General features: G+C 39.3%; 6 protein-coding genes and 1 pseudogene across 8 annotated transcripts; 3 read left to right on the forward strand and 4 right to left on the reverse strand.

Moving 5' to 3' along the window:
• The first annotated feature begins 16,545 nt into the window (after positions 1-16,545).
• On the forward strand, positions 16,546-37,207 carry RHAG (Rh associated glycoprotein). Its single transcript, XM_005905110.3, has 10 exons — positions 16,546-16,708; positions 27,842-28,025; positions 28,637-28,787; positions 30,410-30,557; positions 30,753-30,919; positions 32,765-32,902; positions 33,449-33,570; positions 36,064-36,137; positions 36,347-36,420; positions 37,148-37,207. The coding sequence occupies exons 1-10, from the start codon at positions 16,546-16,548 to the stop codon at positions 37,205-37,207; spliced, it is 1,281 nt and encodes a 426-aa protein (XP_005905172.1).
• A 3,892-nt stretch (positions 37,208-41,099) lies between these two features.
• Positions 41,100-41,196, forward strand: LOC138985152 (U6 spliceosomal RNA; annotated as a pseudogene).
• A 40,108-nt stretch (positions 41,197-81,304) lies between these two features.
• C23H6orf141 (chromosome 23 C6orf141 homolog) lies at positions 81,305-85,716 on the reverse strand. The gene is made up of 2 exons (XM_005905109.3): positions 84,774-85,716; positions 81,305-81,746 (listed from the first exon to the last, which is right to left on the reverse strand). The coding sequence occupies exon 1, from the start codon at positions 85,619-85,621 to the stop codon at positions 85,055-85,057; it is 567 nt and encodes a 188-aa protein (XP_005905171.1). The 5' UTR covers positions 85,622-85,716; the 3' UTR covers positions 81,305-81,746; positions 84,774-85,054.
• A 16,218-nt stretch (positions 85,717-101,934) lies between these two features.
• GLYATL3 (glycine-N-acyltransferase like 3) lies at positions 101,935-122,029 on the reverse strand. The gene is made up of 6 exons (XM_005905108.3): positions 121,917-122,029; positions 115,484-115,596; positions 111,902-112,009; positions 111,375-111,501; positions 107,591-107,714; positions 101,935-103,450 (listed from the first exon to the last, which is right to left on the reverse strand). The coding sequence occupies exons 2-6, from the start codon at positions 115,559-115,561 to the stop codon at positions 103,024-103,026; spliced, it is 864 nt and encodes a 287-aa protein (XP_005905170.2). The 5' UTR covers positions 115,562-115,596; positions 121,917-122,029; the 3' UTR covers positions 101,935-103,023.
• A 2,890-nt stretch (positions 122,030-124,919) lies between these two features.
• CENPQ (centromere protein Q) lies at positions 124,920-147,109 on the reverse strand. The gene is made up of 9 exons (XM_005905106.3): positions 146,987-147,109; positions 142,241-142,380; positions 141,401-141,455; positions 139,941-140,067; positions 136,547-136,615; positions 134,675-134,804; positions 131,682-131,801; positions 131,445-131,519; positions 124,920-130,391 (listed from the first exon to the last, which is right to left on the reverse strand). Exons 2-9 carry the CDS (start codon positions 142,340-142,342, stop codon positions 130,260-130,262), a joined length of 810 nt encoding a protein of 269 aa, XP_005905168.2. The 5' UTR covers positions 142,343-142,380; positions 146,987-147,109; the 3' UTR covers positions 124,920-130,259.
• A 74-nt stretch (positions 147,110-147,183) lies between these two features.
• On the forward strand, positions 147,184-184,915 carry MMUT (methylmalonyl-CoA mutase). 3 transcript variants are annotated; one of them, XM_014481257.2, is made up of 13 exons: positions 147,184-147,339; positions 154,359-154,783; positions 155,619-155,986; positions 159,051-159,208; positions 159,951-160,122; positions 162,137-162,385; positions 169,385-169,496; positions 170,168-170,283; positions 172,956-173,071; positions 174,791-174,922; positions 176,303-176,450; positions 178,693-178,860; positions 184,448-184,915. In XM_014481257.2, exons 2-13 carry the CDS (start codon positions 154,399-154,401, stop codon positions 184,574-184,576), a joined length of 2,253 nt encoding a protein of 750 aa, XP_014336743.1. In that variant the 5' UTR covers positions 147,184-147,339; positions 154,359-154,398; the 3' UTR covers positions 184,577-184,915. The 3 variants fall into 3 exon arrangements, with proteins under 3 accessions (XP_014336743.1, XP_005905167.1, XP_070216826.1); XM_005905105.3 differs by having other exon boundaries at positions 147,192-147,363; XM_070360725.1 differs by having other exon boundaries at positions 147,197-147,343.
• Positions 184,916-283,836: 98,921 nt separating this feature from the next.
• On the reverse strand, positions 283,837-284,773 carry LOC102266114 (PRELI domain containing protein 3B). The gene is given in 3 exon segments (XM_005905103.3): positions 283,837-284,181; positions 284,184-284,569; positions 284,571-284,773. Coding segments are annotated over 3 exon segments (579 nt in total). The 5' UTR covers positions 284,723-284,773; the 3' UTR covers positions 283,837-284,140.
• Positions 284,774-288,358: the final 3,585 nt, after the last annotated feature.

A 288,358-nucleotide genomic window follows, 5' to 3' on the forward strand; every position in this document is an offset into this window, starting at 1 on the left:
TAATAATGAGTCTACATTCCAGGGGATATGCTGATTGGCTTATAGTCGTTTTTGCACTTTATCCTCCTAATAGGCCTTTGTCTCCATTCTGCAAGTAAGTGAACAGGGATAGGAGGATTTTTTGGTCCGCATATAGACAACCATGCAACCTCAGAGCACAGACTCAACCCTCGGGCTTTTATGCAATATGCAATGCTGTTTCCTGATCTAGACTAACACTAATTGACAGTTTAGATTAAAAAATGCACTCAGACTGAGGATTTAATATGACATAAAACAAATGTTTATACAACGTTCCTAAATTTCTTTGTCCTATATTCTTAGAGATTTGTTTACCTTTGACAATCAGACATTTAAGACTTGTAGTTTAATTGTAGTCAGACATAGAATACCTTCATAGAACTGTATAAAATTACATCATGACTCAGTCCTATTGACTTCCATTTTATTATTTTAAAAACCGGTTCTATAAACCGTAAAATTACTACAGAAATATTCTTTGTGAGACTGACATAGATTTGTTCAGACATCAAAGGTTTCTTTACCAAGAAGAGTGTATTGCCAAAGAAATCATTAACATACTTCCTGCTGAAACTGTAGTGAAAGAACACTGTCTGTTCTCTAATTTAACAAAAAGAAAGAAAAAAATAATTGTCATCTCCACCTCTTCGGTAAATATGGCCCGCCACTACTGTTTCTGGGGGGAGGAAGAAATAGGAGCTTGGCCTCAGCAGATGCGGCACGAAGGCTGAGGAGCGCCTCTGCACCCGGGAACTCAGCGGATGGGGAATCCAGCATCGTCCTTGGCATTGCATGTTCCTGTTCGTGTAGAGCGGGCTTCTCATGGGACTGGCATTTCGTGGCGGAGCGCACGGACTCTGGGATTCGAGGGCTTCCCTAGTTTCAGCTCTCTGCCTCAGTAGTTGTGGCAGCCTGGCTGTAGAGCGTTGGCTTAGTATCTCCTCCCCACGAGAGATCTTCCCCGACCAGGAGTCGAACACTTGTCCTCTGCTTGCAAGTCAGGTTCTCAAGCCCTGCTGCTGCTGCTTCTAAGTCGCTTCAGTCGTGTCCGACTCTGTGCGACCCCATAGACGGCAGGCCGCCAGGCTCCGCTGTGCTTAGGATTCTCCAGGCAAGAACACTGGAGTGGGTTGCCATTTCCTTCTCCAATGCGTGAAAGTGAAAAGTGAAAGGGAAGTCGCTCAGTTGTGTCCGACTCTTAGCGACCCCATGGACTGCAGCCTACCAGGCTCCTCCGTCCATGGGATTTTCCAGGCAAGAGTACTGGAGTGGGGTGCCATTGCCTTCTCCGCTCAAGCCCTGAGTCACCAGAAAGACCCACATCACCTTTTTTGAGGGCCAATGTTCCCTCAAGTTCTGCAGGGCTTGGGAATGAAGATGAAGTGGTTCACCCCACCAGCTTTAAAGCTGCAGCTGCAGGAAATGTCCACGAGATGGCAACACTTTCATTTACTACTGGAATTCCTAGAGGCAGCCGAATCCTGGACAAAGTCGTGTTCCTCAGTTTCAGATTAGAGGCGGGTGTGCCAGGTAAGGGGTCTCATTCCTTCTTCCCCCTTAACCTTCCGCCAACCCGCAGCAAATGCCAAGCTATGCCCATAGTGCGATGCAAAAGGTGCTGTTTCTTCCTTCTTAGGAAGGGAACCGCCAAAGAAGAAGGCTGACACTGGCAACCCCACCATGAGAGGCTGGGTGACCAGCTGACATTTCAGCTCTCTCTCTGCCCATGGGGACCACTGTGTTCTGGGTCCACACTACTTGGTTGAGCTGTCGGAGGACCTGCCTAGATCTGGAGGTTGCAGTCCCATGCACACAAGACCAAGTGCTCCAGCTCAAAAAGGGGCTCCTCCCCTGGACCCCCTCCCTGGGCCCCTCAGCTCCACCTCACTCCAACCCTGGGCTCCAAGGAGCTAACACCAGCCTGGGTTATGGAGGCCTGCGGGGAATACCCTTGGTGTTTCTCCTCTGTTCTTTTTTAATTTCGTTTCTATTTTTTATTAAAGTGGTGTGGATTTACAATGATGTGCGTGTATCCAGCCAGGGCAGTCTGATCCGGTTGCCCAATACATCAGTCTCTCCCAGCCAGACTTTTCCCACGTCGGTGTTACAGAGTGCTGAGTAGAAATCCCTGTGCTGGACCGAAGGGCCTTGCTGATTCACTTTTCGGATCTACTACTGGGCGAACCTGAGGCCCAGCCTCCTTGTTTCTTCTTCCCCTGCCCCATTTTTTCTTTTCAGAAACCAGAAGCTTTTTGTCTGTGCCCTGGAGTCTGTTTTTCATTTTCAAAATGAGTTCATTGGAATCAATTTTTACATTCTATCTGTAAGCCATACCCTAGGATCCTTCTCATTCTCGCTCTGTCTGCCCTCACTCAACATGACCATCTCCAGGGTCATCCATGTCGCTGGAAAAGGCATTATATTATTCATTTGGATGCCTGAGTAATACTGCCTTATGTAGATAAATATATAAAACATCTTCTTTTATCATGCCTCTGATGGTGCCCATTTTGGTTGCTTCCATGTCTTGGTTTTTGTAAAGCATCCTGCATGAAGGCTAGGATGCAAGTGTCTCTTGGAATGAGGATTTTTCTATGTGTATAGGCCAAGACACGGCATTGCCGAATCCTGAAGCAAGCCTGTTTGGGGGGTTAAGACACTTCCCTACTGTTCTCCATCCTGGCTATTACCAGTTTAAATTCCCTCATATCCCTAAGGAGAATTCTATTCCCTCTATGCTCTCACGCTGGGTATAATTGCTAGACTTTTGTGTGATGGCAATTGTGACCTTTCAGGAATGATACCTCATTATAGTTTCGATATGCAGTTCCATACTAAAGAGCTACATGGAGCATCTTTTCCATTGCTTTGAGACACCAGAACAAAAGCCCTGTGCCTTAACTTGACCTGTGGAAACCAGATTATGGAAGGACAGCGCTTTGAAAATATTGTTGCATTCCCTAGGGCAGCACATTTCTTTCTTTATGTCTCACTTTATAGATTTGTTTTTGCCTGGGCTGCATCTTTCTTACTGTCCCAGGGTTGTCTCTGTTTGTGCACAGCGGGCTTCTCATGTACTGGCATGTCTCAGAGGGGTGCATGGGCTTTAGGGTTCATGGGCTTCACTAGCTTCAGCACTCTGGCTCAGAGCTGCAGCTGCCTGGCCGTAGAGCGTGGGCTCAGCAGATGTGGCTCAAGGGCTTAGGAGCTCCCCACACCTGGGATCTTCCTGGACCAGCAGTGGAACACTTCGTCCTCTGCATCGTGAGTTAGGCTCTTAAGTCCTGGGCTACCAGAAAGACCCACAGGACCTTTCTAGAAAGCCGGTGTTCCTTAAAGCTCTGCAGGCCTTGGGAATGAAGGTGAAGTGTTCCCTGGCACGAGCTTTAAAGCTGCAGTTGCAAGAAATGTCCACGAGGCAGCAGCATTTTTCCATTTACCACTAGGATTCCTAGGGCCAGTAGAACTCTCGAGAAGTCCTGTTCCTCAGTAGTAGATTAGAGTCGAATGTGCCAGGCCAGGGGTCTCATTGCTTCTTTCTCCTTTGCCTTCTGCCAGTCCGGGACAAATGGCAAGCTGTGCCCCAACTGTGATGCTGAGGGTGCTATTCTTCCTCCTCAGCTGGGAAAACACCAAGGAAGAAGGCTGCTGGTGGCAACCCCACCACCGAGAGATTTGGTGGCCAGCTGCCTTTTCAACGCTGTCTCCGCCCACAGGGACCACCTCAGAACCGCGTTTTCTGGGCACACGATGTGTGGTTGAGCTGTCAGAGCACCCGTCTAGATCTAGAATCCCAGTCCCGTGAACACGAGACCACGTGCTCCAGCTTCCACAGGGGCTCCTTTGCTGATGCCCCCTCCCCAGTTCCCTCAGCCCCACCACTCTCCAGCCTTAGGCTCCAAGGCTCCTCAGGCTCCAGGGATGTGACACCAGGCAGGGTTATCAAGGCCTGAAGGGAATTCCCTTGGTGTTTCATCTGTGTTCTTTTTAAATTTAATTTTTGCTCGATTAAAATACAGAAGGTTTATGATATTGTGTATGCTTCAAGCTACAGCAACTGGATCCCGTTACACAGGTCCATAAATCTACTCTTGAGTGTGTTCTTTTCCCACATAAGTATTACAGAGGGCTGAGGAGACACTCACGTGCAAGAGTAGGTCCTTGCTGATTCACTTTTCATGTCTGTAACTAGGCATTTGTGAAGTCCCGCCTCCTCTTTCTCGCATCTAAGGCCCCATCTTTTCTTTTTGGAACCCAGAAGATGGTCATCTGTGTCCTGAGGTCTCTTTTTGTTTTCTTTTTCAAAATGAGTTCAGAGGAATCGATTTTTATATTCTACCCATAAGTCATCTCCTAGGATCCTCCTCCTTCTCTGACTGCCCTCACACAGTATGACCATCCCCAGGTCCATCCTGGACAAGGCATTATGTCATTCATCTGGATGCCTGAGTAACACTGCCCTGTGTCAAGAGATATAGTAAACATTTTCTTTTATCCATGGCTCTGACAGTGCCCATTTTGATTGCTTCCACATCTTGATTATTGCAAACGCCCTGCATGAAGGATGGGATGCAAGTGTCTCTTCTAAGGAGGATTTATGTCTGCATATAAGGCCCAGGAGTGGCATTTCCAGATCAGGAATCAACTCTGTTTGGGGGATTTAAGGCACTTCCCGACTGTTCTCCATCCTGGCTGTTACCATTTTGCATTCCCTCAAATCGGGTAGGAGAGTTCTCTTTTGTCCAAGCCCTCACGCCACGTGTAGTTCCTAGACTTAGACGATGGTAATTATGATCTGTGAGGAGCGACACCTCCTCCTAGTTTGAATATGCAGTTCTATAATAATGACTCATCTGGAGCATCTTTTCTCGTTCTTCTAAATACAAACAGCAAAGCAAAAGCCCTGTGTGTTAACTTGACCTCCAGAGACCAAGTTTTGGAAGGATGGCCAATTTGAAAACTTTTCCCACTATCTATCCCAAGAATATCTTACTCTCTGTCATTTTCATTTATAGGTTTGTGTTTGCCTGGGCTGTGTCTTTCTTACTTTATTAGGGTTGTTTCTGTTTGTGTACAGCAGGCTTCTCACGGCACTGGTATTTCTTGGGGCGCTCGGACTCATCTAGGATTCGAGGGCTTTGCTAGTTTCCGCTCTCTAGCTCAGGAGTTGCGGCTGCTTGGCTGTAGAGCGTTGGCTTAGTACCTGTGGCACAAGGGCTTAGGAGCTCCTCCCCACGAGAGATCTTCCCCCACCAGGAGTCGAACACCTGTCCTCTGCATAGCAAGTTGGGTTCTTAAGCACTAGGTTACCAGAAAGACCCACAAGATATTTATTGAGGACCAGTGATCTAACCCTAACCCTTACCCTAACCCTAACCCATTCTTAAAGGTCTGCAGGCCTTGTGAAAGAAGGGGAAATGGACCCAAGCAGCAGCGTTAAAGCGGCAGTTTCAGGAAGTGTCCACAAGGCGGCAGCACTTTTCCATTTCCCTCGGCAATTCCTAGGCTCCGCAGAGTCCTGGAGAAAGTCGAGCTGCTCAGTTGGAGATTAGATTCGACTGTGCTAGGTCTCGGTTCTCATTACTTCTTCCCTTTAGCCTTCTGCCACCCCGAGACAAATGCCAAGCCCTGGGACTTGGACCTCCAGATCTAGACAGGTTCTCCAACAGTCTCCAGAGGAGACTGCCTTTCGGAAGGATGGCGGCATTGAAAAACTTTCCCCACTGCGTATCGCAGGACATGTGTTTCTTTCTCACTTTGATTTACCGATTTATTTTTGACCCGGCTGCGTCTTCCTTGGTGCCTCCGGGCTTTGTCTGTTTGTGCGGAGCAGGCTTCATACTGCAGAGGCTCCTCTTGCCGGGGAGCACAGGCTCCGGGATTCACTGGCTTCACTCGTTTCAGCTTTCTGGCTTAGGAGTTGCAGCTTGCTGGCTGTAGAGCGTGGGCTCAAAAAATGCAGCACAAGGGCTTAGGGGCTCGGGTTGGGCGAATCTTCCCCGAACCAGAATCAAATCCTTGTCCCCTGCATGGCAAGTCGGATTCTCAACCACTGGACCACCACGGAAGCCCCACCGGACATTTTTTGAAGGCAGGCATGCTTTAGAGCCAGGCTGGCCTTGGGCGAGTGGCCGCGAGCATCAGCTTTAAAGTCGCAGTTGCGAGAAATGTCCACAAGGCGGCAGCACTTCTCCATTTCACCCTTGGCATTCCTCTGGCCAGTTGAGCCCTTGAGAAAGCCCTGTTCCTGGGCTGTTGATTAGAGTGGGCTGTGCCAGGCCACGGGTTTCATTACTTCTTCCCACTTAGCCTTCAGCCCCACCAACCAAAAATGCCAGGCTCTGCCCAAACTGCAACGCTGAGGGTGCTGTCCTTCGTCGTCTAGGTGGGGGCCTCCAGGAAGGAGGCTGCTGGTGGCAAGACTACCGTGGGGGAAGGGGTGATCCGTTGACTATTCAGTGCTCTCTCAGCCCTTAGGGCCCACAGTTTTGGGGGTGCCCTAGGGGTGGCTGCAGTCCATGGGGTCGCTAGGAGTCGGACACGACTGAGCAACTTCACTTTCACTTTTCACTTTCATGCATTGGAGAAGGAAATGGCAACCCTCTCCAGTGTTCTTGCCTGGAGAATCCCAGGGATGGGGGAGCCTGGTGGGCTGCCGTCTATGGGGTCGCACAGAGTCGGACACAACTCAAGTGACTTAGCAGCAGCAGCAGCAGCAGGGGTGACTGAGCTATCAGAGGGCCCACCTGGATCTGGAGGTATTGGTCCCATTCACGGGACCAGGTGCTCCAGGTCCCAAAGGGACTCCTTTGCTGGCACCTCCTCCCCAGGTCCCTCAGCTCCACCACAGTCCAGCCTGAGGTTCCAAGGCTGTTCAGACTCCAGGCATGTGACACGAGCCCTGGTCACCGAGGCCTGAGGGGAACACCGTTTGTCCTTTCTCTCTGTTCTTTATAAATTTTTTATTTCAGTTCCGTTCAGTCACTCAGCTGTGTCCAACTCCTTACAACCCCATGGACTGCAACACGCCAGGCCTCCTTGTCCATCACCAACTCCCGGAGTTTACCCATACTCGTGTCCATTGAGTTGGTGATGCCATCCAGCCATCTCATCCTCTGTCGTCCCCTTCTCCTCCTGTTTTCAATCTTGCCCAGCATCAGGGTCTTTTCAAATGAGTCAGTCCTTTGCATGAGGTGGCCAAAGTATTGGAGTTTCAGCTTTGACATCAGTCCTTCCAATGAACACCCAGGACTGATCTCCTTTAGGATGGACTGGTTGGATCTCCTTGCAGTCCAAGGGACTCTCAAGAGTCTTCTCCAACACCACAGTTCAAAAGCATCAATTCTTCGGTGCTCAGCCTTCTTCACAGTCCAACTCTCACATCCATACATGACCACTGGAAAAACCATAGCTTTGACTAGGTAGACTTTTGTTGGCAAAGTAATGTCTCTACTTTTGAATATGCTATCTAGGTTGGTCATAACTTTTCTTCCAAGGAGTAAGCGTCTTTTAATTTCATGGCTGCAGTCACCATCTGCAGTGAGTTTGGAGCCCAAAAAATAAAGTCTGCCTCTGTTTCCATTGCTTCCCCAACTATTTGCCATAAAGTGATGGGACCAGATGCCATGATCTTAGTTTTCTGAATAGTGAGTTTTAAGCCAACTTTTTCACTCTCTTAAATAAAATTTAAGTTTTATTTGATATTAAAATAGAGTGGATTTACCATGTTTGTTTTGGTGTACAGCAACCTGATTCAGTTACACATGAACATCTACTCTTGTGTGATTCTTTTCCCATGTAGGTATTACAGAGTGCCTAGCAGACTTCCATGTGCTAGGCAGTAGGTGTGTGCTGATTCACATTTTGTATGTATTACTGGGCATATGTTAATGTCAGTTTCCTCATTTCTCCCTACTCCATCACTTCTTTTTGGCAACCATAATTTTTTGAGTCCTTGAGTGTCTTTCTGTTTTCAAAATGAGTTCATTTGCATCGATTTTTAGATTCTACTTAAAAACTGTATTCAAATCTCTTTCTCTTTCTCTGACTTCATTCACCCATTATGACCATCTCCAGGTCCATTCATATTGCTGAGAGTGGCATTATTCATTTTTTTAAATGGCTGACTTTATTGTATTATATATGTATACATGTGTATAACTTCTTTTTAATCTGTTCATCTGAAGATGGAGATTATGATTGCTCCCACATCTAGGCTATTGTAAAACGTGCTTCAGTGAAGGTTGTGGTGCAAGTCTCTTTTCTAATTATGGTTTTTCTCCACATACAGGCCCAGGAGTGGTATCTCAGCTCCTACAGTAGGTCTCTTTTTAGTTGATTAAAGAACCTCCATACTGTTTTATGGGGCTTCCCTAGTGGCTCAGAGGGTAAAAAAATATGTCTGCAATGCAAGAGACCTGGATTCAATCCCTGGATTGGGAAAATCCCCTGGAGAAGAGAATGGCAACCCACTCCAGTATTCTTGCCTGGAGAACTCCATGGACAGGGGAGCCTGGGGGCTACAGCCCATGGGGTCCCAAAGAGTTGGACATGACTGAGTGACTAACACATACTGTTCTCCATCCTGCCTGTTGTCAATTTACATTCCCCAAAACACTGTAAGATGGTTCCCTCTCTCCACACCCTCTCTGGCATTTATTTTTTCTAGGCTTTTGGATGGTGGGCATTCTTATTGGTGGGAGGTGCTACCCTACTGCAGTTTGATTTGCTTTTGTTTAATCATGGGTCAATCCTAAAGGAAACCAGTCCTGAATATTCATTGGAAGGACTGATGCTGAAGCTGAAGCTCCAATACTTTGGCCACCTGATGCGATGAACTGACTCATTTGAAAAGACCCTGATGCTGAGAAAGATTGAAGGCAGGAGAAGAAGGGGACGATATAGGATGAGATGCTTGGATGGCATCACCAACTCAATGGACATGAGTTTGAGCAAGCTCCGGGAGTTGGTGATGGACAGGGAAGCCTGGTGTGCTGCAGTCTATATGTGGTCGCAAAGAACAGGACACGACTGAGCGACTGAACTGAATCATGAGCCATATTGAGCATCTTTTCACATGCTTTAAAAAACAAACACAGAAAGAAAAACCTTGTGAGTTAAAATGACCTTCTGACCCTGGCTGTTTTAAGAACAGCCTCTTTGAATTCTTTTCCGATTACCTACCACAGGACATTCTTCAGGGCGGGTGGTCTTTACAGGCCGGCAGGTGCCTTCTTGAATGTGACGTGTCCCTAGGCCCCATCTTTATAGTTGTAGTTACAGAAAATGTCCACAAGGCGGCAGCACATTTTCATTTCCCCCTGAGATTCCCAGGTCAACAAGAGCCCTTGACACAGTCGTGTTCCAGGGTTGTAGATTTTTTTGGAATGTGCCACATCTAGGAGCTCATTGCTTTTTCCCCCTTAGATTTCACTCCCTGCCCAGACAAATCCAAAGCCCTGCCAAAACCTCGAGGCATGGGGTGCTGTCCTACTTAGGTGGGGGAACCCTGAGGAAGACGGTTGCCAGTGGGAACTGCAGTACTGGGAGTCAGGGAGGCCAGGCGACTTTCCAAGGTCCATCATCCTCTCAGGGCACTAGGCGTGGCTGAGCTGCAGGGGGCCCACCTGGAGGGCCCACCTGGAGGTTGGGGTGCCATGCACAGGAGACCAGGCACCCCAGGTCCAAGTGGGGCTCGTTTGCTGACGCCTCCCCCAGTCCCCTCCTCTCCACCACACTCCAGCCTTAGGCTCCAAAGCTCTTCAGGCTCCAGGGATGTGACACCGGCCCAAGTCACGAGGCTGAGGGCAATTCCCTTGGCATTTCTTTTCTGTTTTTTTTACATTTAATTTTTATTTTATATTAAAACAGAATGGGTTTTCAATGTTAGAGTTTGTTTTCAGTGTACAACAACCTGATTCAGTTACACATGTACATAATTCTATTCTTCAGATTCTTTTCTCATTTTTGTTGTTACAGAGTGTTGAGCAGAGTCTGGCTTGTTATTTAGGAAGACCTTGCTTTTTGTCCATCGCATGTACACTGGTTTGCATTTGCTAACCCCAAGCTGCCGATCCTTCCCTCTCCCACGCCCCTTCCCCCTTAGCAACCAGAAGGCTGTTCTCTATTTGAGGAACTTTTGGAACTGTGGAGGTCATAAAATATTTAGGGTTAGTGGGCTACATAGCACCTCTGTCTCATATTCTTCATTTTTAAAAAATACACTGTGGGCATAGACCTCTTATCATCAAACGGGATGCTGTAGCCAATAAAAATCATTCATTTGCAAAGATCGAAAGTCATGTGAAATGTGGTTTGGTGAAACCAAAGAGAACATCTTTTCTCTATCTAAAGACCTTGTTCCTTTTTACAGTGGAAAAAGATGTTATCCATCAGCCATATAGACATATATATATTCATTTCTTCCCTCTTGTTCAATTGGGGAAACTGTCTTACTCCATCCAAGGCCAACCACGGCATCTGTTCTCTGGTTCCGGATTCATTTTGGTCACTTGATAAACTTTTTCTTTTTCATTTTTTCCCTTTGCAAGGAAATTTCAAATTGTTTTGTTTTGCTTCATTGCCACACCGCAGAGGATAGGGGATCTTAAATACTCAACCAGGCATCAAACCCGTGCCCCCTGCATTGGAAGCATGAGGTCTCACCTCTAGACCACCCTCCAATTGTTGTATTTATTAATTCCTTCACTTCTGCTTTCCCATTTTCTCCTTAACCCACTCCATTCTTTCTTTTACTGCCGCTACGTCTCTGAAATCCTTGTCATTAAGGTCAGTAATACCTGAAAGACTTAGTAAGAGAGCATCAGCATCCATTAGCCGAAGAAAAAGAGCAACAGTCAGATAGACTGTATTCTAATCTGAGCCCTGGGATTTTTCTAAATGCTATTAGACTTTGGGAGTCATTTATTAATAGTTTCTCCATTTTCCCATTTTACGATAGCAGTAATAAACAAACCTACCTTATTGGACAGTTTGAAGGATTCTAAGTAGCCTGTGTAAAGAGCCTGGCAGCTCTCAGGTACCAGTGGTCGTTCAAAAGGCCACTAAATGCTTACTGAAAAGATACTTTAGGGCCTGAAGCCCAGTGAGCTGAGACACCTTGATAAACACAGTCTGGAAAGGACCAAGTTCTGGAAGGAAAAAAAAAAAAGGTAGTCATGCTTTCGGGGAGGCGCTTCAGTTCTCACCTTATCTTTGGAAAGCAGCTTGCTCAGCATCAGGCCTTGTTACTTGACCTGCCTTTCATTTTGGCTGTCCCCTCCCTTGTGCCAACAGCCAAGGCCCTGATCAGGCGGGATATCCCTGGAACGCAGATGCAAATTTCTCTCCCACCCACCTCCATCTCTTTTATTCTTTTTGTTTTTTAATTTTGTACAGTGGAATAGCAGCTGCTGCATTTTATTAAGAGTGAATTTAAGGAAACATATTTGGGATCGAATCTTTTCTTGGCAAGACTATGGCGAGGGTGAAAATTTCTCAACATCCAACTTCTTCTCCACGTTAACCATGTAGCCAAGACTAATATCCCCAGTGATAAAACATATCCATATCATTCACTCTGTGATACAACGTAAGAAGAAGAGCATTTCACCTCTGGAGTAGTTAGCCCTAAAATCCATAACCCCATCTAATCACGAGAAAACATCTGGCAAACCCCATTCTGCAAAACACCTGACCAGTATTCTTCGAAAACATCAGGATCATCAGAAACAAGGAGAAACTAAGAAACTCTTGTAGATGAAAAGAGTTTAAAAAGACACGATGACGACATGCAACATGGGACCATGGACTGAGCTTTGGAACAGAAAAGACACTAGCAAAAAAAAGTCTGGGGCTAATAGTGTTGTAATGTTAGTATTGTGGGCTTCCCTGGCAGCTCAGCTGGTAAAGAATCTACTTGCAGTGCAGGAGACCCCAGTTTGATTCCTGAGTTGGGAAGACCCCTGGGAGAAGGGATAGGCTACCCACTCCAGTATTCTTGGGCTTCCTTGGTGGCTCAGATGGTAAAGAATCCACCTGCAATGCAGGAGACCTGGGTTTGACCCCTGGGTTGGGAAGATCCCCTGGAGGAGGGCATGGCAACCCAGTCCAGTATTCTTGCCTGGAGAATCCCATGGACAGGGGAGCATCAGTATTGCTCCAGTGTTAACTTCCTGATTTTGACCACTATGTTATGATTATGTTAGATGTCAACTTTAGAAGAAACTGCGTGAAGGATAATAAGGAACTCTTTTGCCTTGCAATAGAGATAAACCTAAAATTTTTATTCTAAACCTAAAATTATTCAAAATAGAAACTTTTAAAATCTCTTCTGATCCCTAATGTTGATAAGATATAAACACTTGAGTAGTTTTATCATTTAAATAGTATGTTTTTATTTTTCCAGATTATCCTTGGTGTGCATGTACTTATACCAAGGTTTCAAAATTTCCCCTAAACTGCCCTATATATTTTCCACTTTGTTAGTTTTTTAATAACCTAGATTTCTCATCTCTTTTTGATTTATAAAATACCTGCATATATTCTCTCTTACCTAGTCTTTACAACTTCTTGAGATGGAAGAGAGTCCTCAGCCACATTAAAGATGAGAAAAATTATGACAAAGGCAGTTTGAGACTCACTTTATATGGTATCTGAGTTAGTGACAGAGTTCTGTCAAGAACCTGAATTGGTGCAACACTTTAAAAAAATCATGAGCAAAGGATCTGAGCAGACATTTAAGATATGCAAATGGTCAAAGCACATGAACAGACGCTCAACATCATTAGTTATCAGGGAAATGCAAATCAGAACCACAAGGACATGGCACCTCATACCCACTGGAATGAACAGCTGGGTCAAAAATCCAGACAACAGCAAGTGTTGATGAGGGCATGGAGAAACAGAATCCTCTACGCTTCTGGTGGGAACATAACACGGTGCAGCCCCTTGGTCGTGCTCAGGCACATCCAACTCTTTGTGACTCTGTGGACTGTAGCCCTCCAGGCTCCTCTGTCAGTGGAATTTTCTAGGCGAGAATACTGGAGTGGGTTCCCATGGTGCAGCCACTTTAGAATACAGCCTAGCAGATCCTCAAATGATTAGTCATAGTTATCATGTGACATAGAAACTCCAGCCCTCTATATATACCCCAGAGAAATAAAAACATATTAATATGTCTACAACAAAAACTTGTACATGAATGTCCACAGCAGCATTTCTGATATTAGTCAAACATTGGTCTGAAAATTCTGAAAGTAGCAAGAAGTGACCTCCTTAAAAAGGGGATGTCAACTATGTCTCAACTCTTGAAGGGTGAGCACACCCATTGCGTGCCATGCACCTTTTATGCCATCTTTGATCCTTCTAAGCTTCATACACTGGGCTTGACTTCAGTTTTGTTCGAGCCACAGAGGTCCTGATAAGAAGCCCTCGCTGACCAGAATAATGAGAGAGCAAACAGCAATATTAAGGTCACAGCTGCGGTTCTACACACCATAATTTAAAAGCAGTTTGTGAAATGAGGTTGTCTCTATTGCCCTTCTGCATAGCATTTGGACTGCCTTCTGAGCTTTTTTGCCCCCTTCAAGTCTGTCTTGAACTTAATTCATCTAAATGGTATTTATCAATAGTCCACTGTGGGCTGGCATGGCATTGACTCTAGATAACAAATGGTGTGCAGCAAAGATGCAGCCCTGGTGCTCAAGATGCAACAAGCCAGCCAAGGAGACAGCTGCTTTTTAAAATGCCATCTAAGTAACACACACCACATAAACACAGCACACACAACCAACTAATGGTGAGAAGTGCTGTGGAAGAAGAGATCGTGATTCAATGAGAGATGACCGTGAGAAGTTGGGTAAAAATGGGAGTGAAGGAAGAAACATTTTAAGAACTAAGAATGATGTGCATGAGGTATGGGGAAAGAGTGTGTGGAGAGAATGTTCCAGATGCCTAGAGAGGACAGCTTGAGTGAAAAGCCCAAGTACTTTCCCCAGATCACAGATAGTTGAGCTTATTTCAGTGCAAAGGGCATTGAAATAACCAGAAGGGCAACAAATCTGAACTTCTCAATGTTTAATAAATACTCCAATATTTCTCATTTTTTGGAATAGTTTAAAACCACACAGCTTTCTGATATTGTTTAGATCTCCATGCAATGTATAATTTGTTACTTGATGGATTATTTTTTTTTATGAGGGATGATCATTTTCTTTTAATTTTTGTATTTTTTTGGCCACCCTGTGTGGTTTTTGGGGTCCTAGTTCCCCAACCAGGGATTGAACCTGGAGAAACCCAACCAGGGATTCCCCCTGCAGTAGAAGCATGGAGTCCTCACCACTGAACTATCAGGGAATTCTCTGTTACTCGGTATTTTACAACCTCATGTAGAGCTTATCAACATGAGTACTTTGCATGTATTGTCTGTTGGAATTATCTTGAGCACCCTTTGGGCCAATGCAAAACCAGAAATCAAAGTGGGGAATATACCTATGTGTTCCCAAAGTTAAACCTCTGAACCTACTCCTATAGAGCCTCCTGGGAAGGAACAGTGGAAATAGCCATTTTCAAAAGTCTAGAAAATAAACTTCTGATTGCTAAGGGAGAAAGTATGGGAGAGGAATAAATTGGAGATTGAGGTTGACATGTACACACTGCTATTATAAAATAGATGAATAATAAGAACCTACTGTATAGCAAGGGAACTCAAATTAATACTCTGTAACACTCTATGTGGGAAATGAATCTAAAAAAGAATGTATGTGTGTGTGTGTGTGTGTATAAAACAATCATTTTGCTTCTGTTGTTTAGTTGCTCAGTCATGTCCAACTCCTTGTGAACCCATGGACTGTAGCACATCAGGCTTCCCTGCCCTTTACTATCTCCTGGAATCTGCTCAAACTCGTGTACATTGAGTCAGTGATGCCATCCAACCACCTCATCCCCTGTCACCCACTTCTCCTGCCCTCAATCTTTCCCAGCATCAGGGTCTTTTCCAATGAGTCAGTTCTTCACATGAGGTGGCCAAAGTATTGAAGCTTCAGCTTTAGCATCAGTCCTTCCAATGAATCCAGAATACCTGACCTGCCTCTTGAGAAACCTGTATGCAGGTCACGAAGCAACAGTTAGAACTGGACACGGAACAACAGACTGGCTCCAAATAGGAAAAGGAGTATGTCAAGGCTGTATATTGTCACCCTGCTTATTTAACTTATATGCAGAGTACATCATGAGAAACGCTGGGCTGGAGGAAGCACAAGCTGGAATAGAGATTGCCAGAGTGTCAACAACCTCAGATATGCAGATGACACCACCCTTATGGCAGAAAGTGAAGAAGAACTAAAGAGCCTCTTGATGAAGGTCAAAGAGGAGAGTGAAAAAGTTGGCGTAAAGCTCAACATTCAGAAAACGAATATCATGGCATCTGGTCCCATCACTTCATGGGAAATAGATGGGGAAACAGTGGCAGACTTTATTTTGGGGGGCTCCAAAATCACTGTCAATGGTGACTGCAGCCATGAACTTAAAAGACACTTACTCCTTGGAGGGAAAGTTATGACCAACCTAGATAGCATATTAAAAAGCAGAGACATTACTTTGCCAACAAAGGTCCATCTAGTCAAGGCTATGGTTTTTCCAGTAGTCATGTATGGATGTGAGAGTTGGACTATAAAAAAAGCTGAGTGCCAAAGAATTGATGCTTTTGAACTGTGGTGTTGGAGAAGACTCTTGAGAGTCCCTTGGACTGCAAGGAGATCCAACCAGTCTATCCTAAAGGAAATCAGTCCTGAATATACATTGGAAGGACTGATGCTGAAGCTGAAACTCCAATACTTTGGCCACCTGATGCAAAGAACTGACTCATTTGAAAAGACCTTGATGCTGGGAAAGATTGAGGGCAGGAGGAGAAGTGGGTGACAGGGGATGAGATGGTTAGATGGCATCACTGACTCAATGTACATGAGTTTGAGTAAACTCCGGGAGGTGGTGATGGACAGGGAGGCCTGGAGTGCTACAGTCCACGGGTCGCAAAGAGTTGGACACAACTGAGTGACTGAACTGAACTTAACTGATCTTCCAATGAATATTCAGGGTTGATTTCCTTTAAGATTGACTGGTTTGATATCCTTGTTCTCCAAGGGACTTATATATACTTTGATGTATGTAAATATATATATATATATATAACACTTAATCATTTTGGTATACAGCATTTTTAATTTTAAAATGTAATAGAAAGAAAAAAGAGTTTAGACACTGTGTGCAAAGGATCATTTCTGTCAGTGGGCTGCTGTCAATCTACACCATATTTTCTTCAAACCAGCATTTACAGCAATCTGATTACAGAGCACAGTTTTCTCCAGTGGATGGGCGTTTTCACCAGTCTTGCCCCTTTTTTTTCTTGCAGCGTCACTGGAGTGCCTTGAGCTTATAGCCTAATTCCACACGCAGCGCAGCCCCTCTGCCTTATCAGCCTCCCACAGCCCGGGAAGCCTCAGTGTGCCTCTGTCCTTTGCCACAAACATGAGGTTCAAGTTCCCTCTCATGGCCATTGGCCTGGAAGTTGTCATGATTGTTTTATTTGCATTATTTGTTCAGTATGAAACGAGTGTGAACACTTCCAGGAATCCCAACGAGACTGAGTCAGCTGCCATGGACGTGGAGAAAACCATGGAATCGTATCCCCGTGAGTGAGCCGTGCTTCTTATCGTACATTTTTGGGTTCTCAGAATGGGAGGTCTGTGGATATTGTAACCTGTAGCGCTCTACATTGGAGCCCCTTGTAGAATTATGTGACAGTTCTGAGTGCTAAGGGTATATAAGTTTATGCTGGGACATTTGGTCTCTGCAGTTCATGTGTTTGGACAGAATCCGTATGTGTGAAACTATCAGAACAAGAAGCTGAGAATTGAATTAATTGATCGATTTTTGACCTTCTTTTTCTGTTTTTAATTTAAAAAATGTTTTACTGGAGTATAGTTGCTTTGGAGAAGGAAATGGCAACCCACTCCAGTGTTCTTGCCTGGAGAATCCCAGGGACAGGGGAGCCTGGTGGGCTGCCGTCTATGGGGTCGCACAGAGTCAGACACGACTGAAGAGTCAGACACGACTGAAGCGACTTAGCAGCAGCAGCAGCAGCATAGTTGCTCTACAATATTGTGTTAGTTTCTGTCGTGAGGCAAAGTGAATCAGTTATATGTATACATATATCCCCTCTTTTCTAGATTTCCTTCCCATTTAGGTAAATGACTTGCCTTTTCTTTGATTACTAGTTCTGCAAGGTATAAAAATATCCCTCCCCCACTGAAAAAAAAGACTTAAGAGTTAACTTTGGAGGAGAAACTAGAAACAAAATGTAATGGGGAAAGGGAACCTGGATTTCATGTGAGAGCCCTAAGGTATAAGAAGGGATATTAAGGATGATACAGGATATAAATGATACTGTTGTTTAGGCACTAAGTCATGACCGACTCTTTTGTGACCCCATGGACCACAACTCGCCAGGCTCCTCTGTCCATGGGGTTTCCTAGGCAAGAATACTGGACTGGGTTGCCATTTCCTTCTCCAGGGTATTTTCCTACCGGAGGGATGGAACCCACGTCTCCTGCATTGGCAGGCAGATTCTTTACCACTGAGCCACTAGGGAAGCCCTGGAAATGCTGTACTGAGGGTTTTATAATATTCTGAAAGGAAGGCTGTTCCTCTGAGATGAGAATAGAATTGTGAGCACCCAACATAGTTTAAAAGCAGAACCCTTCCCTGGGAATGGCGACTGAAAGAAAGAAAGGATTTAGTTTCAAGTTTGGAAGAACAGGTTACGAAATATTTAGTATAACAATAATAATTACCATTTACTGACTGCCTATGATGAGCCAGGCATACTCCTCACCTTGTTAACTGGTGGGGGGGAGGAAGTAACATAATCCTATTATATAGACTGGTTTTTTAGTGAGGTATAAATAATTTATTATTTATTAAATGTTAAATTGTATTAAATTATTCTAATAGCAATATTTATTATAGTTCTACAGCCTATCTCTAAGCTTTTCAAAAACAATGTGACATTTGTTCTTTTATTTCTACATTTTTTGAGGGAACATATATAATGGGGGGCATTCTCGAGTAGAAATTATGACCTAGAGTTGCTGAGTCAAAATGCACCATCTCAAGTAAAGGATACAGTTAGGGCTGTAAGTCAGAGGCTCTGAGTCCACATCTAGTTCTCTTTACAGAGATATCCGAAAGGATTTGGGATGCAAGAATTTTACAATTTGCAAGTTCAAGAACACCAAAACAGAAAAGAATTCTGTTCATCTCTGTGCGCTTCTGTACATTTCATTTCATCATCTATTCTTCTGGCTCCAACTTGAAAGTATTGCTCACAGGATTTTCTATTATATCAGCTATATCATACATGAAAACAAGAGAGGAATCAAAAAAGAATGATGTCAAGAGCAGGGTGCTTTTTCATTTTACAGAGGAAACATCAAGTCACAGTTGTCAATAATAATAATAATTAACAATCAATGTACTTTGAAACAACACACACACACACACACACCACAACCTCTTCCTCACCGTAAGGGTAGGAGGGCTGGGACACAGGCAGGGGCCAGGATAAAGGAGGGAGGATTCAAGCAATAGAGGCCCCTGGGAGCCCAGAAGAAAGGCAGTAACCAGAAGACAAGGTGACATTTTACATGGAAAACAGTCTTCTTGCATTCAAAGTGCTCTCCACAGCCCAGTCTATATACAATTCAAAGTTCTCCTTTCTAACAGGTCCACAGATACAGAGAACAGGCTTGTGGTTGCCGAGCAGGAAGAGAGGTCAGGGAGGGATAGCCTGGGAGTTTGGGATTAGCAGGTGCAAACTATTATATATAGAATGGGCAAAGTCCTAGTCGTCTAGCACAGGGAAGTATATTCACTACCCTGTAATAAATTATAAAGCAAAAGGGAAAAGAGTTCTCTCTTCAGTGAGGTGGCTCTCAAGATGTAAAATTCCACCTAGTGCTAATCTTCCAGTTCAGCTACCTTCTCACTGGTTAAAATACTTTGTAGAACAGCCCTAGAAATGACATGATTTTACTGATTATATGTATATATTTTTCCCCACATTTCAAAACAACCTATGTACACCAAACTTATGTAACAGCATAAGTCACTGGAGGGAAGTTTATGAAACATTCACTAATTAAGAAGCAAAGTTCAAGTCAACAAATATTTGAGAGTGCCTGCCCAGCACCATTGGAGAAGGCAAGCACCCCACTCCAGTACTCTTGCCTGGAAAATCCCATGAACGGGGGAGCCTGGTGGGCTGCAGTCCATGGGGTCGCTAAGAGTTGGACACAACTGAGCAACTTCACTTTCACTTTTCACTTTCATGCTCCAGAGAAGGAAATGGCAACCCACTCCAGTGTTCTTGCCTGGAGAATCCCAGGGACGGGGGAGCCTGGTGGGCTGCCGTCTATGGGGTCGCTGAGAGTCGGACATGACTGAAGCGACTTAGCAGCAGCAGCAGCAGCCTAGCACCATGCACTGTGCCAAGCGCAGGGATTCAAGACAGAAAAGGCTCAGTTCCCATCTAAGAAGCTTACAGTGCATTACGAGAGTTCTCAATTGCAGTATGCTGAAAGTCATGAATTTTTCACACTAACAGTGTGTTAGTCACTGTGTTGTGTCTGACTCTTTTGTGACTGTCGCCCAGCAGGCTCCTCTGTCCATGGGATTCTCCAGGCAAGAATGCTAGACAGGGTTGCCGTGCCTTTCTCCAAAGGATCTTCCTAACCCAGGGCTCGAACCCAGGTCTCCAGCATTGCAGGCAGATTCTTTGCCATCTGAGGCACCAGGGAAGCTCTAAAAATAAATCAAGTGGGATATTAATTTACATTTGAAACAAATTCAATTGAATATAAGTTTATTCATCCCTCTCACTTACTGCATTCAGCTGTGCAATGCCGAGAAAGGGGAGAGGTCACAGAGACCTGGCCTCTGAACCCATCCCAGGGCACAACCACAGAAGTGGGTGGCACACCCGACGTCACATGGCACGTAATGACGGGCCCCAGAGAAACTAGCTCGACTCCATGGTTTTGGCTTTCATGGCACCCAGCAAAGAGTTGACCACTTTGTTGAGGCCAATAATTTGACAAGAAATGAGGCCCGACTGTGGCTGAGGCTCAGTGGTAAAGAATCCACCTGCCAAAGCAGGAGACGCAGGAGATACAGGTTCAACCCCCGGAGTGGGAAGTCCCCTGGAGGAGGGAATGACAACCCACTCAGTGCTCTTGCCTGGAAAAACCCATGGACAGAGGAGTCTGGTGGGCTAGAGTCCATGGAATCGCAAAGAGTTGGACCTGATTGAGCTCGCAGGCACACGACTATGAACTAATCCTTGCTAACACGCAGAAAGACTAGAGAAAAGTAGAGTTTAAGAAGAAGGCTCTTTAAAGACTATTAGAAATTCTACAAACACAAGGTGTTTAATGCTTATGGGACATTAAAACCACATCAATGAATTCTTCATCCTCTGTTAAACATTAGAATCCATTAGCCTGTCTTGTCACTCTGAGTGGATCGTTTGTCCATGTGTGACCTTGTTACATTGTACATTGATCACACTTGAAGAAGTACGGAAGATACAGCAACAGATTAGTACAAGGATTTATTTTTAAAATCTCCATTTAAGAAGGTCCCTATATTTATTCAGATTTTATTTATTTATTTACTCATGTTTGGCCACGACAAGGCTTGAAGGACCTTAGTTCCCAGCCAGGGACTGAATCCAGGTCACAGCAGTGAGAGTGTCGAGTTCTAACCACTGGACTGCCAGAGAATTCCTCCTTCAGTTCATTTATTACAAGAGATTCAGCAATCTAGATATATGTTACAGGCAAAGGGTTACTAAAAGTGCCAGAAGACAATTCCTAGGAAATTATTTGCTTCTATTCTAAATGATACCTGAAATTGTTACAATAACTGAGTTAACATGCTGTGTTTTATAATCTAACAAAAAGATGCTGGACTCTGGTATGCTGCCTTTGAGTTGAACAGTTTTGTTTATGTGAAAGAACTGGAAGCAGTGAGTAGAAATAGAACTGAAATCTTGGCTTCTAACTACCTTCTCCACTGAGGGGCTCATTCCAGGTCATGGCAAAGAAAGCACAAGGTAAACCAAGCAGGTATACACTAACGGGGATGTGTCAGGAGAACACAGGATCCTACGTGAAAGAACACCAATTAGCTCAATTGGGGGGCAATAGCAACCCACTCCAGTTCTCGTGCCTGGAAAATCCCATGGACGGAGGAGCCTGGTAGGCTGCAGTCCATGGGGTCGCTGAGTCGGACACGGCAGAGCGACTTCACTTTCACTTTTCACTTTCCTGCATTGGAAAAGGAAATGGCAACCCACTCCAGTGTTCTTGCCTGGAGAATCCCAAGGACAGCAGAGCCTGGTGGGCTGCCATCTATGGGGTCACACAGAGTCGGACACGACTGAAGCGACTTAGCAGCAGCAGAGGTTTAAGAATAAGAATAGTGTGATGATGATAGATTATAACACACTGAAACAAAGGAAAAAGGCTTCATTGAGTCCATAGAAATATACCCTAAAGCAGGGTAAGGGGATCAGATTGGAGTTCTTTATATACAAATGCCAACTAATTAATTACAAAAGAAGTAATAGATACAAAAATTATAATTTTGAAATTAAAAAATGTAACAATTGACTCTAGCAAGGTTCACCAATGACTGCTAAAATTAGGTAAAAAGTGATTGGGCAACTCAGGATGAAAGGTATATCCACAGGAAGCGATCTGGCAGAACAGTCTTAAGCAAGTGGTCTGATGTATCATCACCAGTAGTACGACAAACAAATTATGTGCTACCTGGTATGATGAAATGGCAATTGCACAACACCATCTGTATTCATAGTCTTGCCAAAAATATATAGTCTGATTCTAATTTTGGTGAAATAAACAAATGCAAACTGTGGTACATTCCATATTAAAGGCAAATCAATACCACCAGTAAAAAGCATGGTGTGAAGTGAAGTGAAAGTCGCTCAGTCATGTCTGACTGCAACCCCATGGACTATACAGTCCATGGAATTCTCCAGGCCAGAATACTGGATTGGGTAGCCTTTTGCTTCTCCAGGGGATCTTCCCAACCCAGGGATTGAAACCAGGTCTCCCTCATTGCAGGCGGATTCTTTACCAGCTGAGCCACAGGGAAACCCAAAAAAGCCTGGTGAGAGACTCTAAATTAAAAGAGTCTAAAGACATGTAATAAGGGCTTCTCAGGTGACTCAGTGGTGAAGAATCCACCTGCCAGTGTAGGAGATGCAGGAGACACAGGTTCGATCCCTAGATTGGGAAGATCCCCTGGAAGACGAAACGGCAACCCACTCCAGTATTGCTGGGATAATCCCATGGACAGAGGAGCCTGAAAGGCTACAGTCCATGGGGTCACAAGAGTTGAGCGACTGAGCATGCATACAAAGACACATAACAAACAAAATATATGAAACTTGAGTAGATAAAGGGGGTCAAAAAATCCTATAAAAGTACAATTGGGAAACAGTCAAATAAATTCAAATATAGATTCCAAATCGGATGTTACTGTATCCATGTTATATTTTTAGATGTGAGGATAATACTGTGGTTATTTAAAACAATGCTCTTTTGCTTTGGAGATTCACGCTGAAGTGGTTTAGGGCAAAATCTCATACTTTTCAATGGTTTGAGAGATATATCTGGAAAGAGAGAACAAATACAGAAAATATTATCAACTGATAAATCTAGGGAAACAGTACATAGCTCTTCATTGTACTATTTTTTCCAAATATTTGAAATATATAAAAACAGAATATGTGAAAGTAGGGGAGGAAAGATACCACTACTGGGATACTACTTTCAGAAAAGATAAGTTCAGGACGAACCCCAGATGGTTCAAAAGATTGGAACTCACGAAGAACCAATCGCTATCTGCATGCAAACAGCTTGCCAGCCCTCAGTCATTAAAAAACAAACAAACCAAACCAAACCAGCCAACCAGCTTCTAATTCGAGAGTGAGTTGAACAGTTTTAACTATCTGATCCAGAAGAATCCTTTCTCTGAATAAGAGCCCTAGAATCCCAAAGAGGCAAATTCTCAGCGGCCCTCACCTGTGAGTCATTTATTCCTGCATAAACTAGGCATCTCCGGAAAAGCTGGAGTTGCCAAACCTTCTGCTGGGTCTCCAAGGAACGAGCCATTTAGAGATTCCTACCTTAACGCTTGCACTCACTTTCCCCTGGAAGCATGCCTTACCGGCAGTACTCGTTCAACAGTCTATCTGAATAAATGGTAAATGGGCACAGACAAGCACATAAACACATGAACTAAAACCAGAGGGGCACCCACAGTGTTGCAGCCGTGCCCAGCGGCACTGTGCAGAGCGCCTGGTCCTTGAAAGTCATCTGGAAGTAGGCCAGGTAAAGAAGCATTGGAGGTGGAGGAATTCCCTAGAGGTCCAGTGGTTAGAACTCAGTGCTCTCACTGCTCGGGCCCCAGGTTCAATCCCTGGTCAGGGAACTAAGATCCTACAAGCCACACAGAGTGCCCCCCCCCCAAAAAAAAAGTCGGGTGTGGGGAGGAGCGGACATTCTAGGCAGCAGGCATGTACAGGAGGTAGAGGGGAAAGAAGGCTCTGTTTCATTTTGTTTGTGGTTGGTGGTGGAAGAGGAGAGTTGAAATCATCAATTACATTTTAAAGTTATCAGGGCTTTCAAAGATATCCTGGTCCAAGCTACATGTGATAGTAAAATACAGAATAAAATTACCAGACATTGCCAAATTTACTTTAGAGGCTAAAATTGCCTGCTATTGACAGAAACAGACAAATACTATATGACATCACGTATGCATGGAATCTAAAAAATAATACAAATGAATCTGTATACAAAACAGATACAGACTCACAGACACAGAAAACAAACTTATGGCTACCGAAGAGGAGAGGAATGGACAAATTAAGAGTATGGAATTAACAGATAAAAACTGCTTTACCTAAAATAAATAAGCAACAAGGATTTACTATATAGCACAGGGAATCTGACTCAATATCTTGTAAAAACCTATAATGGAATGTAATCTGAAAAAAAAAAAAGTGAATCACAGTACCTTAAACCAACACAATTTTTTAAATCAATTATAATTCAATTTTTAAAAATTGCCAGCTATTGAGAATATCTGATTTAGATGAGACTTGGCAGTCCTTGAAACCTGTCAGAGTACTTCACAGAAATTCCAACCAGTAAAGAAATACCTTTTTCCTTCCATAAAGAATTCCTTTAATGCAGCATAATTGAACTGCGCCATAAAACTGACTTGATGACCCTCTCCCTAGTGCTTACCCACAAATAAATTTCTAGAGCAGGATGAAAGATAATGCATCATCCTAACTGTTTATAAACCTTTTTATCCATACCTTTTATACAGAATCATTATCTGTTGAGTCAACTTTGTAAGCTCTCTTTAGCAATTTAAATAATAGATGAGGTTCTAGGGGTCTGCCCTGGTGGCTCAGAGGTTAAAGCCTCTACCTGCAATGCGGGAGACCTGGGTTCCATCCCTGGGTCAGGAAGATCCCCTGGAGAAGAAAATGACAACCCACTCCAGTACTCTTGCCTGGAGAATCCCATGGACGGAGGAGCCTAGTGGGCTACAGTCCACCGGGTCGCAGAGTCGGACCCGACTGAGCGACTTCACTTTCTTGAGGTTCTTAGGCCCCCTTGTGGCGAAAAGCAGTAACAAGCATGAGATTACAGGAGAAAAAAAAATCGGACCACCGTCAACGCAGGACATCCCTCCCTCCTACAGCATATCTGGTTTCCCATCAGCTGTAAGAGCTACTCTGGGGACAACTAGGGAAATCTGAACATGACGTGCTAGATTATAATTATAAATTGTGATTATTCTGCCAGGAATGATGATGGTGTTATGATTGTGTAGAAAAATGTCCTTAAATTTTTAGGGATACATAAGTGTTTAGAAGTGAAATGTCATGTCTGTTATTTACTTCAAAATATTTCAAGAAAAAATAGGGGATGAAGCATGTACATAGCAAAATGTTAACAACTGTTAAATCTAGGTGATAGATATATTTGTGTCCATTATACTAGTCTTCTACTTTTCTGTAGGTATGAAAAATTTGTATAAGAAAAATTAAAAATAAAGGGGGGAAATGTCTGATTTACCACCAAAGGGGGAGAAGGATGGAATCTGAAGAATTATTCCTCCTAGTGTGAGTCATTAAAAATTGGCTAAGCCAATTTTTAAATTAGTTGGCTACTCCATATTTTTAAATCAGCAGACTGTAGGAGGAACAAGAGCACTCTAGGGGGAAAAAAAGAAAAAATTTTAGAAAAGTAGCTTGAAGTAATGAAAAAACCCAGTGAAGTCAGTAGACTGGGTTCTTACTCTAATTTTAGCTTTGTGAGTATAAGTAAATTATCTAATTTCCCTGGATCTTAGAGTCTGATCTAAAAACAAAGTAAAATGAACAACAAAGACCTATTGTTCAGCACAAGGAACCCTTATAATAACCTATGATGGGAGCACATCTGAAAAAGAATATAGACAGACAGGTATGAATTATTATGTTATATGTACATTTGAAATTAACACAATATTGTAAATCAACTATGCATCAATAAAATAAACATCAGCAAAGGAAGTTGTAGAGCTAGGAGAGACGTTAGACTTCATCAAATTCAAACTGTTCTTTAAAAGAGGAGGAAAACTGAGTTTCAGAAAGGTCTAATAAAATCATAGCAAGTCAGTAAGTCAGGCATATTCTCTGAGCTCCACTCCAACTATGACCTAAATCAAACGTTTACATTAAAAAGTGGTAAAAACAATTTGTAAAGAAAAAATATATATATATATAGTCACCTATATTTCCAAAGCCAAACAATTTGACAGTTGCCTGTTGATAAGTCAGGTAAAATCCCAATTCATTAGTTTTCTGGATGGATAGGCAATGAGATGAAGGTGGGCATTCAGAATGTGGGTATAAGTCAAATTGTTGCCAGTATGCATTATCTCACTAGGAAAAAAAGACTGCAGCATTCTCCTCTCTGAGACCTCCTTCAAAGCTGCTAAGGAAAGAGAATCTTCAGAAATTTATTTTTTCCCTTTTCACCCTCCTCATACCGACTCTCTTGGGAGGTGGAGCCAATGAACAATAAAATGATCAAAAGACTCACTGCCTGGATGGGGTCGAAAAAAGGCTGATGCTGTGTGTGCCTGAATTAGAAGTTTGGGTCTGGTTTTCTCATTGTCTTTATTCTTAACATTTGCTGAACTCATGCACAAATGAGACTAGCTTCTAGACCACCAAAAGACCCTTGTGATTCAATACATGATGCCAACCTCTGCCTGTCCTGGGATCTGTCATGGAATAAGGCTGTAGGGTGAGTTCCCATACTTCCAACCAGCCCTTTTCAAATACTGGGAATCCTTGGAAACACAGCATTTTTATCCACTTCCAGGTGTATGATCACTGCTACAGATTAGTGCATCGGATTTAACTTGCAAAGTTTGAAAAAAATGTGATATACAAGTTATGTCGGAAGGAAAGTCAGGAAAGCTCTACAGAGACAAGGGGAGCCCCCAGGAAGGTGCTATAGACTCTACGAGCAACATTAGCCTGAAGGAAGTTTACTGGGGCATGTCTTATGATCAATACCTGCAGCAGAAGGGTTCAGGCAGAGAGAGAAAGCCTCAGGTGACCTTAGGAAACTCTGAGACTGGGATTGTCTAGCTTCAAGTGGCTCTTTTCCCAAGGCGAGGGGATGCTGTTGTGAACCAGTCATTGGGTTCAGGTGACCCAAGGGAAGGGCTGTGACTGGACAAGAGCGTTTTTCAGAGAGAAGTGAGAGCTGTCACTCGACAGAAACCCTACAGCCCCAGAAAATGTGGAATAGAGCCTTTTCAGTAGGCTTGCAAATGAGAACGCCAAAATGCCCTGAGGAGAGGTGACTTGCCCAAGGTGATTTGCCCAAGGTCACATGATCACGTGACACTGTTGGGGGAACCTCAGCCTCCATCTGCAGAACTAAGTCAAGAATTTGTTCCTCGAGAGGATACAGCCTTCCTTCCATTGGTTTAGAAAGTGTAAACAAAGACATCAATCTATATGACTTAAATAATGATCTGTTAAGATTTCCATTTGAGACGTAAAGATACCTTCTCAATCATTTAGTCAATAGTGCCTCATTCTTTATATGCAGGCTTTTGTGACAGATTCGGGGGTCAAAAGATAAGAAAGCCCTAAACCCTTCAACCGGGAAACTCACAATCTAGTGCAGGTAATGGACCCCTCATCAGATAACTATTACAGTATGATACGTGGTAAATAAATGGTAATCCAATGTAACAACTGCTAAAGCTGAGGTTTGGGGAAAACTGGAAGAAATATTAATTTTCCCTGGGAGTACTTGGAAAGTCTGCAAGAACAGGTGATTCTGGTACTGTATTTAGCAAAGGTATCCTCAGCGTGAAAAGTAACAGAAAACTCTTCAGGGAGAGGATGAAAGACATATTGGTATGATAGTGCATAGTTTTCCAAGAAAAGGCTCAATCACTTGCCCAAGGTCTCCTCGCGGGTAAGTAGCCACACTGGCACTGCAACCCAGCCTTTGGCTGTGCAGTTAACTTTCCTTTTGTGGTGTTTTCTGAAAAAGATGCAGCACTTAGTAAATGGAATATACTATGATGTCACACTTTCTCAGTGCTCCCCTTATGCAGATTTCTTTTTCTTTCTCCTCTTTTGCAGTCTTCCAAGATGTGCACATTATGGTATTCGCTGGGTTCGGCTTCCTCATGACCTTCTTGTGGAAATATGGCTTCAGTGGTGTGGGCATCAACCTACTTATAGCTGCTCTGGGACTCCAATGGGGCACTATTATACAGGGGATCTTTCGTAGCCACGGACAGAAATTCCTAATAGAAATGAAAAAGTGAGCACCCATTACTTTCCAATCATTGTGTTTTCAGAGCAGTTGTTTCTCTTCTTAGTCTCCTAAAAGTCAGCCTCTGAACTAGCTTGCAGATTGTCTCCCTTCCATGAAACAAAGATCATTGGGATCCAAGGATCTAAATCAATGCCTTGCTCAACTGAACTGGGCCATATATTCATGTGTATATGCTCTCTGATTTGCCCTTAAGGGTATAAGAAATCCCCTTCCATAAAATTATTATTCCTTTCATTTTAGCTAGAGAGGGCAAAAATCCTTCTTTAGTAATTTTTCTGAGGCTGTTTTTGACATGTAAAGGCTCTAGAAGGTAATTCATTTATCAGATCAACAGAAATAAGGTAAAACCCTAAAAGAAGTAAAGAACAGGTAGGCTAAAGGAAATGCGAGAGTAACTAAAGATTGCATGGTGAATGGAGGTGGAGGTGGGCAAGGAAGTGGGAGAGGACAAAAGTAGGTCTGGAAGAAGCACCTGATGGGAGGGAACAGATGGGGAGAGGGGGTTTGAACTCTGGACAAGGGGATGCTATATTCATTACAACTCACATATTTAAGTTGCGCATTGGTTTTCAACGTCTTCTTTCTTCTTCCCTCAGCATGATACACGCAGACTTCAGTACAGTCACAGTTCTGATTTCTTTTGGAGCTGTCCTGGGTAAAACAAGTCCAGTCCAGATGCTGATCATGACAATTTTAGAAATTACTGTCTATGCTGCCAATGAATATCTGGTTTTTAAGATATTATGGGTAAGGGTTCAATTGATACTTACCTAGCTTTGAACAGCACAACACACGTTAGATGCCCACCATAAATAAGCAGGGACAAACCTTGGTGGCCGTGACACCATAGCAAGTAATAATCATAGTCATCCTTCGAGTAACTATCATAAACTAGAAATTCTATAAACATTATCTAATTGCATTGACACCACAACAGTGTTAGACAGGTATTATGATGCATTATTATGATTCATTTATAGACAATGAAACTGATTATCACAGATACTAAATGACCAACTTGCCTGAATCTGAATTCAAATCCAGAATTTCCTAGCTCTACAATTCTTTTTATGTAAATACACTTTCTATCAATGACCAATTCCTATTTATATTTCAACTACTAAATGAATTGCCCTTTCAAAGTCTTTTATTAAAACTTTGATCAAATGTCTTCCCCTCCATGAAAATCTGATTGATTCCCCCAAGGGAAATTGAATATGTCGGGCACTCTCCAGTATTCTATTTATTCTTGTTGTTGTTCAGTTGCTAAATTGTATCCATCATTTGGGGGCTTCATGGACTACAGCACAGCAGGCTCCTCCATCCTCTACTGCCTTCCAGAGTTTGCTCAAATTTGTGTCCATTTATGCTTCTATTGAACATATGACTTGATAACAAATACTTTGGCAAATTTCTAGGTATCATGTGTTGGTGATTCAGTTGCAAACGTCTCTTCATAGAGTTTACAGTCTAGTGGGAGAGACAGAAATCCAACAAATATTCATACATTCAACCACCTACCCATAGAATCACAAACACACACACAATTATTACTATAAATTGCAACACATACAATGAAAAATAAATAGAAGGGCTCTGAGGAAATATACCTAGAAGACCTAATTTAGATTGTGGAATCAAGGAAGGTTTCTTTGAGGAAAGTGACAGCTAAACTGAACCTGAAAGGTATGTAAGAGTTTATCAAGCATGAAAATGTAAGTAAATTAACAAATTTGTATCATTTTTCTACTTTCATAAGTACACAGCAATGCCTTGGGTTTGGCACTCTGAACTTTCCCTCTAGAGACAAGAACTGTAGGAAACTGCATCATATCCACTCAGTGTTCTAAAGAGGGACATAAAATACATTTCTTCAAATGAATCTTGGACCTCAATTGGTTTTCATGTCATCATAGCAGAGTCAATGAATGCAAAAGTCATGCTTATTTTGTATCAGGTGCAGTGCCTAATATCGCACTAAGAATCTGTGTAACCTGAAAAAGTAACCTGAACTGTATTGAGTGCCCACTAAGGACCTAGCCCTTGAAAAACACGGTCCCATCTAAATCCCACCACAACTGTACTGGCTGGGTAACGTTTCTCCATTTCACACAACTGGAGATTCAAAGAAGTAGAAATAATTTGTCTAAAGTCACATCAGAGAAGTACCTGACCTAGGACTGAAAGTCAGTTCTGTGTTGCTCCAATGCCCGTGCCTTTTCTTTTACATGATCCTGTTTTATTCCCCTTTCTCTGACACATTCATTCTCGCTCTTGATCTTTTTTGTTTAACGCATGAAGCAGTCCTTAATGACCTCCCTCCTGTGTTGAGTGTCACCTCTATTTACATGAATGCTTTCCCCCCTCAGGCCTCTGATACTGGAGAATCGATGACCATCCATGCCTTTGGGGCTTACTTTGGTTTGGCTGTAGCAGGCATCTTGTATCGATCAGGATTGAAAGAAAAACATCCCAATGAAGAGTCTGTATACCACTCGGACTTGTTTGCGATGATTGGTGAGTTGGGATGAAGTTGCCTGATTCTTGTCTATTTGCTCAGACACAAGGGAATGCCTCTCTTTCCCCCTAACTCTTAGACAACAAAGCCTAAAAGTAAAGACAGCATGTCTGTGCCCATGGTAAACGACTTCCTCTGGACTGTCTTTCATATTCAGAACGATTAATAATATCCGTTTCTGTGATTTACTGCAGGGTCTCTTTTCTTATGGATATTTTGGCCTAGCTTTAATTCTGCCACTGCTGATGAAGCAAAGAAACAGTACAGGGCCATCGTGAACACGTACTTCTCTCTCGCTGCCTCCGTGGTCACAGCCTACGCATGTTCCAGCCTTCTCGAGAGCCGAGGCAAGCTCAATATGGTGAGTGTCATGTTAACCCCCATGGAAGTTTGCTAAGTGACCCTGATGGCTGCTCTGATGAGTAACTCATTTCTGCATCACTGCTGAGCTGCCCGAACAAATCACAACACTGCAGACCTTGGAGAATAATCTGAAAATAACATTCCCTTATTTTTCAGATCTGTACTGTGACAAATTAAAAAAATATTATCAAGGAATTTACAGTTTTACAGGGAATATAGTCAGGTTTCCCAGGTGGCTTAGTGGGTAAAGAATCTGCCTGCAATGCAGGAGATGCAGGGGACAAAGTTTCAATCCCCCAGTTGGGAAGATCCCCTGGAGGAGGGCATGGCAACCCACTCCAGTATTCTTGCCTCGAAGATTCCATGGACAGAGGAGCCTGGCAGGCCACAGTCCATGGGGTTGCAAGAGGAGCCTGGCAGGCCACAGTCCATGGGGTTGCAAAGAGTCGGACATGACTGAAGCGACTGAGCATGCACACAGGAATATAATCATGCAAAAAATCAAAGATCTGAAACATGTTTCTTTACCGATAGAGCCAACTGTCCCCAAGTTTTCAGAAAATCTTTCTTAGAAACAGCACTTTCTATAAGGGTAGAAAAAGAGTGGGAGAATGCAAGTTGGTTCTATTTTTCTAACAGCAAATATTTCAAAGAAATAACAACTAAATGTACTGAGGGATCCTGAATGGTGGTTTAATTGCTAAGCCGTGTCAGAGGAGCCTGGCAGGCTACAGTCCATGGGATTCTCCAGGCAAGAATACTGGAGTGGGTTGCCGTTTCCTTCTCCAGGGATCCTGAATAGGATTCTGGAAAAGAAAAGGGATATTAGTGGGAATATTGGTAAAATTCAAATAAGGTCTTCAATAGTAGTACACCAATGCTAATTTCTTAGTTCTGTGATGATGTAAGATGTTAACATTGGGGGGAACTGGATGTGGTATATATGGAAATGCTCTGCAATATTTCTGCAACTTTTACATGTCTATAATTATTTCGAAATAAAACATTTTTAAAAATCCCCCATAATGGTCTTTTTAGTTTCTTGCCTATGAGCTAAAGAAATGTCAGTGAAGGAATAATCCTCAAATCGGCCACTCTTTCTAAGCTGAGAGAGAAAAAAGATATTGTATCAAAATATTTCTAAACATAGCTAAGAACATGTCTTTCAGTTCTCTACAAATTGTTTCATGAGAAAAATAAATGAAAACAATTAAAAGAAGCAATCATGCATGGCTCAGTGGATCTCTTTCAAAAGTACTGACAACCTTTTTTCCTTTGGCAGAACAGCCAGAATATAATTTTTCTGAGGAATTCTGGTAAATGGAAACTGGTTCCTCTTTTCTCCATTCTCAGATGTTCTCAGAACAGTGACACTTGGCAAAAGCTGTTGTCTTTGATGTGTAATACGTACATTTCAATGCCTTTAAATCCTGTCCTTGATTAGTGGAACATCAAGGACTCAGCAAAGCACACAGCAGCCATAAGCCTGTTTCAGTTCACAGTAACTATAAACGCATTCCAAAGCTGCGTAAAGAGGCAGAACACTGCCAGAATAACTGCTGCATATTCCCACTCTCCCACAACTTCTCTTGATTCTGCCACATCCCTCCCCACCCTAGTCTTACTAACTCGATCTCTCGTGAACAACCAAGGAACCCTATAAGAAAGATACCACAGGTCAACTGCTGGGAAGAAAGGCCTTCTGGAACTACAAAGAGCCTTCTTAAATAAGAATCCATAACCCTCCCAACTAAAGAATGTATGTGGAATCCATCGACCCTGAGATTGCTACAGTCCTTCTAAACTCCAGCTCCTCTCGCTCACATTTCTGTGCTCCACGCAGGTTCACATTCAGAATGCAACTCTGGCTGGAGGAGTGGCTGTGGGCACTTGTGCGGACATGGAGATTCCCCCTTATTGTGCTATGATCATTGGGAGCATTGCAGGAGCGGTCTCCGTGTTTGGGTTCAAGTTCCTGACTGTAAGTATTAACAGACACTCTCAGTCAAACTTTGGACCTGCCCCATCACCGTCTCATATCCCACCAGCAGAGAAACCTATGAAAAGTCCTTTCCTAAGCACCTCTCCTTGGAGCACTCATTGTGTCAGTGTTCCAGTGCTTTCTACTCTTTCTTGCCTTCTTTTGTGAATATTCGTTACTTGTAACAATATGAACTGAATGTTAATTACTTGTATTACTTTTCTCAGTTTTTGTTGTGGTTGACATTTGTTGATGATGTTTGCTTTGTGTAATTAAAGACTCTGAGCTCTTTTCAGAGGATTTAAGATCCCACCAGTAGGTAAGAATGAGCAGGACTTAAAATCACTTACTGTCACATCCACCTACTTAAGACTGAAATGAAAAGTTTTGCCACCAGTGTATTCAGATTCTTTGATGTAAGTGGGTTTCAGATGTGGATGGGAAACTGGCCTGGAGATAAACATTTTCCTGCATGTTCATTTACTTTAGTCACAGGGCTCTCTATAGCTAACAAAATAATAAGGCTTCCTCTTTTTACAATTTCAGCCACTTTTCACTACTAAACTGAGGATCCATGACACCTGTGGAGTCCATAACCTACATGGCTTACCTGGTGTGATAGGAGGCCTTGCTGGCATCATCACTGTAGCCTTGGAGGAATCTGACTCGTGAGTGAAAGAATGTTTTCCTATTCCCCAAGGTCAAGTGCTGTTTCCTCTCACTCTTGGAGAAACCCAGTGATAAGAGTTTTTTCTTTAGCAATCCAGACCACAGTTTGTAAGTACTGTTCTTACTGAAGCCAAAGAGACATAACCGAGGGCCAAAGAAACATTTCCCAATTTGCATTTTAATAATCTGAATAGACACACGAGAGAAAGTAGGCTTGATTCTTGCTCAGTGGCCAGATTTGGGGTAGATTTCATGGTTAAGAGTCTAGTCCTTGGGTATACAGATTTAGCAACAATTTAATTTACTCAAGAGGAGTTGAGGGGGCAAACCTTGGAAAGTCCATTCACATGTGTGGGCAAAATTCACACATATCTCACAGAGTAGATACAATACTTTGTCCTAGAGTCAAGCCTACTTACTCACATGTGTCTATTCAGATTATGAAAATGTAAATTGGGTTTATTGGCAAACATAGAACAAGGAGAAGTTAATATACTTAGGGGACATTTTTTCCAAATCATGGCAGCCTAACTTTAATAATGCTGTTAATTTTGTCTAATCCAGCATTTTGCAAGCCTATTTTATCATGGAATATTTTTCATCAGAACATTTTTTAATACCTTGTAAAAGATCTTGGTAAATTCTGGTAAAATTAACAGACAGCTTACAAAAGAAGAAAATCAAATGAGTATCATGATGGTGTGATAACTCACCTAGAGCCAGACATCCTGGAACGTGAAGTCAAGTGGGTCTTAGAAAGCATCACTATGAACAAAGCTACTGGAGGTGATGGAATTCCAGTTGAGCTATTTCAAATCCTGAAAGATGATGCTGTGAAAGTGCTGCACTCAATATGCCAGCAAATTTGGAAAACTCAGCAGCGGCCACAGGACTGGAAAATGCCAGTTTTCATTCCAATCCAGAACAAAGGCAATGCCAAAGAATGCTCAAACTACTGCACACTTGCACTCATCTCACACGCTAGTAAAGTAATGCTCAAAATTCTCCAAGCCAGGCTTCAGCAATACGTGAACCATGAAATTCCAGATGTTCAAGCTGGTTTTAGAAAAGGCAGAGGAGCCAGAGCTTAAATTGCCAACATCCTCTGGATCATCGAAATAGCAAAAGAGTTCCAGAAAAGCATCTATTTCTGCTTTATTGACTAGGCCAAAGCCTTTGACTGTGTGGATCACAATAAACTGTGGAAAATTCTGAAAGAGATGGGAATATCAGACCACCTGACCTGCCTCTTGAGAAACCTACATGCAGGTCAGGAAGCAACAATTAGAACTGGACATGGAACAACAGACTGGTTCCAAATAGGAAAAGGAGTACGTCAAGGCTGTATACTGTCATCCTGCTTATTTAACTTTTATGCAGAGTACATCATGAGAAATGCTGGACTGGAAGAAGCACAAGCTGGAATCAAGATTGCCGGGAGAAATATCAATAACCTTAGATATGCAGATGACACCACCCTTATGGCAGAAAGTAAAGAGGAGCTAAAGAGCCTCTTGATGAAAGTGAAAGAGGAGAATGAAAAGGTTGGCTTAAAGCTCAACATTCAGAAAACTAAGATCATGGCATCTGGTCCCATCACTTCATGGGAAGTAGATGGGGAAACAGTGGAAACAGTGTCAGACTTTATTTGGGGGGGCTCCAAAATCACTGTAGATGGTGACTGCAGCCATGAAATTAAAAGACGCTTACTCCTTGGAAGAAAAGTTATGACCAACCTAGATAACATATTAAAAAGCAGAGACGTTACTTTGCCAACAAAAGTCCGTCTAGTCAAGGTTATGGTTTTTCCAGTGGTCATGTGTGGATGTGAGAGTTGGGCTGTGAAGAAAGCTGAGCGCCGAAGAATTAATGCTTTTGCACTGTGGTGTTGGAGAAGACTCTTGAGAGTCCCTTGGACTGCAAGGAGATCCAACCAGTCCATTCTAAAGGAGATCAGCCCTGGGTGTTCTTTGGAAGGAATGATGCTAAAACTGAAACTCCAGTACTTTGGCCACCTCATGCGAAGAGTTGACTCATTGGAAAAGACTCTGATGCTGGGAGGGATTGGGGCAGGAGGAAAAGGGGACTACAGAGGATAAGATGGCTGGATGGCATCACCGACTCGATGGACGTGAGTTTGGGTGAACTCCGGGAGTTGGTGATGGACAGGGAGGCCTGGTGTGCTGCAATTCATAGAGTCGCAAAGAGTCAGACACGACTGAGCGACAGAACTGAACTGAAACCCTTTCTGAGGAAGATATTTTCATCATTTCTGAAGAAAAAGGTGGTTCTTGTATATGTGCTTATAAGAATTTGTGAACATTAAGAGTTTCAAAGAAAATATATGAGATTAAAGAAAAATTGTAGTAACTGTTTGCTGGTATGTCATGCTGCACTCTGGCCTGAAGGTGGCAGGCATGCACACCCTCAGGAGATGCGGTTTTTATTGCCAGGCATCTTGGACAAACAATTCTGCATTTTTTGCCTCCTAGGACTAAGACGGTCAGTCAGGCAGCCGCGCTAGGTTCATCCATTGCAACAGCACTTGTTGGAGGGCTAATCACAGGTGAGCATAAAAAATAAACATTTCCCTCTATCTCATGCTCTCAACATAATAGATATTATTAAACATTGGTAAACAAAATTTTTCTACACTTCTGACAGTAATCAGGTAAGCTCCAGGGGATGACTTTATAACAGTATTTTAATTACTAAGCAGGTTGATTTTCCTTTTCAGCCTCATAACCATGACTTATTTTCTCCCTGCTTTCACAGGTGCGATTTTAAAGATTCCTTTCTGGGCACAACCACCTGATGAGGACTGCTATGATGATTCTGTTTATTGGGAGGTACTGTGTAGTGTTCTAAGGATGCATATGATGACTATACTAGGCAACGTTCTGCCCACCACATGTCTAGATGTCTGTGTGGCATCCTTATGACAAAATTGGTTGAACTCCCTACTTATAGAGAGAAATTGAAACAATGTGCCCAGAAAGATAAAATCAGAAGCTATGATATCTTGCAAAGCAGAAACTAGATGAAGGAAAAACAGACTTTAGTTGACAAGTACCCTTTCACTCCTCCGAGAGCAATTAAAAAAAAAAAAAAAGCTCCTCATAAAAATATAGGAATCCTGGGCAGCTGTGTGAGATTTTACATCACATATAAGTAGACCGAGCAGGTGGGACATGCAGGGTTGAAGAATCTTGGTGAGGATACAAGAAGTTCTGTGACTCACGAAACATTAGCTTCTTTCCATCCTCCAGTTTCTACCTCTTTATTTCGTTGACATTTTCTTCCAAATTATTTCCTGCAAAACCTAAGAGTGATAGATACTTGGATGCGTTCAAATGGGATTTTCAAAGAGAACAGGTTTGCAAAAGAGAATGTAGTCAGGATGGGCGGGATAAATATTTTTGTTCATTTCTTCCCAACTCAAACAATTTTTATTCCCAGTTCTTTCTATACTTGAATAATAACTACAGAAAACATCTTTGTTTCAATACTAACCTGTGATAAGCCCAGTGAAAGAAAGTATAAAAAGTGCCTTAATCTTTTTTTTTTTTTCTTAAGGTTCCTGAGAGGAAAGAATATGACAACCATTTCCATGAACTTCTCTCTACCCTCCATTAGAACGTGAAGCCTAATCCTGTGCTTCAGCTTCTTTTCCCATTATCTAGACTTGAAACAAAATGGCAGCTTCCATGAGTATATGGAATGGAATGGATAGATCCTGAGCCCTACATATCCAGTGAGAAAACATTTTAACAAAATCTGGAGCTGTCTCTTCACATCAGTGATTGTTTAATTGAAGAAATGTGACTCATACAACAGATGGTCAAATGGATTCTTGCCAGTGGGTAGTTACAGGGTGAATATTCCATGTATTTTCTTGTATTTTTTTCCACATGGAGGAGGATTTACAATGAAACCAGCACTTTCTAATCATGTCAGTTCCTTACTGTACATACTATGTCTTCAATCCCAAAGATTATAACTGAAGCTAATGAAACAATAATTTATGTAAGAAATAAGAAGGAAATGTATGTATGTAAACAGTAATATGATTTTTCTTTGACAGTGCTTTCTGGATTTTAAAAATGGTCTATTTTAGAAGAATTGTGTTTTATTTGGCAGACTTGCTGAGGATTTAAATTCAGGAGGCAGTCTCTGAAATAGCTTTGAGGACTGTTCCAAAGAGCAGGAGCAGGGGGTGGGGTGGGGTGGGGTGGGGGACAGGGTACATAGGAGTTTTGCAACAAAGACCAGGTGATCAGAACATCAAAAAATTACTGATTAAAGAAAACCAGGTATTTCAAGTTAATGAATTTAACTCTTTTCTAAGTATGGAACGATGCAAGAGTCTGAGCTCACTGCAATCATTCATTTGATTTGCACCTTAGCTCTCTAGGGTCAAGTCTCGTTCTTTTCCTTCCGAGTCCCCTCAAGGTGCACTGCTGAAGGTGCCTGCAGTGACTGAGGGCTTGATAGTGGGCATTCTGTGTTTTCATCCTGAGTTCCTTCAAGGCTCACCCTTGGGAACAGAGTTAGTGGCTGGTGGCTGCAACATCTTTCATATTCTGATATGGCAGGCAATATTTTTCATTCACAGTTTGAATATTCTTATACTTCACTTCTTTTGCATGTTTACTATTTGAAACAAGAGCTCAAATGCTATCTGACCAAAGTCTATTTTGTATAAAATGCCAGTGGATTAAATGTCATTATAAAATAAAATGTTTGTCTTTGGCTCTTTTTTCTTCTGTGGTTAGAATTCACTTTAGTAACAAGCACCTGCCCACACACACACACATACACCAAACATTGTTCATGTTTAGTCCATACTCAATTCAAAGAAATTGTTACTGGACTGTGAAGAAGGCTGAGCACCGAAGAATTGATGCTTTTGAACTGTGGTGTTGGAGAAGACTCTTGAGAGTCCCTTGGACTGCAATGAGATCCAACCAGTCCATTCTGAAGGAGATCAGCCCTGGGATTTCTTTGGAAGGAATGATGCTAAAGCTGAAACTCCAGTACTTTGGCCACCTCATGTGAAGAGTTGACTCATTGGAAAAGACTGTGATGCTGGGAGGGATTGGGGGCAGGAGGAGAAGGGGACGACAGAGGATGAGATGGCTGGATGGCATCACTGACTCAATGGACGTGAGTCTCAGTGAACTCCAGGAGTTGGTGATGGACAGGGAGGCCTGGCGTGCTGCGATTCATGGGGTCACAAAGAGTCGGACACGACTGAGCGACTGATCTGATCTGATCTGATCTGAACAACTTAATTAAATTTGCCCGTTCCAGTCCATTTTAGTTCACTGATTCCTAAAATGTTGATGTTCACTCTTGCCATCTCCTGTTTGACCACTTCCAATTTATCTTGATTCATGGACCTAACATTCCAGGTTCCTAAGCAGTGTTGTTCTTTACAACATCGGACTTTATTATCACCACCAGACACATCCACATCTGGGCGTTTCCAGTTTGGCCCAGCTTCTTCATTCCTTCTGAAGCTATTTCTCCACTCTTCTCCAGTAGCATATTGGGCACCTACTAACCTGGGAAGTTCATCTTTTGGTGTCATATCTTTTTATCTTTTCATACTGTTCATGGGGTTCTCAAGGCAAGAATGCTGAAGTGGTTTGGCATTCCCTTCTCCAGTGGACCACATTTTGTCAGAATGTCTTGGGTGGCCCTACATGGCATGGCTCATAGTTTCTTTGAATTAGACAAGGCTGTGAGCCATGTGATCAGTTTGATTAGTTTTCTGTGATTGTGGTTTTCATTCTGTCTTCCCTCTGATGGATGAGGATTAAAGGCTTGTGGAAGCTTCCGGACAGAAGGGACTGGCTGTGGGGAAACTGGGTCTTGCTCTGGTTCTGCTAATGAGTGGGGCTGTGTTCCCTGCCTGTAATTTGGCCTGAGGCCAAACTATGGTAGGGGTAATGGCATTAATAGCAACCTCCTTCAAAAGGACTTTCACCAGCATGCTGCAGGTCCCAGGATTGTAGTATTCAGTGCCCCTGTCATCCCGTGCCTCAAAAGAGACTCCTGGACATTCATAGGCAAGTCTGGATCAGTCTTTTGTGGGGTCACTGCTCCTTTCTCCTGGGTCCTGGTGTGCAAAATTTTGGTTTGTGCCGTCCAAGAGTCTGCTTCCCCAGTCCTGTGGAAGTTCTGTAATCAAATCCCACTGGCCTCCAAAGTCAAAAGTTCTCAGTCCAGCTCCTGGGAGTTCTCAGTCCCTTTGCTGGATCCGTAGGCTGGGAAACCTGCTGTGGGCCCTAGAACTTTTGCAACAGTGCAAGAACTTCTTTGGTATAATTGTTCTGCAGTTTGTGTGTCGTCTGCTCGGTGGCTCTGTGGTGGTATTAATGGTGACCTCCTCCTAGAGGACTTATGCTGCACGCCACACCTCCCAGGTCTGCTGCAGCCAGAGCCCCTGTCCCTGCGGCAGGCCACTGCTGACCCCCGCCTCCACAGGAGACCCTCAAACACTCCAAGGCAGGTCTGGCTCAGTCTCCTGTGGAGGTCACTGTTCCTTTCCGTGGATCCTGATGCACACAAGGGCTTTGTCTGCACCCTCCCAGCATCTCTGGCAGGTATGAGGTTTAATTCTAAATGCAGTTTCTCCCATCCTACCGTCTTGTTCGGGCTTCTCCTTTGTCCTTGGATGTGGGGTATCTTTTCTTGGTGGGATCCAACGTTCTCCTATTGATGGCTGTTCAGCAGCTAGTTGTGATTTTGGTGTTCTTGCGGAAGATGAGCTCACGTCCTTCTACTCCACCATCTTGACAACTGTGGTTTACTTATTTATATAAGTATTTTTTTAAAAAAATCAAGTTAATGTCTCATAGCATAAGTTTTTAAAAACTGAGTTTGGTAAAGGTAACCAACATAATCATATAAAATCATTTCTAGAGAAATAAAGTGAAATTTTTTTCTCTCTGTTAACTGTGAAGATTTTTCTTCTGTTTCAGGAGTCCCGAACTCTTGCCAGGATGTGCTTAAGCATCAAGGAGGCCTTTTCATAATTAATAGGACTTCAGAACTGAAAATCTACAATAACAGTGAATTAATATATTATTCCTCTGGAAAAGCTGTATTTAAAATATTTTACAGACAAATAGGTGACTTTTTTCAAAGCTACTTCAATTTCTCTTTCAAATGGGCTTTCTGAAGTGTGCTTACTTATAAAAGCCCACTGTCCCCTCTCCTGCTGATCATCACAAAGAATCATCTTCATCACCAGGATGTCCCAAGACCTCCTTGTTCCTGCTGATCATAAGGCAACATTCAGAGGGTTTCCAGAGAGTTCATTTGGATATGCAAGTCAATAGGTTTCAAAAAAAAAAAAAAAAAAAAACCACAAACATTTATTCTAAAATGGCTATTTGAGGGACTTCCCTGGAAGTTCAGTGGTTAAGACTCTGTACTTCCAATGCAGGGGAAAGGGTTCACGCCCTGATTGGGGAACTAAGATCTCACATGCCCTATGGTGTGGCCATAAATAAATAAAGTGTCAGCACATATAGTAAAATTGAAATGATACAGTGAAGATTAGCACAGCCCCTGCACAAGAATGAAATGTACTTCATGAAGTATTCAATATTTTTTTAAAAGATACAAATGATTAGGTATAAAATAAACTAAAAGGATATATTGTACAACACAAAGAATGTGGCCAATATTTTATAATAACTATAAGTGGAGTATAAACTTTAACAATTATGAATCACTATATTGTGATTATATAATATTCTACCTCAACTTATAGACTTATGTAATACTCTACATCAGCTATACTTCAGTAAAGTTGTTCCTTGATATTTTTGTAGGTATTTTTTAATCAACATAAATCCAATGTCACTTTTCCGTATATTTTATTGTTATCCTCCTGAGATTAAATCTATTAAAGAATGGCCAAATATCTTCAGAAAATAACTTGGATATTTTGCTCAATCAGTTCAGTTCAGTTCAGTTGCTCAGTCATGTCCAACTCTTTGCGACCCCATGAGCCGCAGCATGCCAGGCCTAACTATCCATCACCAGCTCCCAGAATTCACCCAAACCCATGTCCACTGAGGTGATGGTGCATCCAACCATCTCATCTTCTGTCGTCCCCTTCTCCTCCTGCCCTCAATCTTTCCCAGCATCAGGGTCCTTTCAAATAAGTCAGCTCTTCGCATCAGGTGGCCAAAGTATTGGGAGTTTCAGCTTCAACATCACTCCTTCCAATGAATACCCAGGACTGATCTCCTTTAGGATGGACTGGTTGGATCTCCTTGCAGTCCAAGGGACTCTCAAGAGTCTTCTCCAATAGCACAGTGCAAAAACATCAATTCTTTGGTGCTCAGCTTTCTTTATAGTCCAACTCTCACATCCATACATGACTACTGGAAAAACCATAGCCTTGACCAGACAGACCTTTGTTGACAAAGTAATGTCTCTGCTTTTGAATATGCTGTCTAGGTTGGTCATAACTTTCCTTCCAAGGAGTAAGCGTCTTTTAATTTCATGGCTGCAGTCACCATCTACAGTGATTTTGGAGCCCAATAAATAAAATCAGCCACTGTTTCCACTGTTTCTCCATCTATTTCCCATGAAGTGATGGGACCAGATGCCATGATCTTCGTTTTCTGAATGTTGAGCTTTAACTCAACTTTTTCACTCTCCTCTTTCACTTTCATCAAGAGGCTCTTTAGTTCTTCTTCACTTTCTGCCATAAGGGTGGTGTCATCTGCATATCTGAGGTTATTGATATTTCTCCCGGCAATCTTGATTCCAGTCTGTGCTTCCTCCAGCCCAGCGTTTCTCATGGTGTGCTCTGCATATAAGTTAAATAAGCAGAATGACAATATACAGCCTTGATGTACTCCTTTTCCTATTTGGAACCAGTCTGTTGTTCCATGTTCAGTTCTAACTGTTGCTTCCTGATCTACATACAAATTTCTCAAAAGGCAGGTCAAGTGGTCTGGTATCCCCATCTCCTTCAGAATTTTTGGCAATTTTGCTCAATACCTTTTTGAAATAACTAGTTTTATTTTAAAAATAACCTTAAGCTTTCAGAAAAAGTTATAAGTAGAGTACAAAGAGCTGTTTTTTTTTTCTTGAAGCTTTTATGTTTCTAGGTCGCATAAACAGTGAATACTTTAGAATGTATTTCTTATTAACAAATAATCTCTCAACCAGAATAAAACCATCAAAACCTAGAAATTAAAATAGTTGAATTATGACCTTTGTTAGTCCAGGCTGCCATGACAAAATACCATAGATTGGGAGGTTTAAACAACAGAAAGTTATTTTCTCACTGCTTTGGAAGCTGGAAGTCCAAGATCAAGGTGTGGTCAATTTGGTCTCCGTTGAGAACCTTCTTCCTGGCTTGTAGACATCTGCCTTCATGTGCTCACATGGCTTTTTTAAAGTGTATGAACACACAGCAAGAAACAGAAAACTTTTTCTTCTTATAAAACAACCAACTTGTCAGATAAAGACCCCACCCTTATGATCCACTTTAACCTTATCTCCTAAAAATTCTATCTCCAAATACACTCATATTGGGAAGAGGGTGGGGGAGTGGAGTGGCTAGGGATTCATGAATTTGAGAAACACAATTCAGTCCATAGAAACTGTCAAGTCCTGAAACACCATTCAAGTTTCACCAAATGTCCCAGGGATGCCCTATACCGCAGAAGGATCCAGTTCCGAATCACGTTTTTGCCTTTAGTTGTCATTTCTCTCTAACCTCTGTCTAACAGTTCCTCATTCTGCCTTTGATTTTTATGACCTTGATACTTTGGAAAATTATAGGCTAGTTATTTTGTAGAACAAAATAAAAAGGTCAGAGTTCTTCCCATCATTGTCTTAACTAACACACAGTAGAAGTTCTATTTACTGACATCCATTTTACTCAACTGATGGAATTAAGCAAACTCTCTGTTCTATTACTGTTATCATATTATTCCAACAAATAAGTGTTACCAGTTTACTTAACAATTGAACAATGCAATTTTAGCAACTTGTCAATAAGGAGTCTTTCTAAAACACCCAATTCAAAACTTATTCATGTTTTATAAATACATTTAATGTGGCCAGTAATTTCTATGGTAAATTTCTATTTTGAATTTATTAGAAACTGAAAAGTTTGGGAGTCCCCAAGACCATACTCAGTTTCAATAATTTGTTAGAAAGAGTTACACAATTCAGAAAAACCATTATTCCTGTGGCTCCCATTTATTACAGCAAAAGGATACAGATTAAAATCAGGTGAAAGAAGCAGCACATAAGACAATGTCTAGGAAATTTCCAGACAGTCTTCCGGTTGTCTGTTCCCAGTGGAGTCAAGTGAACTGGACTTACTAGTAGCAATGACTTGTGGCAACATGCATGAAGTACTGGCAACAAGATCACCCAGCCTTGACTTCCAGAGTTTTTATTCAGGCTTGGTCATATACACATGACTGACCACCCACGTGGTCTTCACCCTCCAGAGACTGAGCTGTTACCACACAGCCCAAGACCACATCATAAACTACATTATTACCAGAGACTGTCCAGGTGGCCCAAGGTTTCCAGGTAAACAAATACACTTTTATCAAGCAGGACATTTCAAGCTGTAGGGGTTACCTCCCAGAAGCTCAGAGCAAATACCAGACCTCAAATAATTATATGTTATCAGTTTACTTACGTTTGCTTGAACGATGTGTTTTTAATAAGTTGCTTATATCAGTTCAGTTCAGTCACTCAGTTGTGTCCGACTCTTTGCGACCCTATGAATCACAGCACACCAGGCCTCCCTGTCCATCACCAGCTCCCGGAGTTCACTCAAACTCACGTCCATCAAGTCAGTGATGCCATCCAGCCATCTCATCCTCTGTAGTCCCCTTTTCCTCCTGCCCCAATCCCTCCCAGCATCAGAGTCTTTTCCAATGAGTCAACTCTTCGCATGAGGTGGCCAAAGTACTGGAGTTTCAGCTTTAGCATCGTTCCTTCCAAAAAACACCCAGGACTGATCTTTAGAATGGACTGGTTGGATCTCCTTGCAGTCCAAGGGATCCTCAAGGGTCTTCTCCAACACCACAGTGCAAAAGCATCAATTCTTTGGTGCTCAGCTTTCTTCACAGTCCAACTCTCACATCCATACATGACCACAGGAAAAACCATAGCCTTGACTAGGTGGACCTTTGTTGGCAAAGTAATGTCTCTGCTTTTGAATATACTATCTAGGTTGGTCATAACTTTCCTTCCAAGGAGTAAGCGTCTATTAATTTCATGGCTGCAATCACCATCTGCAGTGATTTTGGAGCCCCCCAAAAATAAAGTCTGACACTGTTTCCACTGTTTTCCCATCTATTTCCCATGAAGTGATGGGACCAGATGCCATGATCTTTGTTTTCTGAATGTTGAGCTGTAAGCCAACTTTTTCACTCTCCTCTTTCACTTTCATCAAGAAGCTTTTTAGTTCCTCTTCACTTTCTGCCTTAAGGGTGATGTTATCTGCATATTTGAGGTTATTGATATTTCTCCCTAGCACCTTTCAAAAACATGTGATTCAATGTTCATTTATTTTAGAAATGCAGTAAATGAAAGTGGTAATTTCTAGGTTGGATATATTAGAAAGACTGTAAAGACAAGTTACTAAAACAACAACAACAACAAAAAGAAACAAACTGTACTTGTATCAGACAAGAGCAACACATAAAATAAAGACAGTGATAAAGACTGGAAAGTAAACAGCACAAAAATCTAGAAAGATTCTTCATTCAGAGCTCTGGTCTAGCTACTTTAAGTTACTTAAAGAATGTGAAGTTGAACATCTTAGACAATGTACTTTTTGTGTAATTTATGCCAGGAAGAAGATAGGAAATTTCAATCAGCAGACAAAGGCAAGCCCCTGACCTTACAACAAAAGGTTGGTGAATAAATGCATGTGCGTGGGTCTTTATTCTCTAATTCTTTTTTTTAGTTTTAAGCAAGTTTTTCAATAATATGCCAGACATTAGATAACAGAGATTTGACCACGTTGAATTTTACCTAAACCCTGTGATTCTGGAAATAGGGAATTTTAAAGGAATCTTATCATTTTGTGCTCCAGAAAACAACACAGTTTACAGGGGAAAAAAAAAAAAAAAGCCTTTCACATATATTTGGATAAGGCTCACAAAGTCCCTTGTTTACCTATAACAAGGCCAGGCACAAATTTCTATGCTCTGCCTAAATTATTTCCTGAACAACTGGTTTCACTGATCGATCAGGACAAAATACTTGTTAGAAAGACTGGTTAAGTTTCTCTCCTTCCAGAGCCCTGAACTTTAGCCCACCCCCATCCCCAGCATGAGCCTTTATCAGTCTATATTGTCTAGTGACATTACACCACTCTTTATAGTATAAAAACTATAACTTACAACAGTGTATGCCCATTTCTTCCTTCCCGGTATTTATGCTACTGCTCTTATACATTTGACTTTACACATTAGAAACCTCAGAGTACATGATCATTATTTTTGTTTAAAAATTTAATTATCTTTTAAAGTACTTAAATAGAAAAATTTTATATATTAACCTGAATAGTCACCATTTCCAGTGCTCTTCATCCCTCTATGGATTTTATTTCCATCTGGTATAACTTTTGCTTGCAAGATTTCCTTTAACATTTCTTGTAGTGCAGTACTTCTGGTGATGAACTCTTGTATCTTTTTTTCTTTTCAGTTTATCTAAACCAAAAAGACTAACAACAAAAAATACCCCCAAAATAGTTCATTTATTTCTCCTACTCCCTACTCCCTGCTTCTGGCAACCATCAGTCTGTTCTCTGTATCTATAAGCATAGTTTTAAAATATATATATACATTAGATTCCACACAAGGAGAGATTATGTGTTATCTTTCTCTGTTATCACTTAGCATAATACCCTTGAGTTCTGCCTATATTGTCGCAAATTATAAGATGTCTTTCTTTTTTATGGCTCAACAATATTCCACTGCAATACATATGCCATAATTTTTTTATCAACAGGCATAAGATTATAGTTAATAACATAGGAGATAAATCAATTTATATTTTTAAAAGAGATAATCCAAAAGAATGGAGAAAAACAGGAAAAAAAGAGCAACATGTAAGATAAAAAATAGTTCACATCAAATATAAATGGTCTAAGGACTCAAAAGACTGAGATTGTCAGATTAAATAAACAATACAAAACCCAAATATATGCTGTCTTTAAGAAATACACTTTAAATATAAGGACAAGAATGGGCTTAAAAGTAAAAGGATGAGAAAAAGATGTTCCATACTAACACTTGTAATAAGAAAGCTGGGAGAGTTGTATTAATATTGGACAAAGTAGATTCAAGAAAAAAAAATACAGCTAGGTATTTAAAAAGGTGATTTCATAATAATAAAACAATCAAGAGGACATAACCATTCTAAATATGCTTGCCCCTCATAACAAAACTTTGAAATAAAAAAAAAAAAACTTTAAAATACATGAAGCAAAAATGGATACAACTGCAAAGAAATACAGGTAAATTCACAATTATAATTTTTTTAAAAATTACCCCTCTCTGAATAGTTAATAGACACAGACAGAAAATCCCTAGTTTTCTCATTCAAATCTCAGGACATAAGGTTGAATATTTCCAGCAATTTTCTTTACACATTCAGAAGTAGAGCCTATAAAGAAACGTTTGATTGCTGGTCAACTTATCATCAGGGCTTCCTTGGTGGCTCAGTGGTAAACAATCTGCCCACAATGCAGGAGATGCAGGAGACATGAGTTTGATCCCTGGGTCAGGAAGATCCCTGGAGGAGGGCATGGCAACTCACTCCAGTATTCTTGCCTGGAGAATTCCGTGGACAGAGGAGCCTGGCGGGCTACAGTCCATAGGGTTGCAAAGAGTCAGACAAAACTGAAGCGACCTAGCACACACTCACACAGCTTATCATCATTTCCAGGTGCTATGTTAATCAGAACCAGACATGTAAATCAGCATTGTGAAGCAGCAATATTCTGGAGAGATTAATAGTTCTGGAGTCAGAGAAACCTGAATTCTCTCACATACCAACTATGCAACCTGGGGCAAACGGGGTAACTTCTTAGAGTCTCAGTTTTCTCATTTGTAATCATGGGCTAAAAATAGCATCATTAGGAGCTGTTACATAGTACATTACCTATTATTATACAACAATTTGAAAGAATCAACTCCCATTTGGTCTGATCAGAACTCTTTTTTTGTCTGTCCTTCTATCCTGTTTTAGAGAAACAGCTTAGTAGATGGGAACACTATTGAGTGTGGAGATCATGGAAAAGATGTCTCTGAAACCACTGTCACTTTTGATGCAAAGAAATATTGCCCTTTGTTCTGTGCCTGCAGCTGTCTCTTTTAGACTGTTCACATGTTTAAGACTTGGCTCAAGAAGGTTTTTGTAATGCCCACTAGACAGAATTATCTAGGATTGTGTTCTAGCAAGCCAAAGTCATGTTAAGCAAAGGAGTCAAGCAGTTGTGTATAAAACATTTTAGTATCATCACATGAAGTTGCATGGTGTAAATTACTGAAACAGGAGTAGACCTAAATCCTAATTGTAACTCTATTAGGAAGAAGTGCATGATCCTTACCAAACTGACTTTCTGGGTCTTCATTGCATTACCTATACAATGACAGAATTTGATACACATAGTCACTCAGTTTCCCCAAATTCTATGTTACTAGAAATGACTCTAGAAACAAAATGTTCAGAAGACTTCAATCATTCATTTACTCCTACATTTACTGACCGATTTTTAAATTCAGTAAGTTACTAGAAACTGTTCTAGACATAGTAGGGGTTAGAGGATGGAGGAAATGGTATGTCGAAGAGTCCTTACTTTCAAGAATTTTTAATTCCTTGGAGAAAAAGAATAATAAAAGTAAATATATAATATAAAGGCAACTAGTAAAAATTTAAGGAAATACTAATATCAAGAAGGAAATATTTAGAGGGAGGCAACATGGGTGTACCTATGACTGATTCTTGTTGATGTGTGACAGAAAACCACCAACAAAACAAGTGGAGGTGATGGAATTCCAGTTGTACTATTTCAAATCCTAAAAGATGATGCTGTGAAAGTGTTGCACTCAATATGCCAGCAAATTTGGAAAACTCAGCAGTGGCCACAGGACTGGAAAAGGTCAGTTTGCATTCCAATCCCAAAGAAAGGCAATGCCAAAGAATGCTCAAACTACCTCACACTTGCACTCATCTCACATGCTAGCAAAGAAATGCTTAAAATTCTCCAAGCCAGGCTTCAACATTACATGAACCGTGAACTTCCAGATGTTCAAGCTGGATTTAGAAAAGGCAGAGGAACCAGAGCTCAAATTGCCAACATCCATTGGATCATCAAAAAAGCAACAGAATACCAGAAAAACATCTACTTCAGCTTTGTTGACTATGCCAAACCCTTTGACTGTGTGGATCACAACAAACTGTGGAAAATTCTTGAAGTGATGGGAATACCAGACCTCCTGACCTCCTCCAGAGAAATCTGTATGCAGGTCAAGAAGCAACAGTTAGAACCAGACATGGAACAACAGACTGGTTCCAAATTGGGAAAAGAGTACGTCAAAGCTGTATATTGTCACTCTGCTTATTTAACTTATATGCAGAGTACATCATGCGAAATGCCAGGCTGGGTGAAGCACAAGCTGGAATCAAGATGGCCGGGAGAAATATCAATAACCTCAGCTATGCAGATAACACCACCATTATGACAGAAAGCAAAGAAGAACTAAAGAGTCTCTTGATGAAAGTGAAAGAGGAGAGTAAAAAAGCTGGCTTAAAACCCAACATTCAAAAAAGAAAGATCATGGCATCCAGTCCCATGATTTCATGGCAAATAGATGGGCAAACAATGGAAATTGTGAGATACTTTATTTTCTCTCGCTCCAAAATCACCGCAAATGGTGACTGCAGCCATGAAATTAAAAGATGCTTGCTCCTTGGAAGAAAAACTATGACCAACCTACACAACATATTAAAAAACAGAGACATTATTTTGCCAACAAAGTTCTGTCTAGTCAAAGCTATTTTTCCAGTAGTCATGTATGGATGTGAGAGTTGGACTATAAAGAAAGCTGAGCCTGAAGAATTGATCCTTTTGCACTGTGGTGTTGGAGAAAACTCTTGAGAGTCCCTTGGACTGCAAGGAGATCAAACCAGTCAATCCCAAAGGAAATCAGTCCTGAATATTCATTGGAAGGACTGATGCTGAAGCTGAAGTTCCAATAATTTGGCCACCTGATGGGAAGAAGTGACTCATTGGAAAAGACCCTGATGGTGGGCATGATTGAAGGCAGGAGGAGAAGGAGACAACAGAGGATGAGATGGTTGGATGGCATCACTGACTCAATGGACATGAGTTTGAGCAAGCTCCAGGAGTTGGTGATGGACAGGGAAGCCTGGCGTGCTGCAGTCCATGGGGTCACAAAGAGTCAGACACGCCTGAGTGACTGAACTTAACTTAGTTGTCCAACTTAGTGTTCAACTCTTTTCAACCCCATGGACAGTAGCCTGCCACGCTTCTCTGTCCATTGGATGTTCTGGGCAAGAATACAGGAGTGGATTGCCATTTCCTTCTCCAAGAATCCCTGTTTTATATGAAAAGAAAATCCCTCCAGGCTTTAGGGCTTAATTCAGGGTAACTGTAAAACTAGACAGTTGACTATAGTATAGCTCAAATATTATTAGCACCGTTACCAAGTCCAAACTCACTCTGCTCACCACATGACAAGCCAATGAATCCGAGAGACAAGGTGTTAAGGCAAGGAATATGACTTTATTCAGAGAGCAAGCTGACAGAGAAGATAGCAAACACCTCAAAATGACCATCTTGTCAGGACCTGGATATCAGGGTTTTTTTTGTGGATCAGAGAAGGGGCAGGGGGTGGGGGGTGGAGGTGAGAAAAAAAAGTAAAAAGACCATTTAATTCTTGCAATTATCTCCTAGAATGACAAGCCTCAGGCAGGGGGATGTGTTAGAATCTTTTCCTTATAGACAGTCACAGGTGGGCAGGGTCACATTGTGGGCTAAACAAAGGCACTTTAGTTTCAGGGTCAGGCAGAGGGGGCAGGGTTATGTATGGTTATATACATAACCATATGTATATATAATCATACATATGGTATGAGGCAGGCCATTATGTATGGTTATAATAACAAAAGGCAAAATAAAAGTTAAAGTCACAGCAGGGAATCAACTTTAACCCTTCCTGGTTACCATTCCCCACTGTCAACATCCATCCCATAAACTTGTGGGGGTGATGACAATTCTGCTTGTCAAATGGATCTTTCTGGGAGTGTCTGCCATAGGTGCCAGTATTTCAAACGTTAAGATTTGTCTTCTTTTAGTTCCTCTTTGAAAAGTGTCCACTTTACACCTGTAGACTTAGAAATATTTAACTTCAAACCCAAGAGGCAGCTTATCAACTTAAGAAATTTAGTGTTTTTCTACTTATGGGAAGATGCAGGAGTCAGGGCTCATTAAAATGACTTCTTTGGTATGTACTTCAGCTGTCTGAGACCTATAATCCTGTATTTTCAGCGTTTCCTCGGGATTCACTATTAGGAGAATAATGAACAGCAGAACAGCAGAGCTGTTCTCCTGGGTTCCCTTACCCTACTGCTCTCTCCCGGGCTCCCTTTCCCAATAAAATCTCTTGCTTTGTCAGCACATGCGTCTCCTCGGACAATTCATTTCCGAGTGTTAGACAAGAGCCCAGTTTCGGACCCTGGAAGGGGTCCCCCTTCCTGCAACAACTACAGTCTGATTCCCCTTCCTTGGGGCTCACTGGCTCATGTTGAAGTGCTGTAATTGCTGATTCGTTTCTCAGGGCTCCCCTCTTGGTTATGGATTTGACCAATATGTTGGACCAAAATGTTTGGGAGACATTTCATGACCAACTTTTGTCCCATGGTACTGGGAGGTTCATCCCAGACAAGGCAAACATTCTTGATATGTCACTCCAGCTGTTAAGTTTTGGACAAATCCCTATCAATAATTAAAATTCTCTGGATTCTGTCTAACTATTAATATAATCCAGGAGACATTTTCCCTCGTTGCTTCTTCCCATACCAGAATCACACTATTACGATCATTTTCTTAAAACGTTTAGCCACAGAAGTTTTGTTGGAGGCTTGATTTACACATTGGTTACTACAAGAGATAACAATCTTATAAATTAGACAGAATATAAGCAGTGCAGTCAGTAACACTGACAATGACATAGTGCAGCAGGGAGACACAAAGCATGATTTGAAGACAAAGAATAAACATAATCTATGATTGGTATAATGGTTTTCATCTAGTCACAATAATTGGGAGTCCAGAGGAGGCAGAACTGCTTGCATGAGCTATTTGCAGTTTCACTGTACTGGTTGTGTGTTTTAGACATGCATGGCTTAATCTTTCAGATAAGCATATGTTACTGGCAAGATCAACCAGGTAGAGAGAAAAAGATAAATATTTTAATTTTGCTTACAAAGGGTACAATTTACCAAGTTATATTGTCATAATTAATTTAAGAAGGTTTTCATTACATTTGGAAAACACAGGTTTAAACCAGTAATCCTTTTATACAGAAACCATAAAAATTACAACCATATTTTTTTTGGTTAACAGCTTTATGAAGTCATCAGATTTCTCATTAGAATTCTTCAATTTCTTACTCAGTTCTGCATGTGGTCTGAAAGTCAGAAACTTTCATTTATCCCAAAGTCCTTTTTATAAATCTTGAAAAGGAGACATTTTTGCAATATTAGAGTGAAACTGTAACTGTCTACAAAAGACTTAAAATTGACAATGATTACAATGCAATTGACAAAGCCATCCTGTTACTGCCGTGACATACAACACTTTCAGAAAATAACTGGAATTATGAGGGATGGTATTCTACCAGGAGTAGAATTCTCTAATCTTAATCATCTTAACTCCAGATTATTAAGGACTCCATATAATCTCTAGATTATCTGTACCATTTATCACATAATATAACTTAAAATTGGTTACTCATTTCACAACACCTCCCTTACAGTTTCATATACCAAGTGAACCTAATTAGCTTAGTATCTCCCTTTGGGGTGACTCAGGGGACTTCTAAAACACCCCAAAGTTAGCTAGAAGTCAAAGGAACTTTATTATAATTTGATTTGGGAAGCTTTGTCAAAGGAACACCAAAAAACATTTTAAAATACAACAGGACCATAGATTCCTGTGAAACTTCCCCAAAGTGACAATAAGAGACTTCAAAGGTAAATACAGAATACTTAAAAGGTAAATAAACTTAAAATCTGTTATCAAAGTCAGTTTAGCAGCTTCAGAAAACTTGTCTTTTACCAGAGAGAAAAGCCAAATTTACCAGCTTAAAGCTTCATTTACTCAATTAAACTTGTTTTAAACTTAGTCAATCCTGACTGATCATATACCAAACCCATTTGGGAGTCCATTTTCCATAAACCTTTCATTACTTAATTTATATTAACTTTTAAATTGTAGAATATCTGGAGAGGTCCTAAAACATATATTTCATAGTAAACAAAGGTTTACTCAAAAACTCCTCTAATCTCATTTGTACTTTCTTTTCTCAAATGTTTCTTTACATTGAGTTACTTTCCTTACTGACAAATTTGCTTATTTAGCTTGTATTAAACCTAGGCATATTAAACTTAAGGCATGGACATGAGAGTTGGACCATAAAGAAGGCTGAGCATCAAAGAATTGATGCTTTTGAACTGTGGTGCTGGAGAAAACTCTTGAGAGTCCCTTGGACTGCAAGGAGATCAAACCAGGCAATCCTAAAGGAAATCAACCCTTAATATTCATTGGAAGGACTGATGCTGAAGCTGAAGCTCCAATACTTTGGCCACCTGATGTTCTAAGAGTTGACTCATTGAAAAAGACCCTGATGCTGGGAAAGATTGAAGACAGGAGGAGAAGGGGACAACAGAGGATGAGATGGTTGGATGGCATCACTGAGACAATGGACATGAGTTTGAGCAAGCTCCGGGAGATGGTGAAGGACAGGGAAGCCTGGTGTGCTGCAGTCCATGGGGTCACAAATAGTCAGACACAACTGAGTGACTGAACAACAACAAAACCTAGGCACAATGAAAGTATTGTACTTAAAATTATATTTAAAGTTGATAACTCAAGACATGCCTATCAGATCAGTTAACTTAAACATTAATACCAGGTACTAATTTAATATTGAATATTTCCCATTTCACATGAACCTGAAATTTATTTACCTTAATTTCTCTTGTATTTAGAATTGTTTGATTTATAAGCGCTAAATTTTGTTTAAGCCAACTAAATAGAGCTCCTTTACAGATCAACTTTGGCAATGGCATCAAAAGATAAAGACATGTACAGACATACACACAGTGAGGACTCAGTTCTTTCAAGATTTCAGTCCTGAATCAGGTACAGCAATATAAAACCCATCAGTTTACAAAAGAGGTTGGATTAAAAATTGGGTTTCTCACAAATGGAACAAATCAAGCTCTCTCGACTAGACAGCTAAATATTTGTAGAAAAAGCATTCATGATGTCTATTTGTTTTGGATAAGACAATTTTTATTTTTCCCATTTTAAAATTTGCATTACAAAAGGTAGCAGAGATAGACCAGATCAGACTTTTGTATCTCAAAGATATAAGCAAGTTCTTCCTAGAATGACTTTGTTTTCCTCCTTTCTCCCCCAAAGAACTGGGTGACCACCCCAATGAAACCTAAGGAGTGACACACCCATCCACCCCTGTTGGAAAGCTTCACCCCTTCTTCTTTAGCCTAGGGGAGAAGGCCTCCTGCTAGGAAGGTAGCAGCCAGGAGGAACCTTACAGAAAGTACTTCTCATTTTAGATGGAGCAGTAAGTACAAGAGGTCTGTCTGTTACCAAAAAAGTAAACAAACCAAACAGAACCACGCTAGCAGGAAGTCACCAGAAAAAGAAGTAAATGGCTCAGAGATGCCCAGAAATCCAAAAACCAAATGGCAAGATTGTCTCAAACGGGACTCTGAATCCCATCTAAGCCTGTGACGTTTCTCCAGGTGGTTGCAGTTTTCCTTCCTTGGGAGAGATTCCCAAACTGAAGCTAAAGTTCTCCACGGTCAAAGTTATCCAGGGCTCCTATAGAGGAAATTATAATTGGATGTCCAAAGTTCAAGGGAGCCCCCAAGGCCTATTCTTTATCAGAGTGTTCCTCTACTTTGCAAAGGGTTTCTAAAAGCAAGATTGTAAAACTGTGAGTTATTCAGGGGCCATTGCTCTTCTGATCTTAACATAATTAATATGGGCCTCAAAAAGCTTTCCTTCAGGATAGATGAAATATTTCCCATTTTTATAAGTTTGATAACACCAAAACACAAAAGACATAGGCAAATTTCAAAAAAAAATGGCACAAACAGATTGCATCAATGCACCAGTGAACTGGCCCCCAACTCAGGTAAATAAATTTACCCTACAAAACAAATGAACTCATTCCAACTAGGTACCTCACCCCACAAGAACTAGTTCCCCAGTGACCTGGTTTCCATTCAGGTAGAGTTCAGCAACTCCTCCCGCTCCAACAAGGAGGCTTGTCTAACAAACTGGCTTGTCCCATAAAGGAAAAGCCCAAATTGTGGGGGAAATATGTTCCTGGTGTGCCACCAGAGCAATTTACCCTACATAATCAAGTCTGTCAACTCGCAACACAACAGGACACACAAAGCTACAAATGAACCAGCTGAACCAGCTATTGAATTGGGTAGGCTTACCCTATGAGCAAAATCGAGTTTGTTGACTCGTAGTTTTTTTGGTTCCTTGTATCAACTGCTAAGCACTGGCAAGCCAGTGTCACTTCAGGGAATCTTGAAGGAAAGATCCTTAGCACAAAAATGGTCCCACCAGCTGCTTAGGGTCTTACCGCAGTACTCCTTGGTCTAAGCCCATTACCCGCAAACAGCAAGGCTCCTGGCTGGCTAAGCCAAATTTGTTAGAGTCAAGCTCACTCTGCTTGCCACATGATAAGCCAATGAATCTGAGAGACAAGGTGTTGAGAAAGGAATATGACTTTATTCAGAGAGCCAGCTGACCAAGAAGATGGCAGACTAAAGTCTCAAAATAACCATCTTGTCAGGACCTGGATGTCAGGTTCTTTTATGGATCAGGATGGGGAGACGTGAGGAAACAAAGTAAAAAGGACTTTTAATTCTTGCAAATATCTGGCGAGCCGCAGGCAGCAGGCTGTGTTAGTTTCTTTTCCTTACTGCCATTCACAGGTGGGCAGGGTCCCGTTGTCTCCCTGTGAGCTAAACAAAGACACTTTAGTTTGAGTCAGACAGAGGTGGCAGAGTTCTCCTATGTATGATTATAATAATGAACAAGAAAAACAAGGGTTAAAGTCATAGCATGGATTCAAAATTACCGCTTCCGGGACACAGAAACACTTAAAAAAAAATTTTTTTTTGTTTTACAGCAACCTTATATTTGTGATTTGCGCTGACAGCTGCTGCTGATTCTGTCTAGTTGCAATCACAAAGATTTCTATTTTTTAAAATAATACTTCTACTTAAAGATTATGAGCGGATTTGAATCTTCTTTCATACTTCCAATTCTCAGCCTGATTCTTATTTTTATCTTAAATATTAAAATCGTCATGACCAAAGCTTCCAAGCAACATTTTCCTCCAGTTCCCAGACCTTTACCAATTATTGGAAATCTACACATCCTTAATTTGAAGAGGCCATATCAAACCATGCTGGAGGTACAGAAATAAATAATTTTTCATTTCATGTTTATAATTTCCTCATTTTACCTTTGTGGGTTTACTAGCTTGTATGTATTTAAAACTGCTTCATATAATATATAATGAGGTAATTAGATTCAAAATTAATAGAGCTGCTTTAGTTTTTAGTTTTTTTAAATTTTGTATATGTAAAAATATTAGTCAATATATTTCTATTATTTAAGGTGACATTTTTATCCTAAAATATTTATGACACAGAACTTCTATCTCAACTATTTCAATCTACATATTTCATATACTCCCTACTATGAAGGAACTGATCTGTGATCATAGAGACTTTTAGTTAATTACTCAAAACAGTATGCACAAAAGATACAACCAAGAGCTTGCATGGCCCCAGAAACTGAGACTTGGGATTTAGTTTTGAGCTTGCATTAATTAGCTGTGAGAATTTATGTAAGAAGTTGGTCTCTGTTTCCTCATGTTTAAAATTACAGGGCTAGATCAAATGCTTGAACAATTTTCTCCAATTTTCACTTCACAGATTTTATAGTTCTTGACTGTGGGGTAAGATGGAAGGAAAGAAAGAAGGAGGGAGGAAGGGAGGAAATTTATAGTTGGTGTTTGTCTGTCAATTTCAATTTTTAAGTTCTAAAGGGCAGATAATCAAAATTGAATTCTGCTATATTCTATAACTTCCTAGCTTGAAAATCCTCACACAACATATATTGAAGATAAGAACAGTACTTTACCTCAATGGGCAACTTAATAAAAATACCAGTTTGTATTTTAGTTTTTATTTTACAGTGACTGCAAGGATTCCACTCATTTTGTACAATCACTCTAGGAGGAAAATAGGGAGTTATTTTTATCTCAGTTTTACGTATGTGTAACTCAAAACAAAGGTCCTTCTAGTCAAGGCTATGGTTTTTCCAGTAGTCATGTATGGATGTGAGTTGGACTATAAAGATTGAGCACCAAAGAATTGATGCTTTTGCACTGTGGTGTTGGAGAACTCTTGAGAGTCCCTTGGACTGCAAGGAGATCTAACCAGTCCATCCTAAAGGAGGTCAGTCCTGAATGTTCATTGGAAGAATTGATGCTGAAGCTGAAACTCCAATACTTTGGCCACCTGATGCAAAGAACTAAGTCATTTGAAAAGATCCTGATGCTGGGAAAGATTGAAGGTGAGAGGAGAAGGGGATGACAGAGGATGAGGTGGTTGGATGGCATCAGCGACTCAAAGGACATGAGTTTGAGTAAATTCCGGAAGTTGGTGATGGACAGGGAGACCTGGCATGCTGCAGTCCATGGGGTCGCAAAGAGTCAGACATGACTGAGTGACTAAACTGAACTGAACTGAACTCAAAACAATTGACTTTATTTACTAACTAAAGAACTAGGACTTGAGTTTTTTAATCTTATAAAATGACTTTATGGCTTTTTCTCCTACATTCAAAGGTCACATAACACAAAGGTTAATTCCTCAGAACAATTTCTTTCAACAAATTCCTTCATCTAACTCCATATACCCCAATCACAGTTGTTTGCTCAACATCCCTGTCTTTGCTTACGTATTACCCAGCCTAATCTCTGTACTACTTAGTCTTCCATTTTTTTCTCACTCCCACCGCTGTACTATTGCTCTGTGCTCATTTCACCTATGAAATGTCTTCTCCCCACCTCTCCCTCTGCTGTCTACCATTTTTCTTCCTTAAAATTTACCTAAGTTTTGTTCTTTGCTGGAAACATGCCATATCCTCTTTTTTTCTTTTAACTGCTGGAAAATTGTTTTACAATGCTGAGTTGGTTTCTGCCATACAACTATGCTCATCCGTCATCATTATGTATATATCCCTTCCCTACTGAGCCTCCCTCCTCTCCCTGCATCCCACCCATCTAGATCATTAGAGCACCAGGCTGGGCTCCCATATCCTCTTATCCTCTTAATACACAGTGGTCCTTACCTGAAGGACTCTGTCCTCACAGTCTCAAATTTTCATATTTATTTGAATTTTCACTTCCTTATAAGATTTATCTTAATTTACATTATCTTCCTAAATTGTAGCGCCCTCCTGCAATTCCTGTCACAATCCTAAAGTTGTTTTCTAAAATCAAGTATCTTAAAGAACATTAGCAGTCTCCATCTCATTTCCTACTTGAACCTTAGTCCAGTTAGGACGACAGGTTCTGTCCCAGCAAGTACAAACATATTGTTTGCTGAACTTTGTCCCTTACTAGCTGTGTGACTTCTTGGCCACAATACCTTGCCTATACAGCAAGGATGATGATAAGATCTACTTCTCAGGTTGGTAATATGCATAGAAGTAAATAATGGTGCTGGGAATAAAGTTAAAGAGGAAACAAATATTGGTTCTTACTATTTTTCATTATCAAAGAAAATGGAATTTTTTGAGTAAGAAGTGTTATGTGGAAAACAAAGAATTAATTTGGTTTTCTGTGGTCATAGCATCCCACAAAAGACAGGGCATGAGTATGGTTGTCAGGTAAGTCAGGTCAGTGTGGTAGTCAGGAAATGTTTTGCCTCTCTAGAACCCTGGATGGGCATTTTCTGAGACCCAACAAAATATACCAGGGAGCAGGACTTTCCTGGTGGTCCAGCGGCTAAGTCTTCATGCTCCTAAAGAAGGGGTCCAGGTTGGATCTCAGGTCAGGGAACTAGAGCCTACACGCCCCAATGAAAAGTTTGAATGCTACAAGGAAAGATTCCTCATGCCAAAATGAATATCAAAGATCTCGTGTGCTACATTTAAGACCTTGTGCAGCCAAATAAATTTTAAATATAAAATAATTTTAAAAATAATTTAAACTACCAATTTATATATATTAGGGAGAAGCTATACATCAATTTCACAATATTAGGGCACTGTTACTATGAAAGCTCAAACAAAATGGAGCATAAGGATGGTCCATAGAAGATTGATAATACTGTAAATAAGGCTGAAGCAGGTATAAGTAACCACAGGAGTATCTTTATAAACTAGCACTGTAGTCTGGTTTAATAAGGTCATAAAACTGGTTAGTGTGTTGAAGTTAAATTACCAAATATTGAGAACCAGTTCACTTGTTACTATAGCACAATGCTTTAGTTGCTTTTCTTTTTCTTAAACATCTAAGCTCTCCCAGAAATATGGCTCCATTTATAGCATCCAAATAGGGCCAAGGAAGGTGGCGGTTCTCTGGATATGAAACGGTGAAAGATGTGCTGGTTAATCACACTGATCAATTTGGGGAACGGTTTCATGTGCCTATATCTGAAAGACTTTTTGAAGGAAAAGGTATTAAACTCTAAACTTAAAATATATCCTTGTGGTTAAAACTATTAAGTCAGTTTCCCTGTATTCTCTTGCATAATTTCTTTCATGATGCAATTTTTCCTTCATCAGCATATATACATTACACAAATAGGATTTACTCCAAAGAAAATTTATAATTTATGGTTTTATTCTTATTATATATAATAACTAATTTTAGTAAATGAGTTAATTAGTAGCTAGCTACTTGCTGAAAAATACGATACCAGGGAAATGCAATGATAGAGAACAGAAACCACCCACTTAAAGAGGTCACAATCTAATGACCGCATAGACTCATTAAACAATACACTTGCTGCTGCTGTTACTGCTGCTAATTCGCTTCAGTCATGTCCGACTCTGTGTGACCCCATAGACGGCAGCCCATCAGGCTCTTCTGTCCCTGGGATTCTCCAGGCGAGAACACTGGAGTGGGTTGCCATTTCCTTCTCCAATGCATGAAAGTGAAAAGTGAAAGTGAAAGTGAAGTCGTGTCCGACTCTTACCGACCCCATGAACTGGAGCCTACCAGGCTCCTCCGTCCATGGGATTTTCCAGGCAAAAGTACTGGAGTGGGGTGCCAACACTTAGTGTTGTAAATATACTGAAACGTATTTTTACCTGGATAAAGTTGTTGCATCTTGTTCATGTGAATCTTTCTTAAATGCCTTGATAAAATCCAGATATTCTACTTTTATGGAATTTCATTTATCTAATGACCTTCTTGCTTCCCTGGTGGCTCAGTGGTAAGGAATCCACCTGCCAATGCAGGAGATGCAGATTCCATCCCTGGGTCAGGAAATTCCCTTGGAGAAGAAAATGGCAACCGACTCTAGTATTCTTGCCTGGAAAATCTCATGGACAGACAGGCCTGGCGGGCTACAGTCCATAGGGTCACAAGAGTCAGACATGACTTATCAACTAAACAAGAATAACTCAGTTATTAGATGAGCTGTTTAAGACTAACACTTTAACTTGTTAACACTAACTTAATAACTCTTTAAAAATGGAAATGATGTTACTTTGACCATTATTTTTAATAAACAAATACTGGCTCCGAGTAAATACCACTGAGCCATTTTAATGCAATGATCTTTTTAAAAAGTATTTCCCACATTCTTGTCCTTAAAACACTAATTCCATGAGATGTTAGATATTCTCTGTGAAGAGGCAGCAGCAGGGAATTTGAGAAATCCTACGTGTTAGAGATTGAATCCTCTTCGGACGCATGGGTTTGTCTTTATTAGCAAATTAAAGCTTCTGAGAAAAACACCAAAGCCTGTTTAATTTTATTTAATGACATTTTCCCTCACTTATAAGCCTTTGGGACATTTCTTATGCTTGGAATTGTCATGAATGTCTCATAAAATCAGCATTGGGAAGCATTCGAGATTCTTAGTCTGTAGATTCCAGGATTCACCTTCTCTTTTTCCTTCTAGAAATTTGGAACAGCTTCCTGTCTCTTGCTTCTGGCATCTCTGCTCTTTTCTACAATACCTCAAATAGTGTTGGCTGACTTCATGGTTATATATAAAATTGCTTTGATTTTTATCAATATTAAAGCTAGTAAAGCCACACAAGCGCTCAGGAGAGTTAAAATAGGGTTCCTGAGAAATCACAGAGGGAGCCTGGCCCTGCCAACACCTTGTTTTGGGCTTCTGGCTTCTAGAACTGTGAGAGAACATATTGCTGTTGTTTTAAGTCAAAAAAGAGCTAGTATTCTTTTTCCTCAAACAAATCATTTATTCTAAGAATCAAGCAGAGTTTTTGTTTTTTTTTTAAGTGACCTAACTGGTCATAGAAAACATTATTCAAAGAGGAAAATGACTACTTTTCACCAGTCTAGTAGTCCAAAACTATTGAAATGGGTCTACGCATTCTTATACCAATTTTGACTAAGCAAAAGAAAACTTCAATATTTTTGTTACCATTGAACCATTTTAGAGTGTTTATTTCTTCATCTTAAATATATTTAGGACTTTTGGACTAGTATTTAAAAGAAGTTCAATTACTCGTGGTGCTAAATTAATGTTATTCATATTTTCACCCTGATAAAGCTATACCTTGCTCATGTGGCTCTTTGCTAAATGTCTTATTAAATCCAGATACCTTCCAGTATTAGAGTATTAAAGCACCACAGAAGTCCCTCTATCTTTTAGAGAATAGCAGTAACCTCACGGCCATTCTGTATTCTAAAATGTGAACACTTAAATATACAGGTGAGATAGTTTAAAGAGTCATATTTGATGAGTTTTATGTAGTACAGTATCCATAGACAGATTAACATTTTATTAATATAAGAACTGAATGTGAACAGAATCGAACCTTCACCCAAGGTCTTTCAAAGGAAGGCATACCCTGACATGAGGTAGCAAAGCAACTCTGCAAATATTTATCTTTTTCTTTTAGATTTTGTATTGAGAATAGCAAAGTTGGTTCTACCCCATTGCTAACACATAGGGTGACTTACGGAGACGGCAATGGCACCCCACTCCAGTACTCTTGCCTGGAGAATCCCATGGATGGAAGAGCCTGGTAGGCTGCAGTCCATGGGGTCACTGGGAGTCGGACACTACTGAGCGACTTCACTTTCACTTTTCACTTTCATGCCTTGGAGAAGGAAACGGCAACCCACTCCAGTATTCTTCCCTGGAGAATCCCAGGGACAGAGGAGCCTGGTGGGCTGCCGTCTATAGGGTCGCACAGAGTTGGACACGACTGAAGCAACTTAGCAGTAGCAGGGTGACTTAAGTCTATGCTAATTTCCTAATTTTGGCTATCAGTCAAACTCAGCAATTCCTTCCATATCTCTTAAGCTTCCCTAGAAAAAGAAGAAAAATGCATACAGAAGAAGGTCTGGGGCTGGGATCTGAGCCAAAGGAATAATGCCACCATCCCACAAACTCCACCAAGTAAAGATGCGGTCAACCTTAGCAACCCTCTCTTTCTTTAATTTTCTAAAAGTTATCATATGCTCCAACTCTTGTAAGAAATTTCTCTCGTATGTTTATTATTTCCTTTTGACATGCACAAATTCACATGCCTGTTTAGTCGATAAATATTGACTGCACATCTACTATATGCCACAACATGTGTCTCTAGAAACTACGAATAGGTGCTATATACAGATTAGGTATGCATAGCAGTAATGTGGAAGCTTGCTTACAATCTTTGGTTGTTACTTTTTGTTTGGGTAGTCAGTCTTCTGTCTACTCGTCTGTATGTTTCCCCAGCAAGAGAGACTTTGTTTTTTATTGTTCACCAATCTCTTAATCTGGAGAAGGAGATGGCAGCCCATTCCAGTGTTTTTGCCTGGAGAATTCTAGGGATGGGGGAGCCTGGTGGGCTGCCGTCTATGGGGTCACACAGAGCTGGACACGACTGAAGTGACTTAGCAGTAGCAGCACAGATTAGGTATGTATAGCAGTAATGTGGAAGCTTGCTTACAACCTTTGGTTGTGACTTTTTCTTTGGGTAGTCTTCTGTCTACCCGTCTCTATGTTTCCCCAGCAACAGAGACTTTGTTTTTTATTGTTCACCAATCTCTTAATCTGAGAAGGAGATGGCAACCCATTCCAGTGTTCTCTCCTGGAGAATCCCAGGGACGGGGGAGCCTGGTGGGCTGCCATCTATGGGGTTGCACAGAGTCAGACATGACTGAAGTGACTTAGCAGTAGCAGCGATCTCTTAATCACATCTAGCATGATGCAAGCATAGCGTACATACTCAATAACTGCTTATAGAATTATCTGTTGGAGAAATAGAATTTAAAAAAAAAATCTCCAAATCCAGAAATCCTTCTCTCCACATAGGTAATAGAGAAAGAAAACAATTTTATTACTGAACTGCATTAAACCAGAAAGTGGTGTGCATCACATAATCTGCTAAGAAATTGCAAAAACAGAAAGATATCTCATCATTTTATATAACCAAGCAGATACAACCTGTTAAAAAAATGTTATTTAGATAAAAGAGAATTAGTGTTCAAGTAAGAGGATTTGACAGCACTGTTAAAAGGATTAGTCCTCAAGTAAGAGGATTTGACAGTCATTGTTAAAAGATAAACTGAGGCATATTACCATTTGTCACTACTAAAAGATAAACTGAAGCATACTAAACATTTTGAGTTTATTTAAGCAAAAATCAACTTGAATCTGCCAGCATCCATTCTAGAAGCAAGGAAGGAACATCGAGAAGCTGTACAAAGTGAAAGACTTTTATAGTCAGAAGGGAGAAGGAACAAGGAAATTATACTGGGCAAAAAAATAGGGTTATTTTAAAGTTATTTTCCTTTAGGGGATAGTAGGGGTCTATCAGGCAGATGACCTAACTAGCGTGATCAGGTAGTTCCTGATTAACTGGTTTTATGGTTCCACTTACGGGACAACTAAACTATAATTAACTCACCATTTGGTGACTTGAGGCTTAGCATAACTGACTCCATTTTTGGCCTGTTGTCTTGCTCTTAGCAACACGCAGAGTTCATCTTAGATTCACTGGGTAATTGGGGTGACCATCTGTATTAGCTGGCTTTATACACAGGAAAAATAAATTTCTCATATCTTTTTCACAGGAGGTAGTTTTGCAACTTAGAGTCTTGCCAGTCACCAAAGTGAGTTTCCTCTCCTTTCAGAGATACTGATGTTTATGTTCCAAAGAAATGGCTCCCAGGTCACTGAGAAAGACATTCTAGGTCATAAAGCTGACCAAAAGACCTATGTAGTTTTCAAAACGCTGAATATACAATTTAAAGAGAGGAGGAAGTACTTACAAAGTTTCCTACAGTAAATACTCCAAGAGAAAGAGAAACTTCTGCCCTTACTTTCAATAGAGAGAATTTAATTCTTTTTAGTTTTTATTTATCCTTGGAAATTAGATTTTAAAAGCTTTGAGGAAATAAGAACGTTTTCCTTATTACAAGGAATTTTCTTCTCTCATAGTGACACTTCGAAAATTATAAGATTCACCTTGACCACTTCACGGAACTTTGGAATGGGCAAGAAGGCCCTAGAAGACACCATTATAGGGGAAAGCCAGCATCTTATAAGGAACTTTGAGACTGACAAAGGTGTGTAGGATAAAAAAAAAATCTTATTTTTTATGAGAAAGAAGTCAACGAAAGGTATACTTTTAATTATTTATTTTGACACTATTTCAGACTTGTAAAAAAAATTCCAAGAATATACAAATAATTAACAATATCTTTCTAGTCTTCTCCAAAATTCCCTAATGCCGTCCTGTTACCTTTGTTATTTTTTTCTCTCCCTCTTTTTTGAATTGTTTGAGATATTCTGCAGAAATTCTGTCCCTTTATTCTTAAATATATTCATGTATTTTCTCAAAATAAGCAGACATTCCCATCTATTTCCAAAGTCCCATTTTTCAAAATCATAAAATTAACATTAACATGGAATCATTAATTAATCTGAAGAATTTATTCAAATTTCATCACTCATGTTCTCAACAAATCCTGGCTCACACATGGCATTCAGTCATTATGTCTTCTGCCTTCTTTAATCCGGAACAGTCTCTCAATTACAGGTATGTTTCTGATCCCTTTAAACAATGTAGAGATAATTCCAGGTTACTTTTATCAGTATGAGGGGATAAATAATCCAAAAACTCATTTTCATGTCAAGCGTTTTGTCATTTCCTTAAGAAACTGAGCTCATTCCTAATTAAAAATGAGTCCATTTGAATATTATCATCACTGATGCCAAAACGAATACGGAGAGAAGTTATCAAAGGTAGATGACCGTGAGATGAATGCAGAGGAGAATCAGAAGCCTTGGGGACCCACATGCTAAATTAGCAGTCCCTGTCCATTTAGCAGAGGCTCTTGGGAGTTTGGAGAAAGTACATTCAGAAAAACCACTATTCCTTCTCTAGTGCTAGGCTCCTAACAGACATTAATTTCTCAAGGCTATGTATACACAGCAGCCCATAAGCCCTTCTGTTTGTATATGAAGAAGAAAACATATTCTCTATAAGAATTTCCCCTTCGGCTTTACATTTAAGGTAGGTGCTAATGTTAAAAGTGAATCTTAGCCACTAGAATGCGCTTCACTTGAAAATAAATACACATCTGCTGGTACATGTTTAATACTCTGAACAGTTTTCAGTGATATTGACAAAAATAGAACCCAGTAGCAGAAGAGGCTAAAACAAGGAATTGCTCGGGATGAAGTTCTTTAAAATACGATCATTTCAACCATCTAGATATCCTATTTTAAACTTTTAAAATTGAATGCAGCCTAGAAGGTTGAAATATTTCCCCAGAAAATATGCATTAAAACTCCTACACACATGTGTTCACCCACACTGAAATGCCCCTCACCTGGCCCATTCTAACTTGTTTGAGTCAAAGCAGCTTTCCTTTGACATACATTTTTAGTTTCCCTTGTGGCAATCTTTTAACCAAATTCTGGGTATTTTTCAAGGTCCAGTGTAGTCTCACCTCTCCTTGTAGGGCAAGATCACCAATAATCCCTTTTCTCTATGAAATCCTTCCTTTGACAGTCTATCCCAATCAGTCTGGAATTGGTTTAATATCCTGTGCATACAGTTTTCTCCTACCACCCAAAAGTAGACCGTTCCTACTAAGTCTTTCATAAGCTAGAATGGCCTAAAATGAAGAAGCAAATACCTTGAGATTCATCTTAATAAGGGATGCAAAGAACATATCGAGACAAAGCACAGATGCTCACAGACACAGTTCAAAGCTATGGCAGCTTGATGCTGAGTGTAGTTCTTCAGGAAGACGCTTGGTGGCGTCACTCAGTCCATGTTCCAGCTGCCTTTTCAAGGGTTTGCTGCAAAAAACAAAATCAACAAAACAACAGAAACCCCACTTAAGGATTTTTTTTTTTTTTTTTGTAAAAGCAAAAATCAGCTTCGGATTTCTTTTGGTTTACAAAACAAATAATGTAGATCTTTTGTGAAAGTGAAGTGGCCTAAAGCAAACTTTTGAGAATCGGCCGCCTGTATTCCCAATCTGATTAATAAATTCTCTTGCAGGAAAGCCCTTTGAGGTCAAAACACTAACGAACGCTTCTGTGGCTAACATCAACGTGTCTGTGTTGCTTGGGAAAGGGTTTGACTACCAAAATACCCCATTCCTAAGACTCTTAACCTTGATAGATCAAAGTGTGAAACTTATTGTTAGTCCTCCAACTGCAGTACCTGTATCCTTCTTATTCACTTTTACTTCCTCTAAGGTGCCCCTGACTGTTTAAGAGACCATGAAAAAGTACTTATTAGAGAATCACCATTTCAAAAATATACCTTTTCTGAAACATTGAGTATTAACCTGCTTGGTTAAGAGATCTGATCAGTCTCCCATCACAGATTACTGCATCAAGTATCCTATGATGTAGGGATTGTGAATTACACCAATAAACAGTTTATTATATGGCTTTAGTAGATTCTTACCATCTTGACCATCTTCAATCTGTCCTACTAGTTATGCATGGAATGTGGATAAGCCATGAATGAGCAAGGAGCACTCAGTGGAATCCACTCAGGAAAGTGAACTTTAACAGAAGAGGACTGTCAGTTATCACAAAAATTATAAAGCACTAAATAAAACCTTAATATTTATTCTGAGCCATGTCAATGCACAATAGTTCTGCAATCCAATTTTTCACATTTACAGATTCAGTTGCTATCTTATAGAACATATGAAAAAAGAGCCTTGTCCATTAGTTCTCCTTTTTAATAATACCATGGACAATCGACCATATTATTTCACTTTGAAATTTAGACTCAACATAAAAATGCAGATTTGCTCTGAACACAAGTGCTAGAGAACACTGGGTTGGACAACAATGAGGACTAATTTTAACTTTGATCTTTTATCTCTGGTTTTATTAAGTCACTTGCAGGGGTTAGGAACCCCTTTGTGAACCTGACCAAACATATAAAGCGTGTCTCTCAGAAAATGAATACACTGATAAATATTAAATTTAACAAACAGTGAACTTTTTAAGGGTCAGGGAATATTGGACTTAAGTGATATTTCTCTGAGACTTGTGGACAGTCATCCTGGTGCAAATTTTAAAAAGAATTATTCTGATCCTTCAACGGAACGATAGTCATAAATTTGTTGTTGTTCAGTCACTAAGTCGTGTCCGACTCTTTGTGACCCCATGGACTGCACCACCCCTGGCTTCCTTGTCATTCTCTATCCCAGAGCTTGCTCAAACTTGTATCTGTTGAGTCTGTGATGCTACTATCTACCTTATCCTCTGTTGTCCCTTTCTCTTCCTGCCCTCAGTCTTTCCCAGCAACAGGCTCTTTTCCAATGAGTCAGCTCTTAGAATGTTTGGTGGCCAAAGTATTAGAGTTTCCGCTTCAGCATCAGTCTTTCCAATGAATATTGAGGACTGATTTCCTTTTAGGATTGACTGGTTTGATCTCCTTGTAGTCCAAGAGACTCTCAAGAGTCTCCTCCAGCACCACAATTTGAAAGCATCAATTCTTTAGTACTCAGCCTTTTTCATGGTCCAATTCTCACATCTGTACATGACTACCGGAAAAGGCATAGCTTTGACTAGACCGACCTTAGTATACCACATTGAACCAGAATAGTTTGACTTGGAATCACCTGGGATTTTGCAAGCAAAACACTTAGATTTATAACTCTGACCATAAAGCCAATATTGCTTTTATATCTAAACTCTAAGTACATACATCTATGACCAGAAGTGTAACATGCAAAATACTTTGGGTACACAGAATTTATTGTAAGTCATATCAATATTTATTATATGTTAAGTGAATTCTGATAAACGAAATCCTGTTGTCTAGTCCAATCTGCCACTGTTAATTGAGATAAAATCTAAGTCTATAGGAGATGCTATTTCTATAATGCTTGTAGAAATAATGGTGTCATTCCCATTATCCCAAGCATTACATATGTATATTTAATTTACTTTGTTGTTTTTTATTCTCTGAGCTTTTCAATATGTTTCCTGTTTTGAGGTTCCTCCTAAAAACTTATAAGAATATACTCAGGAATAAAGATGAATTATTTTCCTTTATAAGGATGACTTTCCTCCATCACCATCATAAACTTGACAAAAATGATCCAAGAAGCTTAACTGATGCTTTTTTGGTCAGACAGCAGGAGGTAATGGCATTTTCTTCAGGGGTCACTTTAGCATATTATTTATTATTTGATTTAGTTAACAGCATCTTCAGGAAAAATACTTCTTTCAGAGAAGAAAGATAACTGGACTCAATAATAATAGATTTGTACACTACAAAAAACATTACTTATTACATTTTGCATTCTCACATATTTTCCACTTCTTTTCATATCACTCTCTGAAGAAAACAAGATATATGTGGAAGACCTCAGATATGTTATCATGTGGAATTAATATTCTCTTTTCTTTGCAATCTTGAAAAATATGTTTCAATTGACAAACTCGAGAGATCATTTAATCTTGTTTTAAAGAAACAGTGCCAGTAATATTCTAATCACTCAGTTAAAAACTTATTCCCAATCTTCCTAAATGAGAAACAGACTTTCCCAGTTTTTAGAATTACTTATTTTTTATTAGTATCTGGGATGTGCTTTATCCTAAAATTCTGCACCACGGTCTCAAAAAATTTCCATTCAATTAAGGGAAGAATGCAAGGTTTTATTCTTTAAATTCGCGAGGTTGTGATGATTATCCAGATAAAATTATTTCATCATTAATTATTCCTTTTCCTCTTTCAGGAGAGACACATCTACTGATTATTTCAATGATGATACTTTGGTGGTACTTGTTAATAATCTGTTTGCAGCAGGTACAGAGAGCATGGTTTCCACTCTGTGCTGGGGGATTCTGTTCATGTCACGATATCCTGAGATCCAGAGTAAGTCTCCTAAGATTCAGGGCATTGTCTGAAGGAGAGGAAGCAGAAATCTGTTGGATTGGACAATGCAGAATTCTAGAACCATCCTGGATACCTTTAATTTGTACCCTTGAGGAGAGTTTGTACCTTTAGTCTCCTTGTGATAAAAGAAAGCAGATTTGCTCTCTAAACATCCTGAGATGATCTGACGGGTCCCCAGAGGAGTCTAGGAATAGAGGACTGGGGGTGGAAGCAATGTGGGGTAAAGATGAGTCAGAACTCAAGAGTACTTGGGTTTGACTTTCATATTTAAAGAAAGTGGAGAGACTGTTCCAACAACCTCTCCCACCACGGACCCTAACCATTCTCTTTTATCCAGAAAAGGTCCATGATGAGATTGCCAAAGTCATGGGGTCCACCCAGCCTTGAATGGCACACTGAACTCAAATGCCGTACACAGATGCTGTCATTCTCGAAGTGCAGAGATTTGCTGATATCCTGCCCACAGGCTTACCCCGAGCAACCACCACAAATACTATATTTAAAAAGAACTATATTCCAAAGGTAAGGGTTTAAGAAGGGGGATGAGGGGAGAGGGAAAGAACATCAGAATGCTGCTCAAAATCACAGAAGTGCTGAGATGAGCTGTCAGGCAATCTCTGCCCTCCCTCTGGTCCCTCCATCCTTCCTTCTTCTTCCCTCCCTCCCGGTCTCCCCTCACCCCAGCCATTCAACCAGAGGTAACGGAATGTCTACATACACAGTAGGTGATATTTGCTCAGTGTGACTTTATAAAGTATGATTAATTTTTATGTCATAGCTGAGAAAGTTGGGGTGGCTTATTTTTGAGGATTTGTTTTGATGGGCTTATTAAATTTAGTATGTCTGCTGTCACAGTCTCTGGAGATAAAAGATCAAGCCTTTTGGCACCCCCAAACCCACCAGAAAGGCTCACAGTCACCAAATGAGGACTTTTAAACTCCCACCACATGAATTTATCAAAAGTTAAATAACATGCTGTTATCACACCACAGATACATCGTTAAGTCAGAATTTGTTCCTAGTTCTGAATCCAAGGTTTGTGTTTTTCAGCAGGTACCAGATGAAAATTTGTTAGAGTATATGAATACCCTGCTGCTGCTGCTGCTGCTGCTGCTAAGTTGCTTCAGTCGTGTCCGACTCTGTGCGACCCCATAGACAGCCTCCTACAAGGCTCCTCTGTCCCTGGGATTCTCCAGGCAAGAACACTGGAGTGGGTTGCCATTTCCTTCTCCAATGCATGAAAGTGAAAAGTGAAAGTGAAGTTGCTCAGTCGTGTCCGACTCTTAGCGACCCCATGGACTGCAACCTACCTCAATCTCAAATGCCATCTCCCCCTTCTCTACTTCCTGTTCCTTCTAGAATACACTGCTTCTCTAAAATTGCCAACTGAGTCATCGTATGTCTCTAAGAGCCACCTTTTTAGGAAGGAATTTCATCTTTGTCATTAATAACACTTTTATCTCTAGGGCACTGAGGTCATCTTTTTGTTGACCTCTGTACTTTGAGATCAAACACAGTGGGAAAACCCAGCCACCTTTAACCCTGAGCATTTCCTTGACTCTATCGAGAAGTTTATCAAGAAGAAAGCTTTCATATCCTTTTCAGTAGGTAAGGCATCTTACTTTAGAAAGGTGATTCAAAAAATCTGGAGATATTTGGCCCTGGCTCAAGGTCAGGGCTAAGGTTCTGTAATTTGCCACGTGGCACTAAACTTCAGAAATATGGAAAAGTTCTCCCCCAGCTTTCAGTTGGCTGTAGGACATTGGGCATTGGAATGACATTTTCTTATGGAATCCTAGAAGATTCCTTGTGGCTAAGGCTAGCGCAGAGCCTTGGGAATTTGAAGAGAAAGTTGAGCAGGGCAACCACAGGTAAATCCATTTCATCTATAAAAAGCCTTACTTTAATTGTGCAAATATCAGTGTTTCTTTTAGAATTTCTTCTTTCTTTTTTTGCAGTATAGTTGATTTACAATGTTGTGTTAGTTTTAAGTGTACAGAACTATGATTCAGTTAAATATATACATATATCTATTCTTTTTCAGATACTTTTCCCTTATATGTTAAGCTGAAACTCCAGTACTTTGGCCACCTCATGTGAAGAGTTGACTCATTGGAAGAGACTCTGATGCTGGGAGGGATTTGGGGCAGGAGGAGAAGGGGACGACAGAGGATGAGATGGCTGGATGGCATCACTGACTCGATGGACGTGAGTCTGAGTGAACTCCGGGAGTTGGTGATGGACAGGGAGGCCTGGTGTGCTGCGATTCATGGGGTCGCAAAGAGTCGGACACGACTGAGCGACTGATCTGATCTGATAGGTTATTACAACATTTGAGTATAGTTTGTTGTGCTATAGTGCTATACGAACTTATTCCAGTTTTTAAACATCTTGACATTTCCCCCAATAATCCATATTTTAAAAATAGTACTAGCCAAATACTCTTCTTCAAGTGCCTTAGCATGATCTAGTTTCTAGTCATACATGCAGTCTCAGGTCTGAGACTTGTGACCTCATGCTTGGCGTTCTAGTCAGAGTCCTGTTTCTTCCCACCCTCCAATGCATCACCACACCTGACTCATCTTCCCTGTGTGCCTGGCTCACTTCTCTCCATGTGTACCAGAACTTAGATACAAAGATGTCATACGAAGGTGAGACTTCCTTTAGCTCACTTTCCTATGGGTTCTCATCACATACGTGGTTTTACCTGTTATAACCTGTTTCACATTAAAACCTTAAAATTGTCTCCCTCAGGGGAGCTCTATTAATTTTCTATTTCCAATGCTTCAACTAGCAGACAGAGCCTATAAAACTCACAAGAGGTTGACTGACTCACACATTCTGAAGGAGAAGAAATCACACATGGATGGTTTCCCTCTTTGTCCACACCATTTTTTCAGATTTTTGATCTGTCTTATAACCCTTCACTACCATCCACCTCTCTAGGTCCCCTCTCTAGTGTGCTGGGGAGTCACTGGCCAAGATGGAGCTTTTGCTTTTCTTCATGAGTCTCCTGCAGAAGTTCACCTTCCAGCCACCCCCTGGGGTCTCCCATCTGGACTTGGACCCAACCCGGGATACTGGTGTCGTCATCCAACCAATGCCTCATAAGATATGTGCTCTGCCCCGAGCCAGGGTCTGCATGCCAGCTACTGTCCCAGTTCTCTGTTATTTTGCGGTCCTTTGCACTGACTGCACTGTTCTGCACCTTGACAGCTGTGTACTCTGCCGAGTCCTTCACTGCTTCAGCAGGCAGTCACATCATCCCAGAGGCCTCTGGTGTTAAGTCAGATTGGGTTCCTCTGTTAATCTCTGCAGCAAAAACCTCCTTACTGCCATTCTCCAAGACAGTACACATCAACACAACATTTGACAAATAGAACCTACTAGTGCCATAAGGTTTTGCCCTTTAGTCCGAGAAACTGTCCTTTTCCTCCAAGGCATATGAGACATCTATGTATTACTAGCTCTAATTGCTTGGGGCAGGGCAGGGGGTGCAGTTTTAATTGGTTGGTGCAGGGGAGGGGGGTGCTGTATAATGCTTTGTCTAGAATGCTCATGAATATCTTTAAAACTGCAGTGAAGAAAATTTAACTCTTAAGCGAGGGTCCCATTAAACATAAGATATTGGCTTCATTCATTGGTTCAGTCAATATAGGATGACTAATAACAGATCATTGCTTGTGAGTATGACCAATTTGCTGAGGTCAGAAAATGAGGCTCCTGCTTCTGACATAACTGGAACTTGAAGACCACCCCTCTTCTCTATGTTCAGTGCTCTGAGTCCCAGTAAAGTCATACCCAAGGGACCTATGAGCAGAATAAAGAAATCATTGTCAGTTCCCGTGAGACACAAAGCGTCTTTAGCCTTTACAAATCAAATGGATGTCCCTAATATCAATATAAATGACTCTCCCCTGCTCTTATCTGATTCCTATCAAAGCCAAAATTGCACTGGAAAGGGTTAAACAGTAAAAGAAGGTTTTATTTAAGGCTATTGCAATAGGAGAGAGAGGCCAGAATTTAGTCTGAGCTCAATTCAACTGAAACAAGGGAGGGAAAGGTTTTTAAGTGCTAACGTGAGCTAGTGGATTCAAGGGATTAGATCTGATAAACAGAGTGCCTGAAGAACTATGGATGGAGGTCCATAACATTGTACAGGAGGCAGTGATCAAAATCATCCCCAAGAAAAAGGAGTGCAAAAAGGCAAATGGTTGTCTGAGAAGGCCTTACAGGTAGCTGAGAAAAGAAGAGAAGCAAAAGGCAAATGAGAAAAGGAAAGATATATCCATCTGAATACAGAGTTCCAAAGAATAGCAAGGAGAGATAACAAAGCCTTCCTAAGTGATCAATGCAAAGAAATAGAGGAAAACAATAGAATGGGAAAGACTAGAGACTTCTTCAAGAAAATTAGAGATAGCAAGGGAATATTTCATGCAAAGATGGGCACAATAAAGGACAAAAACAGTATGGACCTAACAGAAGCAGAAGATATTAAGAAGAGGTAGCAAAAATACACAGAATTATACAAAAAAAGATCTTAATGACCCAGATAACCACAATCATGTGATCACTCACCTAAAGCCAAACATCCTGGAGTGCAAAGTCAAGTGAGCCTTAGAAGGCATCACTATGAACAAAGCTAGTTGAGGTGATAGTATTCCAGCTGAGCTATTTCAAATCCTAAAAGATGATGCTGCTAAAGTGTTGCACTCAATATGCCAGCAAATTTGGAAAAATCTCAGTAGTGGCCATGGGACTGGAAAAGGTCAGTTTGCATTCCAATCCCCAAAAAAGGCAATGCCAAAGAATGTTCAAGCTACTGCACAATTGCACTCATCTCACAAACTGGCCAAGTAATGCTCAAAATTCTCCAAGCTAGGTTTCAACAGTATTTGAACCGTGAACTTCCAGATGTTCAAACTGGATTCAGAAAAGGCAGAGGAACTAGAAATCAAATTGCCAACATCCGTTGGATCTTCAAAAAAGCAAGAAAATTCCAGAAAAACATCTACTTCTACTTCATTGACTATGCTAAAGCCTTTGACTGTGTGAATCACAACAAACCGTGGAAAATTCTTCAAAAGATGGGAATACCAGACCACCTTACCTGCCTCCTGAGAAACCTGTATGCAAATCAAGAACCTACAGTTAGAACTGGACATAGAACAACAGACTGGTTGCAAATTGGAAAAGGAGTATGTCAAAGCTGTATATTGTCGCCCTGCTTATTTAACTTATATGCAGAGTTATGCAAAATGCTGGGCTGGATGAAGCACAAGCTGGAATCAAGACTGCCGGGAGAAATATCAATAACTTCGGATATGGAGATGACACCACCCTTATGGCAGAAAGCGAAGAGGAACTAAAGAACCTCCTGAAAGTTAAAAGGGAGAGTGTAAATGCTGGCTTAAAATTCAACATTCAAAAAATTAAGACCATGGTATCTAGTCCCATCACTTCATGGCAAATAGATGGGGAAACAATGGAAACAGTCACAGACTTTATTTTCTTGGGCTCCAAAATCACCACAGATGGTGACTGCAGCCATGAAATTAAAAGACGCTTGCCCCTTGGAAGAAAAGCTATGACCAACCTAGACAGCATATTAAAAAGCAGAGACATTACTTTGTTGACAAAGGTTCATCTAGTCAAAGCTATGGTTTTTCCAATAGAGTTGGGCCATAAAGAAGGCTAACCACTAAAGAATTGATGCTTTTGAACTGTGGTGTTGGAGAAAACTCTTGAGAGTCCCTTGGACTTGCAAGATCAAACCAATTAATCCTAAAGGAAATCAGTCCTGAATATTCATTGGAAGGACTGATGCTGAAGCTGAAACTCCAATACTTTGGCCACCTGATGCGAAGAGCTGACTCATTGGAAAAGATCCTGATGCTGGGAAAGATTGAAGGCAGGGGGAGAAGGGGACGACAGAAGATGAGATGGTTGGATGGCATCACCAACTCAATGAGCGTGAGTTTGAGCAAGATCCAAGAGTTGGTGATGGACAGGGAAGCCCAACATGCTGCAATCCATGGGGTCTCAAAGAGTCAGATACAACTAAGGGACTGAACTAAACTGTGAGCTAGTAGAAAAGTCCTGGAGTGCGGAGTGTGGTCAATGTGTCCTGCACACTGAATTATTCTTTCATTTGCAAATATTATTCTCTGATTCTAGATCTGTGTTTGCTCATTTTTACCAACAGAAGTTAGGCTCCTACTCACCCTCAGAGCCTGGGAGATAGGGACACTAAGTTCCTTAGAGGTTATATTTCCACGGGATGTCTCCAATGTCCTTGAGACATCCCTGTATTGTAAAACTGGCAAGAGATTTTGAAAAATATTTACATTTTAAAGGGGCTGAGAAATAATTCATAATTAAAAGTGTTCTCAAGTAAATTCTCTAAGGAAAAGGGAGGTTAAGGTCTAGAGTCAGAAACTAGCCTGCTTAAGGTTAATCAAGGAGAGAAAAGTACTAAGGCCTTGGTCACCCCCAATCCAGCATTCTCCACAAACCCTTTTTAGAATGAGTCAGATGGGGGACTTTCCTGGTGGTTCAGTGGTTAAGAATCCACCTGCCTATGCAGGGGACACGGGTTTGATCCCTGGTCTGGGAAGATCCCAGGTGCTGTACAGCAACTAAGCCCTTGTACCACAACTACTGAGCCGTATCCTAGACCCTGTGTTCCAACACGAGAGAAGTCGCCACAGTGAGGGGCCCACGCACCGCAACTGGACAGCAGCCTCCACTCACCACAACTGGAGAAAGCAGCAAAGACCCAGAGCAGCCAAAAATAAATAATAATTTAAAAAGAAAGGATGAGTCAGACTGGGGAATACTCAGGTACCTTGGCTTCCCAGTGGAACTAAATGATTAAAAAAAAAAAAAAAATGGGGCTTGCTAATTTTAATTTGTTTAAGCATATTCAAGAGACAGCTGCATTTTCTGACTTGCCCATAATACATAATTGGTGTTCAATAATATATAGTTAATTCTAAATCTAAAGTCAAAATTAATTCATGGACTGCTTTCTTTTACAGAGATCAACAGAAATAGCTTTGATTCAAAATCAGGAATTTGAGTTCTAATTCCAATCCTTTCAGTTCCCCATTTTTATGACTTTATGACTACATATTGGCAGAGGGATATTTAGTGAATGTGACACCAGAAGCAGATGATTTTTAACATTAATATGAAAAATGATATTCAATAGTAATCATACAGTAAACAATTTTGATCCTTTGGTGAGTCTGATATAATTATTATATATGAAGAACTGTCAAGCAGCTAATACACTTTAATACAACTGTCTAGTTTTTATATTTAGTAGAAATGTCTACAAAAAAACCCAGAAACTACTAAATTATACCACTCATGGAATGTTTTCCTGATTCATTCTTTAAAAAATCAATAAATAATTTCATGTTAATTACCCAAATCCAATAAAACCATTCATGGGTGAACTAAATTTGCACTTATTGAACAAAAAATATTACATTTCACTGTTTCCTTATCTAAAGTTTTATACATAAGTCACAGATAATATCAGAACTGAAGTAACTCGAGTTCTCTTTCTTAGTCACAACTCCTGTGTTACAAACTTATACTGACTCTACTGTTGAAATAAAGGAATATATAGGGGTTGGAGACACAAAGTGCATTCCAAGTGAGTAAGATTCTGAAGTCTTAGGGACTTACTGTCTAAATGAATGCATGTAGCTTATTCTGTGTGTGTGTGTGAGAGAGAGAGGATGTGTGTGTATATGTATACATGTGGTTGAGAGAGAGAGGGAGAAAGAGATTGATCGGGGCACAACACTGAGAGTTCTTATATTATCTTCCACACAGAAAAAAACAGTAAAGGAAAATAAAGATATGCTCATTGGAGGCTTACGTCTAAATTGTTCAACTTTAAACAGTAATCACAGGAATTTTTTTACAATTTAGATTAACAATAGGTTTCTTCAGAGACAAGTATTTTATTACTAAGCCTATAGTGATAATAAAAAAGCTGATAGGCTTTTAGTCAGCGTTGTCATTATTTTTAGATCTCTGAAGATGATGTACTGCTTACTTTTCACTCCTGGGATAAACCCCGCTCATTGCCTGAAGATAACTCTGTCACTGAATACAGGTCACAGAACCTCCTTTCTTCTACTCTTACATTTTAAGATTACTTTACTTGTTAAGTTTGTACATTTTCCCATCCAGTTGGGATGTTGGGATGGAAAGATTGTAAAGCCTGAGCCTATATAACCTCTGGAATCTTAGTCAATGTTGAGGCTGGCTTGGGAAGTCCATAGGCTGGCAGATGGCTTCTTTCTGAAATGCGGACATCAGTGGTCAGGGAATCTTTACACAGGGTGTCTGTGTTCACAAGTCTTCCCTTAAAGTCCTTTGGTTTAAAAATCCTCTGGTGCCCTATATACCTCCTTGTCTCCCTCCCAAGTAAGCTGAATTCAGGGTATTCATTTGTACCTACTTTTTCATGGACCCAGCAGGCTTTCAAAATAAACTCAAAGTCACAAGATTTTTTAGAAGTGAGACATATGCCTAAGGATTATCTAACAGGCACGCAAATCAGCTTTAACATTCAGGGTTCTGAGCTTGGGGCAGATTTGTCCAACAAATCAGCCTTAGGATTAGGCTTGTGCACTTAATAGCCTCAGTGATCGATCAATGGATTTGCCCTCTGCCTACACGGACGCTGTGCAGTTCTTATTTTACTCTCTTAAGGTGGCACTAATCCGTTATACAGCATTTTGGGTGTCAACAGTCAGGGCTGAACTATGCCAGAGTATAGTTCACTCCATAAAGAAACTCCTCACGATGCTGCATTCTAAGAATTATAATGTGATTTTCTCCAAAAAAAGAATTCTGTGACTGGACCTTCCAGAATTCTGAAACTGGGTCTTCTAGTTTCTGTCTTCAAGATGAGTGATGAACACTATAAATGGACAATAGTCAGATCACATGTGATAATAAAAAAAAAATAAGACAGAAAAATAGTCTTAGTAAACACCACTGGTTTGAGAAACTGACCTCAAGTCCTCCGAAACAAAAAGTGAGTTTTTAAGCACTGAGGTTAGTTGGTCTCTGAAATTTTGAAGCTGGCTCCTGACTCCCTTGCAGAAACTAGGACTTGGGGCCCTCATCTTTCTAGATTATATTTCAAAGGAATTGCTTCTGGTCCTTGAGACAGACAGTCCTGCTCCTGGGTTGTAAAACTGGCAAGAGGTTAGGAGATTTATATCTCAAAGGGGCAGAGAAAGAAATTTACAATTGCAAGTTTTCTCAAGTAATGCTGAAATGGCTGCAAGATCCTATGGTCTTCCCGCCGACATCCTCCACTTGCCTTTTGTCTGTGGAAAAACTTTAACCAAAGAACGAGTTTAATCAGAGAACTGGGAAAACACAGGAGCAAAGAAAAGCAGGACAAAACAATAATAGTTTAGCTATTAATACTAAGCAAAGTTAAGGACCTTTAGTTGCTTTTTGAGGGTTATAGATAATATTCTGAGCCATATCCTGTGAGCAGTGTTGCAGATACTGAAATCCCCACCAGGCAGAAGCTAACTACATGATGACTAGACTGTAGCCATGACTTAAGCTGCCACAGTTCCAAGTACTGGCCTCAAGGAAACAAAATGACTCTGGAACTGAAGATTAACTGTACTTAATCACGATGACACGAGTCAGACCACCGATGACCAATTTCAAGATGACTGTCAGAGCTGATGGTGCTGTTTCTACACGTAGCCACCACCCTCTGTCTATAAAAGCTCTAGCCCGCTGGAGTTGTCAGTGGGCCAGCATCTAAAATAAGGCAATCTGTCCTTTCCACAAACCTTGCTTTGGAATTGGCATTTGAGTGGCCAGCAGCCTGATCCCACTTTCAGTTAAAATGATCTAAGGAAAAGGCGCTCAGAAGCTATAGTCAGGAAAAAACCTGAAGTTTAGCTTGAGCTGAGAATAAAATTAACATCATCTTGGTCACTATAAAAGTTTCCCTCTACCATGCCTGCCTTCCCTCCCCTGTCCAGTACAGGTGATATTAGCTGACTCCCTTTCTATGACCAAGCTCTGAATGAACAGCCTCTGTTGTATTTTTTAAGGCTGCAGCCTCCTGAAAGTACTCATTGGATCTTAGAAATCTAAGTTTGAATTTAAATTAATTCCCTGCTTTGAAACTAACCAAGTCTTATGTTTTGTTAACTATTAGCTACATTGTGCCTAATAACTGATTATAATTCCCTACTCTTTCCAAAGTAAACTGGATTGTTTCTTTCCTTATCTTCATCTACAGAAACAAAGTTATAAAGGTTCACCCTCCCTAATTAAAGAGCAAAGTACTGACCACAGTTATAAGAATGTCAGGGTGTTCAAGAGTCACAGCCTTTGTTTTCTTATCTGAATCAGTTGATTCAAATTCAGGCTCCACCTTCTCCCCACCCCCTCCCAATCCATTGCTAGTGGCTGGCAAGTCCTGACTCAGCCTGTTAAGTGTTGTAATTGGGCTTTCTTTAAAGACTTCCTGCCCCACTTCCCTTAGGGAGATTTTTAAGTATTGTTTCACATTATTAGACAATAAAAGAATCACATTTCTGAAATAGTTTGACCTTCAATAACCAATCAGTCTTTCATTAGGAAAACTTTAGAATAATAAGGCTTAAAAAAAAAAAAGACAAAACTTTTTAGAGATCTCTTTGCCAATTCACACAGCAATACATATTTCACTCTTTTGTAATCTCTAAATGTTTTCATAATTCTACAGTGTTATTTCCACAACATTGTTAACAATTACTGAGGAATATATAAAAAATAATTTTTTTTTCAGTTTTTGTAAGTGACAAAGTAGGATACAGTAGTAAATATAGCATATATGTCAATACCTGTCAAGCTTTAATGTGAATCACCCAGGGATCTTGACAAAATGAGAAATCTGATTCAACAGACTTAAGAGTTGGGCCTAGAATTCTGGATTTCTTAAAAACCCGTCCTTCAGGATGTCCAAGTTGCTGGTTCACAGACCATACCTTGAATAGGATCCTAGTATGCATTTGTTTTGGAGAAGGAAATGGCAACCCACTCCAGTGTTCTTGCCTGGAGAATCCCAGGGATGGGGGAGCCTGGTGGGCTACTGTCTATGGGGTCGCACAGAGTCGGACACAACTGAATCGACTTAGCAGCAGCAGCAGCATGCATTTGTTTGGAGAAGGCACTGGCAACTCACTCCAGTACTCTTGCCTGGAAAATCCCATGGACGGAAGAGTCTGGTAGGCTGCAGTCCATGGGGTTGCTAAGAGTCACACATGACTGAGCGACTTCATTTTCCCTTTTCCCTTTCGTGCATTGGAGAAGGAAATGGCAACCCACTCCAGTGTTCTTGCCTGGAGAATCCCAGGGACGGGGGAGCCTAGTGGGCTGCCGTCTGTGGGGTTGCACATTGTTGGACATGACTGAAGCGACTTAGCAGCAGCAGCAGCATGCATTTGTTAATATGAAGACAATACTCAGATTTTATATAGTTTATGCTCAGAAAAATTGTATATTTATATGCACATATATACATACATTAAAAAACCAAATACATAAAACCAGACTGGAAACATACCAAATATTAAAAGAGATCTGGGGTCGTGGGTGAGTTTTTGTTTAATTTCATGTTTCTTTTTCCTCACAAACTAACATTTCCTTAAATTTTTTTGCAATGAAAGTAACTTTTTCTGTTGACGGAGAGCTTTTTCTCTTTATCCTTTCTCTTTTTTTTTTTTTTTTTTTTTTAAGCAAAAAGGCACATCAAGTGCTAGTGATGACCAACAAGAATAAGATCAGCAAGTGGAATGTAATGACTCTCAAAGTTGACGGAGACTGTGGACAAAGGTTAAAACAGGCTGACACTTGCTTGATCCATGGCAGTTACGTGGCTGTCATATGTCTTTGGCCACTTGAGTGGTCAGCTGGCTTCTGAAGTCGTTGCTGTGATTCATCCACATAAGACAGCTGTAGATGACCCATTTTTGGTGAGGTGGAAGTAAGACCAAAGATCCAAGACCCAGTCATTCTCAGAGACTTGGCTTTAAGTCAAGTTGGCATTGAGGATGCCCAAGCTTCTGTCTGGCTTCACTCCCAGGACACTGTTAACTGGGAGATTCCTCAGCTTCTGTCCACGACAGGGTTCTGCTCAGGGATCAGGAACACCTGTGAAGCAAACCCAACAGGACTTCAACTTATGACTTTCTACATCAGAGAGACAGCTTTTAAAAGAAAATCTATAAGCATATTGTAGGCAGTTGGCAGGGAGGTTGATAAGTGCCTTAAAAATAATTTTGACTTAAAGGAAAGGAAATTAACCTAAACATGTGGATTAAAAGAATTTGGCTGACTAGAATAAATACATTTTTGAAAGAAAGGAGATGAAATGAAAATTCTCTTATTCTGCTTTTCCGAGATGACAAGGGTGCCAGATTTCAAATCCCAGAGGGCAGATAGACTAACCTGACAGGTTCTAAAGAAAGTATTGCAAGCTCGTAGCTGCCACAGAATCAAGCAGTCTGTGAATCCTCTTCAAATGCTGTGAAGCGCAGCGCAACTTAGGCCTCTTAGACTTAGGATCAATCTTATGACAAGCTGGGGAGAAGGGGGGCTATTACTAAGGAATTTAAGGAATGTATTTACTGATCTATTAAACGTTGGGAAAAGCTAGAAATAAACCTCTTCTTCCAAGAATGCAGAAAAAAGTCCATAAAAACCACTCATTTAGGATCTATGTGTTTTTTTGTGTTGTGTGCCTTCTGACGCTTTTTATTAAACAAAAGCCTAAAGTGAACTAAACAATAAGAAAAACAATAATAATCGTTAACCTTGAGCATTTACTATATGCCAAGCACTGTTCAAAATATTTTTCATCTAACTTAATCCTAGGAAAAAATCCTGTAAGGTTGATACTATTTATTATTCTTATTTAACAATTAAGGACCCAGAGGCACAGAGAGGAAAAGCACTTGCCCCAATGCTCACGGTTAGTTAGAGGTGGAGTGATTTCGAACCCAAGTAGTTCAGCTCCTGAGTTTGCTCCATAGAGAAGGCAAGGGAAAGATACTACTGTTTTGGGTCAACTTTAAAGAGGCTTTTCGAGAATTCCCTGGAGATCCAATGGTTAGGACTCAGCATTTTCACTGCTGAGGGCACAGGTTTGATCCCAGATTGGAGAACTAAGATCCTGCATGTCATGCAGACAAAAAAACAAAAAAGCAACTTTTCTTGTCTAGATTCAAAGCTCAACCATGTGGGGCACAAGTTGACTCTCAACAACTTGTTAAGTCAGATCTGAAATTTGCCTGCTAAGTTAAACCTCACATTGGAGCCAGGCAGGGTTGTTAGGTAAAAAGATAATTCATTTCATGGAGTCTGTATTACTTTTTTGACCTACCAAGCAATTTTGAGCACAGATGAGCTCTCAAGATACTTAATTCCACTCAAGTGAGGGTCACACTGGCCTGAGAACTGCTAGTAGTGAGTCTCCGGGCTACAGGCCTGGCCAGACTCAGGAACACCAAGGTGATCTTAGTATTTCTCATAAACATGAGTCAGAAAACCCAGGCTGCCCTCACTCATCTCTGACTCCCTAGAACTAAGTCCTAAAGGCCATCCCCAAACTTTTACAAGAGAGATGACCAGATCATATTATCTACTTAATAAGCATATGCAGTAACTAGCTGTGTGACCACCTGACCTCCAGGTCTAGGTTGGCTCATCTGTGAAACAGGGACGTATCTTACCTGTCTTGTCTGGCAAAAGGTGGATCAGACCACATCTGAGGGTCTGTCAAGCTCTAAATTGAAAATAAGGGGCAAAAGAGGAGGCTGGGAGGGGGCCATGTTCAATAGTTTACTCCTCAAGAGTCAGAGTCCCCATTTGTTTCATTAATTCCTGCAGTAACCAGATACTCCTTCAGTTCATCAGATCATCTCTAGAGGGGGTGCTTTGCTCCTCACACACCTTCAAACCAGGCCCCACTACTAGAGTTAATAAAGATGGTGTTTAACAAAAAATTTAAAAAATAATAATAATAAAAATGACTTGTTTCAATAGCATCAAAAGAAATTTTTTTCCCCAACAGCATCAAGAGAGATGTATTTTTGATTCGGTCTCGACTACAAATCTTAATAAGAAACTCTGAGTAAGATATGGTCATTTTTATGGCAAATTATACATTTCTATCTACCTTTATCTGCAGTATTCCAAACATTAAAATAACTAAATTTTTCATATTAATGGCATTTTTACTGAACTAAATTAGATACTTTGGGGTTAAAAGTGAAGTGAAGTGAAATCGCTCAATCGTGTCCGACTCTTTGTGACCCCATGGGCTGTAGCCTACCAGGCTTCTCTGTCCATGGGCTGTAGCCTACCAGGCTTCTCTGTCCATGGGATTTTCCAGGCAATAGTACTGGAGTGGATTGCCATTTCCTTTCCTTCTCCAGCGGATCTTCCCGACCCAGGAATCAAACCCCGGTCTCCCACATTGTAGACAGACGCTTTACGGTCTGAGCCACCAGGGAAGTTTGGGATTAAGTCTTTTTAAATGGCATTTCACTTTCAAAGTTCTGCCTTCCGTTTTCCCCCCTTCTTTTCCTAGCGCCTCTTTTCTTCTCAACACTTGTGTTAGTCGCTCAGTCGTGTTTGACTCTTTGCGACCCTATGGATTGCAGCCCGCCAGGCTCCTCTGTCCTGGGATTCTCCAGGCAAGAATACTAGAGTGGGTTGCCATTTCCTTCTCCAAGAGATCGTCCCGACCCAGGATCGACCTCTGGTCTCCTGCATAGAGGAAGCCCTAACACTTAAATGTGAAAGAAAGAAAACAAGTAGAAAGATGTGCACATCAGCAGAGTAACAAAAAGAGATTTTGTTTACTAACTGCTTTTCCATTTTATTTTCCCATTTCTTTTTACTTTCTATTTCAGTTTTAAAACAAACCTCTCTCCCCAGATATTCCCACCTCCACCCCTTGGCAGAGAGCCAACCTCAAACTTCCCTTCTGTTTTCAGGTCTCACAGAGAAAGGGGGCGGAGGCAGAAAAGTGACCAATGGAAAGGAATTGCAAAATAAGAATTAACAATAGATTTTCTTATTTTAAAATTCCCGCGTTCTACAAATTTGAAAATATATCTCTTTCCCTCTTCTAAGGTCCGCAGACCGCACAGTAAGGAGGTATTTGTTGCTTACAGTTCAGTCTTCACTGGGTGCCCTGTGCCTTCCTGGAGAGCACCGCCAGACTCTTAAAAGGTTCTTGCTGTTTTGTTAATCACAGGATGGAGTTTCCGGAAGCGCATTTTCTTGATAAGCGCTGCTTCACCGTCCCCGAACATTCCTCGGGCTCCTCTAGCCCACTGAATCTTGTCCGGGCATCAGGTTCGTGAAACGATCCTCTCTGCGTGGACACGGGTGCTTCTCTTTGTGCCGAGAGCGCGGGGTTCTCCAGGGATCCTGACGCCCCGCAACGCGTCTCACTCCCTGTTGGTGCGGAAAGTAACCGCGGTCATGGAGCGCTCCTCTGTCAGCGTGGTCATGCTACCCTTCGCCCATGCGACCTCCAGGACTTCTTGTGTCACCTCATAATCCAAGACCCGCACGAGCAGGGGTTTGGGAACTCGAGAGGGAGCGTCTACACGGCTGCCAGAAATTCGAATTTTCCGTGGAAAGAGAGGAGAAGAGCAGTTGGGTTCCCGGTCTTGTCCTTGCGCTTTGAAAAGGTCCTCCTCATCGGCCACCTCTTCCGGCGCGGCGTCCCCCTTAGTCCCCAACCACCTCTCCGGGTGCAAAAGAAAGAGCACTTTATCTCGGACCCAGGAATCACAGTCCGCATTCTCCCCCACCTCGCGGTCCTCGTGGGCACCGCCCTGCCTGCGGCTCGATTCCGCCGCCGAGAGATTCCGGGCACCTGGGGCCGAGGGAGCCCAGCGCCCCGCCTCGAGCGCAAACTGCTGGCAGCGTTGCTCGCTGCGGGGCGAGTCTGCGAGATCTGGAGCCCCGCGGGGACCCGGGGCCCCCATTCCAGTATGAGGGCCATTCATCCGGTGGTTCTTCCACGGAATTTTGCAGCGAACGCCAGGCCGAGCTCCAGAAAGCGCGGGACAGATGGCCGTGGGCGTGGTCTCGCGCGCCCCGCCTCCCGGGACTCGGACTGGCCACGCCCGCTACGGTATTGCGCACGCTCTCCGTCACTCCGGACCTTTAAAGGCGAAAAGTCTCCCCTCCCAAACACCCCCAGCCCAATCCCGCCCCTTCCACACCCGACACAGCCTCCCCTCCCCCACCTCGGATCGCTCTTCGTCTTCTTAGCCCTGCAGCTGTGGTCTCATTTCCGAGTCTCTCCCCTCTTTCTTCTCTGCTCTATACTAATTTCCAGCCCATCTCCGTTTGTCTCCAGATACGGTAGACACTTGGACTGCACACACACCCCTACTTCCTCCTCGAAATGCCAAGCACAAAGTATGCCTTCTTTCCAAGGACTCTCCTTGGAGTGAAGGAACAAGGAAGTAAAAACAAAAAGCCACTAATTTAATCAAGGTCTTCTGATAAAAGTTTCCTTGACTCCGAACCCACCCCACCAGGTTGCCAAGCTTATCGAACGTAGCTAGAAATGTGGAACCCTTTGAGAAATGGCTTTTGGCCATATTCACAGTGCTCACACTGGTCTTTCGTTTTGGTTATGATCTGGCTTGTTCCAGGAAGGAGCATTAGTGCCTTTGATCAAATGGAAATAAATAAAACCAAACCGCTAAAAGAATTTCAGGATTTAAAATTTTGTGTTCATTTTTAAAGTTTCACATTTCACTACTCCCCTACCTCCTCCTCCCCGCCCCCGGCCCTGCAACACACACATTCTTCTCTTTAACCCCCCAAATTAAAATACATGTATATGAATCTCTGGGTAGACTTTCAGAATCTAATTATTAACAGGCTCTCTGAATTGGAATGCTGGAGAAGACAGTCGCTTGGACAACAAGGAGATCAAACCAGACAATCCTAAAGGAAATCGAGCCTGAACATTCATTAGAAGGACTGATGTTGAAGTGCCAATACTTGCCACCTGACGTGAAGAGTGGACTCACAGGAAAAGACCCTGATGCTAGGAAAGATTGAAGGCAGGAGGAGGGGGCGGCAGAGAATGAGATGGTTAGATAGCATCACTGATTCAATGGACATGAATCTGAGCAAACTCTGAGAGACAGTGAAGGACAGGGGAACCTGGCTTGGTGAAGTCCATGGGGTCGCAAAGAGTCTGACATGACAGCCACTGAACAACCACAACAAGATCCTCTGACAGCTTAACTTTGCTAAAGGCTAATGGTGGAGAGCTAGCTAACAGAAAAAAAAAAACTTAGTTTCTGATTTCCAGTTCTAACTTTGTTTCCAAGTCCTTGCTTTATTAGAAAGTGCTAACTGTTTTCCTGTCTGCTTTAGGTAAATGACTGCAATGGTGGAAATTCCTACCTGTATTTGAAGGACCAAGTAGTATGGTGAAAGAGATATTTTGGAAAGAGAGGACCTTCTGAGATCTGCCAAGTCATTAAAAAAAAAAAAAAAATGTACAAGGAGTAAGAAAACCTGAATCATACCTGGCTGATTTGATGCCTGACCTGGGGCCAGTTACTGCTAAATTACAGTTAACTGAAGTTTTTGAGTGTTTTAGACACTCTATATATTTAAACTCATTTATTCTTCACAACGAACTAAGGAAGTCGCACTATTCCCATAGTTTCCTTGAGAACTTTGAAGCACAAAGAGGTTAAAAATCAAGCACCAATAAACAGTAGAGTCAGGATTCTCACAAGTTTAAAGGCTTGATCCCATTTTATTAATAAATTATTTTCCTGTTTTAAACCTGTGACTTCATGTTCTTTTCATTCCGTTCATTTGCTTAACCAGTAATCACTGAGCTTATACTAAATGTCAGCCACTGTTTTAGGTGATGGGGACATGGAGGAAACAACTGCTTGCCCTCTTGGAGTTTTATTCTTTACATGAGTTACATACATTGAATCCTCTGTCCAAAAATAGGAGATATTTATTAAGTTAACTTTAATGTACGTGAAAATCAACTGCAGGTTAATGCCTTCCCTACTCTCAAGGATTCTATTTGGGGAAGGACTTAGAATGTGGATTCTTACCAAGACCCTCAGCAAGCCTCATGCTAGTGGTTCATGAACAACAGTATGAGCTACTGCTGCTACTGCTAAGTCGATTCAGTCGTGTCCGACTCTGTGCGACCCCATAGACGGCGGCCCACCAGGCTCCCCCGTCCCTGGGATTCTCCAGGCAAGAACACTGGAGTGGGTTGCCATTTCCTTCTCAATGCATGAAAGGGAAAAGTGAAAGTGAAGTTGCTCAGTCGTGTCTGACTCTTCGTGACCCTATGATCTTCAGCCTACCAGGCTCCTCCGTCCATGGGATTTTCCAGGCAAGAGTACTGGAGTGGGGTGCCATTGCCTTCTCCAACATTATGAGAAACCTTACCAAAGATAATACTCTAGACCAGAGAGAAACTCTAGGACTTTTTTTTAATTTTCTGCTTTCAAGTGGCAATAAGAACACTGTGTTTTCCTTCCTTGCAGGAATATTGGGAGAATTCGAAGAAGGTATCTGTATTCTGAGGGAAGTATAATGTAAAACACAAGATTTATAGATGTTAAGTTTTCTTGCGGATGGGGATTGGATGAGGGATTACAGTGGGGATGGGGAACAGGGAAAATCTATTTGCTGAGGAGTGAAGCTGACTCACCCATCACATAATACCTGAATTTCTAGATGTCAAGAAGTTGTGTATTAATGCATAAAAGAATATTAAGAGGAAATGTCAAATAAATTAAACCTCAGTGAGAGAATGTCTAAAAAGAATATAAAACAAAGAAATAGGCTGCTTGCCTTCAGGAGAGTGGTGTCTGCTGGGCTTTAGTATCTTAAAGTACATAAAAGCCTGATAAGGGGTGCTGACAAACTAAACCCATTTACTTCCCTTATGAATGTCCACCAGATGCAAAGAGCCAACTCATTCGAAAAGCCCCTGGTACTGGGAAAGATTGAGGGCCAGGAGAGAAGAGGGCGACATAGGATGAGATGGTCAGATGGCATCATTGACACTATGAACATGAGTTTGAGCAAACTCGTGGAGATAGTGAAAGACTGGGAAGCCTGACATGCCACAGTCCAAGGGGTCATAAAGAGTCAGACATGACTTAGCGACCAAACAACAACGAACTCTAAGGAAAATAGACTTTGTCCTAAAGATACTAGGAGCTGACAGATTCGTTGGGAAAGTGAGAATACTAGACTTTAAAATGGGTAGAGATCAAAATTGTTGCTGGGGGAATAGGGAGTTGATACAATAGGAAAAGATTTCTTTGCTGGATTGTATGAACTTTCCCCTATGGCACTTCCTGAGGAGTCAACTTCTAACCCTAACCCTAACCCTAATTTTGCCCCTATGGTACTTACTGAGGAGTCAACTTCCCGCTCAGAAATATCCACCTGACTGAGTTTATGCAACCTGCCTATCCAATGACAATATGGGACCATAAAAGAAAAGATGCAAAGAAGCCCTTGGCTTCTGTAATGGAAAAGCAAACAACTGGATTTACCACGCAACAAAACTGTACCATAGAGATAGGTCAGCATTCCAGAAAAGAAGACAGGGTGTTGTTAAGACGTTTATAAAAATTTTGCTAATTATAACTATAATTATCTATTATAAGTATATATTTTTATGTAATTATAACTACATAACATAAATTATAACTATAATTTATAACTAACTGCTATAAACAGAATTTGGATATGGGAATGACAGATAGGGAGGGTATTCTGAATAAAACATGAGCAATGGTGCGATGGTGAATATGGAGGCAAATGTAGAGAATAGTTTTGTCTTTGACATTTCTCTTCTCTCAAGTCTAAAATACTTTCCATGATTTCATCCATTCCCATGGCTTCAGTTGCAACCTGTACTCTGATGATTTGCTCATTTAAATCTCTATTATAGACCATGATGCTTATTTCCAGACTTGAAGTAGTACATTGTATTATTGTCTCAAATTATTTACTTCCTCATCTTGAAAGAGAGTCATACCAGCCAGCTTCTGTAGCATGTGACTTGCAATACTCCTTATGGGAATAGACTCCTCCACCCCACCAGTGTTGATGTTACTTTGGCCATGTGACTTGCTTCAGCTTAAACAGTTGTGTCATTGGAGGCATCTGAGCAGAAAGGAAGAGTCACTGTAAGATTGACCCATGGCATTTCCCCATCATAGCTGCCATCTTGGCTGTGATCTGGGAATGAACAAAGTACACGGCACAGATCTAGGTAGTCTCAAACAGAACTGCAGCAGCTGATACATATTCTAAGCAAGAAACAAACTTTTGTTATAGCAAACCAATAAAATTTGGGAGTTGTTTCTTATCACAGCTTAACCTAGTGAAAAATTATTCTGTTCTATTTTTTATTTGACACTTCTTTTCATTGTCACTTGACAACTAAAATATTGCTTGCCATGTCAGTAAACAAAGGATATTGCAAACCATCATATTAGAGCCACCTGGATAGTAAGCCCTAAGGGAATTCAGGATAGATACAGAGGAGCTGCCCATTTCCAAGCTCATCTAGCAGTCAGCAGCTACAGCCGCATCAGACTGTGCACCTGAGAAAATTCAGGATGAGAAAATACAGGATACTGGCCCTAGATAGCTGAGGAGCATATCAAAGGAATGACTGAAGTGAGCCCAGACTCTTACATCTTCCCAAACATAGAAAAGCACTAAATTCCTTAATTTGAGACATTCAGTTTTCTTTTATTAACAGTAATTTTTGATGTTTCAACTACCTGATTATGTTGCAAAAAACTCCTATATGTCCTGGCTTCCCCCTTCCTCTTTAGGGCAGTCTTTCAATGTATTTGAGATGTTATCTCCCAGACTTGAAGTTCTAAGAACGTCCACTGAATAAAACATGACTCTCATCTTTTAGGTTCTGTGTTTTTTTTTTTTTTTTTTTTTTTTTCAGCCAACTCACTCTAAACCCCAAATGTCTAAACTTGAGCTCATCATTTATTCTTTTAAATCAGTCCCCTCTTTCAAGTGTTCCTTATCTCAAGGGTTAGCATAACTGACAATTCTAATCTTTCCTTTCCCTAAGAGGCTACACCCACTGTACATGTCTAATATTTAACCAAGTCTTGTTATGTGTGTGTGTGTGTCTGTCCCTCCATCTCCAATCCTCACAGCCTCAAAAATAAAGTCAGACTCTTAGACATGACATAAAATATTTTCATAATCCTACTCCAGCCTGTCACTGTTTACGGTTGTATGAATAAATAAAAGAAGAAACAAGCCACCTATATGAACACAGAGTGAGATTTGAGACCAGGGTGAGGTTATCGTGTATAAATAAAACCCAGTCTGATTATGAATGGACCTTGAAAACCACGAGCCTTTTAGAAGAGATTCTAACCATATTTCCTTTGACAACTAATATTCTCATGACTCGGACAACTCAGACTATGCAAAGAAAACCTACACTGGACTGTCAGGAGACTTCGATGGGCCATGTTATCTTGAGCAAGTCTCCCAATGTCACCAAGCCCATGTTCTCATCTGCAAGATGTTAATTACACCTGTCCTGTGTGCTTCTCAGTGTTGTGGTGGAGAACAGATGAGACCATTCTTCTAGGAGCACTTGGAAAACTATGACACTTGCAAAATATTTTAAATTTATTTTTAAAAAGTAATTATTGACTTTTTGAGAACTGGGAACCCAAGGCATGCTTTTGTTTTCATTTGTTTGTTTATTTGTCTGTTTTGCTATTTTTGATCACTCTGTGTGACTTACAGGATCTCATTTCCCTGACCAGGGGTTGAACCCAGCCCCTTGGCAATGAAAGTGTTGAATACTAATCACTGAGCCACCAGGGAACTCTTCAAACTGTTTTTTAATGAAGTCCTAAAGGAAAGATGCAAAAGTCTAGAGCCAGAGAATAAGTACCAGACTTATAATTTTAGAATAAAGGAGCTAATGTTACTAGCTGTAAACTGAAGGGAAAAAGAGGAAGAGGGGGAACATGGCAATTTTGGGGATATCAAGCAGCTTTGCCCAGAGGTCTGAAATAAAATAGAAACTGAAGGCAATTAAAAAAAAAAAAGCAATCTTTGTTTTTTTTTTTTTGTATTACCAAAAATTGTGTTCCTAGGAGAAAAGAGACTTAGTTTACCTAACATGTGGCCCTGAGACTAATTTGCTATATATGCATGATGTGTTTTGAATGAAACATTTAAACACATTGTCTTTTCACTCCGTAGAGAGGAGAAAGAAAGTGAAAGTCTCTAGGTTGTGTCCAGCTTTTTGCGACCCTGTAGACTATACAGTCCATGGAATTCTCTAGGCCAGGATACTGGAAGTGGGTAGCTGTTCCCTTCTCCCGGGATCTTCTCAACCCAGGGATCGAACCCAGATCTCTTACATTGCAGGCGGATTCTTTACCAGCTGAGTTGTCAGGGAAGCCCAATAGAGAGGTGGTGACCCTTAAAAGACGTCTGCTTGGCACTTTGAAAAGACAAAGAATGCTAGGTGTACCAGTTAGCTGCAGGAGATGATGCATGTAGCACTCTCAGTAGTAGCTGTTTAAAGGGGATTTTTAAACTATAATTCATTGTCAGCTGTCTACATTATCCAAAGTTTTAAAGTATATTTATCATCGTCTTCTCCTGTCAAAGATTAGGATTTAAGACCAGGCTCTATTATTGAGTGTGAATAAGCAACTTATTAAACAGGAAATTGTGTTATTAGTAATTGAATTGGCATTTTATGATGATATTAAAGAACCAGTGTTCTATATCCTACATTCATCTTGAGCGTAAACAAAATTTGACCTGTTCAACAGTGCATGCATGCTCAGTTGCTAAGCTGTGTCTGACTCTTTGCGATCCCAGGGACTGTAGCCCACCAGGCTCCTCCATCCATGGGATTCTACAGGCAAGAATATTGGAGTAGGTTGCCATTTCCTCCTCCAGGGGATTTTCCCAGCCCCAAGGATCTCTTGTGTCTCTGGCACTGGTAGGTGGATTCTTTACTACCAAGCCACCTATGGCAGCCTGTAGTATTATTCCAGAGATAATTCAATTTTGACTCAATATAAGTGAATCAATATTTATGAAATATTTAAAATAAAATAATTACTTAGATTAGTAAAATAAAGGTGATGATTTAATGTATCCAATCATGATTCATTTATAGTCGAACATTTTTAATGGGGCAATTGTTATTTTATTAACCAATGTGCAAGTAATCAGGTAAGGGATATAACAGTTGTAAAAATCCTCAGTCATATTTTACACCTGGAGAGATTTCATTCCCCAAATATCTATCTGTTATAATGCGCTACGTTATATCAAGAATGGATAGAAAACACTGAGTCTCTCGTTAACCAAGTCTGAAACGAGTTGACCTGGAATGTCCAGGAACTCAAAGAAACTGTTAGTAATAATCCCTCATTATCTCTTATTCATACTTCATAATTCACCCCTCCAGGGCAAGGCTTGGGTAGAATGGTATAGTAAGTTGAGTTGATCAACTCAACTCAATTTTTCACTCAATATGGGTGAATTAATGAGTTTCTTTTCTCTACTACCCCTTCTTTCTCACCTCTTTTATTAAGGCCAATCATGTCATTTTCAATGCCATAAATTCATTAAGAAAAGCATAGGATTTAGCCCTCCTTCAGTTTAAAACTTCTGATATGTACCCTTTCCTGCTTTCTTCTGACTACGCTTTGTGTCTCTTTTACCTCTCCTCTGCCCTTTCTCCTCCTATTGTTTTTTTTTTTTGTCTTTTAAGCAGTTCCTTCCTTCCTTTCTATTGTGATACAGTGCAGAATTTGGGAGAGACTGATGGAGCTAAACTCCCTGTATATAATTCCTATCCCTGCCATCTACTAGCTGCATAAATTAGTCTTGAGGATATCATTTTTTCTGGCCCAAGGTATTCTTTCTTTTTCTCCTTCCCTTTTTCCTGTTCTTCAGCCTTTTTCTCTAAGAGCTCTAGTCTCCCTGAAAGATATTTACAAAGATCTGACAATCAGGGATTATCATTGAGTATGGTCACTTGTTGCCCTTTCAGTCAACACAATTAAAAGATTGTATCTTTAATCTCAGTTTTATGGGGGTTTCCCTGGTGACTCAGATGGTAAAGAATCTGCCTACAATACAGGAAACCCGGGGTTCAATCCCTGCTTTGGGAAGATCTCCTGGAGAAGGGAATGACAACTCACTCCAGTATTCTTGTCTGGAGAATTCCAGGGACAGAGGAACCTGGTAAGCTGCAGTGCATGAGGTTGAAAAGAGTCAGACATGACTGTGCAACTAACACACACACGTACCCAGTTTCACACATTGTTCAAAAGTCAAAACAATATGAATGGGATATATTCCGGAAGTCTTACTCCCATCCTTAACTCCACTACTTGTGTTCAGTCACGTAGCACTGTTTGACTCTGCAATGCCTTCCTCCACCGTTTACAAGTCATTTAAAAATTAGTTTCTGATTTAATTTTCCTGTATTTTTGTTAGCAAAAGTAAGAAAAATTAGCAGAGATCACACTGATTTTCTCATTCTTTCTTATAGACTTTTGTACACGTAGTTTTCTTTTTCCATTTAAAAACATATCATGGAAAGTACCTCAGGTTATATCACAGAGCACTTCCTCATGATTACAAACACTTCATTGTGTAGATGTCTCATAATTCATTCAAATTGACTTTGAAGGATGGAAATTTAGGTTGTCTCTAAAAGCTTGATATTACAAAGAATAATATGGGAGTGAATAACCCAGTGCAAACACTGGCTTTAGATTTCTGGAGGAATCCTCAGTCTAATTTTCTGGAAGTTGAATCGTAGAAATGCACATGTGTTTTATTAGACGTTACTGAATTCCCCTCAGTGGAGTTACAGCTTTCCTACCCCTACTGTCCGGAGAAGGCAATGGCACCCCACTCCAGTACTCTTGCCTGGAAAATCCTATGGATGGAGGAGCCTGGTAGGCTGCAGTCCATGGGGTCGTGAAGAGTCAGACACAACTGAGTGACTTTACTTTCACTTCTCACTTTCATGCATTGGAGAAGGAAATGGCAACCCACTCCAATGTTCTTGCCTGGAGAATCCCAGGGACAGGAGAGCCTGGTGGGCTGCGGTCTATGGGGTCGCACAGAGTCAGACACGACTGAAGCGACTTAGCAGCAGCAGCAGCACCCCTACTATCAGTTTATGAATATGCCTATTTTTTATAACTTCAAATCTGTGTTCTCAATATTTTTTTTATTTTTGCCAATCTGATAGGTAGGAAAAGATATCACATGATAGTTTAATTGCATTTTTCATTTATGTGAAGTTAAGCATCTTTTTCGTATAGTCAAGGCTATGGTTTTTCCAGTAATAGTGTATGGATATGAGAGCTGGACCATAAAGAAAGCTGAGCACTGATGAATTGATGCTTTTGAACTGTGATGCTGGACAAGACTCTTGAGAGTCCCTTGGACAGCAAGGAGATCAAACCAGTTAATCCTAAAGGAAATCAAGCCTGAATATTCATTGGAAGGACTGGTGCTAAAGCTTAAGCTCCAATCCTTTGGCTGCCTGATGCGAAGAGCCAATTCACTGGAAAAGACCCTATTGCTGGGAAAGATTGGGGGCATGAAGAGAAGGGAGCGACAGAGGATGAGAGGGTTGGATGGTAACATCGACTCAATGGCCATGAGTTAAAGCAAATTCTGGGAGATAGTGAAGGACAGGGAAGCCTGGTGTGCTGCACTTCATGGAGTCACAAAGAGTCGGACATGACTGAGCAACTGAACAAAAAAGCATTAGGACCGTTTTGTTTTTCTGTGAATTAATCATGCCTTTTGCTCATTTATCTATTGGGTTTGAGTACTTTTTCCTCTCACTGTTAAGGGCTCTTTATATTTTACTGAAAATAATTTTCTATTTGTAATATAAATTGCAAATAGTTTCTCCTAGTTTGTAATTTGTATTTTGACATTAGATTTGGTCTTTTGCCATTGAGGAATCACACACACGCACACATACATATGTATTTTATTTATCCAACTTAACAGTTTTATTACTTCTGAATTTGGAAAGATTTTTCTTTTATCTGGATGATAAAGGAACCAACCAATGTTTTCTTCTAGTATTTGTATGACTTATTTATTTATTTATTTGTATCTTGGATCAGTTTGGAATTTACTCTTGTATAGATATGAAGAATGAGTACAACTTTATTTTACTTTTTTTTCAGATTGCTATCTGCCAGGAGCTGGCATATTGCATATTGAGTGCATATTGCATATTGCATATTGAGTGCAGCACTTTCCACAGCATCATCTTTCAGGATCTGGAATAGCTCAACTGGAATTCTATCACTGCCGGGAGCCAGCGTGAGGAACTCCGCCCATGACAAAGGTCATGAGGAAGGAGGCTCGGCATACGCAAAGGCGGGATCGAGCCTCAGGAGTCCCCCATCTACCCCCAAAACCAGAGTCTGCCTACTTTCTGCTTTGTGCTTTCACCTACACCTCTGACTTTACGGGGGGCTGTCCCCCACTACCTCTCTGAAAAAAGAGTTAGCTTACAGCTCCAGTTAATAATTCCTGGGTGTGACAGTGTTTCAACCTACAAACTCCTTTGGAAATCCTCTAGCCTGCCTGAATAGGTTTTTCTGGCCATATGTGATTGTTCAGAGCCTCCCAACTGTGAGAGGCAGGAGATGTTCTAAACTGACTAAACACAGATTCTTTTGAGTAGTTAAAAAATTGATTAGAAATTGTATTGGTGAAGGGATTTTCACTTGTTGGGCCAATGTTTGCTGCTAAGTCTCCATATCCCTTACCTGCTGTGTCCCTGGCAGTGTATTGATTAATATAATTGGTGTAAGTAGTAGCTTTAATGTTTGTAACCTGGGACCCTTGAGTTAATTCTTTTTCTTGTTATAGCCCACCACACCTTTGCTCTGTAGGAATGCAACTTTATCTAATGCTTTTGGAGGGTGGCTCCTGACCAATCACCTTTAGAGAAAAATAAGTTTTCTGAAGAAAGGGTCTTAAAATGTTAACAGGCCTCCGGGCCAGAAGATGATGCAAATCCCCTAAGCTTTTGCATATGATAAGTTTGCAGGAAGAAAGCCTGGCTTGCTGCATGACTCTACCTCTTCCCCCATTATCCTCTATGCATAACTTAAGGTATAAAAACTACTTTGGAAAATAAAGTGCAGGCCTTGTTCACCGAAACTTGGTTTCCCCATGTCGTTCTTTCTCTTACCTTCTGGCTGAATTATTCAGCCTCTTTTCTCCACTGAATTTTCCTACTGAGCTATCCTTATTTCAGCCGCTTTTCTCCACTAAATTTCCTCACTGAGCTATCCTCATTCTATTACTCTTTATATCCTTAATTAACGTTTAATTAAGCAATTGTTTCCTGATCCTCGCCTATGCCGTCTCTCCTTCGAATACCCTGGATCAGCCGGGGCTGGTCCCCGGCAGCTATCCATTTGCCTCAGATCAGATCAGTTGCTCAGTCATGTCCGACTCTTTGCGACCCCATGAATCACAGCATGCCAGGTCTCCCTGTCCATCACCAACTCCCGGAGTTCACTCAGACTCACGTCCATCGAGTCGGTGATGCCATCCAGCCATCTCATCCTCTGTCGTCCCCTTCTCCTCCTGCCCCCAATCCCTCCCAGCATCAGAGTCTTTTCAATGAGTCAACTCTTCGCATGAGGTGGCCAAAGTACTGGAGTTTCAGCTTTAGCATCATTCCTTCCAAAGAAATCCCAGGGCTGATCTCCTTCAGAATGGACTGGTTGGATCTCCTTGCAGTCCAAGGGACTCTCAAGAGTCTTCTCCAACACCACAGTTCAAAAGCATCAATTCTTTGGCGCTCAGCCTTCTTCACAGTCCAATTCTCACATCCATACATGACCACAGGAAAAACCATAGCCTTGACTAGACAAACCTTTGTTGGCAAAATAATGTCTCTGCTTTTGAATATGCTATCTAGGTTGGTCATAACTTTCCTTCCAAGGAGTAAGCGTCTTTTAATTTCATGGCTGCAGTCACCATCTGTAGTGATTTTGGAGCCCAAAAAATAAAGTCTGACACTGTTTCCACTGTTTCCCTGTCTATTTCCCATGAAGTGATGGGACCGGATGCCATGATCTTAGTTTTCTGAATGTTGAGCTTTAAGCCAACTTTTTCACTCTCCACTTTCACTTTCATCAAGAGGCTTTTTAGTTCCTCTTCAATTTCTGCCATTTGCCTCACTGACACTTATTTAAAATTCCATCTTTATCTGAGTGACTTGAGATGTCACTTTGATCTTATTTTAAGCTTTCTTATGTACTTGTTAATTTCTGAGCATTCCCCTTCCCACCCCAACTCATTGTTGTGCATAATCATGTACCATTACTACACTTTACATGAGTTTTATAGTATGTTTTAATATTAGTGGGGTTAATCTCCCCTTTTAACCTATTTTTTCAAAATTCGTATTGTTATTTTTCAAAAGCAGAGACATTACTTTGCCAACAAAGGTCTGTCTAGTCAAGGCTATGGTTTTTCCTGTGGTCATGTATGGATGTGAGAGTTGGACTGTGAAGAAGGCTGAGCGCTGAAGAATTGATGCTTTTGAACTGTGGTGTTGGAGAAGACTCTTGAGAGTCCCTTGGACTGCAAGGAGATCCAACCAGTCCATTCTGAAGGAGGTCAGCCCTGGGATTTCTTTGGAAGGAATGATGCTAAAGCTGAAACTCCAGTACTTTGGCCACCTCATGCGAAGAGTTGACTCATTGGAAAAGACTCTGATGCTGGGAGGGATTGGAGGCAGGAGGAGAAGGGGACGACAGAGGGTGAGATGGCTAGATGGCATCACTGACTCGATGGACATGAGTCTCAGTGAACTCCGGGAGTTGGTGATGGACAGGGAGGCCTGGCGTGCTGTGATTCATGGGGTCGCAAAGAGTCAGACACGACTGAGCGACTGATCTGATTGTTATTTTTGTATATTTATTTTCCATGTTCCTAGTCCCAGGAATCTGCTGAAAGGAAATAGTCCAAAATGTAAAAAATTTCTAAAGAAATAGAAACGAGTGCTAGCTCTTTGAGAAATAATCTAGAGCTAAAATCTGACACCTAGTGTTCAGTGCAGTAACTGCATGGTACTAACTAACGTCTGACAGTCCTATTGCAATTAACGCCTTATAACAGTTTTCAATGGCACCCCACTCCAGAATTCTTGCCTGGAAAATCCCATGGACGGAGGAGCCTGGTAGGCTGCAGTCCATGAGGTCACTAGGAGTCGGACACGATTGAGCGACTTCACTTTGACTTTTCACTTTCATGCATTGGAGAAGGAAATGGCATCCCACTGCAGTGTTCTTGCCTGGAGAATCCCAGGGATGGGGCAGCCTGGTGGGCTGCCGTCTATGGGGTCGCACAGAGTTGGACATGACTGAAGCGACTTAGCGGCGGCAGCAGCAGCAACAGTTTTCAATTGAGTACTGTATACTCAAGCAGCCTTGTAAATGCATAGATCTGTTAGAGGGAGAGAAAGCTCCACATCAATTAGTAAGAAGGGTAAGTCAATGTTAGCTATTCTTGTTTGTAACTTTTAAAATCACAAGAGCCTGAATAAGGGGGAGTGAGCAAAAGTTCACTCAAGAAGTAAACAAACTTGGAACAGGGTTGGGAACATACATGCCACCAGCACTGCTGAGGCTGGAGGGGCTAAAGGAAAAAAGGAGAGGCTGGGAGTGGCTTCCGTCTCCTTTTCCTCTCATTGCCAGGTACAGTAAGGTCAGAAAAAGCAAAGTGCTGTTAGCAATTGGGTTTTATAGTTGGAGCCAATATTTCTGCCAGAGATTGAAAAACATGGGTGATTAGAAACCTGAGGAAAGGGTACTAGGCTGTTGATGCTAGTTAGACTGTATTTTTTTTTTTTTTTTAGGGCTTCCCTGGCAGCTCTGTCCAAAAGAATCCTGCACTGCAGGGTACCTGGGCTCATTCCCTGGGTTGGGAAGATCCCCTGGGGAAGGGAATGGCTACCCATTGCAGTATTCTTGCCTGGAGAACACCATGGTCAGAGGAGCCTGGCAGGCTGCAGTCCATGGGGGCATGAAGAGTTGGACAAGACTAAGCACAGCACAGCACAAAATAATTCCAATGCTAACATCCCAGCTAGAAGGGAGAAATCATCTTTGAAGGTGGTGCGGTGTGATTCCATCAGTTGTGTTTTACTTTCAGTTTTAATTTTTCCCCGCTCCTAGTGAGACCAAACAAAACATGTGGGAGTTTGTAGGAGAGAAAAGCTTACTGCAGGGCCGTGCAAGGTGGTTCATACCTTAAAAAGGTCCCAACTCCCTGAAGTGTTTCAGCAAAACACTTTGAAAAGCAAGGTGAAGTGGGGTGGGTTGCAGGGTCAGCTCGTGCACAATTCTTTGATTGGCTGATGGTGAGGGAACAGGGTGGTGTCACATGGGTTAACATCAATCCTTAGGCTCTAGGAGGCCTGGAGCTGTGTACTCACAGTTGTCTGTAGTTAACATCTTCCATTTGGTAAGGGAGGGGAGTGGTTTCATATCTGCAAAACAACTCAGGAAATGTACAGCAAGTACTATTATCAAGGTACTTCAGAAAGGAGCTAAAGTAGAGGATGTGGGGAAAGGCCTGTTGCCCTCCCCGCAAAGGCCCCATGGGGTCCTGCTCAGTTACATTAGAGTTTAATGCAGTAAAGGAAAACTAGGTATTATCACAGACAACTGAAAGACAGGTAATTTATAGTTCTTTCATGTTTTTGTCAAAATTTAAATCACCAAACAAAAATTTGTGACAGAATTGCAAAGTGAGTAGAAACAAAGCTTGTGTTGTTGGATGAGATTCTGTTCTAGAGGATGTGTAAATGTCTTCTGAACTGCCCTGTCTTATCCTGCTCCCAAAGTTTGAGCAGACTGAATTCACCCGTTCCTCCTCTGTATTTCTTCTCAGTGGGTCTGATGCAGAGAGAACTCTTATCCTCACTCAATGCAAAGACAATTGCAAAACCCAGTCAGTACCCTGAGCAGACAAGCACACATCTCACGGTAGCTGAGGATGTTGTCTCTACTGAGTCCCCAGAGAGTTCCAAGCTGCTCAAGAGGCCAATAATAATTGAAAGTCCAGGCCTCATGGGACTTCCCTGGTGGTCCAATGGTTAAGACTCCATGCTTCCAAAGCAGGGGGCACAGGTTCAATCCCTGGTTGGGAAACCCGATCTCACATGCTGCTACTAAAACCTGTCATGGCCACACACACAAAAAAAGTACAGGCTTCAGAATCTGACAAACCAGGCTCTGATCATGACTTAAAATCTCCATAAATCTTAACGAGTCATTAAACCCCGGAGCCAGACTCCCCATAATAAAATAAACACACACATATATTTATTACACATAAGCATATATAAAATTTGGCACAATTATCAGCATGCAGTTAAGTGTTAAGTAAACAGTAGGCACATTATCATTAGGAAGAAATAAGGCACAAGGCTGTATTAATGAGACCGTATACCAGGTGGGAGTAACCCTCTATTCATTAGTGCTATAGATACTGCATGTCCCTGGGGCGAAAATTAGACCACATTCTCCTGAGAGACTTATGGACTCCAGTTCCTTAGAACTCGTCCCTCCAGCCCCAAGGATAAGTCTCTAGGTAACCATTGGCTCAGGATGACCTAAGCATATATTCACTCCCAAGGAATCGTTTTCATTATAACTGAAGCTCTCCTTCAGCCAGTTTATTTTTCTCAGAAAAGTGAAAGTGAAGTCATCCAGTCATGTCTGACTCTTTGTGACCCCGTGGACGGTAGCCTACCAGGCTCCTCTGTCCATGGGATTTTCCAGGCAAGAGTACTTGACTGGGCTGCCATTTCCTTCTCCATTATGTTTCTCAGAATAAACACCTAAAATTTAGATTTCCTCTTATCTTTGTAGTTGAGATTTGTGTGACCTCTGCACAATAAGAAACCATATAAGCCATATATTTTCTATATGGCTAAGTCAACTTTATCCAGACTAGACAAATCCAACCATTGTTTGTGTCAGCTTTTATTGCAGATAGAAGAACACAGCCTGTGATGTTTATCTCTTCCTTTACTGTCCTTGAAAGATACACAGACAGAAGCAATTGGAACCCAAATTAAAAAAAAAAATACTGACAAGAATAAAAGATGAAGGAGATGTTGATTTTATTATTTAATCATTTAAATTTCTTTTACATTTCCTAAAAAGATACATGGTCTAGTGAAAAGCTTGAAATCAACATAACACCATTCTGGCTCAACCTCTAGCACCGGTTATATAATCTTGAAGAAGTCATTTGTTTTCTTTTGTCCACAAATATTCATATGTAATGAGAATAAACTAAAGTTTATTATCTTACCACGATTCTCTGAGTATTACGTATGCATACAGAAGTAAGAAAGAAGTGAAAATATATGTGTATGTATGTTTATATTTGCATACCAAATGCACACCTACATAAACAGGCCTCTTAGTTTTTCATGAGAAAGCTGATAATGAACAAGGGGACTGGAATAGGTGATAGGCAGTGTCCAGTCTTATGCTGATAGCATCTGCTTCTAGCTTTTAAAATGCTTGTGTGTTTATTCCTCCATCCAAGGCAACTGAGAAATGAAAACTTGCTGGAAGTACAAATTTTCAGGCTCGACCTCAAATCCATCCTCAAACTTAACTGAATCAGGGGCTGTGGGGAGAGACTCAGCTAGCTTTGTTGCAACCTGCCCTCCAGGTGATTCTGAAGTGCACTAAAATGAGAGAACCACTACATTTAAACATTCCCAGGGAAGAACTATAGGCTAGAGGAGAGACAGGAATTAAAGGGGGGAGGGGGGAAGGCAGGATAGTCTACAGAGATCCTGAGCCACGGGTGGTAGGAAGAGATTTGGGGAGACAGAGCAGTGGCAGGCACAGGAGAGGGTTATTTATGGTTGTAGGACGCTGGTGTGGTTGTAGAAAAGCGGGCATAAGCCCAAGGGAAATAATAATGCAGTATCCAGGTACTCCCATGTTAGTCATTTGTTCTCATGCAGTCATTTCTGCTCCTGTGCTAAGACTGATGGCTTTAGAACCTTCTTCCTGCGGTGGATCCTAAAGGAAGATAGTTATCCTGTTTCTAGTCACAGCTGTCTCTGACCTGTATCATCACTACCGTAGAAATTTGAGACAGGGAGAGTTAGGGCTTCCCAGCCTAAGCCTGTTTGTCTTCTGGCCTTTTTCAACAATTTAAAGTCCCCCTGATTCTAGTTTTAATTTTTCCCTCATTGGCAGCTAAGGAGTGTGTGTATATTCAGAAAAAGGAAGAGAACTCCTGGAGTTCCAATGGGCTAGGGGTGAACTTGCCCAGAGAAAGCTGGAGGGGTGAGAATCAGCCTATGGAACCGACAAGGCAAGAAGTCACTGTGGATGCTCTTTGCGAGGTTAATGGATGTAGTGTTGTCATCCAGGATGTTGCCTTGACAGGGGAATCCCTGGCTTTGCAACTTTCTGGCCAACATGAGGATCACCAGCCGATTATAACCTTTCCTGCGATGCTCAGGCATGGTGTAGCCATGGCACATGGTGGCAAACTGGTCTGTCATAGACCAAGACATGGGGTTCCCCTTATCATCACGGACACACACACTGGGGAAGCAGGAGATGAGGTTGGCGATGTACCGGCGACACTGTTCATTGCCGCCCCGAGACCAAGTCTGGTTGAGTAAGTCAACATCAGCAATGCTCAGGTAGGTTAGTTGTACGGAAGAATTCATTCTTGAAGAAAATGACATGGGAAGAAATATGAACTTGGGATCATATGATGACAAACAAGTATTTCTTTTTTATTCACTTCAAACCTTGGGGGATCCTAAGTTCTCCCACCAGGGATCAAACCTGGCCCCAGCAGTGAAAGCACCCCATCCCAACCACCGGACCTCCAGGGAATTCCCCAACTACTTCTCTTTTTACATTGATTCAAACTGAGAAAGCATCCTGGAGATAGTGCCTAGCAAATACTAGAATATTTTCAATAAATAAGAATCCATAACTTACCACTTACAAACATCTTTTAGGATTTCATTTCTAACAGGATGAAACACTCATTATATTGAGTCTAAGTCTTTCCTTCAAATTTTATGCCCACTTGTTATTGTCTTCAGAATAGATGAAGGCAAGGATTTCATTTTTCTGGAAAACAAACCTCAGACTTGTTCTTATTAAGTCCTGAGTCTGCTGACATCCTCTCTGAGGCCTTGAACAAGTCCAGATACTTGAGCCTCTAATCTTTTTCTTGATAATAATAAATGTTTTAGGATAGGACTCCTACATTTATGCAACCATGTCCACAAAACAAATATAAAGTGCATAATGTTCTAGGCATTTGTAGGTGCTTAAGAAATGCTAGCTCTTTCAGACCTTTCCCTAAACATTCTGGAAAAAGATTTCAAAATCCATGGGCATTAAGATTAAAAAAAAAAAAGGACAGAAATTATTGCAGTTTCTAAGAACTGAGACAGGTTACTTAGTTGCAAGTCTCTGGGGGCTGGTTGTGTTTTGAATTTTCTTTCATGCTTGAAGTTATCAATATCCAAAGATCATCCCCAGTTAAGAGGCTACTGATGTCTTTCTCACTACGTCCTTTTTTAAAATATTTGTTTGACTGCACCAGGTCTTAGTTTCAGCATGTTGGATCTTTCAGTTGCAGCAGGTGAGATCTAGTTCCTGAGCAGGGATTGAACCTGGGCACCCTGAACTGGGAGCATGAAGTCTTAGCCACTGGACCACCAGGGAGGTCCTGTACCATGTCCCTCTTTATGAAGTAAAAGTTTGTGTTTTCTTTTATTAGTGGTCATGCAATGTTAGCTCATATTTCAGGTATTCTGTGAGACCTGGAGCTGGGCCATTCGCCTAACCACTAAGCAGAGGGAAAGAATATAAATAAATGCAAGCAATAACTGGCTTAACAGGATTTTTTCATTTAATTCTCGAAAATAAACTTTCAAACAAAGTCAAGGAAGCTTCGGGTAGTGATGTCACTATAAATAAAAACACTAAACCGTGTGTTTCAGGAGGGACATTCGAGACAATGACCTGTGAAGGGTGGGTATCCAAAATAAAGTGTACAAATTTGGATAATGATTTAGGTTTTAAAGACAAATTGTCTAACTTCCTACGCAGAAAGGAACAATTCAAGTAAAAATTTGATTTAAAAAAGTCTGACGGGGGATTGAAGAAAATTTTAAATAACATCTCAGGGATACGACAGCAAACAGACTTGCTGTTGAGTAGCTCAGTCGTGAGCGGCTCTTTGCAACCCCATGGACTGCAGCATATCAGGCCTCCCTGTCCTTTACTATCTCCTGGAATTTGCTCAAACTCATGTCTATTGAATTGGACAGACTGTGGGAAACTCTAAAGGACAAATAGCGTGATTTTTTTTTTTTCAACCAAAAATAACATAAGAAATAAAAAAAGATGAAAGGGGTACCTGTCTGTCAAAAGAAACTTAAGAGAGATGTTAACCAGTTGCATATAATAACCAGGTGCTTATTCAAAACAAATAAGGTGCTCAAAGTTTTGATTATTGGAGAAATGTGACTACTAACAGGTCATTTTATATTTAGGAAATAATGTTCACAAAATTTTAAGGAAAGAGCTAACAAAGCAGGCTCGAGGCCACTGTTTTTAGAGAACCTGCTTGCCAGGTTGGCCTTTGGCTAAGTGTCTGGTAATTTGGATTTCTGGGGGAGTCCTGCCATTCTCAGAATTGGTAAGAGTGGTTAGCTTGGCCTCTTTGTACAAGCGTTGTAATTTATGCTGAACACCTGTTTTCCTCCTGGGAGTCTAGGAAATTGGTGCGTGCTTGGCAGAGGGTACCTCCAGTAAAAAAATCTTATGTGTTGTCACAACTCATTGCTGGGAATCAAACGCATACTGCGTGACTCTGCTCAGGGAGGCCTCCGGGAAGCTTGTGCCTGGTTTCCTCTGGACTTTGCCAAGGCACCTTTTTCCCCTGTGCTGATTTTGCTTTGTATCTTTTCATTATAATAAGTCATAGCCACGACTAAATATGTTGAGTCCTGTGAGTCCTCTTAGCCAATCACTGAACTTGTGGGTGGTCTGGGGGACCCCTGACACAGAGGTGATGTTACTATAGCACTTAAAAAAAAAAAATTCTTGGGAATTCCCTGAGTGAATTCAGTGTGTTCACTTTTGGGGCCAGGGTTCGATGCCTGATGGAGGAGCTATTAATAAGATCCCACAAGCCATACTATGCTATGCTTAGTTGCTCAGTCATGTCTGATTCTTTGTGACCACATGGACTGTAGACCACCAGGCTCCTCTGTCCATGGGGATTCTCCAGGCAAGAATACTGGAGTGGGTTGCCGTGCACTCCTCCAGGGGATCTCCCAACCCAGGGATCGAACCCAGGTCTCCCACATTGCAGGTGGATTCTTTACCATCTGAACCACCAGGGATTAATAAGATCCCACAAGCCATGAGGCCTGGCCAATAATAATAATAATAATTCTTTTGGAGGTATAATATTTAAGTATAATGGAATAATATATAAGATATTTCCTTTAGAATAAATCAGGGGGTGGGAAGGATAGAGGTCTGGATAAAAGATTCCTAATAAATCTTGTACTTTTTGTACATTTTAAAAATACACATGTATATTTAATGAGCACAAGCTTGGTTATATTTTTTAAATTCAATTAATAGGAAATGTATTGTTGAAAAGGTTACAGTTGGAATTGAACAAAGGACAAACAAAATTGAGAACTGCATTATTTTGTGATTGAAAGAGGCAGGGGTTTAAGATTTTTTTTTAAGTATTTTGGTTTTGGAGGTTAATTACACTAGTTTCTCAACTCTTGTGTTTGAAAATTTTCATGACTGAAAAAGTAATAAAATCCAGTTGCTTTATGTGACTTAAAGTGTCCCTTCTTTTCTAGGTTTAGTCTTGTTTTGCTCAATAATTACTTCAACATACACCACAGAAGTGGAGAAAGTAACATTCACTGAAGTGCTTACTTTCCAGGTATCAAGTTTCATTTGCGTACAAGAAACATACAAAGAGGATATTATACACCAGTTTTTAGGAAGAATTGATTGAGGCTCAGAAAGGTAACCTGGAGAAGAAACCGGCAACTCTCTCCACTATTCTTGCCTGGAGAATCCCATGGACAGAGGAGGCTGGCAGGCTAGAGTCCACGGGGTTGCAAAGAGTCAGACACACTGAGCGACTAACACACACACACACACACACACAGAGAAAGGTAAGGCAAAAGGGAAAGTAACTAGAGCATGACAGATCAGGGACCACAAGGTAAAAGAATGCAGATATAAACTAACACATGTTCTGAAGGGCTGGATCCTGGAATTAGACTTCTTTTGATTGTTTCTGGCTCTATAGTTTGCTCCTGTGTGTTATTTCAATTCTGGTCAAAAAGGGAATAATAATGGTACTGCTTTATAGGGTTGTGGAAAGGATTCAAGAGGCAATGTATTTAAAACTTGAAAACATTTAGTGCCTGGAATAGAAGACACGTAAGTCAGTTAAACACCTTCATCCCTGAAACAACAAAAAACAATTATAACCACCTTGGGTGCAGACAGCAGAAGTTATTTAGAATTATTTGAAGGAGGAGGATGCCCAAGAAATGACTTTTTTGTGTATTCTGTGAAAAAACTGTCCATAGTTAATTACTATGGAGAGAGACACAGATTTGATTTTGCAGGAAATTATGAGCAGTCAAGCACAGCAAAAAGGAAAAGAGTAAACACATACACACATTTAGATTCAGTCACCTAAATCCAATATTCCTTAATGGTATTAAGTACTCCAGGTATTGCAGTTTGTACTGCCATAGCATAAGTTCTCCCCCAGAAGAAGATGGGTTTACATACAAGAAACTGGTGTCTGCAGTTGAAATCGGAGGTAAGCAAGCGGCCTTGAAGGAAGCTAGCTTTACATCCACCTGCTTTGAGTCAGCAACAGCTTTGGAAACATCATATAATTCACTCTGCAGCCCTGTATGTGGAAACACACAATGAAAAAAAAAATGTGGACACTTTATCTGAAAATGACAAAAGGAAATTTGTTTTAGTATATCTATACTTGGTATCATCAATACCACCAGCTTCCGACCTTGTATTATCCTAACCACTTTGTATTCATACATATGTTATCAGAGCTACTCCTTTGTCTGATTTTCAAGTCTTGTATGAGATTTTCAAATTTCCATGTTGATCATGATCTTCCATGGGAATTTCTGATGGGACTATCCCTTAAGAATTTGTAATGCTTTATGGGAACTTTTTATTTTCCTGACTTCTCAGATTGATCTTAAGCCCCTGAGGGTAAAGGGATGCTCTGGAAGTGTGAAAGAGCTTCAATTTATTTGGCAGGGCAATCTTACTTTAAAGACTGTCTTTCAGTCTCCTGCCTAAACACCCATCACAGCAACGTCAATATATAAACTTAGACTGGTGAGGTTTATTCTGAACTTAACTTACCCAGCACTTACTCATTTGTGGTAGCTATATTGTATTCTCTATAAACCTTTATTCAGTACTTGTTGTAAGTAAAGTACTGTGCTGGGCATAGCTTCAGATCAGGACACAAGAATGGCATGGTCTCTGTTCTGATAGTAATTACAGCATGACAAGGGGCTTGTTTACTTAGAACTGACTGTCTGCTTCTCCAAATCCTAATCTGCTCTGTCCTTTCCATTCTGGCTGCTGATTGCTTGAATGCTCTGGAAATTGACTTTCCCACTTCCTTTCATATCTAATTGCTTGTTTCCTTCTCCTAGGAAATCACTTCCTCTTGAAGAAAACATGAATGGCAGGTCCTGGTGAACATAGACTGCGCTCTGAGCCTCGGCTTCTCCATCAGGGAGTTAAGTCTAAGAAAAGATAAGCAAGTCTTAAGATAATGCTATTAAAATCATAGATGCTGTAGCTAGCACTCCATATTAAAACACTGAATTACATCTAAGTGGTAGTGAGCCGTGCTGACTCGAGGTGTGGATGGTAGTTCCAACAGAATTTTTTTCTTCTAAGTTAGACTGAGTCAATTCTTTCTAAAGGTCATCCTAACATTGAAACAAAACCTTTTAGACTTTTCAGATGTAACAGGTAACAAAAACTGCATAAAAGGGACAGTTTAATTAGAAATAATTACATACATTTTGACTGCTTCTAAAGCCACAGAATAGAATTTGATGAGCTCCCTTCTATGTATCACTCTCCCAATCTTTTAATCACAATTCCTTCTCTCTCTTCCAAAAATAATCATTATAATAATTTTTAAGATAACCATTTTCTTGTTTTCTTTACAGTTTTATTATCTAAGCCTGCATCCTTAAACACTGTAGTTTGATTTTGCCTACTTTTTGTCTTGTGAGTCTTTTCATAAACAGACCTTCTTTCAATTCCCGCTAAACTCCTCTCTCCCTACTTTAAAAACTTCTTTTGTTGGAGAATCCTGATGGTTAGGGCCCTCTAATCACCAAACAACAGGATTTGTTGTTTAGATTTTGCCGCTCATCTCTCCATAGTGCTGTGGATCATGTCCTTCTATCTGTTGAGAGGGTATCATTTTTAACAAATGATTTTCTCCTTTCTCCTTGAGAAAGGAATCTCCACTTCTCGTTCTGCTATTGAGCACTCCACCTCCTTAGAAGGGGAAGGGTTGCTAACTGAATAAGCCAGAACTTGGGACAGTTTTTTGGTTCATAGTTACCAGTGAGCAGGCCTTTGAAACTTTCAGGCTGGTGCTCATATATATAGACAAGCTCTCTCGTCCATGCAACTAGCAGTGAGCAGCAAGCAGGGCCTGTCTGGGCAATTATGCATGTTTTTGTTTCCTGTATATGGCAAACACAAGGAGTTTGGCTCCTCTGAGTCCATTAGAGGATTAACCCTGATTTAACATTGTTATGGATGGTTCTTAGATTAAAAATGACAAAGGCATTCCTATGCAGGGTGTGTTCTTGCTCTAAACACCCAGTACTGAAGCAGCTTCACTGCCTAAATCCTGATGTATCCACCAACCCAACTAGTAGTTTTGACCTAGCCTGCACTTAAGAAGTAGGTAAAAGGCTATTTATATGTAGCTGATAGGCTTTTAGGGAGGCTCATGATTTAGAGATGTTATAGAAATGGCACCTTTTTAGGTTCTCTGAATAACAATAGTAAAGACCCTGATGACTTCTTAGAAGTTATTCAGTGTCCTAAAGAGATTACAGTTCTTACCACAGAAACCTACAGTTGAGACCACATCAGAAGTCAAGAGCCGGTATTGCTCTACACGGTGAAAGTGAAATCGCTCAGTTGTGTCCAACTCTTTGAGACCGCATGGACTGTAGCCTACCAGGCTCCTCTGTCCATGGGATTTTCCAGGCAATAGTACTGGAGTGGATTGCCAACCCAGGGATTGAACCCAGGTCTCCTGGTAAATGAGGGGTTTTACCATTCCAGCTATACTAGGTGCTATAATTCACATCTCTCCCCACCAAACCCTCAGGAAAGATGACTATCAATTAAAATGAGTGTAACTCACAACTAATAGCTCAGCCTTCTAAAAAAAAGTATTGGCAATCAGAGGGATGATAAATTCAGGGGATTTGAGGATATTAAGCAATAATACCAAAATCCATCCAGTTACTGCCATGACTTTTCACATCAAGGGGGAGATATACTCATATCCATATTAAAGTAATCCTGGTGAGATTTTTCTGAATTAATTAGATAAGCAAGTGGTTGAATTATGCCTCACTTCTAACCAGCATAACAGGGGTAAATCTGTAAATGTGTGAGAGAGTTTAGAACTGCCTCTATAAACTCTTTTTGAGCATTTGCCAGGGGATTTTATATATATATACACAACATTCCAAGTTTTTAGATTATGAATTTACATAAATCATTATAGGTGGACAGAAACTTTTCTTGTAGAGGGCTTCAGCTACTTCTGGCTGATAAAAATTACCAGAATTTATATATCTAAATGGGGGTTCCTACCTTCTTGTCAAATGATCAAGGAACTCATTTCACTGGAAGAGCTACGCACAGTAACTTCATTGCCTATATCAACTCCCAATCACTATAAAAAGTTGAGAGAGCAAGTGATACATTGAAGCCAAAGCTATCCATCCAAATAATCAAAAGTCTTAATCTGTTTCAGTCTTGGCCTAAAGTTCTTCCAGAAGCGTTGATGGCTATGCAGTTATCTCCTTGGAGCCCACATATACTCTTTCCTTATAAAATCATTTCAGTTTATCCTGTGCAGACCAGTTGATTATCTTTTTCAAGAATCATTTGCTGTAGAAAGAAGAAAGGCTTACCTATTGGCTTAGACTTAAATTAGATTTACTTTAAAAGATTATGACAGGAAAGGGTTAGAAGTAATAGGAGAAATATTCTGTGATATTCACTGATACCATTTTTTGAAAGAAAAAAAAAAATCGCTTAAAAACAGCCTAATCCAAACCTCAGTAAAAATAATTTAAAAAAAGTATTGCTATAAGACTGTAATACATAAGCTGTTAATATATAAAATGTATGTAAGTGTATTTGTACATATGTGTGCTTATATGTGTGGAAAGTGTGTCATATTTATATATCTGAGAGATATGACAAAAAGAAGAAAAAAAAAAAACGCCTGTCTAGTGTCTTATACTTGACTCACCCTGTATTTGAAAGACTTGGTCCCAGTTGATAACACCATGTTCTTCCAACAGCTGTCGGTAAGCATTGACATCTTTGTAGAACACAGCATAGGCATTAGTATAATGGTCCAAGTTGTCTGTCTCAGCCTAGGACAGAAGACATGATCACAAACACATAAAGCACACCACCTTTGATCACGTGAGCCTCTCCTTTGTCTCAGAGGCAGAATGGGGAGGATGCTGTCTTTTTCAATCTTCTTTCATATTTATCCATATGACCAAAGTCAATGATCATAAGGAATCATCAACCCAGTGAGAAAGCTAGTGTGTAAGTGTATCTGCTTCATGCTTCTAGGGATTATCAAACACTAGAGAAATCATCCTAGTGAACACATTTATACTGGAGGTTTCCATACGTCTGATACTCCAAAGCCAGTCAAATTAGAAGCTAATGGTGAGCTTGTTAAGCTATGGCGGTTACGATTTCCCCTTTACTTCATCTTTCATTTCAGTTGGTATCAATTCTTTTTGCCTTTTAAAACTGTACCTCTTTCTGCCGCCGTGTGATGATGGCTTTGAAGTCAGGCCATGAATCCAACACCACTTCCTTTTGAAAGGGATTCCCACGATTTATGTTCATGACTGCTCCATAAACCTGAGGCAGAGAACCCAGAGGAAAAGCTAGTCGTATTATTAACCATTTCAGATGCTTATTGCTCTTTTCATTTCTTGTACTACTGCAAAGTTATGGCCATGAGGGGAAATTATAAATATACACACATATATTCATAACCCACACACATATAGACTTCTCCCTTGTTATTTCATCAGTGCACATGGAAACTGTTAAAATGTCTATGACAGTCTATGAAAATGTTCCCAAAACTTAGTGTTTTTTTTAGCACAATGGTGAGAGGTACCAAATCAAAAGGCTTACCAGACAGGGACTTGGAACATAGGTCAGTAATACTTAATGAATCAGTGTCTGATATCTAGATTTAGAGTTCATATGCCTTTTAAAAGTTCTATGGATAATTTTGATGTGCAGCTGCTTTTGAAGTTTACTACACTATCTTAAAATCATATGTGAAGTACAACTACTCTTTTAACCCTGAATTACAATTAAATATCACTTGAGACTGAGATACTATCCCCCAGAGAAAAGCCAAAAAGCATACCCTGCATTTTAGATTTGATAGAGCAGGTCTGTATAAGCATTCCCTGAGAGTTGTAACTATGTCTTATTCACTGTTATATCCATGGAGTCTGACAGAGCTGACCAAATTCTTATTGACTAAACAATACTGAATTATCGTTAGAATTCTGTTCTGTGATTTTTCACATTTTTTTTCCACTAAGAATCAAAGATATCTGTCCCACAAAGCAACTTTAATATGTTATCTCTGTGCTTCTAGAGAAGACAAAGTTGTAGTGGTAAGGACAATAGCTAAGCTATAGGCCAGTGTTCACAGCAGCGTTTTTGTAATACTGTAGACAGAAACTGGAAACAATATCCAGCAACAGTGGAATAAATAAATAAATTGTGGCATATTCCTACCATGGATTACAAAAGAGCAACATGGTATCGAGCTTGTCCAGCCAAAGAAGCTAAGTTCAAAGAGATACTTACTGTGTGATCCCATTTATGTTACATTCAAAGACAGGCAGAATTAAATGATGACTTTAGAAATTGATAGTGGTTACTGTGGGAGAGCAGGGAAAGATATTGACGGGAAAAGAGTATGGAGTGGGGGAAGAATGGCGTTTGATGTACTGTTCTTTCTTGAATGGAGTAGAAGTTACATAGATATTCACTCTGAGAAAATTCACCGAGCTGTATCATTATGTTTTGTGCACTTTCTAGTGTTATGTGGGTGTGTGCCAAGTTGCTTCAGTCCTATCTGACTCTTTGTGACCCTATGGACATAGCTCTCCAGGCTCCTCTGTCCATGGGATTCTCCAGGAGTGAAGAAATCCTCCAGGGGATCTTCCCAACCCAGTGTCTCTTATGTCTCCTGCGTTGGCTGGCAGTTTCTTTACCACTAGCATCACTTGGCAAACTCCTGCTAGTGTTATACTTCAATGAAAAAGTTAAATAGTAAGGGCTTTGGAGCCTACATTTTACCTCCTTTATCACCATCTTAATTCAAATCACTCACCTCATCTCAATGCCTAGAAGATGATCCAACTCTCTTCTGTCTTACCCAAACTGAGACCTCACTCAAATTTTCGCATAGACTATATCTTTCCAAATGTAGTCTAATACTAATGAGCAACATGGATCACACTTAGTGAAAATCCACAAACTAAAGTAACCTGGAAGGGTCATGCTTGTTCTCTTCAAGATTAAATTCTGGAATTGATGATCTTACGTGTACAGAGTAATACACTTATTAAAATGGTTTCACATGAGGAAAGCATAATCTGTATTCAAGAATGTAACTTAAACATGATTGAAATGTTCACAAGTTTAGAAGAAAAAAGAGACCTCTTTACAACATTCAGATTCTGAAAAAATAACTAGTTTGTAAAAGATCAGAACCAACTGAAAGCTTTGGCATTGGTTGAAACCACAGGGGGAAGGAGAGGGTGGGATAAATTGAGAAACTAGCATTGACATATATATGTTATCATGTGTAAAACAGATAATTAAAGGGAAGCTGCAATATAACACAGGGAGCCCAGATTGGTGCTCTGTGACAACCTAGAGGTGTGGGATGGGATGGGGGAGGAAGACTTTACAGAGAGGGCCGCTAAAGAATCAGTCTATATAATATAGAATCAGTCTATATTATGACTGGTTCGTGTTGTTGTATGGCAGACACCAGCACAACATTGTAAAGCAATTGTCCTCCAATAAGAAAACAAACAAATCCTTTCAATAATTTATTCATCCAAAGAGTGAGTGTTCAGAGGGGATGCAAAGTGGCTAGGAGGGAGTAAAAATGCTAGAGGAATGAGCAGGTAGAGCGTGTGAAGGAAATCTGAAAGGTTATTTAAACACTTAAGCCTAAAGACTTCCCTGGTGGCTCAGACAGTAAAGTGTCTGCCTACAATGTGGGAGACCTGGGTTCGATCCCTGGGTCGGGAAGATCCTCTAGAGAAGGAAATGGCAACCCACTCCAGTACTCTTGCCTGGAAAATCCTGTGGACAGAGGAGCCTGGTAGCCTACAATCCACAGGGTCGCAGAGTCAGACACAACTGAGTGACTAAACTAAATTTTAAGCCTAAAGTGAGATTATAAAATACGCAGCTATAAATTCCAGTGGATGGAGGAAGAGGAAACAACTGAGACTATCTTTTCTTTATCTTTTTTATTCACTAAAGGACTTAGTGTTTACTTAAAGGGTATTTTGAAACTATGGTCAAAGAACAAAGCCAGGCATTATATAACAAAGAAATCATTAAAGGAGGATAAAGAGATTTAGGGATAAAAAGACTCAGGGTAGGAGAAATAAGAAATCAGGAGCAAAGAGCTCAGCAGCTATGAAAGAGGAGATTTCTCAGAAAGGCATCTATCTGTGCCTATACGGTTCATTTCCTTAATTCTTACTTCAGATGGTGCTGTGAGAGGCAAGCATTTCCAAAAAAACACTCAATTTGAAACGTGATAATCTGGATTTAAATCTGAATTCTAGCACCTGGAAATGGGGAAGTTATTTAGTAATATTATCTATAAAATTTTAATATAAATATATGCCTATTCAGAGGTTTTAATATTACAGAGGAATTAATTTTAGAGGGGGATTGATTAGGTGTTTTTGAAGCTCAAATGAGATAATGTGAAAGATATTTAAAAAAAATTATTCAGGCCAAGTCAACTAATCTGAATTTAGAAGTCCCTTCTGCCATTTAATAAAATTTAGAACTGAAATTTATTTCATAAATAGTCCAGTCCAGCACAGCATGAATTTTCCTAGAAGGTATCTAGCAAGACTGTCAAAAATATAACTAACTGCATTGTATCCCCAATCCATTGAATCAGTCTCTAGAAGGAGAGGATTGGGAAACTATGTTTACCCAGTACTCCCAGGGTCTTACCATTAGGAAAATTTGGGAAACAGCTATAAGTCTGATGTTATTTCACAGATTAATAAAATGAAGATAGAACTACTCAATGTTTCATACCTTGAGTGATTCAGGAAAGTGACTCTTCAGCATTTTTTCCAGGAGCAGTAATTTGGTAGAACAGTTAAGAACCTGCATCTTCTCTGGAGAGTGGAGAGCTAGTAATTCCACACCTATTTAAAAACATGAAAGGATGTATTTAATTTTTGTCTGTTAATATTTAAATCTACCCAGAAAGATCCTTGAAGCTTTTTGTTTGTCTTTTTGGTTCGTTTGTTTGTTTGTTTAAACTGGGCTTCATTCACTTTTTCTCATATAAAATGATGTGGTGGCTACAACTGGAGCCCGGGTCTTCTGCAGAGAAAGTCTAGTGTGGGTCTTAAGATGGTCGGTGAATTCCTAATATGAAGACTTGGTGAATACCATCTCTTTCAGGAGTGAGCTAGCTGTAGGTCTTGGAAATGGCATCAAAAGTTATTTAGTGGTTAGGACTCCCTGCTTTCACTGCCAAGGACATGGGTTCAATCTTTGGTCAGGTAAATATGACTCAGCAAGTGCATCCAAAAAAAAAAAAGGGAAATTTGCCCATGGAGGCAGTACAGCCCCTGGCAGAGGTACAGAAAGTCACCAGTTCAAGCTATTGTCAGTAACTTCTTAGATACAGGGGCTGGGATGATGTTAGTGCCATTGGAGACAGGGATGTGGCGCTCCAGGACAAAGCCAGAGCAGCCAGTCACCTTGCAAGGGTTGGGTATGGGGCTTGTCAGTCTCCCCAGTAGCCTCACTGCATAGGGATAAGGGTGTAATTCTTTTTTTTTTTTTAATTAGAGTGTAATTGGTTTACAATGTTGTGTTAGCTTCTGCCATATAATGAAGTGAATCAGCTGTATGTATACATTATCCCCTCCCTCTTGGACCTCCCTCCCACCCCCTCAATCGCACCCATTTGGGTCGTCACACAGCACCAAGCTGAGCTCCCTCTGCCCTACCTCAGGTTCCCAGTAGTTATCTATTTACATATGGTAGTGTATATATGTTGGGCTTCCCTGGTAGCTCAGCTGGTAAAGAATCCGCCTGCAACTGCAGGAGACCCCAGTTCTCTTCTTAGGTCAGGAAGATCCCCTGGAGAAGGGATAGGCTACCCATCCCAGTATTTTTGGGCTTCCCTGGTGGCTCAGATGGTAAAGCATTTGCCTGCAATGTGGGAGATCTGGGTTCAATTCCTGGGTTGGGAAGATCCTCTGAGGGAGGGCATGGCAACCCACTCCAGTATTCTTGCCTAAAGAATCCCCAGAGACAGAGGAGCCTGGCGGCCTACAGTCCATGGGGTCACAAAGAGTCAGACACCACTGAGCAACTAAGCACAGCACAGTGTATATATGTCAATCCTAATCTTCCAAATCATCTCATCCTTCCCTTCCCCGCACTGTGTCCCCATGTCTTTTTTCTACCTTTGGGTCACTAGTCCTGCCCTGCAAACAGGCTCATCTGTACCATTGTTCCTTTTTAAGATTAATTCTGAATGCCAACTTCCCCTGAAGAGGGAAGAAAGAGAGAGAGAAGGAGGCCCTGGAATGTGTCAATCAGAACCACTGGAAATGGGAAGTTCACAAAACTGGATTCTGGGGAGATGTGAGTGTCTACACTGGGTTAAGCCCTCCATTACACATGTTCACTGTACTCTGAATTCTTCCTTCAGGACATGCCAGCAGTTGTAACTTTACATTTATTTGTTTTCTTTGGTATAAGCCTGTCTTAAGTAGCCTGTGAGCTGCATGAAGAAAGGCCCATGTCTGCTCTGTGCTCCACTGTATCCCCAGCACCTACCACAGGGCCTGGCATACAGTAAGGGTCACTGAAAGTAGTTGTTGAATGCATGGTATGAAGCTCAGAGGAAAGTCTTAGGTTAAGTAGGGAAACTTCTTTTCACAATGTGGGGCAAAGACAAGAGAAAAACTTGAGTGGGTCAGGTGGTTAAGAGGAGAGAAATACCTAGCTTAAAGGTGAATCAGATGTGAGCAAAGGCTGAGGCTCATTTTAGTCCGATAAGATTAAGAGATGTAAAGGGCCTAAACGTAATGTATGCAACTCCATGCATTCTTATATAATTGCATTTTGTAGATTTTGAGGGCTCTGTCCCATGGCTTTTTGTTTCCAAGAAATTTCCCCCCCCCCATATTTACAGTCAGGTCTTGACTGAATTAGAGAAAAAAATTTTTTTTAATTTTAATTTTTAAAATTTAAAAATAGTGTGATAGAGCTTATCCAACTTATTCTTGTTCCCTACCCTGAGCAGCCAGGCACTTGGATGCAAAGATAAATAAACGTTGAGAACCTGGGCTTCTGCTGGATTATGTCTTTACATTTTCCAGACAGAGAAAGCTACTTGACTTCTCTATGTGGCATCTCTGTGTGGCTATGAGATACTCAGAATGTATGAGTGTGGATTTATTTAAAATCCATTGTCATAAAACTCTGTCATATAGTTTATGTGAGTCTGAACTTCTAAGAAGCATGTTTCTTATAGTCCAGCCCCCTGGGATCCAGTCCACTGAGTGGTATGTCTGAAGTGTTTGCATTCCCAGCAAGAGTCTGAAGAGATATGAAGGATTAGACTTCCCTGGTGGCTCAGACGGTAAAGCGTCTGCCTGCAATGCGGGAGACCTGGGTTTGATCCCTGGGTTGGGAAGATCCCCTGGAGAAGGAAATGAGAATCCACTCCAGTACTATTGCCTGGAAAATCGCATGGACAGAGGAGCCTGGTAGGCTGCAGTCCATGGGGTCTCAAAGAGTCGGATACGACTGAGCCAATTCATTTCACTTCACTTCACTTCAATGCAGTCAGCAAATCAGGCTTCTGGGCCTTAATACTCGTAGTCTGAGCCAATATTAGAAACTGAAAAGAGGAAGTTTTCAGAGTTGAGGTTGAACAGAGCAAGAAGTATAGCCACTATCTCATCCTTGTATCTGCTTGACTTTTCATTCACTCACCTCATCTCTAAATGCAATCTTAAGTTCTTAGTAAATCCTTAGGTTAAACACATTCACTATTTCTAATTCAGTGTCTTTTGAGAGAAAATGAAATGATTTTAAAAGGAAGTTGATCATATTTCTCTCACTAGGTTTGATGTTCAGAGATCTTTTTGTATACAAATATGTAGTAAGGTCGCTAGTGCAAAGAAGAGGAATTCTAAATATTTGTAGCTGATTTGTTTATTAATTGCTTGGTTTGTTTCCCAAAGGATTCAAAACCACTTATACACACAGGAAAAACACATAAAAAATTAAAGTAAAATAAAAATTCAGGCTACCGGAAACACAAAGATACAAAAGAAGTATGGAGTTACGAGTGAAGTAGGCAGGCAAGGCATATAGAGTACAGTCTTGCATGTAGGGTTGATCCTCTTTATTCATGGGTTTCATATTTGTGAATTCACCTACTTGTTAAAATTTATTTGTAACTTCAAATCCGTACTGACAGTGATCCTTAAGTCATTTGTGGACATGGACAGGGCAGTGAAAAATTGGAGTCTCCCAATGCAGCTGTGAAGAGACACCCCACGCCCAAGGTAAGAGAAACCTAAGTAAGATGGTAGGTGTTGCAAAAGGGCATCAGAGGGCAAACACACTGAAACCATACTCACAGAAAACTAGTCAGTCTAATCACACTAGGACCACAGTCTTGTCTAACTCAATGAAACTAAGCCATGCTCGTGGGGCAACACAAGATGGGCGGGTCATGGTGGAGAGATCTGACAGAATGTGGTCCACTGGAGAAGGGAATGGCAAACCACTTCAGTATTCTTGCCTTGAGAACCCCATGAACAGTATGAAAAGGCAAAATGATAGGATACTGAAAGAGAAACTCCCCAGGTCAGTAGGTGCCCAATATACTTTCATTGGAAAAGACTCTGATGCTGGGAGGGATTGGGGGCAGGAGAAGGGGATGACAGAGGATGAGATGGCTGGATGGCATCACTGACTCGATGGACGTGAGTCTGAGTGAACTCCGGGAGTTGGTGATGGACAGGGAGGCCTGGCGTGCTGTGATTCATGGGGTTGCAAGGAGTCGACACGACTAAGTGACTGATCTGATCTGATCTGATCTGAATGCCCACATTTTCAATCAGTTGGAGCTGAAGAAGCTGACTTCTTGCTCAAGCTCTCCTACTGCAAACAAGTCCTTTATACGTCTAGTTAGTGTCGTTTTTTTTTTTTTTCCCCAGTTAGTCTTAGTTGGGATTTAGTTCCCGCACCAGGGATGGAAACTGCAACCCCCTGCATTGGAAGCGTGGAATCTTAACCATTGGACCACCAGGGAAGTCCCAGTGCCGAGTTCTTTTGCAGTTTTTGCTTTTTGTTGGCTATTTCATTGTTTAGAGTGGCCCCCAGGCATAGTGCTTAAGTGCTGTTTAGTGTTCCTAAGTGCAAAAAGGCTGTCATGTGCCTTCCTAAAGAAAACACATATTGGATAAGTTTCTTTTAGGTATGGGTTATAATGCTCTTGATTGTAAGTTCAGTGATAATCAACAAGATACATTAAGTAATGTGTCTTTAAATGAATATACACATATAACAAGGTTATGTATTGATCTGCCGATAAAAACCTTGTGACCAGAGGCTTGCACGAAAATAATCTTGAATTTTCCTTAGGAGTAATGGTTCAAAAATAATTAAGACAGGTGACTTTTTGAACCTTACCACGAACAATGAAAATCAACTATACTTGCAGGTATGGGTCCATATCATACTCTAAGCTTTCTAGCAGCTAACACAAAGAGAAATCAACATGATTAGTTACATGATTCAGACTGCCCATAAAATCATCCTTATACTTTTTACCAGAGCATTTGCTCAAATTTCACTTATTCATTTCTAAATTAAGTCCAGTTCTCTAACTTCTATATAATCAAAACCTACCTTGATCTGGCTTCAGTTTATCTTTCTAGGCTAAGCAGCTCTTTTGATTCACAAATTTCGCAGGGTCACAGATTGGTGACATTAAAATCAGAGAGACAGTTCTCCCATAGGTTCACACAAAGAGGATACTGTAATTAATATACAACACTAGACAATATCCTTTAGTGAAAACAGTGATAAATTTCATAAGGATCTTCCTTTTGTTAAAGATGAAGATAAATTTTAAGGCTCACAAAAAAGAAAACAGAAATTCTCAGAGAATAAGAATGAAAAATAGTCTCATAACATATTTTTTTAACATTTGGAATCCCATTAGAAAGTCATAATGACAACTATTAACTCTGAAAAGTATAAGATCAGAATGTTATATCCTCATGACTCAATTATAAATTCCCTATAATAAGCAAATGTTCTTTAAACAATTATTTTATTGAAGTATAGTTGATTTATAATGTGCTAAATTCTGCTGTACAGCAAAGTGATTCGTTATACATATATGTACAGTATTTTTCACTATAGTTTATCACAGGATGTTCAATATAGTTCCCTGTGCTATATACAGCAGGATTTTTATATGTTCTATATACGATAGCTTGCATCTACTAATCCCCAACTCCCAATCCATCCCTCCCACCGCCACCTCTTGGCAATCACAAGTCTGTTCTCTATGTTTGTGAGTTTGTTTCTGAATAAACACCTGTTCTTGAATAGGAAAGTAAAGGTTTGTACCTCCTGTAGCCAAAATTTTATCACTAGCAGAGTCACTGTCTCAAGGAAAATAATTATACTCACATAAGTTTTAGGAATTGAGGTTTCTTAAGGCATTTGGGTGCCCATCAGGACACAGCAAGCAGCTAAAATATGTTATTAGTATTAATCAGACAAGGAAGGTATGGCACGCTCCTAGAATTCATTCTTATCAATAAATAAAACATAAGGTCTCTGTTTTTATGATGTAATATGCCATTTATGGGCTTCCCTGGTGGCTCAGATGGTAAAGAATCTGCCTGCAATGCGGGAGACGGGGTTTGATCCCTGGGTTGGGAAGATCCAGAGAAGGGAATGGCAACCCACTCTAGTATTCTTACCTGGAGAATCCTATGGACAGAGGATCCTGGGATGCTACAGTCCGTGGGGTCACAAAGAGTCGGACACGACTGAGCGGCTAGCGCAGCACACACCATTTATAATACAATAGTGATGTTTGTTTGTTAAGGAGGAAATAAAGAACTTTTTACAGTACTTGTAATCCAATATACTGATTATTTTTCAGATGATAGGTTTTCTGTTTAGGCTTGTCTGTTTCTCTAGTGTGCCCATGTCAAAATGCAAATACTTTTATATTTTGTAGGGCTTTTTTTCCTCCATAGCAAAACTTAAGAGAGCAAAGAAACAAAAGCACCCCCAAACCCCAAAACAACAGCAAGAAATTATCTTTTCCTGTAAACTTAAATATAGTTTGGTCTTCCTATACAATGTTGAATTTCATCTCTCCTCTTTCTATGTCTCCCATTTCTGCTTGTAGTTATAACCAGTGACTTGATACTTGTTGTTTTAATGAATAAATGCTTACCTAATGTTGAGAGTTCAGTCTGCAACTGAAGTCTTAAACTGTGTGGCAGTGCAGTGTCTCCTTCTCCGTCCAAGGCTGGTTAATTCTTCAACCCTACCTTCCCTAATTAGTTCTACGCGGAAAGAGGAGGGCAAGAGGAAGACAGGGTATCCACAACAGGAGGAAGGGAGGAGTTTATGACGTCAGGTGAAAAAAATCACCACGAGTGTTTTCATTCCTCCTCTTTCTACCACATTTAGTTTTATGGTGTGAAAGGCACTGAATACTCATCTTGATTGAGAGATGGATGTTTTCTAGACACAAAACCTATCTTTCTGACATATCGGATACAATGGAAAAGAATAAAAAGGAATGGGACCCAGACAAATAGGATACAATAGGAAGACAGTACTGACTTTATATATTTTTATCTATTCTGAAGAAAATTATTTTGCAGCTCTCAACTTCCAAGTCTGAAAGAGCGTGATCTCTAAGGAGGCCCCTCATGGAACAGAGTGTTTTTTGAGAATTTTAATTCCTTTGCCTTGGTCTTTCAAATGAAAATTCATTCAGAATTTACTTGGCTCCATTGGCTGCAATTTCAAGCACCATGGGCATCTCAGCACACAATACCTGAGCCTTAGGATAATAAACAGTACGAATGTCTCAGCGGTTTAGAGAGAGAACGTCAATGTGGTCGCTTGGGAGGATACTGTTTACCATGTTTAAGTCTGACAAGGTCAAGATCAAACCTAGAGACGTTAGGGCATTCTTATTTGAAGATGTTGGTTAAAGTAATACAATGGGTAGTTGGTAGTTGAAAGTGACGGGAGGAAATTGTTTTAGAGGACAATTCCTGGATGTCAAAGTAAGAGCATTTTTGATCCTACTATACTGATAACTTTAAAAAACAATGTTACCCAGGGCAACCTATACCCAGGCATGGTCCTAAGGGACCTATATAAATCTAATCTTTCCTGTACATTATTCGAGGAAAATGGATTTTAAAAAATGAACAGAAGCTGTTATAGAACAGAAACTAATTTAGGTATGAAGTATAGTATCAGAAAAAACCTTAAAAAGTCAGGGGCCGACTTATTTATGGACTTGGAGCGACATACACCTGTCTTCCCAGGTTTAGAGTACATGTTCCAGAACAGAAACTTCTATTCTTTTTACAAAGTTCTTTGCTCTCTATTAAACATCTGAACTAACTAGAATAGTAGCTTTTTGCCATAGGAAAAATAGCTAAAAAGGAAAAATATATCTTTTCTAGGAAAACTGCATTGGATGAAGATAATTAAACTTGAAATAGGTTCATCAAGTTAACCTAAACTTTTTTTTTTTCACTTTATTTCTGTACAGTCATTAAGCAAGTAGAACATTAAAGACAAATTTTAATGCAGGTTATCTGAAGCAGAAGCTAAGTGATGCAATCAGAAACAAGAATGGGTAGAACAAGACAAAAAAAATCAAAATGAAACATTGATCATAAAATCCCACAAAATGTGAGAATTTGGGTAAATACATATATGTGTGTGTATATATATATATATATATATATATATATATTTAAGTTAAAGAAAATTTTTTTTCAAATACATTTAATTCTACAGTGGAATGATAGGTTACCAAATATCCATTGCCAAGTGAAATAATTTTTTTTAGATTAATTGGAGGATTATTACTTTACAATATTGTAATGGTTCTTGCCATACATTGACATGAATCAGTCATGGGTACACATGTGTCCCCCCATCCTGAAACCCCGACCCACCCTAACCTAAACTTTTGACTCTTGAAATTAAAAGGAAAAAAGAAAAAAAGGGGGGAAAAGTTTTCTAATGTAAATTTAAGATTTTCTTCAAGAAATCCAACTGAACAAATTCATAATACATATTATCAAATATTTGTACATTGCTGTATTAGGATTCACTCACTAGCTTCAGAACTACCTTATATTTGTAGCTTATCAGCAAATTCCTAAGAAGTCAAAATTATATGTATTTTTTCACGTTCTAGCTCTATCACTTACTATTTGAGTGATCTCAGTTACTTAGCTTCCTTTGCCTCAGATTATGCAGGATGTGAATAATGCTGATTACTATGGGGTTTGATCCCCATCAGATCAGATTAGATCAGATCAGTCGCTCAGTCGTGTCCGACTCTTTGCGACCCCATGAATCGCAGCACGCCAGGCCTCACTGTCCATCACCAACTCCCGGAGTTCACTCAGACTCACATCCATCGAGTCAGTGATGCCATCCAGCCATCTCATCCTCTGTTGTCCCCTTCTCCTCTTGCCCCCAATCCCTCCCAGCATCAGAGTCTTTTCCAATGAGTCAACTCTTTGCATGAGGTGGCCAAAGTATTGGAGTTTCAGCTTTAGCATCATTCCTTCCAAAGAAATCCCAGGGCTGATCTCCTTCAGAATAGACTGGTTGGATCTCCTTGCAGTCCAAGGGACTCTCAAGAGTCTTCTCCAACACCACAGTTCAAAAGCATCAATTCTTTGGCGCTCAGCCTTCTTCACAATCCAACTCTCACATCCATACATGACCACAGGGAAAACCATAGCCTTGACTAGACGGACCTTTGTTGGCAAAGTAATGTCTCTGCTTTTGAATATGCCATCTAGGTTGGTCATAACTTTCCTTCCAAGGAGTTAGCGTCTTTTAATTTCATGGCTGCAGTCACCATCTGCAGTGATTTTGGAGCCCAGAAAAATAAAGTCTGACACTGTTTCCACTGTTTCCCCATCTATTTCCCATGAAGTGATGGGACCAGATGCCATGATCTTCGTTTTCTGAATGTTGAGCTTTAAGCCAACTTTTTCACTCTCCACTTTCACTTTCATCAAGAGGCTTTTGAGTTCCTCTTCACTTTCTGCCATAAGGGTGGTGTCATCTGCATATCTGAGGTTATTGATATTCCTCCTGGCAATCTTGATTCCAGCTTGAGTTTCTTCCAGTCCAGCGTTTCTCATGATGTACTCTGCATATAAGTTAAATAAACAGGGTGACAATATTGGTATAAATACATGTATACATGTAATGGCATGTAGCACAGATCAATAAATATCAGCCACTTTATCACTGTTATTTTTGTTATATAGCTTTCATTCCATTTGAAAATCTACCTTAATTTTAAGGAACTCCTTAGGGGTGGAAATGATTAAAACTGATTTTAAGGCACATTTGTTTCTATTAGTTAATAAAAAGTTCATTAAAAAAAAATAATAGTTTTATTGTTTATTTTTTGGCCTCGCCATGCAGCTTGTGGTAGCTTAAACCCCTGAGACGTGGGATGGAATCTGGGCCCTTGGCTGTGAAAGCACCAAGTCTTAACCACTGGACTACCAAGGAATTCCCACTTTGTTGTATTTGGAAAACGTCCCTCCTTTATGTTCCTCTTTGTCCAATTTTAACAAATATGATCAGTGTTTGGATATGGTTTCTACAAGCAGCAGCCACTTTAATGAAAGTGGTGTGGTGGTGAATGGCAAGAAATACATTCAAGGACAGCAACTTTTTGATGTTTTAATTTTTATTAGGGTATAGTTGCTTTGCAATGTTCTGTTAGTTTTTCCTGTATGATAAACTGAATCAATCAGCTATATGTATACATATATCCCCTCTCTTCTGCATTTCCTTCCCATTTTGGTCACCACAGAGCACACCCCAAAGTTCACTGCATTACTATTTACAATAGCCAGAACATGGAAGCAACCTGAACATCCATCATAGAAGAATGGGAGAGAAGATGTCATACGTATATACAATGGAATATCACTCAGCCCCGAAAAGGAACGAAATTGGGTCATTTGTAAAGATGTGGATGGACCCAGAGACTGTCCTACAGAGTGAAGTTACTCAGAAAGAAAGGGCAGCAACTCTTAACAAGAAAACTAGTTAGCAGAGAAAAATCTATCAGTCACTTTAGAAAGAATAAAGTGCACATGGGAACTGTGAATTTCTCTGTTTTTGCTTTCCTTCTTTCTTCCTTAAAGCTGAATATTTCTTGACAGTGAATGAAATCTGAGAGGATTTAGGAGACTTCTGTTTGGAAACCACGCCAATCTGAATGACTCAAGTATTAATTTTGACAGGTGCACCTGCATTTATTTTCAGCAAACAATGCCAAGATATTCTATCCAACCAAATAAAAGAAAGCAAATACTTTAGGTCACTGAGCAGGTGTCTCATATTTAGGCAAAACCTGTTTGTTAAACATATGCCCAACTGAAAGTTGTAAGAATGGATGAATTAATATAAAATAATGACTTTAAATGACTGACAGTAAACTGTGTTTCTGTTAACGTATCTGTACAGGTTGCACTCCCCCTGGCCCCCACCAAATGACATCATTTGCCCTCCTTCCTTCAGCAGCAATACTGGGTACCCATTTTCCTATATGTTTGGAAACCTTCCTTTTCAGTCTTTTTCAATCTTTTCCAACCCAATAGTTGAAAAGTTTTGTCTTCATTTGCATTTACATGATTTTTAAGGTTGAAAAATCTTCCAAGTATTGATACTTATTGACTACTTATTTCCTTTGAGAATTGCCCATTTTCCTATTGGTATTTAACCTGTTACTGGATTTTAGAGCTTTATGACTAAAAATACTATGTTTTATATATGTTGCAGATATTTTTCAGTCTGTGTTGTCCCTTTGGCTTATTTTTTAAAAAATTTTATCTTAAAAAGTTCAGTCTTATGTAGTGATCTACTGATTTTTTTTCCTTTATGGTTTTATCTTTGTTTATATGTATAATACAGCTGCTGCTAAGCTGCTAAGTCACTTCAGTCATGTCCGACTCTGTGCGACCCCATAGACAGCAGCCCACCAGGCTCCCCCGTCCCTGGGATTCTCCAGGCAAGAGTACTGGAGTGGGTTGCCATTTCCTTCTCCAATGCAGGAAAGTGAAAAGTAAAAGTGAAGTCGCTCAGTCGTGTCCGACTCTTAGTGAACCCATGGACTGCAGCCTACCAGGCTCCTCCACCCATGGGATTTTCCAGGCAAGAATACTGGAGTGGGGTGCCATTGTCTTCTCCGTGCATAATACAGGCATACCTCATAGATTCTGCAAGCCCAGTTCCAGATCACTACAATAAAGCAATCTCACCACAAAGTCACACCAATTTACTTTACAGCGAATATAAAAGTTCCATTTGCAGTATACTATAAGTCTATTAACTGTACAACAGTATTATATCTTAAAAAACAATGTAGACACCTTAATTTAAAAATAACGGTGTTCGGAAAATGGCATCAATATTGCTCGATACAGGATGGCTACAAACGTTTGTAAAAAATGCAGTATCTGCAAAATGCAATAAAATACTATAAGAGGAGTATGCCTATAGGGGTTTAGACACACTAACATCAGTTATTCATTCATAAATCCTTTTTAGTTTCTATTTTTTTCATTTAATTTTATTTACTTTGAATCTATCCTGTCATAAAGTAGGAATATTTACCACCACCACCCCTCCACCCCCTGGGCTTTCCAGGTGGTGCTAGTGGTAAAGAATCCCCGACCCCCCTGTCAATGCAGGAGACGTAAAGAGACATGGGTTCGATCCCTGGGTTGAGAAGATCCCCTGAAGGAGGACAAGGCAACCACTCCGGTATTCTTGCCTGAAGAATCCTTTGACAGAGGAGTCTGATGGGCTACAGTCCATATGTTGCACAGTCAGACACAACTAAAGTGACTTAGTACGTATGCACCCATGCTCCAGCTCTCTCCCCAGTGGAGTTAGCTAGTTTCTTCAAGATCATTTACTGAATATTTTCTCTACATTTTATTTGATATGCTATCTTTATCACAGGCTATATTTTTATACCATATATCCTTTGTTCCAAAATATTTATCTTTTAGAATTTAAAGTTTCTGCCATTGGTACTCATCAGTCACTGACGAGAACGTGTATCATAGTTGGCATGGCCTTTGTATGTGAAAATTTAGACAGATAAGAATATTTCAAGAGGATGACCATCTGCATTACTGGGACCTTGTGTAGCTGAATTTCAATTTTACTTGGGTCTGTTACTAACTCTTAAATTCTTCACAAGAGTACACACCAAAATTCAGCCTTTGAAGAAAATACTGTATATTTTGCCTACCTGCCAGAAGATATTGTAGATATCTCAAAATTAGATCATGTACTTTTTTAAGCTATGCATGCATGCACGCAAAGTAGCTTCAGTCATGTCTGGCCCTGTGCAACCCCATAGATCGCAGCCCACCATGCTCCTCTGTCCCTGGGATTCTCCAGGGAAGAATACTGGAGTGGGTTGCCATTTCCTTCTCCAATGCATGCATGCATGCTAAGCCGCCTCAGTCATGTCCAACCCTGTGCGACACCATAGACGGCAGCCCACCAGGTTCCTCTGTCCACAGGATTCTCTAGCCAAGAATACTGGAGTGAGTTGCCATTTCCTTCTCCATTTCTAAGCTATAAGAGGGTAATCTAGTCAAGGCTATGGTTTTTCCTGTGGTCATGTATGGATGTGAGAGTTGGACTGTGAAGAAGGCTGAGCGTCGAAGAATTGATGCTTTTGAACTGTGGTGATGGAGAAGACTCTTGAGAGTCCCTTGGACTGCAATGAGATCCAACCAGTCCATTCTGAAGGAGATCAGCCCTGGGATTTCTTTGGAAGGAATGATGCTAAAGCTGAAACTCCAGTACTTTGGCCACCTCATGCGAAGAGTTGACTCATTGGAAAAGACTCTGATGCTGGGAGGGATTGGGGGCAGAAGGAGAAGGGGATGACAGAGGATGAGATGGCTCGATGGCATCACGGACTCAATGGACATGATTTTGGGTGAACTCTGGGAGTTGGTGATGGACAGGGAGGCCTGGCGTGCTGTGATTCATGGGGTCGCAAAGAGTCGGACACGACTGAGTGACTGAACTGAACTGAACTGACTGATGACCAGTTTATGTGTGATAAAGAACTACCCCTTAGCAACAATGGTGAACTGAAATTCTTGTTGACTTTCAATCACCGCTTAAACAGACATTCTGACAGAACAGTAGACTTAGTAACTCCTTCATCCCACCAAAAACTATTATAAACATCACGACTAATGACAAAAATCAGTGAGTTGGGGCTCTCCTAGCATTCTAAGAAACACAAGATTATTTCCCAGGTTTTTGAAATTTTAAGACATTTTGTAAAATCTTTTTCTTTTGGTTGCTTTTCCTAGCACGTAGTAGACGGTCCAAAGCATATACAACCATGTTCTCTTTAAATGCTGCACTACAGGTTTCCTTTCTCGAAGACCTTCCTTCCCTTAAAATCTATTAATGTCCTTCCTGACCATTATTTCCTAAGAGGATATCGCTTCTGACCCTTTTGCTGAGCTGTCCAAGGTTCCCAATGACTACAGGGAGCACTAAATCCAACTTGTTTAACCCAAGCTGTCTTCCTGGTCGTCTCAGCCTGGAGTGATTATTGCACCTTCTAAATTAACTGACTAAACATCCTAGGTTAGACAGAAAGGTAATTAAATGAGTTATTTTATTCTACAAATACTTAAAAGCAACCCAGACGATATCTTGTGATTGGTTAAAAATGATTTTTAATGTATTTAAGTGATAATTTCTTCACATGTATATGCTTATTATCATGAGGAAAGGTTTAGAAAGAAGGGATTTTTTTTTGCTGTTGTTTGTTTTGGCATTTATTTTAAGGGAGTAAATGAGCTTGGGTTTCTTTTTAACAATTTTGTGAAGTAAAGGTATGCTCTGATGAGAGTAGAAAATAAGTTTTCAGCATCTATTCACTAACCTAAACAAAGAAACAAAACTTTCATGCTGCCTTTAAAGTTAAACACACCTGGCAAGTGATAATGATGCCACAAAAATTCTAGAGTGTTGTGTAAAAGAGCAAAGGCATTTGGGGATGTTGCGAGTTCCACATGACCAGACAGAAAATGCAAGTCATCAGTTAAAGAACAATAAGGATAGCAAATGCTTATGTTTTTATGTGCTAGGCACTATAAACAATTTATATATATTATATCATAGTATCATACTTGCTTTGCATAAAACAATAAACAAGCTCTATCCAACCATTATAAACCATCAGATTGTGGCTATTCTCACTTTATGGTTATGGGCACATAACTGGAGATACAGTAACATAAATGTGAGTTCCTAGACTGGTGAACTAATAAAAACAGTCTTTAAGGCCTACATTAGATGCTAACGGTAGATCTATAGAGGTTAATTTTAAAGTGCGTATCTGAAGAAGCCTCAGCCTCTGCAATATCACATAGATTAATATTTTTACAAGTTCATAAACATTAAATTAATATGGGACAATCTACAAAAAAACAAAAACAAAAACAGCTCTTTAAGAGGCATCCAGTCTTTTATAGACTTCTTCAATGAAGGTGAACATGTGCTTCATCTGGGATGAATTATGGAGAACTTCCAAGTCCTTCAGAAGACTGTTCTGATTTGGAATTAGCGTCAGAATTTCTCTCTGTGGGCATGATAGAATAATTCATTTTTTAAATTTTATTTTTTTATTGATATGTAACTGACATGAACATTATATTAGCTTCAGGCATACAACATAATGATTTGATATTTGTATACACTGCAAAATGATCACCACAGTTAAGTCTAGTTAACATCTATCACCAAACATGTTACAAATTTTTTTTTCCTTGTGATGAGAACTTTCAGATCTACTTTCTTAGCAACTTCCAAATATACAATACAGTATTAACTCTAGTCACCAGCTTATACATTACCTCCCCATTACTTATTTATAAGTAACTGGAAGTGTGTACCTTTTGACTTTACCCATGTAATTAGTTTTTAACCTTTCACTATGAAAAATGTTATATGTATTGATATGTTATTTAGAGAGAATGATATAATAATAATCTTATATAATCACTCAACTGCAATCATCAACTAATTGCCATTCTTCTTTTAAATCTATATTATTCTGTTTCCTCTCTGCCTATTCCCATTCCTCTCACCCTACGTAGATTTTAGATAGGAAAATTTTTGTTACTTTTTGAGAAAACATACAGACTTTCTACCAGGGTAAACAGTGACACTACAGTATCTATTGGGGTCCTTTGAAAAAAGATAAGTTATCAGTGTGCGGCCTACTACAAATAGGACATAGTATACTATTTTAGGAAAGGTTACATGCAATTATTAGAAGCATAAACAAAGCAACTGTCAGAATTTACTTCCAGAAATCTACCCTACAGCCATGACTATACAAACGTGTAATAATGCATATACAAAGGTGTACATAGCATTACCTGTACTAGAAAAATTATTTATTTCCAAAATCTCCACAAATTATATTATGGCACATCTATATAATGGGATGTTATACAGCAACTAACAAGCATGAGATGTTCAAACTATACCATCATATGAGAAACATAATTTTCCCTTACAGTGTATATCATAGATTTCATTTGTTTAAAAGAAGTAGCATATAATGTTTTTACATATATGAAATTTATAACTGGTGATGCAATTAATATGGTAAACTGTAAGTACTTACCTGAAGGATGGGTGCTCTGAGACTCTTTTGAGAAAGTTCAGGAAGAGAGAGTACCCCATTATCTATTTGAAACATCTAAAGTAGAAAAATAAAGCTATAGATTATTTTGTAAAGCTAGACTGTTTCAAAAAGTTGATTTCTCTTATTACACTCAAAAGCTGTCTGGGTAAAATCTAATAATGAAAAATTATATCCATATTCTAGTAGTAACTTTTTTTTTTTTTTTGGAACAATTACCTGTTTTATCTTCTTTTCTTCTTCTTCTACCTCACTTGTCAGAACATGAACTTTGTTCTTTAGGCTGTGAATATCCCCAGTCATTGATTCTATGGTCGCTACCATTTTATCTGTTTCTTCCTGCATCAGAAAGAGAAAGCTAATCTTTTAAATTAAATATACTATTAAGTGAAACCCAAACATTTTTAAAAACATCTTACATATTGAAACACTTTTGGAAGAAACTGGTAATTTTCATTTTTCTTTCAAAAAAGTCTCCCTAGAGATTGATTTACCAATGGAACAAAGATGTACATGAACCTTTCCTCAAAAACTTACTAAAGCTGCTGGTATCAGAGATCCTGGAAGACCTATGTGAATTTAGCAGAACCCAAGGATTCACAGCAGCAGGTATAGCAGCATTCCTTAAGCAGTATGTAATAGCAGAGAAACTCTAATTTAGGAACATCTGAGTGCTATTTTCATTTGCCAAAAGAAGAAGTGCTGAACATTAGGGCAAAGATAATAACAGAAAATGAGTGGCAGTTTCTCACATAGAAAGAACATAAAACGTACTGAGGAAAGCAAAAGAGAAAATAAGTGAATGAAATAAATACGGGAATACCAGGGGTGTACTGACTGCAGGCCACATATAGAGTTAGCCAGCTTCTGGGTTTCTAAATGGTATTAAATACTGCATTGCTTTCAAATCTAGTCCTAGCAACAGCAAAGCACAGCGCAGCCTCTGCGGATCAGGGAACAAGAAGCCACACAGAAGCCACACGAAAGTAATGAAGTAGTAACTCTGAAATCCTGATGAGCAATATGGTTGGTATTTACATTTAACATCATTTTCCAAATACTGAAAGCAGAGTTGTTACTGTCAATTATAGTAATCTTCCTTAACAAATATATTATGGCTTCTAGAAACCATTAGAAAGGGTACCTGCAGAGGTCTGCAACTGCTCATGGGCTGTTTTTGATTGGTTCAAGAGCTATGAATGATTTTTACATTTCTAAAGGATGTTAAAAAAAACAAAAAAGATCGTGCAATGAAAACCAATGTGACTTATAAAGAGCAAGATGTTTATCATCTGACCCTTCAGAAAGGTGCTGATTTCTGAGTACCCAAAACCCGAGGTCTGTGAGCTCAATTTACTAGGCCAAACAAGGTCACAGGATCTGATACAAAACATGGAGAACAATGTATTATATAACTGAAATCTGTATTATATAATTGAAAGTAGAACTTAAATGTCCTTACAAAAAAAAAAAAAAAAACAGTGAGGTGACAGATGCATTAATTAATAAGACGGGGGAAATCCTTTCACAATGTATATATATATTAAATCACCATGATGTATACTTTAGATATCTTACCATTTTGCTACTTATATCTCAAACAAAGCTGAAATTAAAAAAAAAAAGCCATATTATGCTGCCCAACTGTTCATTAAGTGGGGGAGCTAGTGACAGTACTGAAATATACTCTTGCAAAGTAACACTGTAATGAAAGTTAAATATAATCTCACACTATGAAGAAAGTGAGAAAACCACTAAAAAATACCACTCTATAAATTTACAGTAGTCATGTATGGATGTGAAAGTGGGCAATAAAGAAGGCAGAGCTTTTGAACTGTGGTGTTGGAGAAGACTCTTGAGAGTCCCTTGGAAAGCAAGGAGATCAAACGAAATAAACCCTGAATACTCTTTGGAAGGACTGATGCTGAAACTGAAGCTCCAGTATTTGGCTGCCTGACGCAAACAGCTGACTCACTGGAAAAGACTGTGGTGCTGGGAAAGACTGAAGGTAGAAGGAGAGGAATGAGATGGTTGATGGTATCACCGGGCAAATTCCGGGAGATGGTGAGGGACAGGGAAGCCTGGCATGCTACAGTCCCTGAGGTCTCTAAGAGTCAGACATGACTTGGCGACTGAACAACAACAACGTAAATTTACAATATATATAAATTTACAAAATATATTAAGTTTACAATATATTTACAGTATATAAATTACAAATTTATAAATCTGTAATTTATAGATCTACAAGTAGATCTGCTGCTTAAAAATAAACCCTTCCATTTTTATTCTCAATCACATGGAAAAGCTGGAATGACCTATTTGTGAATGCTGACTCATTGGGGATGCAACCCCTGTTTAAACTACCACCACCTTGTAACAGATTAACAGACTTATTACTTTACAAAGTTGAACTGCTGACAAAGACCAGATCTACAATCTACTTCAAAACAGCAAAGGGATATATGGTCCAATCTGTTTTAGTTTTAATAATTATTTAATAAGCCCCTTAAGATTGCTTTTCTTAATTGCTAAAGTATCCACTAATTAAAAGCCTGTTGTTTATCCTAACAGCAAATATTATCTCTCACTACCTTCCACAGGATAAAGATAAAAAATCACATGCCCTAAAGTTGGACTAATAGGACTGCATCACAGCTGTGAGCAGTTTGTCTAAGGTTCAGCTAAAAGTGCCAATATTTCTCTTTTTCACATTTATAAAACATGAAATATAGTGCAAGCCTCTTTAAGTCATTAATGGCTATAACTGTAAAGTGCTTAGAACAGTGACTAGAAGAACATAGAAGGCTCTTCTTACATGTTATCTATAATGATTACAAAAATAATGATGATGATTGTGTTCTTCTTGTCAATAAATAGCACTGAAGGACAGAAAAACTCATGTTTTGAAATTCTATAGCATTTAGTGATGAATTCCTATAACTTGCTAATCAAAAGTAAGACAGTTCACTATATTTAAAGTCTGATAAAAAAAATAAGGCTGCTACTTAATTACAAATATATTAGACATAGTCTTAACTTTAGAGGACCAAAATTGAAAGGTTTTGCTTTGATTAAAAAAAAAAAAGTTAATAAAAAACCTTGTCCAAGATGTAGTACTAGTTACTAGAAGAATTACATAATTTTTAAAACTTTAAATTAAATCTCTTCCCCTTTCCCCTAATAATGAATTCCCTTTTCAAACTTCATACCTGCAATGATGCCAGACCTTCCTCATTAGCTCTGTGCTGTGCCCTTTCCATTTTCAGTAGACTTGACACACGAGATAAATCTTGCGGCTTTTTGGGAGGGACTTTCAGGGTTTCACACAGTTGCAGCAATCTTTGGGACAGAATAAAAACATAACTGCTTATTTTTGAGTACCATTAGTATTGTTTCTGATTTAAAATACTGTAGTCCCCTTTTTCTTTCCCTCATATTTCTAAAGGCTGAAATATTCTTTTATTAACAGCAGCTAATCTTAGCAGTAAGCCCCCCCCACCCTACCAAAAGCCCTGACAAATCCTCATTAAGTCTTTTGATTGATTAACATTTACCACAAATCATGGGGTACCTAGGTTGCTTTATAAAAGGAAAAGTTTCTATTTTACACATTTAACAATTGATTATTTATACACAGTTTAAAATATACTAAAAATTTCCTTGTATCTTCTGAATATGTTTCCTGGACTATTACAGTACATAAGTCTATCATTTAATGTGAATTTCTGGTAAGAGATGAAACATTATTCTGTTAGTCTTAACTATGACTCTGAACTTTAAATCTCAGTTGTTTCACAGAATGTGACCAATAAAAGAGAATGCCTGTATTAGTTACTCTAGTGATTTTTTCCTAACTAAAAAAAAATCCCCTTCAAATCTTATGACTAACCTCACTTCCAGCAGACTGCAATACAGCTTTCCCAGGTTTGATTCTTGAGTTCCATGAGGAAGAAATCAAGAAGCAAAATCTAAATTTGGTTCCTTCTGTCTAGTAACAGTGTATCTGGATCCTAAAAAAAATCCTACTACTTGAGATTTGCAGGCAATTAGAAGAATAGTGGAACCCAAGATTTGTCTTCCAGGTATCTTACTCAAAATATTAATTTTTATAAAGAAAAAAGTAGGTTGTTTAAACTCTATCAATCATACTTTTCACTAAACTGTCAGGATAAACTTCAGCTATTCCCCAAATCATCATTAGCCCATAAGAACAAAACCTGTCTGAATGTTTGGTTTAAGTAAAATAAAGATTCCCTTTATAAACAGTTTTTTTCTAAAACTTTATCAAACCTGTTTTGCATAAAGGTCATTCACCATTCCAAATGTTCTAAATTTGTAGGTTATTCTACAAAATCTTATTAAACTAAAAATATAACCAGTGTTTATCATGTTACAATATACCTATCATAATACTATGTCAACAACATCTAAGCACCATTTACAACATTGTATATCTATAAGTCAGAATTCCCCAAAATATGTTCCTTTAGAAAGTGTAGTGGCTAATTTTTATTGACTAGCAACTCTATTGTTTCATGACAAGGAAAAGCATATATGATTCAATCTATATCAATCATAACAGCTCTTGTCACAAAATCAGTACGAGAAGCAAATCACCCAAGCCAATCAGAATCCATCACCCAGAATATTCTAACTGAAGCTAAGAGGCTAAGAGCTTTCTTTTGCCTCTTTCTAAACAGGAAGATATCTATATATACAGTTCTAATCTACTGAGGACAACTTGTCTAAAAGAATGAAGACAACATGCAGACAGAAGCAGAGACGAGACTAATTACAAAATAAAGAGTTCCTGTGGTAAACACTAACTTGGAAGATGCTAGGTTGGGAAGATCTCTGGAGAAGGAAATGGCAACCCACTCCAGAATTCCATGCAGCAGCAGCTTAGGGTAGAATACATATTCCCAAACCATTCATCTTCTTAAAATGACAACAACAAAAGAATGAAAACCCCAAATAAAAAACTTTTATATTCCATAAATATCTGTTTTGGTAACACAAGAACAGACTGGATTTTAACCAATTATGTTTCAACTGTTTTTTTAATTGTGTGACTATATTACCTTTTCTTTAGGAAATTCAGATGATATTGAATTTGTTTATTTTCTCTAATACTGTTACTCAGAATTGATCTAGAAAAGAAAAAATAGGGATTGAATAAATATTGGGATTGAATAAATATTAGTTTGAAAATTACTAATATAATCTGTTTACTTTTTCTAATTTCTTTCAAGTGCCCCTTCTTACTAACCAGGCAGAAGCAATCACTTTATTTTATGTCAAGGGCATTTAAAGCAGAGGAATAATCTAAGTGAACTAAGATGGACTGGAACGGGTGAATTTAACTCATGACCATTATATCTACTACCGTGAGCAGGAATCCCTTAGAAGAAATGGAGTAGCCATCATAGTCAACAAAAGAGTCCAAAATGTAGTACTTGGATGCAATCTCAAAAATGACAAAATGATCTCTTCGTTTCCAAGCAAACCATTCAATATCATGGTAATCCAAGTCTATGCCCCGACCGGTAACGCTGAAGAAGCTGAAGCTGAACGGTTCTATGAAGACCTACAAGACCTTCTAGACCTAACATCCCCAAAAAACGTCCTTTTCATTATAGGGGACTGGAATGCAAAAGTAGGAAGTCAAGATACACCTGGAGTAATAGGCATATCTGGCCTGGGAGTACAGAATGAAGCAGGGCAAAGGCTAATAGAGTTTTGCCAGGAGAATGCACTGGTCGTAACAAACACCCTCTTCCAACAACACAAGAGAAGACACTACACATAGACATTACCAGATGGGCAACACCGAAATCAGATTGATTACATTCTTTGTAGCCAAAGATGGAGAAGCTCTATATAGTCAGCAAAAACAAGACCGGGAGCTGACCGTGGCTTGGATCATTGCCAAATTCAGAGTTAAATTGAAGAAAGTAGGGAAAACCACTAGACCATTCAGGTATGGTCTAAATCAAATCTCTTATGATTATATAGTAGAAGTGAGAAATAGATTTAAGGGACTAGATCTGATAGAGTGCCTGATGAACTATGGACAGAGGTTTGTGACATTGTACAGGAGACAGTGATCAAGACCATCCCCAAGAAAAAGAAATGCAAAAAAGCAAAATGGCTGTCTCAGGAGGCCTACGAATAGCTGTGAAAAGAAGGGAAGTGAAAAGCAAAGGAGAAAAGGAAAGATATACCCATTTGAATGCAGAGTTCCAAAGAATAGCAAGGAGAGATAAGAAAGCTTTCCTCAAGTGATCAAAGCAAAGAAATAGAGGAAAATAATAGAATGGGAAAGACTAGAGATCTCTTCAACAAAATTAGAGATACCAAGGGAACATTTCATGCAAAGATGGGCTCGATAAAGACAGAAATGGTATGGACCTAACAGAAGCAGAAGATATTAAGAAGAGGTATCAAGAATACACAGAAGAACTATACAAAAAAGATCTTCACAACCAAGATAATCACGATGGTGTGATCACTCACCCAGAGCCAGACATCCTGGAATGAGAAGTCAAGTGGGCCTTAGGAAGCATCATTACAAACAAAGCTAGTGGAGGTGATGGAATTCCAGTTGAGCTATTTCAAATCCTGAAAGATGATGCTGTGAAAGTGCTGCACTCAATATGCCAGCAAATTTGGAAAACTCAGCAGTGGCCACAGGACTGGAAAAGGTCAGTTTTCATTCCAATCCCAAAGAAAGGCAATGCCAAAGAATGCTCAAACTACCTCACACTTGCACTCATCTCACATGCTATTAAAGTAATGCTTCAAATTCTCCAAGCTAGGCTTCAGCAATATGTGAACCGTGAACTTCAGATGTTCAAGCTGTTTTTAGACAAGGCCAAGGAACCAGAGATCAAATTGCCAACATCCCCTGGATCATGGAAAAAGCAAGAGAGTTCCAGAAAAACATCTATTTCTGCTTTATTGACTATGCCAAAGCCTTTGACTGTGTGGATCACAATAAACTGTGGAAACTTCTGAAAGAGATGGGAATACCAGACCACCTGATCTGCCTCTTGAGAAATCTGTATGCAGGTCAGGAAGCAACAGTTACAACTGGACATGGAACAACAGACTGGTTCCAAATAGGAAAAGGAGTACATCAAGGCTGTATATTGTCACCCTGCTTATTTAACTTATATGTAGAGTAAATCATCAGAAACACTGGGCTGGAGGAAGCACAAGCTATAATTAAGATTGCCAGGAGAAATATCAATAACCTAAGATATGCAGATAATACCACCCTTATGGCAAAAAGTGAAAAAGAACTAAAGAGCCTCTTGAGGAAAATGAAAGAGGAGAGTGAAAAAGTTGGCTCAAAGCTCAACATTCAGAAAACTAAGATCATGGCATCCAGTCCCATCACTTCATGGCAAATAGTTGGGAGACAGTGGAAAAAGTGGCTGACTTTATTTTTCTGGGCTTCAAAATCACTGCAGATGGTGACTGCAGCCATGAAATTAAAGGATGCTTACTCCTTGGAAGGAAAGTTATGACCAACCTAGATAGCATATTGAAAAGTAGAGACATTGCTTTGCCTACAAAGGTCCATCTAGTCAAGGCTACGGTTTTTCCAGTGATCGTGTATGGATGTGAGAATTGGACTATAAAGAAAGCTAAGCGCCGAAGAATCGATGCTTTTGAACTGTGGTGTTGGAGAAGACTCTTGAGAGTCCCTTGGATTGCAAGGAGATCCAACTAGTCCATCCTAAAGGAGATCAGTCCTGGGTGTTCATTGGAAGGGCTGATGTTGAAGCTGAAACTCCAATACTTTGCCCACCTGATATGAAGAGCTGACTCATTTGAAAAAACCGTGATGCTGGGAAGGATTGAGGGCAGGAGGAGAAGGGGATGACAGAAAATGAGATGGCTGGATGGCATCACCAACTCGATGGACATGGGTTTGGGTGAACTCTGGGAGCTGGTGATGGACAGGGAGGCCTGGTGTGCTACAGTTCATGGGGTTGCAAAGAGTCATACACGACTGAGCAACTGAACTGAATTGAATAATCTAAGTTCTTTTTATCACATTATATCATTGTAACTAATTTATATGCCTCTTCTCATGGATTTCAGTGCCTTGATGCCCGAGTCTTATCTCTGTATTCCTGCTAGCACTGCTTCCATATAAAGTTCAATTTGAGCAAACTTCTTCCTGAAGTATCCCTCTTGACAGAAAAAAGTTTTAAGTTTACAGACAGCAGATTAGGCCATGTAGATTTCATTTTTATTTCAGCGATAAAATTCCAAGTTTCTGACATTAATAAAGGCTTTTTTTAACTGAAGGCTAAGGCCATCAAAAGACATTAAAAAAACCTTCTCGTGAAAGAGAAAAACACCGTATCACCATAAAGTAGACAACAATATTTAAAAGGATACTGTTTGTAGGAAACATAAGTAGAAATGAAAACAGTGAAATGGAAAATATTTCATACTCACATTACTACAGATTCCATCATAGTTTGCAAATGCTCTCTGCTACTCTTCGAAAGAGGCTGCCAGGTTTGTCTCTTGTTGGATGCTATCTTTACCTGTTTTAGAGTAGTATGCTTTGTTTGTCTTGTCACTGGTCAAAGAAGAGACTGTGGTTAATCTAGAAATGTGTATATTTTTATTTATAAAGTTATTCAAGGACAAGTTTATCTAAAAAGAGCCAATGGAATTGTGAGAACCACAATACTATAAAGCTGTATTAGCTGTTTAATTTCTTTTTTTACTGCATAGTCATAAAATGCCAGGTGTTGAATATGTTGTTATTGTGTTAACTTAAATACTATTAGCTGATACTGCAGACAGAAACGCCAAGACAATTTTAAATGAAGAACCAAGCTGCAATTATTAGGATTCAGCATAAAAGTCTGGTTCTCAGAAATGACCTGAATTAAAGGACTTATTCGGAGAAGGCAATGGCACCCCACTCCAGTACTCTTGCCTGGAGAATCCCATGGATGGAGGAGCCTGGTAGGCGGCAGTCCATGGGGTCGCAGAGTCGGACACAACTGAGCGACTTCACTTTCACTTTTCCCTTTCATGCATTGGAGAAGGAAATGGCAACCCACTCCAGTGTTCTTGCCTGGAGAATCCCAGGGACGGGGAAGCCTGGTGGGCTGCTGTCTATGGGTCGCACAGAGTCAGACACGACTAAAGTGACTTAGCAGCAGTAGCAGCAAAGGACTTATTGAGAAGACTAGGAAAACGCTTTTTGTCATATGTTGGATGGCAACTGGAACAAAGGAAATTAACCAAACCAAGAACAGATACTGAGTGTCTGGTAGGTTACTGACATTGTTCTGCTTGTAATAAATAAACAAAAGAGATACACTATTGGCTTACATGAAAATTCACTTTGGAGAGAAGGGAGATTAAATAATTACAGTTACAGGTATGCAAAGCATTACAAAAGAAAAAACACTGTTCATTATGTAAGTACAAAACCAGAGGACCTAACCTGTTCCTGGGTGAGGAGGTAGAAAATTCTTCCATGATGAAGTGATATTTAAGTAAAGATGTTCACTCCAAACTAATTTACCCTAGACAAACTTAGCTCCAATCTAATCTAAACAGTGGTAGCAGAACAGGGTATTTGTCTCAAAGAGAAATCAGTAGGTGTGTCTCTATATCACAAATCAGAGTAAGTCAGACTGTTGTATACTTTGAATTTCTCTAGTTCCTTTCAATTTAGAAACCCACACAGTATTTTGCTAGTGGTGGTAAGTAAAATTTTAGCTGACCTAGGTATCTGACTAAACAGCACTACGTATTCTTGCAAAAATGAGAATGCTACCATTTATTACTATGTTTCGCTTATGCAGAATTCATAAGCAAGATGCTGAGAACTTTTTCATAAATAGGTATAGCTTGAGAAAGATATGGTGAAACAAAACATAGAAAAGAAATACCTTCAGAAGAGAGATGTTTTGGATGATTTTTATTTTTTTTCACTGTGTTTCTAACCTAGAGAGAAAAACACACAAACATGCACGCACAATTAAGCACTAGATAAAAAGATACTGCTTTTGCAATAGATTTGTCATGCATGTTGGAGGGAATTCATACACCTTCTGGAAAGATGAAAAAAAGTATATTGCTATTTCTACAGCAAAAGGTGTGCATTTATCACAAGTGGAGGATATACTAAAGCAACTTCTGAACAATGGTGATAATGTATAACAGAATTTCATATGGTGCTAAAGAATGTTTTAAAGAAATCATTACTTATTTTGCCTGGGAAATAGTGTTAAATACGTTTCCTGCAAAACAGAAAAATATAGGCATTACCTAATACAGAGAAAAAAATGCTGATTATTTCTTTTATAAGAGAGGGACAAAATTATGGCAGGAAGAAGCTAATTCCTCTCCGACTAATTTTTCTCTATGTTAATAAAAATCTCTTCCACCTACTGACAGATTCTCTTGTCTTTTAATATATGAATGCCATATTCACTTTATTACACTTTATTACCAGTATTCCCATTTGAACACCTTAGCGATGTCCCATAGCATCTTCCCCAAAGAATTTTCTGATTAATATTTTAGAAAAGAAGTAAAAAATCTTTATCTGCAAGTTTTTATAAATCATGTTGCAGCAGCTCCCACATAACCATATATATGGAATATAAATTACTATAATTTGTAGTAAAGCTGACCTTTAGTCTTCACATTCTCCTTTATACAGAACAGATGATATTTTTACCAGAGTCCTGAATGATAAACTCTTTGAATAAGTCCTGAATGATTACCTTTTTCCCTGGTAATTCTGCTTCTTCATCATCAGTTTTTCTTTTTGGATTTCTTTTTAACTGTTGAGACTTTTTCTTGGAATTATTTGCTTTGCTAGACATCTTGATTTAAACAGAACAAATGTAACAGTTTTTCAAATCTGTAAAGATGAAAAGGACACAGAAAAATGCTTAAGACTTGTTTTATTACAAATATTTTGTTAAAAGGACTACCTATAAATGTTCCAAGTTTGCCTTTAAAAAATCAGAATGAAAGTTTTGGGATAGTATTGTGTGTTTTTAAAGCATTTAAACATATTTTAAAATAAATAATGCTGGTTCTCATTAAAGATGTCTAATTCAATTTCATTAAAAAATTTCTGCCATTTGTATGGCCTTAAAAAGTCATATAAAACCACTTTCACATTTCTTTATACTCCCCCATACAATAATGTTATCTCCATGCTGAAATCCAAGAAAAGGGAAATATAAAGTGCTGAATTGTTTTTTTCTGGTCACAGATTATGTCAACTCAGAGTAACATTTAGGTCTTACTTTAGGCTTAACGGATTCATCATTCTACGTGACTCAGCACACACACAGACAGATTTATGCCAAAGATGGGAGGAGGTAACTTGTAGGATTATACCATGAGTCTACACTGTAGAAATTCATGTGGTAAATTCCCTCTTAAGGATTTAGGCTATAATTCTTGCTAGGTTGCAAGAATTATAACAAAGATTCTTCACACCAAACTCATCTCTGCTAAAAGAAACAGAAGAATAAAATACTCATTTCTGCATTAGACCATAAGGAGTAGACAGTTTAGAGTTAGGTACAGTATGTGGACATGCACACACATCCCCCCCCCAAATATGTGCGGTATGTACATTACACACACACACACACAATTAGATATATAAATAAATCAGTCACAATTTCTTTTCTAAAAATTCAAAGTTAATTACATTAACACAGTTATATATGCAGATTTAGAGACAGACAAAGAAGGTACTCTGAATAAATCTATTCCCTCAAATTTTAAAAGGAAAAGTTCAAGCTTTCCCCCCACCCTCAAAATGGTGGGAAAGAATCAACTGAAAGATCATGAACTATACTTAGGGACTACATATCAAATCAGTTACAAAATACAGTTCTTCAGTTGCTCAGTCGTGTCTGACTCTTTGCGACCCCATGGACTGCAGAACGCCAGGCTTCCCTGTCCTTCACCATCTCCCGGAGCTTGCTGAAACTCATGTCCATTGAGTTGGTGATGCCATCCAAGCGTCTAGTCCTCTGCTGTGCCCTTCTCCTTCTACCTTCAATCTTTCCCAGTATCAGGTCTTATACAATGAGTCAGCTCTTTGCATCAAGTGATCAAAGTATCAGAGCTTCAGACTCAGCATCAGTCTCTCCAATGAATATTCAGGATTGATTTCCTTTAGGATTGACTGGTTTGATCTCCCTGCAGTCCAAGGGACTCTCAAGAGTCTTCTACAACACCACAGTTCAAAAGCATCAACACTTCAGTGCTCAGCCTTCTTTATGGTCCAACTCTCACATTCACAAAACACAGTGGAAGCTAAAATACACTTTACTCTGCTCTTGAACAATGTGGTACCTTATACTATACCAGTCTCCTCTGCTTCATTCTTGAAATGTCTAATTCTCTTAACTGAACACTCATGCCCTTTACTTCCCCTACTTGGAAACCAATCCATATTTGCTCCAGGACCTCTCCTGGAAGGGCTGCCATGTACAGGAGTTCAGGCTGTTCACTAGAGAAAAGCATCCAGGTGAAGGAACCATTGAGGGCAAAGATTTACTCCTCATTCCATTCCATTCAGGAGACTAAAAATGGTACAAATTCCTTCTCACTCCTGTTATTGAGAGGTGTAGTCTATGTCTCCTTGTCTTAAATCTCATAGACCCTGCAGTAGTTTAAGTGGTAGAATATGGTGGAAATGATTCTGTACCAGTTTCCCGGCCAAACATGAACAGATTAGTAGCTGCCACTACCCCTTGCTTGGAATATTTGCTCTTGAAACCCAGCTAACATCCTATGAGGAAGGTCAACAGAGAGAGGAACTGAGGACCTAGCCAAAAGCCCCAGCTAAATTTCCAACCAATAGCTAGCATCAACTTGCCAGCCTCGTGCATGTACCTGAGCTAACAGGCTGCAGCTGATACTGCATGGAAAAGTAAAAAATCAACCCTACTAGCTGTTTCCAATTCTAAATTCAGTAAGAAAATAAGTGATTTCTTTTTAAATTAAAAAATAAAAACCCTTAAATAATACCCACCTCATAATACCCAAACTCTTTACCATGACATTTGCAGTCCTCAACAACCTAGCCTTGCCAAGCTTTCCATACTTCTCTCCCACGACTCCTCAAATGAATCTCCCTCTCCAGCTAGACTTGATTTTCTGAACACACTGTGAATAATGCACTAGTTCTACCTGAGCTCCACTCTCGTGTCTGTGCCCACCCTCCTCTCAGACTGTGGGCCATCTGCTTCTGAAAACCTTCCTAACCACTTTCCCTCATTGCTCTCTAAAAGTCTGTAGGCTCTTATGGTCTCTCTCATTTGGCACTTATTTATAGTTTGGTTTTGTTAATCATTTTTCTTGATATTCTTTATTCAGTAACATGTAATTCAGTGCTACAGTCCTTTTAAGTACAGAAATTAAAAATGTTCATTTAGAAACTTTTATAGCAACTTGACAACAATTTTAAGAATGTTCGGTCTGGTCAAAAAATAACTGGCTTTATTTTTTTAAAGTTTAATTTTTCTGGTAATTCATTTAAAGAGAGACTTTTTAAGATAAGTTTTAGAGAAACTAAGCAGAATTTGAATATAAAATTTGAATATATCCACCCCACCTTCCCTACTATCAAATCCCTTACCAGAGCGGTGCATTTACTACAATCCATGAACCAACAATGATACATATCACCCCAAATTTATGGCTTACACTGGGGTTCTTCCTTGTATGTTTCATGGATTTGACTAGTAATTTTTTTTTATTGTATTTTACAAAAGTAGCAGTTGTGGTGACGGATTAAAAATTAAAGCAACAATAACAAAAAAATTGGTCATTTACCACAGACCATCTGGAAAGCTCTATTTTCATTGATACATACTTGAAGCAATAAGCCATATAGCAAAGAAACTAAAGAGGTTCCTGATGAGGATAAAAGAGGAGAGTGAAAAAGCTGGTTTGAAACTCAACATACAAAAAACTAAGATCATGGCTTCCAGTCCCATCACTTTATGGCAAACAGAGGGAAAAAAATGGAAGCAGTGACAGATTTTATTTTTTTGGGCTTCAAAATCACTGAGGATGATGTCTCCAGCCACGACATTAAAAGATGCTTGCTCCTTGGAAGAAAAGCTATGATAAACAGCCTATTAAAAAGCAGAGACATCACTTTGCTGACAAAGGTCCATTCAGTCAAGCTATGGTTTTTCTGGTAGTCACATATGGATGTGAGAGTTGGACCATAAAAAAGGTCGAGCTCTTTAGAATTGATGCTTTTGAACTGCGGTGTTGGAGAAGACTTTTGAGAGTCCCTTGAACTGCAAGGAGGTCAAACCAGTCAATGCTAAAGAAAATCAACCCTAATATTCATTGGAAGGACTGATGCTGAAGCTAAAGCTCCAGTACTTTGGCCAACTGATGTCAAGAGCTGATTCACTGGAAAAGACCCTGATGCTGGGCAAGACTGAAGGCAAAAGAAGAAGGGGGAGGCAGAGGATGAGACGGCTGGATAGCATCACTGACTCAACAGACACAAATTTGAGCAAACTCCAGGAGACAGTGAAGGACAGGGGAGCCTGGTGTGCTGCAGTCCACGGGGCATCAAAGAATTGGATGGTCACGACTTAGTGACCTAATAACAACCACAAGTGGTAGTAGGCAGAGACAGATATGAAAACAGTTTCCGTGTATAGTCAATTATACACAGTGCAACAAATGTTAGACGAGTGCATATCTCAAACTGGTGTGTGCATGGGGGGATATACGGTACTCAGAGAAAAAAAATAGTATATGAATTACACTTTGAAATATTTAGCCAGAAGAAAGGGAAGTAAAGTAGCTGAGAGGAAAAAAGGCCCATTGGCAGGTCAAAAGAAGTCAGTCTGTTCAGGGAAAATTCAGAGAGGCTTTGACATGTGCAGAGGCAACGGGCAGAAGAAAGACTCGAACTGTAGTTTGCGGCCAGACTACGTACTGCAGTAAAGAATGTATTCTTTACCCTGTAGGAAACAGGGAAGCATTCTAGGTTGTCTTGTTTTTCTTTGTCAGCTTGCTGAAACTCGTGGAAACCACCAACCTAATTCTCTAAGGTACAATAGGTGAACACGACATCTGCCAAAACTTGAAAATACGCAGTGTTTACTTTTTGCAACTGATGCCTCGGGGTAGCGACGCTGCCAACCGCAGTTTCCTTAAGGCGCAAAGGCACTCATCACTAACGCTGCACTTCGCTCCACGACTGACTGCGGGCAAGAGTAAGGAAGCAGGACGAAGATGAGGATGATTCGGGGAAGGGAGGGTGGAAACATGCGTGGCTTCACTCCCTGTTTGCGAATCAAACAGTACTTTGTTTATCCCTGGCTGCGAAAGGCAAACCTGTTCGGATCTCCCCCTCTCCTTTTGAAACACCTGAAACTCCTCAAACACAACCCGCCAAGTTGTTGGCCGCAAAACTTATCTCCCAAACTGGAGCCACCGGCGAGCGAAGCGCTTTGACTACTCACCAAAAACTGATCCTTGAATCCTTTCAGGAGCTGTGCTCAGAGCATTTCGCGCCCAAACCATCCAAAGCTGCGGAAGCCCGGAAGTGAGCACATAGAAACCGGAAACGCCTGGGGGGAGTGGCGGGCATCTGTCCACGCCCCCAACGTCATCAGGAGCGCGCCCACGAGAGCGTGACGGGATTGGTTGGAAAGAGGGCGGTCGGCCGACGCCCCCATCCCATCCCATCCCATCCCGTTGGCCTTTGCACTTGCTTGGTCCTGGGCCCTGCTTTGGGGACTTTTGATTTGCAGAGCTCGGGGTGCCTAGGTCCAGCCGTCTTCTTCCAAGGCTTCGGTCTGAGACAGGCCGACCCGTGAGTAAGACCGTGCACCTTGAGGCACGTCTGCCTTTCAGATCCCTCCATTTTTCAGGCTCCTCCCCACCCTTAGTTGTCCCCGGAGAAAGTTGTCCTTTCTCTCTTCCCAACTCCCAACTTCCTCCTTCTTTACTGCTGAGAAGGGATCCCACGCTGCTCTACCCTCTTCTTAGGTTTAGATGCTCCACTGTCCTCTCTCTTTCAGTGAGGTCCGTGAAAGTTCGGAGGTACTGCAGAAAAGAAGGTGCTTTTAATGTCCCAGAGGCCATATTGCCGTCTTCCCTGGTTACCCAGGAACCCCGGAGTTCCTCTGGGCAGAGAGCGATTATAGGGTTCTAGAGGGATATGCTCTCTCCACAGCTGCCTCCTTCGAGGCCGCGGTGGTTGTGAGGGTTTTTTTTTTTTTGTGAGAGGTGGCGGAATTGGAAGTTTCTTTCAGTGTACAGATGTAGGTGATGGGGAGAAGTGGAAAGACAGGTCTAAACGTACACGAAAGTGTAAATTGCTAACTTGTTCTCGTTTTCATCTGGAAAGAGAGCAATCTTTTATACGCACCAAACTCTGAGTAATATATTTGTGTGTGTTAAATTTTAAATCACTTGTTGATTTTTCTCCCAGTATTTTATGTTTAAAGACTTATTTATGCTGATACTAAATTTAATTTGCATGCTCTGTGTTGTCCTCTCTCACCTAAGTTGGCCGAACATTGGAGGCGGCTAGCTGTTAAAGTAGAATCCCGTGTAAACAAATTTGAAAGGGATTTGATTCAGAACTGTATGTAGGTGTTTTACCCGTATTTTTTTGAGGGTGTGGCAGATGTTGCTTCATCATTAGGGCAAATGTTGCTTCACTGTTGCTCTTTCACACATTTTAATCACTTGTAACTTATTATATTTGCTTTGCATATTATTTCTTTGGTTGCTTAAAGTGTCTGTTGATGGATCTTTTGAGAAAATTTCAGAAATCCTGTTTCCATCAGCCAAAGTTGTGTTCTTATCTAAAAATGATGTCTATTTCCAGTCTTTACCAATTTGCCATGCGATTTTCAGGAACTCACCTACATAGGGCTGTTTCCTATCATTTATCCAGGTTTAGGAAAGCCCTACCTGCATTTTGTAAAGCTCTACCTGCAACAGTGTAAAGAGCAATATTGCATAGAAACCTGGAATGTTAGGTCCATGAATCAAGGTAAATTCATCTCTGTTCAGTTCAGCCACTCAGTCGTGTCCGACTCCTTGTGACCCCATGAATTGCAGCATGCCAGGCCTCCCTGTCCATCACCAACTCCCGGAGTTTACTCAAACTCGTGTCCATCAAGTCGGTGATGCCATCCAGCCATCTCATCCTCCGTTGTCCCCTTCTCCTTCCGCCTTCAATCTTTCCTAGCATCAAGGTCTTTTCCAATGAGTCAACTCTTCGCATGAGGTGGCCAAAGTATTGGAGTTTCAGCTTTAGCATTAGTCCTTCCAATGAACACCCAGGACTGATTTCCTTTAGGATGGACTGGTTGTAAATTGGAAGTGGTCAAAAAGGAGATGGCAAGAGTGAACATCAACATTTTAGGAATCAGTGAACTAAAATGGACTGGAATGGGTGAATTTAACTCAGATGACCACTGTATCTACTACTGTGGGCAAGAATCCCTTAGAAGAAATGGAGTAGCCATCATCGTCAACAAAACAGTCTGAAATTCAGTACTTGGATGCAATCTCAAAAACGACAGAATGATCTGTTATTTGTTTCCAAGGCAAACCATTCAGTATCACAGTGATCCAAGTCTATGCTCCAACCAATAAGCTGAAGAAGGTGAAGCTGAACGGTTCTATGAAGACCTATAAGACCTTCTAGAACTAACACCCCAAAAAGATGTCCTTTTCATTATAGGGAACTGGAATGCAAAAGTAGGAAGTCAAGAAATACCTGGAGTAACGGGCAAATTTGGCCCTGGAGTACAGAATGAAGCAGGGCAAAGGCTAACAGAGTTTTGCCAAGAGAACGCACTGGTCATAGCAAACACCCTCTTCCAACAATATAAGGGATGACTCTACACATGGACATCACCAGATGGTCAACACTGAAATTAGGTTGATTATATTCTTTGCAGCCAAAGATGGAGAAGCTCTATACAGTCAGCAAAAACAAGACCGGGAGCTGACTGTAGCTCAAATCATGAACTCCTTATTGCCAAATTCAGAGTTAAATTGAAGAAAGTAGGGAAAACCATTAGACCATTCAGGTATGACCTAAATCAAATCCCTTACAGTGGAAGTGACAAATAGATTCAAGGGATTAGATCTGATAGACAAAGAGTTGCCTGAAGGACTATGGCCGGAGGTTCGGAGGTTTGTGACATTGTGCAGGAGACAGTGATCAAGACCATCTCCCCAAAAAAGAAATGCAAAAATGCAAAATGGTTGTCTGAGGAGGGCTTACAAACAGCTATGAAAAGAAGAGAAGCTAAAGGCAAAGGAGAAAAGGAAAGATATACTCATTTGAATGCAGAGTTCCAAAGAATAGCAAGGAGAGATAAGAAAGCCTTCCTCAAGTGATCAATGCAAAGAAATAGAGGAAAACAATAGAATGGGAAAGACTAGAGATCTCTTCAAGAAAATTAGAGATACCAAAGAAACATTTCATGCAAAGGTGGGCACAATAAAGGACAGAAATGGTAGGGACCTAACAGAAACAGAAGATATTAAGAAGAGGTGGCAAGAATACACAGAACTACACAAAACAGATCTTCTTGACCCAGATAACCACAATGGTGTGATCACTCACTTAGAGCCAGACATCCAGGAATGTGAAGTCAAGTGGGCCTTAGAAAGCATCACTACGAACAAAGCTAGTGGAGGTGATGGAATTCCAGTTGAGCTATTCCAATCCTGAAAGATGATGCTGTGAAAGTGCTGCACTCAATATGCCAGCAAATTTGGAAAACTCAGCAGTGGCCACAGGACTGGAAAAGGTCAGTTTTCATTCCAATCCCAAAGAAAGGCAATGCCAAAGAATGCTCAAAATACTGCACAATTGCACTCATCTCACATGCATGCAAAGTAATGCTCAAAATTCTCCAAGCCAGGCTTTAGTATGTGAACTGTGAACTTCCATATATTCAAGCTGGATTGAGAAAAGGCAGAGGAGCCAGGTATCAAATTGCCAACATCCACTGGATCATCGAAAAAGCAAGAGAGTTCCAGAAAAACATCTGCCTCTGCTTTATTGACTATGCCAAAGCCTTTAACTGTGTGGATCACAACAAACGGCGGACAATTCTTCAAGAGATGGGAATACCAGACCACCTGACCTGCCTCCTGAGTAATCTATATGCAGGTCAGGAAGTAACAGTTAGAACTGGACATAGGACAACAGACTGGTTCCAAATCAGGAAAGGAGTATGTCGATGCTGTATATTGTCACCCTGCTTATTTAACTTATATGCAGAATACATCATGAGAAACACTGGGCTGGAAGAAGTACAAGCTGGAATCAAGATTGCTGGGAGAAATATCAATAACCACAGATATGCAGATGATATCACCCTTAAGGCAGAAAGTGAAGAAGAACTAAAGAGCCTCTTGATGAAAGTGGAAGAGGAGAGTGAAAAAGTTGGCTTAAAGCTCAACATTCAGAAAACTAAGATCATGGCATTCAGTCCCATCACTTCATGACAAATAGATGGGGCAACAGTGGAAACAGTGACAGACTATTTTTTTGGGCTCCAAAATCACTGCAGATGGTGACTTCAGCCATGAAATTTAGAGACGCTTGCTCCTTGGAAGAAAAGTTATGACCAACCTAGACAGCTTTTAAAAAGCAAGACATTACTTTGCCAACAAAGGTCTGTCTAGTCAAAGCAATGGTTTTTCCAGTAGTCATGTATGGATGTGAGAGTTGGACTATAAAGAAAGCTGAGCATCGAAGAATTGATGCTTTTGAACTGTGGTGTTGGAGAAGACTCTTGAGAGTCCCTTGGACAACAAGGAGATCCAACCAGTCCATCCTAAGGGAAATCAGTCCTGAATATTCATTGGAAGGACTGATGCTGAATCTGAAATTTCAATACTTTGGCCACCTGTCGCGAAGAACTGACTCATTTGAAGAGACCCTGATGCTGGGAAAGATTGAAGGCCAGAGGAGAAGGAGACGACAGAGGATGAGATTGGATGGCATCACTGACTCAATGGACATGAGTTTGAGTAAACTCTGGGAGTTGGTGATGGACAGGGAGTCCTGGAGTGCTGTAGTCCATGGGGTCGCAAAGAGTTGGACACGACTAAGCGACTGAACTGAACCTGCACTTGGCATGAAATGATTGTGATATTATCTTCTGCAACGTACTCTCAGGCAGTTGTCAGATTACTTTTTTAAAAATGTATTTTTTATTGAAGTATAGTTGAATTACAATGTTATGTTAATTACTGTGTACTCTGCATGTGTGCTCAGTCATATCCTACTATTTGGGATGCCATGGACTGTTGCCCACTAGGCTCCTCTGTCCATGGGATTTCCCAGACAAGAATACTGGAGTGGGTTCCATTTCCTTCTCCAGGGATCAAACCCACATTTCTGTGTCTCCCGCATTGGCAGGCAGATTTTTTACCACTAGAGTTACCCTGAGTGTTAATTACTGCTGTACAGTGAAGCCTCTCAGTTATACATACATGTACATTTTTTCATGTTCTTTTCATTATGGTTTATCACAGAATATTGAATATAGTCCCACATGCTATACAGTAGGAGCTTGTTTTTTATCCATTTTATTAGATTACTTTTTATAACATTACTACCCTAGTAGTTCAGTTATAAATTATTTCTTCTCATCGGCCTTTTAAGCTAGTACCTGTAGTTTATGGCTCAGAAGAAGATGGAGGTCTAGGATCCCATGAGTTTAATAGAATAAAAGGCATACTAGTTTAAAAAAATAGGAATTGTTTTTGTTGTATTTGCAATTTTTACCTAGGACACATCTTTTAATGCTTCTTGAGCCTATCTCCTTTTTAAAGACACTGTGCATAACATTTTAAATTTTAACTTATGTATAGTATGTTATGTATAATATACTTATAGGTAAATGCACGTATCATATTTGTAAAATTTGATGAATTTCCACAAACTGAACACATCTATGTAATAGGAATTCAGATCAAGACCATCACCCTAGAGCTCCTTTCTTTCTTCCTGTCTTAACTAGTCACCACACATAACCACTCTTCTGACATCAGATTAGTTTTGCCCAATTCCTAAACATATTTTTACAGCTACATAAAATTCTATAATTTTTAAATACTGAATTTATTTATTTCTTCATTGATAATGTTTCTTAGTTTTCCTAACTATAAGTAAAACCACTAGGGAATGTGTATTTTGTCTAATAATTTTCCCAGGAGTAATGATCCTCAGTGGAATGGCATGATCATTCAAAGATTGTGCATGTTACCAATTTGCTTTTTTACATAGTTTATCTCAGTTAATACTCCCACCAATTGGATTGTTGGGTATTCTTATTTTTGTTTAAAATTCACTAAATTGATAGATGAAAAATGGTATGGAAAATAGAATTTTGAACTCACTTTACTTGTTTTATGTATTGTAGGGAATCATGAATATATTAATAAAAATTTCCACTCAAAATCCTTTTAAATATTAGGCTCTACATGTTGAGACTGTATGACTCTGATAAGCATTAAATAATTCAGAAATTTCAGTACTGCTTTTCTGTATGGAATTTTGATAAGCTACTTTATTTCTGTATTTCTTTGGACTTTAATTTCTACGTCTGTAAAATGATGAAATTGGACTTAGTTATGTAGTGTAAGACTCTGGGTAATTATCAGGAATATATAGCTCTGATATTAGATCAGTTTATGGAATAGAAGAGAATATATATATATATGAAATTTTATATACATATATTTTGTATGAAACAAAACATAGAAATATATCTTATATGAACATAAAAAGCAGTGTTCTAATCTATTGAAGTGTGGGAGATGGTAGATTTATAAAGAGGGAAACAGAGCTCTGTGGTATGGAATACTGAAGAGGCCATTTAATCCAGCTTGTAGTTTCAGGGACAGGCTGTGAATGTATTAGTTAAATACTTTGCTTTCCAGGATTAAATACTAGCTCTTCTGTGCCTGAGTTTCCTCATCTGTAAAATGGGGATAATATTAGTATAAATTCCTATTTCTTGGTGGTGTTTTGAGGATTAAAATTGCTGCTCTACATAAAGTCCTTAAACAGTACCTGTCACATAGAAAGCCCTGCATACCAGAGGTTATGCCTTAGCCAAAGTAGTGCATTCTAGGTCAATGGAAGAGCAGGGGCAAGTCACGGAACTTTGACACATGCAGGGCACTGTAGGTAATCCAGAAATTCTAGAAAACAAAATGTGTAGAGGTCAAAGAAGTGAAGTGAAGTCACTCAGTTGTGTCTGACTCTTTGTGACCCCATGGACTGTAGCCCACCAGGCTCCTCCATCCATGGAATATTCTAGGCAAGAGTACTGGAGTGGGTCAAAGGCAGAGGTAATTCTGAAAGATAAGCAGGGATCAGGGCATAGGGGGCTTAAATGTCTGTTTTATTCACCCCTTTTTTCTCCAGCATCCAGTACAATGTCTGTCATAATATAGATGTTAAATAAAAACCTTCTGAGTGAAAAATTAATTAGGAGGCTATGCTGCATCCTCTACATGATGGAAAATCTTTGGAAAATGTTCAGAGAAGTGTGACATGATCATCTCTGCATTGGTGTCAGTGTGCAGAATGGATGAGAGGGGCCTAAGACTGGTCAACACAACCACCTGAGAGGCTCTTGAGGAAGAGGACTAGACTAGAACAATGATAGTAGTTGTGGACACGAGGGACCAAAGTTATAAAATATTACGTGTAGGGAACAGAAAAGGAGAAGAGATGAAATCATACTCATATACTCTTTTTTCTCTTTTTCTTTCTCACCAGTAAGCTCCTGTTTTGCCAGTCTTGCAAATACATATGCACTGTGCTTCTTTTTCTAGGTCAGTTCTTGTTCTTGTTTGGCGTGTTCCATGTTCCATCATGTTGAGGGCTAAGACTCGGCTTTTTTTGCTTTCACCTAATCACCTGAGGCAGCTGAAAGGGTCATCAGGCTCCAGGCTTATCTGGCAACGACTTCTGCATCAGCAACAGCCCCTTCATCCAGAATGGGCTGCCCTGGCTAAAAAGCAGTTGAAAGGCAAAAACCCAGAAGAACTAATATGGCACACCCCAGAGGGGATCTCCATAAAGCCCTTATATTCCAGCCGGGATACCAAGGACTTCCCTGAAGAACTTCCAGGCATGAAGCCGTTCACACGCGGACCGTATCCCACCATGTACACTTTCAGGCCCTGGACCATCCGCCAGTATGCTGGTTTCAGTACTGTGGAAGAGAGCAACAAGTTCTATAAGGACAATATCAAGGGTGAGATTTTAATTTGAGACATAGTATTTATGGTCAAACATAACACTTCCTCATCTTGGCTTTTTGAAGGGAGGCTAGTTAATCTCTATAGAGCTAATAATCACTTTATAATCTAGAGGTCAAGGCTATACTCTCAAAGAAAAAATGTTTTTCAATTTACATGGTCAAAAAAATAGATAACCCAGAATAAAGTGCTCAATTCTTGAAAGAAAACAATACCTAAATGCACGTTGTATAAAAGGAATTAGGTGAAGTTATATGAAGAAAATTCTGAGACATTGGCTTTGCCTTTGAAAAGCTTTTAATTAAAACTGTCAGGATAGGAATGGGAGGGGAAAATGGTTTATGAGATGACCAAAGAAAGGAATAAACAAATAATGTGGTACAGATTTTAGTTTTTTGAGTGGTTTTTATAATTCTATTTCCCATTAAGTTTCAACGGCCAAGACAAGAGCAAAAATAAATGAGCATACAAGTACTAAATAATGTTAACTGTATATAAACAGCCATATCTTCCCATGAATCTTAAAAATATTTCTATCACGAATTGTTAAGATAAAAAAATCCTCAGATGGACATGAGATCAATCTGTTTTATTCCTTCTATTCTTTATTATAGTGAAGTCTGGAATTCACTTTGTGTGTTTTTTAGTACATGGGAAACAACAGACTCTTAGGAGCTAAAGTCTCTTTATGTAAGTTTGTTTTGAGCATAAAGATTGTTTATTATCAAAGTAGACTGTGATGAGATGAGTCAGGACTTTTAGTAGTGTTAAAATCAGTTTACTTTGATGCCAGACTGTTTAATCCTACCTTATTTTTCTTTATATATTTAGCTGGTCAGCAAGGATTATCAGTTGCCTTTGATCTGGCAACACATCGTGGCTATGATTCAGACAACCCTCGAGTTCGTGGTGATGTTGGAATGGCTGGAGTTGCTATTGACACTGTGGAAGACACCAAAATTCTTTTTGATGGAATTCCTTTAGAAAAAATGTCAGTTTCCATGACCATGAATGGAGCAGTTATTCCAGTTCTTGCAACTTTTATAGTAACTGGAGAAGAGCAAGGCGTACCTAAAGAGAAACTTACTGGTACAATCCAAAATGATATACTAAAGGAATTTATGGTCAGAAATACTTATATTTTTCCTCCAGAACCATCCATGAAAATTATTGCTGACATCTTCCAATATACAGCAAAGGTATCCTTTGTTATTATAGGTTTTACTATAGTTCTTAGAATGTAGGAATTTTTATAAAATGCCATAACCTAATTTGAATTTGGTAATTGAGTCTGAGTAGTAGTTATAGGATAGTCAGGATGTGGGATTTGTGTTTGTATGTATATTGTTAGTTTTTATTTTTTAGTCTTTAATGTACTAGTTTTATGGTCTGTCATTACCTATAGGAGTCTGAACAGTAGGCCTTTATTGTAGTTTCTTTATTGTTAAAATTTTTATTCTCTGATAATTGTTAGAATCAGGGAGGGCTCATTATTTACATTTCTTTATTTCTCTCCAGATTTCAGAATCAATTGTGAATAGACACTGGTGTCAGATAGATGAGAATCAAAATAGCAACTTTGTTTCTGCAAGAAAACGGGATTAGAAGATATCACTTGTATCTGCAACCACAATAAGATCCCTAATATTTCACCCCTGAAGTAGGTTCATTTTCCCCAGAGTGGTAGGAAAAGAAGGTTCTTATAGTATTTCTATATTAGCAGCAATCCTTCCACAGGGAAACATAAAGCTTCATTTCTTCTAAGTAATTCATTTATACTTTCCCCCGTCATTCACACTTTACTTTTTGGTAACAGTGCTCTTTTCTTATCTACCTTAAAATTAGACCGTTATTTCACAGTAAAGGGCAAATTATTATGTCATCAAATGTTTTTTATTTAAATCTCTTTACTTCTTATAATTGCCATTCTCTCAGTACCCTTGCTAGTATTGCCTACTCTCATTTGATATTTAGCCTTTACACTTTTCCATTTTGTTTTTTTTTTTCATAGATTCCATCTGCCCATGTGAATTGTTTAGAATTATACATGCCTATCACCTTTTTCAATTTCACAGACATGCATAGGAGGATTTAGTTGAGCAGTATATGACAAACACACACACAAATAGCAGTACCTTTAAGTAAATGAAGATACTAAGAGAAGTTCTCTTTCATCTAAGAGAAGTTGGAAGGTAGGCTGTCAAGGTCTTGGTTATATGGAAGCTCCACAGCCATAAGGATTCCTGTATCCTTTCATTTGGCTTTCTCCTCTATTTTTAGTGTGCCAACTCATGATTAAGGAAGTAGGGAAGTGGACTTTGTTTGAGGAGAGGGACTCCACCCCTCTGGTTAAAGGTGAACTTCCAGAAGGAAAAAAACCAAACTTCTATTTACATCTCAGTGGACACACAGAGAGGAGATTGGAAATGTAGAACACATTGGCACTCTGACTGCATGGTTCATATACAAGAGGAAAGTGGAGAATGGTTCTTGGGGTAGATAGTAGCAATCTGCTATCATGGACTTGGACTTTTAACCTTGTGAAAGATTCTAATGTCACCTGCAAGTTCAAGATTGCTTTATATAATTCTTCATGTAAGTGATAAATGTGCTAGTTTCAGATATTGATGAAATATGTTATATTGAAGTACTTTGTAAACTTTTATGTTATTCCTTTAAAAAAATTTACTCGTGGCAAGACACATATAACATAAAATTTACCATCTGAGTCATTTCCAAATAAACCATTCAGTGGCTTTAACTCCATTCACTTTGTTGTGTAACCATCACCATCATCTATCTCCAGGATTGTTTTCATCTTGCAAAAGTGAATCTCTGTGTCTGTTAAATACTTTCCATTCTGCCCTCCCTTCGGCCCCTGGCAAATACCATTCTACTTTCTGTTTGTACTTATAAGTGGAATCATAGAGTATTTATCTTTTTGTGTCTGGCTTATTTCACTTAGCATACTGTCCTTCAGGTTCATCTACATTGTAGCTTGTGTCAGAATTTGCTTCCTTTTTAAGACTGAATAATATTCCAGTATTCTAATATTTCTGTTATTCTTAAAGAAATTCTATTAAACTGCTGTCAGTAGGGAAGCACCTGTTGGTTTCCTTGCTGCTTTCTTTGTAACTCTAAATATACTCAAGTAGTCTGTCAAGGCCATGTAATTCAGTCCCCTTATTACTTTGTGATGAACGTTTTTTCAAGAGCTGTTGGTTATAAAAAGTATTTGCAAGTATAAAATACAGATAATCCATACCATACCAACAACTAACTTTTTTTGAATACTTTATATATAGGCATAATACTAAGTGGTTTTGGTGAGTCATTTCTTTTAATCCTACAACTCCATGAGAAAGGTAGAATTATGATATCTGTTTTATACTTTGGGAAGGCACAGGATAACAAGGTTGAGAAACTAGCTTACAGTCCCCTGGCTAGTTAAGTGATATGACTAGAATTTGAGTACTCTGACTTGAGTTCATATTCTGAACCCACTGTAATGAGTGTCTGTGATTTAGTATTTATTATTTATTTTTGATTAATTCTTGGAAGGATAATAGTTTTTTTTTTTTTTTTGGTTCTGCAGGTCCTGTGTGATATGTACCCTATCTAACATGACATTTTAGGGGAATAGTGGATTAGTGATTGTGATAGAAGGAACCTGTCTGAGATATCCTAAGCATTAAATGTCATAGTAAATCAAACTGAAATCTTTGAATTTTAAGTCATGCGTTTTTTCCTGTTTAGTTTTCACATACAGTACTAGCACTGAATCGTTTTCTTTTTTACCCCCCACTGTGTACTTATTCGTGTTCGGATAAGATAATTAATAACTAGTTAACAATAATTAAATTTATACATCTTCAGCACATATGCCCAAAGACTTGAAGTCTTAGGACCTCATATGAGGTCAGAGGCATCAATTTCTAATTAAAGATGTTATCATTCAGTTCTTGAGCCAAAGGTTACATTCCTAATCTCAGCCAACTAATTCAATGTTTAACTTTTGGTGCTGATCAATGGTTGATGATTCTTTTTCACTAGGAAATAAAACAGGTACACGTAGTCCTTTGTGGTTCATTGGATGAGCCATTTAAATTGAAAAATGAATGTAACTAAACATTAAATATTTTCAGTTAATATTATATCTGAATTGAACATCATTTTCAAGTAGTATTGTCTCATACAAAATAAATTTAATAGAACCTTTTTTATATTTTTATTTAAAGTTGTGTTTTTTATTATTTTATATAGCACATGCCAAAATTTAACTCAATTTCAATTAGTGGATACCATATGCAGGAAGCAGGGGCTGATGCCATTCTGGAACTGGCCTATACTATAGCAGATGGTTTGGAGTACTGCAGAACTGGACTCCAAGCGGGCTTGACCATTGATGAATTTGCACCAAGGTGAGTAAATTAAACTCAAATATTACCTCAACATTAAAAAGTTTATAGGACTATTTTATGAGTGTATAGCAAAATATATTGATAAAATGAATTTGTGTGTATAAATATACCAGATTCTTTTAGGGAATAAGCCGGTACTCTTTATAATTATTAATAAAATTCAGAGTTAAGTTTGACCATGCTGCTGCTGCTGCTAAGTCGCTTCAGTTGTGTCCGACTCCTAGTGACCCCATGGACTGCAGCTCACCAGGCTCCTCCGTCCCTGGGATTCTCCAGGCAAGAGTACTGGAGCGCGGTGCCATTGCCTTCTCCAGTACATGAAAGTGAAAAGTGAAAGTGAAGTCACTCAGTCGTGTCCTACTCTTCTCGACCCCATGGACTGCAGCCTACCAGGCTCCTCCGTCCATGGGATTTTCTAGGCAAAAGTACTGGAGTGGGGTGCCATACTTCTTTGTAAATTAGAAGAATTTTGTTCTCTGCTATTCTGAAAATAATTAACTGACACATTTTGAAAAATAATTTAAAAATGTAAATATAATTTTCAAGACAGATTTGTCTTTTTTCTTTTAAAAGACAAGTCTTCTATTATAGGTTTAAGGTTATTGAAATATATATGCTTTGATTTTAATTCAAATTAAGTTATTTGAAATTAAAATCTGAGCTTTTGTGTATGTCTGTGTGATGCATTTAGTTTTATTTTCCATTTTATAATCAGATTTTGGACTTAACATTACTATTTTAGGTTGTCTTTCTTCTGGGGAATTGGAATGAACTTTTATATGGAAATAGCAAAAATGAGAGCTGGGAGAAGACTCTGGGCTCACTTAATAGAGAAAATGTTTCAGCCTAAAAACTCTAAATCTCTTCTCCTAAGAGCACATTGTCAGACGTCAGGATGGTCACTTACTGAGCAAGTATGTATGAATTTTAAGAAGTCATTTATTTTCTTCTAAGCAACTTGGCCTAGGCAAGAAATGCATTTAAGAACTTTTCTGCTAATATTTGAAAATCACAATTGTTCTGAAGTGAAAGTGAAGTCGATCAGTTGTGTCCAACTCTTAGCAACCCCATGGACTGCGGCCTACCAGGGTCCTCTGTCCATGATTTTCCAGGCAAGAATACTGGAGTGGGGTGCCATTGCCTTCTCCATAAGACCCAGCACAGCTAGCTAAATAAAAAAAGTGCAGTAACTAAAAACTGGTCACAATTTGTTAAGTGTCTGACTAAAGTTAAGAAGGTGACAGACACCTCCCTGTGCAGACATCATGCTGCTGCTGCTGCTAAGTCTTTTCAGTCGTGTCCAAGTCTGTGCGACCCCATAGACGGCAGCCCACCAGGCTCCCCCGTCCCTGGGATTCTCCAGGCAAGAACACTGGAGTAGGTTGCCATTTCCTTCTCCAATGCATGAAAGTGAAAGTGAAGTCACTCAGTAGTGTCCAACTCTTCGTCACCCCATGGACTGCAGCCTACCAGGCTCCTCCGTTCATGGGATTTTCCAGGCAAGAGTGCTGGAGTGGTGTGCCATTGCCTTCTCTGAGTTTTTCTGAAGCATAATGCATATTTAATGTTTTATACAAATTATAATAAAATTTGCTCCCTCTAGTGGTTAACAATATAAAATCATTTAAATCTTAGCTTGTATGGCTGTGTGTTTTACTTTTTTAACAGTAAAAAGTAAGTGATGATGAGGAAGAAGTACAGTTATAATTTAATATCATCTTAAGTAATTTTAATGATTAAAATTCTTAACACAAAACTTCCTCATTAAAGTTGGTGTTATACATACTTTTTATGTATGTGTTATATGTTTAAGTAAGCATCCATGCAAATAAACCACTTAAAAACTATTGTCACTTGGATAATCTATTTTCATTTCACTTAATTAAAAAATTATATAGTGGTGATCTTTTTAACATGCATTTTCTTAATATATTGAATTATTTTGATATATCAAAAATAAGTTATAACTTTAAAGTTACATTGCTTTTATACATTTAAAAGCAAATAAAAACTAGAAGTATCCATATTACATATGACTTCAGGTACTTATAAATGGAAAAATACAGATTTCAGTTTTGGAAGGAATTTCAGTAATCTTTTTTGCTTAATCCCCTCATTTTTACAGCTAAGTAAACTAAAGTTCTGGAGAAGGCAATGGCAACCCACTCCAGTCCTCTTGCCTGGAAAATCCCATGGGCGGAGGAGCCTGGTAGGCTGCAGTCCATGGGGTCGTGAAGAGTCGGACACGACTGAGCGACTTCCCTTTCACTTTTCACTTTCATGCGTTGGAGAAGGAAATGGCAACCCACTCCAGTGTTCTTGCCTGGAGAATCCCAGGGACGGGGGAGCCTGGTGGGCTGCTGTCTATGGGGTCGCACCGAGTCGGACACGACTGAAGAGACTTAGCAGCAGCAGCAGCAAACTAAAGTTCAGAAAGGTCTAGTGACTTGCCAAGATCACAGTTAGGAACAGAATAAACTAGAAGTCATATTTCCTGTCTCATAGTCCATTCTTTATCTGTTTTATTAATAAATCATCACCAGTTTTGGCCATCTCATTAGAGTAGATACTTAAGGTAATTAGGAAATAGTGAATTATGAGATGAAGGATATTAATAATCTAAGTAGACAATGTATTGCATTCATGATGCTCATATAGAAGATTATTTAGGCGATAAAAAATAAGCACAACAAATATTTAGTATTTCAAATGATTATAAGAGGCAATGTTTTATTGCTTAAGCACAGACTAGGCATCTGGGCTCTTAATTCTAAGTCTAGTTTGTTTCCTAATTTGTTTATTTGATAGTCTGAAGACTAAGGCAGATTTTGGCAAAGAAAGTATGCATCAGGCACTCCTAATCGTATCATCATTTACAGCTGCAGTATATATCAATTGGCTTGTTTTGCTTTTTACTAAATGTTTTAGGATCCTTACAATAACATCATTCGTACCACAATAGAAGCAATGGCAGCAGTGTTCGGAGGTACTCAGTCTTTGCACACAAATTCTTTTGATGAAGCCCTGGGTTTGCCAACTGTGAAAAGTGCTCGAATTGCCAGGAACACACAAATCATTATTCAGGAAGAATCTGGGATTCCCAAAGTGGCTGATCCTTGGGGAGGTTCATATATGATGGAATCTCTCACAAATGATATTTATGATGCTGCCTTGAAGGTGAGTTTCTCCTCTTTGAAACTTTGCTGTCAAGATTTACAGATTTATGAAGATTTATAGATTTTTGATTTATAAATGAGATCATTTATAGATTTGTATCAGAATTTATAAAGTGAGAGAAAAGGGGAATTTTAGATTTGACTTTATTTAGAACTGAAATTTAATTTAAAAATATATTTTTATTTATATTATTCAAAGAGTTAAAAAAACAACTAAGGTTAAAAGTCTATAATAAAATAAGCAGTCCTTCATCCTCCACTTGCTTGTTTTCATGCTTCCTTGAGTGAGCTACATTTTTTGTTTGTTTCTGTCTCCATATTTTAAAATTACACGTGTGTACTGTTTGTCCTGACTCAGTCCGTTTTAGACCTTATCTATTGCTTTGCTAGTGTGGTGGTGTGGTATTTTAGCTGGATCTTGCCCCTTTCCCATCATACCATAGTACTCATGTATTATAATTATATCTCAGTGTAAAACCTTCCTGAAGCCCCCTAAATTCTCATTCAATTTAGACTGGTTTCTCTCTGGACCATTACTATCCTTGGACTTCCCTTTGTCATTACTCTGGGAATTCTTTTCACCTCTGCTATGTTGAATCTGTATCCTGAGTCCTGTCTCTTTGTTGATTATCCCTTGTTGTTCTGAAGCACATCTTATGAGAACCTCCTAAAAATGGTGCATGGGAAATGAATTATTTGAAACTTTGGACGCTTGAAAATGTCTTTATTCTACTTTCATATTTGATAGTCTGGGTTTGGAATTTTTCATTTGAGAGTTTGTAAGCAAATATGTAAGTTTTCACCTACTTTTTATTCCAGCTTCCAGTATTTCTGCTCAGAAATCTGATGTCATTCTCACCCAGGCTCTTTCTTTCTGAAAGCTTTAGGATTTCTTCTTTATTTTTGTATTGATATATCTTTGGTATGTGTATTTTTCCCTACATTGTCCTTGACCTTTGGTGGACATTTTTTCACCTGGCCGCTTCATTTTTTCATGGCTCTGGGAAATTGTCATATATTATTTCTTTGGTAATTTCTTTCCTGTCATTTTTCTGTGGTTTCTCTTTTTTAGAACTTTAGAGATCATGTTCTGACATTCTTATAATGCATCTTTGAGGGGTTTTTTCCTGTTTTTTTTTTTTTGAAGAGTCCTCAGCTTTATCTTTCTACTTACATACTTTAAAATTCACATATGTTTTTAATTTCTAAGAGGTCACTTTTATATCCTGCTTTTTCTGCTTGCATGTCATACTATTTGTTTCATTAATACAGAATCTCTTCTTCCTTTTCTGAGGATAATTATATCTTTTGGAGTCTTCTCATATATCCTGTGTTGTCACTGTTTCCTCAGTGCACCGTTTTGTTTGAGTTTTATTCAGAATGCAGGGTTTCGTTTCATACACATTTTATCCTTGCCTCTTCCGGCACTTGAGGTTTCACAGTCCAGTGCTTCTCTAGTCTAGTAAGTTTTGGTTTTCCTGACAGAAACGGAAAAGGTAGTTACAGACTCTCAAGTAGTTTCCATCTTTTTAGCTTCCTAAAAGATTCTCGGCTTCTGTTGAATCTAGTATAGGTTTCTCTTTCTTAAATTCGTCAGGGGAAAGCCAGTTTGACCTTGCTCCTTTCTGAAAAGTCATATCCCATTCCACCATCCATCTTCTACTATCTCATGTATATATGAGGCTGTGATTGAAGGTGTAGATGTTTCTTGATGTCAGTAAAGATAGAGTTGTATCATTACTCTATTTCTCAAATCAAAAATAAAATGGCATTTTGAAATTGTTTTTTAGAGTCTTTATTTATGTAACCAAGGAGATTTTATTTATATAACTAAAATTAAAGACTACACAGTTAGTGTTATCTTTAGTTGGCTTCTAAAACAAGTGAGAGGTGTTGTGTTTTCCAAAATGGACTTGTTAGTTCTTTGTTGTCTTTTTTGTTTTATTGTTTTCTTGATTTTGTTTTTGTTTTGGTTTTTTAAATTAATTAATTTATTTTAATTGAAGGCTAATTACAATATTGTGGTGGTTTTTGCCATACATTGACATGAATCAGCCACTGTTGTACATGTGTCCCCATCCTAAACCCCCTCCCATCTCCTTCCCCATCCCATCTCTCTGGGTTGTCCCAGTGCACCAGCTTTGAGTACCCTGTTTCACACATGAAACTTGGACTGGTCATCTATTTCACGTATGGTAATATACATGTTTCAATGTTATTCTCTCAAATCATCCCACCCTCTCCTTCTCCCAAAAGGTCCAAAAGTCTGTTCTTTATATCTGTGTCTCTTTTGCTGTCTCACGTATAGGTTATTGTTACCATCTTTCTAAATATCATATATATATATATGCTAATACTGTATTGGTGTTTTTCTTTCTGACTTACTTCACTCTGTATAATAGGCTCCAGTTTTATCCACCTCATTAGAACTGATTCACATGCATTCTTTTTTAATAGCTGAGTAATATTCCATTTTGTATATGTACAACAGATTTCTTAACCATTTGTCTGCCGATGGACATCTAGGTTGCTTCCGTGTCCTGCTGCTGCTGCTGCTGCTGCTAAGTTGCTTCAGGCATGTCCGGCTTCCGTGTCCTAGCTATTGTAAACATTGCTGCGATGAACATTGGGGTATACGTGTCTCTTTCAGTTCTGGTTTCCTCAGTGTGTATGCCCAGCAGTAGGATGGCTGGGTTGTATGGCAGTTCTGTTTGCAGTTTTTTAAGGAATCTCCACACTGTTCTCCATAGTGGCTGTACTAGTTTGCATTCTCACCAACAGTGTAAGAGGGTTCCCTTTTCCCACACCCTCTCCAGTGTTTATTGTTTGTAGACTTTGATAGCAGCCATTGCTGACTGGCATGAGATGGTACCTCATTGTGGTTTTGATTTGCATTTCTCTGATAAGGAATGATGTTGAGCATCTTTTCATGTGTTTGTTAGCCATCTATATGTCTTCTTTGGACAAATATCTGTTTAGTTCTTTGGCCCATTTTTTGATTGGGTCATTTATTTTTCTGGTATTGAGCTGCATGAGCTGCTTTTGCGATTAGTTCTTGTCAGTTGCTTCATTTGCTATTATTTTCTCCCATTCTGAAGGCTGTCTTTTCACCTTGCTTATAGTTTCCTTCATTATGCAAAAGCTTTTAAGTTTAATTAGGTCTCATTTGTTTATTTTTGCGTTTATTTTCATTACTTTGGGAGGTGGGTCATAGAGGATCTTCCTGTGATTTATGTCAGAGAGTGTTTTGCCTATGTTTTCTTCTAGGAGTTTTATAGTTTCTGGTCTTACATTTAGGTCTTTAAGTTAATTTTTGTGTTAATTAACTTAACATTTTGAGTTAATTTTTGTGTATGGTGTTAGAAAGTGTTCTAGTTTCATTCTTTTACAGGTGGTTGACCAGTTTTCCCAGCACCACTTGTTAAAGAGATTATCTTTTCTCCATTGTATGTTTTTGCTTCCTTTGTCAAAGATAAGGTGTCCATAGGTGCGTGGATTTATTTCTGGGCTTTCTATTTTGTTCCATTGGTCTATATTTCTGTCTTTGTGCCAGTACCATACTATCTTGATGACTGTGGCTTTGTAGTAGAGCCTGAAGTCAGGCAGGTTGATTCCTCCAGTTTCATTCTCAAAATTGCTTTGGCTATTTGAGATTTTTTTTGTATTCCCATACAAATTGTGAAATTATTTGTTCTAGTTCTGTGAAAAATACCATTGGTAGCTTGATAGGGATTGCACTGAATCGATAGATTGCTTTGGGTAGTATGCTCGTTTTCATTATGTTGATTCTTCTGATCCATGAACATGGTATATTTCTCCATCCATTTGTGTCATCTTTGATTTCTTTCATCAGTGTTTTGTAGTTTTTTATATATAGGTCTTTTGTTTCTTTAGGTAGGTTTATTCCTAAGTATTTTATTCTTTTTATTGCAATGGTGAATGGGATTGTTTCCTTAATTTCTCTTTCTGTTTTCTCATTGTTAGTGTATAGGAGTGCAAGGGATTTCTGTGTATTAATTTCATATCCTGCAACTTTACTATATTCATTGATTATCTCTAGTAATTTTCTGGTGGTGTCTTTAGGATTTTCTATGTAGAGGATCATGTCATCTGCAAACAGAGTTTTACTTCTTTTTTTTCCATCTGGATTCCTTTTATTTCTTTTTCTTCTCTGATTGCTGTAGCTAGGACTTCCAAAACTGTGTTGAATAGTAGTGAAAGTGGGCACCCTTGTCTTGTTCCTGACTTTAGGGGAAATGCTTTCAGTTTTTCACCATTGTGGATAATATTTGCTGTGGTTTATCATATATGGCTTTTATTATGTTGAGGTATGTTCCTTCTATGTCTGCTTTCTGAAGAGTTTTTTTTATCATAAATGGGTATTGAATTTTGTCAAAGGCTTTCTCTGCATATATTGAGATAATCATATGGTTTTTATCTTTCAATTTGTTAATGTGGTGTATCACATTGATTGATTTGCAAATATTGAAGAAACCTTGCATCCCTGGGATAAAGCCCACTTGGTCATGATGTATGATCTTTTTAATATGTTGTTGGATTCTATTTGCTAGAATTTTGTTGAGGATTTTTGCATCTATCTTCGTCAGTGATATTGGCCTATAGTTTTCTTTTTTTGTGGCATCTTTTCTGATTTTGGTATTAGGGTGATGGTGGCCTCATAGAATGAGTTTGGGAGTTCATCTTTCTCTGCAATTTTCTGGAAGAGTTTAAGTAGGATGGGTGTTAGCTCTTCTTTAAATTTTTGGTAGAATTCACCTGTGAAGCCATCTGGTCCTGGGCTTTTGTTTGTTGGAAGATTTTTGATTAGTTTCAATTTCCATATTTGTGATGGGTCTGTTAAGATTTTCTGTTTCTTCCTGGTTCAGTTTTGGAAGGTTTTACTTTTCTAAGAATTCGTCCATTTCTTCCAAGTTGTCCATTTTATTGGCATATAGTTGTGATAGTAGTCTCTTAGGATCCTTTGTATTTCTGTGTTGTCTGTTGTGATTTCTCCATTTTCATTTCTAATTTTGTTGATTTGATTCTTCTCCCTTTGTTTCTTGATGAATCTGGCTAATGGTTTGTTTATTTTATTTATCTTTTCAAAGAACCAGCTTTTAGTTTTGTTGATTTTTGCTAAAGCCTTCTTTGTTTCTTTTTCATTTATTTCTGCTCTAATTTTTATGATTCCTTTCCTTCTACTAACCCTGGGGTTCTTCATTTCTTCTTTTTCTATTTGCTTTAGGTGTAAAGTTAGGTTATTTATTTGATTTTTCTTTTGTTTCTTGAAGTAAGCTTGTATTGCCATGAACCTTCCCCTTAGCACTGCTTTTACTGAATCCCATAGGTTTTGGGTTGCCGTGTTTTCATTTTTGTTTGTTTCTATGCATATTTTGATTTCCTTTTTTATTTCTTCCGTGATTTATTGGTTATTCAGAAGCATGTTGTTTAGCCTCCATATGTTTGTATTTTTAATAGTTTTTTTTTTTTCCTGTAGTTGACATCTAATCTTACCGCATTGTGATCAGAAAAGATGCTTGAAATGATTTCAATTTTTTTTGAATTTACCAAGGCTAGATTTATAGGCCAGGATGTGGTCTATACTGGAGAATGTTTTGTGTGTACTTGAGAAAAAGGTGAAATTTATTGTTTTGGGGTGAAATGTCCTATAGATATCAATTAGGTCTAACTGGCCCATTATATCATTTAAAGTTTATGTTTCCTTGCTAATTTTATGTTTGGTTGATCTATCCTTCAGTGTGAGTGGGATATAGTCTCCCATTATTATTGTGTTACTGTTAATTTCCCCTTTCATACTTGTTAACATTTGCCTTACATATTGAGGTACTCCTATGTTGGATGCATATATATTTATAATTGTTATATCTTCTTGGATTGATCCTTTAATCATTATGTAGTGTCCTTCTTTTCATGGCCTTATGCAGCCCATGCCTCCCTGTCCAGCCCCCACTTGCTGGTGGCAGATGCAAGTGTCTGGGCCACTTCTCCACTGGCAGTTGCGGTTAGGCGTGTATTCTGTGGGCTTTTTTTTTCTTCTCCCTGTTATGTTGCCCTCTGAGATTCCAAAACTCCCCACAGACCCACCTGTGAGAGAGTTTCTTACTGTTTGGAAATTTCTCCTTCACGCCACCTCCCCAGGACGGGTCTCTGTCCCTAACTCTTGTCTCACTTTTTGTCCTTTATATTTTGTCCTGCCTCCTTTCAAAGAGAACAGGCTGCCTTTCTGGGTGCCTGGTGTCCTCTGCCAGCATTCAGAAGTTGTTTTGTGGAAGTTGCTCAGCATTCAAATGATCTTTTGATGAATTTGTGGGGGAGCAAGTGGCCTCCCCGTCCTCCGCCATCTTAGGTTGTCTCTCCCCTTCTGTTGTCTTTTTAAATGATTTTAAACACAGAATGTCCTTTTTAATTGATGTAATTTGCATATTTACATTGTGTTAGTTTAAAGTGTACAGTGTAAGGATTTAATATTTGTATATACTGTTAAAAAATTATCTGAATAAGTTTGGTTAACATCCATTACTACACATAGTTACAGATAGTTTTGCTTGTAATGAGAACTTTTTAAGGTTTACGCTCTTCTGAAGTGAAGTCGCTCAGTCATGTCTGACTCTTTGCGACCCCATGGATGGAGTAGCCTGCACCAGGCTACTCCATCCATGCGATTTTCTAGGCAAGAGTACTAGAGTGAGTTGCCATTTCCTTCTCCAGGGAATCTTCCCGGCCCAGAGATTAAACCCAGGTCTCCCGGATTGTAGACAGACTCTTTACCGTCTGAGCCACCTATCACACAATATTGTTAGCTCTGCAGAATTTCTAATCAATGCTCTTATTACTTATTTTCTCAAGAAACATTAAATTTACCACTAAAATAATTTATAATTTATTAACTTTAGTATTTACATAGCATAACATGTTTGTACTATTTATTAAAATATTTTCATATTCTCTTCTAATTTTATTAATGTATTTTTCTTATTAGCTCATTAATGAAATTGAGGAGATGGGTGGAATGGCCAAAGCTGTAGCAGAGGGAATACCTAAGCTTCGAATTGAAGAATGTGCTGCCCGAAGACAAGCTAGAATAGATTCTGGTAAGACAAAGTAGAAAAGGTTTTATGTGAAATGAAGTATTTAAAAAGAAATATTAATTTCTATTTGAAGATAGCGCATATAGTTAATAGAACAAAAGTTATGGATAAGTGAAACTTGGATAAAATGTTTCTCATGAATCTATATGTATCTATCTCTGTGTTGTATTTTTGCATGCCTGGATACACATGGGGAAACATGTATAAAGTATATTTGGAGGCATTATAAAGCAGAGTTTGTAATTCTAGTTTATCATTTATAAATTTTTAAAGGCTTTTTGTTGTTGTTGTTTAAAAGTGGTTGGCTGTAAGGGAATTAAACTACCAGAAAAGCTCTTGCACATTTGTCTTCTACCTTATAAATCTTAGATGGTAGCTGCTGCTACTGTCTTAATTTTGTAGTGTTAGAAGAGAGTTTATCAGAAGCTCTGGGAAAGTTTGAGAGAATAATAAAAGCCCTCCCTTTCAGATATTTTGATATATACTTGTCTTTTCCCCTTCTACCCCTATTCCATATTGGTATTTGCTGATCTTTATTGATGTCTATTAGGAGTTAAGAATACTACTTAAAAATATCAAACTTATAAGAAAAGTATGTGGTGATCAGAGCATTACTGTTAGACAATTATTTGTGAATAGAATATACATATTATTTTTCTCTGGGAAATTGACAGGTTCTGAAGTAATTGTTGGAGTAAATAAGTACCAGTTGGAAAAAGAAGAATCTGTGGATGTTTTGGCAATTGATAATACTTCAGTGCGTAATAAGCAGATTGAAAAACTTAAGAAGGTAATAACAGGTATCATATTTGAGTGTTTTTTTTGGTATGCTGGGCACTGTCCAAGCCCTCATGTGTCCTGCTCTATTGTTACAACAACCATGTGAGGTATGTATTATTTCCCAACATTTTAGAGAGAAAGAAACTAAAGATAAGGGAGATTGAGAAACTTGCTCAGGATAAATAATTAAGCAAGACTCAAATCTAAGTCTGTTGATATTAAACATTCACCTTTTTAATCATAATGTCTGCCTCTGTGAAACTTGTATGTTCTTATTAGAAACTGCTCCATAATAATAATAAATCAATAATTTATTGATTTGAGCTCAAAGTTGAAAACAAGATTGAATTCAGAGTCCATGTTTGAACCCAGGTCTTCTCACTGTAATTTATTTTTGTGTTCCTGATACTACTATGAAATAATTATTTGCTTTCATTTTTTTTTAAATTCAAATATATTTGAATAGTGTTTCAGTAAGATATAATTTAGAATGAAAGATGTTTATTTTGATTGAAACTAGAGTACTGGTATAATTTTTTATTTCCAGTTTCTTACTGAGAGGAACCAAAGTATACAAAGTACTAAAATAGATAAAACATATTAATTCTTATTGTTGTAACTATATATTTCTATTATATGGAGCTACTTTGTCTCATAATCTCTGGCTTTAGTAATTACTGCTATTTCTAAGGTGGGAAAGTTGAAGTTCCTTAATGATTTTCTCTGTTTACTATCCCGTGATTAAGATAGGACTTTCCCCCCCTCAGTTTAAGTATTCTTTTAAGAATCTAATAGACTTTGTCCAGTTAGACTATATGCACAACATTCATCTTCCATTTGTTTTTTCTATTAGAGTTAATGGCAGATGTTTAATGATATTATTTCTTTTTACACCCTCATTCAGGAGTTAATTGTTCCTCTCCCACATTTTTGCCTTTTTTTAAAAAGAGTTTTATTTAGAATGTAGCATTATATTTCTAGTGACCACAAAAGTCTCAGTATTTATTATATTTGGAAAACTCCTTGTTTCCTCTCTTTTACTTAAACTTTCTTAAACTTACAGCTTGAGGGCACACAGTTACCATAAATGATAATATAACTTATTTTTAGATAAGGGAGAAATTCAGTAATGATAATGGATGTGGTTTGTTCTTTGCCTTTAATATGAATTTCCTAATCCCCCTCTGCTTATAAATATGATAAAATTTTAGTGGCATCTTCAGATCAGATCAGATCAGTTGCTCAGTCGTGTCCAGCTCTTTGCGACCCCATGAATCACAGCACGCCAGGCCTCCCTGTCCCTCACCAACTCCCGGAGTTCACTCAGACTCACGTCCATCGAGTCAGTGATGCCATCCAGCCATCTCATCCTCTGTCGTCCCCTTCTCCTCCTGCCCCCAATCCCTCCCAGCATCAGAGTCTTTTCCAGTGAGTCAACTCTTTGCATGAGGTGGCCAAAGTACTGGAGTTTCAGCTTTAGCATCATTCCTTCCAAAGAAATCCCAGGGCTGATCTCCTTCAGAATGGACTGGTTGGATCTCCTTGCAGTCCAAGGGACTCTCAAGAGTCTTCTCCAACACCACAGTTCAAAAGCATCAATTCTTCGGTGCTCAGCCTCCTTCACAGTCCAACTCTCATATCCATACATGACCACAGGAAAAACCATAGCCTTGACTAGACGGACCTTTGTTGGCAAAGTAATGTCTCTGCTTTTGAATATGCCATCTAGGTTGGGCATAACTTTCCTTCCAAGGAGTAAGCGTCTTTTAATTTCATGGCTGCAGTCACCATCCGTAGTGATTTTGGAGCCCAGAAAAATAAAGTCTGACACTGTTTCCACTGTTTCCCCATCTATTTCCCATGAAGTGGTGGGACCGGATGCCATGATCTTCGTTTTCTGAATGTTGAGCCTTAAGCCAACTTTTTCACTCTCCACTTTCACTTTCATCAAGAGGCTTTTGAGTTCCTCTTCACTTTCTGCCATAAGGGTGGTGTCATCTGCATATCTGAGGTTATTGATATTTCTCCTGGCAATCTTGATTCCCGCTTGTGTTTCTTCCAGTCCAGCGTCTCTCATGATGTACTCTGCATATAAGTTAAATAAACAGGGTGACAATATACAGCCTTGACGAACTCCTTTTCCTATTTGGAACCAGTCTGTTGTTCCATGTCCAGTTCTAACTGTTGCTTCCTGACCTGCATACTTAAGTAGCATCATATTTTAGACTCATACAGATGTGAAAACTTTTAAAAAGTTGAATTTTAGGTAACTTTGTTTAGGCATGTGGTTGGGTCCAGAGCTAATAAAGTATTATATAACTAAGATATTTCTAAGTTTGATCTCTTAAGTACTTGGGAGGGTCAGCACTATTGTTTATTATTGCCCTGCTTGTTTCTGAATTATCAGTGTTAGATAGAATTTGGCATTACTTTAGGAAGTTCTTAAACGTTGAAGGAGTGAATAAATGAAATGAATACCAAATGTAGGATATATGTTATCTCTTTCTCTTTTTTTTCTTTTGCTTTTAAAGTTAGGATTTTGGAACAGTTTCCATATGAAACGTGTGTGTATATATATGTGTATATGTGTATGTGTGTGTGTGTGTGTGTGTGTGTATAATCTGATCTCTATTTTATTTTATAATCACACAAACTGTCCCTTTCCTTACCTGTTTCTGTAAGGTCAAATCCACTAGGGATCAGGCTTTGGCTGAACGGTGTCTGGATGCTCTGACTGCATGTGCTGCCAGTGGAGATGGGAATATTCTCGCTCTTGCTGTGGATGCAACTCGAGCAAGGTAAAGGATATATAAGTTGGAAGTTTTCCAAATACTAAAAGTTGACCAGTTTAGTTTTTCAGAATCAGTCTTAAATAAGAGATTGATTCTATAAACCATGTGAACCTCAAAGAAAATAATTGGAAACCAAAATAAAATTAATTCTTGTTTTGTTTTTTTTTTTTTTAAATATCTGTGCTTTAAAAACATTCATCCATTTTGCATGGAGTATATTAATAGCTGTATTTCCCTGTGGCTCAGGACGTTTGAAGCTCTTGTAATATCACTGATTTACAGGTTCAAATTTGATGTTCTCTCAAGTATAGGAAGACATTATTATGCTCACAGTAAGCAAACCTGCCCTTTGTCAAAGGTGGACAGTATCTCTTTCTTTCTGAGCTGTGTACTATGTAGACATCTTTGCCTTATAGAACATGCAGAAAAGCAAGTGACCCACAAAATCTTTTCTCCCAATATATGATAATGTCACTAAAGAAATTGGTTTTGCTTTTATTGTTTATTGCTTAATATAATTAATATAATGAACTTTTAAGTTGTTTCAGCTGCTTAAGGGATAGAATGAATAGTATGTTACTTTTTTGTTTGTTTTTCAGTTTTAATTTCTTAAAAGAAATAAGAAGACTTCTCTGCTTAAAATCCTTCAATGTTCTCCCATTTCTTTTCAATTAAAACCTAATCTTACTATGACTTGTAAGACGGCTGAATGTAACTCTTGCCTACTTCTCTGACCTTGTCTTATCCTGCTTCCTTTATTAGTGTCCCCAATTACCTTCTTTCTATTTTTAGCCCATAAAATATATTTTCCTACTTCTCAGAGTCATTCATTTGGCATTTCCTTTTTCAAACACTTTTCCCTCTTATGTTCCCTTGAGTTTCTCTTTCTCATCATTTAGATCTTAGTTCAAAAGCTGTATCTTCATGTCTTCAACTGCTTTAAAACAGCTTTCCCAAGCACCTCATTCTATTTTTCCTATTTTAATGTCTTCATAGTACTTATTACCATATGAAATTAATTTATTTGTTTGTTAGTGTACTGTGTGTATATTCTGACTGGATGATATGCTCTGCAAGGGTCAGTCAGTTAGTCAGTCAGTCAGTCATTTCAGTCGCTCAGTCATGTTCAACTCTCTGCGACCCCATGAATCGCAGCACGCCAGGCCTCCCTGTCCATCACCAACTCCCGGAGTTCACTCAGACTCACGTCCATCGAGTCAGTGATGCCATCCAGCGTTTTTTTTTGTTGTTGTTGTATTTATCACTATATCCTAGCACTTGCCAGTGCTTGCCCCATATTAGGTACTCAGTACATGTTGAATGAATTAATAAACAAAAATGGAATATGCTATTAATAAAAGATTTACTTTTTGTCAAAAAAATCTCACTGGGAATATTGCTCTTTGCCTATTTATATTGCTTAGCAGTGAATTGCTCAGTAATCTTTAGATACTTGTCTATTAGTAGTTTTTAGGTCATTTGGTCATTTTTCAGTTGACAAATGTTGAAAGAGATCACATTGTATAAAGGCATCCAGAGTATTTTTTTTTAATAAGTATTCTGAGGAAAGATGCAGTCATGAATGCGGTAAAGAGCATTCAGATTTAGGTTTTTGACAGCCTATTTTTGACAGAGGTAATAAAATATGTCTAAGTATATTGAATATTAAGATAAATATTATATCCCAAATAGTGATGTTATCAGAACCTCCATTTAATATTTTAGATGTACAGTTGGAGAAATCACATATGCCATGAAAAAGGTATTTGGTGAACATAAAGCTAATGACCGTATGGTGAGTGGAGCCTATCGCCAGGAATTTGGAGAAAGTAAAGAGATAGCATTTGCTATCAAAAGGTAATGTGTGAGATTTCTTAAACTAGAATGTCATCTTTTCTGTTAACACAATCCTCATGTATCTACTGTGGGCTTAATTTTCTCACATACAACTGGAAAATATTGGTATTTGACTTATACTTTGCTCCTTAATCTGTAGCTTTACTATAATAATATTTTGAACTTTGACCATAGTCCCCTTTAAGAGTTTCTCATTTAAAGCAAATGTTTGTTTAATGTTGATATTGCTTCACATCCTCCAGGGACTTAGATTTCAATCTCCTTAAGATGGTACACTTTTATATTTGCTTAAATTTTATTTATATTGTTTAATCACTCAAATAATTATAAAATCTTTACTTTTCCTATTTGAAAGTAAATATTTGGTTGCCATCTATGAATAAGTTAAAATCAGTCATTACTGAACTGATAGTAAGTAACATGGTCCAACATGAGTTGGAAATATGAATTAATATAAATTGATCATGTTTCTGTAGTGTGAGTAGTACCTTCCTGATGATTGGTTTTCTCAACCTCTGTAATAAATTTTCCACAATTATGTCTCTACTCATATATGAGGTAAATATCAGAACAACCAAGGTGAAAGTCATCAAAATGGCACGTGTTTTTTTCTTTTAACAAAAGTAAATTTGTTTCTTAGTGCTTTTTCATCTGGGGTGTACATTTATTGACTTAAGCAAGAAACTATTTTGATTATACATTATCATAACATATCACATTGAGGCCACTTGGAGGAGTTCACACTTGTGAGTGGTAAGTGAGATATGGACAGTCCAAAACAGCTAGTGAGTCAAGTATATGTATAAATAATTCTGAAGGCGTTTTTTAGTTAATATTTTACTATTTCTGCATATTGTACTCTGGAGACTGTCTTAAGAAGTTGTAAAGTTGTTTTTTCATATTGCTTCACTGTGATGTTCTCAGTGTTACAGGCTTAGAGTCTTTCAAATTTTCTTCTAGGGTGGCAGATGGTAAACATACTCAGGCTTTAATTGAGTTCTTGATGTAAAACAAAGATATTAATAAAATATGAATAAACAGATTAGTTGTTTTTATATAAACTTGAAAGATATGCTGCAAATAAATTATAGTTTTATATCTTACCTTTGGGCAATTATTATATAACTGTTATATTTTATTTTATTTAATTTTTTGGTATCTAATGCCTTTATTCTCATTTTTATTTGCTAGCTCCTTAAATATAACTCTTCTACAACATCATAATCTTGAAGGTCTGTGATGCTATTTCTTTACTGACTTCCTGTCCTGAAGGTTTCTTTCTAGAAGTGATACTCACACCTGCTAACACTAAACTGTCTTTTCTTTTTTTTTTTTTTTAGGACTCTTAAGCCTTAAAATATATTTTAAAATGTTCCTTAGGGTTGAGAAGTTCATGGAACGTGAAGGTCGCAGACCTCGTCTTCTTGTGGCAAAAATGGGACAAGATGGACATGACAGAGGAGCCAAAGTTATTGCTACAGGATTTGCTGATCTTGGTTTTGATGTGGATATTGGTCCTCTTTTTCAGGTATTGAAAACTGTTGGGAGGAGTTTCAAGTCCTGTTGTTATATGCTGCAGATAGGCCAACTGGAATGAAGACTACAGAGTATTCATTGAATTTTTACTGGGAAAGAAGTGCACCTTACTCAAGAGACTCAGCCTTTAAGTCTCCCATTAGAGTTTCCCATTTGGGATTTTAAGATATTACTCAGAAAAGCTAGAAAAAATTTTTACGATAGTTAGCCCAGACTTCTGGGTATGTGTTCTTAAACTGTATTGCTAGATAAATATGTAAATGTGTTTAGAGTCTCACACGATTAAGGTGAGTTTTGTTACGAATCTCAACTATATTTAAGATTAAATGAATCGTATACAATGTATTTAGTTTGCTTTCAGTCTTCTAAGTTGAATACTTTTCCATTCTTCTTTCTTACTCACAATTTGCTATCTCTTTGCTTTAGTTTGTTTGCTTATTTTAAATCACAATCAAATATAATGCAAATATTTAGTGGTTAGCTTTTAGGAAATGTTTTTTTCATAAAGTAAAATAATTTTTAAAAATTGTTGTCAGCCATTGGAACCTAAAGGAATTTTACAAATAATTGAAAGTTCATTTCCCCATTAAATACCATCTCTAAAAATTTAATTTGTCTTTTAGTACCATCAGCTTTGTTGCCATAATTCTGCATCATTTTAAAAAATAGTTATAGTTATCTGTGGCTAAAGGTACAATCATGTAGTACTCTGATGACTGATTTAATAAAAATAATAGATTTGATGTTTTTAAAATTGCAACATTTGATAATTTCCAGTTTGACTTATATAAACATAAGGCCTGGAACTGAATTATTCAAATGGAGTTTTAATCTAATAAATTTTGGTAGCATGGATGATATGAATAACAAATTATGCTTAAATTAAATGCCTTATCTTTAAGAAATGAATAGCAAGAATATGCACATTTTTAAAAGGTTTTAATTTCATGTTAATATTTTTTGCAGACTCAAGGTTTTACCAATATATGACTTTCCTCAGGATCTTCTTAAATGTAGTTCCATTCATGAGTATAGAATCATTTGTTTTTGCACTAAAACTACAAGTCTTAAAATCTTGCCAAACTCCAAGAAAATTCACAAATTTTTATAGTATTTTTTCTGCTTATAATTATGCAGTGGTTTCTCAGATGGCCTTATTCTTCCCAATTGTCTTGATTTACATTATATGTATGAGAGACATGGAGATAACTTTTTTTTAATATGAAATGATTTAAATTCATGTACATTGTCAAAGCAATGTCATGAACTCATAACAAAGGAGATATGATCTTTGTTAATTCATAATTGAATGTTTGAAAACATCCTTTATAATTTTATATCCCAGTAGTAAACTAAGATAATAAATAAGAGACATGGCCTCACCTGAACCATCCCTTCTCTTGTTTATGCACTTCCCTGGTTGCTATAGCTCCTTAACTAGTTTCTACAGTTCTCCTGTTATTTTGCTCCATGAAGTAAAAATGAGATTGTCAGTTGTTCAGATGTGTCTGACTCCATGTGTCTTGACCCCATGGATGTGTCTTGACCCCATGGACTGTAGCTTGCCTGGCTCCTCTGTCCATGGAATTCTCCAGGAAGAATACTAGAGTGAGTAGCCATTCCCTTCTCCAGGAGATCTTCCTGAACCAGGGATTGAATGTGCATCTCCTGCATTGCAGGCAGATTCTTTTACTCTCTGAGCCACCAGGGAAGCCCTATTTTGCTCCATATATTACTGTTAATTTCACATTTCCATGGGAGAACAAGGTCCTGGTGCTTCGTAGTCCACCATCTTCTGTCTTCTCATTCAGTTTTAATCCTAAGGTTCACTTTTTTATGTTGCATTTTAAGTTCAGTCTTTAATTCTTTAGATCCTATCACATGTTACCTCTCTTTAATGTTGGTAATGAAGACAACAGATGTATTTTTTAAAAAATTATGATGACGAGATAATGTAGTTTGCCTATATCTCCCCTTTATCTTAAAGATTTTGCAGGGAACTTCATCTTGATATAACTTAACTGGTAAATGGTAGAGCTGGAAGCAGACACAGCACTGGTGTTTATACAACAATGGGATGAGGTGGTATTTGAGAATGGTGAAATATGAAGTTATGTTCACATCAAGATTTTTAATGAGCACAATTTTGGAACGTACACCGAAGTAGTTGTAACACTTTAGAAACACTTTTTGGGATTAATAATGATTTGCGTCTTTACTTTGTAACTGTTCAGACTCCCCGGGAGGTGGCCCAGCAGGCTGTGGATGCAGATGTGCACACTGTGGGTGTGAGCACCCTCGCTGCTGGGCACAAGACCCTAGTTCCTGAGCTCATCAAGGAACTCAACGCCCTTGGACGGCCAGATATTCTTGTCATGTGTGGGGGAGTGATACCACCGCAGGTATTTTCATCTCCTACATTTTCTAGTACTGTACTGGGACTGCTGAGTAACAGTAGTTTGTATGGAATTATTTAATTTACTGTATATTTTCTCTAAAAATGTGTTGCAGAGTTTGAGCCAAATTAGAACCAAATTATTTCCTAGTGCTTCTACTAAGTAAATTCTATAAAAGTGGTCAATGTTGTTTTCTCTTTAGACTGTATTGTAATTCAGTATGCATGCATGCATGCTAAGTTGCTTCAGTCGTGTCCAACTCTTTGTGACCCCATGGACTGTAGTCCGTCCTCTGTCTATGGGATTCTCTAGGCAAGAACACTGGAGTGGTTGCCATTACCTCCTTCAGGGAATCTTCCCGACCCAGGGATCGAACCTGCGTCTCTTAGGTCTACCTGCGTTGGCAGGCGGGTTCTTCACCACTAGCATCACCTGGGAAGCCCTCAGTATGCATAATTTAATAATATATAATGCTTCTATGAGAGAGTTGCCTCCCTACAAATTAGTCACCTAGATAGAGATCTGTCTTCTTCATATTCAGTAAGCACCGATGGAAAAGGAACAGGCTGAAAGTAATAACATCTCACAACTGGGAATAGAGAAGAATGGTGAACACACAGTGAGGATATCAGCCCTCCCCAGGGAAGGAGTGAACACCCCTCGTCCTGGCAGTGGAGTCAGTCCCTTAGTTGATCAGTCTGTAGCACTAGCTTCTGTTGTTTCAGAGTTGCTACCTTGTTCTTTTCCTCCATATCCCCATCCCTGAATGCTGCCCTAACTTAGCACTGTATCAGTTACATGGTCCTATAAAACCCTCCTTTTCATGAAGCTAATTCAATTGGGATATAGTTTTCTGAGAGCCAAAAACACCTAATTCAGAAATAAATGGAATCAGCCTGTCCTGAAAATTATGGCTGAATGGAGATGTGGATTCTAGAACAAGAATGTGGATCCTCTTAGGAAAAGATAAATGGATGCTAGGTAACAATAATGTTAATTAATTTATTAAGGAGACAGGGAGCTGTCCACATATGACCTTGTGCTGTGAGGGCTTAGTTGCTTAGTCATGTCCCACTCTTTGTGACCCTGTGGACTGTAGCCCACCAGACTCCTCTGTCCATGGGGATTCTCCAGGCAAGAATACTGGAGTGAGTTGCCATGTCCTCCTTCCGGGGATCTTCCCAACCCAGGGATCAAACCCAGGTCTCCCACATTGCAGGTAGATTTCTTCACCATCTGAGTCACCAGGGAAGCCTGTGAATACTGGAGTGGGTAGCCTATCCCTTTTCCAGGGGATCTTCCCGACCCAAATATATGACCTTACCAATCAGTTAAAATAGTTAAGATATAACCTGGGTCTATTTCCAATCCAGTTTTTAATGATATCAAATTGTGTTTTTACTGAGAATGGAAAAAATATTGAGTTACAAGAACTATAAATGAGATTGCTCCTAAGTAAATGACCATATGTACTACAAAGACCCCACTATTATATAGCAGGAATCTGTCAGTGAAGTGTGACCTTGTGCCCATGTTTTCAGTTTTTCTCCTTCTGTTACAATTCAGAATATAAAATAATGAATGTATACACTACTTATGAAATGAGAAAATACATATGTATGAGCTTGTGAGGTTGGTTATAATGTGGGACTGGCAACCCAGCTGTATATTACTTTCTAACAACACAGTACTTAATGTGGTATAGTCACCACAAAAGTGATTTTGTTCCCTGGTGGCTCAGATGGTAAAGGATCTGCCTCCAGTGCGGGAGACCCACCCAGGTTTAGTCCCTGGATGGGGAAGATCCCCTGGAGAAGAGAATGCCTACCCACTCTAGTATTTCTGGAGAAGAGAATGCCTACCCTCTCTAGTATTCTTGAGAATTCCATGGACAGACGAGCCTGGTGGGCACAGTCCATGGGGTCACAGAGTCAGATACGACTGAGTGACTATTTAATTTTTATTAGTCAACACAAAACTATTTTTGTTAGCACCTTTGCCTCTTATTTTGATAAGTATAGTTTATTATTTGAGAATATAAAGGGCTTTAATTCTTTATTACTGTCTGACTATGGAACACTTGATCTGTATTGCAGTTTTAGAGCCCATAATATGAATACCTAAGCTCTTAGGCATGATATTAAAATGTAAGACTCAAAATAATTAGGCAGTACACAGTAGCGGCATTGAAATACAAATTTATGCCAGCCTGGATGGTAGGGGTTTGGGGGAGAATGGATATATGTATACGCATGGCTGAGTCCCTTTGCTATTCATCTGAAGCTACCACGACATTCTTAATTGGTTATACCCCAAATACAAAACGTTTTTGATTTAAAAAAAAACAAATTGAGAAGAAATGCAGGCCTGTAATACAAGGGGCTGACACTTTCAAGACGTATATATCATAGAAGTCTCTGGATATTTAAATTACCTAGAACATCTGTGGAGAAGGCAATGGCACCCCACTCCAGTACTCTTGCCTGGAAAATCCCATGGGCAGAGGAGCCTGGTGGGCTGCAGTCCATGAGGTCGCTAAGAGTCGGGCACGACTGAGCGACTTCCCTTTCACTTTCCACTTTCATGCATTGGAGAAGGAAATGGCAACTCACTCCATTATTCTTGCCTGGAGAATCCCAGGGACAGAGGAGCCTTAGCGGGCTGCCATCTATGGGGTCGCACAGAGTTGGACACGACTGACGAGACTTAGCAGCAGCAGCAGCAGAACATCTGTAGGTGTCTGCCATGCTTTTTCCTCTTGAGTTTAAAGACGAAGGATCATTTTTTATAATGACACACTTGTGTGTTAATATGGGCATCTTTTTTTAATATAATGATATCAGTTAACACCCATGCATTTTTCTCATTACTTGTTTTCAGTAAATATATAAAATGTTGCTATTATTCAGCTGAAAGTCTCTTAGCTTTTAAATTAGAGAGCACTAATGTATGGCTGTTAATCAAAATGATTTAACCATTGCCATTGTGGAGCTTATAGCAATAAGACATGTAAAGTGCCAATGCAGACTTATGGTATTATAAGAATATTACAAGGAAATAATAGAGACAGAAAAGAAGTAGTTAGGGGATAATTGGCATGACCATGTAATCTATCATCTCATGTGATCAATTTTGAGAATGAAAAATGGATACTACTGAAAAGGGTGTTGCAAAAACAAATAATTCAATTAAAAACTGGGCAGAGGATCTGAATAGACATTTTTTCAAAGAAGACAAATGGTCAACAGGTACATGAAAAGATGCTCAGCATTACTAATTATCAAGGATGTGCAAATCAAAACCACAATGAGATATCACCTCATATCAGAATAGCTGTCATAAAAAAGACAAGAAATAACAGGTGTTGTCAAGGATATGTAGAAAAGGGAACTCTTATGCACTGTTGGTGGGAATGTAAATTGGTGCAGCCACTATGGTGAACAGTACAGAGATTTTTCAAAAAGTTAAAAATAGAGCTACATATGATCCAGCAATCCTAATGCTGGATATTTATCTGAAGAAAACAAAAACACTAGCTTGGTATATATTCACCCCCTCCCATGTTCATAGCAGCATTATTTATAGTAGCCAAGACATGGAAATAACCTAAATGTCCATCAGTGGATGAATAAGTAAAGAAAATGTGACACATACACATACACAGAGGAATATCATTCAGCCATAAAAAAATTCTTGCCATTTATGACAACGTGGGTGGACCTTGAGGGCTTTATACTAAGTGAAATAAGTCAGACAGAAATACAAATACGGCATGATCTTATATGAAAGAACAGTTGCTAGAGGCAGCAGGTAGAGGGTGGGTGAAACGAGCAAAGGGGGCCAAAATTACAGACTTTCAGTTATAAAAAATAAATAAGTTCTGGGAATATATGTACAGTGTGGTGACCATGGTTAATAGTACTACTAAGTCACTTCAGTCGTGTCTGACTCTGTGCAACCCCATAGACGGCAGCCCACCAGGCTCCCTGTCCCTGGGATTCTCCAGGCAAGAGCACTGGAGTGGGTTGCCATTTCCTTCTCCAATGCGTGAAAGTGAAAAGTGAAAGTGAAGTTGCTCAGTCGTGTCCGACCCTCAGCGACCCCGTGGACTACAGCCTTCCAGGCTCCTCCGTTCATGGGATTTTCCAGGCAAGAGCACTGGAGTGGGGTGCTACTTCCTTCTTCGGGTTAATAGTACTGTACTGCATATTTGAAAGTTACTAAGAAAGTAGTATGTAACTAAGTAGTAACTTAGAGACCAAGGACTAAGGACATTGTTGTTGTTGTTTGGTTGCTAGGTAGCGTCCGATTCTTTTGCTACCCCATGACTTTAGACTTCCAGGCTCCTCTGTCCATGAGATTTCTCAGGCAGGAATACTGGAGTGGGTTGCCATTTCCTTCTCCAAGAGATCTTCCCAACCCAGGGATTGAACCCACGTCTCTTGCATTGGCAGAGGGATTCTTTACCACTGAGCCACCAGGGAAACGCTTAAGGACATAGTACTAAGAAACTAAGAGAATTACTAAGAGCTCACAGTGTTACATGGTTTTCAGTAAATCTTAAAAGTTCTAAACTCATATGTGCACACACAAAATTTTTTTACTTATTTATGGTAATAGATGTTAACTAGATCTACCACGGTGATCATCTTACAGTGTATGCACATACTGAATCATTAGATTGTACACCTGAAACTAATGTCCATTATAGCTAAAAAAAAACCACAAAAAACAACAGAAAAAAAAACTCATGGAAAAAAGGTATTGCAATAGAAAGCACAAGCCAGGATGTCCTGGAAATATGATCACCCTAGTGAATGAGGATTGGGGCTTTAAAGCATCTCCTCAACTTGATATTATAGCTACAAATACTCTGATGTTGAAACAGTCTAAAGCCTGGAACAGTACTTGTGCCCTGGGAATCTTTTCACTCAAACTTTGTCTTTAAAACAAACAAACAGCAGCAACAACAACAGAGAATTTTTTTCAAATGAGTTAACATGAGTTTGAACAAACTCCAGGAGATAGTCAAGGATAGGGAAGCCTGACGTGCTGCAGCCCATGGGGTCACAAAGAGTTGGACACAGCTGAGTGACTGAACAACAACAACAATTTTCATTTATAGAAAATCTAATTCCAGCATGAAGCCAAATTCAAAGTACTGCCATTCCCTAACTGCAGACAAAGCACCTTGGAGGAAATAAGTAGCCTTGTAAATCTGAACCTATAATGTGATACTGAATTTAACACAAATAATGGCAAGTGGTAAAAATTTAGGTAAGGTAATATGGTGTAGGGTCCAGAAGTTTTCAGCTGGTGGACCATGCAGCTTCCCACCACAAACAAAACACTGAGGTTTTGGAAAATGAGCAGAATGTCTTTTATTCTTTTAATGTCTTGGAGGGTAAGGGTCAGGGTTAGGCAGGCCCAGTCATGGAGGATTTTTCAGCCCCAAATGCCAGTAGTGTATCACATAACAAAGTTTGAGGCACTGAGGATAAAGAAGAAAGGACAGCATTCATTGTCCTTTTGTTTCACTTTCTTGAAATAGAAATATTGTCTCTTTTATTAATAAAATAAATTCTTTCAACAGGATTATGAATTTCTGTTTGAAGTTGGTGTTTCCAATGTATTTGGTCCTGGGACTCGAATTCCAAAGGCTGCCGTTCAAGTGCTTGATGATATTGAAAAGTGTTTGGAAAAGAAGCAACAGTCTATATAACATCCTGTTTTGGGGTTAGCTTTTTTCTGATCTATTCTTTCAGTAATGATCAAAGAGGCCATGTTCTTCAAATTATTCAACACCTAATATGTGCTTTCCTGAAAGCTTTACATGAAAATACCTGACTTATAAGAATGCTGTCATGCTATGTGTATGTGTATAGTTTCATTTTAATTTTAAAAATTAAAATTATCCTTAAAAACTCTGTAATACATGCTGAGTACTTTGTCAGACACTTGAGAGAAAGGTATTATTTTTAACAGTTGTGATATTTCTTTGAAATATTTCTTATAAATCTGCTTACTTTCTATTTTAAGAATTAAACAATACCTGAAGCAATCTGACTAGTCCTATTCTTTCAGTGTAGTTCAGTTTAGTCGCTCAGTCATGTCCGACTCTTTGCGACCCCATGAACCGCAGCACGCCAGGCCTCCCTGTCCATCACCAACTCCCGGAGTCCACCCAGACTCATGTCCATTGAGTCGGTGATGCCATCCAACCATCTCATCCTCTGTCATCCCCTTCTCCTCCCACCTTCAATCTTTCCTAGCATCAGGGTCTTTTCCAATGAGTCAGCACTTCACATCAGGTGGCCAAAGTATTGGAGTTTCAGCTTCAACATCAGTCCTTCCAGTGAACACCCAGGACTGATCTCCTTTAGGATGGACTGGTTGGATCTCCTTGCACTCCAAGGGACTCGTAAGAGTCTACTCAACACCACAGTTCAAAAGCATCAATTCTTGGGCGCTCAGCTTTCTTTATAGTCCAACTCTCACATGCATACATGACTACTGGAAAAACCATAGCCTTGACTAGTCATATTCTTTAATTTAGTTTTAACTGACTTAAAAACCAGAATATATAATCCATATGTAAATACAGTAATTATACCTATTCTTGGCAAAAATAGTAGGAATATTTATGATGGGAATATATTGTGATTGTGGCCCTCAGTCAAATTCTACCAGAATTACTTTGATACAGGTATTAAGTCAGACCCAAAGTTGGAATGGGGAGGCAGAAAAGAAATGGCAGAAATTCTTTAGGTGACTTTGCTTTTATCTTAGACATGAACATGTGACCCTGTTATTTCTGGGCTTGGCTTAAGACCCAGGAGAGTGGATCTTCATGAGTAGTCCCTAAAATGAAAGTTCTTAGGCTCTTAGGATGACTTCCTCCAGAATGATGATATGAGCTAAGAGTGTAGAAGGGCTATTGTGTATGCAATGTCTCAGCTCAAATTAGTGAGATGGGAAAAAAGTGGTGAATTCCTTCTTTCCCTACCTTTTGTTTTTGTTCAGGCCTTTAGCAGATTTCATGGTGCTTACTCACATTGGGGAGGGCAGTCTACTTTGCCAAGTCCACTAACTCAAATGCTAATCTTATCTAGAAACACACTCACAGACACACCTAGAAGTAATGTTTAATCTGGGTACCCCATTGAGTTAACATGTAAAATTAACTATCACAGAGCCCTTTGACACTGCCGACGGAGATGCACAATTATGCAGCTACTATGGAGGAGGAAATGGCAGATCACTCCAGCATTTTTGCCTGGAGAATCCCATGGACAGAGGAGCCTGTTGGGCTACAGTCCATGGGGTTGCTAAGAGTTAAACACAACTTAGCAACTAACCACCACCATCGAAGATGACAGTGCTCAAAAAAATTAAACAGAATTACCATATCACCCAGCAGTTCTACTTCTGGGTATATATCCAAAAGAATTCAGAGCAGGGACTCAAACAGATACTTGTACATTAATATGTGTGTATTAATGTTCATGGCAGCATTATTTACAGTAGCCAAAAGGTGGAAGCAACTAAGTGACCACTGACAGATGAATGAATAAGCAAAATGTGATAAATACATACAATAGAATACTATTCAACCTTAAAAAGGGAATTCTGACACATAACAGATGAATCTTGAAAACATTATGCTAAATGAAATACTTCAGTCACAAAAGGACAAATATTGAATGATTTCATTTACGTATGCATGCACGCTAAATCACTTCAGTCCTGTCCAAATCTTTGCAACTCTATGGACTATAGCCTGCCAGGCTCCCCTGTCCATGGGATTCTCCAGGCAAGAATACTGGAGTGGGTTGCCATGCCCTCTTTCAAGGGATCTTCCCGACCCAGGGATTGAACCTGTGTCTCTTATATCTCCTGCATTGGCAGGCAGGTTCTTTACCACTAGCGCCACCTGGGAAGCCCAATTTCACTTATATGAGGTATTATACCTAGAATAGTCAAATACATACAGCCAGAAAGTAGAATGGTACTTGCTAGGGCCTGGAGAGAACAGGGAATGGGGAATTAATGTTTAATGAGTATAGAGGTTCAGTTAGGGAAGATAAAAAAGTTCCAAAGATGAATTGTGATAATTGCACAATATAAATGTATTTAAAGCCACAGAAATATATGCTTAAAAATGGTTAACATGGTAAACTTCATACTGTGTATGTGTGCTGCATGCTAAGTCGCTTCAGTCATGTCCAACTCTGTGACCCTATGGGCTGTAGCCCACCAGGCTCCTCTCTCCCTGGGGTTTTCCAGGCAGGAATACTGGAGTGGGTTGCCATGCCCTCCTCTAGGGGATCTTCCCAGCCCCGGGATCAAACCCACATTGATAGGTGGGATCTTTACCGCTAGTGCTACCTGGGAAGTGCTTATGTGGTATGTTTTTACCACCATTAAAAATATTTAGGATAACCCTGGCATATGGCATCTGTTTTATAAATGTTAGGGTTATTATTTTAAAAGGAATGAATGCTAAGGCATGAAACTGGAAAGATAGGCAGGGGCTGAACTCATACAGCGGCTTGTACAGTTAAGGGTTTCAGACTTTATCCTGAAGATAAAGATAATCATATAAGGATTTTTACCAGGGAAATAATCTGATGAGATTTGAATTTTAGCACAGCAGCTGTGTGAAGGATGCCTTTTAATGGAGGTAAGACTGGAGATAAGAGACTGTTACAATAATATACCAGAGAAATTCTAAGTATCTAAGCTTATCTGCTTAGGTGCTGTTTGGAGATGGGAAGGATGGAGAGGCTATGATCTTATACTGGAATATTGAATTGACAGAATCTGACTTTTATCTAAAAAAAAAAAAGGTAGGCTCTTGATCCTTAGGTATTTGCTGTGTGGAATCTGCTGTTCTATCACTCATTTTAGTTGTTCTTTTGTGGGCTCTTTTTTAATGTGCAATGATTTCACAACTGGATACACAGACCTAATGTCAACATTAGGAAAAGGTTGAATTATAGGATTTGTTTTCTAATGATTTTTTGGGTCCATATCAGAGCTTTAGAAGCTTTTCTTTCTTTGGAAGTGTGTCGGGCTTTAGAATGATGTCTAAATTCTTTCCCTGCAATTTAATGGAAATTTGTGTTATATAAATATTATAGTAGTAATATCAAGCGGAGGAGAGGTTTGAAGAGGAAACCTTCAAACTTTCTGATTAAAACCTGCATGGAATCAGGAGAGATAAAGTAACATGAACAAAGGATGAATTCCCCCTCTGATTTCTGTTTCAGGGAGTGGGGAGTTTTGTAATGGAGGTAGGGGGGAGGGTTGTTAACAGTTCTATATTCACAGACAAGACTATGTTAGATGTAACTACCACCCTCCACTAGTATCTGTACATTCCTATCCACTTTATACTATTAAACAATCCTTTTTAAAAAACAGGTCCTGGTGGCTGGTGGTTTAGTTGGTAAGTCATATCCGACTCTGCGATCCCGTGAACTATTGCCCACTAGACTCCTCTCCATGGGATTTCCCAGGCAAGAATACTGGCGTGGTTGCCTTTTCCTTCTCCAGAGAATTTTCCCAACCCAGGGATTGAACCCATGTCTCCAGCATTGCAGGTGGATTCTTTACTGACTGAGCCACCAGGGAAGCCTATGTTAAAGCATAAATATGCTAGCATAGACCATGTTTGTTCTACCAGAATTATTTTTATTTTAAATAGGGGAAAAAACTTACCAAAGTGAGGAATACCTAAATAAACTTGTTGCTATTTGATAGATACTCAATAAAAATGATGAAGATGATGATGATGACAGCAACTAATGTTATTTCTACCAATCAATAAATCCTGACCCATTTTCAACAATTATGGACCATGCTTTAGACCATTTGACAAAGTTTGATTTTTATAACTAGCCTGAAGTTGAGAGATAATATATATACACACATTTGTTACTAAGATATTCTTGTCTAATTTGTGCTTATTATAAAAAATGTTCTCAGCATTCAAAAGTATTTTCAAAGAAGATTATTTTGGTTTTCCTGATGAAATATTGTTTTCTGACTCTCGGATCCTCCTTTTTATTTTATTTTATCAACTGTGCCTGTAGGTGTCTCCCTAAGTTCAGGGTTATTCTATTTCTCTGAAACAATATTTGAAATGATGCCCATTCTGGCAACCCATAGGTGCTATAAACACTCTCAGAAAATCTCTTTGATTATCTAGATACACCTAATGTCATCCTTGGTGATTGAGATCTGTGATAAAACTAAATGTTGGTGATCGTTTATGAACTGTGCTGCATTTGTGCTAACATGATTAGTTCATTAGTAGAAGCTAGAATATGACCTTGAATATGAGATTATTATTGACTTCTATTCAGTAAATCCATCCCTAATTCACACTAACTCATTTTAAGTTACTAATTCTTCATGACCTGTTTCCTCCCTCTGCATTCAAACCTCTTATTGTTATATTGACCTTCTCTTACTATTTACCATGAGATAGGAGAGTGATGATAATAACAGCATTCACACACAACAGAGTATACAAATTCCTTTAAAAAAGAGAAATGCAGACATTAATAACTTCTCTCAGGATTATTCGAATATCCTTTTGATTCTGAGATCATGGACAAAATATCAATTTGGATAAATGCTGTGAATTTGTGTAATGTATGGTTCTATTGGTTGACTTTCAATTGTTCTAATATGATATTACTTTAAAAAAATGTGCAAGATTTTCTGTGAAATAATCAAGCACTAAAATAGCCTCGAGCGTGTAGTAGAGTAACTGATGATATTCTCAGTTTTCTGGCCTATCTTTACTTCAAACAGCCTGTCCTATTAGTCTCCTTTAGTTTTCTCATTCTCGTTAGACCATATGGTCATCAGAGCGATGCTAGTGACAATTTTCTGTCAGATTAAATGGTTACCTGGACAATAAGTTTTGAAGGACACTAAGCAGATGGCTGTCTTTGCCTATAGCATGTTCTTTGGTTCAAGGCATCAAGACCTCTAAAAATATTCTTCAAAATTGCCAATACATCTGATCAGATCAGGTCAGATCAGATCAGTCGCTCAGTCGTGTCCGACTCTTTGCGACCCCACGAATCACAGCACGCCAGGCCTCCCTGTCCATCACCAACTCCCGGAGTTCACTCAGACTCACGTCCATCGAGTCAGTGATGCCATCCAGCCATCTGATCCTCTGTATTCATTTTATTGTGACTGGAGGAGCCTGATAGGCTGCAGTCCTATGGGGTCGTGAAGAGTCGGACACGACTGAGCAACTTCACTTTCACTTTTCACCTTCATGCATTGGAGAAGGAAATGGCAACTCACTCCAGTGTTCTTGCCTGGAGAATCCCAGGGACGGGGGAGCCTGGTGGGCTGCCGTCTATGGGGTCACACAGAGTCGGACATGACTGAAGCGACTTAGCAGCAGCAGCAGCAGTACCCCTCCTATTGTCTTGTGGCTTCTTCGTCGTCTTTGGATGTAGGGCATCTTTTTTGGTAGGTTCCGGCAGGTTTTTGTTGTTGTTGATGGTTGTTCAGCAGTTGGTTGTGATTTTGGTGTTTTTGTAAGGAGTCAGCTCATGTCTTTCTACTCTGCCATCTTGTGGTCAATCCTCGAAAGCCTAATATTCAGTTGACCATTATATTTGTTTCTGAAAGCATTGACTGAGAAGACTGCTACTAATTCTGCATGGGTTGTGGCACTGCCCAACTCCAGGGAGAGGCTTCTTTGTAGCCATGAGTTTTCATAGCCTTGCATACTTGGTATTGCTGTTTTCCACCTTGAAGGGGCGATAATGGCAAAGCCCATGTCAAATGTTTGTCTTAAGGATTAAATGAGATAATACGTGTAATGTGCTTTGAACTGTGCAGCTCACAGTGAAACACCAATGAGTGTTTTTCTATAGTAATTATTATACTTTATGCTAGCCTCAGTTCTAGCTCTTGGAAATAAAAATAATGTCTACATATGACGTGGCTCTTCTCAAGGAGATGGTAGCCAGTTTGCAGGAGACAAACTCATAGGAAGATTGTAACTGCATGATGTCAAGGAGATCTCATGTCATTTGTCTGAGAACACAAAATTTCTGACTCTCATCAAAGTCAGTATTCAGTTGGACAATTACTTTGTAGACCAAGAGAAGAAATAATCAACTAGTATGATTTCACAGATGCCACCCCCAAATACACTTTCTTGCATGGTTAGTAGTGCTAGAAATGCCTATAAAAGTAGGCCACATCTTTAATTCTAGTTAGAACTGAGAATAACTGTAAATAACTCTGGGAAACGTGTTGATAATTCATATTAGATGCTTTTACACACATGCATTTTGATCTGGGAAAGATTATAAAGAAACTAAGAGAGTAAAATGGGTATTTGTGTGAGTAGTAGAATGCGGGGAGTAGACAGAGAAGAAGGGAAAATTGAGGCACATCCTTTTTTTTTTTTTTCAAATTCAATCTCAGTCTCCACCAGAGAACAAACTCAGGCTTGGAGCAGTGAAAACTCAATCTTAATCACTGGACAACCAGGGAATTCCCAAGCCACATTCTTGCAATTGGTTCCCCTAAACAATGGGAAATTGGCAAAGTTTTTTGTTTTGTTTTTATCAGTTACCTGTGTATAACTTACGCTCTCATCCACTTTGCTATCCCACTATTCCCAATGGGTTTGCTGAGGCCAAATTTTATTCAAGAACCAGGAGACCCCAACATATATATGTCCAAAAGGATGCTTTCCTAAAGAGAATGTCAACAAGAACTGTGTGTTCCATAGAGAAAGAAAATATGTATGCTAGAGAATGCTGTATGTACATCTCCTCAATATAGACACATTTCCTCTGTCAAACTCTTTATTTTCATTAAATAGTTTGAGTATTTTTAACATGTATGTGTGCATGCATACGTGTGTGTGTGTGTACGTGTGTGCGTGCACACACAAGGGTGAAAAAACCTCTTTTACTTCTTATCTTTGCTGAGGGTCCACTAAATGGTATTGACCTACGTGCAGGTGATGTGGAAGCAAACTAATTGTGGGTACTGATGGGTATAAAGCTTTCTGTTTAAAAAAATTTTTTTGATTCAATAGGACACATTGAGCAGCTTGGGTGTGCCTGCAGCCTCTTCAGGGTCCCTGGGAAATGGGTGATGATAAGAGAACAGAATCTAAGCTCCTTTGACCTGTGTGCCCCGGGACGTTAGGTCAGGGCCGTTTGGGTCCCCACTGGGCCCCTAAGTAGAGCTCTCCACGTGGTTCCAGAAAAAGCACGGGAACCGAAGTGCCCCGCCCCGCCAGGTGGAAACAGACCCGGCGTGGACACCGCGTCTCGGGGCTTCCGGAATCCCCACCTGTAGTGCGGGAGGTCTGGAGGAGACTCTAAAATAGGCTGTACCCATGTCCTGGTGTTCTCCCCGGGGCCATCGCAGCTCAAAAGACTGATTGAGGAGAGTGAGCCGGGTCGGGGTCCCTGCCACTAGCCCTGAAGCTCTCTCACCCCGCCCCTGCGCCTTCCACGCTTTTGGCTCCGACTTCTGGCACCTTCCAGATTCCACCTGCCTGCCATCTTCTCCATCTCCTGGTCTCCCCTCTTTTCCATCTTCGATTCCCGCTGCCTTTTGGAACCTTTAGCTCGCCTTCCCATATCTGGGCACTCCGTCCCAGGCGGACCGGCGGGGACTTCTGAATCCTTGTAGCCTATCCTGCGAACCTGGAGCATCCCTCCCTGTGTTGCTCAAACCTTGCCAGATTCCTGGACAGCAATACGGTAGAAATGAGAATCTTCCACAAGGCTCTTATACAAGCACAGAATTTTATTAAAAGAGATAGCCTGTGCACAAGGGAGAAGAAAGCAGGGGGAAGAGAAGTGCCAGCTCCTTAGGGCAAGTTGCTTTTATAACACATGGAAGGATTTGTCTCATAGTCACTGGTAATTTCCAGAAATCGTCATACTTCTTTGATCAGCCTCAAGGGCCTCCAGGGTGGCTATCAGGAATGGGGAGTGCTTCTGTGAGGGGAAAGAAATGCAGGAAAATTTTCTGCAAGAAAGCACAGGAAGAGATAAGGTTAAAATCTATAAGCTTTTTGTCTTGGGGCAGCTAGGTATACTCATTAGTGTAACAGAGATAAAGTTAATCTTTTAAGCCTGTTTTTCCCTCCTCTGCGACTCAAGCCCCCCAGCGTCTTTATTCTTTAGCTTGCAAGGCCTCTGTTGCCCACGATCTTTTCTGGTGCTTTCCCCAAATATCTGTGCTCTTGTCTTTCTGTCTCAGATGCAGTCAGCGACTCCACTAGAGCCTGGGAAAGCGCTCCCCAACCCCACTCTGGGGACTTGGGCTGGGGAGGGGTGGCACCAGGGCAGAGGTCACCATCTGGGGTCCTCAGTTTCTAAGATTCAGATTCCAATATGAAAATGCATTTGTTTTTTTCTTTTCCTTCTGATGACCAAAGGGCTTCTCTAGATGTGTGGCATTTTAAAAAAAAAAGTATTTACTTTTTTTTGAACTGTAGTTGACAGACAATGTTGTGTTAGTTTCTGGTGTAAACTGATTTTATATATATATATATATATATATATGTGTACATAAATTCTTTTTCAGATTTTTTTTCCATTAAAGGTTACTGAAAGAAAGTGAAAGTGAAAGTTGCTCAGTTGTGTCCGACTTTCTGCAACCCCATGGACTATACAGTCCATGGAATTCTCTAGGCCAGAATACTAGAGTGGGTAGCCTTTTCCTTCTCTAGGAGATCTTCCCAACCCAGAGATCGAACCGAGGTCTCCTGCACTGCAGGTGAATTCTTTACCAGCTGAGCCACAAGGGAAGCCCAAGAATACTGGAGTGGGTAGCCTTTCCCTTCTCCAGCAGATCTTCCCAATCCAGGAATCAAACCAGGGTCTCCTGCATTACAGGCAGATTCTTTACCAACTGAGTTGTCAGGGAAGCCCTTATAGGTTACTGTAAGTTATTGAAGATAGTCCCTGTGTTACACAGTAGGTCCTTAATTGTTTATTTACTTTATATATAGTATAAAAAGTTTATTTACTTTATACTATATAAAGTTTATTTACTTAATACTATATAAAGTTTATTTACTTTATATATAGTATAGTGCTTGTGCTTAGTCACCCCGTTGTGCCTGATTCTTTGTGATCTCATGAACAGTAGCCCACTAGGCTCCTCTGTCCATGAGATTTTTCAGGCAAGAACACTGGAGTGAGTTGCCATTTCCTTCTCTAATATATAGTAGTATGTATATGTTACTCCCAAATTCCTAATTTATCCCTCCCCTCATCCCCTTTGGTAATCACAAGTTTATTTTCTATGTCTGTCTATTTCTGGTTTGTAAATTCATTTGTATGATTTTTTTAGATTCCACATATAAGTGATATCATATAATATTTGTATTTCTCTGTCTGACTTACTGCACTTCATATGGTCACCTTTAGGTCTGTCCATATTGCTGCAAATGGCATTATTTCATTCCTTTTTAATGACTGAGTAATATTCCATCACACACACACACACACACACACACACACACACACCCCCCTCTTGAGGCTTTTATGATTGTGTACCCAGGAGGCAGTCTCAGATCACGCTCAGTTAATCATGTCCAGCTGCGGAAAGAACATGGACTTGGACATTAGACTGACCCAGGTTCTAGTTTATTGTCGTTCCCGATGTCGGGTGGTAGGTAACTTCATCTACTCGTCCTGCTGAGCCTCAGTTTTCTGTATACTTTAATGCCCTCTTTGAATGTTTTGTATATGAACACAGGTCTCAAAGTAAACACTGAAGAATGTCAGTTTTACTTTCTTCAGGGAGAGGGAGAAAGCACAGTGTGGGTTGTCTAAGAAGACAATGGACACAATTTTTCATTCATTAAACTGGAAGGAAAAAAAACCAGATTTTCTACTTCATCTTGACTACTAAAGATATCAAAAGACATTGTTACATAAGATATGATATTTATTTAGTCTGTTTCCAAGCTGTGGATTTGTGATATATAGAAATCTACAGCAACTAAACTGAAGTAGGTTCTAAAATTGGATTTGATTTGTCTCCTTGTCAGTTTAGAAACAATATTATGCATATAAGTGACAAAGTTTGAGGGAAAGGCAACAACATGCCACTATGCTAGCTTTCACAAAACCTAATTTTCCATGCAATCTCTAGTGCATTAAAAAATGAAAAGTAACATCAGTGTTGAAGGGTGTTTCCAGATGGCCTTTTATTAGCTTCTGAGAAGGCTGCTTTTATTCTCCATGAACTGTACACGTTGCTCAACAATTCTCACCTTTATATACAATAAGCCATCACTCTTGTACAAAATACTAAATGCCAGTTGGAGGGCTGGTCCCTGAAATATTTTTTGAAAGGCCATGTGCAAGGCAGAGTTCGCATGATCCCAAATCTGGATTTGCTTTATTTATTTGAAGGTCAGATAATGTTGGTTTGCAACCTTGGGAACTTGGTGGGTGAAATCTGAAATTGGCTCTTATACACAGAGGGCAAAGAGAAAATGCAGAAAGAGGTAGATCACTTCAGATTGGTAGGTGGCAGTTTTAATAAGGTAAGGAACTTACATATGAGACTTGTCTTGGAAGAATGCAAGATAAGTAGATCTTCACACGCATCTATCAGAGTCTTCCAAATTTATAGAGGCCTTGATTAAGGAGGAGAGTGACAAAGTTGGCTTAAACTCAACATTCAGAAAACTAAGATCATGGCATCCGGTCCCATCACTTCATGGGAAATAGATGGGGAGAAGTGGAAACAGTATCAGATTTTATTTTGGGGGCTCCAAAATCACTGCAGATGGTGATTGCAGCCATGAAATTAAAAGACGCTTACTCCTTGGAAGGAAAGTTATGACCAACCTAGATAGCATATTTAAAAGCAGAGACATTACTTTGCCAACAAAGTTCCGTCTAGTCAAGGCTATGGTTTTTCCTGTGGTCATGTATGGATGTGAGAACTGGACTGTGAAGAAGGCTGAGCACCGAAGAATTGATGCTTTTGAACTGTGGTGTTGGAGAAGACTCTTGAGAGTCCCTTGGACTGCAAGGAGATCCAACCAGTCCATCCTAAAGGAGACCAGTCCTGGGTGTTCATTGGAAGGACTGATGTTGAAGCTGAAACTCCAATACTTTGGCCACCTTATGTGAAGAGCTAACTCATTGGAAAAGACCCTGATGCTAGGAAAGACTGAGGGCAGGAGGAGAAGGGGATGAAAGAGGGTGAGCCGGTTGGATGGCATCACTGACTTGATGGACATGGGTTTGGGTAAACTCTGGGAGTTGGTGATGGACAGGGAGGCCTGGCGTGCTGCGGTTCATGGGGTCACAAAGAGTCAGACACGACTGAGCGACTGAACTGAACTGAACTGAACTGAAGACCTGAATGGAGATCAGCTCTGTGGTTCCTGGGCAATATTTAACTCTCTGATTGCAAGAAATGCATGGAAATAAAATTTCCGGTTTTCTGCCTGGATCTCTGATGGTTATCCTGCCACTCCAAGGAGAAATGTCAAAAATGAGAGTCAGTAATTTAAGGGTGGCACAGTGGAAAGCTGTATGGAACACAGGTCTCTTATTATATTGACGAGTGACCACACTGACCCTGGAACTGCCTGGCCTCCAGGACTTTCATTATGGGGAAGAATAACTGTTCTGACCTATTAAACCCATTTTAGCTGCATATTCTGTTTCTTGCACCAAACACATTTCACCCAAGATATATTTCTCTTGTATCTTTGATAGTGCCAAGACCAAGTTTAGGTTCTTTTTCAAAAACTTTTTTATTGAGGTATAATTGATATATAATGTTATATAAATTCCAAGTGTATAACATTGTGATTCACAATTTTTGAAGGTTATATTCCATTTATAGTTATTATAAAATATTGGTGATAATTCTTGTACTGTACAATGTATCCTTGGTGGCTTATTTTTTTTTAATATTTATATTTTTGGCTGCAACGGGTCTTAGTGTAGCACCTGGGATATAGTTTCTGCCCTAGGGATTAAATCCACACCCCTGTCTCAGCCACTGAACCACCAGGGAAGTCTCCTTGGTGGCTTATTTTATACACAATAATTGTACCTCTGAATTCTCTATCCTGTATTGCCCCTCCTGCTCCCCACTGGTAACCACTAGTTTGTTCTCTATATCTGTGAAAGTTTAGGTTCTTAAATACTTCCTGTTTGATTATAATTATATTTCTCTTTATCGCATGTTTTTGCATAATGGGTACTTGTGTTCCCAGGCTCCTTGCAAAGGCAAAGAAATTGCACCCCAGGAAAACAAAGATTGTTCAGATTATACAACCCTGTCATTAGCAGGACTCCACAGGCCAGAGGCCTGAAATAAACTAGACTTAAATTGAAAGCAGACATGCCGTAGGCAAGATACAAAGATTCAGTGGAAATGGAAACCATGATCGAGGACAGCACTTCCAACTGTGACTCTGAAGACTGGAAACACAAAGCTTCACAGCTTCTTGCTTAAACAGCCCCACACTTGCTTCATTATGGTGATGCCTGTTTCTTCTCCACTTCTCCCTTCTCCTCTTTCTCACTCCTGGGATGAAATGTTTGTCATTAAATGGGCTCTATCACAATTTAAATTCAGAAAGACTGGCCATAAATTTGCTCAGGAAAGCTCAAAAATCGTGTACACGCTTTCTAAGGGAGTGACCCTTAGAAAATCCCAAGGCAATCATGGAATATCTGTGCTACCTAAAATAATCCATCCAAAATTGTTTGTCAGGCTATGACCATAATATAAATGGCATCAGATGCATTTTACCAGTTGGATAGTTTTCACTGTTAAAGCTTTGCTTTCTAATTCTATCCTAGCCAGCTATTAACTCTCAGCATGAAGAGAAAATACTGCTGGTATGACTGACAAATGCCCTTATCAAGTGATTGTATTGGGCTGGTTGTGTTGCTGGCAAGAAAGCTGGCTGGCCATTAGTGGCTACAATAGTGTTATTACCCATGAAATTGCTTGGTAGTGGAGTGATGTCCATAAGGACTGACCAATGCAAGGTTCTGTTTCCCACCACAGCTGAAGACCTTTGGAGCCTCCTTTTAGATGTTAGGACATAGCCCCCTTACATTGAGAGCTCCCTGGAGTGACAGATGGAATTTCAGTCATCCAAGGGCCCAGCCTTCCTTCTCTCATAACTGATATTGCTGCCAAATTCGTCTGGTGTGGAGACTCATAATGATCAAAGCCAGCTGTGCTGTTCAATTAGGCAGAAAGGGGACAGAGATGAGAACAGAAAGGCACAAAACCAGGGAACACAGATGAGAGTGAGAAAATTCAAATCAGTGATGGAAACCCTGTCTGGAAAAAAACTCCCTGAGTCTAAAAATGTCTACAGCAGAGAAGTCTCCAGTGCCCACAGCTAGGTGATGAACGAGCTCTTGAGAATGCCTGTGCATGGTGAACTTGGATTTGGATAGTGGCAAGACTGATACTAAGGACATTGAGGATTATTGGTAGTGGGTCTCTAGCAGCGTTAGCCTCTCAGGCACCTCTGGTCGTCTCAGTTCATCTGCATCATGTGAAGAGACAACAGGTTGATTGCTATCTCGACGATTAAGTGTCTCCAAGGGAAGAGGTGCAATATCAAAAATGGCCAGAAGAGGTCAGCATTCAGGAAGCTATAGGAGGATCTGGCTATTTGGAGAAGCCAGAAGCTATTTGGAGAAGCCAGAGGCAATTCAAAAGTGATGGGAATCTCCGACCCTGAAAGGAAAGGTTTGGCTTTCTCAGGAACTTGAGCACACAATAGGTTTTTGGTGAGTATCGCACGATGACACTGCATGGCTCCAGTAGTTTCAAGGCCCAAGACTGGAGCTATTTATTGTCTTTATAATTGCCTACCTCCTGCTACTCCTATTTCTTCTCAAAATGTATACTGTTTTCCCTTCTTATCTTTCTGCTATTAATGTTTAGCACTTTATATCTGTCTAATACATAACACATATATAAAGAGACACATGCATGTCTATATATCGCACAGTTGGATTTGTTTCTGACAGTGTTTATTCTGAAATTTTCAACTAATATTGTCATGTCATTAAATACTTTTGAAAACATAGCTGTTGATGACTGCTTCCTATTCCATTGACTGCATGTAAGTAATTCATGTAACTATTTCTTTAACTGTTGAGTTTTTATGTTGTTTAGTGTGGGTTCTACTTGACCTCAGTGCCATTCTCCTTAGGGAGAGGCAAGCTGACACACTTCCTGTGCTTTGAGGACAGGAAATCAAGGAAACAGCTTATTATAGTAGAACTTGCTCAGGGTCCATGCTCAGCAGATCTAGATTTCCATCTGAGGTCTATCCTCTCTTAGACAATCATTTAACCTCTTTTAACTCAGATGGTAAAGAATCTGCCTGCAATGCAGGACGCCCAGGTTTGACCCCTGGGTCAGGAAGATTCCATGGAGAAGGGAAAGGCTGCCCACTCCAGTATTCTTGCCTGGAGAATTCCATGGACAGAGGAGCCTGGTGGGCTACAGTTTATGAGGTTGCAAAGAATCAGACGTGGCTGAGTGACTAACACTTTTATCACATATAAAAATAGGATTAACAATATGTGTCTTCTAAGGTTATTATTAAGTTATATGGTTAAATTATGAAGATGAATTAAACATTGGGAGAGCAGTAGCACTTAGAAATGGTTAAAAATATGTATTTATTTTAGGAATTATAAAGATTTTTCCTTTCTTAAGCAAAAATCATTAGGAGAGGAGGAAAAGTAAACAGCAATAATACCAGTACCAGTCAGGATTCTTGGTTACCAAAAAATAGACACCAATTCTGCCTACATGGGATTGACTGAGAGGGTAATACAGATCACTGGATTTCAGGGAGGACTGAAGAAATAGACTAAGAAAGTGGACCAAAATTTGAAACTATGTCAAAACCAAAATTTCATCCTGCACATAGGAGCATTCTTTGTTCTGCTGTCACTGGACTGACCTCTAGGATGTCAATAACCTCAGATATGCAGATGACACCACCCTTATGGCAGAAAGTGAAGAAGAACTAAAGAGCCTTTTGATAAAAGTGAAAGAGGAGAGTGAAAAAGCTGGCTTAAGACTCAACATTCCAAAATCTAAGATCTGGTCCCATCACTTAATGGCAAATAGGAGAAAAAGTGGAAGCAGTGACAGATTTTATTTTCTTGGGCTCCAAAATCTTTGGGATTGGTGACTACAGACATGAGATTAAAAGATACTTGCTCCTTGGAAGGAAAGCTATGATAAACCTGGACAACACATTAAAAAACAAAGACATAGATTTGCTGACAATATCTGCATAGACAAAGCTATGGTCATTCCCATAGTTATATGTGGATGTGAGAGTTGAACCATAAAGAAAGCTGAGTGCTGAAGAATTGATGCTTTCAAATTGTGGTGCTGGAGAGTTCCTTGGACTGCAAGGAGGTCAAACCAGTCAGTCCTAAAGGAAATCAACCCTGAGTATTCACTGAAAGGACTGTTGCTGAAGCTGAAGCTCCAATACTTTGGCCACATGATGGGAAGAGCTGACTCATTGGAAAAGACCCTGATGCTGGGAAAGATAGAAGAGAAAAGGAGAAGGGGTGGCAGAGGATGAGATGGTTAGATGGTTAGATGCCCAACTCAATGGGCATGAGTTTGAGCAAACTCTGAGAGATGGTAGAGAACAGAGGAGCCCAGTGAGCTGCAGTCCATGGGGTTGCAAAGAGTTAAACCCTGCTTAGCTGCTGAACAACAACATATGCAATATCATGTTATTTGAAAAGGGGACAGTTTTGCTTGTTTTTTTTCCAATCTTGTTCCCCTTTATTTAATTTTTCTTGCCTACTTACCATGGCTACAATCTCAGTATGATGTTGAATAGAAGTGGCCAGAGTGCACATCTTCATCTTATTTCTGATTCTTAGGGGAAAGGAATTAAGTCTTTCATGGTTAGGTCAGTTTTTCCATGATTCCATTTATCAGCTTGATATAGTTTCCTTCCATTCCTAGTTTGTAGAGTTTTTTTTTTTTTTTTTTTTATGAGGTGGTATTGGATTTTGTGAAATACTCCTATTATGCAACTGTTGGGATGATCATGTGGCTTTTGTCCTTTATTGTACTGATATGGTGTATTACACTGATTGATTTTCAGATGTTAGGCTAGTTGATCATGGTGTACAATTCTTCTCATATATTGTAGATTCTCTTTTCCAGTGTCTTCAGATCAGATCAGTCGCTCAGTTGTGTCCGACTCTTTGCGACCTCATAAATCGCAGCATGCCAGGCCTCCCTGTCCATCACCAACTTCCGGAGTTCACTGAGACTCATGTCCATCGAGTCAGTGAAGCCATCCAGCCATCTCATCCTCTGTTGTCCCCTTCTCCTCCTGCCCCCAATCCCTCCCAGCATCAGAGTCTTTTCCAATGAGTCAACTCTTTGCATGAGGTGGCCAAAGTACTGGAGTTTCAGCTTTAGCATCATTCCTTCCAAAGAAATCTCAGGGCTGATCTCCTTCAGAATGGACTGGTTGGATCTCCTTGCAGTCCGAGGGACTCTCAAGAGTCTTCTCCAACACCACAGTTCAAAAGCATCAATTCTTCGGTGCTCAGCCTTCTTCACAGTCCAACTCTCACATCCATACATGACCTGAGATCTTAATTTCCTCTGAAGTTTTTTGTATTACTTTCTCAAGGTTCAAAAATTCAGCTGGGACTTGTACTGCCTAAGGTTATGTCTGACACCCATGCCCAACTTCCAGAGGGCTGGGAAGGACAGTTTTTTCCTTTTTTTCAAATGAGAGATGGAATCCCACCTCTACTTTGAGATGCCCCTCAAACAGAAAAAATGTTTGCATATTAGATATCTCCAAAATGACAAATATTCATTTTAACATTCCATAAAACAACCACATTTTGGGAGTCATGATTTCGTGTTGTATATTCACATTTATAAGTGTATACAGAATTACATTATGAAGGGGGAAAGGTTTTTGATTTCATAAGGTGAACTGAATCACACCCTGTCTTGCATTTTCACTTTGGCGTGCAGCCTCTTCTGTGCCTCTGGGCTAATGATGTAGGCACGAAGACAGGTTTACAGCCTAAATTATGGGATGCCAGTGCTAGCACTGAGGGTGACTTTTGGTGGCATGAATATATTTCTAGTGCTAAAGAGCTTCTCTTTCTACTTTTCTTTTCAAAGCCATTGCCTGCTGCTGGGTGAAGATAGTTACAATCCATCTCAGGAGAGTCAGAGAGTCACCGTTTTACCCCCACTGAGTTTCCATGCTTCTGTATTAATTCTTCCTCTTTACAGTATCTTTCCACTCTCAATCCACATACCCACGTGGAGTGGGGAAGGGAGTGTGGAGACCCTCGCTAGCTCCAGTGAGGGATTTGGAAGGCGAGTCAGACGGAGGTACAAACCTAAGCTCTTCCAGCACAAGGAAAAATCAGCAATCGAGGTATCAGTGCATGCCTGTGAATGGACTGCCTTAAGCATCGTGATTTAACACAGTGAAGCCTTCCCGGAGCAATAGCAAGAAAGATGGACGTCTTATATTGGACTGAGCAGAATTCGCTTTTGAGTTTTAGGTCCCAAAACCCTGGCCCTGGAGCTAAGGAGCTCTCGTCTGTTACCTTTCAGTTTATACTCTACCGAGGGCAAAGCGCCACTGATAATTGGACGCATTCATCTTTTGGTGACAGGATGATGCTATTTAACATCCAGCCTGACTCCTGGTGTGCTGTTCAGAGTGAATGAGCTCATTCTCTGATTACAGAGGAATGTAGGATAATCGTGTCTCATATTTTAAATCAAGCCCTGCATTTGTTTTTCTTGGAAATTTAAAATGATTGGATATGTGTTTAACAGAGGAAATGTGTCTGATTCTTGCTGGAAAAGCATTGAATGAGGATTCCATTATTAAGATGGAACAGGAAGATCTTGAACTGGTCCAGGAAGCTGCTAGTGAGAGCTGGGAGATGTTGATCAAAACTCCCTCAGAGGACAAATGCCAGCATTTATGGGTACCATCACATTTTGACATGAAGAATAGGGAAGCAGGAGACTGTGACAAAAATCTCCTAAGGTCATTTACAGGTTTTTTTTTTTTTTTTTTGGTCTTTTACAAAGAGAGCCATTTATGTTCAGGCCAATAGGAGGAGCCTGTTTATGGAATGGAATTTGAAAAAAGAGAAAAGTGGTTTGTGAACTCTGTGAGACTGCATTAGCTTATCAGGCATAACTCTTCAGTGATACTCTTTTCAGTTCAAATATTCCTGGGAAAGGAAACATGTGAAATTTTAGCTTTTCTCCACTTCACTTGAGACAGTTTCCTTTTTCCCTCCTCATTTATTTAAGAGACATTGTTTGACATCAACTGCATAGGATTTCTTGGTGTGTGTGTGTGTGTGTGTGGGTACACAAAAAAATGTAGAATTTTTCCTCTTTAGGGTATAAAGTCTAGTTACAAAATAACACATATGATAAATAATTTTCATATAACCACATGGTGACATATACCTTGAACAAAGTAAAGATAAATTTTAGAAAGGAGAAAATTTCCTTTATTCTTATATGCATTTATTAATTTTAAAACTTCATTCAGTTGATATGTATTAGGCTGTACTATGTACCAGGCTGTGGAAACTGGTGAGACAGTGCTAGAACACTCTTAACACCTGTATGTGCTTTGCACGTCGTCTCCCCTCACCCATGGGGGAAGAAAAAGAATGGTGAAACTGATTCAGTAAGAGCTCAGGAAGCTTAAATATCAGGTATGGTGCAGAGGGACTGCTGCTCTGATTCTGTAAGAAAAAAATACACATGCAAGTTATCATATGCTACAGCCAAGGTTACTGGAGCGAAAGTGTTCTCTAGGTTACATATGTAAGCATTCCTGAGGTGGCTGAAAATATTTTCAGACAGAAAACCATGAAAAGGGAAAGAATACATGTTTGTCAGCAGGTGGACCTGGGTATTTCTCCCTGAGGGAGCTGGGGGTAGTGCAATCTGGGGCAGAAGCATGGGATACACTCTGTGGTTGATCATTTCCATACTTCAGAGCATTCGGTCTCTAGAGAGGAAAGACAGCACCTCCTCAGGGTTGAAATGTCACTTTCAATCAATGTCAGGAGTGCTCTTTGGAGATGTTCAATTTGTAAGTCTGTCAAGGGATTGGGTATTTATCTGAGCCCGCCGTTGTTGCCAACTAGTGGTGACACTAGTTTGCAAGTCAGGAACGTGAGTTTTATGTTGGGTTCTGCCTTTAATTAGCTGGTCATCTGGACTCCCTGGTCTCCCTTCATCACTAACTAGTTACAGATCCTTGGATAAATTCTGAAGCTTCTTTGGTTTACTTTTTGTGAAACATATAATAAAAATGTATCACAGAGATGTTGTGAGGATTGAATGAGTAGTATATTTAGGACAGCGTGTGGAATATACACAAAAGATCTCAAGTGAGTCTACACAGTACCCCCTTAAGGTATGATTTTGGGGTAAGAAAAATATATGTGAACATTTCTTATTATGAGACTTCTTACTAGTGAAGAATCCAAAATCTAATGATCTTCAGCCTCTGCAATATCACCCCCAAGGATGAAGCAGGTGCCATTGTGAAGTAAGATTTATTTGGATTATCTTCCTAAGAAGGATGTAGCAGTCAGTATTCACAGCATCAGAGTCTAGGCTGAGCAGTAAAAGATTGGAACATCTGTGGAAAGAACATTTGAATATAGAAATGGTGCATTTCATCATATATGATTTCGATTTATCTGTATTCTGTGTGTGCATTGTGGTGTCTTTGGAGCTTTCTGTATCTTGTAACTGAATGAAAGTGTGAGATATCTGGAGTGATGAAAAAGTGCTAGGAATGTAATAAAATCATTATTTCTTAAAAAAGCTAGAGAACAAGAGCAAATGTAAAGTCATAATTATTAGCCCTGAAACTAACATGATATTGTACATAAACTATATTTCAATATAGTTAAATAAGTAAATAAAAGAAATTCAGGTTTGGTAATACCACTTGGGCTTCTCAGGTGGTGCTGGTGGTAAAGAACCTGCCTGCCAAGACAGGTAGATATCAGAGACACAGGTTCGATCCCTGGGTGGGGAAGATCTCCTGGAGTAGGTCATGGCAACCCATTCCAGTATTCTTGCCTGGAGAATCCCATGGACAGATGAGCCTGGAGGGCTATAGTCCGTGGGTATGCATAGACTCAGACACAATTGAAATGACCTAGCATGCACAATACCACTTGATTGCTTTAAACCTTTCAGTAACTCCCCAAGGATTTGAAATTAAAATATTCTTGCTCCTTGGAAGAAAAACTATGAAAAACCTAAACAGCATATTAAAAAGTAGAGACATTACTTTGCCAACAAAGGTCTGTATAGGCAAAGCTAAGGTTTTTCCAGTAGTCATGTATGGACCATAAAGAAGGCTGAGCACTGAAGAATTGATGCTTTTGAACTGTGGTCTTGGAGAAGACTTTTGAGAGTCCCTTGGACTGCAAGGAGATCAAACCGTCAGTCCTAAAAGAAATCAATCCTGAATATTCTTTGGAAGGACTGATGCTAAAGCTGAAGCTCCAATACTTTGGCCACTTGATACAAAGAGCTGATTCATTAGAAAATACCCTAATTCTGGGAAAGATTGAAGGCAAGAGGAGAAGGGGACTACAGAAGATGAGATTGTTGAATGGTATCACTGACTCAATGGGCATGAGTTTGAGCAAGATTTGGAAGATGGTGATGGACAGGGAGGCCTGGTGTACTGCAGTCCCTGGGGTCTCAAAGAGTCAGACATGACTGAGTGACTGAATAACAACAACTCCCCAAGGATTAACTCATTCATGTACCAATATTCTCATCTATCGTCTACCTATTGCCTGACTATATCCTCTTCATATCTCTTCTTTCTCTGCTCTATAATTTATTGTCTGTCATTTTAAAGTTTTTCATAGTTCACCATTGCATTTTCTCACTGTTTTGTTTTCATTCATATCACCCCTTCTCTCCAGCATGTATTTCCCACCTCTCCTTCTCTCTGACACCCACCCCTTTGCTTCGTTAAAACCTATAGAACTTGACCTCAGCTCCAGTAGATACTCAGGAAGCCCTTCCAGTACCCCAGGATCCTGAGTTAGCAGTCACTTCCTACTGAACATAGAATACATGTGCATGTCTCCATCAGCATACCTATCTCAAAATTTTATTTTTGTCTGTTATGGTCTGTATTCTCCATAGACCATAGGTTTCTCTGAGAAGAAGCTGTTTATTATCTTTGATACCCTGAGCCCAGCAGAGTGCTTAGAATATCAGTTTAGTTCATGCTTTATTAGTGTCTCACAAAAAAAGATTTCTTAGGAGAAATCACCTCTCTTTGTCTCATTCTGGTAGACCTTTTTGATCTTGTGTGTTTTCGCAGAAGCTCAGTCATGTCTGACTCTTTATGACCCTATGGACTGTAGCCTGCCAGATTCCTCTGTCCTTGGGATTCTCCAGGCAAGACTACTGGAGTGGGGTGCCATTTCCTCTTCCAGAGGATCTTCCTGACCCAGGGATAGAACTTAATATTTATCAAGTTCTACCAGACACATTTATTTTGTACTGCTTGTAAGGATTAAAGGTTTTGAAGATATAGATAAGAAATGAGAGATTTGGTAAAAAACAAAAGAAGTGAAAAGGTGTACTCTTTGGTGTAGATACATAAGAATCCAAGATATTTGTTTTACTCTGAAATGTCTGTCATGACATCATGCCATTTCCATTTGTTAAATACTATAGGTGGTACTTCTAATGTCACTGTCCATGCAATTCATGATGTAGGAAAAAATTTCAAGTTCCATTCTTGAAATGGAACCCAGGGACATGGGTTCAATACCTGGTTGGGGAACTAGGATTCTACATGGTATGCAGTGTGACCAAAACCTAAAATGAAGAGCCATAAATTAAAAAAAATACAAACTTGAAGACAGGCTTCCTCGCTTAGAATCCTAGGATGCTAATGTATCTGTTTGGTTCATTTCAGCTGCTCAGTCATGTCCGACTCTTTGCGACCCCATGGACTGCAGCATGCCAGGTTTCCCTATACATCACTAATTCCCAGAGCTTGCTCAAACTCATGTCCACTGAGTCAGTGATGCCATCCTATCATCTCATCCTCTGTAATCTCCTCCTCCTGCCTTCAATCTTTCCCAGCATAAGGGTCTTTTCCAATGAGTCAGTTCTTCGAATTAGGTGGCCAAAGTATTGGAGTTTCAGCTTTAGCATCAGTCCTTCCAATGAATATTCAGAACTGATTTCCTTTAGAATTGACTGGCTTAATCTCCTTGCAGTCCAAGCGACTCTGAAGAGTCTTCCCCAACACCACAGTTCAAAAGCATCAATTCTTTGATGCTCAGCTTTCTTTATGGTTCAACTTTCACATCCATACATGACTACTGGAAAAACCATATCTTTGACTGGACGGACCTTTGTTGGCAAAATAATGTCTCTGCTTTTTATATGCTCTCTAGGTTGGTCATAGTTTTTCTTCCAAGGAGCAAGTGTCTTTTAATTTCATGGTTGCAGTCACCATCTGCAATGATTTTGGAGCCCCCCAAAATGAAGTCTCTCACTGTTTCCATTGTTTCTCCATCTGTTTGCCATGAAGTGATGGGACTGGATGCCATGGTCTTCGTTTTTTGAATGTTGAATTTTAAGCCAATTTTTTCATTCTCCTCTTTCACTTTCATCAAGAAGTTCTTTAGTTCTTGATGGTGGTGTCATCTGCGTATCTGAGGTTATTGATATTTCTCCTGGCAATCTTGATTCCAGCTTGTGCTTCGTCCAGCCTGGCATTTCACATGAGGTACTCTGTATATAAGTTAAATAAGCAGGGTGACAATATATAGCCTTGACATATTCCTTTCCCAATTTGGAACCGATCCGTTGTTCTATGTCCAGTTCTAACTTTTGCTTCTTGACCTGCATACAGATTTCTTAGGAGGCGGGTCAGGTGGTCTGGTATTCCCATCTCTTTAAGAATTTTCCACAGTTTGTTGTGATCCACACAGTCAAAGGCTTTGGCGTAGTCAATAAAGTGAAGTAGATGTTTTTCTGGAACTCTTCACTTTTTCAATGATCCAGAGGATGTTGGCAATTTGATCTCTGATTCCTCTGTCTTCTAAATCCGGCTTGAACATCTGGAAGTTCATGGTTCACGTACTGCTGAAGCCTGGCTTGGAGAATTTTGAGCATTACTTTGCTAGCGTGTGAGATGAGTGCAGTTCTGCGGTAGTTTGAACATTATTTGTATACCCTTGCACAAATTATGAAATCTCCTTGTCTTGGATTTCTCATCTGTAAAATGGGCATAATACAACGTCTCATCCAGAATCCCTCATCCAGAAAAGAAGAGCCAACTTCCAATGAAAATCAGATTCTATCGTCAGCCAAGACATGTTGGTCAAAGACGAAAAAAAAAAGTCAGAGCATATTTAGGATTATCTGCTTAGATAGTAGGAAGCTGTAAATTGCAATATTGTTAGAGCTCTTTAATTCATAGCCACGTTCTTGAGTAATATGGTAACTGGTATTAGAAAATTTATTCTAAGTCCCAAAGAGAAAATCAACTACTTCCTCTCTGCTTTTGGATAACCTTAGCCTGACCTACTTTCTGAGTATATCCCAGCATTTACGAATGAGTCTATTTTTTTTGATTAAAGCTATCATAAAATTCAGGCATAATGCCCCAGAGATAGCACTAATGGAATAACTTTGAATTATTAAGAAACTTCAGAAAACCTGGGGGACTGCTTTACATCCATGATTTTTGCTAATGCATTGGAACAAAGGGCCTGTCTCTTGTGATTCATTAGAATCATCATGAATCTCCTCTGATTGCTATTTCTTTCATGCACCACTGGGGTGCATTGCTGCCAAATGAAAGGACGTAAGATGAAAGAAAGGTTTCTATCCCTAAAAAATCACCTGGGACCGTCATTAAAAAATTGAGATACTAACCTTAATAAAATACAGGGGAACCAAGATGAATAAGCCTGGATATTACCTAAAAGTATCTGCCCTTAAGGCAGCAGTCTCTATGACAGTTCTCTTTAGTGGTAATAATTTAGTTCCCACCTGGATATGTCAGCCAGGGAAAACATTCTTGCTCCTAAGATGCATATTTTTTATACATATTTTAAACCCTTGCTTATTGTGTATTTTATATTATCTTCTTTTTATTTGCTTTATATTAGTAACTTTAAACTTCCAGGTCTAGCTGGCTTACACCTTTCCCTTTATCTCTTCCGTTTAACAGGTTTGAAATTGTAACACCAAGATGAGTTTGGAATCAGACAGATGTGCATCTGAATCTTGTGCTCTTAACTGAAGAACATGAACTGTACTACCTAATATGTTTAAGCTTCAATGTCTCACCTGTAAAATCGGGGAGCGTGACAATTATGGAGTTGTTATAAGAATTAAGCTTGATTACTACTTCCATGTTATTAAAGACATACACTTCTTTATTTAGAATTGGGTACCCAGAAGTATCTGACCCCTCTACCTGACCTCAAGTTGCTCAGAGTTTACTGAGGAGAAGCGATGATAAGCGTTGATTGGTATAATGCTGTGTGTTACTAGAGCTGTGCACGGTGCAAGCCTTTATGTCCATGTGCCAGTTCATCAGCCTATCCGTAATTGTTTAAACCCAACTTTGAAAATTTCAAAAGTTCTATCTATATTTATATATCATAAATCTTTGAAATTAAAGATAATCAGAAAGACAGAAAAGAGAATCAAACTCTTCTCAAAGCATTATTTTGTATTTATTTTCAGACTTTTCTTCTGTGTGTTATATAGATATATTATACCTATTCCTAGGTATTATATATTTGTAAATAAATGGGTTCACATTAAATACTGCATTTTGTGAACTTGCTTTCCCCCTCAACAAGGGACTTGTTTCCAGTACCACGGTTTATTTTTTATTTTAAAATAATTAATTAATTAATTAATTTTGGCTATGCTGGGTCTTCTCTGCTGTGCGGGCTTTTCTCTAGTTGTGGCAAACAGGGGCTGCTCTCTTGCTGTGGTGTGCAGGCTTCTCACTGCTGTGGCTTCTCTCGCTGTGGGGCATGGGCTCTAGGGAGTGCGGGCTTCAGTAGTTGCAGCTCCTGGGCTCTAGGGCACAGGCTCAATTGTTGTGACGTATGGGTCTGGTTGCTCCGTAGCATGTGGGGTCTTCCTGGGTCAGGGATCTGACCCGTGTTTCCGGTATTGGGAGGTGGATTCTTTACCACTGAGCCCCAAGTTCCCAGAGCCACAATTTTTAAATGCCCTTTTGTTTGGCATTTAAATGTTATCTTGAGGATAACTCTCATCCTCTACTTCACTGTTTCCTTTTTCAAGGTTTCCCAGGGGGAATTCAGTGATCTCTCTACAAAGGTAATTGCCGCTAGGGCTTGGTTATAGCAGATTGTTGTGGCATTGTACTGGTGAAGTTTGATTCCCAGATTTCTAAATGTTACTTTTAATCTCTGCTCTGTGGTTGGACCTTTGCCAAAAAAGGATTAAATACTGGACCAGGTTGCTCTTCATCATCCCCCCTTACCCTCTTCAACACTGTAGCACTTAGAACACAGTGAAGAATAATTTCAGCTCTACAGTTTTATAAAATCTAACTGACTTCACTGGCTTGTATTCCAAACTAATTCAGAAACAAGGCTGAAATTTTCTTTTTCATAGTCTACACAAAAATGTTTTTTACACAGAATACTAAGTAATAGATTCTTGAAAAGAAAATTATTTTCATGTCTTCTGGGTGCATTATTTAGTCACAAATATCATTTATATACATATATTTTGGACACTTCAGCTTCCCACTTCATGTGTCTACTTTCAAGAAATTCTCTCTGATTCCCATTCAGAGTGAGCTGGAAAAGGAGTGTCTAGATCTGTGCAGCTTGGTATCCAGGTCTTTGTTTTTCCTTCCACCTATAGCTGAGGAAAAGTAAGGACTAGTTTTTACATGTTATCTGCACAGTTGGTGAGCAGGGTTGGTTCTGAAAATAGTCAAAGAAGTTCTTTAAATGGGTAGTGTTTTGGGTTGTGCCTTTGGTTATTTACTTCAAGTTGGAGGAGAGCTTGAGGTACAAATCTACAGTGATTCAAGGGCGGAAACTAATAGGTTGGTCAAATGGTCATGGAAAGAATAGGTTGTAAAATTGACAAGAGTGTTTGGGTGTGGGGTTTATAGTATGGGTACAGAGTATGATGAGAACCATATCTCATAAAAGTGCTTCCCAGAAGTCTTCAACTGATGACAAGGTCCCAGAGGTGGACTGTCCAGTTCCTCCTTCAAGTCAATATACACATGCCCCTGATTAAGGTGAGTGTTGGCTGCTTCTTTTCCTCAGAATTACCATGGGTGTGTGAGTGCTAAGTCCCTTCAGTCATGTCCGACTCTTTGTGACTCTATGCTCCTCTGCCCATGGGATTCTCCAGGCAAGAATACTGGAGTGGGTTGCCATGCTTTCCTCCAGGAGATCTTCCCAATCCAGGGAATGAACCTGGGTCTCCTGCATTGCAGGCAGATTTTTTACCTTCTGAGCCACCAGGAAAACCCCAGAATTATCATAGTTGATGGCAAACAACTCATTCAAGAATAGTTTCCCTCTTCAGGGGCAACCCACTTCCAATTACTATTAATAATTATTAATAATAGAAAATGTATTGGTAAAGCCTTACCCTTTACCTCAATTTAAGAAAACTTTCAAGGTCTCCAAATACAGAAATTCCTGTATAGTTGCCTGAGACCTCCATTTAAACTGTGCTGTTTCTTTCTTTAGAATCTTCAAAGCAAAGAACTTACAGATAAAATGACTCAAATAGTTCCTAAGTTCATTTGATACTTTAATTGATTATATGAATATGTGCGTCTCTGAGTTTGGGCAAGGCTAACTTAATGGTTCAGAAGAGATGTGCCTACCTATAAATGGTTAGGTTTTTGTTTATGAAGTGAAACAGTTTCTAAGCATCGACTTTGCAGAACTGACAGAATTAGGGACATTTTAAAAAAGACTTAAAGGAGGTTGTTTGTAAACGCAGTTAAGATTTGTCAATTCCAATCCAGCTGAGAAAGAGAGCTCGTAACAGATCCATCTGACTATTTGGAAAGTTGAGCTACTTTCTCTACAGCTGTCATCGACTATGACCATTCCTAGAACTTTCGAGAAGCACGTGTATTATTAATGTTAGGACAGACTTTCAGAGCTTCTGAGATACAGATGGTTGTCATGTGTTTGTTGAGAAGGAGTAATATAATTAAAGGAGTAATATAATTAATATAATTAAATAAAAATAAATTCTTTATAATTAAAGAAGGGGAAGAAGGTAAGCCAAGATCATTTAAGTTGCTTCATCAGGAAGTCTCTTCTTTGACTCTGTAGCAAATGTGTCTTAGACATTGGCTGAGTGACATTTTAAATTTTACATTCACTTATCCTATTTTATTTATTGCATAATAGATTCTCTCACATTCTGTACAGAAATCAGAGGAGAATACCATTTCAGAAGCTCATAATTTTCTTAGGTGTAGTTTTCTTCTATCAGTATCACTTAAGAATCACGATAAATGCTCAAATAAACAGCTATCCTCATTCAAGAAGTTTGTTACAATATTTTTTTCGTAGTTACATTATATATGATTGTGTACTAGGGATTGCATTTGGCATGATGTAACAGAAACCTGACTACCATTGTTCTTGTTCAGTCGCTCGGTTGTGTCTGACTCGTTGAGACCCCATGGACTACAGCACTTCAAGCTTCCCTATCCTTCACTATCTCCTGGAGTTTTTCAAACTCATGTCCATTGAGTTGGTCATGCTATCTAACCATCTCATTCTCTGCTGCCCCCTTCTAGTTTTACCTTCACTCTTTCCCATCATCAGGGTCTTTTCCAGTTAATTGGATCTTTGAATCAGGTGGCCAGAATATTGGAGCTTCAGCATCAGTCCTTCCAATGAATATTCAGGGTTGATTTCCTTTGGGATTGACTGGTTTGATCTCCTTGCTGTCCGAGGGACTCTCAGGAAGCTTCTCCAGTAATGCAGTTCAAAACCATCAAATTTTCAGCACTCAGCCTTCTTTATGGTCCAACTCTCACATCTGTACCTGACTACTGGAAAAGCTGTAGCTTTGACTATATGGATCTTTGTCAGCAAAGTGATGTCTCTGCTTTTTAATATGCTTTCTAGATTTGTCATAACTTTCCTTCCAAGGAACAAGCATCCTTTAATTTCCTGGCTGTGGTCACTGTCTGCAGTGATTTTGGAACCCAAGAAAGTAAAATCTGTCACTGATTCTACTTTTCCCCCTTCTGTTTGCCATGAAGTCATGGGACCAGATGCTAGTGGCTTAGCCAAAAAGGGATGAATTTTTTGTATAATATTAGAAGTATTGAGGCTAATGTTGTCTGAGGTAGCAGCCCCTTGAGATCACTCATGCACGTCTCAGTCATCCTATATTTTTATGCCCCATCATCTTGGGTGTGTGGCCCTTGTACTTTTGCTTCCACGACGTGTGTGTGAGTGCACATGTTCAGTCATACCCAACTCTTTGCGACCCCATGGACTGTAGCCAGCCAGGCTCCTTTGTCAATGGAATTTTCTAGGCAAGAACACTGGAATGGGTTGCCATTTTCTACTCTGAGGGGAATCTTCCCAACCCAGGGATCAAACTTTCCGTCCCTTGCATATCCTGCGTTGGCAGTCAGATTCTTTACTACTAGTGCCACCGGGGATAGCTGCTTCAGGTCCAGACCACATTACAAGCATAAAAAGGAAGGAACAAAAAATTGCTTATCTCAGTAATACAAAGCATTTCTAGAAGCCTCTGGCAGAGTACGGCTTATATATTATTGTCCAGAAATGTGTCACCATCATTGCTGCAAGGCAGGCTGAAAAATATTGATTTTAGTTGGCAAATTGCCTCTACAACATCCGTCAGAATGAAGGGGAGAATGGATTCTAGATAGGTAAACAGTGGTTCTAACAAAATGGACTTCTACTGTATTTTACCTTTCTTCCTTAAACTCTGCCTGCCATGGCTAGATTTTATTGACTTACAGCATTGTCTCCTCCAACACTGAAAAGTTAGTGATATATTTCTCTAGAGTAATTCTTTGCATATAAATGAAATTTGAATATGCATAAAAATCTTATGAGGTTTTCATGAGAGCCATTTTCAGTGAAGAGGTCGCCAAATTATCCTCTTAATAGTACTGCCAAATATATAATAATGTTTCACTGCTAATAAAATTATTGTATTAAGCATGATTCCTGATTAACTAACTTTGAAAACTCACCTTTTGATGAGTGCCATGTAAATGAAATTTTTCCTTGGACCTGAGAAATCATCTTTACCCTATATGACTGTATGCCTATTTTAAAAAATGGATAAAGTGGGTTTTTCTTGCACCTGATAATCCTCAGATTGGTAAGGGCAATTTTAATTTTCCTGTGGCTTAGTCACAAAAGTGATATCTCTAGCTTTGTTGGCAATAGAATGACTTGCTTCCTTAAGGGAAGACTTAATTCCTTCCTAAATTTCACTGGTGCACTCTTCCAAAGGAGGAAGTCTTCAAAGGACAAACTTTCCAGATTGCTAAATTTCATTAAAAAAAAAAAAAAAAAGTCCTTTGGGAAGGAGACACTTGAAAAGAAGTTCAATATTTGCTTACTGCCATCATCAACTCTGCCTGTCACAGGTGGAATTGTAAAAAAAAAAATCAAACAGAAGCTCAAAGCCTTTCAGATCCAAAGATGAGAGCATGGTTGATTTGTTATTTGCCAAAGGAAAAAAATATAGGGCCAAAATATTGTTGCAACTGAAATAATAGAGCTTTTAAATTGGTTTGTCATTATTAATTCAGTGGTAAAGTTTTGGATGAGTCCTGAGGGACATTTTAGCTGTAGAATGTTGATGTTTTTTCTTAAAGAAAGGCATTAGAACTGTTGTTAAGTAAAGTGGTATTTAAAAGTACAGAGGAATAGTAGACACAAGAAATGCAGCGGGAGATAAAGGCAGAAGAAAAAAGACATCCTAGGTAAATTTTTATTTGATTTGTGTTTAATAAGCTATCTAAATTCACTCAGCTTCCTTTTTCCCCTCACAGTTATTTCTTGATAGTGAATAGCTATATATTTAACTGAGGAGAAAGACTGATATTAAGTTTAGCATGTTGTTCTCAGTATGGAAAAAAAAAATTAAGGGATAACCTAGAAATTCACATTTCCTAGGGAATGAAGAATTAACATGGATAATTAAATAAAATTAACCATTTATTTATTATCTTCTCTCAACAGTTATTTAATTCATTTCTGGTCCAATAGAGCTTTAATTAAGGGCATTAAAGTAACTTGTCAATTAAGAGTTTTTGGAGGTCTTGCTGGAGGTACAGTGTTTATTGTCAAAAAAAATGTAAGTAATTGAAATAGCTCTTGAGATAATTAACATAGACACACAGACAGTAACCGGAGAAGGCAATGGCACCTCACTCCAGTACTCTTGCCTGGAAAATCCCATGGATGGAGGAGCCTGCTGGGCTTCAGTCCATGGGGTCTCAAAGAGTCGGACACGACTGAGCGACTTCACTTTCACTTTTCACTTTCCTGCATTGGAGAAGGAAATGGCAACCCACTCCAGTGTTCTTGCCTGGAGAATCCCAGGGACAGGGGAGCCTGGTGGGCTGCCGTCTATGGGGTCACACAGAGTCGGACACGACTGAAGCGACTTAGCAGCAGCAGCAGCAGCAGCAACAGACAGTAACGGGGGCTGAACACGTCCCCAGGCTCTTCGTGTAGCACCTGTGACTCTTCGCAGCAGGGTAGACTGTTGTGTGCTCAGTCTGCCAGGCTGGGAGTTCTGGGCAGCAAGGCCCCTAGAAGCAGCCTTCCTCAATGATGATGGGAATGGGAGGGTAAAAACCTTGGCTTCCTTGGGTGGAATAAATATGAGGTGATTTCATAGCTCCTCCCAGAGGTCCCTAACGGAATTGACACCCAGCCACCGAGAGCACTAACTGGTTCATTGGCGCATCCTTTATTGTCTGCCTTTCCTTCCTGTTTCGCTTTGCCTTGCCTGTACTGGGGCTTCCTAAGGTCACCTTACAAATAAACTACTTACCTTCAAGTTCTTGTCACAGGGTCTGCTTGTGGGACAATCTCTCTTAAGATACATCATCCCAAATGAAATTACTTGACTTTTATAGGAAAAATAGTGAGTTTTAAAACTTTTTTCTAATTGCCATGCTTATATTTGTTTTTACAAGAATTACTTAGTTATATTAATTATTTGCTTTTCTTTTAGAGTCCCAAAGTACAATATTTGTTTTTATATTCCTTTTCTACTCAGTGGGGAAAAAAGAGAGCTTCATAGCTTCAAATACCTATGAAGAAGCAAGAAATCTCTACTATTTTTTTTTCTATTTGCCATTTTGTCTAAGAATTTTCAGAGAAGGCAATGGCACCCCACTCCAGTACTCTTGTCTGGAAAACCCCATGGACGGAGGAGCCTGGTGGGCTGCAGTCCATGGGGTCACGAAGAGTCGGACACGACTGAGTGACTTCACTTTCACTTTTCACTTTCATGTATTGGAGAAGGAAATGGCAACCCACTCCAGTGTTCTTGCCTGGAGAATCCCAGAGACGGGAGAGCCTGGTGGGCTGCCGTCTATGGGGTCACACAGAGTCGGACATGACTGTTTTACTAGCAATAGCTACAAAAATGCTACTGTGGAATAAATTGATGTGATTATGTTCACTTAAAGATATAAATATTCCCACTAATGGTTTATCACTCAATTTTCTGCCATGCAAATCAGGTGATAAGAAGAAGAATTTTTCCTTACAAAGTGAAACATTTTATAAAGTTTGGGTTCAGTGCTTCTCTTATGCTTTTATTTCCTAAATTAATACTGCTATATTCAAGAAAGTGTGGAGAAAAGGGAAACCCCTGCACTGTTAATGGGAATGTAATTTGGTGTACCCACTATGGAAAGAAGGTTGGAGAGTCCTGAAAAACTAAAACTAGAGCTGCCATATGATACAGCAATCCCACTCCTGGGCATGTATCTGGAGAAGACTAATCCAAAAAGATCCATGCACCTCTATGTTCATAACAGCATTATTTATACTAGCCAAGATGTGGAAGCAACATAAATGTCCACTGACAGATGGATGGATAAAGAACATGTGGTATAAATACACAGTGGAATACTATTCAGCCATGAAAAGAATGAAATAGTGCCATTTGCAGCAAAATGGGGGGACCTAGAGATTATCATATCAAGTGGAGTCAGACAAATACCATATGATACCACTTATCTGTGGGATCTAAAATATGACACAGTTCAGTTCAGTCAATTCAGTCACCCAGTTGTGTCCGACTCTTTGCAACCCCATGGACTGCAGCACGCCAGGCCTCCCTGTCCATCACCAGTTCCCGGAGTTCACTCAGACTCATGTCCACTGAGTCGGTGATGCCATCCAGCCATCTCATCCTCTGTCGTCCCCTTCTCCTTCTGCTTTCACTCTTTCCCAGCAATCACTTTATGAAACAGAAACAGATTTACAGGCACAGAAAATAAAAGTATGGTTACCAAAGGGGAAAGGAGGTGGAGGGGGAATAAATTAGAAGTTTGGGATTAGCAGATACAAACTACTGTATATATAATAGATAAACAAAGCTCCACTGTATAGCACAGGGAACAATATTTGGTATCCTATAATAAAACATAATGGGAAAAAATATTAAAAATATGTACATATATACACACACACACACACACACACGTGTGTGCACGTATAAATGAATCACTTTGCTGTACACCAAAAATGAACACGACATTGTAAATCAACTATACTTCAATAAAAAAAGAAATACTCCCATATTTTTTGGTTTCTATTACATTATAATCTTTTTCATCCTTCTGTCTACCCAGTGAGAGGGTAATAGGAAGGCCAGGGGTTTCTAAACAGGAAATAGGCTGGAAGCGTCAGACATTTTTTATCTCTCTCTTAAGCGGCAGGAGGAAACAAACAAGTGTTAGATTTTTTTCCCCCCTTCTCTATACAAATTAAGAAAGAGGTTTCTTTTAAAATTCTGTGTTGCCATGATGACACCTGGCTCCACCTGAACTTAACTTTTCTCAAACTTTGAGCTGACCAATGTGTTTTTCTTATGGAAATGTTTGTCTTAAGTTATGTTAATGAACTATGTATTTGCCCTAGACTCTGTCTTTCTTCAAGTTCTGCTTAAGACTCAGAACCGCTAAGGGCTCAACAAACCTATGTGTTTGACTCATACCTTGTTCTCCTAATCTATGTTAATGAAACTATATATTTACTTGGAAACTTGCTTTCTTCAAGATTCATGTCAATCGTTTTATGGCCCAGGATGACTCACCTGGTGCCAATGTTATCTCAAAATGCATGTTGTGGGTGAGGAGCCTGATGCCATTCTGAGTTTTGAGACATCTCCTTTCTCTAATTAACAGCTTGCTGATAGGCATATCAGAGGATGAGATGGTTGGATGGCCCACTGACTCAATGGACATGAGTTTGAGTAAACTCCAGGAGTTGGTGACGGACAGGGAGGCCTGGCGTGTTGCAGTCCATGGGGTTGCAAAGAGTCGGACACGACTGAGTGACTGAACTGACTGATAGGTATATAACATACTGCTAAAGGCTAGCAGAGGGGCACTCTTTCTGCCCCCTTCTGATGTCTATGTCAGAAGCTTTCGCTATCTCTTTTTTACCATAATAAAACTTTATTACACAAAAGCTCTGAGCGATCAAGCCTTGTCACTGGCCCTGGATTGAATTCTTCTCCCCTGGAGGCCAAGAATCCCAGCCTCTTTTGTGGTTCAGCAACTTTTCACCAGTGATGGCAAAGAAGAGTCTTTCTCTAATAGATACTTTATAAATATTCTCTGAATAGCTTATTGTGGGGGTAGCTTCTTGATCTTCTGTTGTAGCAGGATTGTGCAAACTTGAATCCAGAAGCTGCCTGATTGTGGCCGGATTTTCCTGGAAATACTTTCTGAAAGTGTACCACAGAGTACTAGTCTAAACCTCATAACAATTTGTGAACACCTTCTTCCCTATATTAAACTTATTGCTATTTAAAATGGGCTTTCCCCTTGGCTCAGTGGTAAAAGAATCTGCCTGCAATGCAGGAGTTGCAGAAGATACAGATTTGATCCCTGGGCTAGGAAGATCTCCTGGAGGAGGGCATGGCAACCCACTGCAGTATTCTTGCCTGCAGAACCCCATGGACAGAGGGGTCTGACGGGCTGCAATCCACAGAGTTGCAGAGTCAGAAACAACTGAAGTGACTAAGCACACATTCACTATTTAAAATACCCAGAGTGTTTTCTGTTTGAGTGAACCAATACAGCGTCTGGTAGCAGAGTACGCTGCAAGCAACAGACCTCAAGATTGGTAATTAGGAATTTATTATTTGACCGAGTTGGATTTGAAGGCAATGTGGAGCAGGTTACCATTAGAAAATGACCCATTATTCCATGACATCAACTATTAAAATAGACCAAGTGATGGTTGCCATAGCATATTATGATGAGCATAAATTACACAAGGACTGTGGCATGGAGATGGTTTCCGCACACTCTCAGTTCAGTTCACTTCTCAGTCGTGTCTGACTCTTTGCAACCCCATGGATTGCAGCATGCCAGGCTTCTCTGTCCATCACCAACTCTCAGAGCTTGCGCAAATTCATGTCCATTGAGTCGGTGATGCCATCCAACCATCTCATCTTCTGTCATCCCCTTCTCCTGCCTTCAATCTTTCCCAGCATCAGGGTCTTTTCCAATGAATCAGTCCTTCACATCAGGTGGCTGAAGTATTGGAGCTTCAGCTTTGGCATCTTCACTCTCTGCTAGAGAGAAAATGATGGAATCAGGCAGTATCATCTGAGTCAGAGGGTTTCAATGATGACCCTAAAAAAAAAACCTTTTATATCTTGTAGTCACAGGGTTTAGGTAAGTAATTCTCAGGTACAGGATCTGATTCTGTAATTTCTTAAATTTCAACAGATTTATTTTACATTCTCAACATACCACTTGTGGAAGTTAAGATTTATTTGGAAGAAGGGATGTTGGAATATGGAATGGAGGCATTTTGGAGGATTCAGAGACATCTGAGTACCTCAAACTCCAGAATTTCACAGAACTTCCCATATCAGCAGAAATTGCTCTTCTTCATATGTCTAAAGGTCTGGTCTACACTGCTTGAAAACCTTGTGTTAAACACACGTGAGCTTGCTATCTGGCAGGTAGACACCATTTCTGGTTTTCAATCCCTCTCAATTCCTCATTGCCTTCTCCTGTAATGAGAACCAGAATGCTTGCTGGTTGGCAATCTGTCCCAGTGCACAAAGGCAAGGAGGGACTGAAGGAAAAGGCAGATTACTCCAGAGTGGTGGGTGTCAGAAGTGGCAACTTAGGTATCCTTTTCTTGTGCATGCTCAATCGCTAAGTCGTGTCTGACTCTGTGACTCCATGGACGGTAGCCCGCCAGGCTCCTCTGTCCATGGGATCTCTCAGGCCATAATATGGTGAAAGTGAAAGTGAAACTGGAATGAGTTGCTCTTTCCTTCTCCAGGGGATCTTCCTGACCCAGGAATCAAACCTGCATCTCCTGAGACTCCTGCATTCGCAGGTAGTCTTTATCACTGAACCATCTAGGAAGCCCCAGCTTTCTTGTACTGTTTCCTGTATTTTCATATTTTCTCCTTGTATTGACTTTCAGAAAATTCTCTTTGCTCCTACGAAACAAAACATATAAATGAATTGTTAGAATGAAGTGTTTCTTTTCTCAGGATATTTTCACTTTTGCATGATTGAAACCTCAAGTTATGAATGTATGATAATCAAACTTCAGGAATCAGAGAGAATTTTGAGAAAAAATTCACTCTAAAAATTCACCTGTGATTGTGGTGTGATGCAAAAGGTATGGGTTTCAGATTCCAAATTGTGAGGTTGATTTGGCGAAAAGTTTTAGATGGGGAAAGGCTGCTATTTTCTATTATACTTGGAGGTTAGCAGTACATTTTTAGTTCCTTAATAGAAGCCAATGATGTAAATGTGATTTACAAGTAGCGTATTTCAGGAATGGTGAAATACATAAAGACAGCATTATTCACGCAACTCCATCATAACAATATGACTGCCTTTGGCAAAATTTCTTTCAAAGGCTTATGAGCCTGATAATTCTTCAGTGAAAAGATTCTACCAGACAGGGGCTTAGGTATCCCTAGAAGGCCCAAAGAGGCAAGTGCTGAATAAGATGTAATCTTAGGGTTTTAAATTAAGTTTAACAAAGCCTGTAGGATAATTGAGTCCAAAATTCTCTGCAAGATTAATGTTTGTGGCTCTAAGAAAAGATTTCTGTAGAGATTAGGCTCTCTTTGGGGCAGAATGTCATTACAACAGTAAATACATAGCTGGAGAGAAACCGAAGTTCATGGGCGTGTTTCAGTCCCATAGGTTGAGTTATTGCTGTAACTCTTCTGTCTTGCATTCTCTATATGGAGGCCTGGAATTCTTTGATTTCCTGAGTAAAAGGTCTGATACTGACAAATACAAACTCTCCCTATACTCGGAGGATGAAATTATCTGAGTTGTTAAGAGCAAACGTCACAGACCACTCTGCTGTTTGGATTATAGAAAATTATCAGAGCAAAGAAATGATATGGATATAGAGCAAAGTAGACACTGTTAGGTCTAAAGTAATGATGATCACGCCTGTACTGGACATGTCACATTGTCACTGTTGACCCAGTTTTGTTTGATCGGGGGATGCAGCCAGCCTTGGGCTTGGATAGGTCTTTGCTGTGTATTTTAGAATGAGGTCTGCAAGTTGCCATGGAACGCGGCTTCAGTGATTGTGAGGCTTGGTTTGTTTGGCTTCCCTTAAGCTGTAGTAATAAACATGCATGGCATGTTGAAAAATCTCCTTTAGGTTTCCTCACTAGTCAGACTAGAGATGTAAACATTGCACAAAGCCTGCTGTGATCTTCATAAGACTCAGTTGTCAATCATATGCATTCCTCTCCCCCACTCAATCAAACTGTTCAAGCATCTCTCCCACAGGCCCCTACTGAAATAAGTCATCTACAGAATGAGATAGCTGCTCACCTCCTGTCTCTCCTAGTAGATGTGGGGAGTTCAAACTGTTTGTAGCATGACCGTATCTGCATCTACATGGCATCGTGTCTGCTGGCACTCTAACTTCCGGTCTTTCAAATGATACTCAATTAATACGCTATGGTAGTTGCATGATAAGAGCTTCATAAAATGGTGTCTGGTATCTGTTCAGTGCCAGAGTCTCAAGTTGAGGAAGCAAAACATGGTTATTACCTGACATCTGCTCTTACCAAATGTTTCCTATTTCTTTCTCTTATACCTGCTCTCTATTTATAGGTCACAAAGAAGAGATTGTGGCCCCACATTTTACAGTAATTTGGGGCTGTGCGACTGAAATTGGACAATTGAAATGCTTTCTTTTTGTTACCTCATATCTACATTCCCTGGTGGCTTAAATGGCATAGAATTTGCCTGAAGTGCAGGAGACCCAGGTTCAATCCCTGGGTCAGGAAGATCCCCTGGAGATGGGAATGGCTACGCACTCCAGTATTCTTGCCTGGAGAATTCCATGGACAGAGGAGCGTGGTGGGTGACAGGCCATGGGGTAGAGTCCTCATGACTAAGTGACTAACACTCTCTTTCACACTCTAGCTAGAGGCTCAGAGAAGAGGTTATATACCCCAAATTACCCTTTGCTGCTCTTCTTTCTGCGTTTAATCTAAAGAGGAACGTTGAAAAGAAACATGCACTAAGTGGTGAACGAAGGTGTGGCAGATAGACCTTATGGTGTCCCCCGCTATTATTCTCCTGAAACTCTTGCCTTTTTATAATCTGTGGGCTGGACCTGTGCCTTGCTGCTAATCAATAAAATAAGGCAACCATGATGGGAAGTCATGCCCTTGATTGTTACGTTAAAAGGCAAAGATGAAAACATTTTGCATATATGATGCAGGTCCCAAATCCGTGATTTTGAAATAATCAATAGGGAGCTTATCAGGTGAAATGAGGTGAAAACCCTCAAAAAAGAAACTGGGCCTTCCCAGAGTAACAACTGTCCTGCTGGTCTTGCAGAAGCATGCATTGGGATGGGATTGCCAGTAGAGAGGGCCACGTGGTGGTGAGCTGGCAGCACCTTCCATGAGCTGAGGTTCTCAACGTTGAGACTATGAGGAACTGAATTCTGCCAGCAACCTCATGGACTCGGAAGAGGACCCCTCATCTCAGATGAGAAGGTGGCTACGGCTGCCACCCTGGTTATAGCCAGTGAGACCCTCAGCAGAGGACCCAGGTAAGACTCCTGACCCACAGAAACAGGGAGATAATAAACGTGTGTTTGAAACTGCTAGTTTTGTTATGTCCTAACAAACAAAACCAAAAAACTTCATTCAGAGGTAATGTATGAGGTTTAAAATTTTTCAAGTGAGAGGGGAGCACAGACTTTCTGATCACATAAATCAAGTAAAAGATGAAGGACACCCTTTTTCACATTTACACCTGTGACGGGAGACTTGCAGCCAGGTAGGCTCAAGTTATTAATCTGCCATTTAGTAAAGGATTAGCCAAATGATTTGGAGCAAGTTCTCTAACTTCTTTTAACTTGTCTCCTCCTTAGAAAGGGAGAATAATAACAACAACTTTGTAATATTGTTTTGGAGGGTAAAAGTAGTATTTTTAAAATGCCTAGCCTATAGTTTATTAAAAATAAAAATTCTATCTTGAAATTCACCAAGCTGTTCTTTACATTTGCAATGCTCCTCTTTCTTTTGTGTATATCTTCACATCTCACATATACTTTTAGACAGCTCACGTTGCTTTGTGATTACATTTTGCCAGTCCCTGAACTAGACTGAAAGCTCCTGGAAGGCAGGAACATGTCATATTCTTTGTGTTCCTCGCATGTAGCCCAAGCCTTGGCATCATGGAGATGCTCCTGTAACACTGCAGCTCACCTGGATCTTCCCTTCTGAACACAGATGTGTTTGTTGTCTGTATCACTCATTTGGTAATTAAGGACTGTCTTTCCTATTTTTCAAATGTTAATTATACTCTTGTTATTGAATTTTCACACTCAAAGTTCAGTTAGCAAACAGATTATAAACACCTTCAGGTGACAAATGACACATATCTTTATATCTCATACTTTGCCTATAACAATGAAAGCACATGGTCCATTTGTTAAAAGAATAAAAGACTGAGGAACTTGGGTAGGGATATTAAATTAAATAGACCTGAATTAAATACCTCTGGGTTAAAATAATGTGAATTTTTACTTAAAGTCTAAATACTTTGAAGGTATGGTATTTGCTATATCATGTAGGTTTATTGATGTCCCCTTTTTTGATACACTGAAGTATCAGTGTATCATTTCACTTCAGTGTATTGTACCAAACAGTTTTGTGGTATTATGAGGTGTGAAATCTAGCCTGGGAATTTTAATGAAAAATTAGTCCTGAAGAGCTTTTTGAATTTGATTTTTAGTTAGAACTCATCTTATTTGCATTTTATTGCAGATTAATTTTGAACTAATTTAGGATTAAATGAATGAGAATAATTTTAAAATTAAGAAACTAACTTAACCATAGGAAGTAGTTACTTCTCAGTGTGAAATAAAATATTATTTTCATCTCAGAGGTCATTCTATTAGCTAAGAAAAAAATTTTTTAAAGGCTTCCTGAAGGAAATTAATTTATATTAAAGAACATATGTTAATTTAACATATTCACATATGTTAATATAACTATTAGATAACTAATTTAACATATTAAAGAACATATGTTAATTTAACTATTGATGATAACTAGTTAACTATTAACTAATTTAACTGTTGAAAACTTGTCACTTGGATTTACTAACTGAAGAAATGTAACCAAATATCTCTTTGTCTTCATGATTTGTCTTCATGATTTATCTCCAATTATTGTCCAGTCTGTTTTCATATTTTCTAATTGTCATGCATTTAGGCTTCTTTAGAAATATTCTATCATTATTTATTAGATATATAGAAAGCTATTAAGATGTCATGAAGTTTTCTCTTTGTTAATTTTATATAATAATTTCTTTTTACATGCTAAACTGTTGAGTTATCAACTATCTATTTAACTATTTTTGGTTTTATTATTTTGTTAGTATATTGATCTTGTATACTGGGATTTTGATGGATACACTGTTTCAAAAGATTTTTTTTAATTTATGGTAATTCCTGGGCGTCCAGTGGCAGTGCTTTCGCTGCTGGGCCTGGGGTCAGTCCCTGGTCATGGCACTAAGATCCCTCAAGCTGCAAGGTGCAGCCAATAAGTAAATAAACACATGAATCAATAAAATAAAATTCCTTTGGATTTTCTGCCTAGACAGTCAAGTCATGCCAAAGAGACATATTTGCCTTCCTCTCCAATAGGCATGTCTTTTATTTTTCTTGCCTTTATGCACTGGTCAGGACTGATGATAACTGGGAGGGTTGAGGACAGATATCCTTGTCTCACTCCCAGTCTTAGGAAGGAATCATTTAATATTGGATTCCTAGCTTGCTGAGAATTTCTCTAATGAATGGATTTTGACTTTTGTAGTATACCTTTTCTGCTTCTTGCTCATTATGAGAATGGTTGCCTGGCTCCCCTCAACCTATGTAAACAGGAATACCCATTATTTATATTTGAATCCCCTTAGGAAACATGTGCCTCGCCTAGAAGAAAGTATAATTTTTCCATTTTCAAAACCAGAACATGAGAGAAAAGAAAATTTAATTGTTACTCACTCACTGACAATGAGTAAATTGCTTACTTCATCTACAAAAATACTGAACTAGCTATCTTGTAAGGTTCTTTTCAATTGTTGTACTTTACAGTGCTAAGAAGGTAGAGTGCTTCTATGTTTGCAATTGGAAATCAGAAAGTTTTGAAGCAAGCTAGAACTGCTCTGAAAATATAGGTCTAGGTAGGGCAATAGAACAAGAGGAAGTAGGCAGTGTTGGACAGCATGAAGGTACTAGGTGCTTAAGAAACCGTATGTGTACAAAACTGTAATGCTCAAAAGACAGACAAAGGAGCATTAAAAGAAACACTAAATTTCATGAATGACTAGGACAATTATCTAGCTTATCTATGTCATACAGTTATAATCACTCAAATATATCGTATGTTTGAAAACATCAATTACATTAATGCAAAGACATAAATTCTTATTGTTAAGGTATTCTGTAAGAAGTTAATGGAATATATTTTTACGTGAAAAGAAGACAGATTTTCTACACTGAGAGAGATACATTATTCTATATTATTCAGCCTTTTGGAAGAAATTTTGTCTTACTTCCAAAAGGTCCAGGTAAATTCCCAACTTCACTTTCCAAATTTGATAAATTACACAAAAGTTTCCTGGACTTTATCTTGGTCATTCATTTTTTTTTTATCTGAAGATTTCCTAAAGATGCTTTTGCTTTATAGATCTTGGTGGATTTATTATTAGGTAAAGTAATTTCCCTGGACAAGGAAATGGCAACCCACTCCAGTATTCTTGCCTGGAAAATTCCATGGACAGAGGAGCCTAGCAGGCCACAATCTATGGGGTTGCAAAGTCATACACAACTGAGTATACACACAAAGTAGTTTACCAACTCATTTATCATTCCATGGCGATTTGTTGTGTTTCTTCGTTTGTTAACAGTTAAACTAAAATCAGTGATTTTCATTGGAGCAAACAGACTTAGATTCCAGTATTTTATCAATAGCCGGATTTATCTCTTGAGTTGTAGCTTACTACCTTGTCAGGCAGTCCAAATGGCCTCCTGGTAAAATGTATTGTGTTATAATGATTTTAAGAGTTAACCATATCCTGGGTCTGAGATATTTTGAGTATCCAGAATCTTTTTAAATTTTTAGTCAGTTGCTTGAGAAATTTTAAAAGTTGGATAGATAGGTATTGACTGCTTGATATACCATCTATGAGGAATTTGGAAAATGTCTCTTAAAGAAAATGCTTTATTGAAAAACTCCTTTATGGTATCTATACATTTTTAAGAAGAACCACAAGTGATAAGAGTTACTTTTAGTTGACTTTTTAAGCATTAACCAAAACTTAAAAGATCTGTACTGTGGGTCTGTAAGATGGTAAAAAACGTGTTTTGCTGCATAGTCTATTAATAGCTTTGATATGTCTTAGTGAAACAATTCTGGGAAGTGGAAACTTAATTAGCTGGCTGACTCAATTTAAAAGAGATTTTTCAAGTGCTATCCCCCAAAGCATTAACTTCAGAAAATTCCAGCTGGAACCCAGGATTTAGCCGAGGTACATATTTTATGACAATTATCCCATAATAAATATGCAAAACCACAGTTCATAGATGCTTTCTGCTGCTAGTTTCTATACTCTGCTGTAGTTGCTTAGCCCTGAAAATCTGAAATGATGTGGGATTGTGTTTAAGTCTACTGGTTTGAAGAGATGTAGCCCTTTGCAAAGTGAGGCCCTCACAGATGGTCCAGCCTCGGGAAGGGTCAGTGATTTCTCCCTGATCAATATTTTCTACAGTTTTGTTTTGGGAAGGCCTGGAGCTACTGGGGAGATTGACTCCTGAGAAATAAAGAAGGTTTCCTCATCCAGGCTGGATCAGAAAGTTGAATGTATGCCAACGAACTTGGGGAAACGCATATCATGGGAAGTTGAGGCCATTTTTAAAAAAAAACTACTAAGGACAGAAATGTTTTTTCATCTAAGAAAATATGTTCATTTGAAAAGTACAGTAACAGTGGTAGTGGTAATGTGGGCTCATTTCTTTCTTCCTCCTGATGTCTCTGAGGGGGCTGAACTTGTGAAACACTGTGTTCCTCCCCACCTCTTAGCTACCTACCTTACTCCAGTTGAAAGGGGTGCTTATGTCTGGCGAATTTATGAAGACATTAAGCCAGGAGTGAATACCCTCTGCTCCTTTACTCAGGAAGTATGAACATAGTCAAGTTCTTTTTGTGGAAAGGCCATTTAGTTCTTACATTAAGTTCTCCACTCCAATTTAGTCTTCATGAATTATTACAGTGATATTTTGGTCTTCCCTTTCTTTTATTTCTAAATGCATCCAGAATCTGGACACAGAAGTATATCCTATTTCTTGGGCCTCCTGGGAGACCCCAGCAATAACATCAACTTACATGTACAGGGTGGTTCATGGGCATCCAGTCCCAAGTAGTCCTCGTTACTCCTGTCAAGATAGAGATCTTCCTCACACTTGAAATGTGCCCAATGCCTTTATCCTGCTGCTGCTGCTGCTGCTGAGTCGCTTCAGTCGTGTCCGACTCTGTGCGACCCCATAGACGGCAGCCCACCAGGCTCCCCCGTCCCTGGGATTCTCCAGGCAAGAACACTGGAGTGGGTTGCCATTTCCTTCTCCAATGCATGAAAGTGAAAAGTGAAAGTGAAGTCGCTCAGTCGTGTCCAACTCTTCGTGACCCCATGGACTGCATCCTACCAGGCTCCTCTGTCCGTGGGGTTTTCCAAGCAAGAGTACTGGAGTGGGTCGCCATTGCCTTCTCTGGCCTTTATTCTAGGTAACTGTAATTTTATAACCTTAATATTTTAATTTTAATAAGGGCAAAATCTCCATAGTTAGAATAGAATTATAGAGTTTTAAGGAATAGGTACATGTTTTAAGGAAATATCTTTTTATGCAGAATTTTCTATAATGCATAATTCTCCCCAAACCCAAATCTCCCACATAGTTCACACATTGAACAAACACGATGCTTTTTGTTGATATTTCCCAAAGCCACAACATCAATTCCATGTGGATTGCTTTCTTGGAACTCAGGGCATTATTTCTTTTGCTGAGAAATGGAGTAATCTGTGAACACTTATTTTTTTGGTGGCTTAAAATTATTTTTTTCTGTTTTTCCTTTTTGAGAGATCCATTAATTTTTCTAGGTTCAACAAGGACAAAGTCTAGGTTGCGGCCATGTACATGGTACTTTCTGCCTATCTGCTGGGACTGGCTGCTGGGTAGTTTTGGTTTAGAGTCTCCCATAATGTTGCAGTCCAGTTGCCTACCACCTATAGTCCTCCGAAGGCTTGGCCGGTCTTAGAGGATCTGCTTTTAAGATCACTTACATGGTTGTTGGCAGAAGGCCCCTCAGTTCTTCACAACATGGGCCTCTGCATTGGGATTTTTATGACGCGACTTTTGGCTTCTTCTGAAGCAAATGATCCAGGAGATAGAAGAAGCAAGATGGTAGCTGTGATGTCTTTCATAACCTAATATCAGAAGCTAAATGTCATCACTTCTGCCATGTTCTGTCGATCACATAGAACAACACTAGTATAACACGAGTAGGAATTACACAGGGACTTGAATACAAAGAGGCAGCTGTCATTGGGGTCATTTTAGAAGAGGCTATCATATGGATTTAGGATTAAGATAACTAGTTTTCAGTTTTAGCTCTCCCATTAACTGTAGCTCATATGATCGTTTGTATATATGCCCTTACAAAGAGGTCATTTTTACCTCTTGGCTTCTCAGCCATGATTTCTAGGAATGCCCTTTCTGAAACATTTGTTACCAGGCTTCCATTCTTCTACTGTGTTGTCTTTGGCCTAAAGAGAATCACATTATAGCAACAGTGGCCGTCATTGACTGTGGGGACAGGTCAGGAACAACACTCAGAAACAGAAGATATTTGAAACCTAAAATGAGTTGCAAAAGCTGATCATGTGCATTCTATATATTAGTCTTGAAACTAATAAGATCATTGCCCTAGAGTTGAATTTCAGCTTAGGAATTTTCTCTTGTAAATTTTCAAAAATAGTTTTATAAACATTGTCCCTTAACTCAAATTTTATTCAGTACATAAATTTTGCTGAGTCCAGACCTCTTTTGAAAATTGCCCTCATATTTATCAAAGTGCAGAACATCCTAGATATTAATGGCAGTTAATAGTTAATGAAGTTAAAACAAGAAAATCATCATTATCTTTTCACTTTCACTTTATTTCATTATCTTTTATTCATGGTTTGGTACATTTGCTGGACATTTTTGATATGAAAATCTGCTCAGCCTGTTATTTTTCCTGTACAGCAAATTCTCTGATCATGCCTCCCCCTTCAATGAGGCCCAGGAGGTTTTCTTTAACAAACAAATAGAAGAGCAATTTAGCTCTAAATTATAATCACTAATTTCATGAAAATTTGAGATAATGAATTTTTAGGATTTTTTAATGGGTAATAATAACAAGTAGAAATTGTAGAATACTCCATGCCTTGTTAGTGTTCTCTTCTTAATTATATTTAGCACTCTGAAGTCTTATTGCTAAAACACACATACGAACCAAACTAATTCAATTAATTTGTACATATTTTAGGAACTGCATCTATTAAGCCAAACAATGCCAAGACTCTGATAGAGTTTAAATGGCTGTGCTTAGAAGATAACAGCATTTCTTTAACTATAATTATTCCTGAGGCTTGAAAGTGATGTATATATAGCAAGCCATTTCTTCCTTTCTGTAAATCTTTATGTGGAGGAAGATAAATATGATTAAGAAGTAAAATAATGAAATGTCACTTGGTTTTTATTTATGGCCATTTTATACTAAATTTTGATCTGAAATGTCTCTGAGAGTTTAACATGTAAAATTTGGTATCATTAAGAATGGGGGCATCCCAGGTGGCACAGAGGTAAAGAGTCTGTCTGCCAATGCAGGAGATGCAAGAGACCTGGGTTCAATCCCTGGATCGGGAAGATCCCCTGGAGGAGGAAATGGCAACCCACTCCAGTATTCTTGCCTAGAAAGTTACATGGACTGAGGAGCCTGGTTGGCTGCAGCCCATGGAGTTGTAAAGAGTTGGACACGACTGAGCAGCCATGCATACACTCACAGTGAACATAATATGTAGAACATACTAAGTGCTTTGTGAAATAATGAGTCAGGGAAACTATCTATGACCCTGCCTCAAAATAAACAGAGATACATAGCCTATAAATAGTAAATAACTTAACTGAAATGTATAGTATTAATATTGGAAAGTGGGGAGTTGAGTTTAACAATGGGTGTTAAAAACGTGTGTCAGATAAGAGGTGGAGGATCTTTCATTTGGCCTTGGGAGGGCAAAGGAAATGTGTGGCTATATTTCTATTTATAGGAGGTAGCTGAGTGTTTGGAGGTGGGTGGTACCAGGTCTAAATGTCCTCTAGTTTCTCCTACCTGTGAATAGACTTGTCCTAGAAGACAATGGCAAGCCACTCCAGTACTCTGGCCTAGAAAATCCCATGGGCGGAGGAGCCTGATAGGCTGCAGTCCATGGGGTAACTACGAGTCAGACGTGACTGAGCGACTTCACTTTCACTTTTCACTTTCACGCATTGGAGAAGGAAATGGCAACCCACTCCCGTGTTCTTGCCTGGAGAATCTCAGGGATGGGGGAGCCTGGTGGGCTGCCGTCTATGGGGTTGCACAGAGTTGGATACGACTGAAGCGACTTAGCAGCAGCAGCAGCAGCAGTGATATTAAACATGTCCAACCCTGTGTGTTGGAAAGACCTCATATAGGCACTTCCAGTAAGCATGAAGATTGGTAAAACTAAATGTGTTTGGTAAGATTTCAGTAATATTCTTCTATTTACTGGTTATATGACCTTAAAAAGAGGTAATTTCCCCTGGTTTGCTACTTAGTCTCTTCATTTGTATAATGAAGATTTTATTGCTTGTTGTGAAGAACAAGAATAGGCTTTTATTACTAGGAACAGTGTTTGAAAGGTCAAAAAATGTTAAAGATAGAAGAAAAAGGACCTTTTTGAAGATGTGATCTGTAAAGAGGAACCTCTGATCCATCTGGGGGTAGGAAACAGAAGTTGCAGGGAGAAAGAGAGAGAGAGAATGAATCACAGAATTAAAATAAACTTTTTAATGTTTTTATAGCAATCAATGAGCAATATAGTTAAGATATTTTTTAAATAGCCTAAAATGAAATTATCTTTAAGTTGTCATCTAAAAAATTAATTTAGGTTAATTTCTCCAAGGAACAAGTGAAGCAATATGTTATATAATTATCTAGTGAATATTATTTTTATTATAAATTATATGTATTAATACCATATTGTTTCTCACCTATTTAATTTATTCTTAAATTATTTTCCTAAGCTTTAGGTTTACATATTATTGTACTCTGAGGTACTAATAATAGTACTTTTCTTTCTTTCTCCTACTCTAAATTTATGTCTGGTTTATTTCATCTAGCTTCTTTGACTGTGCCCATGAACTGATGTCACAGTATCAATATATGCAATCTCCATGACAACTAGTCTAGGAAGTTTCTACTGACATACCTTTAAGCAATCTGATTCTTTCTTTGGCTCTGTTCAGTCTACTGATGAGCACATCAAAGCATCCTTCATTTCTCTTACAGTATTTTTGATTTCTGTCATTTTCTTTCTATTCTTTCATAGAATTTCCATCTTTCTGCCTATATGATTTATCTTTTCTTGGATATTGTTTACTCTTTCCATTAGGAACCTTAGCATATGAATCTTGTGGTTTCAGAGTCCCTATATGACAATTCCCACATTTGTGTCATATCTGAGTTGGTTCTGAAGATGGCTTTGTTTTTTCAGATTGTTTTTTCTTGCCTTTTAGCATGCATCTGTTTCATTCCCTGTTGTCAGGGTACAGCCCTTCAGGGACTTCAGCTGATCATCTGGTATGGTTATAGGAGCCTGTTCCTTGGAAGGCTCCTGGTGCCTTTCATCTTAATGCTGAGAGACTGTAGAAAATTCCATCCTGCTGTCAGAGGTGGGTTTCTGTTTTCTTTCGCTCATTAAAGTTGGTGGTAAGAGAAATAAAAATGGTTTATGAATGGAAAAAGACCTTTAAAAATCACATAAATGCCTTCAATAAGTCATTCAGTTTAGTTCAGTTGTTCAGTCGTGTCTGACTCTCTGCGACCCCATGGACTACAGCTCGCCAGGCTTCCCTGTCCATCACCAACTCCTGGAGCTTGCTAAAACTCATGTCCATTGAGTCAGTGATGCCATCCTATCATCTCATCCTCTGTAATCTCCTCCTCCTGCCTTCAATCTTTCCCAGCATCAGGGTCTTTTCCAATGAGTCAGTTCTTCGAATCAGGTAGCCAAAGTATTGGAACTTCAGCTTCAGCATCAGTCCTTCCAATAAATATTCAGGACTAATCTCCTTTAAGATAGACTGGTTGGATCTCCTTGCAGTCCAAGGGACTCTCAAGAGTCTTCTCCAACACCACAGTTCAAAAGCATCAATTTTTCGGCACTCAGCTTTCTTTATAGTCCAGCTCTCTCATCCATACATGACTACTGGAAAAACCATATCTTTGACTAGACGGACATTTGTTGGCAAAGTAATTTCTCTGCTTTTTAATATGCTGTCTAGGTTGGTCATAGCTTTTCTTCCAAGGAGCAAGTGTCACCATCTGAAGTGATTTTGGAGCCTAAGAAAATAAAGTCTGTCACTGTTTCCATTGTTTTCCCATCTATTTGCCATGAAGTGATGGGACTGGATGCCATGATCTTCATTTTTGAATGTTGAGTTTTAAGCCAACTTTTCCACTCTCCTCTTTCACTTTCATCAAGAAGCTCTTTACCTCTTCTTCGGTTTGTGCCATAAAGGTGGTGTCATCTGTGTGTCTGAGATTATTGATATTTCTCCCGGCAATCTTGATTCCAGCTTGTGCTTCATCCAGCCCAGCATTTTGCATGACATACTCTGCATATAAGTTAAATAAACAGGGTGACAGTATACAGCCTTGATGTACTCCTTTCCCCATTTGGAACCAGTCTGTTGTTCCATGTCCAGTGGACCAAAACCATGCTGATGTCAGTTCATATCATGCTGAAGTCATTACAGAGCATCACAGTTTAGGTTACAGGGATGTAAGGGTGTCAGCCTACAAGGCAACAGTTTTGTTGTTGTTCAGTCATGCAATCATGTCTGACTCTTTGCAAACCCATGAACTGCAGCATGCCAGTTTTCCTGTCTTTTACTATTTCCTGGAATTTGCTCAAACTCATGTCCATTGAGTCAATGATGCCATTCAAACATCTCAACCTCTGTCATCCCCACCTCCTCCTGCTCCCAATCTTTCCTAGCATCAAGGTCTTTTCCAGTGAGTCAGGTCTTCACACCAGGTGGGTCAAGTATTGGAGTTTCAGCTTCAGCAACAGTCCTTACAATGAATCAGATCAGATCAGATCAGATCAGTTGCTCAGTCATGTCTGACTCTTTGCAACCCCATGAATCGCAGCACGCCAGGCCTCCCTGTCCATCACCAACTCCTGGAGTTCACTGAGACTCACATCCATTGAGTCAGTGATGCCATCTAGCCATCTCATCCTCTGTCGTCCCCTTCTCCTCTTGCCCCCAATTCCTCCCAGCATTAGAGACTATCCTCTGTAATCTCCTCCTCCTGCCTTCAATCTTTCCCAGCATCAGGGTCTTTTCCAATGAGTCAGTTCTTGAATCAGGTAGCCAAAGTATTGGAACTTCAGCTTCAGCATCAGTCCTTCAATAAATATTCAGGACTAATCTCCTTTAGGATAGACTGGTTGGATCTCCTTGCAGTCCAAGGGACTCTCAAGAGTCTTCTCCAACACCACAGTTCAAAAGCATCAATTTTTCGGCACTCAGCTTTCTTTATAGTCCAGCTCTCTCATCCATACATGACTACTGGAAAAACCATATCTTTGACTAGACGGACATTTGTTGGCAAAGTAATTTCTCTGCTTTTTAATATGCTGTCTAGGTTGGTCATAGCTTTTCTTCCAAGGAGCAAGTGTCACCATCTGAAGTGATTTTGGAGCCTAAGAAAATAAAGTCTGTCACTGTTTCCATTGTTTTCCCATCTATTTGCCATGAAGTGATGGGACTGGATGCCATGATCTTCATTTTTGAATGTTGAGTTTTAAGCCAACTTTTCCACTCTCCTCTTTCACTTTCATCAAGAAGCTCTTTACCTCTTCTTCGGTTTGTGCCATAAAGGTGGTGTCATCTGTGTGTCTGAGATTATTGATATTTCTCCCGGCAATCTTGATTCCAGCTTGTGCTTCAAGCAGCCCAGCATTTTGCATGACATACTCTGCATATAAGTTAAATAAACAGGGTGACAGTATACAGCCTTGATGTACTCCTTTCCCCATTTGGAACCAGTCTGTTGTTCCATGTCCAGTGGACCAAAACTATGCTGATGTCAGTTCATATCATGCTGAAGTCATTACAGAGCATCACAGTTTAGGTTACAGGGATGTAAGGGTGTCAGCCTACAAGGCAACAGTTTTGTTGTTGTTCAGTCGTGCAATCATGTCTGACTCTTTGCAAACCCATGAACTGCAGCATGCCAGTTTTCCTGTCTTTTACTATTTCCTGGAATTTGCTCAAACTCATGTCCATTGAGTCAATGATGCCATTCAAACATCTCAACCTCTGTCATCCCCACCTCCTCCTGCTCCCAATCTTTCCTAGCATCAAGGTCTTTTCCAGTGAGTCAGGTCTTCACACCAGGTGGGTCAAGTATTGGAGTTTCAGCTTCAGCAACAGTCCTTACAATGAATCAGATCAGATCAGATCAGATCAGTTGCTCAGTCATGTCTGACTCTTTGCAACCCCATGAATCGCAGCACGCCAGGCCTCCCTGTCCATCACCAACTCCTGGAGTTCACTGAGACTCACATCCATTGAGTCAGTGATGCCATCTAGCCATCTCATCCTCTGTCGTCCCCTTCTCCTCTTGCCCCCAATTCCTCCCAGCATTAGAGACTTTTCCAATGAGTCAACTCTTCCCATGAGGTGGCCAAAGTACTGGAGTTTCAGCTTTAGTATCATTCCTTCCAAAGAAATCTCAGGGCTGATCTCCTTCAGAATGGACTGGTTGGATCTCCTTGCAGTCCAAGGGACTCTCAAGAGTCTTCTCCAACACCACAGTTCAAAAGCATCAATTCTTCGGCGCTCAGCCTTCTTCACAGTCCAACTCTCACATCCATACATGACCACAGGAAAAACCATAGCCTTGACTAGACGAACCTCTGTTGGCAAAGTAATGTCTCTGCTTTTGAATATTCAGGGTTAATTTCCTTTAGGATTGATTTCCCCGCTGTCCAAAGGACTCTCAAGAGTCTTCTCTATCACCACAGTTTGAAAGCATTAATTCTTTGGTGCTCAGCCTTCGATATGGTCCAACTTGTACATCTGTACAGGACTACTGGAAAAGCCATAGCTTTGACTATATGGACCTTTGTTGGCAACAGTAAAAGATTTTAATATTCACTGAGGAGATTAGATGAACCATTTTGAGAGTTGACTAGGGGTAGGAGGGCTTTTATAGGGTGAGACACTTTGCTTCTGTTGTTTTCTCTAGTGGGTGTACAAACTATTATTAATAAGATCCATAGTTTTGGTTGTATTCTTCAAGGTTGCAGTGGAAATCAGAAAGATACGACAGTTGAACTTGATTAAGTAAGAAAATTACAAATTAATTTTTAATTTTGTTAATTTACAAAATAGGAAGCAGTGTGAGATCATTAGTTAAATGTTACAAATGTGACTTTGGTTGAGTGTTTCTATTTCATTGATTGTTAAAACTATCTTTTGACATCTCAAGATGAAAAATCACTCAAAAGTAGAAATCATTTTTAACAGAGTCAGTGATTAAGCCTGAAGGTACTAACAAAGCCTTGTTACAAAGAGTCTGGTATATATGATGGTATTCTCTGGAGTTTTTTTTTTTGATAGATCTAAAGACTTGAATTCTAAAGGCTTAGAATTTGTTTTGATCATATATTGCATTACTGTTAAAAGCCCAGGCAATAAAAGTTATCCATTCTGTCTTCCTGGAATATTAAATTGATGACAAAATTGTAAATTTTTGTAGAATGTTCATCTGATTGATGTTACATTGTCAGATGTGTCCATTTAAAAGTAGCCTTTTGTGAACTCACAGTATGGGCACTGCCCAGTAATATTCTACTTCTTTAGAGGGGAGAAGGATGACATTTCTACATGCTTCTCCTTTTTCTTCAGACTTCTCCTGTTTTTCTGGGACTAGGGGCCAGTGCACTGGGTTAACCCAATTTTGGTCTTTCAACATTTTCCTAATAGCAGGTTATGATCAGAGTCAACATGCCTGTATCTCCAAAAAACTGCTCTGATTATCCTCACCTCCCGAAGGAGCAGAAACAAGATGCTTTACGGTTTTGAGGATCTTATGCAATTCACCTATGAAGTTTGTCACTAGACCTACTATTTAGCTAGTGAGCTAGTCTTTGAGGAGCTACCTTGTTAGAACTTCAGAGATATTGCCCTTAATGTCTGAGATAAATCACTTAGAAAAATATCCTTAACACATAACTTTATGACCAGACTAAATATCTGTTCCATGAATAGTCAAAAAGAGATAAGACGGTGGGGAGAGAAAGATTAGAGAAGGAATGAGAGATTTAGCCAAAGAGGAAGTTTAAGTCAAGTTGATTTATGGAGGCATGGATTTTAATCCACAGATGATAAGGGTCCTGACAGCACACTAGAGATAAATTATTTCTCAAAAAGAAATGGCATTGAGGATTTCCCACTGATCAAGAGAAATGAACAGCATAAGGAATAAAAAATTGAGGGAGTTACCCAAAAGAAATAAAACCTCACAGAAAATAGGTTTGGTGTTTACAATTGCTATTCATAGATACACATCTTTTAGAGATAAAATGAAAGTGCTGTAAATAACAGAAAATTATTTTACCATTTTATCTGTTAGTTACACAGACCTCACATAAAAGAGGCTAGGAAACTCTATACTATTGAGTCTTGCATGAAAAAAAAATCAAGGGAATATAAATCACAGTATACAGCTGAGTACTTGCTTATTCAGGAGTGGATGAAAATTTCTGAATTATTTATGCTCCTCTGTGAGGCAAACCCCCTGCCTTTCAACACATATTATATTTGTGTTTTAGAAGAATGGCTGCCAGCTTTGGTTTATTAAGGGTACATGATTACTTTTGCATTTGTCTAAGAATTAAGTTTGAAATTTATGAGTGAGGGACCATTCACTCCCCCAGCAGGAAACAGCGCACTCAAAAGGGTTTACCTAGAAATAACTTAATGAAAAGCTATTTATTAATACAGGAGTGAGTTCAGGGCAATGGGAACAAGTAAGGATTCATCAGGCAGACAGCACTAGGAGCTGCAGAGGCTATTATAATCCTTAGGCAGGAAGCAGCAGCCTTTGCCCGAATTAAGCTGGGAGAGGGATGAGATGTGGGTCAGTAAGTACCCCAGTTCCTCTTCTTCCCAGCCTTTGGTTTCCTTTCAGCATTCCCTATTGGTTAAACCCAACAGAAAGTCAGAGGGAAGAGAGCCTGTTTAGTCTGTAGAGGTTTCAGCCTCTGAAATAGAGACATAGGAAGAAGATTCATTTGGTAAATAAGATCCCTGATTTTGGGAAATAATTTACTTGATGCACCTATAGTAATCCAGGTGGATATTTTCAGTTGAAGCAGAAAAAAAGTTAAGACCAGGAAAATAGGTTTAGAGGGAATCACAATTTGCCATTACACTCAGCTTCAAACTCAGGGTTCTGCCTGAAACATTTCCATTTTTCTTTCTACCTGTAAACAAAAGGGATGAGTCTGTCCACCTTCTTAGCTTAAATTTCCATTATCACACATTATTATGTGGTCAATTTATAAAGTCTGTACTTGATATAAATGTATATTCTATTTGAACGTGGTATTATACAAACAGTAACATACATTCTTGCCAATTCAAGTTTTTCTAATTTTTGTACTTCAATTCTTTGATATTATTATTACTGATTATCTCAATTACTGATAGGTATTTTAAAAGTCCTCTAATAGACTGAAATTTGCCAATTTATTCTTATGATTGTTTTTCTATTTATTCTTTATATATTTTGAATATATGTCATCAGGGAATAAAAATTGAGATTTTTATATCTCCTGTGAGTTAAATATTTTTTCATAATGGAAAACTTTGTTATGCCTAACTATTCTTTTTACATAAATTTCCCTTTGTTTCATGTTAATACAGTCTGAAAGACTTGTCAGAAATGTATGTTACATATGAAAGCAATTGATAGAGTAAATCCTAAGAGTTCTCATCACAAGGAAAATACATTTTTCCTCTTTTTAGAAAATTTGGTAACTATGTGAGATGATGGATGTTCACTACGTTTATTGTGCTAAACCTCTCATGATGTAAGTCAAATCATTATGATGTACATCTTAAACTTATACAGTGCATATGTCAATTATATTTCAAGAAAACTGGAAGGAAAAAAATGTGGGTTATTTTTTAGACATGAAGTTTGTGATACTTTGTTCCACAGCAGTAGATAACTAATATAGACATTAATATTGCTTTATTCTTATTTACTTTTGTCTACTAATGAACCCATCAAAGTCACTCTTCATTTCTCTTACAATGCTTTTGATTTCTGACATTTGCTTTTGATTCCTTCTTAAAGTTTCCATCTCTCTGTTTCCATTACCTAGATGTCCTTGCATGTCTTTATGTCTATTAGAGTTTAGCATATTGATCACAGTGGCTTTAAATTACAGCTTGATAGTTTCAAAGTCTGTTATATAGGAGTCAGGTTCTGATACTTTTGGTTTCTTTATATGATATTTTTGCCCTTTAGCATGGCTTAAAGTTTTTGTTGAAAGCTTTCCATAGTGTATCAGGTAAAAGAAGTTGAGGTAAATAGGCCTTTCGGAAAGTTTTACACTTATCTGGCTAGGAACTATGCTGTGTTTATTGTTTGCTGTAGCTGTAGGTGTCAGAGGTTAAAATTTCTGAGTGTTCCCCATTCTATGGATTTCCTGAGACTGTTTCTTGAGTTGGGTATGAGCCTTGCAGTTCTTTCAGCTGTAATCCCCTGTTATCTTCTAGGAACATGATTGATGTGATGATAAGGTGTGAGGGCAGGCCAGGTGTTACGTAATCCTGTGATTAGGTCCTGGCCTTTTAGTGGACCTGAGCTCCTGGGCAGTGACTTTCACAAGAGCTTGTTTTTTCTGTTTTTTGTTTTGTTTTCCTTTGGGAGAGGGGTGAGTATATCCGTTTTCCCAGATTGGTTGTGAAGTGAAGTGAAAGTCTCTCAGTTGTGTCCAACTCTTTGTGACTCCATGGACTGTATAGACCATGGCATTCTCCAGGCCAGGATACTGGAGTAGGTAGCTGTTCCCTTCTCCAGGGGATCTTCCCAACCCAGGGATTGAACCCTGGTCTGCCACATTGCAGGTGGATTCTTTACCACCTGAGCCACCAGGGAAGCCAGGCTCTAGTAAAATTCAAGCCAGTTAGTCAAAGTGGATTAAAGACCTAATTGAGAGGCTGGACACTGTACAACTCCTAGAGGAAAACATAGGCAGAACACTCTCTGACATAAACTGCAGCAATGTGTTTTTCGATCTGTCTCCCAGAATAATGGAAATAAAAGCAAAAACAAACAAATGGGACCTACTTAAACTCAACACTTTTTGTACAACAAAGGAAACAATAAACAAAATGAAAAGACAACCCACATATTGGGAGAAAATATTTGCAAATGATGTGACCAACAGGGGATTAGTCTCTAAAATTTACAAACAGCTCAAGATGCTTAACAGCATCAAAACAAACTCCCAGTCAACAAATGGGCAGAAGATCTAAACAGACATTTCTCCAAAGAAAACATACAGATGGCCAAGAGGTACTTGAAGAGATGTACAACATCACTAATTATTAGAGGAACGCAAGTCAAAAACTACAATGAGATATGACCTCACATCAGCCAGAATGGCTATCATCAAAAAAAATCCACAAACAATAAATGCTAGAGAGAGTGTGGAGAGAAGGGAACCCTTCTACACTGCTCGGGGGAATGTAAATTGGTACAGCCACTATGGAGAACAGTATGGAGGGTTAAAAAACTAAAATACAGCTACGATATGACTCTGCAATCCCACTCCTGGACATGGATTTGGAGAAAAACATGATCAAAAGGATAAATGCACCTCAGTGTTCATTGCAACACTGTTTATGATAGCCAAGACATGGAAGCAACCTAAATGTCTATCAACAGAGGAAGGGCTAAAGAAGATGTGATATATATATATACAATGGAATATTACTCAGCCATTCAAAAGAATGAAGCAACATGTAGCACATGGATGGACCTAGAGATTGTCATATTAAATGAAGTAAGTCAGACAAAGAAGGCGAAATATCAGGTGACATCCCTTATATATGGAATCCAAAAGAGGACATTGAATTTCCTTTTGTTACATGGCTATAGATAATTCCATTCAACATCTGTTTAAATGAACAAAACATATGATTTTTTTTTGAGGGGAAATGGGCAAGGAGCAAAGAAACACTGCCATTCTGAACTATTTTAGGATAAATTCTGATGGAGGTTCACAGGAATGTGCATGTAGTATAAATAATTTTAACCCACAAATATGCACAAGTTCTGAGCCTCAAGGGAGAACCTGCCTCTCACTACTTGAAATGGCCAAAGTTGAAACAGAATTTATTTGGAGTCCTCTTCTATATGTCAGCTTATTTCTATTAATAGTTTATTTTTATTTATTCCTCTTCAATGGTACCAACTTTATTTATGGGTTTCCTATTAGGTCCTGTCTGGCTTTACATGTAGTCTCCCATGCCATATGTGATCATCAAAACTGAAGCTGCAGTTGTTTGCTTTCTAACTGTCTGAATTCCACATTCATTATATTCACTTTTGGTTGGTCAAGGAAGGTGTTAAAGGTATCTAAATTTGTACTCCAATACACAATTCTCTTAATTTGTAAATAAGGATATATGAATGAGGAACACCTAAACTCACAGAGAGGCATATCTAAATGAGAAAAATATTTTGAAGCTGACTTCTGTTTTCAATTAAATATCCTTAGTGTATTAAAGACTATACTGATAGTACTGAAAAAAAGAAATTTTCAATAAGAATATTAGTAATCATTCTTTATAAAGCTTTTTAAAACTCAAAGTAAAATGTTTATTACATAGTCATGTATATTACATACATGACTATGTAATATACATATAAAATGTATATTACATAGTCATAGTATTTACAATGTGCTAAAGAGAAGGTTTCAGTTTTCTTAGAATAAGCATGAATCAAGCTAGTTCTGAAGAAAAATAATCACATGTTTATTGAAACACTGGAGGATTTTGTCCCCAGTGCCTATCATAGAGGTGAGGGCAGTCAATGTTTTTGTTCTTTTCAAATAGCTGCTCAAGGCTGAAATATAACCAAGATATGAACATTAACACTATGACACATTATTCTAAGGTTTTGAGTAATAATAAGGCATTGAAAATAATTTCAATAAGGTATTGGAATTATTGATGGTTTGTTAATATTGCTTGAGCATTTTATTCTCTTGCCCAAATTCTGAAATTCAATATTGTCTTCTGTATGCAAAATAGTTGAGAACCACTAGTTTAAAGAGGGAAAAAGACCCCCTTGTTTTAAAAAAATATTTTAAAATATTTTAATATTCATGAAATATTAAAAATTTCATGAAATGCCAAGTACAGTTTTCATTGCTTAAATTACCAGGATAGGCTGCAAAGAAAGAGTTCTGGCCATGACATTCTTCACCTTAAAGGATGAGAAATGATGATCTGATGTATTATTAGTTTTCCTTCCTCTTTAGAATTAATTTTTTAATGCAAGAGCTCTTCAGAAGTCTGAGGTAATTATGTTATGGAAAAGTTATGATGTGGAAATCTAAGTGTCATAGGAGAGGCAGAGGAATAAATTTTAGAGTAAAATTATTCATATAATCATTTTCCTTTATCATCTCAATGATTAATTCCATAGGTGTAATTTAAAAAATAAGTGTTTGCACAATAGATCTACATTTAATCCATGAGTATATGGCTGTTTTCATCCAGGCCATGTTCAGGGTAGGTTATTACTTTTAGATTAAAGTTCATATTTGTGAGACTCATTTTCTACAGTTATTTTATACTCATAATTTTTATAAATGGCTACCGAATGAGTCCCTGATCCTAACATAAGAGTACAACTATCTTGATTATATAGAGATTGGCTGATAATTATATTTGAAATGGGCATTAAGGCATGACATAATTAAATTTAAATAGTTTATCTGAAATTCAAACATACCTGGGAATCCTGTGCTTCATCTGGCAACCTTATCTCTGACATCACTACAACTGGTTCCTCTCTCTCTCTCTCTAACTTGGCTGTAGTTCCACTGACCTCCTTCCTCCAGATAAACTTTTCAGATCTTGGACCACGTCTCCTTTGTCACCAGAGGGTAGGAGAGGGCCAGGGCTGGGAGATATGGCTTTGGCAGTCTCTCTCCCAAATCTTGAATTATATCATCCACTCGAAATTTTCATAAACACACAATCATAATATTGATTCATTCAATTCATCCAAAAGATATTTATTGAGTACATTCTATGATCCAGGCACTGTTATTGCTCTGAGGACATAGCACTGACAATTCAGGTAACAGTCTGCCTCATGAAAAATGTGCTTTAGCAGAGATCTGTGTGTGTGTGTGTGAAAAACATTAGATAGAATAAGAGCTATGGAGGAAAATAAAGATGTGAATGGTGCTGGGAAGTGGCTAGAATGATCTTAGAATCTTCACAGAAAAAGATATCCCAGTAGAGGCTTGCAGGACTGAGGTGGCTGGACATGTGAAATACAGGGAAAGAGTTATTCAGGCCAAGAGCTCTTCAGCTGCACAGGGGCTCTGAGGAGACTATAGTGTGTCTGAGGACCAGCCAGGAGACAGCACTGCGGAGCATCATGAATGAGGGGTGCATGTAGATGGGCAGAGAAGCTCACTGGGCAGCAGGTTCCGGAGTGTCTTTTACATCATTTTAATACTTTATTATTTTTTTTTGAGTGATATAAAGAATTTTTGGAGTTTTCTGTGAAAAGTGTCATGATCTGATTTATATTTTAAAAGACTCACTCTGATGGCCCCATGGAAAAGACTCTTGAGACACAAAGAGAGAAGGAGCAGCTTTGCTTACCTGGGTGGAGATGTCAGTGTTCCCGGACCAGAGTTGGTTCCTGGAGGATATATTTTTAAGTAGAGACAACAGGATTTCCTGATGTGCTAGATGCAATAGGTGAAAAAAGAGGAAGATTTGTGGATGACTCCAGGATTACTGGGGTCTTCCTAAATGGTGCTGGCGGTAAAGAATCCACCTGCAAATGCAGAAGACGTGGGTTCGATCCCTGACTTAGGAAGATCCCCTGAAATAGGAAATTGCAACTTGCTCCAGTATTCTTGCCTAGAAAATTCTATGGACAGATGAGCCTGGTGGGCTACAGTCCATGGGACTGCAAAAATAGGACATGACTGAGCCCCACCAGGATTTTATGTAAGTAAAAAATACATGTTTGCTATGCAAACAAAGCTACAGGTAATCCTACAGCCTTGCTCCTAAACTGACTCTAAATCTTTTAACATGAAAATATATTCATATTTGTCCACAACCATAACATTTTTCAGAGACTTAGGGCAATTATCTTCAAAATTTCTTTAAAAGTAGTTGACTATTTTAAATTTTTCTTCTGGATTTTAAATTTGTATTCTGGAAAATATTGGATTATTCTCAATACAGAAATTTTTCAGTGTCAGGGTCCTGCTTTCTGCTTCAGCTTCCCTCTCTTTGAACCTGGAGCCAAGTAGAAAGTTAAAGAAAATTTCATGAGACATTTTAATGCTGTGAGTCCACATAAAATTCTCATACTTAGTTTTCTTTGGCTTATGACTGTCCTCCTTTAGCTCTTGGCCATTTGAACCATTTTTCTCTTTACTGATTTAAACTGTATCATTTTTGTCTGTCTCATAGTGAACCTGCCTCTTTGTGCAAAATGTTTTTCACACATTTGACAAACATATACAGAGGTTTCTAAACACAAGTGCATTTGTTTGAAATGGTTTTGCTGAGTCCTACTCTATGCATTAAGCTTGAAGGGGTTAAGAAAGGAAATATCTGACTTCAGGATGCAAGGAATGATTTAATATGAAAATATAAATACAAAAATGCAAAAACAGGCACAGGGAAATTGATGAATCGTGATTAATAGTAATGGTTAAATTTTATTAAAAGTAAATAACTTTTTTGTGGGAATTCCCTGGTGGTCCAGTGGTTAGGACTTGGCACTTTTACTATCAGGGCCCTAGTCTGATCCCTGAACAGCAAACTAAGATCCCACAAGCTGTGTGCCGAGGCCAAATTAAAAAAAAGTATTTGCTATGCATCAATCACTGCTGCTGCTGCTGCTAAGTCACGTCAGTCGTGTCCGCCTCTGTGTGACCCCATAGATGGCAGCCCAACAGGCTCCTCTGTCCCTGGGATTCTCCAGGCAAGAATACTAGAGTGGGTTGCCATTTCCTTCTCCAATGCATGAAAGTGAAAAGTGAAAGTGAAGTCGCTCAGTCATGTCCGACTCTTAGCGACCCCATGGACTGTAGCCTACCAGGCTCCTCCGTCCATGGGATTCTCCAGGCAAGAGTACTGGAGTGGGATGCCATTGCCTTCTCCGGCATCAATCACTATTTCAGTTTTATTCTCAGGATGGACTGAGGTAAATGCATTATTCATTTAACATATGAAGGAGCTAAGGTACAAAAAGGTTGAGTTTAGCAAGTTTCATAGCTAAGAGTTTCTAGGGCCAGACTATAAACCCAGGGACTTCTGTTAGTGAATCTATGTTTTAAAATGCATTGCTGCCTCAGAATGATATGAAAAATAGGTACAGCAATTTATCAAAAAGGAAGGAGTCACAACAGACCCTGTAACATTTAGTCATATCTGTGTGTTGGAGTTGGGGTTTGAGACATCACTATGAGATGAATAAGTCTCAATGATTGCTTTTCCAAAATCTGGTCTCAGACACCATCTGATAGGAAAACAGTTTTAATGACATCCTAAAGTTTTAAGTTCTGTAATTCTATGATTTTCCCCTTTGAAGTAGGAAGCAATTTTCCCTTTGTCATTCACAAGCCAGAGACATAATGTAATTTTTTCTTACTGTAATATCTCATGGATCTGTATAACCACATGATGCTCTGAGAATATTAAATATTCCCTTCTGCAGGATACAAAATGCAGTAAAGTTTATTCTCTCCAATTTTATTCAAACAAAAATAAAGCATGCCATACCATGCCTGCTGCTCAGTTGTGTCTGATTCTTTGTGACCCCCTGGACTGTAGCCCACCAGGCTCCTGGGTCCATGGGGATTCTCCAGGCAAGAATACTGGAGTGGGTTGCCATTTTCTTCTCCACGGATCTTCCCAACCCAGGGATCAAACCCAGGTCTTCCACATTGCAGGTGGATTCTTTACCATCTGAGCCACCAGGAAAGCTCGTATATATGGTACAAATTGTACAGTACAAATGTTTTCTCTTAATTGTTCCTCAGAGGGCTTTAGGAAAATTTGGAGCATATCTTAAAACAGTGTTTGCTATCTTAAAGCTCTTTTTGAGAATAATAAATAGATAGAACCTCGTGTGTTGGGTTTTCTGCAAACGTCAGAATTTTGGCCTGTAATTTTTCTCAATTTAACTTATTTTTGTATTGTACTATTAAAAAAGGCCTGGTTAATGATTGTGCTTAATGTTTATATATTTGATCCCATTCAGTGTTAAAGTAAGAGTATTTACACTTTCATTGAATTATTATTATAGTTTTGTTTCTATTTCCTCAAACTTTATTGCCAGAATCTTATCATATATGTGCAATATTTTAATCACTTATTTTATATGCAGTTGAAAGGGAAAATATTTGGACAGGAGTAAAAAAATAAGCCTAAAGTGTCACCAAATTTACAAATGCCTCCAATTGTAACCATGGTTTATTCTTCTTCTTCTTCTTTTTTTTTTAATAAGTGACAGGAAGTGACTTTCTTTTTACAACAGCTAACTTCTCTTCCCCTGCTCTGGATCCCAAATACTAGCAGACCATCAGTAAATTGAGTGGAATGGCTGTATGTACATATGAATGTATGTGTATATGAATGAATGTTTGTTGTCTTTGAAACAGGAGACTAATTTCGTACTCTGCCTAACTTTGGCCAAGGCCCCAAAGACCAGCAACCATACAGTTGATATTAAGAAGCACTCATTCAGAGCAAGGTATAAGACTACTTAAGTTTATTTACAAAGGAAGAGACTCAAAACCAAAGTTGGAAGCTACTCGTGGAGAAAACACAGCTGGCTACTCGTGTGGTTGAAGAGATCAGAGCGTTATGGCATTAGAGCAGCACTGGAGCCATCTTAAAAAGAGGCTTGGTCCAAAAGGGCTGCCCCAGGGGTATTGGGCCCTTATAAATGTCTGTGCGGAAATGGATCACCAAGAATCAGAGGCTGAGGAGGCATTATAGATGTTCACTTGGAGAGTAAACCAGTTGTTTTAGGTATTTACAGGTGAAAGAACACCAGCTAATGGGATGGCGGATGTTTTTGAAAGGATCTCACAGACTGACAGGAGAAATTATACAGTGGTCTAAGGTCAACTTTTTAGTTAAGTACAGGCATTGTTTTCTCGGGGCTTCTCTGGTGGCTCAGATGGTAAAAAATCTGCCTGCAATGTGGGAGAGCTGAGTTTGATCACTGGGTTGGGAAGATCTGGAGGAGAGCATGGCAACCCACTCCAGTATTCTTGCCTGGAGAATCCTTATGGACAGAGGAGCCTGAAGGGCTATGGTCCATGGGGTCACAAAGAGCTGGACACCACAGAGCAACTAAATACATTGTTCTATCATCCATTCAGTTCAGTTCAGTTGTTCAGTCATGTCTGACTCTTTGTGACCCCATGGACTGCAGCACGCCAGGCCTCCCTGTCTATCACCAACTCCTGGAGCTTGCTTAAACTCATGTCCATCAAGTTGGTGATGCCATCCAACCATTTCATCTTCTGTCATCCCCTTCTCCTGCCTTCAATCTTTCCCAGCGTCTTTTCCAATGAGTCAATTTTTTGCATCAGGTGGCCAAAGTATTAGAGCTTCAGCTTCAGCATCAGTCCTTCCAATGAATATTTAGGACTAGTTGCCTTTAGGACTGACTGGTTTGATCTCCTTGCAGTCCAAGGGACTCTCAAGAGTCTTGCCCAATGCCACAGTTCAAAAGCATCAATTCTTTGTTGCTCAGCTTTCTTTATAGTCCAACTCTCACATCCATACACGACTACTGGAAAAACCATAGCTTTGACTAGACGGACATCTGTTGGCAAAGTAATTTCTCTGCTTTTTAATATGCTGTCTAGGTTGGTCATAACTTTTCTTACAAGGAGCAAGTGTCTTTTAATTTCATGGCTGCAGTCACCATCTGCAGTGATTTTGGAGCCCCCCAAAATGAAGTCTCTCACTGTTTCCATTGTTTCTCCATCTATTTGCCATGAAGTGATGGGACCTGATGCCATGATCTTAGTTTTTTGAACGTTGAGTTTTAAGCCAACTTTTTCACTCTCTTCTTTCAGTTTCATTAAGAAGCTGTTTAGTTCCTCTTCACTTTTTGCCATAAGGGTGGTATCCGAGGTTATTGATATGTCTCCTGGGAATCTTGATTCCAGCTTGTACTTCATCCAGCCTCGCATTTCGCATGATGTACTCGGCATCATCCATTCCATATTATCAACTAATTTTTGTTTGTGGAAGGCAAATTACCTACCATGATTGCAGCTGATTTCATATTTAAAACTTATCTATATTCTCCTGGTTCAGTGATTGAATTTTAATTATTTTCTTTCTTTCTTTTTTTTTTTTTTTTTTTTGTAGCACAGTGTGGGATTTGAGATCTTAGTTCCCCGACCAGGAATTGAACCTTAGCCCTCTCCATTGGAAGCTTGGAGTCTGAAATGCTGTACTACTAAGGAAGTCCTCTGGTGATTGAATTTTTAAAGTATTTTTTATGTAATTTTTTTCTTTTGGTAGGGATTCTGTAGGAATTATATACTGTCTTAATTTAAGTGCAAATAATAGTTTTGTATACCTGGTCATCAGTTGATCTTTAATATGTATAATATTTAAAAACCTTGAATATTTGGGATTAAATGTATGACCATAAACAACATATTTAAATCAAAGTAGAAATTAAGTGCAGTGTGTATATATATGAATAAAACTGGACTTTTCCCACTGGCCAACAGAGGTTCGTCTAGTCAAGGCTATGGTTTTTCCTGTGGTCACGTATGGATGTGAGAGTTGGACTGTGAAGAAGGCTGAGCGCCAAAGAATTGATGCTTTTGAACTGTGGTGTTGAAGAAGACTCTTGAGAGTCTCTTGGACTGCAAGGAGATCCAACCAGTCCATTCTGAAGGAGATCAGCCCTGGGATTTCTTTGGAAGGAATGATGCTAAAGCTGAAACTCCAGTACTTTGGCCACGTCATGCGAAGAGTTGACTCATTGGAAAAGACTCTGATGCTGGGAGGGATTGGGGGCAGGAGGAGAAGGGGACGACAGAGGATGAGATGGCTGGATGGCATCACTGACTCGATGGACATGAGTCTCAGTGAACTCCGGGAGTCAGTGATGGACAGGGAGGCCTGGCGTGCTGTGATTCATGTGGTCGCAAAGAGTCGGATACGACTGAGCGACTGATCTGATCTGATCTGATCTGATACAGAAGCATGTAATTTTCTCAGCTGCTCCTCAGTGGATAAGATTCCAAGATCTCTTCAATATTCAGCTATTAGAATTCCTACCAATGTTTGCTATTTAAAAATCATCTATATGAAGAGATAACTTGATGATATTAAACTTACTTTTCAGGTTTACTTTATCTTTTATAAAGACAGAAAATAAGTCAAGCAGTTATCCATGCAGTTACTAAGTCATCACTCTTATTTCTGTGTCACTGTATATCAAAATTAATAAAAATTGAGCATTTCAAGTGACTATATTATACTCAATAAAATCAAACATAGTGTTTAAAATTCTGCTTTTAAAAATTATATATATGTATTATACTATCAAAGATAAAATACAAAACATGAGGAAGGGAGTGATGAGGTTTCTACTTTTCCCTCTCTGACATCTATTTCAGTTTTTAGTCCATTATTATTCATGGAGTGCATTAAAAATACATCCACTCTTAAGTATTCAGACTTTTGTTTTTACAGATGACACTGGGTCTCAGAATAGCTTATTAAACCATTACTGCAAATAAGCCAAAGGACATTATCACTTTTAGTCTGACAGAATTTATCACACAGCATTAATCTCTTGAGGCTGAAGAACTTGAAAGATTGCAATGTATGCAAAGGAAATTAGATAAGGAGTAGAAAAGAAATCATTGAAATTTTACTTGAAAGACGTGAAGTTTTAAGGACCTGTAAATTGCCGAATTTTACTATGATGAAAGACTCAAGTTTTCCTATTTCACATCTGGTAATATTTATGACCAACCTAGATAGCATATTCAAAAGCAGAGACATTGCTTTGCCCTCAAAGGTCCGTCTAGTCAAGGTTATGGTTTTTCCAGTAGTCAGGTATGGATGTGAGAGTTGGACTGTGAAGAAAGCTGAGCACTGAAGAATTGATGGTTTTGAACTGTGGTGTTGGAGAAGACTCTTGAGAGTCCCTCAGACTGCAAGGAGATCCAACCAGTCCATTCTGATGGAGATCAGTCCTGGGTGTTCTTTGGAAGGAATGATGCTAAAGCTGAAACTCAAGTACTTTGGCCACCTCATGTGAAGAGTTGACTCATTGGAAAAGACCCTGATGCTGGAAGGGATTGGGGCAGAAGGGGATGACAGAGGATGAGACGGCTGGATGGCATCACTGACTCGATGGATGTGAGTTTGAGTGAACTCTGGGAGTTGGTGATGGACAAGGAGGCCTTGCGTGCTGCAATTCATGGGGTCGCAGAGTCGGACACGACTGAGTGACTGAACTGAACTGAACTAACAGCATAAGAATTTGTGACTTTGCTCATTCGTTGTCACATTTAAATCTCACAGTAATCCTATGGGGTAGAAACTATTGTTAACCATATGTACAATCGAAGAAACTGTAGCTCAAAGTAATTAAGCAGCATGTATAATGTTGCACAAGTAGGAAGTGACTAAGACAAGACAAACTGAAGTTTGTATTCTATAGAACCCATGCTCTTACTTACCATATTGAGTGAGATAACAGATAATGTATGGAAAATGTTAATGCAGTGCTTAGACCACAGTAGATTTTCAAAAAATAGTTAGTTCTTTTTTGTTTCTTTTTATTTCATGTGCAGGTCTGAGGAATTTTCTAAATTCATAACAAACATTTGATAGAAAGTATTTGAAGTATTTTCACTGAAATAGTGAAGAACCTGAGATACTAAGATTTTTCATGATTTTCACCCTTTTCTCCATTCTGCTCTAGAAATAGCTCCCCCCAAATGAAACTGGTCTTATATATTACCCATATAGTTGATAATAAAACATTAGTTTCTTCCTTGACTCTCAGGAAAGTCATCTCTAAGGAAAGTCATTTTAGATTCTGTTAAAGCAATGGTTCTCTGGCAGCAGTGGTTTTGTCCACTGGGACACTTGGCAGTGTCTGGAGACATTTTTAGTTGTCACATCTTGGGGTATATGTGTGCTCTTGGCATCTGGTGGGTAGAGACCAGAGAGGTACTGAACCTTCCACAGGGCACAGGCCAACACTCAACAAGAAAGATTTGTTCATCCCCCAATGTCTGCAATGACTGTGTTGGTAATCCCTGTGTTAGAAAGATCAATGGAGAATAGATAGTAGCAGTCTAGCTTTTCTGTTCAGCAGAACATCTTTGGTGGTGAGTATATTACTGTGTTAGTTTATTAGAACTTACACTCATTTTCAAAAAGTGCTTCAGCATAGCTTATATCAAAGATATGTATTCTTTATAAAAATACCATCATTAAAATATAGCATAAAACCAAAATGATGAATTAGGACAGGTCAAGGCTTTTAGAAGAGCCGGTAGGGAAATGTTGCTTTTCCCCAGGGCAATCTTGATATAAATCTTTATGTTGCACATTTTACTTTCATATTTTCTTTTCACTTTCACATTAGCCCAGTGAAAGTTCAGGCAGTGATGAGAAAACTGTTATGTGGAAGCACAAATACATATTTAAAGCAGTTGGTTCTGTATAAGGGCAGAAAAATGACAGTGACTTTTAGGGTGTTTTTCACCTCCTTACTCTGAGATAGATAAAGTCAGAATGTACCTTATAACTTTTAAATCAGAGTTGACTGCTCCATGATTTTGAACAAGAAAAGAAAAATGAAAAAGAATAGAAAGTAAGAATAATACAAAACTTGGAGAAGTCAAAACCAACAAATTCTAATTTTGTGTTTATTGTCACACTATTGAGGCAACAATGTTCCTGGGCCCCCCATCATACAGAACAAACTAGACACAAGCGAATGCCCATTAAAAAGTGAATAGAGGAAAACTAAGAATGTGTATGTTCATATATTTGGCAAGTTGCTGTGTGAGTAGCAAGCCCTATTCTTTGGGGTGATCTAAGGCCCTTTCTTCATTTCACTTCCCAGAGTAGATGGCATGGGCAGGGCCATCTGGCCTGCAGGCACCAGACAAAGCTTTATCTGGAACAACAATAATATATTAAAGTACAGATAATAGATATTATAGGGAATAAACCTCTCTTTGCAGTCTGCATTTATTGAATCCTACTCATGGTCGCAGTACTGAGCAAATTTATACTAAAGAGTTGGTCTGGAAAAGAGGCCAAGGAAGTTAGTCAGCCTGATTTTTTAATCTAAGCTAACACCTAACTCTAATTTGTTCAAAAACTGTCTATGAATCTCTTATGGAGTCTAGTTCAGGTAGTCTGGTGCCTACAGTGCAGTTGAAGTGAAAGAAAAAGAACCAAGAATAATCTCTGCTTATTTGGCTTGAAATACTGCAAATAAGACTGTAGTATTTCTGAGAGGGAAAGATTGGTTGTTGATGATGGAGGGTGGACATCTCCTTTGGACCATGTTAAGTTAGAAGCAGGAGGTTTTATAGAGATTATGACATATATGTAAAGGTCACTGCTAGAGTAATTTAGGGTTCATTATTGATTCGTGAGTTATTGAAATGGCAACTGAATGTGATATGAGAAGAATTTTGTTTATTTTTTTAGGGTGGGAGTTAATAAGTAGGTATGCAGCTATTGAAAACGATCCACTAGAAACAGAGAAATTGGTACTGCAGACTACTGGGCAGAGTGCTGAAGGAGAGATTCTAAACTGAGAGGATGTGTGAGCCTTTGAGAGCAGCAAAGAGGAGCAAAAATCACTTCAGTGGCGTGGAGGCAGAGCCACAGAGGCAGATGAAATGAGATGCGGATGGGTTGCTAGATGTGTGGTTGCTCCTGCTGCTTCTGTTTTCCTAACAAAGTAACAGACAAAGCTCTTTGATGGTGGGGGAGGCGGGTATGGAAGGTGGACTTGTCAACAGAAGAGAAAGGGTAAAGTCGGCATTTTGGACAGACACCAAGCATACTAGGAAAATGTGCAAGGTGCTAGGCAGTGTTGTGTGATCTTTAGTGATCTGGGGACATTGCTGAATGGAGGAATATGTCCTTGATGGTGGTGAGGTCAAGGAATCAGGGACCCCAGTTCATGTTTCCTGAAAGAGATGACTAGATGAAATAAGTTCTTACGGCTGTTCTTCTTTCCTCACTTGTCCATCTGCTCCCCATTTTAACTCTAGTTTCTACTTTCTGTGTTTACCTCTTTGGGGCTCTGGATCCACCATACATTTCTATATGTAGGAATTAATATAAGAAATCTGTTGGGATTTCCCTGGTGGTCCAGTGGTTAAGACCCTGCACTTCCCCTGCAGGGGACTCAAGTTTGATCCCTGGTCTGGGGACTGAGATCCCACATGTCGCCTGGCTTGCCCCGCCCCAAAAAAAAACCCCCACAAAAACCTGTTATATTATCAGATGGGATTAAGAATCAAGGATACATTTGATGGTATAGATAGATAGACGCAAAGACCCCTAGAAGCAATACAGCAAGCCCATGAGAACTATTTTAGAATTTATTGAAAGAAAATCTGTGTCAGAAGAAAGCTAAGGGTCTTTGAAATAACCTAACCAACACAAGTAAACAAAACCAAACAAAACAAATTGCCAAATTAAGCAAATAAGGGCTTTCATGATAGCTCAGCTGGTAAAGAATCTGCCTGCAATGCAGGAGACCCTGGTTTGATTCCTGGGTGGGGAAGATCCCCTGGAAAAGGGAAAGGCTACCCACTCCAGTACTCTGGCCTGGAGAATACCATGGACTATATAGTCCATGGGGTCGCAAAGAGTTGGACATGACTAAGTGACTTTCACTCACTAAAGCAAATAAAACTCTGCATGTCTGATTTTGACTTTTCCTCTTAATTATTTTTCTTTACAGAGATAAACTAATACAATATTGTAAAGTTTAAAAATAAAATAAAATTTAAAAAAAAAAAATAAAAAAAGAAAAGTGTAAATGAGAATCATGAAAAAAGTTCTAGGAAGTTTAATTTTTTTGTTACACTATATGTGAAAGCTGTTTTTTTCTTAAAGAACAAATGTATCTGTAGGAGAAGGTCTTAGGGAGGTTAGAAATTCCTTCTTTATTAGAAGATCTTGAATTTTTTAATATTCTCCAAAGCAGAAGTAAACATGTCAACTTTTAATTGCAGCTTTTGTCTTCAAGATTTATAAAGTAAAAAACTCTGCAAAAAGTTTGCCTATTTCCCCAGCTCTACTCAGGCATATTTGAAGCATCACAGCTTCAGCTGGTGACAAGGTGATAAGCTAATGTTAGTGTTGTTCCTTTCTTCTCACCCTGTTCACTGTCACTGCTGGTGATTATACTTCCATCTACAGGGTTTGTAAAAACCCACACTCCCTTTGTCAAAATGAGAAATGTGTCTAAGGAAGGGAATAGCAATTAGAAGAAGAACAACTGCCCCTGAACTCTGAAGTATAATCTCCATTTGAATTTCTCTTCTAGCTCCCAATGTTTCCAGAAATGAAGTCCCAGTCTGTTGCCTCTAATAGGTTATTTCATTTTATAAGGATGCTCTTAGGATTACGAGCTATGCTTAGTTGCTCAGTTGTGTCCAACTCTCTTTGTGGCCCCATGGACTGCAGCCCACCAGGATCCTCTGTGCATGGGGATTCTTCAGGCAAGAATACTTGAGTGGGTTACCATGCTCTCCTCCAGGGGATCTTCCCATCACAAAGATCGAACCCAGGTCCCTGCATTGCGAGTGGATTCTTTACCATATGAGCCACCCAGGAAGCCCATTAGGAATATAGAGACCTGGAAGCTATTCCATGTAACATAATATATATCTGCACTGGTTTCTGCCTGGACCTGCAACTCTGTAGATAATCTCTTTTAATATCTAAGTCTTCTCCACATATTCAATAGACTGTGTTTTGCCTTGAAAAGTAGAATAATATACAAGTTTCCCTTTAGGAGTAAAGAAGACACAAATTACAATGAATGAGCAAGGTGAATAGCTACACCACCCATTTTTCTTGGTATATAACTTCTAAGTCCATGGCCAAATTTCCATGCAGACACTGATGACTATCTAGTAGAAATGTGCCAGACTTCTGCCTAAATAGGACCTCTGAAAATCTGTCCTTTGTCTGGGGAATTTCACAAGTCACTTGTTCATGTTTTTCCAAGATGGAAACACTTCTGTTGTCTCAGGAGCTGGAAGTACAGTATGTGTGATCCAGGCTGTAGCCACCAGACACTGCCATTTGTGACTTTGATTCAGAAGTGAAGAAGCAGATGGCTTGGAATCCATTCATTTTGGACTGGGCTCAAACCATTGAGCTTGCAGAGGCGGCCTGAATTATAATGTGGACATCTAGTGCCCAAGATCAATGGTGCAAGTTATGGCACCAATACTGATCCTCAGCAGCAATGGACCAGTTATGGAGTAATTCACAGGAAATTTCTGGCTGCGTAGCTCCTTGTCTGATCCTCTTATTGCCCTGGAGTACCCCCATGTTATCATAAAGTTTGATGCCATCATTCCTTGGAACTTCTGACTCAAAATTTAAGTTGATAGCCAATAACAATGATGAACCCTGAACCATCAATTGCAGGAAACTTAGCAAAATAAAAATTAATTTAAAAAAAAAAAAAAAAAAAGAAGAATCCTAGCAGTGATTGCACTTTTGTCTCCAGAGGTTGCATTTGCATAAGGACCTGATAACCTCCTGGGGAAAAAAAATGGAACAACTTTTCCAATTAATAGTCATCCCCCCAAAACACTAGACATTGACATTAAATTAAAAGGGTAAAATCTGTTCCCTAAAAATCCAAGAAATGACCTTGCAATGCAGAGAGTCATGAAGCAGATGACTCTTAAGTTAATCATAATTTGTTAACAACATTAATTTGTTTTCCACAGGGAAGATTACTTTGTAGTTAGACAATAGTTTTTAATGTCAGTTTAAAATTTTTTTTCAAAATTTCTTTGAGAAACTAAAAGCATTAATCAGGTAAAATGCTAACAACACTAAAGGTGCTATACAAATATAAGAGAACAGATCATTTTGTTTTGAGATTTAAAATAGTTTCTGCACCATGGGGGAGAGGCAATGCTTTAAAAAATCAAGCAGCATGTGGATTTGTAAACTATAAAGACAGAAGGAGTGATATCAATGCAGCAAACTCACTCTAAGGTTAGTTCATATAATTGAAAAAAATAGGAGAGTAGCATCTAAAGGCATCAGAAAGTGACATGGCATAGGATACTGGTCACATCAGGGAAAAGTCTTTAAATATACAAAGGAGAACTTATGAATAACCCTGTGATTGTACTAGGAGAGATGGGAATCCCAGCAGATGAGATATCAGATCCAGGAGCAATCATTGTTACCATTATTATTATCATTCACATCCAATCTGGGCATAAATTGGAGGGCCACATGTTTCAAGTCAACCAAGCACTTTGACTTGCAAGAAATACATTAAAAAAAAATAACATGCAAAATGCTTAGTCCAGCACCTATCACAGATTAGAAATTTAATAAATGTGATTTTCCTGTTTTTGCAAATATGATTTTATAGGTTGAACATTCTACATGCTGAAAAGACTGAAACCCATGCACCATGAAATAGCTGTGAAAACTAGAAGAACAACCTAGGAGATTTAAGATAGGAAAATGCAACATCTTGGCTAATAAAATTTCTGAAAGAAAAAGATGAAACCTCCTTTATGATTTTGATTTTTTGTAGGAACATTTCTCTAGATTTAAAAATACTGGAATTTCAGCTGCTGGTAATGTCAGAGAAGCTTGGTTGGAAGGACTAAACCTCCTAAAGGTAACAATTATAAAATGCCACTATTTCTAAGCACTGGAGAGCAATAACAAGAAAACAAGAACTGTACAGGAGCTTATCCTTAAAAGAGGAATTGGAATGGTTTCTGACTTTGTGGCCTTTTGCATGAGAGCATTCCCTGATTCATATATAACTTGACATTCAGAAAATCATAGATGTATGAGCTTGAGGTATCAAAGGATAGAGTTAAGGGCTGAAGGAACAGTCAAAAGTTTAGGGTAGAAAATCTTCAAAGGAAAGGTGTTAGAGGGGCGCCAAGTACTCTGATTTGCCCAAATAATTGGCTAGGGAGCCAATGAAAAAAATCAGCAACTGCAAGCTGAAAAACTAAACAGAAGTGTTAACTGCTGTACATTATATAGAAGATAAGACTTAGAGTTTATTCAAGTTAACTCTACTATAGCAAAAATCATTGTCTATTGTATATAATAGTCTTTATGTTAACAATTAATCATGATAAAATTAAATAATAATGTAGAATATTATTGTCCAAAACTATAGTAAAGATTCAAAGATAAATTAATGTGAATAGAGTTAAATTATTTTCATAGAAAAATTATGAATGATGATAAGCCTAGAAATAAGGGTAATTTGGGGGTATAGACTGAGTGAACTCTGGGAGATGGTGATGGACAGAGAGGCCTGGCCTGCTGCGATTCAAGGGGTTGCAAAGAGTTGGACACGACTGAGCAACTGAACTGAACTGAACTGGGTGTATAGAAAAAGAGAAAATCCTGGGCAAATGAATGTAAGTGGACAAATGTTAGACACTTTGAGAAAAGTAGCCTGACTAGAGAGAAGACATTGCTAACAATGAGAAAAATAGAGAACTTTAAGGATAACTCCCAGTCCTGCTATAGATATAACAACTGGCAGATTAAGAACCTCTCTGAATTTCAAGCATCTCCTCCTCAAAAAGGATAAAAATATCTTCCTTAAAAAGTTATGGTCTTCTGTTTCTAATCATGAGGGAGCAGCTGAGTAGATATTGCAGCTTGCCATACTGCTGCAAACAAAAACCCTGGAATAAATATATAAAACAATGGCTTCTAGGTATTAGACAGTGACCTCTACTGAGCTACAAGCCTAGAATGAAGGGAAGCACAAGATGAGAGTTCCTCGTTCACACTGGATTTCTCCAGAGAAAGCTCAAGTGAAAAATAGAATTTGTGTTTGGAAGAGAAAATGGAGATCAGAATTTAGGGCAGTTAAAATAGCTTCCTTTTGGGAGGTTGGCTGCCAGAGGGGAGGAAGTCAGACGGGGAAAAAAAAAAAAACTCAAAATTCTGTGCAGAAATTCCTCTCAAAACTTTGGGAAACTTTTGGTGGAGAAGAGCTGCTGGGAGGCTGATAGGTAAACAAAGATTTCAGAGGCTACAAGTGTTTGAGAAATGTTGGAGTTCCCACTTAAATAGTTAGGAGAAAACTTCACGAATACCAAAACCTTTTAGTCGACAACCTCAGAAATGCCACATTCAAAGAGAAAGCCTCACACTTTAGGAGTGAAGACTATAGCAGTGGACTAAAAACTGAACTGAACTTAGCCTGCCAAATCCTAAAACCAAGCCTTGTGAGGATCAGGATGATTTTCTAGAAATTTGATTTCTATTGTAATATAATTCCATAATCTTTTGAAGACAGTAACATAATTTAGAGCTCCAACACCATTTTGTCTGTGATGTCTATAGAAAATTCAAGAATGAGAAGAAGGTAACCAATAATCAAGGGAAAAAGAAATTAAAAGAAGCAGACCAAAAATACTCCAGATATTGGAGTTAGCAGAGAAGAGTTTATGAAGAAAACAAGAAAAATATGACCAAAAGACATAAAAATCTGTTGTATTTAAAAGAGAATTTGATTTCATTATAAATAAATAATGGACATTCTATAAGTGAAAAATACAATACCTTAAATAAGGAATTGTTTAAAGAGGCTTAAACATAGGTTGGAACAACAGAAGCCAATATAAGTGAACTTGAAATCAGAGATGCAGAAAATAGCCTATATTAATTATATGATGGTGGTGGTGGTGGGGGAATTGAGACTCAAGTTTTATTTAGGTTGCTGTCAAAATACTTTACATAGGATAAATGATGACAGGAAAGGAGAGAAGGAAGAGAAAATGGGAGAAAAAGCAGGAGGTTTTTCTATTTTAATGAAAGATATCAATCCATCGAGTAAAAACCTTAGCTCAGATAAACCACACCTAGGGGCATCATATTCAAACTTCTGAAACAAAGATAATGCCTTAAATATAGGTAAGAAAAAAAAACTACATTTAGGGGAAAAATAATAAAAACAGTAGCTGATTTGAATGGAAAATATAAAGTCAGAAGACAAATGGAATGACATTTTAAAGTGGATTAAAAGGAAAAAAATAGCCAATTCAGAATTCTATTCCCAGCAGAGCTGAAATAAAGCATTACTTGATAAACAATACCTGAGAGCCAGTGTCACCAACAACCAGCATTGTACAAAATTCTAAAGAAACTTCATCTGCCTGAAGGAAAATGGTGATGTTGCAGAAGAGTAAGAAGAAATGAACAGCATTGGAAAAAAATCAAATATACAAAAGTCTATTGACTTTAAAACTGTAAAAATTATGCTTACTTTCTGCTCCATTAGCAGTATATGCAAATATCTAGCACTGTGTATTTTTATTTTAATACATTTAATAACTTTTAGATAACAATATCATTATTAAGTTAATGATGTCATACCAGATTAAAAAATCATATTGGTTGATTGCTTATGGATGGTCTAACACAGACAGTCCAGTCCCACTTGAAAAGAGATAGTTGCACCAATTGCCCAACTTCTGAGCTCAGAGCATATATCTACTGTGCATTGCTGCCATATCCAATGATATCCTGGGTTAAACAAGTTTATGTGGCCTTGAAAGGGTATAAACCATCAAGTCCAGGCAGCAAATGAGTGAAATTTGATATCTAGTTCATCTTGATTCTTACATATATTTATACATGGAGAATAAAATCTCTAACTTGGCTATATTAGCTGTATAATTTTTTTTTTCTTTAGGAAAATAGTTTCTTTAGCCCAATTACCCTCTGGATGCTTTTCTTTCATGACCAGGATAAGTTGGATGACTTATCAATTGTCTTATAAAGTCAGCTAATTATGTGACATTGGGGTAAAGAACACACTGAAATCAGAAGACAGGTTTTGGCTTTGCTCTTTCATTATATACTTGAGTAATCTTGGCTAAAACATTTACTTTTCTGAGACTTAGCTTTCTTATCTATGTAATGACGTGATAATATATAATACTTTAAAAATATAAGCTATACTTTTCATTATCTAAATGACTGAAAAAATTTCAATTATATATAGAGCCAAAAATAATGGATTCTACTTCCAGGTCCAAGGACCTAGAACGGACCTGAATTTGAAGCTGAATATTAAATAAGAGAAGATAGAATGTATTTTAACATAATATTATTTCAAATCAGCATAGAATTTTACTATTTTGATGTTTTTGAAAATAATTCTTTTTGAAAGAATATTCCAAATTTTTTAATACTGTAAAAGATGCTGAATAAGTGCATTTTGAACAAAAATGAATGACATCTCAAGCTTTTTGTGGTGTTTGGAATAATACAGTTATTGTAAATTTTATATACTAGAACTAAATCCATATAAAAAAGAAAAAAAATGGCAATACTTTCCTAATATATAGTTATGGTACATAAATAATGAGTTTATGTTCTATAGTGTGTAAATAATGCTAAATTGATGTATCATGCAACTAACTTATTAAAGAACTTATAAGTAGATTTTTGCATAACAATTACCAGATTGATGAGGGTAAGGGGGAAAAACTGATGGCAAAAAGTGGCATAAAACATGGTTATTATCCTGAAATTAAACAATGTTATGCCATGAAATGATAAAAGGCTTTACCAGCTGGTTGTTAATACCCTAGAAATGCCTTTTGTGCAATAATTGAAATGCAAAACCCAGTCATTCGCATTTTATTGGGTAGAGCAAGCCATAATGTAGATTTTTATAGGGATACGTAGAGTTACTGCTGTTATCCATAACTCTTTTGGCCTTTTCAAATGTAACCAGCTAATGTAAATTGTTTTCAGTTCTGATTTATGTTATTATCATAGAAGTTATAATAAGGAAAGTTCTATTTGACAAGTCAGTCAAGCACTTTTATTCTGGCACTGTCAAATTACAGCTTTCAGAATGCACCCCCGTGTCCTTATAGTGTCTGTCAACAAACTTCAAATGAAGTAAATTTTATAGACAAATCAGAAATTGTGGATACTATCACACTATAAGCTGTCACTTTAGAAGTCTGTGAATCAACTCGAACACACCTATCATTGACCCCAAATATTTTGCGACTTTTCTTGAAAATTACTAACAATGGATATTATTTTAAACATTCTCAGTGCTGGAAAATCTGTTCTTTGTGGATAATCATAATATTTAAAAACAGATTTTGTAGCAAGATGGTGGAATGAATACATATATATACATATTAATTAATGTATTAATATGTGTATATATAAGATTGTTGTGCTGTGCATAGTTGCTCAGTAGTGTCTGACTCTTTGCAACCCCATAGACTGTAGCCCACCAGGCTGCTCTGTCCCTGTGGGCAAGAATACTAGAGTGGGTTGCCATGCCCTCCTCAGGGCATCTTCCTGATCCAGGGATGAAACCTAGGGCTCCTGCATTGCAGGCAAATTCTTTACCAGCTGAGCAACCCGGGAAGCCCAAGAATACTGGAGTGGATAGCCTATCCCTTCTCCAGGGGAACTTCCTGACACAGGAATCGAACTGGGGTCTCCTGTCTTGCAGGCGATTCTTTACCAGCTGAGCTACCAGGGAAGTATATATTAGATTATATACTACTTATTTCATCTATTGTCTACCCTTTCTGGATAATAGTGGAAAAACAATCCCCAACTTTTTAAATAAAGTGATTAATATCCTCAGTGGCACACAATCTACTTTGTGGCAACTTTTGAACAAAAAATAATCACTAAACTAGTCTTGAAGGAAGATACTTCTGTGAAGTATAAAGAACTATTTAATATGTAATTTATGGTATGCTTATTAAAAGATCTTTCTTACTATTTTGTAGCTGCATATTAACTAAAAAGAGCTTTTCACAGGGGTTCATTTTTATACTTGTATATTTTATACCATTGTATGTTTTGGGGGATATTTTTTAATTTGAAAGTGAAAGATCAGAGTGAAAAAGTTGGCTTAAAACTCAGCATTCAAAAAACCAGGACTATGGCCTCAGGTCCCATCACTTCATGGCAAATGTTGGGGAAACAGTGGAAATAGTGACAGACTTTATTTTCTTGGCCTCCAAAATCACTGCAGATGGTGACTGCAGCCATGAAATTAAAAGACCCTTGCTCCTTGGAAGAAAAGCTATGACCAATCTAGACAGCATATTAAAAAGCAGAGACATTACTTTGCCAACAAAAGTCCGTCTAGTCAAAGCTATGGTTTTTCTAGTGGTCATGTATGGATGTGAAAGTTGGACCATAAAGAAAGCTGAGCAATGAAGAATTGATGTTTTTGAACTGTGGTGTTGGAGAAGACTCTTGAGAATCCCTTGGACTGCAAGGAGATCCAACCAGTCCATCCTAAAGGAAGTCAGCCCTGAATATTCACTGGAAGGACTGATGCTGAAGCTCAAGCTCCAATACTTTGGCCACCTGATGCGAAGAACTGACTCATTTGAAAAGAACCTGATGCTGGGAAAGATTGAAGGCAGTAGGAGAAGGTATGACTGAGGATGAGATGGTTGGATGGCATCACAGACTTGATGGACATGAGTTTGATCAAGCTCCAGGAGTTGATGATGAACAGGGAAGCCTGGCATGCTGCATTCCACAGGGTCACAAAGAGTCGGACATGAATGAGTTACTGAACTGAACTGATGGGACCAGATGCCATGATCTTCATTTTTTGAATGTTAAGTTTTAAGCCAGCTTTTTCACTCTCCTATTTCACCTTCATTACAGGGCACTTTAGTTCCTCTTCACTTTCTGCCATTAAAGTGTTATCATCTGTATATCTGAAGTTGATATTTCTCCTGGCGATGTTGATTCCTACTTGTGAGTCATCCAGTCCAGCATTTCTCATGATGTACTCTGCATATAAGTTAAATAAGCAGGGTGATAATATACAGCCTTGACATACTCCATTCCCAATTTGAAACCAGTCTGTTGTTTCATGTCCAGTTCTAACTGTTGCCTGTCCTGCATGCATGTTTCTTAGGAGGCAGATAAGGTGGTCAGGTAAGGCAGGTAAGGCAGATATTTCCATCTCTTCAAGAATATTCCAGTTAGTTGTGATTCAAACAGTCAAAGGCTTTAGCGTAGTCAATGTTTCATTTATTTTTAACTTTTAATTTTGAAATAATTTTTGACATATACAGAGTTGCAAATGGAGAACTGTAAGTTCTTGCACAAAAGTTAATAGGTTATTTAGCAAGGAGTTCTAGTACCATATTGAAAAGGAGAGGGACATCCTTGCCTGATCTTAGCAGGAAAACTTTGAGTTTCTCAGCTTTAAATATTTTGTTTGCTGTAGGTTTGGGTGGATATTCTTTATTGAGTTGAGAAGGTTACCCTCTATTTCAAGTTTATGAAGAGTTTTTACTACAAATGGCTATTGGATTTTGTCAAATGCTTTTTATTCACCTATTGATATGATTATGTGATTTTTTTTTAGCCTATTGATTCTGTTCTATTGGCTTTTGTCTTATGTAATTGAATACTCTGTATTAGGCACTGCTGCTGCTGCTAAGTCGCTTCAGTCGTGTCTGACTCTGTGCGGCCCCATAGACAGCAGCCCACCAGGCTCCCCCGTCCCTGGGATTCTCCAGGCAAGAACACTGGAGTGGGTTGCCATTTCCTTCTCCAATGCATGAAAGTAAAAGTGAAAGCAAAGTCGCTCAGTCGTGTCTGACTCTTAGCGATCCCAGGCTCCTCTGTCCATGGGATTTTCCAGGCAAGAGTACTGGAGTGGAGTGCCATTGCCTTCTCCAGTGTTAGGCACAAACATGTTAAAATTTTTTATATCTTCTGTTTTTAAAAATTTGTTGAGTTTCCCTTGTTAAAGTCTCTGAACCTCCTCCAAGTGCTAATACCCAGCCTAGAAAATTAATTCCAGGAATAAAAGTGCCACTGTTTTCTCATTATCATTCTCTCCAATGACATTAATAAAATGTAAAGTTTTTAAAAAAATTATTTGATGATTTTTGGTTGTTACAGCAAAAACAATGATGTTTGGCCATTTTCTATATCCTGGCTGGAATTAAAATACTGATTCTTTTAATCTGAACCTCCAGTTGGTACTTTGGTTGCTCAGTCTATGCATTGCTTCTATAGTTAGGAAAATGATCTTGTCAGTGGTGAGGTCTTACTAACATTGAGCTGTGGCAGAGAAAGTACTATGATACATTTGGCCAAATACTGCCATAAAGGGCTTATTTAAGGCAGGAGAGTCCTTTAATTGCAGTAAACAGTAGTAAATCAAGTAGATATTATTTCCTTGTTTGTGTTAAAACCCCTATGATAAACATTACAATAAGTAATTTATAAACCCTCACTGTTTGGATTTCTGCCTGTGCTATAGCACTGTCAGGAATGTCAAACCTATTACAAATAAATATCATTGTTGGTATTGATGGGCACAGTGAGAATAATGAGGAATTGATAAAGTTCATTTGGCCCTTTGGTACAATGAAAGCAGGTGAGATTAAGTAATTGCTTAACAAATATTCATTGATTGGTGACTACTAACAAGACACCGTGGCAAGAATTATGACTGTAAATACATTAAAATTTATACACTTATGTTTACTTAGACAATAAATATAAACTGAAAACTCCTGGTCCTGGGGATATAGATAGGATGGAATAGCTCAAGAGTGACCTTGTGTCTTTCTTTTGCTCTTTAAAGTTTATATATATATATATATTTTTTTTTTTAAAGGAATGTTTAAGAAAAGTAAATGTAATCAAAAAATTGATCAGAACATTTCTGTTTCATTTATGAAGTGTTTATTTTTAAAATAATCATTTTTATGGGTGTATTAAAAAGGAATTGGAGATATGTCATTGGAAGTTCTAGACCCTTGCATTTGTTCTTGTATTCTCTAAGAAGAAAATACCAGAAGGCTCTAACAATGGTCATTGGGAAAAAAAAGACAAACTAAATATCTTGTGGAAGTGGTTTTGAAAATGAAAAATATTCATATGTGTTATTTTGGGAGACTTTAAGATCAACATCTTGAAAGGTTGGTTGTTGTATAAAGGAAGAAATAAAATAGTGAATGTTTATAATAATATGTGATAAATAAATTAAAGGTGTGTGGCTGGGGTAAAGAAGGAGAAGAACAGTTTGTGGTAATCAGCCTCCAGGTTGACCTTGATGGCTGATAATCCTTGTCCCCTTGTACGTGCGCTTGCGTAGTCCTCTTTTCTCACTGAATTTGAGATGAGCCTGTATAAGAAGGGACTCCCCTGGTGGCTCAATGGGTAAAAAACTGCCTGCAATGCAGGAGATATGGGTTTGATCCCTGGGTCAGGAAGATCCCATGGAAGAGGAAATGGCACCCCACTCCAGTATTCTTGCCTGGAGAATCCCATGGATAAAGGAGCCTGGTGGGCTACAGTCCATGAGATCGCAAGAGTCAGACAGGACTGAGCAACTAAATCGCCAGGACCACCACTGAATAACAAAGAACACTCTGTAAACAGACTTGCAGCATTCTGCTTGGTTTCTTATAATACTTATTCTTGGGCCCCTACATAAACATGGAGATGGATTACTCAAAGTGGTGGGCTGGAAAGATCACGTGGAGAGACTGTATGGAGAGGACTTGAGAGAGAGGGAGAGATTTCTGCGAAACCCCAAGTGGTCCTACTCTCCAGCCATTTGAAGTCTGCCCTCCTGTACTACATGCCATCCGGATGAATCCTCCTCAACGAGCTCTATCCAAGTTGCAGATCTGCAAGAAAAAAATAAAGATTGCTTCTGATTTAAGTCTGTTTTTGGAGTAGCTTGTTGTATAGCCATAGGTAATCGGTACAGACTTTGGGATGCTGCCATTAACGTGGAGCACAGCAGGAATGCAAAACTAAAGCCTGTGGCACTGGCTTCAGGGTCAGTGACAGAAAAACCTGGGAGCGCCTCAAGGTGATTATTAAATAGAGAAAGTGGAAGGGCCTTGAGGAGAAGGTTGCTGAAAATCTGGAAGACAGTTAGAGAAATGTCATTTTAGGCTGGAGAAAAATTCAGTTCAGTTCAGCTCAGTCATTCAGTTGTGTCCGACTCTTTGCGACCCCATGAATCACAGCACGCCAGGCCTCCCTGTCCAGCACCAACTCCCAGAGTTCACCCAGACTCATGTCCATCGAGTCAGTGATGCCATCCAGCCATCTCATCCTCTGTTGTCCCCTTCTCCTCCTGCCCCCAATCCCTCCCAGCATTAGGGTCTTTCCCAATGAGTCAACTCTTCGCATGAGGTGGCCAAAGTACTGGAGTTTCAGCTTTAACATCATTCCTTCCAAAGAACACCCAGGACTGATCTTTAGAATGGACTGGTTGGATCTCCTTGCAGTCCGAGGGACTCTCAAGAGTCTTCTCCAACACCACAGTTCAAAAGCATCAATTCTTCGGTGCTCAGCTTTCTTCACAGTCCAACTCTCATATCCATACATGACTACTGGAAAAACCATAGCCTTGACTACTTTGTTGGCAAAGTAATGTCTCTGCTTTTGAATATGCTATCTAGGTTGGTCATAACTTTCCTTCCAAGAAGTAAGTGTGTTTTGATTTTATAGCTGCAATCACCATCTGCAGTGATTTTGGAGCCCCCAAAATTAAAGTCTGACACTGTTTCCACTGTTTCCCCATCTATGTCCCATGAAGTGATGGGGCCAGATGCCATGATCTTCATTTTCTGAATGTTGAGCTTTGAGCCAACTTTTTCACTCTCCTCTTTCATTTTCATCTAGAGGCTCTTTAGTTCCTCTTCACTTTCTACCATAAGGGTGGTGTTATCTGCATATCTGAGGTTATTGATATTTCTCTTGGCAATCTTGATTCCAGCTTGTGCTTCATCCAGCCCAGCGTTTCTCATGACGTACTCTGCATATAAGTTAAATAAGGAGGGTGACAATATACAGCCTTGACGTACTCCTTTTCCTATTTGGAACCAGTCTGTTGTTCCATGTCCAGTTCCAACTGTTGCTTCCTGACCTGCATAGAGGTTTCTCAAGAGGCAGGTCAAGTGGTCTGGTGTTCCCATCTCTTTCAGAATTTTCCACAGTTTATTGTGATCCACACAGTCAAAGGCTTTATAAAGCAGAAGTAGACATTTTTCTGGAACTCTCTTGCTTTTTCCATGATCCAGCGGATGTTGGCAGTTTGATTTCTGGTTCCTCTGCCTTTTCTAAAACCAGATTGAACATCTGGAAGTTCACAGTTCACATATTGCTAAAGCCTGGCTTGGAGAATTTTGAGCATTGCTTTACTAGCGTGTGCTACTGCTGCTGCTGCTAAGTCGATTCAGTCATGTCCTACTCTGTGCGACCCCACAGATGGCAGCCCACTAGGCTCCCCCGTCCCTGAAGTTCTCCAGGCAAGAATACTGGAGTGGGTTGCCATTTCCTTCTCCAATGCATGAAAGTGAAAAGTGTGAGATGAGTGCAATTGTGTGGTAGTTTGAGCATTCTTTGGCATTGCCTTTCTTTGGGATTGGAATGAAAACTGATCTTTTCTAGTCCTGTGAAAAATTATGTACCGGCAAAACACTGAAACTCCTACTTGCAATAACATGAGAAATAGAGAAAAGTATTTAATCTCAGGTTTTTGCTAAAGAAGGTTCCAGGTAGGATGTTAAAGTTGCCAACTGGTATGATAAACCTGAGGAGAGCCAGATGGACTGAAAATGAAATGTTTAGTTTTCAGAACTTAGAGGAAATTACAGAGGTACCAAAATGGTTTTCCAGGCAGCAAAATGTTCTCAAAGAGAAGTGACCTCAAGGCAGAGATAAAAATATGAGGTATGGCTGTAATACCCTTGGTTAGCTTCCCAGGTGGAGAAGTGGTAAAGAATCTGCCTGCCAATGCAGGAGATGCGAGAGATGTGGGGTTCAGTTCTTGAGTTGGGAAGATTCCCTAGAGCAGGAAATGGCAACCCACTCCAGTATTGTTGGCTGGAAGATTCCATGGACAGAGCAGCCTGGCGGGTTACAGTCCATGGGGTCTCAAAGATTCAAACACAACTGAGCACACACACACAGGACCTTAGGAAAACTTGAGGTTGGGCCTCCAGAAAACCAGTAGGGGCACTAATATTTTGGGCATAGCTCACTGTACTTCTGATAATCTAGGGGCATTTTTCCACAACAGCTACGCACACAGCCTGAGATACAGAAGGACATGTCTTAGAAAGAAATGTGGGTGTGATTTCTGTCTAATGGTATGAACTGTAATGTAACACATAGGAAGCCTACAGTGTCTTTTAAAAGAATAAAAACATCTTGGGCTTTGGGCTTTTTGCTTTTGAATTGTCCACAGTAACTGGAATAGCAATGTAAACAGGGTCTCTTTTTACTTTTTCATCTTTGATGTCAAGTGACTCACATCTCCTGAGCCCAGGACCTATAGAGATCTATAGGCTGCTAGTTTCTTTTTCTTTATTGAACTAGTTCAGGGATCATCCTCTTACGTGCTGAGAAATTGGTTAGAGATAGTTGCAAAGGTAAAGGCATGGACCAGCAAGTTTAATCATAGAAAATTCTTGTTATTTGGATCTTTGTGTGGTTTGATACTGACCAGGAGGTGAGTGCCAGTGTTTCCTGATGTGCAAATGAAACTGTACCTTGAGGTGTATCTTCCCTACCTTACAGGTTCAGGAAATGTGGGATACTCAAAACTAGACAAGTCTCAGACAGAGCTAATTGTACTCAAAACTGGAGATGATGCTTCCTTTCTCCACCCGCATTATTCTATGTATTAAACGTATCCTGCTATCAGGTATAAAAACCCAATTGGCATCTATCTAAACTGCTAAGTCTTTCAAAGAGGGTTTCAGATTAAACAACTGAATTAATCAAATAAATCTGCCAGAGGAAAGAGATGAACATGAAAATAAAAAGGAAAATAAGATCATATAGAAAGAAACAAATGTAAAATAAGTCAGTGTGGGAGTTCAAAAATCATTATTTTTTAAAAAAAATAATTTTATTTATTTATTTGTTTTTGTCTATGCTGGGTCTTTGTTGCTGCACAGGCTTTCTTCTAGTTGTTGCGTGGGGGCTGCTCTCTAGCTGTGATGCACAGGCTTCTCATTGCAGGGACTTCTCATGCTGCAGATCATAGGCTCCAGGGCACCAGGACTTCAGTAGTTGCTGCTCCTGGGCTCTAGAGCACAGGCTCAGTAGTTGGAGCGCATGGGCTTAGTTGTTCTGAGGCATGAGGGATCTTTCTGGATCAGGAATGGAACCCATGTTTCCTGGGTGGATTCCTTACCACTGAGCTATGAGGAAAGCCCCCCAAATCATTACTTTTTAAATGCAAAATTCAATAGCTGAATTAGAGGAGAAGTTCATGTGCAAAAGAAAAGCTCCTGGCAGAGTGTTAAAAGATAAAGAAATCACAAATAAAAAGATAAAATAATTGGAAAAGAAACTCAGAAGATTCTATATGAGTTAAAGGGGTGATGGTGACTTAGGAAAAAAGAGTACAGGAGAGGCAATCCTTAAACAATCAGAGGGAAACTTCCCTAAGTTGAGAGGAGATCTGAGTGTAAAATTAGAAAGCCTCAAGGAGTTCTAATCTGGGTGATTAAAAAAAATTACACGAATCTGGATATAGCCTGACACATGAACTGGACATCTGGACCCGAATTCAAAGATGAAGAAAACTGTATACATTTTAAGGAAAAAGTGACAAGTTTTTGCACAGAAGAGATTGCATCTTATTTGCAATGTCAGAATCTAAAATAGTGGAATAAATCAGTAGACAGCTGAGAAAAAAAGGCTGTGACACAAAAGTCCTATCCTTAGCCAGAAGCTAGGATATTATTCATCTGTTCTATATAAAAAAAGATGTTTAAGGATGTACAAGAAGTCTTATAAATTTGGTAAAATTTCTTTGTTTTTTTAACAGTGGGCTACATATTACTCCAGAATGTGAATATAACATAATTTAGCCACCCAGTTTCATATCGATTGATGTTAAATTCCCCCCACCCAGTATTTTGTCACTATAAACAGTATTGTGATTAATCTTCTTACAGTTAGAGTCTTATGTTTTAACGCCTTAACTTTATGAGATAGGTTCCTAAGAATGTTATTTCTAAGGTCAAGGGTGTATTTATTTCAGATTTTAAAAGGTGCTACCAGATTGCCCTCTGAAAAGGATATAAAACTTGACATTTCCACCACCAGGGAAAAGAATAGCCTTTTGCTGGGATTCTCACTACAGGAGGTAGCTCTCTCTTTAGAAAATGTTTGTGGGTCTGATAAATATAAAGTGATATTTAGTTGTTAATTAAATTTGCATTTTGCTAATAAGAAGGGAAGTTGAACACCTTTTTGTTATTTCGCTCTTTCAATTTACTGATCTACAAATTACCTAACCAACAGCCTTTGCCCATTTTTTTTATTTGAGCTTTTTATCTTGTAGATTTGTAAGAATTCTTTGTGGTGGATTTGTGTGTGTGTATGTGTCTGTGTTTACAGCTACATAACTGACATTTCCTGAAGGTTTTGTTTATTAACCCTATGTATGTTTTTATAAATTAAAAAAGTAAGTAATCATCTTATGATGTATAATTTTCCAACGTTGTTTAAGAATGCCTTCCCCACTCCTAGATGGATATGCAGTCTTTATTTATTTATTTATTTATATTGAAGGATAGTTGATTTATAATGTGTTTTGTTGTTGTTCAGTCAATAAATTATGTCCAACTCTTTGTAACCCCATGAACTGTGGCATACCAGGCTTCCCTGTCCTTCACTATCTCCCGGAGCTTACTCAAACTCATGTCCATTGTGTTGATGATGCCATCCAACCATCTCCCCTTCGCCTCCTGCCCTCAATCTTTCCCAGCATCAAGGTCTTTCCCAGTGAGTCGCCTCTTCGTATCCAGTGGCCAAAGCATTGAAGCTTCAGCTTCAGCATCAGTCCTTCCAATGAATGTTCAGGGTTGATTTATTAGTTTCTGCTGCTGCTGCTGCTGCTAAGTTGCTTCACTTGTGTCCGACTCTGTGTGACCCAATAGACGGCAGCCCACCAGGCATCTCCATCCCTGGAATTCTCCAGGCAAGAATACTGAAGTGGGTTGCCATTTCCTTCCCAATGCATGCATGCATGCTAAGTTGCTGCAGTCATGTCCGACTCTGTGAGACCCCATGGACAGCAGCCCACCAGGCTCCTCTGTCCACAGGATTCTCTAGGCAAGAATACTGGAGTGGGTTGCCATTTTCATCTCCATTGTTAGTTTCTAGTATATGGCAAAGTGATTCAGTTATACATATATGCATATGCTTTATTCATAATCCTTTCCATTATGGTTTATTACAGGATATTGTATACAGTTCCCTGTGTTATACAGTAAGACCTTGTTTATCTATTTTATATATAGTAGTGGGTATCTGTTAATCCCAAAGGCCTAGTTTATTCCTCCCTTATCTCCTTTCCCCTTTAATAACAATGAGTTTGTTTTCTATGTCTCTGAGTCTGTTTGTGTCTCATAGATGAGTTTATTTGTGTCATATTTTAGATTCCACATACAAATGATATCATATATTTGTCTTTCTCTTTCTGAGTTACTTTACTTAGTATGATAATCTCTAGGTGCATCTATGTTGCTGCAAATAACATTATTTCATTCTTTTTTATGCCTGAGTCATGTTCCATTGTGGGCTCCCCATGTAGCTCAGTGGTAAGGAATCTGCTTGCCAATACAGGAGACTCAGGAGTCTTGGGTTCGATCCCTGGGTCAGGAAGATTCCCCCGGAGGAAGAAATAGAAACCCACTCCAGTATTCTTGCCTAGAAAATCTCATGGACAGAGGAGCCTGTCCATGGGATCATGAAAAGTCAGACACAGCTGAGTGACTGAACACAATATTCCATTGTATGTATATGTATACACAATGGAATTATGTGTATACATAATGGAATATCTTTTTATCCATTCAACTGTCCATGGACATTTAGGTGGCTTCCATGGCTTGGCTATTATAAATAGTGCTGCTGTGAACATTGGGATGCATGTATCTTTTCAAATTATGGTTTACTTTGAATATAAGCCCAGGAGTAGATTGCTGGATCATATGGCAACTCTGTTTTTAATTTTTAAGGAACCTTCATACTGTTCTCCCTAGTGGCTGCATCAATTTACACTTCCACCTACAGTGTAGGGGGGTTCTCTTTTCTCTGTACTCTCTCCAGCATGTGTTATTTGTATACAGTCTCCTTTGTTGTTGTTGTTTATCTTTTAACAAGCATATGTTTTAATTTACATTTAATTCTTTAGCATACTTAAAGTTTTTTTCTCTTACATTTAACAGACTCTGTGGGTTGGCTTATTCTCCAACAATGTTTTAAATCCTGTCCTTCTGGCATTTCTCTTTTGTGAAGGCTGGAAACTAAGAGTTGATATCTCAGGTTCCTTTATAGTTTCAGGGTCATGTGACTCTGACTGGGCTACAAGCACAAGGCCATGGAGGAAAGCATTCTTTTCTGAGTAAAAGCAAAAACCTGTTTAAAAGCAAGTAAAAATCCTTTAAGCCCACCTTTAAAACCATTTTCCCTACTTTCTTGTCTGTAATGTGGATATTGTGCCTGCAGTTTCTGCCTTCATCTTGCAGTGGTGAAAATGAAAGCCAAAACACTGAGGATGATGGAGCAGAAAGAGAGAAGACTGTGTCCTTGAGCAGCTGACATAGACCAAATGACACTCCCTCCCCTAGACCTACTTGTAAAAACAACCCTCCATTTGTTTAATACTGAATCACAAGGTTTTTGTTACTTAACACTGAAAACAATCTTCTTGGATCCGGGGGCCAATATATGCTTTCTTCTATAGATACATGGTTAATTGTGCTAAAATCTATCTTTCCCTCAATTAAAATGCCATCAGTGTCACTTATTAAATTACCATATATATTGAGATCTATTTTTGGATTCTCTATTCTGTTGCACTGAGTTGCCTTTCTCATCCTATGTCATTAATATGTTGATTTGATTAAAATGATTATATTCACACACACACACAAATACACAAAGAATATTGTGACAGTTCGATTGCACTGGACATGGCAGTAGTACTTTAAATCTGTCCATTCTTCCAAGAAAATTTCTAAGATTTCAACAAAGTAGTTTTCAAACGCTTGCTGCTGCTGCTGCGTTGCTTTAATCGTGTCCAACTCTGTGCGACCCCATAGATGGCAGCCCACCAGGCTCCCCCGTCCCTGGGATTCTCCAGGCAAGAACACTGGAGTGGGTTGCCATTTCCTTCTCCAATGCATGAAAATGAAAAGTGAAAGTGAAGTCTCTCAGTCATGTCCGACTCTAGTGACCCCATGGATTGCAGCCTACCAGGCTCCTCTGTCCATGGGATTTTCCAGGCAAGAGTACTGGAGTAGGGTGCCATTGCCTTCTCTGTTTCAAGTACTTAGAGCAAGGTATTTCAGGGATGGTCCTCCAGAGAAATAAGTCAAAGAACATGATATAATGAAAGCAGCATTGCTTATAGTCAGGAAATTTTAATTTTACTCCCCATTTGCCAAGTTTTCAACCCTACACATGTTCTTTCAATTTCCTCATCTCTGATTGACTCATTCATAGACTCAGGGTTGACAGTAGATGGCTCCTGATGTCCCATGCAGCTCTAAAAATCAGTGATTCCATGAATCTATAAACTAGGACATTTCTATGAAACTATTACATTCTTTCTCCTTACAGGAAAGAAAATTTCTGTGATTGGAATCTGTCATCTTCAAATACACAAATTACCTGTATACTTGTATGCAATCCAAAAAAATCCAGTTGCCCACATTAGCTTTTCCTTTTCTCTCATTGTGTGGGAGGGCTTTTGGTCACCTTCTAGAAAAGGGGATAAATTGAACTTGCCTTAGTTCCCCTGTGGGTGACTTCATAAAGGTCTTAACTTTGAGAGGAGAAAACAGGCAGACAGTTAGAAAAAGTTGTAATTCTGAGAAGTATTAGAGAAAATTTTGGGTTCACACTGGGGTGAGAATAAACACTCAGGATTAGAATCTGCACTGCTTCCTAGACAGTCTGTACTACTTGGTCAATGCTATTTCTTTTTGTCCTTCCTGTTGTCCTGTAAGATTTCAGCTGTTTCTCACATATACAATCAGGTTATTTTTTAAGAATATAAGGATATGGAAGGTCAAATCATGTACCCTTCCCAACAGTTCTTTTCATCTGCAGTAAGAGAAAAATTATATTCAGATAATTTTGTGCATTAGCTCTATTCTAGAATATCTCAAGATGTTGACTTAAAATTAATATGAAAAAATTATTAAGACTTAAGCAGGGTACTCTTTTTCTGTCCTTTCAACTAATGTCACAAGTTGATTCTGCTTTTCTAGGTCATGGTTCCTCTCAAGGGTTAAGACAAACGGTTTGACCAGGAGATTGAATCATTTAAAATTTATTTTCCTTTGTTTAACTTTAGGATAGCTCAGGAATTTTGGCTATCCTAATTCATCTTCAAATTTAATTTAAAAAATGGTAACTAATGACCTCAATTCAGATCATTTGCAAAATCTCACAGCCTTATAAATATGGATTATAATAAGAAGAATGATTTACAGATAATGAGCTCTTTGTCTGTCTCTGGAATCTTCTTACAGCTGGAGGAGTATGAAAGGTCATACCTACTGGATTGTATTCTTATCTTTATCCCTCTGTGTTTATCACTTTTGCTGTGACTTTTTTGAAGTCCTTAATATTACCACTATCCTAGAAAAATGTGATCTAGGATAGATGGCATGAAGATGTTAGGATCAATTACAAACTTGATTATATACAAACTTAATTATATTTTCTTTCCCTTTTGAGGTTAAAACTATCACAGACTGATTTTCTGGTTATTCCTTTTCTGAATTCCATGTAGAAGCTACCAAGAAGCTTTCTCCATAGGAGTGATACCACAGTGTTGTTATAAAATGTTATATAGAGTACTGTTGTAAAATGGCATGATCACTACTATAAGGAATCATAGCTTCTTTCTAAAAATACCTGCACACAGTGCTTATTCCTTGAAGCTTTTTGGCCGTACTGTATATATGATATATGTTTAAGAAAACTGAGGCAGACACTTAACAGATTTTACCCAATGACAGAGTTGTTCAGTGAGATTCCAATAACACTTCTGTTAATCAACACTGCCTATAGTGAGAAGCAAATGCTTTATTTAGTAATAGTGATATGTAGTTTATTTTGCCTGGAGAGTGTGGTCTAGGAAGTTTCTTTAATTGTTTATCTTCCCTTGGCATAAATACATTAATGATACATCGAATATTTTTAAAATTTTGAAAGTTTAGTCATAAAGTTTATGATTGAGTACATTTAGAGAGCACACTGTATTTTTCAGTTCTCTACCTCTTCCATCACAATAATTGCTCTCTTCAGTAAAAAGTAAGTTGCTTTTTTAATTTAGCAACTTTAAGCATTGATCAATTTCTAGATTTTTATTTACTCTAAGAATAAATTTAATATAAACAACATTCCCTATGTCTGTTGATTATAGCAGAAAGTATTGTAAATTATATTCCGGTAATTGGGAGGTTGTTAGGGATGCAGGGAAGAAGTTGTAAGTAATTTGAGACATTTTAAAACATTAAGTATTCTTTTGCTGATAACATAAAAATACTCAGTAATGTGATTACTTTTTTTTAGAAATCAGTATTAGAGAAATCCATTTTTAAATATGTTTTTAAAAAAACTTTTAAGTTCTCATTTTAAAAAATATGTATTTTATGTATTTTACTGCACCAATCAGTTGCAGCATATGGAATCTTTTTAGCTGTGGCATGTGAACTCAGGGATTGGACCCGGTCCTTTGCATTGGGAGCATGAAGTCTTAGCCACTGGACTATTAGGAAGGTCCCAAAAACATCTATCCTTTTTTTTCTTTAAAGATAGCAATTTTAGGTAGTCTACAAGAGTGGTGGGTCTAGTAATATTCCAATCAATAAATGAATGGTCATTTATGTACAACTAATTTTTACATGGGTATTCATTGGAAGGACTGATGCTGACGCTGAAACTCCAGTACTTTGGCCACCTCATGCAAAGAGTTGACTCACTGGAAAAGAGTCTGATGCTGGGATCAGACTCCCAATCAGGGAGGGATTGGGGGCAGGAGGAGAAGGGGACGACAGAGGATGAGATGGCTGGATGGCATCACCGAATCAATGGATGTGAGTATAAGTGAACTCTGGGAGTTGGTGATGGACAGGGAGGCCTGGTGTGCTGCGACTCATGGGGTCGCAAAGTCAGACACGACTGAGCTGACTGAACTGAACTGAACTGAACTGAATTTTTACATCCAGAGTGATACACTATACTATTTTCTTACAGTGAATTTAACAATCTCAAAACAATTTAAAAAGTGTTAGCATTTGAGCAATTCATAAGAAAAGCTGGCATTTGTTCACAAAACATGGTCAGTGCAGTCTGAAGTTTTTCTTTGAGATTTTTCTCCAAACAGCTGTTGCAAATGACCCTGAGTTCAGAAATGCTAGGTATAATAACATTGTGGAGGGAGTTAAGTTGATGAAAGATCTACCCTTCCTGTTAAGTCATGCTTAATAATGTCTAACTTCTCAGATAATTGTCTTCCACAATAGTTAAACAGTGAATAACAAGTAAAACTGATACACAAGTTTCTATTGTCTTGTGAAATGATGGAATGGATGAAACAGAGGGAAACAAAATTGCTGTTTGAGGTGGGAAAAAAGAACACATCTCCAATGATAGAATCCAAAGTAAGATTATCCTCATTACAAATAGACTGACCATCAGGGCCTGATTTGGTGAAATATCTTCTAAATGGTCACCTCCTCCAAAAAAACGTTCTGGTCTTTCACCTTGAACTAATTTCTCCCATTTTGTCCTTTCCCATCACTGCTCATGTCCCTATTTATCATTCGATTCCTTGGCTTTGGATTTGAGTTGTTGATATGTCTGGACTGTTGTTATTTAGTCACTAAGTTGCCTCCAACTCTTTTGTGACCCTATGGAGTATAGCCCGCCAGGCTCCTCTGTCCATGGGATTTCCCAGGCAAGATAACTGGAGTTGGTTGCCATTTCCTACTTCAGGGGATCTTCTGTACCCAGGGATCAAACCTGTGTCTCCTGCATTGGCAGGTGGGTTCTTTACTACTGAGCCACCAGGGAAGTCCATCCAGGACTGTGCCAACCTGCAAATATCTTGGAGGCAGTGGTGGTGTCTTATTGGACTCTGCATGCTTTAACCCTCAACACAAGAAACACGTTGCCATATCTGGCACACTGAAGGAAATTAATAAAATTAAGTAAGTAAACAAATAGGTAATATTTTAACTGTTCATTTTTTATTTTATTCTCCATCAAATAAAAAAATACAACAAAAATAAGCATTTTTAGCTTATTTTCAAATTAAGAGACAAAGAATTATATGATTAATTAAATTAGTATTCTTCCTCTGTTTTCATCAAATTCAGTTGATAATCCTGTGTCTCTAAAGGCTAGGGTCTGTTTCCAAGTGTGAGTAGTATGCTGCTGCTAAGTCTCTTCCTTCGTGTCCGACTCTTTGCGACCCATAGACGAAAGCCCACCAGGCTCCCCCGTCCCTGGGATTTTCCAGGCAAGAGCACTGGAGTGGGTTGCCATGTCCTTCTCCAATGCATGAAAGTGAAAAGTGAAAGGGAAGTTGCTCAGTTGTGTCCAACTCTGAGCGACCGCATGGACTGCAGCCTACCAGGCTCCTCCTCCATAGGATTTTCCAGGCAAGAGTACTGGAGTGGGGTGCCATTGCCTTCTCTGGTGAGTAGTAATAGTTTCTCAATAAGTAATATTATACAACAATTCAAATTAGGTAATTTGGGCCTTTGGATAAGCACCTCACTTTTTTCATTAATCCCTCTTGGTCACTTAATTATAATGTCTCAAAAGTGAGTATATATACATATATATATACACACACACACACACACAGGCCAGTGACAGAGTTCAGGAAGGGTTATAATTGCAATAACTTAAGCTGATGAGGAACTGAAGAAAGACTGAAATGCAGTCATTAGTAATATGCATTTCTTAAAATCTATAAAAGGTTTGATGATTTACTATAGGAATATAGAGAAAGCAGTGGTGAATCATGCCTGAGCCAGAAAGCCTTGGAAAGTTTCAATGAAAAGAACACATTTGAATCAGGGCTTAAGTGGTGACACAGATTTGATCAAATCAGAGGGGCAGGATTTTAGGTAGGAGAAATTGCATCAGCCATGGTGCTGTGACATGGATGTGCCTCGAACAATAACTAAAGAGCCAGTGGGACTGGCAACAAGGACCTCTAGGTGACTTCCGAGCAGGTGTGATGGATGTTAAGGAATGGATTATAAAAATATTCTGATACACTGGTATACATTGGGTTTGAGGGAGACCAGAAGCAGGTATAAGTGTTAGAAGCCATTGTCCTGGTGAGAAATTATGGGGAGTGGAATAGGCCAGTAGCAGTGAAAAAAGGGCAGAAGAAATGAGAAAGTCTAAGAGGACATTAACATTTTCTAGCTTTAGTGGCAAATAAATTATGATCATTTATATGCTATGGAGAGCTCAGGAGAGGGAACTTTTTTTTTAATGGAGTAGAGATAAAAGTTTTTAAAGGCAGGAGTGTCAAATGGTGCAGTAGGATGAAGATTAAGTAGTTATCATTTGGGGTGACCATAAACACTTTTCACTTTTGTGGGAAAACATAAGCCGCTGATTCCTATTTCTATCACTGCTGTTCCCCTAGTCAATCTGGAACCATGAAATAATATTTAGTGCTAAACAGCCTATGCAGAATTGGAAAAGAATGTTTCGTTGATTGCTGTATCCCGTGTCAACTGATTAGCTTGTCTTCTGTGTGGATCAGCTGCTGGGGACACTGGTTGCTCACAGGAGCAGCTGTTGTCATTGATTCTGCTCCAAGCAGTAGGTGAGCTGGAGTCAGATTGTGCTGCAGAGGTGAAGGAGAAGGGAGATGGAACTTGAAAGGGAGACAAATTTTTACCTCTACTGTCATAAGGTTTTTTTTTTTTTTTTCCTGGACCTGAAAACTAAACTGACATAATACAGATTAACATGAGGAAAGCTAACAAATGTATGTGGTTTATGTGATGCATGAGATTTCTTAAGGCAAAAAGGACCCAAAGAAATGATGAAACCTAAATATTCTTTTTACTAGGTTGAACAAAGACAGACAATTATGGAAAAGTAATTAAAATATATGGGGAGGCTAAAGGAAGACAAAACTTCTTTTAAGTAGGTCTGTTTGTACAGAATTCTCTTGACTTTGACTCCCATGGAAGAATGTTCTCTTGGTACAGTTCAATTCAGTTCAGTTGTTCAGTCGTGTCTGACTCTTTGTGGCTTCACGGACTGCAGCATATCAGGCTTCCCTGTCCATCTCCGACTCCCAGAGCTTACTCAAACTCATGTCCATCGGGTCGGTGATGCCATCCAGTCATCTCATCCTCTGTTGTCCCCTTCTCCTGCCTTCAGTCTTTCCAAGCCTCAGGGTCTTTTTCAATGAGTTAGTTCTTGGTACAGAGAAGGCATCTTTCACAAACGTGTTTTATCTTCTGTTTTTAGAAAGAAGTGGGGAGATGAGAATGGCTTTCTCTTATCTGTTATTTTTTTAAGTTCCTTTCAGTTCAGTTCAGTTCAGTTGCTCAATTGTGTCTGACTCTTTGTGACTCCGTGGACTGCAGCAGGACAGGCCTCCCTGTCTATTACCAACTCCCAGAACTTGCTCGAACTTATGTCCATTGAGTCCATGATACCCTCCAACCATCTCATCCTCTGTCGTCCCCTTCTCCTCCCACCTTCAAACTTTCCCAGCATCAGGGAGAAAGGTTGTTGTTGTTTCACGTGAAGACACGGGGATTCTTGGCCCTCGGAGGAGAAGAATTCAATCTGGGGCCAGAGATGAGGCTTGATCGCTCAGAGCTTTTGTGTAATAAAGTTTTATTAAAGTATAAAGGAGATAGAGAAAGCTTCTGACACAGGCATCAGAAGGGGGCAGAAAGAGTACCCCCTTGCTAGTGTTAGCAATGAAATTATATACTCTCCAATGAATCCAAAGAATGTCTGGAGGTTATAAAGACCTCACCAGACCTACTCCCATAATTTACATTTTAAAATAACAGAATTAGCCAGAAGGTTTAATCCAGAGACTATCCTCAGGCAGGATACATTATTGTTATATAATCCTAAGGAATGTAGAGAAGGAAAAGTTTGTCGTTTCTTCCTCCTTGAGAATTCCAGACCCCTCTCTCCTTGGGGACCCCTAGACTTCTTATCAACCTGCCTAGGAAATGACTTTCTCAAGGGTCTTTTCCAACAAGTGAGTTCAGTGCATCAGGTGGCGAAAGTATTAGAGTTTCAGCTTCAACATCAGTCCTTCCAATGAATATTCAGGACTGATTTCCTTTACAATGGACTGATTGGATCTACTTGCTGTCCAAGGGACTCTCAAGAGTCTTCTCCAACACCACAGTTCAAAACCATCAATTCTTCAGCACTCAGCTTTCTTTACAGTCCAACTCTAACATCCATACATGACTACTGGAGAAACCATAGCTTTGACTTGACGGACCTTTGTTGGCAAAGTAATGTCTCTGCTTTTTAATATGCTATCTAGGTTGGCCATAACTTTTCTTCCAAGGACCAAGTATCTTTTAATTTCATGACTACAGTCACCATCTGCAGTGATTTTGGAGCCCCCCCCCACCCCCCCCACCCCCCCCACCAAATACAGTCTGTCACTATTTACATTGCTTTCCCATCTATTTGCCTTGAAGTGATGGGATCAGATGCCATGATCTTCGTTTTCTGAATGTTGAGCTTTAAGCCAACTTTTTCACTCTCCTCTTTTACTTTTATCAAGAGGCTGTTAAGTTCTTCTTCACTTTCTGCCATAAGGGTGGTGTCATCTGCATATCTGAGGTTATTGATATTTCTCCTGGCAATCTTGATTCCAGCTTGTGCTTCATTCAGCCAGCATTTCTCATGATGTACTCTGCATATAAGTTAAATAAGCAGGGTGACAATATACAGCCTTGATGTACTCCTTTCCCTATTTGGAACCAGTCTGTTGTTCCATGTCCCATTCTAACTGTTGCTTCCTGACTTGCATGCAGATTTCTCAGGAGGCAGGTAAGGTGGTCTGGTATTCCCATCTCTAGAAGAATTTTCCAGTTTGTTGTGATCCTCATAGTCAAAGGCTTTGGCATAGTCAATAAAGCAGACATAGAAATTTTTCTGGAGCTCTCTTGCTTTTTCCATGATCCAACAGATGTTGGCAATTTGATCTCTGGTTCCTCTGCCTCTTCTAAATCCAGCTTGAACATCTGGAAGTTCACGGTTCAGGTACTATTGAAACCTGGCTTGGAGAATTTTTTTTTTTTTTTTTTTAGAGTTTCTATCAAGGTTTTATTACAGAGGCATTATTTTTTTTTTTTTTCTAATTTTAAATTTCAAAAAAAAAATCACATGCTCCCATCCTGAACCCTCCTCCTCCCAACCTCCCCATACCATCCCCTGGGCCTTCCCAATTTTGCATCCAGCATCGCTGAACCTGGACTGGCATCTCGTTTCATACATGACATTTCACATGTTTCAATAACATTCTCCCAAATCTTCCCACCCTCTCCCACAGAGTCCATAAGACTGTTCTATACATCAGTGTCTCTTTTGCTGTCTCGCACACAGGGGTTATCAAACCATCTTTCTAAATTCCATATACATTTAGTATACTGTATTTATGTTTTTCCTTCTGGCTTACTTCATCTGTATAATAGTCTCCAGTTTCATCCACCTCATTAGAACTGATTCAAATGTATTCTTTTTAATGGCTGAGTAATACTCCATTGTGTATATGTACCACAGCTTTCTTATCCATTCATCTGCTGATGGACATCTAGGTTGCTTCCATGTCCTGGCTATTATAAACAGTGCTGCGATGAACATTGGGGTACACGTGTCTCTTTCCTTTCTGGTTTCAGTGTTGCCCAGCAGTGGGGATTGCTGGATCATAAGGCAGTTCTATTTCCAGTTTTTAAGGAATCTCACACTGTTCTCCCATAGTGGCTGTACTAATTTGCATTCCCACCAACAGTGTAAGAGGGTTCCCTTTTCTCCACACCCTCTCCAGCATTTATTATTTGTAGACTTTTGGATCGAGGCCATTCTGACTGGTGTGAAATGGTACCTCATAGTGGTTTTAATTTGCATTTCTTGGAGAATTTTGAGCATTACTTTGCTAGTGTGTGAGATGAGTGCAATTGTGTGGTAGTTTGAGCATTCTTTGGCGTTGCCTTTCTTTGGGATTGGAATAAAAATGGACCTTTTCCAGTCCTGTGGCCACTGCTGAGTTTTCCAAGTTTGTTGGCATATTGAGTGCAGCACTTCCACAGCCTCATCATTTAGAATTTGAAATAGCTCAACTGGAATTCCATCACCTCCACTAGCTTTGTTCCTTTAGCTCAAAATAATCCTTATGCCAAAGTGACATATTTGAGGGTAGCATATTCTGCCCTGCTACATCCCATTCAGTAGAGTCATCACCTATGAAATAAATAAGGAACAACTGTGAACCTGAAAATCCAAGAGGGTTTTCCTCTTGCTGTTCTGTGAGGTTCATTATAGTTTGTATTCAGTTAAGAGAGTTGATAGTAACACTATATTTAGTTATTTCATTTTATTTATTTATTTATTTTTCTGGTAATGACTTTATTTCTTCAGTTAACATAACCAGCCCACGATACAGCATACTAAATCATAAAGTACAAATCCAAGGAAGGTAATACCTTTACTAAGTTACAAAACTTTGGCAAATCAGTACAGTACTCTTTATAACACAATAAAATGTAGTTTTGTTGGAGTCATTTATTACTTTCGTGATAATTTTTACTCCAAAAAATGTTGAGTATGAAATTAAAGCATTGTAATTTTTAATGGTGGTTTATAGCAAATTATTTCACACAGTTAACGTCTTTTTAAAACGATAGTTTCTCCTTTAACAGTGAGTTCCCTCATGGAAGCTCTCCAAGTTTACCGCAGCAGGGCAGTCTTGCATATGCAGAAGGGGCTCTGCTTGGTTCTGGGGTTGGTCCAAAGCCAGGTAGAGTTCCAATGCATGACAAGCTTTAAAATTCTACCTTAAGGAGGTTTCATCAGCCAATACCAATTTCCAAGCATACTTTTCAAAAAGCTTAAAATTTTGCATAAATACTGGAATCCTCAAAATCAGTCATTTCAGACAATACTAATTTCAGCTGATCCCTTTTATTTAGAAACCCTGCACCTCTGTTTGATCAAGTCACATAGCTTTTCTTCAGCTTATTTAAAAAAAATTCTACCTAAAATAGAGTTGTACTTTTTCAATAACAAATAAATATACTGCCAGCTTGTAGAGAGCTGGGGAACTGGGTGCCATCTATCAACCTCCATTATCATTTCTCCACAAATGCTGTTGCCGCCATTGGTGTCCTATGCTTCCTCTTGCTGAAGCTGTCAGTCCCTCAATTTCTGCATTTAATTTATGTATTACCCACTCCATTGCTTCTCGGCCTTTATTAGCATTTGATGATATCGTACTTGCCATCAGCCCTTCAAGGTAACTGCCGAGACTGACTCCTTTCACAGTAATTATGGCTTCTTGAGTCAAAATAGTTTTTTCTGGGTCTTGAGGATGTGGTTTGTATATAAGTCTCTCATCTACTGAAACCATATTTGTAAATGAAATATTTGTAGGTTTAAGTTCCATTGTTTTCTCTATGGGATCCACTACAGAATGTTCTTGCACATATGTTTTGGTTCTTGCCACATCAATAATAGACTTCACAGTGGAAGGCAGTCCCCACTCTGTGCTGAGAAGTCTGGCTATGCAACTTTCCAGAGGGATCTATGTGTCTGTCCAGTACATCAACTCCAACCACACTCGGATTCATAGGATTTGGGTATTTCTGCATTGCAGCTGTTGTAACGGTTTCCCATGGATGGTCAAAGACGTGCTCCGAAGTCCAGATCTTCATGGTGTCGGTGGCCAGCACGATGTCCGGGCGGTGCTAGGGCACAAATGAGGCAAAGAGCTATATTTAGTTATTTCATTTTAAATCTTGTATTTATACACCTTCTCTCTAATAGTATATATTCTTAAACACTTTAAAATTATGTAATCCAGGGTGAAAGACTGGAAAAAATTGTTAAATTTACCTTTGTTCACATTATAAAAATTCTGAGGAAAATGTATGGATGTGTTTGTAGTGTATCCTATAATATCAGGTATGATACTGTTATGGCTGAAGAATGTTGTAAATACTAATCTGCCTGCAATGTGGGATACCCAGGTTTGATCCCTGGGTCAGCAAGATCCTCTGGAGAAGGGAATGGCTTCCTAACCCCATGGAGAGAGGAGCCTGGTGGGCTACAGTCCATAGGGTTGCAAAGAGTCGTGCATGACTGAGTGACTAACATTTAATCAGAAAGATCAAAATAGAGAATCACCTGGAATAAAAAGTCCTGCGTTTGAGAAAATTTAAAAGGTATTTGTTGGGCTACCATCTTATTGGTTCTCTCTGTTGGGCCGAATGGTGGGAACTAAAAGACCATGCAGTGAATCTCATGATTTTTTCAAGGAGTGGACTTGGAGGAGGTGGAGGGTTGCAAACTAGATTACATTCCTTTCTCAAGAAATAAACCAGAGGCGAACGAAAACAAACAAGCTAACGACTTCAGCAGGTTTACGACCCAGTCTCTTATCTTGCTGTAGAGTCAGAAAATTTTATTTATTGTCTTTTGTACATAATTATTTACTGTTGTCTAGAATAGCATTTTCGGAGAAGACAATGGCACCCCACTCCAGTAATTTTGCCTGGAGATTCCCGTGGATGGAGGAGCCTGGTAAGCTGTAGTCCATGGGGTCGCAAAGAGTCAGACACGACTGAGCGACTTCACTTTCACTTTTCACTTTCATGCATTGGAGAAGGAAATGGCAACCCACTCCAGTGTTCTTGCCTGGAGAATCCCAGGGACAGGGGAGCCTGATGGGCTGTCGTCTATGGTGTCGCATAGAGTTGGACACGACTGAAGCGACTTAGCAGCAGCAGCAGCAGAATAGCATTTTATTCCTGCCTTTGCCGAGTGTATTTTGTGTGCTACAGGTGATCATCTGTGCTTCCATTACCATCCTTCCTCTGACCTCCAGGTGCTGGCCTCTTCCCATGTTTCTTGAAAAGTCAAAGGTGTGAGTCTTGTTAAACAAATTTTATTTTTCTTTCTTCCTAAGGACATTTATAAATACATATATTGCTCTTGCTCTGAATTATCTTGATCTCCCAACAAGGTGAAAGTAGACATTTATGTTTTTTTTTTTCCCCAGCCCTTGGTATTTGTTCTTATTGCTCATAGCAATATTTTAGCTCACTTTAATTTATTGTACTAGTGTTCTTAATCCCTCAAAGTCACAATTCTATTCAGGAAGACAAAAAATATAAAGTGATAAGATGTCTCAGTATCTCAAAATACAAGAAAAATGGAACTGTCATTGCCCAGTTTCTCTAGAAAGGAGAGCCTGGGGCAAAGATAAAAGTGATAACACAGCAGTTTCGAAGGTGAAACCCAGCCCAGCCCAGCATGGGTGAGGAGAGCGAAGTGAGGTAATGGTAGGGGTGAAGCAGCAGGAGTGCATGGCCAGGCTGGGGACTGCTTCTTGGCACGCTGCATCTAGGCGTACCAGCTTAGCAAGGACATTGCTGGCCACAGACCAGCTCTGAAGGGTGACAATGAGTAACAGATTGTGACTCTGGGCACCGAAAGGAAGGAGGAAGGAGGAAGGAGCAGGAACTTATTTACGTAGCTCTCTCATTTTTGAGCTTCCCCAGTGTCTCAGCTGTAAAGAGTCTGCCTGAAATGCAGGAAGTACAAGTTCGACCCCTGGGTTGGGAAGATCCTCTCGAGGAAGGCACGGCAGCTGACACCAGTTTTCTTGCCTGAAGGATCCCATGGACAGAGGAGCCTGGTCGGCTATTGTCGCAAAGAGCTGGATGTGACCGAGCACACATGCTCTAATTTTTGCTTCCCATAAGTAAGAGTTTACTCTTTGTGAGAGTCAACTACTTCATATTCTGGGAGGCATCATTTGGCTCTTACTGTTTTTTCCTATGATATGATGCTTCATCTAAATTTAGATGAAGAAGGAGGCAGAAACTCTGACCAGGCAGCAGATTGGCCTGGCTGTGCACAATCAAGGGTTCAGAGCTTGGCATTCTCAGGACAAGTGACTGGTTGGCCTCAGGCAGGGGACTGAAGGACCCCAAAACTCCATTTAGTACGGCAGCTGTGCAAGTGAGCCAGTATCCAGGAGACTGCTGGCACCAAGGGAATCTGAGATTTGTGTCTCATAAAATAAGCTGGATCTTTAAAAATAACAACTAAGCGATCCATAGAGATGTGTAAAAGAGATTTATCAGGAAGTCTGTCAAATGTAGTGAATGCAAAAAAATGACGATTTGAAGTTGAGTAGCTTCTCTTACAATCACACTCTCAAGATTTTGTGCACATGACACTTTGCAATGTTATTTGGATCCCTTTTTCTTCATTGACATGCGTGTCACAGGCTCTGCAATGAACATAGTGAGGAATTTTGTGCCTCAAGCAATGCCCTGACCACACACTGGGAGAAAAATCAGAGCCATATAAGGAAATCCAGCAGAGCTTCCGGAACTCAGTTGCAAATTTCTCAGGAAATAATGTGTATGATTAATGCTATTGTATTTTTTCTTATTCAGATGAACAATCAGCTTAGTTTAGACTATTGAGATTTTGTGATATGTTCGCTAAAGCCAGATTTAAAATTACTATCCTGGCTGTTGCTGCTTATTGGAAAATGTCCTTCAATCACACAGTGGTGTGTAATTTAAGGACTCATTCTTCCAGCTATTCTGTTTTAACTAGTAGAGTTCAGTTGTGGAAGAAAGAAACAGTGACATCCCACTCATGAAGTAAGATTTTCCCCCTCTCTTCTACTGTTAAAGATGTTACAGGCAAGTTATGAGATCTGCAAGGAACTCTGGTTTACCTAGAGTATGAAAAAGTGGAAAATTATGTTTTCTCCTGACTTCACGCCATTAGGATCTTATGGGGCAAGAATGTAGATAACATTCTGGAGATCCCATGCTAATTTGTTATTAAAAAAAGCAGATCCATCCCCAATTCATCTCGCTGAAGAGAGATAGCAACGTAGCATCAAGGCCATTGCAAATAAATACCCTCTACTCTCCCATAGACGTGAATTAATGGTAAATTTACTTAAAGTCTGACTTGCCTAACAAAGTTAATTTGAGGGCTACTTTTGATAAATAAAAATTGTCACCACTTATTGCATGCTTTCTTATCTGCCAGACAATGTTCTGAGTTTTTTTAAAAATCCTTTTAATCTTTCTAAAACCATAAGGGGAAAGTTACCCTCATTATATGGAGAAGGAGACAGAATTACAGGACTTATATATGTCCTGCCTAGGGTCACACAGGCAGCAAATAAAACGGCAGAGCTGGAATTGAGCAGTCTAGAGCAGGCAGATTCTTCTTAGCTAAAAATGATTATTGCCTCACCCGTAACACCAGTGGTATGTGTGTGTGATATGAATATAAGCATGTATAGAATTTCTTAT

The sequence above is a fragment of the Bos mutus genome, chromosome 23, assembly GCF_027580195.1.
Source record: "Bos mutus isolate GX-2022 chromosome 23, NWIPB_WYAK_1.1, whole genome shotgun sequence".
In the NCBI taxonomy this organism is placed as follows: domain Eukaryota; kingdom Metazoa; phylum Chordata; class Mammalia; order Artiodactyla; family Bovidae; genus Bos; species Bos mutus.

What these genes read in the sequence shown, in the direction of transcription:
- CENPQ (XM_005905106.3), bottom strand. Translation starts at nt 142,342, where the DNA reads ATGTCTAGCAAAGCAAATAATTCCAAGAAAAAGTCTCAACAGTTAAAA. An exon ending in CTGAATTTCCTAAAGAAAAG is followed by an intron (nt 134,805 to 136,546) that starts GTAATATAGTCA and finishes TCTGTCCCAAAG; the next exon opens with ATTGCTGCAACTGTGTGAAA. An exon ending in TCAGAGCACCCATCCTTCAG is followed by an intron (nt 130,392 to 131,444) that starts GTAAGTACTTAC and finishes TCATGCCCACAG; the next exon opens with AGAGAAATTCTGACGCTAAT.
- MMUT (XM_014481257.2), top strand. Translation starts at nt 154,399, where the DNA reads ATGTTGAGGGCTAAGACTCGGCTTTTTTTGCTTTCACCTAATCACCTG. An exon ending in ATTGATGAATTTGCACCAAG is followed by an intron (nt 159,209 to 159,950) that starts GTGAGTAAATTA and finishes TTACTATTTTAG; the next exon opens with GTTGTCTTTCTTCTGGGGAA. An exon ending in GGGGAGTGATACCACCGCAG is followed by an intron (nt 178,861 to 184,447) that starts GTATTTTCATCT and finishes TTCTTTCAACAG; the next exon opens with GATTATGAATTTCTGTTTGA.
- C23H6orf141 (XM_005905109.3), bottom strand. Translation starts at nt 85,621, where the DNA reads ATGAATGGCCCTCATACTGGAATGGGGGCCCCGGGTCCCCGCGGGGCT.
- RHAG (XM_005905110.3), top strand. Translation starts at nt 16,546, where the DNA reads ATGAGGTTCAAGTTCCCTCTCATGGCCATTGGCCTGGAAGTTGTCATG. An exon ending in TTCCTAATAGAAATGAAAAA is followed by an intron (nt 28,026 to 28,636) that starts GTGAGCACCCAT and finishes TTCTTCCCTCAG; the next exon opens with CATGATACACGCAGACTTCA. An exon ending in GCCTTGGAGGAATCTGACTC is followed by an intron (nt 33,571 to 36,063) that starts GTGAGTGAAAGA and finishes TTTGCCTCCTAG; the next exon opens with GACTAAGACGGTCAGTCAGG.
- GLYATL3 (XM_005905108.3), bottom strand. Translation starts at nt 115,561, where the DNA reads ATGCAGGTTCTTAACTGTTCTACCAAATTACTGCTCCTGGAAAAAATG. An exon ending in TCACACGGCGGCAGAAAGAG is followed by an intron (nt 111,502 to 111,901) that starts GTACAGTTTTAA and finishes CTTCTGTCCTAG; the next exon opens with GCTGAGACAGACAACTTGGA. An exon ending in ACTGCAGACACCAGTTTCTT is followed by an intron (nt 103,451 to 107,590) that starts GTATGTAAACCC and finishes ATTTTCTTCAAG; the next exon opens with AATGAATTCTTCCGTACAAC.